At 37.9% G+C, this 288358-nt stretch overlaps 1 protein-coding gene across 8 annotated transcripts; it reads left to right on the plus strand.

Moving 5' to 3' along the window:
- Nucleotides 1-53535: 53535 nt before the first annotated feature.
- Elavl2 (ELAV like RNA binding protein 2) lies at nucleotides 53536-218234 on the plus strand. Of its 8 annotated transcripts, none has more exons than XM_042692917.1 (7): nucleotides 53536-53634; nucleotides 147263-147506; nucleotides 179409-179512; nucleotides 202853-203006; nucleotides 205767-205992; nucleotides 214789-214827; nucleotides 215449-218234. In XM_042692917.1, exons 1-7 carry the CDS (start codon nucleotides 53608-53610, stop codon nucleotides 215774-215776), a joined length of 1122 nt encoding a protein of 373 aa, XP_042548851.1. In that variant the 5' UTR covers nucleotides 53536-53607; the 3' UTR covers nucleotides 215777-218234. The 8 variants fall into 8 exon arrangements, with proteins under 8 accessions (XP_042548851.1, XP_042548844.1, XP_042548846.1 ...); XM_042692910.1 differs by lacking the exon at nucleotides 53536-53634 and adding an exon at nucleotides 144448-144538 and having other exon boundaries at nucleotides 215446-218234; XM_042692912.1 differs by lacking the exon at nucleotides 53536-53634 and adding an exon at nucleotides 144448-144538.
- The last annotated feature ends 70124 nt before the right edge of the window (nucleotides 218235-288358 follow it).

Below are 288358 nucleotides of genomic sequence, written 5' to 3' on the forward strand. Positions count from 1 at the left end.
ACAGAGAAGCTAGTATTTCATTTTGCCAGTCAAATGATTCTTCAGAAATTCTAAGGCAAAACAAGTCCAGACAAAGGAATCAACAAGGCTAAAGATACAAAAGTCTGTAGGCTAACAGAAGGGTTTTCTGAATCAGAATGGCAGCAAATATTGCTTAGAATAAGGATATTAAATGACCATTCATTACAAATGTTGGATAAAATACTCAAAGGTTCGAAAGTTGAATTCTAAGTTTTTTTCCAGCTATAGTAATATTACTCTAGAGTTGTTCACTGTTGATCATGTATTTAGTGTAACTTTCCTGCCTCAATTAGCTACATATTAATTGATTGTTCACTCCTAATTTACTTATTAGTAATTTGCAAGTTCATATAAAGAATTCTTTTACACTCTACATGTCCCTACGTTCCCTATAATAATTTTAAGCTTGATACTATCTATTGATAAATCATTCTTGTGAACCTTTGTAAGCCGTTTTGTTTAATTAGATGTTGTTGGAAAGGCCAGTATGTAGCTTGGTAATTATATGTCTTAGCAAACTATCTCATGGATAAATTCACTGATTAATACACACTATAATGGCTGCACTAAATAAAAACACAATAATAATGATTAAATTATTATTCTTTTTGATATAGTCAAGTCATTCAATGAAATATCGATAGATACTCTTGGGGGGGGGGGGGTAAGATCTGCAAGTGATTATAAGAAACCAAATATTTTATTTGGATACTTTCAATTTCAAATGTTTTCATATATAATTAAATATCCTTGCTAACACTCAACTATTTACAAACATATATAAGTTAATAGTAACATAAATTCAACATCATAAATTTTAAGAATTGGTGTTTTACCATATTCTGAAAGTGAAAGGCTAGAATAAAATCTATCAAGAAAATGGCCCTCATAAGCTGGCCCGAGTTGCAATCCTAATATCAGATAAAATATACTTAAAATTAAAATTAGGGAGAAGAGATAAGGAAGGACATTACATACTACTATCCTACAGAAGGATATAATCATTCTATATATGTATACACTAAATCCTGGAACACCCAAATTCATCAAACACTATTTACCTAAAATACACATAGATCCAAACATATTGATTGTTGGTGGCTTTAACACACTGCTGTCACCTCTGGATAGGTCAACCCAGTAAAGATTCAATAGAGAAACCTCAGAACTAAACAATTGCATAGACCAGCTAGACTCAACAGACATCTATAGGATATTTTACCCAACAGTGTCAAAATATACGTTCTTACAACAGGAACCAATATACAAGGACACGTGCACCTCCATGTTTACTGCAGCACTGTTCACAATAGCTAGGATATGGAAACAACGCAGATGCCCCACCACAGATGAATGGATCCAAAAATTGTGGTATCTATACACAATGGAATATTATGCAGCCATTAGAAATGACAAAGTAATGGCATTTGCAGGGAAATGGATGGAGCTAGAAGGAATCATATTGAGCGAGGTAAGCCAAGAGCAAAGAGACAAACGGTACATGGTCTCCCTGATAAGTGGATGCTAAATCCAAAATGTTAAGTGATACGACAAAACTAACAGGACTTAAGAAACAAAGAACTCCCACTCATCTGGTTGAACCACTACTAAATATCCCCATGCTGCTGATCACATGTATGGTGTATAACATGTGAACACTGTTATATGTTATAGACTGTGATAGACAATTTGCTCCAGGAAAGTTAGAATGAACTTGTGACTTTAAATGAGCATCATTATTCCACAATACTGTGAAATTCGGGAAATTATGTAATCACTTAATCACAATCAAAAAAAAAAAAAGAACCTCGGGGAAGGTAGGGAGGGAAGAGATGGTAGGGGGAAAACAATGGAGGGGGTAACAATGTTCAATAGGAAGTGTACTCATTACCTCACTCTTGTAACTGTAACCCTCTGTATAGTATCTTTACAATAAATATATATATGTATATATATAAACGTTCTTAGAAGCACATGTAACATTTTCCAAAATAGACCACATTTGAGGTCACAAAGCAAAGTTTTGCAAATTCATAAATATTGAAAATATTCCCTACATTCTCTCAGACCACAGTAAAATAAAATTAGAAGGGATGGTAGGGGGAAAACAAAGGAGGAAGCAACAATGCTCAATAGGAAATGTACTCATTACCTTGCTCATGTAACTGTAACCTCTCTGTACAGCATTTTTACAATAAAAAAGTACAAAAAAATAAAAAAATAAAATTAGAGCTCAATACCAAAAGCCACTGTAGAAAATTCTGTAACTCTTAGAGACTGAATAACAAGTTGTTGAATCACCAATGGATCATTGAAGAGATTAGAAAGGAAATTCAAATGTATTTAACAAAAATGAGCATACAAAATACCAGCTCCTCTAGGATACAGCAAAGGCAGTACTCAGAGGAAAATTTATAGCTCTGAGTTCCTACATCAACAAACTGGATAAATCTCAAACCAACAATTTAAAGATGCACCTTAAGCTCCTCGAGAATGAGCAAGACGACAAACCCCAATCAAATAAATGGAAACAAATAATTAAAATAAATCAGAATTAAATAATTAAAGTCCAAAAACACCATGACAAGGATCAGTAAAACAGAGTTGGTTCTTCGAAAAAATTAACCAAATTGACAGACCCTTAGCAAATCTGACCAAAAGAAAACATACCCAAATAAAATCAGAGAATGGGAAAAAAAATCACAAGACAAGCAAGATTTAAAACATTACAAGGGAATATTTTGCAAACCTTTATGCTAACAAATTTGAAAATCTGGAAGAAATAGAAAAATTTCTAGCAAATATTGATATGCTCAAACTAAACCAAGACGATTTGAACTAACTTAACAGACCCATATGAAGCATTGAAAGAGAAACAGCAATAAGAGACCTTCCATCCAAGAAAAGCCCATGGCCAGATGGATACACAGATAAATTCTACAAGGCCTTCAAAGCAGAACTCACACCACTACTCCTCTTACTCTTCAATGAAATTGAAAATGAAAGTTCACTACCAAACTCCTTCTATAGGCCAGCATTTCCCTCATCCCAAAACCAAACAGTGACTCACCAAAGAAAGAGAACTAAAGACCCATTTCTTTAATAAAAATCGATGCAAAACTTCACAACAAAATTCTGGCCAACAGACTTCAACAACCAAACAGGATTCATTCTAAGGATGCAAAGCTGGTTCAATCTATGTATCAGTTAATGTAATTCAACACATCAATTGGAGCAAGGACATGAATCACATGATAATCTCAATAGATGCAGAAAAAGCATTTGACAAGATCCAACACCCTTTTATGATGAAAGCTCTCAAGAAACTAGGAATCCATGGAACATTCCTCAATACAATAAAGGCAGTATATGACTAATCTACAGCTAGTATTATGCTTAATGGTCAAAAGTTAAAAACTCTAATATTATCAATGAGCTAAGGATGCCAGCTCTCTCCACTGCTTTTCAATATAGTATTGGAATTCTTTTTTTTTTTTTTTGGTCGGTCGTGGGGCTTGAGTATTGGAATTCTTAGCCAGAGCAAAAAGGCAAGAGACAAACACAAATGGGACCCAAATAGGGAAAGAAGAAATAAAACTCCATTTTTGCAGATGACATGATCCTGTATTTAAAGACCCCACAGACTCCACTCCCAAGTTACTCCAGCTGATCCAAAACTTTAGCAAAGTAGCAGGGTACAAAATTAACTCACAGGGCTGGAAATGTGGCTTAGTGGTAGAGTTGCTTGCCTAGCATACATGAAGCTCTGGGTTCGAGTCCTCAGTACCACATAAACAGAAAAGGCCAGAAGTGGCGCTGTGGATCAAGTGGTAGAGTGCTAGCCTAGAGCAAAAGAAGCTCAGGGACAGTGCCCAGGTCCTGAGTTCAAGCCCCAGGACTGGCAAAAAAAAAAAAAAAATTAACTTACAAAAATCAGTAGCTTGGGGCTGGGAAGGTGGCTCAGTGGTAGAGTGCTTGCCTTGCATGCCTGAAGCCCTGGGTTCAATTCCTCAGCACCACATAAGCAAAAAGATAAAAGCTGGAAGTGGCGCTGTGGCTCAAGTGGTAGAGCGCTAGCCTTGAGCTGAAGAGCTAGGGGACAGCGCCCAGGCCCAGAGTTCAGGCCCCACGACCGGACCCCCCCCCAAAAAAAAAATCGGTGCTTTTCTGTATGCAAACAATGAAAAGAGCAAGGATGAAATCAGAAAAGCAATTCCTTTTGTAATAGACAAAAAAAAAAAAAAAACTAGGAATCAACCAAAGAGTTGAGGAAGTTCCATGATGAAAACTTTAAAAACCTGAAAAAGGAAATTAAAACAGATTTAAGAAAGTGGAAAAACCAGGTGGGAGGGAAGGGATGGTAAGGGAAAACAAAGGAGGAAGCAACAATGCTTGATAAGAAATGTACTTATTACCTTGCTCATGTAATTGTAACCCTTGTGTACAGTATTTTCACAATAAAAAACCTTATAAAAAGAAAATAAAAATACAATAAATTGCTAAAATTAAAAAAAAAGTGAAAAACCTCCCATGCTCCTGGATTGAGAGGACTAACATCATGAAAATGGTAATAACTGCCCAAAGCTGTCTACAAATTTATGCGATACCCATTATTATCCCAACAACATGCTTTAATGAAATAGAAGAAGCAATCCAAAAATTCATATGGAATAATAGAAGACCAAGAATAGCGAAAACAATCCTTACCAAGAAATACAGTGCTGGAGGAATATCAATATCAAACTTCAAACCCAATTATAAAGCCATAGTTATAAAACAAACAAACAAACAAACAAAAACAGCTTGGTACTGGCACATGAACAGGCCTGAGGACCATTGGAATAGAATTGAAGACCCAGAAATGTTTTCACAGACCTATAGCCACCTAATCTTTAATAGGGAGCCAAAATCATCAGATGGAAGAAAGACAGCCTCATGAGCAAATGTTGCTGGCAGAATTAGCTATAAATGTGTAGAAAACTGAAGTTAGACCCTTGTATATCACTCTGCACCAGAATCAATTCCAAATGGATCAAAGACTTTAAGGTATGAGAAGATACCCTGAAAATATTACAGGAGAGGATAGGGGATATGCTAGGGTTTCTTGGCACAGGTTGAAACTTCCTAAATAAACATCAACACATCAGCACAACACAACAAATCAAAAAAAGGTTCAATAGATGGGATTGCATTAAACTGCAGAGCTTCTGCCTGGCAAAGGACATAGCTACCAAGATCAATAGAAAGCCCACAGACTGAGATTAACTCACAGGGCTGGGAATGTGGCTTAGTGGTAGAATTGCTTGCCTAGCATGCATGAAGCCCTGGGTTTGATGCCTCTGTACCACATAAGCAGAAAAAGCCAGAAGTGGCACTGTATGTAGCTCAAGTGGTAGAGTGCTAGCCTTGAGCAAAAGAAGGCCAGGGACATTGCCAGGCCCTGAGTTCAAGCCCGAGGACTGGCAAAAAAAAAAAAAAAAATTAACTCCAATGTGTGGAAACAAGAGGGTTTGGGCTGTGTGTGTGTGTGTGTGTGTGTGTGTGTGTGTGTGTGTGTGTGTGCGTGAGAGAGAGAGAGAGAGAGAGAGATTGTAAAGGTGCTGCTGTACAGAGGAGTTAGTTACATAAATAAGGTAATGAGTACATTTCTTGTAGAACATTGTTACCCACTCCTTCATTTTTCTTCCACTATCTCTTCCTCCCCACCTCCTCCCAAGAAGTTTTTGATTTTGGTACCTTGTATCATATATATATATATATATATATATATAAACATATATATATGTTTATGTGATTTGGGAAAGAGAAGGGGAATAACAAAATGGTGAGACAAAAGACCAAGGGTGAACCAATGCAATGATACTCACAGGACACTATGTTGGAAATGAACTTTACAACTTGGTGGGGAGGGGAATCAGGAGGGTGGGAAAATGGGAGAACACAAGGCAGAGGGTAACAATGTTTGACAAGAAATGTAACCCCTCTGTCCATCACCTTTCCAAAAAATAAAATTAAGGTTACAAAAGGCAAGAAAAACATAATTGGTGTTTTGGGGGTTTGGTTTGGTTTTGTTTTTGTGTTGTGCCAGTACTGGACCTTGAACTCAGGGCCTGGATACTTTCTCTCACTAAACTTTTTCACTCAAGGCTGGTGTTCTACCTCTACTTCTGGCTTTTTGGTGGTTAATTAGAGAAAATAGTCTCATGGACTTTCATGCCTGAGCTGCCTTTCAACTATGATCCTCAGCTCTCTGCCTCCTGAGTAGCTAGGATTACCAGTGTGAGCCACTGGAGTGAGGTTCAAGGTGTTTTAATAATCATTGATCATTTTGCAAAAGTAACTTTCTTTGCATTCTACTGAGTTCATATAAAAATTAAACTTGTAACATAATATATTGTACTGGAAAAATAAGTAGCCTATCATTTCATCCCACTATCTTGGAAAAAGACTCTTGAGCTCACAGTGGTTCTGCCAGAGTTTTGCCAGTCAAGCCTGATATCTAAGACCTGCCAAGTTCTAAGTGTAGTTGGGAGGAAAAAAAGTGGGGGAGGGGGGGCGTCCTTCCACGGACTGAGTGCCAGTTCTTAATCATCCCTTTAATCATCTCCAATATCTGCCAGCTTTTTTTTCTTCCTGAAAGTGCTGCCTCTTTAGCACGACCCCCCACCCCCACCCCCACTCCACGAGAGGCAGGCGCAATACACAAAAAGCATGGTGCACTGCTTTCCAATTGAGTCCTTGTTGGCTTTCAATTGAATGATGTCGCATTCTGATTTGGCTAAGATCACACGGGCAGTTCCCCTCCTCCACCATCCAATAAGGCAACATCCCAGGGGTTCTGGAGTTCTGAAGATCTTTCTAGCAGGTCTGGGGATAAAATCACATAAAGGCAAAGCATCTGAAGAGGAGGGTTGGAATTCAAGAGGACAAAAAGTAGAAGGAGGGAGATGAGACACTGAAGTATATATGAACAAAAAAGAAATCTCAGGAAACTACATAAACCTCCTCGGCAAACCAGATGCCTTCTTTTAAAACGGCAGTTGTGATTGCAAATTAACTGTGTAGGGTGAAGTATTGGAGACAGTTTACAAATCAAAGAGGGCTCCTCCGGGGGCTTGGCTTAGAATAAATCCTGCTTGAGTACCCTGAAATTCTGAGTTTAAATAATCAATGGCGATTGATTTTTCACTTTTGTTCTGCCAACATTTGGTTATTCCCCAGGTCACGTAGTCTTGCCATTTGAGCCAAAGTCAATAAAGAATTTATTTATTCATTAGAATCTGTTGAGGTAAAATGTAATGCTGAAAACTTACATTTAAGATTTTTTTACGGTAAATATCAAAAATTTTGTGTGAAAATTGATGTGTGTAGCAAACCCGTATTAAGGACACCAACAAAATAACTTATGCTTCCTTAGAATTTGCTTTTGACTAATTATACCACATTGCTTCCAGAGAAAAGTCTCTTTAAAAGGATTTGACACTACTTTAGGTACTTTTAGCAGGGTTGTGAATGTATAATCATATGTCAATCATTTTTTTAATAATTCTTTTTTGTTTTAGTGGTGGTACTAGGGTTTGAACTCAGAATCTTCCTAGGCTTTTCCCCTTGAACCTGTGACGAGTTCTACCCTGTTCTCAGCTTTTTTTTTTGAAAAATTATCTTACTTTTGACTCTGGTCAACCTCTACTACAAGCTCTTATATCTTTGCCTCTGTTGTACCTAGAATTGCAGGTGTGAATTCTCCGTCTTATTTATTGAGGTAAGAAGTCCCTGACATTTGCTAAAGCTAGTCTCAAATGATAATCCTCTAAACTCTGTCTTCTGAGTAGCTGGAATTATAGGTATTTGCCACAATGCCCAGCTCTATTTTCTTTATAATTCTTGTGTTCAAGCTTCTCTTAACTATAACCATCAAATGATCAACTTCTGGTAACTACAGAAAAATACAGGTCACTATAGCAATATCAAAGTTTAATAGGTCACTAGATTACTGCAATTATCATATATGAAAACAACTCAATTATATAGGATAACTTCATTCATCTCTGCCTCACTACATATGCTCTGGAGTGTTCTCTTTACTTTTGTGCAAAAGACCAAAAAGCCTTGAAATGCTTTTCAGTAACCAGAAAGCTCTATCAATTGCTTCTACCAGGAATGTCAAATCTGTAGGTCTACAAACACAATAAGTATTGCCCAGAATTTTTTGGCTAATTAAGAAAGTTCTGTTTTGCCATACCATTTAACAACTGTTTACTCAGGGATCTCGAGTAACTATTAGTGTCAAATCATCTCATTCTTACTTCTTTCCATGATTTCCTATCATGACAGGACCTTCCTGCATCTTCTGTATTTATTGTGTTTGGGGACCTTCATAAGGCTTTTATACTTGCAGGTATTTTATCATCAGTTCTTACTGTGAACTATTCTTACATTAACACACAGTTTGTTGCGATAATCTCATTCCTAGGTACAATATATGTTGAACCATATCACGCCCTCCTTTGTATTTCCATTCCCTCCTCCCTTTCTCCCATCAATATGCATGTAGAAATATATAATGTACAGACAGCAAAACAATTAATGAAAAACTCATTCATTGATCTTTTCCTTCCCTCTCTCCATCCCACAGATCCCACCAGAGATGGGGTAACAATGTTCAACAAGAAATGTACTCATTACCTTACTGTAACCTCTCTGTACAGCATCTTTACAATAAAATAAAATTTTTAAAAAATCTAAATGTAAAGACTGAAACCTCGAAACCACTACAGGAAAACATAGAGGAAACTGTCATCATTTTTCTATTCTGCCCATTCACCAAACACCTCTGTTTTACTCAAAAGAAAATGGATGCAAAGAGATTAACTAAAACTGTGAAATAAAAACATTACTTGGAGCCAGGCACCAATGGCTCATACCTGTAATCCTAGCTACCTAGGAGGCTGCGATCTGAGGTTCACAGTTCAAAGCTAGCCTAGGAGTAAAGTCTGTGAGACTCTGACTAACCACCAAAAAGCCAAGAATAGAACTGTGGCTCAAGAGGCAGAATTAAAATCGTTAGCAAAAAAAAACCTCAGGGACAGAGCCCACGCCTTGAGTTCAACCCCCAGAACCAACACACATACATACAAAAAAAAAAGTATTTGGAGGTTTTGTTCATGCTTTGCTTACTTTGATAGCTTTGGAGCTATCAGAACCAGGGATTGGAGCAGATGAGTAAAGACATCCCAAAACTGGGGACTAAGTGCCCATATACCAATTTTATTTCATTTACAAATACTAATTAATAAAAATAACATAATAAGTTTTATGAACATGATTTCCTTTTCCCAAATAAGCTGATATACATAATTCAGTTTTCTAAGATTGACCATACATCTTAAGTTTCCATTAGAATATTTGTTTTTTAATTTTTAAGCTGAGGGGAGGGGAATATTGGGCAAAATAATTTTACTTGCCTAAAGTTTCTTTTCATTAGCAAGCATTAGAAATCAACATGTGTTTTTTCATATCCATAACCCATCATCCAAAGCACATATTTTTAAACAAATCTTTAAATTCTGATGAATTCTTGCTCTTTTTTCATACCAAGTAATTTATTTCTATATTAAGACTGACATTTTTAAATCATGAGATATCTTTACCAAATAAAAAATTAAATGATTGAATATCTCAACATTTTCATTTTACAAATACAAAATGCAGATTTCAAGGATAAATTCAGCAGTGTTTTTTGTGACTCTAAATGGTATTTTCTTTCCGCTTTTTCAAAACAGGCCAAAAAAAATTAAGTGAGGGTTTGTGTGGCATACAAGTGAACACAATTAAGGAAACCCTCATTGTTGTCTTCTGAATAGACTTGTCACATTACTATTCACAGCTTTGTCTAGTGACAGTGAAATATCAAAAAGATACTGAATAATATAGCAAAGATCTATTGTGCCACTGAGATCTAATCTTTGTCTGAATGTAATTGCCTTATTAAAAGATTTGCAAGCTTACTCTTTCTGTGATTCTAAAATAAGCCAAGAAAAACCAGGCTGCAAAACTGCAACTGGAGGCTTCATGATACAACAACAGCATGTAAGTCAAACTGAAAATTAAAACCCCAATACAGGCTTCCTAGCAATGGCATGGATGCTTCCAGTCCTGCAATTATCCCTGGTGGTTTGAATGGCATTTGGAAGACTTTCTTCCCATGAACTTAGCTTAGAGTGCCTGAGGTACTGCTTATGTAAATATGAATATCTCATTTAGATTGTAATTTATGTTATATGCCAGTGTCTGCTTCTTAGTACCTGTTCATTATAGCTAATAGATTCATGATAGGCTCCTTTGTCTTCTTCCTCCCATTCCATCTCACCCGGAAACACCTAGCTCCAAGCCTTCCTAGGGGGAAAATAGTGTCAATGTTCTGTGAAAATAAAGAAATAATTGTATCTACTGATGCTAAAACCCATTACTGATTGTCAGTAAAAGGTGTAAGTGGATAAAGTTTCTTCCTCTTCTTTCTCTTCTAAACTATTGCTTTTTATGTTTTTTAACATATTGTTTTACTTTCAGAAATTTGTGAAGAGACACTACTCTCCTTGCTCCCGTCACTCAGAATATGACCAATACAAACTATTAATCAGTGTGGCTGTAGCTTCCTGCTCTTGACAGAGAGATAAATAGCTACCTAGTTTATTTTTTCATAGTCTGTTATAACCAATTTAATACAACTCTTGAATGAGTGAGTGGGACTAGGAACTGCTTATACATACAATGGTTAAGAAAGATGAATTTTTATTATTTACTTGACTTTTGCAGTATAAAATATGTTTATGTATGTATATATTACATATGTAAACTAAACAAAAATTTTCTTCAAGTACTTTCTTTGCACTTCAGTAGTGTAAGAGTGACCTATTTGTGTAACTGTGTTTATGATCACTTATTCACCATATTGGAAGTACAAAGTTAGGTCTACATAGAAATAACAACTCATCTTCATGAGCACCATAGAAACTCAATTTAACTCCAAATATTACATTTAAGCTCATCAAAACACACACACACACACACACACACACACACACACGTGAAGTGCTGATGCTTCACACCTGTAATTGTATTTACTTAGGAGTCTGAGATCTGAAGATTGTGATTTAAAGCCAGTCTGGGCAAATATTTGTTGAGATTCTTCTCTCCAATTAACCATTAAAAAGCTGAAAGGGGAATTATGGCAAAAGTGGTAGAGTGCTAGCCTTAAATAAGAAACGCTCAGGGACAGTTCTCAGGTCCTGAGTTCAAGCCCCAGTACTGGTATGAAAAATGTTAATTAAAAAGAAGGTTGCATAACAACTATGTAAAATGAGACTTGCTCAGTCTATTAGTAAAATGCCAGAAATTAATCTTGTTTAAAATATTAAGTATTGGAAGTGGTGCTGTGGCTCAAGTGGTAGAGCGCTAGCCTTGAGCTGAAGAGCTCAAGGTACAGTGCCTAGGCCCAGAGTTCAAGCCCCATGGCTGACAAAAAAATAAAAATAAAAAAATAAAAATATTAAGTATCTCTTTATTTAAAAAAATCCAGATTTGGCTTTGCTGTTATGAAACATTAGGAGTATATAATTGTTTTTGAAAAAGAACTTTATTCAAATTACAGGTATATGAATTGAGAAGAACAAATACGCTTGTATATAATTTTCATGCTCCAATTTATCTGTGGCTTCACATCTGAATAGTGACTTAAACACAAGTATTATTTCCAAAAAGGTTAACTCTTGATTGTTTTGTCCTGCATTATTCTCTTACCTGTCAATCCTGTAAGTTTACAGCTTACATGGGAAGTTAGAAGGTAGAAACAGAAGGCTAAAATATATTAAGAGTCTGACATTAAGTTAATATCCAATTATTAGTGTCCTTGTACGAGAATATTATAAAGCCCTCTTACAATAAGATTAACCCAAGTCTGTCAAATGTATAATATACAATTGTTCAAATGAAGCAAAATTAATGTGATAAAATAGGAGACCACTGATTATGCAATTCTGGCAAAGCCAATTATTCATTCTCTTTAGATAAGGCTCCTTGATTAGCTAGAAGAATATAAGCAAAGGGGAAAATCCACTCTACCTCACCCCATCAGTGTTATTTAATCAAATAAATCACTCTAAGCCCTAGAATATTCAAGACAGACACTGTTCTGGTCATGAAAGAAAGGCTTTTAATAACTATACCAACACAACAAATAGAAACAGTGTCTCCTTAGAAACTGGGAATACCAGCATATTAGTATACAACTCTAAGTCTAGCTACTGAGGAGACAGAGATCAGAGAGATCACAGTTTGAGACTAGCATAGATCAAATTTTAGCAAGACTCCATCTCAACAAATTGCTGAGCATGGGGTTGTGCCTATAATTGAAACTTCACATGAGGCATGGATAAAATGATAGTTGTCCAAGGCCAGCCCCAGGCAAAAACACAAGAGACTATCTGAAAAATAACTAAAGAGAGCTGGGGGCATAGCATGGCTCAAGTGGTAAAGTACCTACCCAGTAAGTGCAAGATCCTGAGTTCAAACTCCAGTGTGTGTGTGTGTGTGTGTGTGTGTGTGTGTGTGTGTGTTTCGAGTGTAGGATACACACTCTTAGTAAAGAGAAAGTTGATAGCAGGGATAAAGTCAATGATGAACCTTAGATGAAGATTTGGTTGTTTTAGGAAAACGCCCTTCACAGTGAAAGGAGTGTTGGAAATTTTTAATCTTTAAGGATCTTAATTTTCCACTAAAGATTTGGAATGGGTAATTTCTAGAGTCTCTTTCCTAGCACAATATTCTAGGATTTCCCTCATGAACCTGACAATCCAAATTGTTAAGAATAGGAAAACACAACAAATGTTTTCTCCTTGATTTAAAAATGTTACCTTAAACATCAGAAAGTACCATATTTCCCCCCTTAAATATGAAGTATCTGAGGCCACTTTACAGATAGTATGTAAGGTTTAGCTTTAACAACCCAGGGGAGAAAAACATTCTTTTACAAAGATCTAATTATAAGCCAAAATTTTAAAAATAATTTGTAAGTAACATACATATATTTTCATAAGACTATCAAGTTTTTAATATTTTATAAGTGAAGAACTGGTAAATAATTATATGTAATGTTATTTCAATCTCTTCAAAAATGACATGGACTTTCTTCTCCTTCTGAGTTTATCTACTTTTAACCTCCTAAACCTTCGCTGATCACTGTTTCTCTTCCATTTCTGAAAAAATTTACTTTAAGATCTTTAACATTCATTTATTTAGTATTGGACAGGGATTTTAACTTACATAGGTTTCTAGCAAACAAAATCAGACTTTAAGTTGTACAAAATTTTATTTGAAAGTAATTACTGGAAGCAGATATGCATGTATTACAAATTAACTCTCAAAAAATAGTATGGTCAAAACACAGTACAAATGTACTCTCAAAAAACAAAGGAGGAGGCAACAATGTTTGATAAAAAATGTACTCATTACCTTGCTCATGTAACTGTAACCCCTCTGTACAGTATTTTCACAATAAAAAATTATTTTAAAAAGTACAGTCAAAAAATAGTACACCCATTCTAAATTTTCCCATTTATTGACATTTTCCATTTTTTATTTTTAATTTGTAGTTTATCTAATAAATGTTAGCATAAATGTCCTTCACATTTGTGTAGCTGATATAAAACACTTAGTATATATAAATATTTAAATGAGTTAAGAAACGATTTTCTAAATCACTGCATGATTCTTGGTCACAAAAAATTGAAACGTATATTATAAATGAGGTTTCAACTTAAATATAAATAATTATTGCAGTGGATACTTTCCTTCTCTATGATATATACGGTCATTATTGTACTCTGTCTTGATTTACAGTTGCAAGATACTTCTCCAAATTTTTACTACTGTCGAAATCAATGTGACAGCAGCTATACCACTGAAACCTTCAATTCTCAACTATTATATTTAATACTCACTTAACATATTTAAGTTAGCCATAAGAATTACAGACTTTTTAAATAAGAATCTTTTTAATTTAATTGTTATTTATTAATTTTTTTGTACGGGTGATGTACAGAAGGGTTACAGTTACATAAGTAAAGTAACGAGTATATTTTTTTGTCAAACATTATTACCCCCTCCCTCCTTTTCTCCCACTTTCCCATTTTTATAGAGAAGAAATCAAGTCACCGTGAATTAACAGTTAACTTCCAAAGTAAAGGTACAAGAGATTTTCTTTGTTACAACACACAGCCACACAGAAATTGTTTCCAAATGAAATTTTACATACAAGACCATGAAAGAAAACAGAGAAAAGATCAGATTCTCTGGTAACAGAAGATAGCATCCTACCAATTCCCCTTCGTTTCTCCCTCTCAGGTACCAAGTGACAAAGATCTCCAATTGATGCCCCTGTTTGTTGTTTAAAAAACTATCAATAGAGGGTGGGCTTCTTTCCAAGTTAGAGGCACTAAGAAAAGCAAGGCAAAAACATACTTCTTGTTTCCAATTTCCTAGAGTTCAATACACATTATTTTATATGATCACATGCACATAGGTATTGCACCTTTGTGTTCCTCTTCTAAGAATATCCTCCTTTGGTCTCACTGTGTGTGAATGCCTAAAAGAACAAGAGGGTTTTTTTTCTTTATTGCCGTTTTTGTTTTCTTTTTGCTTATTTAATCTGTTTGGAGGACTATAATGCAGCAGCGGTACTCACCAGACACTATGTTGAAAATGAATTATACCACTTGAGGTGTAGGGAAACAGGAGGGAAAAACTGGGAGAGAGAGAGGGAAGGGCGACATTGTTCAAAAAGATATGTACATCTCATTGTTACAATGGGTCATCCTGTATCCTTATTTCAGCATTTTGTTATTTCCCTTCCCCTCCCCAAATTAGAAAAATGTATATACAAGATGCAAGACATCAGAATCAAATACAGTAACAACACTGTACCATGAGGGAAGAACATTCAAAGAAACAAAAAAAAATCACATAGCACATGACGAGTACATTAAAAAGAACAATATTATAAGAATTTTACAACTTTGAAGAGGTTGGGGGGAGGGAAGAGTTGCAGAAGTGGGAAGGAAAGGGATGGTAGGGGAAAAACAAAGGAGGGGGTAACAATGCTCCATAGGAAATGGACTCATTGCCTTGCTCATGTAACTGTAACCCCTCTGTACAGTATCTTCAAAATAAAAAATATATAGTTAAATATATATATATATATATATATATATAAGATATGTACTCTCTACCAAAAATATTTTGACCTGTTTTCTCCATCACCTTTCTAGGAATAAAGCTGTCTTATGTTGACATTTCTGAGAAGTTAAGTACACAACTCTCTTTCTCTCTCTCTCTCTTTCTCTCTCTCTTTCTCTCTCTCTCTCTCTCTCTGCCTCTCTCTCTCTCTCTCTCTTCTTTCATTCTTTTTTATAAGGTTCTGGATTCATAAATGCCAGTGGCACCATCTGAAATAAATTTATGGACATACTAATTTGCTCATGTATCTATTCTTCCAGCTCCTCTTCCAAAGTTAAAAAAGGATCAATGGGGGGGCTGGGAAGGTGGCTCAGTGGTAGAGCGCTTGCCTTGCATGCCTGAGGCCCTGGGTTCAATTCCTCAGCACCACATAAGCAAAAAGAAAAAAGCTGGAAGTGGCGCTGTGGCTCAAGTGGTGGAGTGCTAGCCTTGAGCTGAAGAGCTGAGGGACAGCGCCCAGGCCCAGAGTTCAGGCCCACGACCGGACCCTCCCTCCCCCCCCAAAAAAAGGATCAAGGGGAAGGGAAGCGGAGCTGTGACTTACGTGGTAAGGCACTAGTCTAGAATGAAAAGGACAAGCAAGAGCTAAAGCCTCGAGTTCAAGTCCTAGTGCTCGTCCAAAGAAAAAAGAAACAAATTTGTTGACTTACACAACCCAGCCCCTTCCCAACTCTGCTGAGAACTGGCATTCACTTGGGAGTGGACGAGAGGACAGTTAAGGCAAAGACAGAGCAATTAAATTGCTTTATTCATGTGAATACAGTCTCCGGGTTCTGTTTTTATACCATACACTCCATAATTTATACCTTCTTCTATTTATTCCTTCCTAAAATGATTTTTGTTTTCCTACAAAAAAATGATTATTCAAGAAAAACTTCCTAACATGTTTTCAGATAGGGAAGGGCATATAATCTAAAAGAATGCTTAATTAAAAGCTGGGTACCGGCAGTATTTTCGCAATAAAAAATAAATAAAAATTTAAAAAAAAAGAAATGTACTGGTTATCTTGCCCATGTAATTGTAGCTCCTCTGTATGGTATTCTCACAATAAAAAAAAAGTGTTAAAAAAAAAAAAGAAAAAAAAGAAAAAGAAAAAGAAAGCTGGGTGCTGGTGGCTCATGCCTGTAATCCTAGCTATTCAGGAGGCTGAGATCTGAGGATCGCAGTTCAAAGCCAGCTGGGGCAGGAAAGCCCGTGAGACTCTTTATGTCCAATAAACCACTAGAAGACTGGAAGTGGCGCTGTGGCTCAAGCGTTAGAGCTCCCGCCTTGAGCTAAAGAGCGCAGGGACAGCACCCAAGCCCAGAGTTCAAGCCCCACGACCGACAAAAAAAAAAAAAGAATGCTTAAAAATCCCTGTCAGTTATTCTACTTGCCCTGACCCTTCCTGACACCCAGATACTGTTTGGGGGAACATATAGTTTCTCTTAGAAGTTCTGTTGTTGTCAAACTTAAGAAAGCCCACATAGTATTTTCCTCTGAATTATAAGATGCTTGACATCTTTTGGTCATTTTCTTTCTGTGTTAGGTTCATATCCAGGTAGTACTTAAAAACCCTGCTTCTAGCCAGGCACAAGTGGCTCATGGCTGTAATCCTGGATACTCAGGAGGCTGAGATTTGAGGATGGCGGTTCAAAGCTAACCCAGTCAGAAAAGTCATGAGACTCTTATCTCCAATAACTACTCAAAAAAAACCTGGAAGTGGTACTATGGCTCATGTGGTAGAATGCTCACTTTGAGCAAAAGAACCGCAGGGACAATGCCCGGGGACTAGGGGGAAAAACTGCTTCTAAATGTTTTGATTTTATTAAGTAACTTTTTGTGATACTATGGTTTGGCTCAGGGCTTTGAGATTCCAAGTTAGGCTCTACCAATTGTTCCATACCTCCAGCCTTTATTAAATCAATTTTATTTTTATTGTAGCCTTTCTACAAGTGCATTTTTTCTTTTTTAATATTTTTATTATCTTTAGTAATTGCACAAAAAATTACCATTCAACAAAGCAGTACAAGAATACAGTGTGTCTTGATCATTATTACCTCTTTCAACATTTTCACCCATCCATAGGTGCATTTTTCTAATACTAACAAGGTTTCTCATGTTCTTATTGACTACTTATTTATAGATTATTTTTGAAGCATCTAGGTTTTTATGTTTTTATGTTGGATTTTGGTGATTTTTTATTTGTAAGCATTTTTATATATTCTTAGCAAAATTCCTTTATGAGATATATATGTATATATTATATATATATATATTATATATATATATATATATGCATATACTCCCAGAGTCAGTAAGAATGAGACATAAAAAGATAGAGGACATTTTCTCCCTGTCTGTAGCTTGCCATTTCTGCTTTATTATTGGCATCTTTTGATGTCAAACCTTAATTTTATTGAAATCTACTTTATCAGACTTAGGAGCATGACTTCAGTGGTAAGTACAATACTTGTGAAGCCCTGAGTTCCATCCCCAGTCACACACACACACACACACACACACACACACAATGAAATATAATTTCTCATTTTTCCCCTCACGCTTAATGATATTTTTGTTCTAAGAATCTTTGCCAGCCAGGTACTGGTGGCTCACACCTGTAATCATAGCTATTCAAGAGACTGAGATCTGAGGATCACAATTCAAAGCCAGCCCAGGCAGGAAAGACCTTGAGACTCTTATCTCCAATAAAGCACCAGAAAACGGGAGGAGGCACTGTGGCTCAAGTGGTAGAGCACTAGCCTTGAGCTGAAGAGTTGAGGGACAGCTCCCAGGCCCAGAGTTCAAGCCCCACGACCAAAAAAAAGAAGAAGAAGAAGAATCTTTGCCTTCCCTAAATTCATAGACATTCCCCTTTATCATCTTCCTAGAAGTTTTGTATATTTACTTTTATATTTATATCTACTTCTACCTGAATTTGCTTTTAGGGTACTGCATTAGTTTGGTGGCTAAGGGAGGTTTTAGGATGTTTGTTTAATGTTTATCTGGTTGTTTCAGGGCCATTTTTGAAAAGGCTTTTCTTTTCCCTTGTAGTCTATTCCATGTAGAAGAGTAGATTGATGCATCAGAGCCTCTGATACACTATTGGCTCAGCCAACTTCTAGGCTTCTGATGCTTTTATAAACCAAATCAGGATTTTTTCCCAGATGAATACATTGTGATGTGTTGAACTCACATCCTGTGACACTTCTGTTCACTTATTAATTCTACCAGTTGCTTTTTTTGTTGTTTTTTTTTTTTTTGGGGGGGGGGGTCCGGTCGTGGGGCCTGAACTCTGGACCTGAGCACTGTCCTTCAGCTCTTCATCTCAAGGCTAGCGCTCTACCACTTGAGCCACATCGCCACTTACAGCTTTTTTCTTTTTTTTTTGCTTATGTGGTGCTGAGGAATTGAACTCAGGACCTCATGCATGCAAGGCAAGTGCTCTACCACTGAGCCACCTTCCCAGCCCCTCTACCAGTTGCTTTTGTAGATGGTATCATTTAGAACACCTAGATCTTTACTGATTTTCTTTCTACTTGTTCTATGAATTTCTGAGACTAATATATTGAAATTACCACCTATGATTATCAACTTGTCTATTCTTTCTTTGCCTCAATTTGGCTGCATTTATTTTAAGTATCTGTTATTACAGTTACGATTATTATGTCTTCTGGTTAAATTGACCTATTAGCCTGGACTATATTTATCTGATAATTCCATTTTGGAAATCTTCTTGCCTGATATTAATGAAGCTTACACTAAGTTATCTTAGGTTTTTGGTTACATCGTATACATTCTAGAGTTTGCCTTCAATTCTGGCGCTACCTGCTTAGACATACAGGTTCATAAATCTGTCCCTTAATTCCAGTGCCAAACCGAAACCTAAGGTTATCTTACCTACTCCTATTGATGCCAACTGGCTATCTATCAGAGTGCCCAGACCCACTGCTTAGATTCCATCAATTTGTTAGAGTGCCTCACAGAATTCAGGGAAATGCTTTCATCTGCTGATTTATTACGAAGAACCTTACAATGAATACAGATGAACAGAGAGATGGGAGAGATACATGGGACAAAGTATGACAGAAAGGATAACATGCTTCCATGCCCTTTCTGGGTCATCTTGAAACCCTCCAGACTGGGTGCTTTGGAAATTTGGTAGTTTCATGCATAAGCACGAATGATTGTATCACTGGTCACTGGTGATGAATTCAACTTTCAACCTCCCTGGAAGTTGGGGGGATTGTCACTTAATTACATGCTTGGCTCTGTTTGTAACCAACTCCCATCCTAAAGCTATCCGGGCCCCCAAGAGTTAAATCATTACAATGAAGATGTTCCTAGCACCCCTGTCAGGAAATTACTAAGATTTTATGAGCACTGGGCCAGGAACAGAGAGTAGAGATCAATATGTGTATTTTTTTATTATTTCAAAACCCATAAACACATCTCATTTGTTTTCTACCTCCATGATTTTACTTAGAGCAATTATAGTAATCAATATACTTCTTTCATAAGTAGTAAATTTATATTTCCCAATTATCTTACAATGGAAGCCAATCCTATTTTATTGTTAATATTTAAACTAGTATCCTACCAAAGATCTAGGTGTGTCCATAACATTTTTCCCATAGATATCTGTAACACATTATCAGAGAGCATGCAGAATAAATATGAGAGCAGAATTACTGCACATAAAGCAAGATGTCATTTGTTTGGTTATCTATTACCTTAAAAGGTTAAGTGTCTAAATCAATAACATTCTCTTATGTCACAACTTTGTAAGTGAGGAATTCAGGCGATATACTTAGTATCTTGAATGTATTACCATATTCCTTACAATATTCCCACTAACAACTAATATTACCATTCTTTTATGCAAATTGGAAGTTCTAATAATTTTTCATGTTCACACAGCTAATGATATTTAAACTAATGGTCTGATTCTAGAGCCTGTCCTTTGAACTACCACATAATACTACTTCCAACTATAACATACAACCTTGGTACAAGTACAACCTGTTCCAAATGAGCTTCAACCCAAAACCCCTCATCTAAGGAATTCAGAGTCAAATTATTTATGTCATAAAATCTTTTCCTACATCATTATTGTTTTTTTACTAGTATCAGTTATAAAAAGGTAGTTCATTTCAACTTACTGATTTATGTATATAATGCACTTTACCAGCCACCTGCTACATCATTCACCCTCCTCCCCTTGTCTATTATAAGAATAGTGGATCTTCCTTTGTGAAGCCAGTGAAGACAATGAAGAATTAAGGTAAATAGTTTTTAAATTAGGTTAAATAGGAACAGTGTATTTTTCTTAAAATGCATTTTTATTCTGTACATTAGTGTAACAATATTCATTTCCACAATCATCCTAGGCTGGGATGAGAACTGAGGACAAATTAATGATAGAGCTAGACATTCAGTATTCGGCTAATAAGAATGTGAATTCCTACACATAACACAATCTCAGTGAGGACCAGCTTCACCCACTGGAATGACAGAATGACCAGCTAGATCTGAATCAAGTCATGCCACAGAATGAAGATAAGCATCATAAAACAAAAGGAAATGATAGCCTAGATATGCCAAGGAAATTTAATTTCAGAATAGCCAGCTTCAATGTACAAATGGGATGAGAACAAATCACAATTAAAAGCCAATTCAGGATATGGCCTGTACCCACTTCCTATCTCTATGCCTTTCTTTTGCTTGCTTGTGGTAATAAAATTAGAGCATATCACAGAGAAACAGAACAAAATAACTTCAGTACCAAATGAACAGTTTGTTCTCTGTACTGTTTTCCACACTGCTGTTTATAGGCAGGGCAAGACTCGGCTGAATTCTTTTTGCTCACTGGTTTGAATGAAGTGAGATGATCACTAGTTTGAATAACTTCTATCATGTATAATAGTCAGATTGCAGCATAGCAAAGACAAAGCTTGTAATGAACATGAGTTTAAAACAAAAATTCTAGCTGGGTAATGGTGGTTCACACCTGTAATCCTAGCTACTCAGGAGGCTGAGATCTGAGAATCACAGTTCAAAGCCAATCAGGGCAAAAAAGTCTGCAAGACTCTTATCTCCAATGACCCCCTCCCCCCCCCCCCCCCGGCAAAAAAAAAAAAAAACAGAAATGGAGCCGTGACTTTTTACTGGTTAATTGGATCTAAGAGTCATAGACTTTCCTGCCTGAGTTGACTTCAAACTGTGATCCTCAAATCTCAGCCTCCTGAGTAGTTTGAATTGCAGGCATGAGCTATCACCTCAAGAGACTTTTAATACAGCATTATTTACTAACATTTCTTTTTAAATTTATTAGAATTAATGGAACTATATCATAGAGCTCATACTTCTATTTGTGTAAAATCTATAGCAATATAAACTTAATTTTCTTTATATAAAAGAAATCTTGAGCCAGACAAAGAAAAGAAAAATGAATTTGAATCTTGCCTTGCATTTCTTACTAGCTAGATGATAATAAAAAAGTTAACTTCTCTAAGCCTTTCATCCAGTGCATTTGTAAACCAGAACAAATCATTGTTTTAATCACTATTAGAATTAGACTACCGAGGGGGGACCAAGATGGCGACGGGGCAGTAGGGAAACACCACAGCTCTCTCCAACCAAAAAGAGAGTTCGAGTTCCAATGCTTAATCTCCCCAAGAGACCGACAACAACAAAAAGACGAACACTCAGAGAAAAACCAGAGGTGGAAAATAACAAAAAAAGAAAGAGAGGAAAAGAAGAATTTCAGAACAGAGAAGAGCGAAGACCCCTCCCCCAACCTTTACTGGCCACGCGGCAGTGTGCCAAGCCACTGGCCAGCCGGCCCGGCGGGGGCTGCCGGAGCCACAGAGACACAGGGGGCTGCTTGCAGATCACCAGGTACCGGATTGCAGAACAGCGGATCGCCAGGAACAGAGAAACCTACCAGCCGGGAGTCTCCATGAGGATCCCACCTCCACCCCTCACTCTCCACCGGAGCGGAGAGGCTCCATCCCGCCAAAGCCGCCCAGCACCAGAAGCGCAACAAAGGGACCTGTCGGCAGAACACCCGCCCAATCGCGATTGCAACTACCCGGCGGGGGGCCGCCCAACCCAGCCCGCAACCACCCCAACTGAACTCGGACTGCAACAACAACTGACGACCTACAGGGTGAGTACCCAACAGGGGACAGTGAATCCCTCAAGGGAGACCAGAGCTGGAGGGAATCCCCAGACCCTGACCTAGACTCCCTACCCCAACACCCGGACCACAGGACCCACTAAAACTGGGAACTGTTCAAGAGCTCCACCAGCCGGTGGAGCACACTCTGCTGGCCAGGCCAGAGCAAGAGCGCCCCTGGGTCAAGACTACCAACAGTAGAAGAAATTTGAACTGTGTCCTCCAGGCTGCATAACCTAGGTGGTATACACATTAGCACAGGCCTAACGAGCGCGCTCCAGGCGGGGGCCGGAACCAGGCCCGGGGACCGGCGCCTGAAAAAAGCAAAAAGGGTCAGAAGTGGGGCTGTGGCTCAAATGGTAGGGTGCCAGCCCTGAGGTGAAGAGCTGAGGGACAGCACCCAAACCTAGAGTTCAAGCCCACAACCAGCCCCAAACAAACAAACAAAAACACATCAGGAGCCCATAGCAGACTCCAGTATTTGGGAGAGTGCATCCAGAGCATCTGATCTTCCCAAGAGCACCCGCAGGAGCAAACACAAGCAGTCTAGGCTGCTCAACCCTTCCAAAGGCGGGAATTGCTACAGCAGAGAGCTGAGAATCCTAAGTAAGTCAGAATAGCAGCTGGAAATAGGCTCCCAACAGAATCCAGATCAGGCACAGACTCTCTCTACCAATACAGAATCAGCAACCAAGCAAAGACAGACACACCAAAACAAGATTGAAGAGCAGTCTCCTGAACCCCCATGCGAAAATCACAGAGAAAAATCACAAGGTTTACCACTACCCAGGACAGCAAGCTCACCTCAAAAGCCAGCAGCCACGCAGGGGAGAGCCCCAGTGGGAGCAAAGCAGGAATGGAAGACAAAAACTACATCCAAGGGTTGCTGGAGGCAATGACTCAAGAAATAAAGCGAGAAATGGATCAGAAATTGAAAGAGCACAAGGATGAACTATCAAAAGATATACAGGATATCAAACAAAAGTTGGATGCAAAAATAGAAGCTGCACAAACCTCAGTAAGAAGTGAGATAAACGCCAAATTAGAGGTAATGCATACTGATCTCACCTCTGAGATCAGTACTCTGAGAACCAACATTGAATCCATAAAGGGATCCATTTCCACCATGCAAACCACAATAGAAGCCACGGTCAACAGAGTGAATGAAATGGAAGGTAGAGTGTCAGATACAGAAGACAGAATACACCAACTGGACCAAAAAGTGACAGATATGGAAAAATCACTCAAATTAAACCAAAGGGAAATTCAAGAGCAAGCAGATAATGCTAAAAAATTTAACCTTCGCATAATGGGAGTGGACGAAGGTGAGGAATTCCAGAGCAAGGGAATGCAACACCTATTTAACAAGATAGTCAATGAAAATTTTCCCCACCTCAAAAACGACCATCTTAACTACATCACAAAAGCTTATCGAACACCCAACAAGCAAGATCCCAGGAGAAACACTTCTAGGCACATTATAGTAAAAATGATGGATCTGAATAATAAGGAAACAATCCTGCATGCAGCAAAAATGAAGAAGGAGCTATACTACAACGGGAAAAAAATTAGAATCACTGCAGATCTCTCCACACAAACAATGAATGCAAGAAAAGCCTGGGAAAGCAACATACGAGCCCTGAGAGCCAATAACTGCCAACCCAGACTGATATACCCGGCAAAGCTAGCATTCACATTCGATGGAGAACTGAAAACTTTTAATAGCAAAGAAAAACTAAATGAATACATAAACATTAAGCCAGCATTACAAAGAATTCTAAGAGGGGGGACACAACCTGAAGAAAGCAACCAGGAACTGGGACCTGCCCCAAACAGGCATTACTCAAAGTCTAACTGAGCAAGCACAGGAGGAAAGGAAAGAAGAAAAACTTAGGAAAACGGAATGGCAGGGACAACAATGCATCTCTCTATACTTTCTCTTAATATAAATGGGCTGAATTCGCCAATTAAAAGAAAACGAACTGAGGACTGGATCAGAAAACAAGACCCATCCATCTGTTGCCTTCAGGAGACCCACCTCTCAGCCAAACATACAAACAAACTCAGAGTGAAGGGGTGGAAAAGGATCTACCAATCAAATGCCCCCAATAAGAAAGCAGGTGTAGCTATCCTGATATCTGACAAAGTAAACTTTTCATTAAAATCAGTACAGAAAGACAAGGACGGACACTACATATTAATAAAGGGAACAATCCAAGAGGAGGATATAACCATCATCAACTTATATGCCCCAAATATCGGTGCACCCAGATATGTTAAACAAATGCTCTCAAACTTACAGAATAAAATAGATCCCAATACGATAATACTAGGAGACTTTAACACGCCACTCTCACCAAAGGACAGGTCTACCAACCAGAGGATTGGCAAAGAAGCTACCGAATTAAGTGAGGCCATACTTCAAGCAGAATTAACTGACATCTACCGAGTATTTCACCCTAAAACAACACAGTACACATTCTTCTCAGCAGCTCATGGAACTTTCTCCAAAATAGACCATATCATAGTTCATGCAAGGAACTTAAGCAAATACAAAGGGATCGACATAATCCCCTGTATCCTATCTGACCACAGTGGAATCAAGCTAGCTCTCAATAACAAAGCATACCGCAGAAATTTCTCTAATACATGGAAATTGAACAGCACACTCCTTAACAAGGCCTGGGTAACAGAAGAGATCAGAGAAGAAATAAAGCATTTCCTACAACTCAATGAAAATGAAAACACCTCACAAAGAAACTTGTGAGACACAGCAAAAGCAGTCCTGAGGGGCAAATTTATTGCCCTCAGTGCCCACATCAAGAGAATGGAGACAGACCAAGTAAATAATCTCATATTGCAACTAAAACAGCTAGAAAAACAAGAAAAAATGGGACCTAAAGCTACTAGACGAAGCCAGATAACCAAATTGAGAGCAGAGATTAACCAATTAGAAAATCAGAAAACCATAACCAAAATAAACCAAGCAAAAAGCTGGTTCTTTGAAAAAATAAACAAAATTGATGGCCCGTTGGCAAGATTAATTAAAAAAAGAAGAGAGGAAACCCATATTAATAGGATTAGGGATGCCACGGGAAACATCACAACACGTACCCAAGATATCCAAACAATTCTAACAGACTACTTTCAAAAGCTATACTCTCTAAAGGAAGAAAATCTGGCTGAAATGGATGCATTTTTAGAGAAATACAAGTTACCCAAACTGAGCAAAGAAGAAGTTAACCAATTAAATAAGCCAATATCCTATAATGAGATACAGGAAGCTATCAAAAGTCTTCCAACAAAAAAAAGCCCAGGACCAGATGGATTCACAGCAGAATTCTATAAGACCTTTAAAGAAGAACTAATACCCATACTCCTCAAGCTCTTCAGAGAAACAGAGAAGGAGGGAGCTATCCCAAACTCATTCTACGAAGCCAATATCACACTCATCCCCAAACCAGGCAAAGACCCAACCAAAAAGGAGAATTACAGGCCAATCTCCTTGATGAACACAGATGCAAAGATCCTTAACAAGATTCTAGCTAACAGAATCCAGAAACACATTAAAAAAATAATACACTATGATCAGGTAGGCTTCATCCCAGAGACACAGGGATGGTTTAACATACGTAAGTCAATAAATGTAATCCAGCATATCAACAGAGCCAAGGTCAAGAATCACATGATTATCGCCACAGATGCAGAAAAGGCCTTTGATAAAATTCAACATTCATTCATGCTAAAAGCTCTGGAGAAAATAGGAATAGAAGGAACATTTCTAAAAACAATAAAAGCCATTTATGGCAGACCAATAGCCAATATTATACTTAATGGGGAAAAGCTACAACCAATCCTCCTAAAAACAGGAACAAGGCAAGGATGTCCACTGTCTCCACTCCTCTTCAACATAGTCCTAGAACCCTTAGCCAGAGCAATAAGGCAAGAAAAAGACATTAAAGGGATCCGCATAGGGAAAGAAGAAGTGAAACTATCCCTTTTTGCAGACGACATGATACTATACCTCCACGATCCCAAAAACTCCATCCCCAAACTTTTAGAAATCATAAGTCACTTCGGCAAAATAGCAGGATACAAAATAAACCCACAAAAATCAGTTGCCTTCCTATACACTGATAACGCACAGGAAGAGAGGGAAATAAAGGGAGCAACCCCATTCACAATAACCTCCCAAAAAATAAAATATTTAGGAATTAAACCTAACCAAAGATGTAAAAGAACTATTTAATGAGAACTATAAAAAGTTAAAGAAAGAAATTGCAGAAGACACTAGGAAATGGAAAGACCTCCCATGCTCCTGGATAGGCCGACTTAATATAGTAAAGATGGTGATACTTCCAAAACTAATATACAAATTCAATGCAATTCCTATTAAAATCCCAATGACGTACATCACTGAAATACAGAAAACAGTCCAAAAATTTATATGGAACAACAAAAGACCTAGAATAGCCAAAACAATTCTAGGGGATAAAGACAATATGGGAGGGCTATCCATGCCGAACTTCAAACTCTACTACAGAGCTATAATCACAAAGACAGCATGGTACTGGCACAAAAACAGACCCGAAGACCAATGGAACAGAATAGAAGATCCAGATATAAATCCACAGGCCTACAGCCAGCTGATATTCGACAAAGGAGCCAAAGACATACAATGGAAGAAACACAGCCTCTTCAACCGCTGGTGCTGGGAAAACTGGGCAGCCACATGCAGAAAACTAAAAGTGGACCCCAGCCTATCACCATGCACCAACATCAACTCAAAATGGATTAAAGACCTTGACATTAAACCTGAATCTCTGAAACTACTACAGGACAGAGTAGGAGAGACACTTGAACTAATAGGCACAGGAAGGAACTTCCTGAACAGAGTCCCAGGGTCACAACAAGTTGGAGAGAGACTCGACAAATGGGACTACCTTAAAATAAAAAGCTTCTGCACAGCTAAATCTATCCCAACTAAGCTAGAAAGACAACCAACTAATTGGGAAAAAATATTTACCAGCAATATATCAGACAAGGGGCTAACATCCTGTATATACAGGGAACTCAAGAAACTAATCCCTCCCAAACCTAACAAACCAATTACTAAATGGGCAAGGGAACTAAAGAGGGACTTCTCAAATGAAGAAATAAAAATGGCAAAGAAACACATGAGGAAATGTTCATCATCCCTGGTGGTGAAGGAAATGCAAATAAAGACAACCCTGAGATACCACCTTACCCCAGTCAGAATGTCCCACATCCACAAATCAGCCAACGACAAATGCTGGAGGGGATGTGGAGAAAGAGGAACCCTATTACACTGCTGGTGGGAATGTACACTTATACAACCACTTTGGAAAGCAGTCTGGAGGGTCCTTAGAAAGCTAAAGATTGACCTCCCTTACGACCCAGTCATACCACTTCTAGGCATCTACCCTGAACAACCAATATACAAGAAACCAATATACAAGGACACGTGCACCTCCATGTTTATTGCAGCACTGTTCGCAATAGCTAGGATATGGAAACAACCTAGGTGCCCCACCACAGATGAATGGATCCAAAAATTGTGGTATCTATACACAATGGAATATTATGCAGCCATTAGAAATGACAAAATAATGGCATTTGCAGGGAAATGGATGGAGCTAGAAGGAATCATGTTGAGCGAGGTAAGCCAAGAACGAAGAGACAAACGGTACATGGTCTCCCTGATAAGTGGATGCTAAATCCAAAAGGTTAGGTGAAACGACAAAACTAACAGGACTTAAGAAACAAAGAACTCCTGCTCATCTGGTTGAACCACTACTAAATATCCCCATGCTGCTGATCACAAATATGGTATATAACATGTGAACACTGTTATATGTTACAGACTGTGGTAGACAATTTGCTCCAGGGAAGTTAGAATGAACTTGTGACTTTGAAATTATGTAATCATTTAATCACAATCAAAAAAAAAAAAAAAAGAACCTCGGGGAAGGGAGGGAGGGAGGGGATGGTAGGGGGAAAACAATGGAGGGGGTAGCAATGTTCAAGAGGAAGTGTACTCATAACCTCACACATGTAACTGTAACCCTCTGTATAGTAGCTTTACAATAAAAAAAAAAAAAAAAAGAATTAGACTACCTTAAACTCTTGTTACAAAGAATAGAAATAGCTCATATGCAATGATAAACCTCATCCTTGGTACATGGTAATGCTCAGTAAATCACATCTGATGGTTGTTGTTGCTGTTGGTATTAGACTAAACAAAAGTCAGTAAAAAAAAAGTTGAAAGCAAATAATTTTTTCATAGGCTGCAGATGTAGCCCCGTGGTAGAACACTTGCATAGCATATGTAAGAAACCTGGATTTGAGCCCAGAAAACAAAAGGTATAGAGAGGGGAGAGAGAAAGAGAAGAGAGAAAGAGAAGAGAGAGTGAAAAGAGAAAGATTTTCTTTTCTGGCCTCTAAGGTATTTCTGAATTTTTTCCTTTCTGATACTTATTGCAAGTTTCTACAAGTCTTATAGCACTTTAAATAAACATGCAAAAAAGAGAGGATTATCTCAATAGGATTCAGGAAAAGAAATTGGACCTCCAAAATGTTATTTGGTTCTGAATCACACAAGTATATTGGAAAAAAATGACAACTTATGACAAGGTCTGAGACAAACTTCAGTGTTTAGAAAGATGACATTTTAAAGAAAATCAGTGCTTCAATTTTCAAAAAATTACTATTGGTTTGCTCTCAAGACCAAGAGCATATAAAAATTATTCCAATTATATGATTTATAATATAGACTCAGGAAACAAGATGACTTCTATTAATTCCTAAAATAGTGAAATTAATTATATGTCTCCTTGCCGAGACATCCCCTTAAATGTTTCCGTTATTAATTACTTTCCTAAAAATAATATATAATTATTATATATTAGTGTACAGTAATTATAGTTTCTTATTTAATGCAATATAACATATTTTGATAATATAATTATATTTATTATTTATTATTATAAATATTTGCTGGGAATTAGCTAGAGGTGGCATTTACTACTCATACCAAAAATAAAAAATCACTTAAGCCTTGATTCATGAAAGGATGTTCCACAGTCTACTTTGTTTATGCATTGAATTATTATTTTGTAGTACATAATACAAATAATTCAATCAGTAGCAATTCATCACAAGGTAGTTTTTCTCCCCTTACCTTCTAGTCAGACAGTCAGTGCATAAATGAGTAAGAATGGTGCCAAATAGATGGGTTAGTTGGTCCTCCAAAGAGAAGCTCAATAAATACTTGCTGATTATCTGATCTGCTCATCAAAGCTAAAAGTAATTACTATCACCTTAGGTGTATTTCAGTTTCAATACTAGTAGCTCCTTATATCCAAAAGCCATCAGAAGAAAGAAGATTTTCCTCTTAAAGATGTATCTAGTATTCTGTTCACATAACTGAATATTATACAACAAGAAGAGGAAACAAATTACCAAACCCAAAATCATATACTGTACTATTTCATTCATATGAAATCCCCTAAAATAAACAACACTAAAGCTCACACCTGTAATCCTAGCTACTCAGGAGGCTGAGATCTGAGGATCCCGGTTCAAAGCCAGCCCAGGCAGGAAAGTCTGTGAAACTCTTATCTCCAATAAACCACCAGAAAACACGAAGTGGTGCTGTAGCTCAAGTGGTAGAGCACTAGCCTTGAGCTGAAGTGCTGAGGGACAGCGCCCAGGCCCAGAGTTCAAGCCCCACGACCAACAAAAATAAATAAATAAAATAAACAACACTAATTAATGGCTATTGAATCTGAAATACTGATTTCTCTTGAAGTTAGGAGCAGTAACAGAAAATGGGCATGAAGAATTGTGGGGCTTGATACTAATGACTCACACCTATAATCCTAGCTACTCAGGAAACTGAGATATGAGAAGCATAGTTCAAAGCCAGCCCAGGCAAGAAAGGCCTTGAGACTCTTTATCTCCAATTAATCATCAGAAAACCAGAAATAGAGCTGTGGCTCTAAGTGGTAGAGCCTAGCCTTCAGCAAAAGAACACAGGGACAGTGCTCCAGGTCCTTAAAAGCAAGAAAAGGAGCATGGCTCTTGCCTAGCCTTCAAAGGCTGTGAGTTCAAACTTCAATCCTGCAAAGACTATCACAAATAGACACCGTCCTGGTACCCGAATGAAAAATCCATGCCTTTGTGATGGCTAAAGACTAATTCAAAAAGATTTGAAAAGGAAAGTAAATGTAGAAAGTAAGTGGCATCCAAGCAGTCCACCTACAAACAACACAACTTCAAATTTAGATGCAGGCAGAGTTGGGCAAAATATGATTAGGCTTTTGATTTAAGGAGATAAAGAAAAATTTAGTCTACAAGGAATAGGACAATATTTCATTATGCTAACTTGAAACCTCAAGAGTGCTGAATACAACCTACTGGGTATGCATGCCAGATGCATTGTCTTTCAAATTAGGCCATTTTTACACCCACTATGAAGTGTGTGCTTTCTGAGTGTGTTATTAGTTAAGGTTGCAAGCTTTAAAAGGTATTCTCATGATATATGAAGAAATAATTGATTTTTCCTGCGCTTTGTTTTACTTGCATCAATTCGCTTTTTACATTACATATATATATAATCAGAAAATTTGATATCAGAGGTAAGGCTGAAAATTAACAGCTGCAAATAGTGATTGATTTTATTTTTCATCTTGAAAACATTTGCTACTTTAGACCTCCTTTTCTCCCATAACTTGAGCTTTCTTTTGTGTGTGAGTGTGTGTGTGTGTGTGTGTGTGTGTGTGTGTGTTATAACAGACATCAGTTTCTTTTCAAGCAAACTACCACTGCTTATTGTTTTCTTATGTTAAAACAAGGTAGGTATTCACTCCTCATCACAGGGTATATGAATTGTAGTCAATAAACCATTACTCTCTATGAGCATTATGATTCTGGGTTCCTACTAGTATATATTCCTTAAATTAAAAAATCTTTAAAAATCTCTATTCAGTACAAGTAAAATAGACTTAACAGTAAGTAATTGCTGATCATTTCTGCCAGACTTTTTTTTTATTAGAATTGTATAGAAACCACTAAAATGGGTTTGCATTTGCTTCAGGAACATTAATTTTCGGATTAAATAAAATACATGGTCTTATTTTAAATAAGACTCACTTTATATAATAGACCAATGTTTTTAAATGAGCTACCCTACACTTAATGTCATTAGTAAACAATATATTTAGTCACACAGGAACACCAGGCTCATGAATTTAAAAACACTTCCTCTTTTTGTTGTACCAGCTAAACCCCTACACAAGCTAAACTCCTAAATACAGAAATAGCAATTTCCTGGCACAGATGCTGCCTCTGCTCCAGCCCATCTAGGAAAAAGTCAAAAGTGGCCATCATTATCCTTATATCTTTAATCTACTTGTTATTTTTTTTTTTTGAAAGAATGAGAAATTGATGGCTACTCACAGCTTTTTGTAGAATTTCAGGGGAAGTCAATGAAGTGAGACCTTTTGGGCAACTGTTCTTAGCTCCACATTTATATATTATTATCTCTTTATTAAATTATATCATGTGACATATTATAGGCTATATCTCCATTATGCATAAAGATAAGCATAATTCTATCAATAACCAGTATTTACAAGACAATGTGCTGAATCCCTCATGCTTAGTCACATTATATGCTCAGAAAAGCTCTACAGTAGGTTTCGTGTCCTATTTTACAGGTAATAAAATTGTGACTTAACTTTACAACTTGGGGGAGGAGATGGATAAGGGAAGGGATGATAAGAGAAAAACAGTGGAGCAGGTAAAAATGCTCAACAACAAATGTACTTATTACCTTATTTGTAACTGTAAACCCTCTGTATAGCATCTTTACAATACAATACAATACAATACAATAAAATAAAAATCTGTGACTTAAAAGGATAAATATGCAAAAATTTATGCACCTAGAAAGTGGCAAATTAAGATTCAAACTAGGCCGGGTGCCAGTGGCTCACGACTGTAATCCTAGCTACTCAGGAGGCTCAGATCTGAGGAGGGGGTTCAAAGCCAGCTTGGGCAGGAAAGTCCATGAGATTCTTAACTCCAAATAACTACCAGAAAACCAGAAGTGGCACTATGGCTCAAGTGGTAGAGTTCTAGCCTTGAGCTGAAGAGCTCAGGGACAGCACCCATGCCTAGAGGTCAAGCCCCACAACCAAAATGAATAAATAAATAAAGGCCCAGGCCCAGATCAAGCCGCCCAAACAACACCAACAACAACAACAAAGATTCAAAACTAAATCTGACTCTACACACAGAACAAGCCTAGCCAACTTATTTTTAAACATTAATTGTTTTCTTTTAATTTTATACCTTTTGCTTTTCTTTAAAAATAAATCCTAGCATTTGGTAGTATATTAAAATCTTTGTCATTAAGGCCACAAAAAAATTGGCTATCTATGCAATCTATTTACAAGAAAGTTTTATTTTCAGTATTTTAAACTATCATAAATTGTACCACATCCATATGAGATAAAACAACAAATAAAAATTAGTAGAACTCAAAATGTATCTAAGTTCAATTTCTTAGTTGCTATCAGTTTATCACAGAGTTGTTTTGTGTATTTTTGTGTTGTTTTCTGTGTTTTTTTTTTTGTGTTGTGTTGTTTTATGGGCTTGCTTGTTGATTTTTTTTTTATAAAAACGAAAGTTTTATTTTAGGTGAGCATTTTAGTGGTTCTAATCCATGGTCATTTGGCCCCTATGCTTTGGGCCTGGGTTGAGGCAGCACAACAGAATAGGAGCACATCATAGAGCAAAACCTACACCTCAGGGTCAGAGAAAAGAGAGGAAGAAGAAGAGGCTGGGCCTCACTATCCCCTCCAAAAGCACATTCTCAATATCCTTAATACTTCTCACTAGGCTGCATCTCTTAAAGGTTCCACCACCAAACTGAGAACCATTTCTAGAGTCTGGCAGTTCCAAACTATAGCAGACTCTGGTGGCCATGACCTCTTAATTCCCTGGAACGCAGTTAAGAAATCTCAATTCTAGAGGCATCCCTTTCTGTGTTTCTTTGAGGATTTCCCTTCCCCCCCCCCTTCCTCTCTCCTCCCCTCCCCTCCCCTCCTTTCCTCTCCTCTCCCCTTTTCCTGTAAAACAGCTTTATTGTGGTAAAATTGACATACAATTAATAGCCTACAGTTTCATACTTTTACATAGGAGACACCAGTGAAACCAGCTTGTTGATTTTTTGAGACAGGATCTCACTATCAAGACCAAATTGACACAAAACTTAATCCTCCTTCTTATGCCCCTTAAATGCTGGGCATGCATCACTATGTACAACTTCATATTTTTTAGATAATAGTATGAGAATGAAATAAGCTTATACATAGGAAGGAACTTTTCAAAAGCTGCATTGCATGTAATATGAGGATTAAAAAAGTATAAGAATCATTTGATCTTCTAGGTCATCATGACCAGCTCTAATCCATTCTCTACAACATAAATAAACCCATCACATACTTCAGCATCCTCTAACAGGCTTACTATAATTGTAGATTCCATCCTTGCTTAATTTCTACCTTAGTATGCTTTATGTTCTATAATACCTGAGACTGGGTATTTTACTTTACAAAGAAGTTTGTTTAGCTTATGTGTACTGAGTATCCCAATAGGGATTGGCCTCTTTCTGTATCACAGCAAGGCAGGAAGATATGAAGGGCCAACAGCATAGAGAAGAACCAAATGCATAGAACACTTTCTTCTCATAACAACTTTCTCTCATAATGAAGGAATGGCTCAAGTGGTATAGCACCTGCCTAGCAAGCATAATATCCTTAGTTCAATCCCATCACAACTGAAAAACAAAAAGGACAATAATAACAACCTATTCTCGTGTTACAGCATTAATTGGTTAATGTAAGCAAAGACATAGCTATTTCCTACCAGGCTTCCCTTCTCCCAGATTTCAGTACCTCAACATTACCTACAACATTGGGAACCAATCTTTTAGCACATAAACCACAGTCCTCACAAAAGGTGAAAAACTACCATACTTGGAAGTTTATTCCAAATTTAGAACAGATCCAATGGCTTAAGTTTCTCTAAAAATTAATGAATATCTCATAGTCTCATTGAGTGAGGTAATCAAAATTCATAACAAAAACTGGTCAGAATAACAGTTGAAACATCCAGAAATAAATCATCTCTAATCTCATTTAATTTGTCCTTGTAAATGTATCACTCTTTAACTCCTTGACTATGATTCTGAAATAATCTTAGTAGAGAATGCAGACAGTTACACATTTTGAATGGATATATTTCAATAAAGCATATCAAATATTTTCACCTCGATATTTATTTCAAGATGTGTCTCTTGAACTTAAATACTCTGGAAGGTTAACTAAAATATATGAAGAGTTATAAGCATTGTACATGAAGTATTTCACCATTTGTTTCCCAGAAAAACCACTCAAATTTACATAAAACATTTGCATACAAGCATAGATTCACATTGCAAACTTAGGACACTTCAATTTACATGGATATTTATTTTGCTTTATGTGACTCAGGAAAAGGAAAACTAACCCTTTGTCTATAAATTTTAAAGTGCTAATTTACGTTATATATAAATGCATAACAGGAAATAATTTAGTTTATCAATTTATAGCAATAGTTTAATAGGAAAGAAATTAGAACCTATTTTTCCTGTATTATAACATCAAAATATATAGTGTGACATCTCAGACCATCCTTCCTGGAGCAGCTTTCTGCTTTCCCTTTTCAAAATTATTTTTAAAAATTATTTTTATGTGCTTCTGAGGTATTTCTTAGATATGAAGATGGTGAGTAACTTTGCTTGTGAAACACTTCACAATTATTAAGGAGTAGATGAATGTAAGCGCTATTATTCTGAGAGGCCCTTTGAGAAGAAAGATTTTCTGCTTTGAGATCATTTAAAATATTAGAGAATCTTCTCTCCATTGTGTGTATAAGTTAAACTTAAGAATAAGTTCAATTAACTTACAGCAAAACCTGGAGCCAACCAGAGCTACCTGTCTTCATTCATTTCAGAAAATGATTCCACACTTTTCTCAGAGCAAATGTTCATTTTTAAATTAAAATGTGCATTACTGTTAACAAAATAAATAGGGTTGGATATTTTTATAGATAATATATTAATATTTCAATGTTGGTTAACCCTTCAAATGTTTACTGCTGTTAAAAGATTGCAATGCTAAGGCCAGTCATGGTAGTGTAATGTTAGTACCTGAGAATTTGAGGCAGGAAATATAAATCATGCTAAATGTAATAAGTCAGTTACAAAAGGACAAATGCTATATAATTCCACTCATAGGAGATATCTCAAATAGTCAAATTTCTCCTGATAGATTGTAAGGTAATGGTTACCAGGGCCTGGAGAAAGAAAGCTAAGGATAGTTGCTATTTAATGGGTAGAGTTTCATTTGTGCAATCCTACTTCTGATTATATATACTCAAAAGATCAGAAAGAGCCAGGCGCTGGTGGCTCACACCTATAAGCCTGAGCATCATGGTTCAAAGCCAGCCCTGGCAGTTAAGTCCATGAGACTCTTATCTCCAATTAGCTACCAGAAAACAAGAAGTAGAGCTGTGGCTCAAATGGTAGAGCACTTGCCTTGAGCTGAAGAGCTGAGGGACAGTGCCTAGGCCCAGAGTTCAAGCCCCACAACTGACAAAAAAAAAAAAGGATTGGAAAGCAGGGTCTCAAAGACATATTTGCACATCCATGTTTCAGGCACTATTTTTCACACAGATAATAGTTTCAAATGACCCAAATTTCCATTGACAGATGAATAAATAGCAATTTGTGATATGTACTCACAACAGAATTCTCTATTGGTGCTAACTTCTCTGCAGTGTGCTAACTCCATCAACAGTTTAATCCATTGATGAGTTCATACATGTGGATGCAGTCTGGTTGGAGGAAATGCATTGCTGGACACATGCAATATTCAAAAGATATACCTTTTTTTTTTTTTTTGGTCAGTCATGGGGCTTGAACTCTGGGCCTGGGTGCTGTCCCTTAGCTCTTCAGCTCAAGGCTAGGGCTCTACCGCTTGAGCCACAGCGCCACTTTCGGTTTCCTAGTGGTTTATTGGAGATGAAAGTTTCACAGACTCTTGCCCGGGCTGGCTTTGAACCGGGATCCTCAGATCTCAGCCTTCTGAGTAGGTAGGATTACAAGCATGAGCCACCATTGCCCGGCAAGATATATCTTTTTAATCTTTCCTTTTCTCCTAATTTCTCTTCTCCTTTCTTTCTGGGACAGGGTCTTTCAATATAGCTCAGACTCATTCTATGGTGCAGGCTGGCCTCAAACTTGTGATTCCCTTTCTTCAGCCTTCTAAGTGCTGGGATTGCCGGCATAAACCACTACTCTTGTCTTATCCCTGGCCCTTTCTATCTCATTCTCTGCTTCTTAGCTGCAGTGACATGAATTGAACTCTTCATTATGCCTTTCCTCCATGATGTTCAGCCTCACCAATCCACGAGCTCAGTCAATGAAGCTAAGTAACTACGGGCTGAAACCCTGAAAGGTCTGGAACTATAAGCCAAACAAATACTTCTTTAAGTTGTTTTCAGAGGAATTTTGCCACAACAATTAAAAACAATTATGCAAAGTGTGATAAGCCTGTCACAAAAGGACAAATGCTTACAAGAGATATCTAAAATAGTCAGATTCCTAGATAGTAAAATTGAGGATAGTAGGGCCTGGAGAAAGTGCTCTCAGGAGAGTTGTTATTTAATGGATAATTTCATTTTTCAAGACAGAAAAAGTTCTAGAGATCTGCTTCACAACAGTATAAATCCTTAGCACTACTAGCAGTGAGCTTGAAAATGATTAAGATGGTAAATAAAAATGATTAAGATGGTAAATTATATAAAAGGTATGTTTTACTATAATAAGAAACTATCACTAACACAATTAGCTTTTTAAGCATTTGGCATTACTATAGCACTTTATGTAAATGGTTCATTTAAACCTACAACTCCATGAGAATATAATGCTATTATCTCACATTTACAGGAGAAACTTTACATTCAGAGAATCTAGGTAATTCCATTTGCAACTGGTTTTCTTGTAACTGAGCCAGCTCAATTATTTCTAGAATCTATGTCCGCAAATGCTAACTTCTACTACCTTTCCTTGGCCTATCCAGGATGTGTGGTCATCTCAGATTGAGATTATAAAAGTAGCTTCAAAGTATAGAAAGAGGGAGGATTTTATGAAGCAATTTCCTTGACAATAAATGTTACATAGATAGAAATAATATTGCCATCTATTTTTGTGTAGACATATGTTTCCATTCTCGTGGGATATCAGTAACAACATAAAAAAAAAAATTTTGGTTTCACAGGCCTAGTATCTTGGGTGGAGAGAAAGAAGATTGACTGCTAATGTGAATTTTTTTAATGGATGATTAAAACATTCAAAGATCCTGCTGTATGAAATTTCTATAAATATTCTAAATACCATCTAATTGTACATTTTTAATAAATGAATTCTATGATATATGTTATATGTCAATAAGGCAGTTATAAAAATATTAAGAGGATGCTCAAAACATAGTAGTAGATAAATAATACTTTGTGTGAGATTTGTGAAAAGAAACAATACAATCTGTGTTAAGTAAACATTTACATAAGGACAGGCTGTTGTTGTTTGGTTGGGCTTTAACCTTGCCTTGTTGTGCACTGGAAGAATCTCTTTAGTATAGGCTGCATTCTAGGGCAGTGCAGCTATATTAGACAACTCTTTACGACATGACAAAATACCTGATAAGAACTTATAGGTCAGATTTCTTTTTTTATTTTAATGGTTATTTTTCCTTTTATTTTATTAATCTTATGTGGTACCAAGGAATTGAACCTAGGGCCTCATGCATGCTAGGCAAACACTTTACCACTAAGCCACATTCCCTGCCCTAGGACAGATTTCTTTTGGCTCATGGATTCATGAGGCTGAAGAGTACTAAGGAACAAAATTGTTTGCCTCATGGCAGCTCAGAAATGAAGAGACAGAGAGCAAAAGAGGCCAACATCAAGATAAACCTTCCAGGGCCACTCTCTAGTGACCTACTTCCTCCAACTAGGCCTACATCCTACTTTGCACTGATACCCAGTCATGCCATGGAAATGTTAATCAATGGAATCCACTAATGAAGTTAGAGCCTTCTAGTCACCATCCCAAAAGCCAACTAAACCTTTAGTACATGAGTCTTTATATGTGAACCATAACAACTACTTATTCTTCTCACTGGGCATGTTCATGGACTGGACAACAGTGAGACTCCCTGTATAATTATTTGGTATGTGAGATGGTGGCAAAGAGTCTCAACTTTTTTCCACTCAATTCAAAACATGGAAAGATATTTTGATATAATCATGTAAGGGTTTTAATTTGGTTTGGTTTGCTTTGATTGTTAATTGGAGATAAGGCTATCAAACAAGTTTCCTGTTTCCTGGCTTTGAACTTCAATTTTCAGATCTCAAACTCCCAAGTCACTAGGATTACAGGCATGAGGCACCAGCAGAGGAGCATAGAGCAAAAGAGTAGTTTATTTTTATCACATCTTATGAGTCTGAGTTGCATATTTATATGGATATGATGAAACATAAAAGCACAATTAAAGAGCACAACAGTTGAACATATTTTTATATGGAATTGCCTGCAAGACATAGCAAGTTTTTAACAAATCTTAAACTGTGTTGCATGATAAAGCTAAGGAAATAGAAGACTGACAGAATTTTAGTTAAGCACCAATAAGAGACTACAAATGCAGAAAGACCTAACACAATTATAACAAAGGTAGATTTAGAAATTCTGTGTTTCACAGCAATGTTTCTTAGATAGAAAATCTAGACACAGCAATGGATCCAAAGATAGATACTTCGAAAATAAAGAAACTTTCTCAGAAATAAACCAGTGGGATGCAAGGGATGACATTGATCAAAGTGCATTGTACTCATAAATTGATATGCTGAATTGAAGCCCCTTTGTACAACTACTTAAAGATAATTATTAATGGAAAAAAGAAATGAAGGATTAGCATAATCAACAGATTGAAAAGAAATATATATTCTGAGCTAATTAGATTACATTCAACTCTGAAAGAAATAGTTTGTGGGACTTACATTGTTCCACATTAATATTCAGTGACAAAAGTCCATAGAAAATATCTAAAAAATTTTGAATGAAAGGAAATCTAGTCTACCATTACAAATAAAAAATATTCATGTATATAAGGTATAACCAAAATAAGACAGATGTCTTCAAACATAAAAGAAGTCCTAAAGCAGCCCAACTGGCATGTGGTGGAGATAGAAAAGATCTCAGTTCGAGCTCCCTAGACAAAAAACACAATATACTAACTAAAAAAGCCTATGGGGCTGGGGAATGGCTCAAATGGTGTGGGGCTTCCCTAGAAAGAGAAAAGCCCTAATGCAAAACCTCAATACTTCTAGAAAAGAAAGAAAGGAAGTGGGGTGGAGGGAGGAGGAGGAGGAGGAGGAGGAGAAGGAGGAGGAGGAGAAGAAGGAGGAGGAAGAGGAGAAGAAAAGGAAGGAAGGAAGGAAGGAAGGGACTGAAAGAGACTGAAAAGTTAGAAAAGGAGGAGGCAGTCTTACGTTTTACAAATAAATAACAAGGTCAAGAGGTAAGAGGAAAAATGGAGGAGGCTACAGTAGTCATTCAGATCAGGGAAATAATTGATGTTTACAATTGAAAGATGTCAATGATATCAATATCTAAACATTTTAAATAATGTTTTCTTAACTAGGAGAATCTATTAAGAAGTAATATAAAACTGCATTTATTTGAAATTTAGCAACCCATTTCAATTCATTTGAGTTTCATTCTACTTCAATACTTACTTATAAAAATAGTGTGTATATTAATAAATAATGGTAAAAAGAAGTGGGGATCTGAGTGATTGTTTTTAAAACCTCTTTTTACTTTTCTGCATGACTTGAACTCATTATAATGAGCAAGTGTTATATTTACAAAATCAATAAAGTAATTTTTCTTTTAAAATGAACAGGAAAGATAAAAATAGGGAGACATTTAATTTTTTCAACAAACTGCATTTGAGTTCAATACACATAGTGTTGCAAATTTAATTATTTCTCAGACTTAAGTTTTTTTTTTCTCTGTACTTGGATAGATCTCATCTCCAAATTCCAGATAAGTGCTTCTATTTGAAAATCCTTTGGTTTTGTAAACAGAATTTAACATGCAAAGTAAGTCCCAGCACTAAAATTATGAACTTGGCTGCTATGTCAACAGCATGTATGAGATCTAGAAAAAATTATGAAGGTTAAAAACTGAGAATTATTACATTATTAAAAGAATAAAACAAACCCTGCATTTTCTCTCATAAAGCTATGTTCTGTTCTTGTTTCCCTTGCATATACGTACTCCCTATTTCACATGCACTGATTCCAATTTCTTTGGTGGGGTAGAGGCCGAGGGACTGGTTTTTAATAAATGCTTTCCTTATCCACATAGGTAAGATGCCTCCAGGTGAAAACCAATACTTATAGAACATCAACTATAAAACCACAAATGCTTTTAAAAGGCTACATTCACACAGGCTATTGCATAGCAATTCCCTCCACAATCTCCTTAGAATTTTCAGTACATTATGTGGACTCCCTAAGGGCAAAGATCCCTGGCACATTTTTATTTGTATTTTGTCTCTGAGAATCTTAGGGAATAGATGTCTTTACAGATACTCACTTATCAGGAGGATTTGTTTCCTTGCTTTGTAGATATATATACAAGACCAAATCAAGTTCACCCAAGAAATGTTTACGACCTAACCCCCAGAATATGTGAATATGGGACAAAGAGCAATTAAGGTTTCAAAGGAAATTAAGATTGCCAATCAGATGACCCTAGGTTATCGAGGTGGACTCCATGCAATCCTACAGGTCCTTAGAGGTGTCAAAGGGCACAGGAAAGTTAGTGTCAGTGTGATACAGTGGGAGATTCACTCCTATGGTGGCTTTTAACAAGGGAATAGGCCACCAGACAAGGAATTTGACTATTCTTTAGAAGCTAGAACAGGCAATAAAACATTGACTTGGGCAAGATGTTATCCCAGTGGGATCCTGCTTGTGTTTCTGAAACTCAAACATTTGTTGTTGGATAGCATTGTTTTAAGTCACTAAATTTGTGGCAATGTGTTTCAGCATCAATCAGCGATTAACAGTATAAATAAAACGTTAAGACTTTTCTCCATGGACTGCGTTTCTGAATTTCCATGCATATAAGATAGGCCTCAGATAGAACTTAAAAGTAATTGGCTAGGGTAACTTACTCCCTACCAACACCCCACTCCTCTTTCTGGATAGCACAACTTCACAGAAACTACAGACAAAAAAAAAATGGAAATGATACTGGCATCTGGATATACCTGTCCCACCCTAAATTCCTAGGACTAGGTTTGTTCCCACATTTCAGTCATTGTTCTCCCTCTGAGGCTTAGGTGGTATATGGAAGAGCTACTCTGAGAGAGTCTGCGGCATGCAAAAAAGAATGATGTTGGAACATACAAGTCAAGAAATTACCTTGCTCATGTAATTGTAACCCCTCTGTACGGTATTTTCACAATAATATATATATATATATATATATATATATAATTTTAACAAAAGAAATAAGCTCACTGTCTGAGGAACAGACATTCCATGGTAAGTTTCCATCATTTCTTGGGTGAGAGAAAAAGGAATAGAGGAGAAAGGACACCAATAACATGGCAAATGGATTAGTCAGACCTTGAGTTGCTGTGACAAAATACTGAACACCAATAACTTATAGGAAGAAAGACTAATCAAACTTTTAGTCCACAGTTCTTGACTTGACTGATAGTAGGCCTGTGACAATGTAGAGCATCACAACAGTTCAATATGGTACATGTGGAAAACTTCCTTACCTCATGGTGAACAAGAAACACTGAGAAAGAGGCATGTAGGAAGGGACAGGGCAACATATGGTCTCCAATGACATGCTCCCAAAGAGCTAAATCCTTCAACCAGTTCCCATCTCCAACTTTTCACTGCCTCTCAGTAATGTCAAATTATTTTGAATCCATCTAGGGCTCAAGCCATTGATTAGGTCAGAATCCTCAGATCCAATCACTTTCTAAAACTCATTAGCTGACATCAAAGCCCACAACACAGGAGCATATGGTTAGTAGTTCATTTGCAAACCCCAACATTTTACCCCAAACCTCCAAATGTTCACCCATTACACAATTCAGAATGCAAAAACACATCCAGTCTCTCTCCAAGAGTCCTCAGTCTTAACAGTTCCAGCACTATTCAAAAGTCTAAGCTCAAAATGTTCTTTGAGCTGAACACAAATGGCTCATGCCTGTAATCCTGGCTACTCAAGAGGCAGAGATCTGAGGATGAAAGTTCAAAGCCAGCCCAAGCATCAAGGTCCATGAGACTCTTCTCCCTAATTTACCATCAAAAAGCTAGAAGGGAAGCTGTGGCTCAAGCAGTAGAGCAGTAGCCTTGAGCAAAACAAAAATTCACTGAGACCTAAGGCAAATTCTTAGGTGTAAGCTACTGTAAAATGAGAAATGATTTATATTTTCTCAAGTCACAGTTCTACAGACTAGTAGATATTTATATTCCAAAGGAAAGGAATGGAAGAAGCAAGAACTGATGCCAAATTAAATCTGAAACCTAGCAGAGAAAACACGAAATCCTGTAGATCCATGGCCAGCATGTGGGGCATGTGGTATCATGACTTGGGTTCCAACGTGCCTACAGTTTGCTGATTGCAGGCCATCATGGCCTCTCTTATAGACTGTCTCCACTTCTTGTGCTTCTCAATACAATCAAATTTAGTAGCAATTATGTGTAGAAAAAAAAAAGCACTCAGCAGCTAGCCAAACAGCTCTGGCATGATAAAGACAAAACTGTGGAGGAAAACCCTGACATAGAAAGGCATGGTGAGGACATATTTCTCAGGGCCAGGCAAAAGGAGATAGAGGAACCAAGCAAACACTCCAATGTTTCCATGCTTAAAACATTGAAATCAAAAACCAAGGCAGGAATACCTGATCTGCAAGGTCCATGAAAACGAAGTAGCCACATTCTGCTAATCTTATAAAATGCATCCAGATTCAAGGATACAGATAAGGGAGCTTTCTTTTGATGCTTTCTTCTTTCGTGTTAGGGGAAAAAAAAAAACTTCTGCTTAACTCTTGAGCAGTGGTTTTCAAATTTTAGCTTTCACCAGAATCTCCCAGAAGGCTTGTTACCACATAGTTGTCTGGATCCATCTGGTTTTCTAGTTTAGTAAGTCAGAGATAAGGCCCATAATTTCCCAGATGATAATAGAGCTGACTTTGGATCACACTTTGATAACTACTGGTCAATAGTGGAGTCTTTGCTAGCCCGCTCCCCTCCAAAAAAAGTAATTGATTGTTTAACATATATATGTAACTTATACTTCTAAAATAGAATAATAGAGGCTATGCACAGGGTATCCTCTATTATTTACAATAAACTCCTCTCCTACCAAAATAGAAAATCTTGTAATAGTGTAAATCTGAATCAGTCCCCTGAAGGCTCACTCCTATGTTAAAGATAAGGTTGCCAGCTTTTAGAGGTGACGGGATTGAGAGGTCTTTAACTTCATTTATGGATTCATCCATCAGTGACTAAATAGCTGAATGGACACTTTAGAGTTTGGACTGGTTGTAGGAAGTAGGTCACTGAAAATGTATCTTTGGAGGGTATATCTTACCCTTGGCCCCTTCCTATTTCTCAGCTTCTGAGCTACCATGAGTTAATCTGTTTTTTTTGTTGTTCTTTTTGTTGTTGGTGGTGGTGGTGGTCATTGTCGTGAGGCTTGAACTCTGGGCCTGGGCGCTGTCCCTCAGCTCTCCAGCTCAAAGCAAGTGCTCTACCACTTAAGCCACAGTTCTACTTCCCGTTTTCTGGTGGTTAATTGGAGATAAGAGTCTCACGGACTTTCGTGCCCAGGCTGGCTTTGAACTGCAATCCTCAGATCTCAGCCTCCTGAGTAGGTAGGATTACAGACATGATCTACAAGCGCCCAACTCCTGGTTTGTTCTCTTCCACACCCCCACCAAGATGCTCTGCCTCATGGTGCCCCTAGACCAATACAACCAAAAGACTATAGACAAAAAAAAAAAAAACTATGAAACTAGGAGGCAGAATAATTCTTTCTTACTTTAACATTCCTTATGTTGAGTACTTCATCATGGTAAGAAAAAAAATTAACATAAATCTTAAAAATACATATTACTTAAAAGGCTTTGATTTAACATTTGTATTAAAAAGTCTTCTCTGATATTCTATTCTGAAATACTTAATAAATTCTTTTTAGTGGCCTACTACTAAATTCTACCCTCCCTCCATGTCTAATGTAATGAGCTCATCTGACTCAACAAGTCCTTCAAATGTAATGAGATCATTACATTTGAAGGACTTGTTGAGTCAAATGAGAAAGTCTCTCTCATATTTTGTTACAATTAACTAGAACCAATGGTATATTCATTCTGGACATACTTATTGCATATATGGAAGAACTGGCTCTGGAGTTAAATAATCTGTATCCAAACTCCAACTTTTGTTTAATCACATAATGCTTGATATATTATAGCCCCATATGATGTAAATCAATACTCATCTCCCTGCAACTTTCATCTTAGTTTTCCAAATAATTAAGTACCTCTGTAGATCCTTTATAAACGCCAATTGATTATTATTCCCTGATTCTTAAAATATAAGTATAAATCCAATTTTCTATCTTTGTTATTAATAAGGAAGACATAAATAATGACCAAATTCTTTTATTTTTTTTTCTGGTTTGGGGGCTTGACCTCTGGGCCTGGGTGCTGTCCCTTAGCTCTTCAGGGGAGTGCCCTACCACTTGAGCCACAGCACCACTTCCGGTTTTCTGGTGGTTAATTGGAGATAAGAGTTTCATAGACTTTCTTCCCCAGGCTGGCTTTGAACCATCATCCTCAGATCTCAGCCTCCTGAGTAGCTAGGATTATAGGCATGAGCCAACAGCACCCAGCTAATTTCTTATTTTTTTTTTAGAATGTATGCCTGGGAAAACAGGTGTCAGTAACAACATACTGTGGAAGTTGAGACTTATACTAATCACATACTGAAACCAGGCCTGGTTTGTCTAACACCAAATTTATTTCTTCTACCTTACACCAAATCATAAAACACATCATTTCATATCAAAGAACCACTGTTAGCTCATCATTTTGCTAAATTATTTTTAGAGTTGCAATTCTTAGTAGGAATGTCTATAGAGGGCCTAGTATTCTTTACTACTGAAGCCATACTCCACTTCACCTAACTATATTTTATTCCAAAAATCTCAGTATTACCCTTATGTTGTATCATTATATACAATGCCTATTTGTTCACCTACTATGTGCCTACCATTGTGCACATCCCATATTCAATATCCTATTTAATATTCACAACAATTCTCTAAGATAGGTTCTATTTTTATCTTTTTATCTATTTTTATCTTTTTTTAAAAAAAAAAAAAAGCTTAAGTGATTAAATAACCACTGAAATACAGCCAGTAAGTAGGAAAGCTGGAGCTCAAATTTAATTCCAGTTGATTCAAAAATATTGCTGGGTACTAGTGGCTCACATCTGCAATCCTATCTACTCAGGAGGCTGAGATCTGAGGATCATATCAGAAACCAGCCCAGGCAGAAAAGTCTGTGAGACTCCTATCTTCAATTAATTACAGAACAAGCCTGAAGTATCCCATGGCTCAAGTAATAGAGCACTAGCCTTGAGCAAAAGGAGCTCAGGGACAGCACCCGCAACCAGAGTTCATGCCCCAGGACCAGCAAAAAAAAAAAAAATCTTATTACCTTATCCCTATTCTGACTTGCTATGTGAACTTCATAAAAACCATTATTGTAAAATAATAATACCACAAAAATGATTTTGAATCAGTTGAACACTAAGCCTGATTCAGAACAAGAAATTTGTGATAGGGGCTGGGAAGGTGGCTCAGTGGTACAGCACTTGCCTTGCATGCATGAGACCCTGGGTTCGATTCCCCAGCACTACATAAGCAAAAAAAAAAAAAAAAAAAAAAAAACTGGAAGTGGCGCTGTGGCTCAAGTGGTAGAGCACTAGCCTTGAGCTGAAGAACTGAAGGACAGTGCCCAGTACCCCATGACCGCCACCCCCCCCCCCCCCCGCCAAAAAAGAAAGAAATTTGTGATAGAATAGAGGGGGAAAGAGAAAAAGAAACATCTGGTTTATGCAAATAAACTGTAACTGGAGTAGCTATGAGACTGACATGTTTAGGTAACCCATGTGACCAAGTTTTGGGACATCCCCATAGTCACCTTGAAGAGAGATGTGCTTATTTGAACAATGCTATCATAGCTATAACGTATTTTCAGACTTTTTGAAGTCTGACACACAAAATTAGTACTGGTGTTTTTGCTTATTCAGTTTAGCAAAACAAAAATATCTACCATGTATCTTCTAACTTTTAGGTGCTTTTCACTTAAATGAGTATCTTTGACTCTGAGCAACTTCTGGGATATTTTCCAAAGTCAAATCCTATCTTCAGTATTTATTAACATTGCTTGGTTGCTGTCATTCCCTAAAATTGTGATCCACAATCTGACCATAACTAGAAAAGGGCATTTAAATTTAAAGAGAATATTTAAATGTGTCTATTGTAGTATTATACTGTAGGGTAATATACTGGCAGTATGCATGGTAGTATAGGCCTGGAAGTAGGCAGGTCAAAGTTCAGGCTTTCTAGCTGGGCTGGAGGCTGGACACTATCACAAAAACAATCAGGAGGAAGCACAGATCTGAAAGTGTGGCTCAAGTGGTAGAAGGCCAGTCTTTTAAGCATGAGGGCCTGAGTTCAAACTCCAGTATGGACAAAAAAAATATTTGTTAATGCTTCTTACAAATGCAATTCCTGGATCAAGATTCTGAGTAAATCATCTAACCTAATACTAGTGAACTGATTATAAGTGGAGTTCAGACTAATGGTTTTATCTAGACTTCTACAAAGTGGTTGACATTCAGGGTCATAACAAGGCAGATTTCATTTACAAGTAGAAAACTCTCCGAATAGCAGATATGTCATTTAAGAAAGTTTCAAGATACAGAACATCAAACCAAATATGTCTAAAGAAAAAAGCAGTTTGGCTGGGCACAGGTGTCTCATGTCTATAATCTTGGCTACTTAGGAAGCTCAGATCTAAGGATCCAGATGCAAAGCCAACCCTGGTGGGAAAGTCCATGAGACTCTTATCTCCTATTAGCCACCAAAAAGCTGGAAGTGGAGCTATGGCTCAAGGGGTGGAAAGCTAGCCTTGAGCAAAAGAAGGACTCCAGAACAGCACCCAAGCCCTGAGTTTAAGCCCTAGAACCAGCAGGAGAGAGGGAGAGAGGGGGATAGAGGGAGAGAGGGAGGGAGAGGGAGAAACAGAGGGAGAGAGGGTGAGAGAGGGAGAGAAAGGCAGAGAGTTTGCTTTTTTATATATAGCAAAAAGTCTAAAGACAGGCAGTCTCAGATAAATTAGGCAGCCCAACCCAAAACCCAAATTTCTCCCATCTTTCCTCACCTTCTTTCAGAGCCTTCTCTGAAATCCCTACACATTGCTCCATGTTGCAAGATAGCTGTTCTACCTCCAGACGTCACATAACATTCCAGGTAGGAAAAAAAGGAATAGAACAGAAAGGAAAGAGGTGGTAGCAACTGTCTATTCCTCTTCTTTGAGGGAGACAAAAATATTTCCAAAAGACCCCTTAGCAAATATGTATTTAATTCACAGGCACTGCAAACTTCACAGAACACTGAGAAATTAAACATTCAATTTTCCCCTCTCTAAATTAGAGTAAGACAAGGAAGGAGGAGGTTGAAAATTCCTGTAAAGTGAGCCAAATTACAAGGCTGATCTCAATAGGACTGACATTTTACCAGGCAGTGTGTTTTCACACTTGGTATCATTAAATCATCACAACTGAGAGACTTGGTCTTTGTTCTTTTAATTTTACTAAGGAGGGAAATGGAATCTAGAGTAGTTAAGAAAATTGCCAAAGTCACCCAGTTCATGAGCACTAGAATCAGTTTCAAGAGGACTCTAGAAATGCTGCTCTCTGACATGGGCAAGAAATCATAAAAACAAGCAGGCAAACAAATGCTTTTCCGAGAACTGAGACCTGAACTCTTAAAAGGCAGTGTAAGGGGAAATCATTAAAAATCTTTATTGGATTATTCAATGATCTTCTTACATGTAACATAACTTGAGAAACTTATGAAAGAGAACCATTTCACTTAGGATGGATCCCTGCATGTCACAATGACTGAAGCCCTCAGATGATTCCTGTTGGAAATTCCTCAAGAAACTGGGGCGTCCCATAAAAATAAAGCCACCGCCTCCAAAGGAACTCAGCAAGACCAAGTTTTACTGCTGCAGAAGGGAGTGCTACTGACATGAAGCCAAGTTAGAAAGTGGGTGGGACCAGCAGTTCACTCAGATTTATCTCTAATGGTGTTACTGCCTTTCAAGCTGATTAGTCAGAACTCTTACAGCAGGACAATCTTGCACAACTGGCTTGTTTGAAAGGGGTTAAAGGGCTGGAAAGGTGTCTCAGTGGTAGAGTGCTTGCCTTGAAAGGGGTTAAATGTTTATCCCAGCAATCAACCAAAACCAGGACACTTGACCAAAGCAGGAATTTGTCAAAAAAACAATTCTTATTCAGCTGGCCCTCTACCACTTGAACCATTCCTCTAGTCCCTAGAAAAACAATTCTTAGAAGAGAATGGGGATTATCTAAAAGAGCTTCTTGTAGAATGACAGCTACCCATAAAATGGCAGAAACCACTATGTTTTAAATGTGCAGCAACCATTTTGACAGAAAAGACTCCTACAGCTGAAATCTTCACATGATTCTCAAGATTCACTCATTGGTGAGTTAAAGATGGTACATTACTTATTTAACACTCAGTTTATATATTTCCCAGACTTAGTTTCCTTTCAATGTTTATAATGTAGTCCTTGATATATACTTTTTACAATATCTATTTTGCCTTCTATTTTCCCTACAGTAGATACAGTAGGACCTGAAATAAATGAGGCCAATAATGAGACTGATAAAAAATAGGAAGGAAAACATATTGTTTTATTCAGATATGAAATGCTCTCTGAAAAATTGTCATATAAATTTTAGAGAATAGGCTAGAAATTTTTGGTAGAAAAAAACATATCTGCACTCCACTTTGTTTGGTTTCCTTTGTTTTGCCAGTCCTGGGTCTTGAACTCAGGGTATGGGTATGTTTCTGAACTTTGGTGTGGGTTTTTTTTTTTTTTCCCCTCAAGGCTCACATTCTACCACATGAGCCACAGCTTCACTTTTGACTTTTGCTGCTTAGGTGGAGGTCAGAGTCTCAAAGACTTTCCTTTATGGGGCTGGCTTTGAACCATGATCCTCAGATATCAACCTCTGGAGTAACTAGGATTACAGGCATGAGCCATTGACACCCAGCTTTGCAGTCTAATTTTTTTTTTCTTTGCCTTACCTACAGTTTTCTTGAGGGTTAATACAGCTTTTCCTGGAAATTTTCAATTTACCTTTAGGTGTATAATTCTTGTGAATTCTATACAACTATGTCCCACACTAGTTCACGTTCTCCTCATTAATGCTGGCTGGGTTGATAAGTCTTAATAATCTCCAACTGTGTTAACTTCTCCCAGGTGTAACCTTTATGTTTCACAAGGTTAATACATTTAATGTACATACTTACAGGGCCTATTTTTTTATCACTGCTTATACTATTTGTTCATTTAAAAAAACCAGTTTCCAAATCCATAGTGCTTTTCTTTACTCTGTTGTTCAAAGTGTTAAAGAAAATAGTGTTCTTCCAAAAGTCAGCATTCCCTTCCCTTCCATTTTCCCTGTCCTAAGAAACATGGTTCCACGTAGAAGGAGAAAGGATGATCAGACACAAATAAATTAAATAAAGTGAGTATTTTCCAGGTCCTCAAAACCACTGAAAACTCATTTTCAAAATGAACAAGCAAAAGCACTTGGCCAGCAAACTAATGTTTTTCTATTCAAAAATGTCCTTGTAGTTTTCAGAGGAAAGTATTTATTATCTTTCCCAACTAAGTGAGGAAATGAAAACTTTAACTAATGATGTGTCTTCAGTATTTATGATTACACTTACAACTTAATAGTGTATTACAAAATTCATTCTCAACTACTTTATAAGTTTGTGAAAACTATCAAGAAAACATCATGAGAGGAAATGTTTGAAAAGATCAGTTCATAGGTGCCATTACGAGTAATTTATAGAGAAACTATTATTTTGCTAAGTATAGGTAAATATTTATGATTTCTTACTCACTAAAGTATATCACTAAGAATTTCTTCTAAGTAAACTTTATTGGTTGGTATTATTAAACCACAAATTAATTAAGAAATCAATTTGTATTTCTCAATGACTCCAACTGGTCTCTCTCTTCCCTTGCATATTCCCAAACTCCTCCAATTCTTTATTCATTTTACTTAATCTTACGAAATGCATGAGCAGAAGTCTAAAGTCTTCAAAACATAGAATTTGAAAAAGCTGAGGAAAGTAATTGGTTAATAAAAGAAGGCAAGGGAAGAGGATATTCTTTAGCCACTTAGGTTTAGGACCTGAAGGAACTAGGTGAAATCAACAGCACGGGCTTCTTTCCTTTACTGAAAGATTTTTTTGAAGGTTACTCCTTCCTGATCATTAAAAGTGGTTCCATATGAACAACCCTTGAGAACTGTTGGTTCTTTTACCTTCCCCGTGGATCACAGGCTTTTGAGCAGAACCATAACTTCCTCTTCAGCACTTTCCCAGGGCCCAGATCAGGCTGCCCAACCTATATACACAAATTTTAAAAGATTAATAAATAAAAAGCGGACATAAAAAAGGGAGAGATGCTTCATTAGCCATAAACGCCCTGTTTCTCTCTGCTTTTTGCTTTCTGGCTGCAATGATATATATAGATAGCTAGATGTCTATAAATATAGGTATCTAGCTATCTATATAAGAGAAGTGGATTTATCACCTGAGAGAGGTGCTGTTCCATAAACTCTAATAAACATAAACAAGTACATCCACGTGTTTCTGGAGACGTTTGGAAGGTGTTTTTTTAGCCCCATCAAGAGCGTGCAACACCACGGTTAAGTTGAAAATGGAAAGTAAGGGTGTAAAGTAAGTCCACTGGTCCATGTCGGGAAATAAAGTCTTTGGTAAGGTTTTCTTATAAATGGCAAGCTCTGCCTGACAACTGGGTTCTAGGGATCATTAACTGAATTGTAAAGGGCCCGAGGGCGGGGGGGGGGGGGGGGGGGGCGGGGGGAGCGGGGAAGGATGCTTTCAACAGGGTTAGGGGTCATGGGGAGGCAAGGGGCAAGGGGGTCTTAGCCTCCCCAGAGTCATGTTTACGTGTTTTCTGTCTTCGAGGTCAGCCTGGGGTGGCAGTCCCTGAGTGCAGTGGTTTGGGGGCTCGGGCGGGGCGGGGCGGGGTGGGCGGGGCCCCGCGCGCGCGGGACCTTGCTGCGCACCTGTCAGGGTGGTTCTGTGAGGCGCAGCTGGGATGTACGGCCCCCAACTCCGGGGTTCAGGGGGCAGGGAACCCCAAGGCGCTCTCCTGACCCAATCACCCCAGACCTGGCAACTCTACCCCACTCCTTGGCAGTCCCTACCCGGGTCAGGTTTCCGTCTGGGCGCCGATTCCTCTCCCCGCTGGCGGCGCGCGGGACCCCGTCCTACAGACTGAGCGCCGGGCCGGACGCTCGGGGTGGGCTGTCTTCGCGTCCGCTCGCTCCAGTCGGCCCGGCTCGGCCCAGCCGGGCCCGCCCAACGGGCCGCCCGCCCTCCCGGTGGCCCCGAGCCCCGGAGGCTGCGCGCCGCGCGCGGGGGGCGCTGTCCGGAGACTGCGGGCGGCACGCCGATCCGGCGCTGCCTTCTCAAGGACAGTTGCCACAACTGTTGGCCAGTTCGGGTCCCGCTCACTCCTCTTCCCCACCCCGCTGTGCACCCCTCTGCCGCCTTGGGTGGTTTTAGAGTCTTCTCCATTGGGATGAATGCTCTGTTCCCCGAGCGCTTGGAAGTGACCCAATGGGTTTTCTACTTATGCACGTGCTGACTGCGGGGCGGGGTGGGGAGGGAGTCAAAAAGGGAGCAAGCGAAAGAGAAAGGACTCTGTGTGGGAGAGAGAGGGGAGGGGGTGGCGGCTGGGGGCCTCCCTCCCTCCGGAGGACAGACGGCACGATACATACCGTCGTGAACAGTTTTGACCCACCCAGACCCCACCCTTCGCTTGCATCCTTCCAAAGTGGGCAGCGCGGGTCCCACTGCCTGGCCCGGCTCCTCCCGGGGCTCCTCCGGCTTGGCTTAATGAAGTGCACCCAGCCCGGGCTATTGTGCGGCGCCCCAGACACAGGAAGGAGACCTCAAGGATCCTCCTAACAGCTGCTCGCAGCAGCCAGCAGCGAAGCCCAGACCGCCAGTGGATGGCTGCCTGGAGAACCCCACCGAGCAGTGGAAGACTGTGGCAGGGCTAGTGAAGTTAGATGTGGTTTTCCTCTCCCGCAGCTGAGCTGGCTGGAGGCAAGTGCAGTCACTCGGGTAATCGTGGGGTGCTGGGGTAGGGGGGGGGAGCGAGGGGAAGGAGGGGAGGAAGGAGAATGCTGCTTGGTGATTTTTAAGCCAGTCCTAGGTCGAAAGGTAGCTTGGATCAATTTCCCCTCTAATAGCCACTCAACTCTCCCTGTTACCTTTTGTTTTGTTGGCTTGCCTTTCCCCCCCCCCCCCCCACCTTCCCCTCCTCCTCCCGGGTTAGGTTTGAACCTGACGTCTTTGCTCTGGGGGTTGATGGTGCGTTTAAATGTAATTCTGATTGGTGAATGTTCTCTCCCTTTCTTATTTTACCTTATTTTTTTATGGTGGTTGTGATTACTAGAGACACTTTAGTCGTGCCTTTCCCAGTTCTGCGTCCTGCACAAGCAGTTTTGAAAAATTAAGTGCAAAAAGCATGACAAAGCAGTATGAGGTTGCCGTGGTAAGTGAACTTTTAAAGCAAAAATTACCTTTTCTTCTCTATGCTCGGTCTGTGGGAGGTTTGAGGCCACACACACACACACACACACACGACGGTTGGGGTTGAGAGAAGGGTGTTTCAACCAACTAATAAAAAACAGTGCTTCTAATTTTGTTTTTCTCTCTACTGTAGACATTAGGCTAGTTCTGTGTTTATTGATATTATTAGAATGCATTCAGAGAGGGTGAGAGTTGGAATGGATAGGGGAGAGGTGTAGGAGAGAGAAGAAGGGAATTGGGTTATTGTCTTGTTTCAAATGACCCGCGCAGCTCCGACTTCCTCCACTTGTCACCGTGGCCAAATCCTGGCTGCAAATCCTACAGGAGAAAAGGAACAATTGGATCAGGCTCAGCCAGGACAACTACCTCTGTGCTCTCAGGTGCACCCCTCCCCTTTCTTTCTCATACTTCCTCAGGTAGCAATTTTAGAAGCCATCGTTTTTACACAAATTCCAAAGGCTGAATGATAACCAGTTGGGAAAGTGGTTGTCTTAAAAGATTTGAGAAAGAAATGGCTTGCATTTTCCTTACAGCTGCTCTTCGCTTTCCTCCACCCCTTTTAAAACTAAAGTCTACAGACCCATTTTAAGGGTTCTTCTTCATTATCCTTTTTGACTTCTCTTTGTGTGTTGTCAAATAGGAAGTACCTTCTAGGGAGGAGTTCCTCTTTTATCTCTTTGATATTCTGGGAATGACTAATACTGTACTGGTGGAAAAGTTAGCAATCTCAAGCTTAGTGAACAGTTCAAGTTGTACTCTGGAGAATTCTAAATTGTTTAGCCAGTGCTGAAGTTAAAAATAATGATAATAATAGTGCTCAGTAATCCAAAACATTTTTTTTTCTTTTTTGTGGATCTGGTTGCCTTTTAACTAGCCTTGTCACAGACGTGGCCATGCCTGTTGCTATGGAGATGACTGGGCTGCCCTACATTGCAATGGAGCTGCCACAGTCTCTGATGGTGAAAGGCCATCTAAATTTTCAAATGGGAAGCATAGGATGCAAACGTTTCAAAACATCCCCCGAAAGGAATTTGGTTTGGTTTTGTGGAGCCTGTTCTTAACTTTAATTTCTATATGTGTCGATACAATTGCATGGGCTGATGTATCTCAAGATTTATTCTAAAAGTATTTTTGAGTAACTATAAACTTTGTGAGATCCTAGGAAACTCAGAGTCATTTTTAAGTTGCATTGAATAAAGATGAATGTATTTGGGGGGGCAAATGTTTTAATAATTTATTGTAACAACTGACATTTTGTTTACTGTACATGAAATCACTGTCATTTACCAGTAAGTGTAACCGTAAAATGAATCCTTACTCAGGTAGCTTCCAGGGTCATCAAACTTGCTTTGTTTCCTGCTATCTGCAACTACCATTGTTTGCAGTTGAAGAGCTTCCAAAGAAAATGACCAATTAAACTACTAATCTGTTTGTAGATTACAGATTTTTTTTCTATACAGGAAGATTTAGTTCTGTAAAACTTCTAGAAAAAGTATAAGAAGAGTTTGGATTAGATCATGACTTATTATTATATTAGCAAGAATTTCAAAAGAGAAATTCAGTACTGATATTAAAACATAGATCAACAATGTTCTTAAATATATAATTCATTTTGGATATTATTATTTAACTTATATAGCATTTTTCAAATTAATCTTGAACTATACTTAGAGTTTAAGTTAATACCTTAAACTGTAGGTAGAAAATAGTAAAGTAAAAGTTATATATTACTGCCTATATAAATAATTGTAAATGTGTACCCTGGACATAATACAAAGTTGGGTGTCTTTGAAACTTTAGGAAAAATATATCCAATTCTTTTCATTATATTAAATCTCAGATAAGCTCTCTACTTTACTCTAGTTTTCCATCCACACACTGAAAATATTGTTTCCGTTGAAGACCTAAAATTATTCAAATAAATTGGGGAATTGTAAGTTAGCTTTTAATCAGAGTTAACAGTGCGTGTAGTTTACCATATATCCTGATGTTTGTGCCTTCACTAATTCCATAAATATATGACAATTTAAGGGTTTCTAAATATTCTCAATATGGAAATTTCTTTATATCAGAAGGTAAAATAATCTGTTCTTTCTGGAAAAAGTACAAATAATTGTAATGTTTTTACAGAAAAGTAATAAATGTTCTACATATGTAAAATTCGTGGCCATGTTCTGATAGTTTCTCTAAACCTCAGTCCATTGAAATGTATTTTACAAATACCAGAAAATGTATAATATTCACAAAAATAATCTGTACTCTATTAGTTTCTTTTGCCTAGAAACTGGAGAGTTAAGGTCAGATAGCTCATTAAACCATCAAGAGAGGATTTGCATCAAAACTATCTAACCAAACTTGGGTGGAAAATGAAACAAATTGAGAAATAATAGGGAAAAAAACAGTGATAGTCTGCTAGTTTGTTTTTTTTTTTAAAAAAAGGCCCTCCACATTAAATCCACATACTCTCCACAAATTCTAATAAATATATTGCTTTGTATGACAGACATTTTTGAAAACAAAACAAAAACAACTCATCTGAAATATTCCTAACTACATCCTAAAATTGAGTTTGGATTACATTAGTCTAGTTTGGCTGACTGTTGCATTGTGGGACATTAAAGGACATCATTGCCTTCTCCATCCCATCAAAAGCAAACAAAAGGAGAAGATTAACAATGACAAAGTATTTGAAAATAAAAACTAACCATGCCTCCTTAATAAAAAGAAACATCTAGACAGCCTAAAAGGCTCATGCCTAAAATCCTAGCTACTCAAGAGACTAAGAGCTGAGGATTTCAGGTGGAAGCCAGCCAGGGCAAGAACTCTGTGAAATTTTTATCTCCATTTTCCCACAAATAAATAAATAAGTAAATTAATAAATAAATAATAAAACTCAGTTTCTCTTAAAAAGGGAACCTAAAATTAAATAAGCAGAGTAATTTTTTTCATTTCAGCTCATATGGATTTAATTTTTATCTTAAAGACTCATGCTAACATTTACTAAGGAAATCATATTATAGGTAACATATCATTTGATACCTTGATATTTTATCAATCTCTACCTTAACCATTCAGTAAGTAAAGACCCTCCATTTTGTAAGCTTCTCTTATTTAGTGAACTAAAAGGATAAAGATCGAAAATATGTAAAGTTAAAATTTCAATTAAAGATAATAGACTTGGTTCAAAAAGAAATGTACTCTATCTGACTTAGGAAACCATATCACCTCTGTATATCACCTTTACAATAACAATAAATAAATGAAAAAAGTTAATAGACTCCATAATAAATAACAAGGAAAATCCTTTCTTTTACAATAGTCTTTTCTTTTTTAAATAACATCTTTGGTCCTGAGAGATTGGAGTACAGAATTGCATCTGCTTCAATAGGTTTGCTTATTTATAAGCTTAGATCTGCAAAAGTGGGGATGTTAAGATTTTTATCAAGATAATTCAGCTGAATCACCCTAAGTACCAATGGAAAAATGTTTAAGAACATCATTTACATTCAACAGTAAACATCTCAACATTTCACTTTCACCTAAGGAGAATCAAAGCACTTTCTGAATAGACTCCTGAGTTGTTTTCTGTAAAAACAAAAACAAAAACAAAAAAAAAACTTTTAATTGCATGACTTTAATGAGAATGCAGAGAACTTACTTATTTTAAAAATATTTGAAGCTGAGCACAGTGGCTCACAACTGTAATCAGAGCTGTTTGGAAAGCTGAGGCTAGAAGATCCTGAGTTTGAGGCTCATCTAGCTAACATAGTCAGAGTCTGGCTTCAAATAAAACCAAAACTAAATAATATAACAAACAAAAACAATAAAAAAAAATACAATAATCTTGCTAAATGAGTACCTTTTCAACCATCCATTCTTAACCATGCTTTTAAGATCCAGATTTTTATAAGGTAAAACAATCTAGTTCTACCATATTTAAACTTTTATTAAGAGAATACTGAGGGGCTGGGAATGTGGCTTAGTGGTAGAGTGCTTGCCTAGCATGTATGAAGCCCTGGGTTCGATTCCTTAGTACCACATAACAGAAAATGTCAGAATCGGCACTTTGGCTCAAGTAGTAGAGTGCTAGCCTTGAGCAAAAGAAGCTCAGGGACAGTGCCCAGGTCCTGAGATAAAAGGGAGAAAGAGAGAATATTGAAAGATCTTTTTAGGCAAATAATTTTGAACTTATGAACACCAGGATTTTGAGGAAGAATTGTGAGCTTTGAATATAAAGTCTTCCAGTATTCTAGCAGTGGATAACATATATAACTCAACTCTACTTCTCTTTCATCTTGGAAGCTATGACTTGAAAAACACGTGAATTTGTATCCCTAAGAACCTAATTTAGTTTTTGGCTCATTATAAATAAAATTTAGGCCCAGTTCATAGTTAATAAAATATTTTTAACATTACCCTTGATTTGGAAATTTACATTACCTGATTATGTACTAAAATCAAAAGATTATGTCTGAACAGTTTTTCTTTTCATTTGTTCATCTAATGTAAATAAATTTGTTCATATGAATAATGAATTCATGTAATTCTACAAAAATTATAGTTATATGAATTTAAAGCAAAAGAGAAAACGTATCATGTTTTTCAGCTTTCAATTTATGGGATAATTAATACCATAAAACTTAGTTTTATCTAATGATAAGAATATTAAGTACATTTATTATAAACTAGAATCCAGAAATATTTCATGATGGGTTTGTAGAGTCTAATTTTTGTACCTTTTCATTACTGCTTTCTTATAACCCCAGACAAAATTAATTTAGTAGGAGAAACATGAATTATGTTTAAAGTAGGAAGAGAGTCAAAACACCTAAAGCAGATATAGGTAGGTCCCAGAATCCTGCAATTCTATTTCCTGTAAATTCTCATTGAAAGTAAAAATGGTTATATTTTAGGTTCAGAGTAACATTATATGTTGTGATCTTTCAAAACTACTCAGATATTTAAAGTTCTACAGGAAAGCTAGATATTATTACACTTAACAGACACTGACAAAATTAGAAAAGGTGATGATAATCATTTTAATTTTTTAAGAGATTATAAAGTAAATGAAACATTAGGTCATTACCATTAAGAACTAAGATCTCAGCTTCTTGAGGATTTCTAATAAAAATACTATGGGATAAATAATAGATTAATGTTGTAAATATTCAATAAAATCTTAAAAATTACCAATGTTCTTTCTTAAGGATAGTGAGAATAAAGACTGGTATGGAAATGTAGACTTGAATTTCTTAATTTTTCAATGCTTAATGTATCATCATAGTAACAGAGTTGTTATTTTACGTTTATATATTTGCTTCTTACTGTGAATCATGACATTTTAATGTGTCCTGGAATATTAATGAAAGAAATCCTTCACTCAATGAACATGTCTTCATGCTCACTAGGTTGAATACAAAGCTAGAGCATCCATGGGATGCCCTGGTGGAAAAGATGACTGTGTTGTCAGGCAGTACAAACTCTGTATGAGATAGAGATGTCAACAAATGGTTCTATGTAATGATTTGAATGGCATCAGAAGATGCACAGATAGCTGCATGAATTACAGAGATAAAGTCACCAGTACTCTCACAGCTGGGGTCAGTTGATACTTGTCCAGTTTTTGTTCCTTTCCATTATTCTTCTTTTGTAAGTCCAGACAATATTATAGTTTTGACATCTCAGTGGAGACTATTACTTTTCTGTTTTAAAAAACATTACATCAGAATTTCAAATAATATACAGAAAGATGAAGTAAAGATTTATCTCATCTTTACACAATGGTATGTACTTACCATGAGAGAGAACACATTTTCTTTGTAGGATGCTAAATTTTTCAAGATTCATTAGTGCAATTTCTTCGATACACTGCCTTTGACAAATGTGCAGAGCCTGGAAAGCCTTTAATGTACTGGTTATGTTAGTGTCTTATTGCTAATAGCATAATAGATAAAGAAAAAACTCCATTTTTATTCTTATATACTCAATCAATATGGCTGACATATATATGATATATATGACATAGGTGATAAATATGATATATATATATTTATCTCATATATATGAGATATGTAAATCTTACAAACCGTGTAAGGCACACAAAAACAAAAAAAGAGAATACCTGTGAAGTGGTCTAAAATGGGAAAGAGGATGTAATAAAAAGATTGTTTGAACCAAGTTCATATGGAAATGTTTTAAAATGGGAAAACAAGTTCTGCTTCATAGTAGGAGAGCATCCATTTAGGAGATTTCACTTACCTTTGTATTGCATTCCCATTTATGGAGAGGAAAGTAGTATTAATCTGAAATTTTCCTTATTTGTGATTAATTTTCACTGTTGGTCAGAGAAAACTGCCTTACTTTCCTTCAGAAACACCCAAGTGTGTGTAGTTTTACTGTGAACATACTTCACTTCAGCCTGATTAGAACTTTGTGTATATACCATTACACATGTTGCTCTCTGATACCTTGATAATACAGGTTAGCCTGGTCCCATTGGGATTCTCTGCTGGCAACAATTTTTTCATTGCCCTATGTTCATCATTGTTATATGCATTATTTTATAGGAAGTATGTAAAATACTCTTGAACTCATTTTACTTGTGAGTTTGAATAGCATTCAGATTAGTATGATTTCCCCAGAATTTTGTAGGCTTGCCCAACCCAGCTGTATATTTTATATGCTAATGTAAATTCTATTTTTGTTCCCCTTGGGGGTTTAAGTGATTATAATTGTTGCTCTTCAAAAGCCAAACAGATGATGATTGCTGCTTCAGGAGTATACGAAAAGAAACTGGCTTTCATTAAACCTGCTCATCCACTTCATAATTATCTCCATTTTATCTAGCTAAGAAGCAGGAAAAAATGGCAAGTACAGTTCATTGAAGCCAGTTCAGTTATTTAAACATCGCTTTATTGAACTAGCAGGAGGTGTTAAAGTAGGAAAATGTTTTCATTCTAACACTGATATGTAGCCAGTGGCCCAACTCAAGAGTTAGTGGAGCATCAAATGCCAGAGGCCACAGAGAATGAAAGGAGAGATATTTTGAGCTATTCTGAGAGGAGTCCTCTAGTGGATACAATAAATAATACTGCAGTGACAGCTATTTTGAAATATTCTTTTGCTTGTTTTTCTTCCAGTAAGTTTAAAATGGAGTGATCTATTTACTATCCATGAAGAAAGATCCAGAAATGTATTCTAAACAAAAGAAAAATTTCCAGCAGAATATGAAAATAAGATAAGAACATATTCTAAAAAAACCCTGAGACTGACATCAAGTATCCTTCAAGAGATCTTTATGTTCATATGATCTGATCGTAGGGTAGAAAGCAGTATCTCAAGGAGGTTGAGTTTTCCTCTGTAGAAAAAGTATCTTCCTCTTGCAGGTGACACAGTGGCTGAGTCATCTTTTCCCAGTCCTATGGTGGCCTTGGAATTGGGTTGCACTGAATGATGTTTCTGACCACATTCATGGCTGCTGTCTTCCTGCTTGTACAGAAAGGGTTCTTGAGCTCTCTCTCCAGGGAAACAGAAAAGTATCAGAATCACCAGCTGTTCAAGTTTCCAGCTGTGAGAAAGCAATTCTTTGCTGGATTCATGAAAAATCTGAAAGGGAAATCTCTTCTTTAAAATTTCAGAGCCACATTTGAGAAACCCAACAGTCTAAAGCTAGTCTTACATAAACATATTCGTAAGCAACAACAGAAAAGAAAATGGGAGGTCTTATTTTTGCTGTACATTTTCATTTTCATGTTCCATGATAGTTTGACGAGTTTCAGGCCATTTCACATGAGTTTTAACTTAGAGTTGTTATTTTATTAATTGATTGGAAAACTTTTAGACAATCACATTGAAAAAGGAAACAACATTTTTAATGAAGGATTTTTTTTTAAGGAAATAGGTTCCAGATAGGGTTTGAAATAGGTTCCAGATAAGGTTTTTGGATAATTTAGTAGAAAGTTGTGAAGGTGTGTGTGTGTGTGTGTGTGTGTGTGTGTGTGTGTGTGTGTGTGTGTGTGTGTGTGTGTGTGTGTGTGTAAAACAAAAATTTTTTCTCAGTTCTTATGCCACAACAATGATTTTTTTCCAGTCTTCATTTATATACTTTCATTTTAGCTTCACAATAACCCTGTGAAATAGGAAAAACAAGTGCTTTTCTTTATTTTATATATAGAATATAGAAATTATAAACAGGTTTTAAATGAGAATCTGGCTATACCAACTTCTCTCATCAGCATCTTAATCAACATTTTATATGATCGACAACAGCTTGCCAAAGCATGAAGTAGAATTCAATTTTGCCTGCAGAGTCATTTCTAAACCCTGAAAGTAGAATGCCCCCCTGACCCCAGGGAATAAGTGTTTTCCCATTGAGTTCCTAGGTAATCTATGTAATTTGCATTCTTAATTCCAGAGAGCCTATCAGTGGATTATTCTCTAGAAACTCTAAATCAAAAACTTCATTTGGAAGGGTGGCAGCATTGGAATTTTCCTGAATTCTTCATAGACATACCAAACTATATATCAGTCTACTTTCCTAACAAGTCCTCAAACCCTTATTAAGGATGAGAATGTACTAGCTGCACCCAGCTCTGTTCTGGAAAGAAAAATAATAATAATGATTACCTGAGTGGTTTTCTGCCCTTCCCATCACCTCACTGTATATTTCTAACAACCTAACTGTCCTTTGTTTCCCCAAAGGTCTGATGTCCTTTTCCTGACATTGCTAGAGCCCTAAATCTACTAGGACAGTATCTGTCCCCTTTCCAAGTTCTTGATCTAATATATTACTTTCCACTAGTGGAAAAATATTAACAATAGTTCTGGTTGTAATCCATTAAAAATTACTCCCAGGAAAAATGCTCACATTTTTGTAAATCATAGTAAATATTTGGGGGATGGGTATGTCAGGCCAACATAGATATTTTTCTAGTAATTGTTTTTCTTAACTATGTGGTACCCCTTGATCTCTGTCATTGGGAAAAAAAACAAACGACTTATCTTGAAATAAGTTAGAAATGAACACGCTCAAAATACAACCTGGAAGAATTCATTCAGAACTATTGACTTACCTGCCATATTTATTAAATAGAAGTAAAAGCTACCAGTATTGAAGATACTAAAATATATCTTTGCCAGTAGAATGACTATGTGATTTCTCAGAGTTATCTCACACATCCATTCCATCATTTCTGTAACAGGAAATTGTGGGAAATCATTCTTGTTATGTGACTCACAGCTATATAAATGTAAATAACATTGTCTAATGAAATCCCAGTTAAATCTCTTTCAGCATAACACAAAATAAAAAACAGGTAATTATTTCAATTAACATGCTGTACACAAAGAACTGAACTAAAATACTTCAACCTACAGTTTAACTTCATGTTAACTGAGCAAAAGGAAAATCTTCAGTTTTTGAATATGTTATACTTTTTTATTGCTTTAAATCAGTGTTTAGTGCTTAGTTAGATCTTATTTCAGAATTACTGAGTCAACCTCCAAGGCTAGAAACCTGGCACCTCTTCTTACAATGAAAAGGGACCCCACAGTTAGGGATTGGTCCCTATATACAGCATGTCTTAGAACAACTGGATTTATCTTCTTATTCCTGTCATTCATTGACAATTCACTCTAGTAGGTACTCACTAGTAGGTACTCACCTAAGCACATAACATTTTTTCACTGCATGCTTAGGGTATTTTTAAAAGGTGGCTATTTTTTTAAAATACCTATCTTACCAACAAGGAGTCTGAGGCTTAAAAAGGTTGGCTACCATGCCTAAACTTATGAAGGAAGAATGTAGGAAAGCCAGAATTCAGGTCTGCTTGAATACCTTTAATTGCGACAACCCTGAACTTGAAAAGCTTTCTTTTAATATACAGATTGAAAATGTATGGCTGTATTTTATAGCTGCAATTTCCCACCTCGAAGCTTCAGTTTTGCTGCTTTGATTACCCTAAGAATATCCAGAGCCCACAGGGATTGTTTCATTTTATAACCTTTAAAAAGAGCCACTCTATTCATGAGAAAGGGGACATGTTCTAATAGTGAAAAGATACTTTAATATTATAAGTTTTGCTATTGTTGTATAAGTCACTTTTTACCGTGGCTTTTAATTCACAAACTCAAGGAGCCTTAATTTCATTGCAAAAAAAGAAAAAAGAAAAAAAAGAATTATTGCAGATAGAAGACAATGTTGAAAGTACATGATTTTTTTTCTTTTCAGATTAATTTCTTATAAAAATAATAACCTGAAGTCATTGTTGAGAAATGAAGATTGCAGAGTGAATTATGCAATTTTAGGGCATTTTGGTTCTTAAAGATTTAGGACTGACAGCAATATTTAAAATAGTGATGACTCATGTCTACAACAGAAACTTGTTTTTCATGGGTTTATACATTTTTCCCCTTGAATTACACCAAAAATGGTTTTTTAATTGGCTTTTACTCATGTCCAATAAATTGGACAAAAATTGATTGCTGCAGTCATGTTTGGTTTAAAATTATTCAAGATTGTACCAAGAGTCAAATGAGTGCATAAGGAAAGACAGCGGCACTTTATGTCCTCTGTCCAGGACAAATAAGCTTTTTTTAAGCCACCAATTATATCTAAAAATTAAATACGTTTGAAGTTCAAAATGTATAAAATATAGTAGCAGAACTTGTTAAAACACATCATGTTATAAACACATTTCTCTTATTTGCTATTATTTCTCAGTACCCTTATTTCTAGTCCTAGCAATACCACAAATTTAAACATAATATTCCTTTAATGTTCTTGTTAAACTAGGGCCATAATACTAGGTACTATTTCTAAATAGCCAAATGAAAATAAAAATGCTCGGAGGCTGTATCATCCTGTAGAATAAAAGTGAGCCAGTTTCCTACTCTCTGAAGAGTGATTTTAAGACAAAAATTAATCAATATGAATCACATGGTACATTATAAATACATTAAAAACAATAGCAAGAAAGATAAAAAAATTAAGCAATATGAAAATTGAATTTACTCAGGTAACTGTTTAGCAATTCACTAAATGGTACCTGTCATGAAGCCAGTTTTTGTTCAATCTCATTATAATCATTAACTGTATTGTGGTTTTCATTTATTTATATCCACAGAAATACGAACAAATCATTTTAAGGATTTTGCTGATCAGGTAGGAAGGTTTGTTTTAAGATATTCTTGTGCAACTGTGGGAAAAGTTCTCATAGGGAAAAGGAAACGATGAATGAATGAATGCAGAAATAAATGAGAAAGGAACATCTTATGGTCATAATATAAATAGGCAATAAGTGAAGGAAATGGTTAATTATCTTTTATACAATAATACTAGATAACGCTAATTGGACAGGAATTATATCTGATATTGTAGCGATTTCTGAGATTTTGGTCATGTTACTTTCTCATGCATACTTTGGTATGTATTAAATCTCAAGATTTGTGGAAATTTTTTTGTTTTGTTTTGTTGGTTGTGGGACTTGAACTCTGGGTCTGTATGTTGTCTCTGAGCCTCTTTGTGCTCAAGGCTAGCACTCTATTACTTGAGCCACAACACCACTCCTGGTTTTTGAGTGATTAATTGGAGATGAGAATGTCACAGAGACTTTTCTTCCTGGGCTGGCTTTGAACCACGATCCTCAGATCTTAGCCTCCCAAATAGCTAGGATTGTATGCAAGAGCCACTGTCGCCCAGCAAGATTTGTTTTTATAAATGAATATATTTTGTTTATAAAATAAACATGTCCCAGCCTGTTAATCTGACCTGTTTCTGAAAGTGAGTCACCTCTTTTAAGAGGTCCTTACTGGTCTCAGTATATAACAGCTACTCCCACCTGGTGGCTGTAAGATCTTGAAACTAGGCATAAAGGGTTTTTTTTTTTTCCCCATAAACAAACACACACACACACACACACACACACACACACACACACACACACACACACACACACACACACACACACACACACACACACACACACACACACACACCTGTTTCTCAGATCTGTAATAAAGAATGCATGGTCAGAATTTTTACCAACTCACTAATGCAAAAAAAGTTCTAAAGAAAAATAAGAAAGTATAAACTGTAAATCTACTAAAAATTACCTAAAAATAACTATTGCTTAAAGAGAGCATCCTTTATGTGAGGTCTAATAAGTTTAATATTTTATGGAAAGTTTCACATATCATAAAATAATAAATATGCACTCTCCTTTTTAATGGCTTTATAACTATTTACTATAATAGTGGTGTAGCAGACCTCTTAAAATAGAAAACAATAAATAATTGAATTTCCTCAAATACCCACATTTATTACCTAGGGGTTAGAGCATGCTAGAATATCTTACATTTCTCAAATTCCAAGTGTATTTTACACTAATTATTCTAAAGATAGTATGTCAAAACATAAAATCTGATTACTTTTGATAGAAAAAGGTTTATCTGCCATGCTAATTTTAATATGTATTTTCCTTACAGTTTTGTTCTCTTTCAAGTGCTGTGTCATTTGAAATTCCTGCTATATATTTTTATATTTTTATTTTTTATTTTTGTCAGTCATGGGGCTTGAACTCAGAACCTGGTCACTGTCCTTGAGCTCTTTTCCAGCAGGCTAGTGCTCTACCAAATAGAGCCACAGCTCCACTTCCCATTTTTTAAGTGGTTAATTGGAGATAAGAGTCTCATGGGAACTGGCTTTGAGACTGGATTCTCAGATCTCCATCTCCTAATAGCTAGGATGCTATATGTTTTAAAATTATCAAATTTTACATCAAGAATGTACCTTACAAGATGTCTAGTCAATAATAATGAAGTACTTGGGACCTAGAGAGAGGTTCTAGGGTCAATTCACAGCTCTGTCAGTTTCTAGTTATGTGGAATCTTGGGCAATTACTTAATTCTCTCAGTTTCTACCTCTTAATATGGTAATATTGTAAAAAGTAATAATAACTTACTTATTATGTATAAAGCAATATGATACCTAGAACACAATGTACGTTACTTCTTCTAATTATTATTATTCCCATTACTACTGATAATAATCTAGTCTTCTGGGACCCATGACATTTTGTCTGAGTGACTTGCTGAAGGCAATCAACTAGTGGGATGAATAATACAAGGACTCGTGATTCTAAATCTTCCTTGGATACAAAGGTGTCTTAGAAGCATTTAAAATGAAGAAGGAAGCCAGGCACTGGTGGCTCATGGCCGTAATCCTAGCTACTCAAGAGGCTGAGGTCTAAGAATGGAGATTCAAAGCCAGCAGGGGTGGCAACGTTCATGAAACTCTTAGCTCCAATTAAACACCAGAAAACTGGAAGTTGAACTGTGGCTCAAATTGTAGAGCACTAAGCTTTGAGCAAAAGAGCTTAGAGACAGTTCCTGGGCTCTGAGTTCAAGCCCTGCAACAGACAGACAGACAGGCAGGCAGGCAGGCAGGCAGGCAGGCACGCACACACACACACACACACACACACTTCGTCTCTCTGTCTCTCTGTCTCTCTGTCTTTCTGTCCCTCTCTGTCTCTCTGTCTCTCTGTCTGTCTGTCTGTCTCTCTCTCTCTCTCTCTCTCTCTCTCAAGCTAAAAAGGGTTCCAGCCTGACAGGTTCTGGTTCAGAATTTGTCTCTTTGACAACATCATTGGCTTGTTCACTTAAAATATGTATTATTTGCTCAGAACCCTATCATTTTCTTGTGCCAGATAGACATATTTTGGCTTTTATACCTGTCAGTCTTTCCTCCATCTCTGATACCTCAATATAAAGGGGTCTGGAATTTTAGACAAAATTTTCTCAACCTTTTTGTGTCTTGGTTCTTAGATCTCTTCTAGCCTGGCACTTCCAAAACTCAAATTGTCCATGATCTAACCTGTATTGGTATTTTGCACCTGTACTCCCCTCTTCTGATTTTCAAAGCCAGCAATGTATGACTCTACAATACATCTTAGGAACCTGATAACTTATGCTTTCCAGCTTATTTCTTTCAGTATAGACAATGTATTCTCCACCAAAGTCCTGTAATTTTTACTTCTGAACCTCCTTTAATTTGCTCTAAACACAGTCTTCCAATGAAGATTCTTCAAAACTGAGGAATAAACACTGTATATATATTAATATTTGTTTCTTTTATTTGTTTTATTTGTTTCTTTTATGCCAGTCTTACAAAGAAGCTCAACCTTTTGTGTGTTTTTTTATCCTTTTGATATGACTAATATACAGCCATGCTTCTTTTAGAATTCCTTTTGAATCTAGGAAATATTAATATTTTAGAAAATATCAGTATTATGAGTTAAATAATGGGCATTAACCTAATAAACACTTTTTCTTATTTGTCTACACAATAATTAACAGGGGTAAAGAATAAAGTTCACAGTAAATTGAGTCAAAGTATTTCAAGGAAAGGTCTATTGTTACTCAAACAGCTTAAATAGTCGGTAACACCATTCACTTAGGTTATAACTACCAACTCATGTTTAAAAAAACTGACATTTCGCTGGGAAGTTGGCTCAGTGGTAGAGCGCTTGCCTTGCAATGCATGAGTCCCTGGGTTCGATTCCCCAGCACCACATAAGCAAAAAGAAAAAAGCCAGAAGTGGCGCTGTGGCTCAAGTGGTAGAGCGCTAGCCTTGAGCTGAAGAGCTGAGGGACAGCACCCAAGCCCAGAGTTCAGGCCCCACAACTGGACCCAAAAAAAAAAAAAAAAAAAAAAAAAAACTGACATTTCAAACAACCATGTTCTCTAATTTCTAATGTCAAATGCCAGTCACCAAAGGAATAGAATTTTGTTCTCATTACAAAAGTATCCTTGGCCTCAGAATTTACATTCATATGCTTGATCAGAGAAATAAATTTTCCATTTGATCATATCATAATGAAGAAGTAAGAGGAATTGGTGTGAAATAGCAATAAACAAGAGCACTGGCTGCTCTGTGTATGCATCTATGTTTCTTCATCATGCTAATTATACTTCCTCTTTGGAGTTTGGCAGTCACAGGACTAGGCTGGAACTTGCAGACAGATGTCTATTAAAACTTAAAATGAAAATATTTCATCTGTTTTCCATAGATACCTACAATGAAGTAATACCTCAAAAAGTTCAAATTTCATTCTTTCATCAGGCTGAAAAATTTTGTGTCCTTCCATTTCATTGAACTCACTGAAAGACCACATTAATAACTTCATCTGTATCAATCCTTAGCACAATAAGCTAATAAGAGGAAACTACAAAACTATGGGTATCAGAAAGTTTTACTATTCTTCCGATAATCTGCTTTACAATGTCAAATGGACATCAGTTCTCTTGTTTCATTCAAAACAAAAAAGTATTACTAAAAGCCCTTTATATAGTTGCCCTTTATATTCATTTGGGTATTTATTTGATAGATTTTTTTGCAAGTATAAACAACCTAAGAAATAGAAAACTAGGGCAGAAAGTACTGTTGGCCTATGCAAATGTAATAATTAAAATGTATTCAGAAAGGGGAATGAGTCTAGGAAGAGACTAGGAATAAGGACATTGAAACTTTCTTTCAATGCCATAAGTGACTTAGAACTTTAAAATTTGCATTTTGGAATTAACACAGAATAGAGATGAGAATAATGTATGCATATATACAATTGAATAATAAGCATGTCTCCACATAAAGTCACAATATTTTAATTTAACTAATTTAAGTGACATACATTTAACTTGATTTCATCAAGTAATTCAATGAATTAGAAGCTGTACTTAATGCTAAACACTAACATTAGAGCCTAACTAAAGTAACAATAGCCATAATTAATGAGAGTAACAGATTGCAGGAAGATTGACATTCAGGAAACCTCTCTATTTCTATTAACCTTAGATATGTTACCTAAATTCCTAATGCTTTTGCTATGCCCCTGAAAATGAGCTATGATTTATGTCCTTCCTTACCTCCTGGGGTTACAACGATAAATATGTAAAAGTGCATTGAGCTTTTTGTGATAAAAGGTACTATAAAAATCTAAGGTGTTTTTATTATTGTATCAGTCAAATGGAATCTCAGACTCCGTTCCTTTCTGAAGACCTGCAACTTTTTTATGGGTGAATCATGAAAGTGTATTGGGAAATATATTGAAGTCACATAACAGGGCAGACAGAAGATTTTATGCCTTCTGGGCTTTTTAAACTTGGTTACAATTAGAAATGTGAGAAGATATTTATCATATAAATATATGTTAGACATTAATGAGAGCAAGTGAAAATATTTAAGCAACAGTATGTAAATGTAGGAATTTTAATTCTTGCTTCATGGAATAAATGTGCTAAGTTTATATTTTTGTTCACGTGATTATAGTTACCATGTCATGACTGCTTCCTTCATACAGGTTTGATTAGTTCCCACTCAGGATTATATGTGTAATCCTGAGTAGCTTCAATGAGGATACTAATTTGATCATTACTATCATATTTTATAGATTAAGAAAGCAAGGCTTAAAAGCAATAATATAAGGGTCCAAAGCCTGATGGTGCTTGAGTCAGTTTCAATTCCCATGTGTATGAAATCATTTTTTTGTAGTTTGCAAAAGAGTAACATTTCAATTTCTACATAAAGAAGTAAATTTTGAGTGGTAAATTATTAAACAGTTGTAATTTAGGAAAAATAAGCAATAATAACAACAAGAAAAAAGCCAGATAAATTGCAAATGCTTCACATATTCACTGATTCACTGAGGTATTTAGACTCTTAAAATTTCCTTTTTACTAGGATTTTCCATTAAATATTTATTGCCATTAATTTTGTTATTGTAGTACAAAAAAGTCCTCAAAAGATGCCTAAATTTGCCAAAGATCTGAAATAAATATTCAGCAATAGCAACTGTTTATCACTAATAGCTGATGATAAATATTGTTTCCGGAAAGACACAATTAGTAATGTCTGATATTTTTGGTAATATAATTATGTTCAAGTGAAAACAAAAATAGCACAACTTTTGAATACTTTTAAAGTGTCCAGTATTTTTTGCCTTTGTACATTGCAGACTCTTTGCCTTAAGTATGTACGAATCTCATTTTCAACAGGAAGAACTTACAGTAGAAAATTCTTTTTTAAAATAGTTTATATTTTGATATTTATTACTTTTCTCAATAATAATTAGTTACTTTGCATTTAGAAGGCTATACCATTCACTAATAATAAAATGAGATGGATGTGGTGTTTATAATCCTTTTCATATTTAAAACCCAGCAAGTATTCATCTTAGTTTTAATGCAAATTCACATCTTGAAAAAAATCATACCTCTATGAACAACGAATAGTTCAAGCTGTGTCGGTGTGCATATTTTCATTGGGTTAAGAAAAAAATAAAATCTTAAGTTATACTTTGCATAAGTGTTCATTACAACTGTTCATTCAGACTTATTTGAGTCTTTGTAATAAGCAAAATAATTAGCATTTTAATTTGGATATTAAAGATAATAGTGCCTAAAATGCTGGAATTCATTAAAGGAATATCTCCTAAAATGCTTATATAATAGCCATTATATAAACCAGTGTAGCAATATGGAAAATGGTAACACAAAAAGAAGATAACTTATAAAACCACGAATTTTTCCTCATTCATACATGCACTTGAACTCCATAAAAAGAAAGTATGATATGAAGGATTTTTATATATAACTATTAAACTGAAATCTTTTGAGAGTCCATGCCATTGGAATATGCTTATTTGCTTACCACCCTTTGAATGATCAGAAAGCCTCAAAGTCTAGAAGAATAATTTTAATATATCAGAGTCATTTGATAATGGCTGAAATACATAAAGGAATCTTACTTTTTTGCATCATATCTTCCAACACATTTATCTTTAATTTTCCCTCACATCAGAATGATTAAAGCAGCTTTTATATTACCAGTTATATGTACTTTGACCTTGATCTAAGTTTGGAGGTTAAATAAAATAAAAATGGATTGATTGTTCTGAAGCTGAATGAACTGTGTTGTCAACTAAAGTTATCTTTTTATAAAAGTCCCTAAGATAAAATATAAATGCTGTTGTGGAAAACATGCTTCCTCTCTGTCTCTCTCTCTCTGTCTCTGTCTCTGTCTGTCTGTCTGTCTGTCTGTCTGTCTGTCTTTGTCTCTCTCCCACATCCCAAATGGAAACTAGTGAAAAGGCAATCAATCCACTTAAGACACAAAGAACCATGGTAGAATTCTAGGTCATCAGTGAATTAAGACGACTAGATTACAGTCTATATGCTAGTTATTATACATATTAAATTTGGGGAGGAAGGGAAATTCATTCAAGAAATGGATAAACTTTCGAACCTTGAAGCAGTGAGGAGAGTATATTTAAAGGGTGCTGCATGAACCAGATGGAGTGAGAATACATACCTAGATTTTCTGAGTTTTTCTGAGTGGTCCTATTGTAAAGGGGACTTCTTACGTTATTCTACAAATGGTCCTCTCTAGAGGAGGCCTCATCACTTTTACAAAAAGGCCGGGTTTACTTCAGTTGAATGCCTGAATCCTCTTGATCAGCTTTTCTTACAGGGTCCATTTGGAATGCACTTTCTCCATTCCCAGATAAAGACAGATTTTTCTTGTATGCCAGATTGGCTTACATTGTCCCTTAAACTCCATCAAACTAAACTTCCCACAACTCTTTTACTTTTGAGATTGTTTATTTATGATAACTGGGATTAAAACGCATGGATCCCTTCCCTACTTCTCTTTTTCCAAAATAATTTAAGCTATTTCCTCTCATCATTCCCTGCTCTCCTATGAAGAAACAACAAGAACAACAAAAACACCAGCACCCCCCCCCCCCCCAACAAGATCTCATTGCAGGCTCCCCCCCTCTCGGCTTGCCTAAAGCATTTTAATGACAGTTTACTTTAGCAGTCTATCAGCAGACTGGAGCCTCTGCCACCTGAATTTCAATTTCTTAATTTACAGCCCAGATAAAAGAGAATGGAGCAGGATCTGGGCCGTTCTCTACATTGGGTTGGTCTTATCAAGCGTGAAGTTTGGCGCATTGCTAACCTATTCAAGTGATTATCAGTTGAGGACCTCTCCAGCCATCTCCATCTCTGCAGCGGGCTGATAAGACAGCTGTTTCTCTAGCCGCTGTGTCTCCCCGGGCCTCGGTCTTCTTCAGATACAAACTCCGCCTTTGTAACCGTGCCTTGGTGCTGTCACTTGCACTGTGGGGCCAGGGTTTGATCTGTACACACGTGGACAAGGGAAAGTGTAAGTGCGTGTGTGAGAAAGGGAGAGGGCAGAGGAGGGAGGAAAAGAAGGAGAGGGATGGAGTGAGTGTGTGTGTGTGTGTGTGTGTGTGTGTGTGTGTGTGTGTGTGTGTGAAACAGAGACCAGAGGGAGGAGGGGGGCAGGGCGGCGTGCCGTGCGCACTGGATGGATAGCTCCGATTGACTGAATGCTCAGCCCGGCTTTTATTATTTCAAATTAGACGTGCATTGCACACAAGTGGAAACATAAATCTTCAATATAAGAAAGAGCCCCCCGAGCATCGGAAGCAGAAAAACCGTTTCTTTCCAGGTCCCGGTAAAGGGTCCGGCGAAAGACTGATTGCAACCAGCTGAGACAGATGGTTTCCTTTAACTTTGGAAACTGCTATTTTTAATTACTTGTATTAATTTTGCATGAGCTGTATTGGCTGCAGGAGGAAGCTTAAGAAGGCGGTTAGCGGCTCCGAAAGAAAACAGAAGTAAGGCTGTAACTTGCCCTTTCTCGCCTCCAGTTTTTTTTTTTTCTTACCTCAGTCTCTCCTCTGGTTGCCTCTCGATACTAGCCGCTGCGTGAGTTTATCGTCTTAAAAGTTACAGAGACGTGAATTTATCCTCCTAAAAGTTGCTCCCGAGTAAAAGACGCAAGGAAAATCTGAAGACATTGGGTGGGAACGTTTGACTCAATGACCGTCTATCCCAGACTGTAAAGATATTTTCCGATGCCCTCCTGGGACACGTGCAACAGATCTTAGTCTCAATAGCAGCAGGCAAATCAGCTAAAGGCGAATGAGGCTCATACAAATTTTGTCCAGAAAGGAAAAAAAAAAAAAAAAGAAGAAGCAGCAGCAGAAGTATATTGAGGCTGGGTGGGGAGGAGACAAAGTTGGCTAGTGGCTGATCTCTAGGATTTATTGTAAATTAGTGAAATTTATGATTTTTTAATATTAAAATGACGCATCTGCTTTTAGGTGTAAACAGGTATTTTAAAGATTTAAAAGAAATTCTCCCTGAGTCTTCTCCCCTTGCCCCCCCCCCCCCCCATGCCATGTAAGAACTCTGTGTAAAGAGAAAGTAAGGGCTGTTTGTAATCCTGTTCACTGCCTACCCAGGCACTGTCTTTATGGAAATGTTTACAACATAAAAGACACTTTGAAAAATAGTCTTGGAAGTTAATCACTTGCGGGGGGGGGGGGGGGGGGGGCGGGGGGGGGGGAGGGATGTGAGGGGGAAACGTAGGACTTTTACCTCTTTGTCAGGGGTGTGTGAAAGGAATAGAGGGAAATTGGGGGAGGGGTGTAAAGGTAACCAGGCTTCTTGCTTGTCTCACTGGGAATTTCAAGGATAAAATCATATGGGTAGGCTCACCAGACTTTCCAAGACTGCCTGGATTTGCATTCATTCTGCATAGACACCTGGATGAAAGGAATGCTTCTCCAAAAAGTCAAGTCTATGTAAAAGAGAAAGGGCTGTGGAAGGTGCCTTGTGAATTGGGGACTCTCAATCCTCAAATGGTTTCATTTGCTGGCCAAGTGCTAACAAAAGTAAGCGCTAGTCACAATAAATGTACTTCTATAGACTAAGAAAGTGTTCTTCAGAGTCTTTGAAATGAAAGATTTCCAAGAAGTGCAGTTCTTGTACTTCCCAAGCAAGGGCAGAGGCTTTGCAAACCTCTTTATTCCGGTGTGTTAGTCTCTGTCCATGGTGCTAATTCCTTCATCTTCCCTGTCTTGATGGACAGTTACGATCTAATATAAAATCTACGTTCTAAACTCAAGTTGTTATTGAAACTCTCTAGCTAGTTTTCTTTTTCCTTTTTTTTCTTTTTATCATGGAAAGAGGGTTGACATACTACTTTCAGAAGCATAAGGAAAAGAGTAGTAATAGGGTTATCTAACACCTCTATTTTTTTATGCAGGTTTCAAACTATGGCATTTCCAATCTTAGTAATACAATACTGCCAAACTGTTCACCAAACTAACAGAATTTTTTAAAAAATTAATCTGAAAGGGTATGTTCTTTGAAATTTTATTCTCAAACATTGCAGACTCATTTACATCTCTAAACTAATTTCTTTGCTAACTTAAAAAGTGACAAGTAACCAGTAGTTTCCAGAGCACTTTATTATCAAATGCTAAGGGGACCTTCTCCTCCTCCCTCAGGAGGTGGAGTGTAAGGGGGTTAGTTACCTTGAAACGACATTGTCCATGGCTGTTCCTAATCATGTGAGGTGTTGGTTTTTGAAAATTATTTTTAACATAAATTAATTTAATTCATTACTTTTTCAGCTTTGAGAACTATTGTTTTTGCAACTTTTATCCACATAAAACTTTTCTTCTAAGATTTCTGTGGTGCCCACAATCTTTGTCTTTTGAGCTGGAATTCAAAATAATGTTGAGGATTTCGAAGATATCAGAGCTACCAAAATTTAATCTGAAACTGAATATCTTTTAAATGCTTTTCTAGTGTAAGTGAACAATTATTTTACCTATGACAAAAGAAGAAGTGGTTACATTTTTGCTCAACCTAGTATGAATGCTTTCACACAGTCCCACTGATGGCAAGAACTAAAGTTTCCAACCATGACACATGGATTTCAAAGTGAAATCTACATTTACATACTATTTGTCTTAAAGTGGCTCCATCCAGATTTATTTGTAAAAGTTAGAAAATATAGGTTGCTTATGGTACATCTAGCCATCTAAAAGTTTTTAGATTTATCCATCTTTTTAATTTAAAAAATAAAGTATTTTAGAATTTTTTGTTTCTTAAATAATCTAATTTCTGGATTTAACCAACAAAGAAAAGACATGTTGAAGAAGACTCAATAATTTAAAAAATATTTGCTCATCTTCTCAAACTGAAGAGTATAAGTGAGAATTTTGTATTGCAACACACACATTTACATGTTTCATATAATGTCTTTGTGTAACAAACATGCTAGGTTTTCTTTCCACCATACATTCCTAGCTTTCTATACTGTATCATGTTTTGGAAACTGGATTATTGTAACACAGAAATCTTTCTGGTGGATATATAATGCTTTTAAACAGTATAACAGTGTATTATTTCCACCAGTTAGAAGGGACTAATATAGATTATAATTGTTGAGATTTCTTCAAAGTGCTAAGATTATGCAAACACACAAAACTAATGCAATACCAAAAAGAGCATGATAAGGAAAACAGACCAATCATTTTATAGATATGTCTGATTAAATCAAGCAGTATTACCCAACTTGTATTTATTTAAGAGTCATTTCTTCGGACTGAAATGTGAGTTAAGGGGACAAATTGAAAGAGAAGGAGAATGATGACAAAAAAACCCCCAATCTTCTGTTATTCATACTTTTATTGCAGACAGTCTTTTATCTCTTTTTCCAGTTAACTATTGCTTCAAATTGTTCCCCCTTCCCCCCTTCTAGTTTGGAGTTTTACCCAGGTCTCAAGAATCGTGTTAAGTTGAAATTAAGACCCCTCCAGGGCTATTGTTATACAAAAAAGGTGGGGGAGGGGATAGGGAATAATTATAAATGCTAATTATAAGATAACATACAGATTCAGGCCTTCTTTTTCAGTCTTCTGTTATTTTCATGCAAAATAAGAGAACTTCTACTTTGTTATTCAGGCTACAGAGGAGATAAACATCCTTAATTCTTTGTCATTAATCATTTATCAACACTCAAGGACATTCTAAGGAACTTGGATTTGCTTTACTCTAAGCTTCCAAATTATTTTGCTCTCAGACTACTTTTCCTTTTCCCTTCTTCAGTCACCCCACTTCCCTGCAATCTTTAATTCTTACCCATGCCTTCTATCCCCAGCATTCTCACAGACATAGATTAGCAGTAAGTAAACAGGTAAAGGAATTATTTCCCGAAAGGCATGCGCCTCTAGAGAATATATATTACAATTCTTGTATAAGAAATATAAATACTGTCTAGGAAGTTAACACTATCTGAAAGAAAGAAGAAATTCTGGATAGAAGTAAACTTAGGTCAAGTGAATATTGTTGCTACTTAGCCTTCAATATGAGTCCAAGGACTTTAATTTCATCAAGAGGAAAAAAAATAATGAGCAATGCATGTTATCCTCCTGCATGTTAATATGGGTTTGTAATAAAAGTAATCATCTATACAGTACAGAGTTGACAGAAGTTGGTCTTCCGGTTAAACTTTCTTAATCCTCAGAGAAAGAGCTCTGGTAAAATGGTTCAACCATTCTTATTGTCAGCATTACACGTGTGGTCCAAGAACTGTACCACCAGCAAACTCAGAGGAGTGGCTTGTTCTAATTTTATATACAGCTGCTCTTTTTGAGTCATTATACACCTCTAAGTGAAGGACTTCATCTCTACTCAGTACCTGTTTTCATGGACAGGATGTTTATCCTACTGCTTTCCATTCTGACATGAAGTAGAAGCTAATTCAAACGGTACAAGCTTTATTTAAGAGCCTGCCTTCATTTTAATCCTAAAAAGGAAGCTTTTTTAAAAATTAAGGAATCTGTAATATATACATATTAAAATAGAGCAAGACATACAATTGCTTAATATCTTATATAGAATACTGGACAACAAATCGCAAAAGGCATGCGGGCAAGTAATGGATGTACATTCATCCTTTTCACTCAGATCAAAGAGAGGGAGCTCTCAGTGACTCATACATACCGGACCGAGAGTTAAATGTTATACAGAGACATGCCCAAGATGCAGCAGTGGTGGCAAAGGAAAGGAAACGGGAGCAGAAAGACTTAAGGAGGAAAGGAGCTCGTGGCCACATCGCAAAAACTCTGATAGTACAGTTCCAACCCTCCCACGTTGCTCTCTTCCCATCTCCTTTTGCTGCTTGCATTTCCCTTCGCCGCCAGTGTTAAGTGTGCACCTCCCCGGACAACTTACCTTGAAACGGGACTCCATTGAGCTCTCGAGAGTGACATAGACTGTTAGCCAATAGGCTTACGGAGCATTGTCTGGGCGGTTCCTATGGAAGCTCTTGGACCAATCAGAAACCTGGGACGATGAGCAAGTTACGTTGTGGTCCGATTCGGCGTATACTTCCGCGCGTGCTGCCCGGGATAGGAGCCTGGCTGAGCTGCTGTACGCACGACAGTGCGGAGGCAGAGAAGGGGTTGGTGATACGGTGCTATAAATCTGTGGTCCAGTCCACCTCCTTTTCAAGACGTCCTCCCCCCCTTATTTCTGTTCTCACTTAGCGATGCAGCAGCTTACTCCTGTAGCGACCTACTAAAAAGCAACAAGGAGAAAGACATCGTCTTTTTGCAAAAACCAAAAAAAAAAAAAACCCAAAAAACAAAAAAACCCAAAAACAAAACAAAAGAAAACCCCCAAGCCAAAAACGTTCTTTCGTCTCTTTTCTTTGTTCCTTGGTTTGTTTTTTCTTGCCTCTTTTTGTTTAGTTGCACGGCAATAGGAGGGTAGTCTCTCCGTCTTTTTAAACTCTTTTTTTTTTAAGTTTTCCTTCCCCTTTTTCATATTTATATCTTGCTTTTCATCGTTTATTTTAGCATTGGACTTTTGGGGGGGTCGACAGCATTTCTTCTTTTTTTTTTTCTTTTCTTTTCTTTCTTTTTTTTTTTTTATTTGTTTCTTTTAAGCCGAGCACAGTTTAGGTTTTTCGTGCTGTCTTAAGAGAACTATCCAGCAGCTTCTTGCTCATCCTTATTGGGAGACCTGCACCGTTACTTTTAAAACACACACACACAAAAACCTTAAGGGAGAAAGGTAAGTTTCGGTTTGGTTTCTTTAATCATTAGTTGCAGCGATGCGCTGGCAAACCCAGAAAACCTGTAAGTGAGCAGAATGCAGAATGTGAAGTTAATTGCACATGTTTGCCTCGTTTCAAAGCTACTGCTCTTTTTTTTTTTTTTTAAATTCTAGAGAGCTAGACTTAGAAAAGGCAGATGGACGCATGCTTACCGTACTTAATATTCGAAAATGTCAGCGGCAGAAACTTAAGAGTGGTCAATGTAGCTAGGGTAGAGCCTGGAGTACAATGGGAGGTTTGGGGATGGAGGTTGGAAGTTCATTTCGTGGGAAGAGAAGGATAACTTGTGTGTGTGTGTGTGTGTGTGTGTGTGTGTGTGTGTGTGTGTGTGTATTTTGGGTGGGTAGGGGCGCATGCCTCTACTTTCGCCAAGGAGCCGGAGGATTCGAGAGGCTTTAGGATCGTTAAGGGGAATCAGAAGGCTGAAATGTGCAGATTAGACCTGGAAAAAACAAAACAAAACAAAACAAAAAAAAACCCGTTCCCGGCTTAATTGCATTAACCAGATAACGTGTGCTGGGGAGATGGGATTGCCAGATGGAATTTAGATGCCGCACCAGGCAGCGAGTTGTAGTTGACTGAGAAAAAGTAACACGCCGCCCGAGGACGGGGGCCGGGGCCGGGGCCGGGGCGGTTCGCAGCTGTCAGAACTCTGCCTCGCTAGGTACTGCGGCCTCGAATTCACCGGGAAGCCAATGATCGTCATTTAGCCTTAAAAGAGGATCGCCCATTTGGGGCCGAATGCTTAAGCCTGTACCGGATATGAGATTCCCTTTGTTCGGCAAAGCGTCAATACGATGCTTTGAGCTGTGTCTGTGTGGAGTGGCTGCTGTGCTGGGCTCCGGGAAGTGGATGCCAAGCTCTGTCCTTGGTCCTACGCGGCGGAGTCGGTCTTTGGGAGAGACGCAGGGGGAACCCCCTCGGTAGCCGTGCGGGAGCGAACTCGGCTGCGTTCCCCTTCTCCTCCACCGCTGCTCCCCGTCCTCCAAGAGCTATTGTTAAAATTGACGCCCGGAGGAAGATGGTTGGGGACCAGCAGCCGGGCAGAGCGGGCACGCGCCGCCTTTTAACTTTCGTGATTCCGCTCGGGTTTAGGAGAAAGCACCTGGCTTTTCTACTGAGACTGAGCGAATCCGGGGTAGACGTGGGGAAGGTGTGTGTGTGTGTGTGTGTGTGTGTGTCTGTCTGTCTGTCTGTCGGGGGGGGGGGATGTTTCCCGGGCTGGGGAGGACGGGGCGGGGAGGAGGTGGTGATAGAATGAGGTGGCTTGCTAGCTTTTCCTGAGAGAAGTTTACATGATGGGCACGAAGGTGGGGGGTGAGTGTGTGCGTGAGGGCAGCCGTGTGGTGCCTGAGAGGCAGGGGAATGGGGAAAAGGTAGGTGGTGAATTCCTCACTGTTCTGCACTCCACCCGCCCTCGGGGTTCCAAACCCAAGCCTTCCCCGGCCTCTGCCAAGCACGGTTGGGGGCTCGGGATTGGCACGGTTGGCAGTGCCCACCCATCACGGCGGACATCACCTCGCGTGGCCATTGTGGCTTAATTTATGCCCAGCACGTTGCTCCGTAGCCATCTAATTTCACGTCTGGAAAGAAATAGGCGAGCTATAGGAAACGGTGGCAACCTGGAGGTCGGATACATGCTGCGTTGTCCAGGTTCAAGTATCTCTCTTCGCTTTTGCTAACCACGTCAGTTTTCTGACGTGGAGGCTGGGTGGTTTTCTCTTTGGTAATTGCTAGCTGCAGGTCTGGCTTTATTGTGTTTGTTGAAATACCAGTTAGTAGTTACCACGAACAGTTCTGGGCTGGGCTAGATGCCTCTTCCTTCCCCGAAATGCACGGAAGTGCGCTCCCCTCCCCCACCCACGTTCAAAACCTTCCAGTTGGTTAAGATTCTAAACCTTCAGCCCTTCTCCACACCTCTATTTATATCTATCCTCAGGATGGTGGGGGTGGGAGAGGAATATATTTTATTTCCTAGGCCTACACTACTCTCTGCAACCTATAAAATGTAGGCTTAAAAATGAAACAGGGTTAAAAAATGTACAGAGTTGGCAAGAGTAACCGAACAAATGATTTTCCTGATTGAGACTCAGTTCCTGAAGGTCAGGAAAAGGTTGTTTTTGTTTTGGAGACTAGGAAGGTGGAAAATCTATTTGGAACCCTTAAGACTTCCTTGTAAAATGGCTTCTGAAATGGGACATCTGAAAGATTTGTCAGAATTTGAGCAAATAATCCGGCAAAAAGGAGAAATGTTGTGTTTCAAAGTCATCTTTTATGAGGTTAATTAAAGACTATTTACCTTAGTTGTTGCTATCATACTCTGAATCTGTAATAGCGGGCCTTTATGGCTTCTCCTTACCTTTCTCTCTCTCTCTTTTTTAAAACTTGTGCCTGTCCTGGGACTTGAACTCAGGGCCTGGACACTGCCCCTGAGCTTTGGTGCTCAAGTCTAGGGTTCTATTACTTAATTAAGCCACAGGGATCCATAGCTCCCCTAACAGCTTTTTTTTTGGGGGGGGGAGTGATTAATTGGAGTTAAGTGTCTTAACCGACTTTTCTGTCAGGGCTGACTTTGAACCATGATCCGTAGATGTAGATGTCAATTTCCTGAGTAGCCAGGATTACAGGCCTGAGCCACCTGTGCCCAGCCCCCCACTTCCTCTTTTATCCCAGTGCCTGAACACTTGCTTTATGGATTTGTCCAGGAAAATACAAGATTGTAAGCAGTAGTGGTTTGTTAGACTTGGAAAATCTGTTGAGAGCGAGTGAGCGATAGTGCTCTCTTAACTTCAAGAAGACAGCTTCAGAAAGTGTAGAGTTTTAGGTCTGGCTTAGCAAAATCGGTAGGCCCATTTTCGCCTAACATTTGGAACTTGGTATTCTTCGCACTCCTGTGTGTGCCTAGGGTGGGAATCTTGTAATTAACTGTTTGGGGAGGTCAAAGAGGCACAGGCAACTTTGAGCGGGGGGTTTTCTCCCAAATAAGGACAAAGTCAGGTAAGGTCATTTAATTGTAAGTTTGAATTTCGGATGACACAGACATGGTGATTTAGAACCATTTAGCTATTTCCGGTGTTCCCAGCCTGGGTCTCTCCCTGCCCCCTCCACCCCCAACCTCTTCCCCCGCCACCCCCCAAATTGAGGGATGGCCAATTTCAACTGTAGTTGAACGTCCTACTTCACCCTGTCTGATTTGACTTGGCTCCAGAGGGTAAATGTGTCCCCCTCCTCACGGGCGCCCTGGCTGGGAGGAGGCCTTCCCCACCCCCGCCCGTCGCGTGGGGGCGGGGAGCGCTGGGCGCCCTTAGCGGACCTTGCTGCATCAAACCCGCATCATGCCCTTGAAGCTGTAACCTCGGTCACGTTCTTGCGGTGTCTCACTCGCCCACTGCTCAGTTCTTTTCTTTTACCTCTTGCAGTGTCAGGTAGGTATGACAGGTGGTATTATTTTTTTAAAGTCTTTTAAGGGGAAGGGTTAACACGGGAGCCTTTGCGGTGGTGGTGGTGGGGGGGGCCCGGGAGAGACTCTCAGTATGACAGGTGCTCCCATCATTAAGCAACCGAGCAGGTGTAAAAAACGTGCTCTGGCCGCGTGGCTCGCGGTGGGTTTTGACTCCCTGTTGTGGGTCTGTGTTAAGGCCAGGCACAGGTTTTTCTGGGGAGAGGGAATTGAGCCAGGCAGGGGGGGGCGGGGCCAGGCGGGGCAGTGTCGGGACGCCCCCTCGGTGAAGAGCTGGCCAGTGGGACTCGTGTGCTTGCTGGGGTGGGGGGGGGGAGGCACTGGAAGGAGGCGGCTGAGGACAGGCGCTGGCACGGTGGAGTGCAGCAGGCGGGATTTCTCCTTACTTTACGTTTGAGGCAGAGTATAGCACCCCGTACAGGTACTCTCAGGGCTTCTTTAAACATCAGATGCTGTCTAGAGAGGACCGGAGGAGATCGTGGGCGCGGAGCCTTTAGTTTCCCGTGGGGGAATCTTTGGTGGGGGAGGGGGCGCTGAACTCTAATATATGCACACACACACATAGCCACAGATAGTTAATAGGCACGTACACGTATCCGAGGGACCCCAGCTCAAAGCCACTCGACTCCCCGGTTAGTGCGGGGAGGGGCGGGGGGGAGGACGCGGAGATTGCAAACTTGCACCTGGCATCTGCCGCCCCTGGGCGCGTGACTCTCACGGTGAGGTCCACGGAAGGGAAGGGAACCTGGTCTCGGAGTCTGGTGGCAAATCACCAGGCCCGAGAGGCCCGAGTCTCCGGCGGGGTGTGTGTGTGTGTGTTGGGGGGGGCACCGGTGGCGGCCGGGCAGCAGCAGCGGTAGCAGCCGCGGTAGCAGCGCAGCGGCGGCGGCGGCGGCGGCGGCGGGCGCCACGAACTCGCTGTGGGCCCCGCCTCCTGGCGCTCTTCCAGCCAAGCCCCTCCTCCCCGCCCCACTACAAACGGCGGGACCGCGGGCGCCGGGCGGCACTGAGGCAGCCAGCCGGCCGGGTGAGGAGGGCGGTTGTGGTAGTGGTGGTGGTGGCGGCGGCGGCGGCGGCGGCCGCACAGGCGAGAGGCAAGGCGCGGCGCGGCGCGGCGTGGGTGGGGCGGGGTTCCGCCAGGTTCCAGTTCACCTTCCCGCCTCCTCCTCCACCACCGCTACCACCGCTACCGCCACCGCTGCTGCTGCTTCTCGAAGCCCGCCCGCCCGCCCGCCCGGAGCGCCTCCTCCGCGGCTGTGCCGGCTGCGGGCAGCACGAGCCGTAGTAGCTGCAGCAGCTCGGGGAGTCGTAGCAGGCAAGTGCAGGGGGGCGTGGGGTGGGGTGGGGGGGCGGCACGGCCGCGCGCCCGGCCTGGAGCCCCCTTGGACCCCGAGGTGCCGGGCTTTGCGCTCCGTCAAACGTAGCGGCAGCAGCGCCCGGTGGTGGGGTCCGGCCTGGGCTTTGCTGCTCCGGGCGTCCGGCGGGAACGCTGGTGGAGAGGGGGTGAGTGGTGGTGGGGAAGAAGTTCCTGGAGCCCGGCGGCCTCTCGGCACGGGAGTGGAGGGCATTGGGCACCCGGGGAGGTGGCACCGCCCCTCCGGCGGGCCGGGGTCTTGGCCGGGGTGCGTGTGTGTGTGTGTGTGAGGAGGGGGGGCGCGGGAGGCGCGGGGCGGGGGGGGGGAGGAAGCGTGCACGGGCGTGGACGTCCTCATCCTCGGTGCCGCCGCTGCCGGCCGCGTGTAGCGCTCTGAGGCAACGGCGCGGAGACGCAGGTGAGTGTACTGGAGGGCGCGTGGGGGAGGGGGCTCGCGGGGAGAAGGGCCGGGTTCCCCGGGAAGCACCGGCCACCCACCCCCGCCTGGCGGCGGCACGCGTGTGCGGGCTGGGGTTCTGCCCAACACGCCCAGGTGGTTTTTTTTTTTTCTTCATCTTTCCGGGTATGTGTGGTGTGTGCGCGCCCAAGTCTCCATGGCGCCTCCTTGAGCGCGGTCCTCGGGAGCGGGGGGTGGGGAGGGTGGGGGGCGTCCGGAGACTTGGCGGCGGCCAGCACGCGGTGTGGGGCGGAGGTGGCGGGAGGCGTTGGACGCTCCCCGCCGGAGCGACCGACCGACGGTGGTGGTGAGGATCCGCCGGGCGCGTGTGAGGTGAGGTCGGGCAGTGCCGCGCGAGGTGGCAGCTCGGCGCGGCTCCGCTCCGGGGTGGCATCCCCAGGTCTGGCGCGCGATCGTGGTGCGCTGCGCGGGAAGCGCCAAAGCTCCCTGGCGCGGGGCGGGCGAGGCGGGCGCTTGTGGCATTGGAGCGAGTTCGCTCGCCCTGCCTAGTGCTCCCGGTCGCCGCCGCCGCCGCGTTTGCCTTTCCAGCGTGGCCAGAAAGGGCCTAGTTGGAGACCTGTGTGCTTACACTGGGGAGATTTGGAGGAGCCAGGCCCCACTAACCATCCTCGGTTTACCGGCAGGTGCTTCCTCCACGGGTCTGTGACCGTGACCGGCAGTCTTTCCACGAAATACAACCAAACCTCCTTGGGATCCTTGAGGATCCGGCTCGCACACACCGTGTCTCGAGGTGTGAGCCGTGACTTTGGAGTTGTAGCCGTCCAGATGGTCACTTAAGACGCGTGCATGTTTAGAGACCATCTTTCTCCTACGAGAAATTTCTTCATCTCCCGTCTTCACGTTTCCCAGAAATGTGGGGAAAAGAGGAAATGTTCCCTGGGGTTTCCAGCCTCCTTTTCCCCCTGTTTCTCTCTCTCTCTCTCTCTCTCTCTCTCTGAATATCACTTAGTGGTGCCAAGATGTAATACCTCCTGGCAAGGACAAAAGAGCTTTCTAAAACTTAATTTTCTTGCTATTCTTCATAATTCTGTCTTTATAAAAGATATACTACAGTTTTAAAAACTTAAGGCAAATACATCTGTTAACTGGAATACCAATGAGGGGCATTTTCCCCTCCCGATAAAGTGAGGGGAACACCCTCCCCCCCTAGACACATTGACTTGACTTTCTATTTCTTGCCCTTGAAGACACTTCTCTCCAAAGTCGTTTCCTCAAAGTAGTGTTGAGTTTCACATTTTTGCTAGGTGCTGCTCTCTTGTTGAAGCTGACCTGGAGTCTCCATTTTAGTGAGGTTGGTGGCAGAGCTCTCCTGATGTCCTTTCTCTTCTGGTCCTCTGGGCATAGAAATGATGGTTGTTTTTGCTAGATGGACCTGAATGTTCCTGCATTTGTCTTCAGATGGTTCTTTGTAGGAGGGTTGTAGGATGGTTAATTTGAACACTGCTCAAGTTGCAGTGGAGGATAGATTAGGGGAAGTTCTCTTGGAAATAGAGCGGTAAAGGTGAGGAAGAAAACATCTGGAAAATAATAGTTGTTGGGACGGGCAGAAAAAATAGGATTACAGGAAAACATATTACTTGCAATTTTCTGTGATTCCATTTTTGTCTTTTCCTTCTTGAGAGCAATTTTTGGTGCTCTTATGAAAGCTAGACCCTTGTTGCCTATTTAGATAACTTTGTGCTGCCACCTTAGGGTTTTGAGCTATTTTTCTATTTTGAAGAGCGAACCTTAGGCCTTATAAGACCTTAAAAGCCCTTACCTACTCTCTTATTTTTGGTGTTTCCTCTTCAATGTCTTCTGTGATGTTAGGTGCCCACACTCCCCTGTTCAACGAAATTTTAGGTTTAGAATATGCATCTTGTGTTGAACCCAGTGCTGGTCAGTGTCTACTGACACTCCTTTTCACTTTGGAAACTTATTGAGCTTTTCTAGTACCTTGATGTGTTGTTGGAAGAATGCTTTTTGGGTTTTGGGTTTGATTGGTTGTGGTTAACATTCTTCAGCAGAGAGATAGTCCACTCTGTTTTTCTGCAATTGTAGCTAAGAGCCAGTTCCTACCTAATAGTTTGAGGAAGAGTAACATAGTTGGCATATCTACTGTCTCATTAATCAAACCCATCTTATTATTATTTAAATAGCATCAAGGAGTTGGCATGCAGTTTATGAATGTAATGCATCTTGATCAATGTTATTCCTTTTATCATTCTCCCCCTTCCAACATCATTCCTTCCCTGAATTTTCTTAATTTTGTAGGCTGTGCATTGAATTTTATAACTGTATTTTTCTCCTATTTAACCTGCATTAGTTTTTCTGTACATAGATATTCTTGGCTGGATCCTGTGACCACCTTCAGCTGTTGGTGCTTTCCGTGTTAACATGAGTGTAATTGATAGAAATGCTTTCCCCCTTCCCTTCAAGAAAGAAGCAAGTCTCAAGTTCTCTCTAAGACCGAAGAATCTAGAATACTGACTTCTGTCCTGGGATCAACCCTTTTCTTCAGTTGGAAAAAAAATACCTCCAACAACAACAAAATTTGAATCTTTTCAAGCATTACTATGTCACAAAAGCAGTACAGTGTCAAATTATCCTTATTTCTCCTCTCAACCCCAAAAGACTGGATATTCTTAAGATGTACCATTTATTTATCTGTTAGATTGCTCATCTGCTTTGTAGTATCATTTCTTTTGCTCTCATTTGAAATCTTGATAAAATCTGCCATGTTCTCAGATTCTTTTAGTCATCTGTGTTTATCAGGAAGTGGGAAAGGCAGGAGATCTGTGGTACTTACCCTTGTTAGGTTATTTTTCTGGGGGTTGGATGGGTTGAGTGATAGCGGCCTGAGTGGTGTGCCACCCTGTGGAAAATGTGCCCATAACAGTCTCCTCTACTTTCTCTTATCTTGCGTAGATGCACTGCTGGTCGGTCATTCTAGTCCACAAGTCATACTAAACAAACCCATTTCAATCTTTTTTTTTTTTTTAAGTTTATCTTGGATGGTTAGTTTATGGATTTGTGACTTGTGTCATAGTACACTTCTTCTTCATCCTATCCATCTCGAAATTCTTAATATTTGGACAAGGAGATTACATTTTCATTTAACATGGAGTTATACAGGTTATTTAGCGCACCCTGGGTAGATGCTTTCCTACTTTTATGTCTGTTTTGCTGACCATAGAACTGTTTGCAGGCTTTATGTACTGGTGAAGCCACACCCAACTCTGAGGGATATAAATGCTTGGAATGTTCATGCTCACTTGGTTTTGGATGGTTTCATTTTAGTGATGTTGATCGATGTTTTTACTGATTTGGATTCTGGTGACTCACAGAGCCCCATATACCGTAGTTTACTGCTAAATCTGCTGTCACATATAATTCTAATTTGGGAAGAGTATTTATTTGGTTCACGATATCAGCTGGTGTACAGCAGTCATTGATTATTATTACTTTTTTGCATCTTAAGTGATGTAAGTTTTCTAAACAGAAACAGCAAACATAGAAGACTGCATTTGCACCAAGGCTTTTATGTATGTAAAAGATGCTTTTTTATAGCTTACATGATAGGCTTTTGGAATCAGAGCTAAAAGTAGAAACTAGTATTGTAATCCTAGGTCTTAAGGAGTAGTTAGGAAAATTTTTAGTAACGAGAAATTAACAGATTGGCATTTTAGCTTCTGTGATGGACATCAAAACCTTTGTTGTGGTTAAGGTCAGTGGGAGAATTTATTTCAAGGAAATATGATTTCCTACAATCTGCCCTATGAAATAAGAGGTGACTGATGTGAGTTACGTTATACTAGGTGCACTCTCATATATATCCTGCATCCTCCCCTTCCAGTACCAATGCTAAGCTTGTGGAGTGTGTTCTTCAAAAAAACTGTTTATTTTTGGAAAGGGTATTGTTTTCTCAGATATGGGTTAGGTTTTAAACACATCAGTTTGATTGATTCTCTTAACTGCATTATTTCCTTTTTGAATGTTGCTGAATAGTTTTACGTGATGACAGGTACAGGCTCTCCTAAGACATCATGCAGAGGGGTTTTGGGAAGCAGAACAGGTAAAACAGTCAAGAGGTCCTAAGAATAAGTGACATGGTATTTAAAACCAAACCAGTTTGTAGGTTGTTTTGTTTACAGCAAATTAATGTTGGTATTTTTCTCCTTGTTTTTATAAATGTGAAGTTTCCTATTGTACCACTACATTACTGATTTCTGCTGTATCAACTTCTGACTGAAAATAAATAGCAAATAAAACTTGACAGGCATTAGGCTATAGTAAAGCATTGCTTTGCAAGTGTGAGGGCCTAGGTCTAATTTCAAGTATTGGAGGAATAAAAGGATTTGGCAGGCAAAAATCCTTTTTCTCATTAAAAAAAATTCCATCTGTGTGTGTGTGTGCGCGCGCGCGCGTGCATACATGGGCACACTTTGATTGAATTCAGGGTTTTTTTTTTTTTTTTTTTTTTGGTGCTGGTCCCTGAGCTTTTTTGCTCAGGCATAGCCCTCTACCACTTGATCCGTAGTTCGCTGCTGGCTTTTTTATTAGTGATTAATTGGAGATAAGAGTCTCATGGACTTTCCTGTCAAGGCTAGCTTTAACCATGATCCTGAGATGTCAGCCTCCTGAGTAGCTAGGTTTACAGGCTTGAGCCACCAGTGCCTAGCAAAAGTTCCATGATTTAAAAAAAGTCACTAATTTTCTCACCAGGCATATTTATGATAAAACAGTATAATTTTTAAAGAAACATTAAAGGTTTCTTTTAACCCTATGTACATTTAGACTCTTAAATGGAGATACTTATATACTTCTTCTTCATCTAATTGTGTTTTAATGCCAGAATTTTTTCTTAGATTTAGTTTGTTTCATACAATAAAAGTCATATTCTAAATGACTAGTTTTTTTTCTTGAATGTTATTTTGGACTATTAATTATTCCACCAACTTTAAAAACTACATTAGCAGAAGTCAGTGCTGGTGGTTCAAGTCTGTAATCCTAGCTATTAAAGAGGCTGAGATCTGAGGATTGTGATTCAAAGCCAGACTGGGAAGGAAAGTTAATGAGACTCTTTATTTCCAGTTAGCAAAAAAGCTGCAAGTGCAGCTTTGACTCCAGTAATAGTGTTACAGGAACAGTCCAGGCCCTGAGTTCAAGCCCCGGACCAGCATATGCACAAAACAAATAACTACATTAATGGCTAAATGGCTTATTTACAACAAGATTTTATTTTATTTCATTTTGCTTTTTGTTACTAGTGGTTAGACTTTAAGATTCAGTAGATACCTTCTTGACTAATTATACCTCTTTATGAGGGTTGAAAAATAGTAAAGAGAAACTACTTTGAAATTACTTTTCCTATATCTCTTTATTGTAGGCTTATTGTAAAGTTAAAACTTGGTAATACTGGGTCAGAACTGCATGTCTTTGGACATTGAAGAAAGCTCTAGGCCTTATCTCCCTCTAAAATATACATACCAAGAAATCTCATACTGTTTTTACCATCGTCTTTAGTAAGTAATTAAAATGAAATTGTATTTGGAAAATAGCACTTTATAAATCATAATGGTTTTCCACCAGGGAAAACAGGATGAAGCCATTAAGTGGATTCTTTGTGGTGAGCAGTATGGGTCTATAGCTTTCTTGGAAGGATGACTCTATGCTTGTCTGTCTCCTCATAGTTTTTTTAAGAATCCATCCTGATTTTTGTAAACAAATATTAGACTTGTAAAGTCTTCTTGTGGGCACAATTCTGCCAGTTCATCTCCTGAGTTGTTTTGCCTCAGTAAGTTTTGTCACTTGGTTGAAATTCTTTATTTATCGGAGCCAGGTGGAAAATATTAGGCTGGAAGTCTGAAGTTCCCAGCATCTGAATTTGGCTCAGTTACTTATGTACTTGGTTTCTTATATATAAAATCCATCTTCAAGGATTAAGTAAAGGTGATCATGAAGTATAGGATTTTTGAATGATTATTGAATTGGAAAGTTAGTGATAAGTAGTCCTTAAAGGTTAGTTTTAGGCTTTCAACATATTATGAACCACTTTCAGTTTATTTTTTTCCTACTGAGGACTGAACACAGGCCTCATACATGCTAAGCACATGCACGATCATTGAACTATATTTGTTCCTCTCCCATAACATACCAGTCTGTTTCTGCCATGGAGGAAGTGAAAAATTCCAAACTATGGGAGTTTTTTTTTTGAGAGTTGTGACTTTGAACATTTTAATATGGAAATAGATATATTTGTGTTTCTGATGGAAGTTGAAAGGAAAATTTAAGATGCATTTCCCTTGAAAATGTAAATAATGGTAAAAAGATGACGTGAAAATCTGAGAACTTGGCTGGCTAACATTCCAAGAATATAAATCTCTTTAACTTAAAATCTCTATACATGTCCAATGAGGAATCAGATTTTTAAATTGAACATTTTCACAAGTGTAATCAGCCCATATTTTCTTGATTGGAATTTTACTCGATCTCTTATTAAGAATCTACTGCTATCCATCACAAAATGGAGTGTACATAATAATTGATTTTCTCTCTGCCTGTTCCAGTTCCCCCTCACAACCCCAAGTGAAAAGCTCTTGATGGATACCTTGCCAAAGAGGGCGTTGGAAATTGTTTAATTGTTCAGTTTCTTTCTTTTTTTTTTGGTTGGTCTTGGGTCTTGAACTCTGGGCCTCAGCTCTTTAGCTCAAGGCAAGTGCTCTACCACTTGAGCCACAGCACCACTTCTGGTTTTCTGGTGGTTAATTGGAGATAATAGTCTCATGGATTTTCCTTCCTGGGTTGGCTTTGAACCACAATCCTCAGATCTCAGCCTTCTGAATAGTTAGGACTACAGGCATGACCCACTGGTGCTCGGCCACTTGTTCAGTTTTTAAAGGATGCTTAACACTTAAAAAATTCAAGCATCATTTGTATATGTCACAAGTACAAAAGATATTTCTGAAAGCAAATAAATCACAGAGTATTTGAAAATAAATTCTCTTGTATAAGGTGGAGGGAATATTCCTGGAATTGATCTCACTTGAATCTTGTTTCCTTTGAGCTGCTTTTCAAAAGAGAAAAAGTGTGATTTGTTTGTTTTGTTTTTTTTTTGTTTTGTTTTTTTCATTTCACTGATGCTGGTGCTTTACTGGAGGTGCTGATCTGTCATCTTTACTGCAGAACTATTTGGAACACGTTAACATATGACCTTTATTATAGAGTGAACAAGTTTGTATAAACGATTCCCAGGTAAGTCTTACTTCAGTACCTCTGTCTTCCCTGGTGCTATTTAATGATGGCTGGCTTATTTTGTTGAAACTCTGGGGGTCCTTTCTGGCCTGTGGCTATGAATGACTCATGGACTTTCCCCCAAATACTAGGTCATCAGTTCTTTTCACTTCATCCTTCCTTTCTCTTCCAGTGTTTCTGCCAGGGATTTGAACTAGCCATGGCTGACCTTTCTGCTCTATACTAGCTTCTGTCCCTTGCTATGGGCTTTTGAGCCTGGTGTTACGGGTGAGTTGGTCAGCTACTCACTTGTCTCTCCTTGCTTTTCCTCCTTGTATTTTTGCATTTTTTCTGATGTATTTTGTTACATTTTACTCACTGAAGAATGTCTTTTGTGTCTCTGAGAGGGAGAATTGGGTATCAATGGACAAATTCTTCGACAGCATACGGACTGTCTCTAATTTGGCCAGAAAATAATTTTAAACGTTGTGAATTGATTTTGGGCTGGAATAATCATGCAAAAAAATTCAGAGCTATATATAGTTCTTTCCTCTTGAGAAATTGTAGGGACCCGGCAACACTCAGCCCACATTCATCAACTACCCCCTGAAGATGGAGCACTGTGTGAATCTAGAAAAAGTCAGTGCTTGGACTTTGCAGATGATTGGGTTTGTGACTTGAATGCTGCAGTTCCTAAAGCCATGGGAATTTAAAAGTTTACTCACACATAAAGACAAAAGGCAGTAGTTCTAAAGAGTTTATATTCTTTTGATTTTCTTTGTGTTTGCAGTGATGTTTCAGTTATGTTAGATTACTCATTACAAACTTAGATCTTGTAGTCTCCTTTACTTCAATTAGGGAAGTCTTTTGATGGGCCTCTACTTCTGTTACTATTGGTTGCAGCAAATTGTTTCTTCTTTTACATATTTACTTTTGCCTGTCTTACTCTCTCCTGCTTTCCTCTTGGGATTTTAGAGCTGTCCTCATTGAGAATGGGGATTTCTCCTCACCAGTTGTCGGCATCTTATTGTTCAGATACTCTGGTGTCAGCAAGATATTCCTGAGGTTGTGAAAATTAATAGTATGTTGCGAGCTGCTTAAAAGAGGCCCTAGGCTCCAGGACACCTGCTAACCACCTTGCTGGTGGTGTCAGCTTAGAAAAGTCATTCTCCCCTCAGATTGCTGTGAAAAAGGACAGGCCACCAGGTGTGAGGTTTATGTGTGTAGTTTCTCTTCCTTCTACCCCTTTTGCATTTTTAGTCTTCAGCCTTGTCTCCTCCCTCTTTGGAAACAGCAGGACAGCCTAAGTTAATTCTCTGAGCTCCCCCACGTGTGTGGTAGAGCAAGCTGATAAGCCAGCAGAAGTAGGAAGAGGATCCAAACGTCATGTTTGGACCAATGCTGTAATTCTATTTTACAATAAGGAAGGTGGATATTATTAATCTACTCCTGAGCATAATAGTATGATTTGAATAGCAGAGAGCAACTTTGGTGTGTGTTAATGTCTAGTGAGATGAATACAGATGAATGCTAAGTAGGTAGAAAATGTCAGCGTAGAGCCTTCCTTTTGGTGACTTTAAGCGCTTACATTTCTAGTTAACTTTTTATTCAGCCTGGCAAACAGATATGAATATCTATTTTATCAACCCAGCATTAATGTAGCTTCTGAGGACAAGCAATACCCATAAAGCCCTGCTCTCTTGGCAGCCACTTGAGCTAGACCAGCAAAAAACTATGAATCAGAATGTGTCCCTATATTGAATATCTTAGCCAAACTCTTCAGAATAATAGGGATTAATGCAAGTAGTTTTAAAAAGTGGAATAGTTTATAGCCCAGATAATTTATTTCTGTTTTAAATCTGTTTGTCTGTCTATACTCTGTTGAGAGAGAGAGAGAGAGAAAGAAAGAAAGAAAGAAAGAAATAGAGAAAGAGAAAAAGAGTGTGTGTATGTGAATTAAAGGTATATGTTTACTCTAAAAATTACTTTTGAGGGCTGGTAAAGTGGCTCAGTGGTAGAGTGCTTGCCTTGCATGCATGCATGAGGCCCTGAGTTCAATTCCTCAACATCACAGAAGGGGAAAAAGCCACAATGGTACCATGGCCCAAGTGGTAGAGTGCTAGCCTTGAGCTAAAGAGCTAAGGGGACAGCTTCCAGGCCCAGAGTTCAGCCCCACCATCAACAAAAAAAATATGAAAATAATAAAAAAATTCTTTTGAATTAAATGTGTCTTTAAAATTGGAGTTGATACATTCAGAATTTATTTTTGTGAGGTACTTCCTTTTCCCCACCCCCAATCCTGGGGCTTGAAATCAGGGCCTCTCTGTGCTCAAGGCTAGCACTATACCACTTGAGCCACAGTGCCACTTAAAGCTTTGGCTGTGTATGTGGTACTGATGAATTGAACCTGAGGCTTCATGCATGCTAGGAAAAAATCATAGTGATATTTCTTTGGCCCTTTCCTCTTAGGAATATTGTTTCAGGAGCAAGAGACAGGTGGAATGCTTTCAGAGGATGGATTAGCATCATTTCCTTGTCTTCCTCATGCCTAAGGCCATGTCTTCAAGCCACACTCATTCACAGGGCTACTGATTAGCTTTCTTGTGTCAGATCTTGGTGTCTTTGGTTTCTTCTTTCTATATTAGTAGCAAGTCATACATGTATGCACATTTAATTCCAAAAGGTGATTGAACAGCCTGTATGTGATTTCATCTTGGTTTGCTGGAGAGACTCCTCCCTTAGTTGGAATTGGCTGTTCAGGGAATAATTTCTGTTCTTGCCTTTTGGTATCTTGCCTCCTTTCTCCTTTCCTGGTTTAGCTGATTTAGAAACATTGTTTTGTGGATGATTTGGAGAAAAATTTTTTGATTTTTTAATTGTGAAAATACTGTACAGAGGGGTTACAATTACATGAGCAAGGTAATGAGTACATTTCTTATAAAGCATTGTTGCTTTCCTTGTTTCCCCTTCCCATCCCATCCTTCCCGCCCACCCCCCATGAACTATATAGTTCATGATATAGATGAGAGAAGTGAAGAATATTGGTTTTCCTTTTGTATAACTTCCACAGAAGCTCTGAAGTGTATGTAGCTCAATAATATGTCTAGGTTGATCTTTTTTTTTTTTTGTCGGTCATGTGGCTTGAACTCTGGGTTCTGTCCCTCAGCTCTTCAGCTCAAGGTGAGCACCCTACCACTTGAGCCACAGCGCCACATCTAGTTTTCTGGTGGTTAAGTGGAGATAAGAGTCTCACAGACTTTCTTGCCCAGGCTGGCTTTGAACGGTGACCCTTAGATCTCAGCCTCCTGAGTAGTTAGGATTATAGGTGTGATCCTGTGGTGTCTGGCTATTTTTTTTTTTTTTAACATGGAATCTCTAATTGAAGATGGCAAGCCACTCAAAAACAGTAGAATAGAAGATGGAACATCTCCCCTGTAGCATAGTGATGAAGGAGTGATGTGGAATTATAGGCAAGAATGAAACTGGGAGGTCCAGTGCTTAGTTCAAGGATATAGTTAAGGAGTAGGAAAATTAGCACCCAGGTCTGGTCTGACTCCTGGTTCTGAATTGTTTTCCCTGGGCTCCAGAGTAGTGTTTTTTTCTCCCTCCAGTGCTTCTTGGGCTGTGGTTTAAGGAGCCTCAGGCAGAGAAACAGTTCCAAGAGACAACTTTAATATTTGGAGAATGTCTTGCTTCCGTTATGGGTGCATTGTGATAAAATAGACCCCAGAAGCAATGTTATCTTCTGGCCTAATTGGTATGTACTTAGTGGGGCTGTTGTGCCAGGTTTTTTATGTTAATTTTTAAAGCTTCCCACTGGTCTCTGTAGCACTTCTAGGATAATGCCCACAACTTGTTCTCAGGGCCAGGATTCCATCGTTGGATTATTTTAGGTCCATGACTAGGTGACTTCTGGAAGCGACTCTTTCACAGGCTGGTATCTTCTTGGTGCCAGCTGGCAGTCTCGATTTGCAGAAATTACTTTTTGGAACCATATGAAATAAGCATTGGTTATTTTCTATACATGAGGGAATGAAGACACTATCTTCAGACTTATTTTAGGATGCTGGTAAAATCAAGGAAAAAGATTGAAATGCTATATGTTATATTCCCAAGTGAAAGTGACATTCAGATAACCCTGGTTCGGTGGAGTGGAGAATCTTTAAGGGCTGTGCTTTCCAAACTTGTTAGGTTTTTGAAACAAATGTGTCTCAAATCTGATGAGCTTTTTAGCAATTGCATTATTTCCATTCTGTGGGGGTAAAATACCCCAAACAACTCTCTCCCAATGCAGCCCTCAGGTTGAGTGTTCAGTGAGGAATAATATATGATGTCTAAAATTGAATCAACAAAATTTTCACATGCTAAAGACCATTTTTAACTCACCTTTCTCCAGCAAGTTACCATTTCCACTCTCAGGAAAATTAGTTAGAGCAAATGGAAAAAATACAGATTGAGGATTATTTGCTATCAAGGCACATATCTGTCTTGTATATTACTTCTACACCTAATGTGTTTATAGTAGACATTCAGAAAATATGTGTTCATGTGAACTCATTTAACATTTCTAATTTAATATGGCAAGAAAAAGAATTTAGTTCTTAAGAGCTATATTGAGTAAGTGTAATTTACATCTGTATACAGATTATGAATGAACGATAGTTGATCTTACTGGAATTTCAGTCACTTTAAGGAAATAGTTAGCAAAAATACTGCTTGAATACTGCATTCCCTGATATCTTGCACTTTTTATATTACTTTTGAATCTCATAAGTATATCCACTTAATGCTTTGATCTCATATTCCCCAAAGCTCTGAGGTTAGTGATGCACCTTTCAATTCATAATGTCTTGGAATTGAGAAGCTGAAGTAGCTGCATTTTTGACATGGTTTGTGATTTATGATCTGTGTATGTTTTATTACATCTAGAGTATAAATGTTATCCTTGGGCTGCGAATAGCTGGTGTAAATGTAAGGAAATAAGGTCATCAAATTGCCCCTGTGTATTTTAAGCAGGTGCCTGTGGTAGAAAATTGGCCCAGTAGGTTATGCACAAAGGCAGAATAGAGCCTAGCAGTCAGGTGAAGTCCTGCCAAGGGTGCTCTATACTGTTTAGCTACAATTTAGAGCATCACAAAATGAAACAGATCGTTGCTGAGGAGGTTTTAAAACTGGATAGCGTTTAATAGGACAATGCAATCTGAACTCTAATGAACCTGCACTCTTTCTCTCTTCTCATTGTATGTTTATAAAACAAATTGAGGGTCCACTACCAAGTATTTTATTGAATAAAATATTGTTTAGTAGACAGTTTATGCTGTATGCTATACACGTTTTTAGGTAGGAGATGGTAGGACATGTATACACTTCCTATTGACATGGAACTCAGGGATTATTAGGGCACATGTTAAGGTTCTACAGATTTTTAATTATAATCAGAGTTGATGCTGTCAAATGAGAAAGCCTGTGGATGTAATTGGGGAAGCTAATTTGTAGATATATTTCTCTACCTAAGCCTGCATTATACAAAGATAGGCTCTTTTATTTTTAACTTTGTAAGTATCAGGATATTAGCATAGATAAGGATACTAAAGTTGAATTCTGCTGTTCATAAATTCATGGTGCACATTCTTGTAAATATTAGGATATTAATATACAAAGAGGCCCCAAAAGTAATTTCTGTTCATCTTGATAAATTTATGATGAACTTCAAGTCCTTGCTCAAAGATCTGATCCTTCTTGATACCTAGTTTGTAGTTTTTAGAGATCTAGAATTACTTTGAAAATCGACAAACCATGTTTAATACTCTTTTAAAAAAGAATATAATTAGGTGGTTTTTGTTGTTTGTTTTAAACATGAAGTATTGCCAGTTGAGTCACACCTCTAGCTCTTCTACTTTAAGCTAGCTGCTTCTACTTTCAGACAGACTTGTTCTCTACCCCCATTCCAGGCTGTTGTTAAACAGCCATTTTCCCAGTCTTAACATTCTGAGTAGCTGGGATTACAGGAGTTCACCACTGTGTCTGGTCTTAATACAATAATGTTTTTCTTTTTTGGCAGTACAAGGATTTGAATTCATGGCTCTGTGCCTAAACTTAGGCGGTTGTCTTCTGAGCTGTTTTTTGCCCTCAAAATAGTAATCTTCTTGACCTGCTTATTAGATCGTTGCATTTACTTGAATATATTCTTACAAGCCTTGGTTGCTAACATGATTTCCTTTGTTTTTAACATTATATGCTCTTTTGAGAGGTCTTCCAACCTTAGAATCTTTTTTAGTATTCATACCATCTATAATTGTTTGATGCAACATAAGTGAAACATTTAAAAAAAAAATCGGGTCTTATTTCAGCTTAGCTTTTAGATCTCATGCTCTTTTTCCTTAGGTGTGCAGAAAGAAGCCACTGAAAAATGCACAGTAACCTTCACCTTTGATAGAATTCAGAGAGAAGTGAGACAAGTTTCGGCTTAGGAACAGAGAGTCTTAATGTTCCAGCTGACATGGATAGCAGAAATGAGAGTTCCAGACTGGAAGCACATGCTGGGAGCTAGCAAGGAGAAGGTGCTAGAGTACAGGCTTCCTTTACGATCCTGGGAATCTGATCTATTCTGAAAGACTCTTTAAAATTTTAGAACACTCCCCACAATTTTGGACAGCCATTTTACCTGAATTGGTAGTTCTTGGAGAATTACTAGTTCTGCCTTACAACTTTGTTTCTTGAACATAGTATGTCTTAATTTATTCTAGAAATAGATCCTGTTTCTTAAAAAAGGATCAACATTGTAAAGGTACATACAACCAATGCCAGACACCAGCGGCTCACTTATAATCCTAGCTACTTAGAAGGCTGAGGAGCTGAGAATTGAAGTTAGAAGCCAGCCCCAGCAGAAAGACCATGAGGCTCTTCTCCAATTAACCACCAAAAAACTGGAAGTGGAGCTGTGGCTCAAGTAGAATACCCAGCTTTCAGTGAAATAGCCAAAGGACAGAGGAAAGGGGAGGGAGAGGAATTCAGTCAAAATGTAAATCTTAAGAAAATTGAGGGGAGGGGCTGGGTTGGAAGGGAAAGGAATATAGATGAAAGATCAATATGTATCGTATTCATAAACTTGTTGAATGGTAACTCCTTGAACAATTACTTAAAGATAATAAAAATATAATTAAAGAGAAGCTAAAGATCCAAGCTGTAAGGTAAAGCAAGCCTCACTACTGGCATACACAAAACAAAAACATAAAACAAAGGTAAATACTGCATAGAAATTTTTGATGGGTATAATTACTGGTTATTATGGTTATAATTAAGTTGACATTATGATATTCTCACTTATAGTTAATAAAAATTACTATTACTTTGTCATGGGGCTTGAAGTCAAGCCTGGGCACTGTTCCTGAGCTCTTTTGCTCAAAGCTATCTCTCTACCACTTTGAGCCACATTTTTGAGCCACTTCTAGGTTTTTGGACTTCCCTGCCCTGGCTGGCTTTGAATTGTGATCTCAGCCTCCTGCGTAGCTAGGATTACAGGTGAGCCACCAGTGCCCAGCCAAAAATTATTATTTTATACTGAATATTTATGTATTTTTAGGGAATGGCATTTATTATTATGTAATAGTAATTTAGTGCATGATACTTGGTTATTAGTTCATTTTAAAGTGAACTTTGTATTAATAGTGGTGTTTTTCTCTTTCTGGCCCTGGGAATAATTTGTAGTCTGGTAGCTGGTAAGTATTAATAAATTGTACCACAAAGGAAAAGTTCTGATGGGATAGTTCTGTAGCTAGTTTGACTAGACTGAAACTGTGCCTTTCTATTTATGATCTGTTTATACAGTGTCAAAGCATGCTTGTATTAAAAAAAAATATTGACTCCTTTAGGGTCAGACTGAAGTGGCTATGTTTTAGAAGGAATGAGGAAGGCTCCAGGGATGATGGCTGGGCTAGTCATTTAATAGTTGTGTGAAGCTTCCTTTGACTGCAGAGAAGGGCTGCTTTCTGCATAACACTGAGTTTCTCTGGAGGTAGATGAGGAATTGAGGTCTAAGGTGTAAATGCTGTAATCATGGATGTTTAACCTTAGCAAGGGTTAGAGGGCCATGTTCTCCTTTGGTATATACCTTGGCACATGCACGTGTGTGCTGTGCACACACATGGAATCCAGGGCACAGAAATATCTCTGTCTGGTATGTTGTAGGCCTGCCTTGACATAGAACTATTTGTTCTGAAGCAACTCCTTTTAAAGCTGCAACATGTTAAATGGGTAGCCCTTTATTGAATGTCTCTGGTATGTTGGCAGTTTATCAGCAGCAGGGTTGTGATCCTGTCACTTCTTGTTAATGAAGGCTTTTATTTAGCTTAGCAAATCATATCTCCTGTTAACATCCACTCTCTCAAATGGTAAACTTGAAAGGGATGTTTGTGACTTATTATTAATTAGTAGCCATCAGGGTGTTTTGGCCCTTGCTGCTACAACCATTTAGCTATATATGTTACCCAAAGGAGGTTTGTCTTAAGCTAGGAAAATCTTCAAACACTTTCAATGCTTTTTTTTTGTTGTTGTTGATCATCTTTTCATTATAGCTTTTTTCATTATAGGTATTTTCATTATAGCTTTTTTTTTTTTTTTTTTTTTTGTCAGTTGTGGGGCCTGAACTCTGGGACTGGGTGCTGTCCCTGTGCTCTTCAGCTCAAGGTGAGCCCTCTACCACTTGAGCCACAGTGCCACTTCCAGTTTTCTGTGGGTTAATCTCACAGACTTCTGCCCAGGCAGGCTTTGACCCGTGATCCTCAGATCTCAGCCTCCTGAATAGGTAGAATTACAGGCATGAGCCACCAGCAGCCGGCTTAGCTTTTCTATTAGGTGGTCATGTCTTCTCGTTTTAATTTTCACTTCCATTTTTAAATTCCTAGCAGGGATTTTACCACAGCATTTACTTTCCTATTGCTGTATTGACTTTCCCATCATTTGTTTGTTCCTGGGAAGCCCAAGAGAATAAGTGTTCCATCTTCATATTTGAAGTACTTTTTCCTCCCTCTTTCTTTTTGTGTTGATACTGGAACTTGAACTCAAGCCAGTTTTGCTCTGCTACTTGAGCAACAGCTCCACTTCCAGATTTTTGGTGGTTAATTGATGAGTCTCATCGACTGCTGCGTGGGCTGGAGATAAGCATCTGCTGGACTTTCCTGCTCAGGTTGTTTTGAAACCATGATCCTTAGATTTCACTTCTGCATAGGTAGAGTCACAGACATGAGCCACTGGCACCTGGCTAAAGTGTATTTCTTTCTTTCTTTTCCTTTATTTGGTCGGACATGGGGTCTGAACTCCAGGACTGGGCTCTGTCCTTCAGCTCTTCAGCTCAAGGCTAGCACTCTACCACTTGAGCCACAGCACCACTTCTGGCTTTTTCTGTTTATGTGATGCTGAGGAATTGAACCCAGGGCCCTTTGCATACCAGGCAAGCACTCTACCACTGAGTCACTTCCCAGCCCCTGAAGTGTGTTTCTTATACACACATTTATGGACATATTTAATTTGCAAAAATACTATTAGATGGAATCTTTGATTCAGAAGATAATCTTGTATCTTTCAAGGCATTTAAAATGGATTTTTTTTTGATATTTGATGCATCTGAATTGTTTGTATTCAGTGCCAGTGTTGAGCTCTGCATTATTCTGGGTCTTTGCGAGTTCAGAAGTGGGAGGATGTGGATGCTATTCTTATGTCCTTTAAGTCTTGTCCACAGCCTGGAGGCAGGTGTCTCCAGGGATGAAGGCATTTTAGTGAGGACTTCTGCAGTAGTTGGGGAAAAGTTCATGAAACCAGGTAGATATGAATGGTACTTTTTGGAGTTTTTATGTAAGTAGGGGAAAATTTTTTTCCCCTAGGAGCAAAGGCTCCAGCCTGTTGTAGTCTTGAAATACTGGAAAATTAGTTTTGATTCTTAGCATAGATGAATTTCTAGAGGGCCTGGAAACCGATGGAGGATATGTGTTGACATGGTGAAAGTGAACATAGGAAAAAGATCAGGGTTTCAGGCAGATGTGGAAGATGGTTGATTGCCTGATTATGGTGGGATCCCCCAAAAAGAACATGGAAAATGACTGTTGGTAGCCTTTGCATTCTTTAGAAAAGACCCATAAGATACCCAACCATTTTCTAAACCAAAATAAATAGATAGCATGAAACCATTTATCCATGATTCTTCATAAAGTACCTTTTCTGAGAGTCAGAATATAAAGCTACATCTACCACGGTTTTATAAAAATTCTAGGTCAAAGGAAATGAAAGTGATTAACTTATTTTTTCCTTGTTATTCAAGGTGATACTAGGTAAAAGAAGTAGCTTACATAATTCTGGGCCTGGAGGAACATCCCTTTGAAGGTAAGGAGAGCCATAGGAAGCAGCTATAAGGTTTATGTGCTTGCACTAGAGGAATTTATCGTAAGAGAGATTATTGAGCAACAAGCCAGACTGGTGATTCACAAGCCCTTTATAAATTTACATTATTGAGGACCCACAAGGCCTTTGGTTTGTACAGAGTATATTTGTGAATATTTACTGTGTTAGAACTATTTACTGTGTTCAAAAAGTAATAAACATTACATATTAACAGTTTTAAAACAATGGAACACACACACACATATACACATATATACATTATGTTTCTTTCTAAAACCAAAAAAGTAGTTGTAAGGAGTGCATAGTTTTGTATTTTTCACCTCATGTCTGGCTAAACAGAAGTCAAATGTATTGTCATATTGTAACAGATTGCAGAAGCAGAGATATCATAACTTTTAGAAAGCTTTATTTTACTTTGTGAAGGAAAAGAAAAACAATTTTTTTTTTTTTTTATCCTCCTAGATCTATGATATAGGTCTTTTGGGACCTACATGGCTTCCAGGAACACTCTTTGAGGACACACAGTTAAAATAATGGCTTTTTGGATGAAATAAGGCAGAGCCCATCTGAGCCCTAAGAAAACTTAGCATCTGTGTTGTAGAAAGGAGTGAATAGTCATTTATCTTCCGAGAGGAAGTATAAATTTACAAACACGGGCAGGGAGGTCCATAGTGACGCAGTTCAGTGATAGAGCTCTAGATTTATCCTTGGCATTGCAAAAATATAAAAAATGATAAAGCCATGGAATTAGCATAATTGAAGGTGAGATTGCCCTTGTATTTGAAGATTTGAATGCTAGGAAATGGGTTCTGATATTACGAGTTTTACCTTGGTCTAGATCTTACATCTTGCTTTCCTTACCTAAAAGTTTAGGCTGAGGGCTAGCTCTTACAGGCCTCTGTAGTCCTGACATTCTGTGATTTATTCTTGTAATTTTTTTCATAGTGCTCTCAACACTTTCTATAAATGTACACGTGCCCACACATCTGCGTACCCATACTTGGAACATTTTGGAAGGTCACATGAACTAAAAATGCACCTTGGAGTAGTTCACCTAAGCATTTTCTTTTTCCTGTATTGGTTTCGTTGTCCTAGTTTGTTTCTTAAATAGAAATTGACTAAATGGTACTGTGGGTGTGTATAAAACCTTAAACTGCAGTTGTTGAACATGCCTGCATTTTTTTTAAACCTTCCACTTTTTCTCCCATCTCTACCATTAGTCATGGGATTTGATGAGTAAAAAGGAGGCTGTGAGATGTCATCTAAATCACTGTTGCAGACAGGGTTCCACTTATCAATTTCTTATTGTTGGGAGAATAAAAATGCCACCATCCTCCCTTCTTCCTTTAATTTGCAGAATGGGGTGGTTGTGGTTCTTGCTTTTCTGTGTGTGATTCTGTATTTAATGTTCTGATAAAATTGTTTCCTGTGTGTGATTCTGTATTTAATGTTCTGATAAAATTAAGTTTGTTTTTTTTTTTCAGGTGCTAAAATGTGCAGATTCTGCATCTTGACTTGGATAATGAATGACTGAATATTATTATGTTGTTTATATTAAGACCGTTATATACCCTAACCAGATCAAGAAATCTTAGTAACAGTGTCCTTTAGTTAGTGCTTCTAATGATGTTGATTTCTATTTGAAGTCTCTGAGCTAGGATATTTCTAGTAGGTGAGTGGTTGAGTGGGCGGTGGTGAGGAATATTGATATTCTGGAATTTCATGTTACAAGAAACTTGTATTGCTCTGAGAACAGTGTAGCCATTGAAGGCAAAGACATACTTTTATATTCTGTTAATTTCTTGTACATAAAGTTTAATAATTATTGAAAGGTGGCACAATTTCCATTCAAATATAAAGTTCAAGACAAGAGCAATAATTAGTTTTTTTTTTTTTTTACTTATAGCTATAAAATCTTCAACCTGAGAAAACTTTTACCTACTTTAAAAATAAAGTAAGGGGGCTGGGAAGGTGGCTCAGTGCTAGAGTGCTTGCCTTGCATGCCTGAGGCCCTGGGTTCGATTCTTCGGCACCACGTAAGCAAAAAGAAAAAAAGCCAGAAGTGGCTCTGTGGCTCAAGTGGTAGAGCGCTCGCCTTGAGCTGAAGAGCTGAGGGACAGCGCCCATGCCCAGAGTTCAGGCCCCACGACCGGACCCCCCCCCCCCCCCAAAAAAAAAAAGCAATGAGGTTTAAATTTTTTAAATTGTTACTATAAGGGTGATATACAGAAGGGTTATAGTTCTATAAGTCAGGCAGAGAGTATATTTGTTTCTGGACAATGTCACCACTTCCTTAGCTCTCTCCCAGTTTTTCCCTTTTGACCCCACCTACAAGTTGTATAGTTCATTTTTTTTTTTTTTTTTGGTTGGTTGTGGGGCTTGAAGTCTGGGCCTGCCTGGGCGCTGTCCCTGCGCTCTTCAGCTCAAGGTGATTGCTCTACTGCTTGAGCCACAGTGGCACTTCTAGTTTTCTGTGGTTTATTAGAGATAAAAGTCTCACGGACTTTCGTGCCTGGGCTGGCTTTGAACCATGATCCTAAGATCTCAGCTTCCTGAGTAGCTACGATTACAGGTGTGAGCCACCAGTGCCCGGCTTGTATAGTTCATCTTTAGCATAATGTCTAGTGAGTATCACTGGGCAGCAATGAGCTTTAAAAACATTAAAAAATTTTAAAGTTTGTATTCTTTTTCTTCCTTTTTTGTATTTCATATTCAGGTGTTCTTGGATATCTTCAGAGCAAAAGTATGTTTTGAGAAGTTTATCTCGCTCCAAACTGATAGAACATAAAGATGGATGGATGGTGAAAGGGTTGATGGAAGTGAGAGAGGAAGGGAAAGAAGAAACTAAGAAGGAAGGGGAGGTTGGGTGCTACATAAGTCACTATATTTAGCTGGATTTATGCCCTCTTTTGGGTCCATTGAAAATGTTATTATTAAAGGTATTGCCCAGGTGGGGTGCACTTGCTTCAGAAGGGCAGAAAGAGGATGTTAAGGTGTTTTCTATGCCTTTTGATGGAATCCTCTGAGGAGACATGAAAAACACATTTATTGCCCTGGAAAACACCTAGGTTGAGTGAAGAATAGATCTAAATATTTGAGTAAAACTTTAAAACATTGTATGCTTCCCTAAAAAAATAGTTTTAAACCTTTAACTTATTTTCACTGAGTTGTCTGATTTTGTATGTAGAGTATGTAGAAAAGGATTTTTTTTTTGTCAGTCATGGGGCCTGAACTCTGGGTCTGGCGACTGTCCCTCAATTCTTCAGCTCAAGGCTCACACTCTACCACTTGAGCCACAACACCCCTTCTGGCTTTTTCTGCTTGTGTGATGCTGAGGAATTGAACCCAGGGCCTTATACATTCAAGGCAAGCTCTCCACCACTGAGCCACCTTCCCAGCCTCTAGAAAAGGATTTTATACGGATTCTTCATTCACCGAAGCCAAGTAATCTGAAGTAATTATGCATTCTTAGATTTAAGTTATAGATAAGTTAGCATTAGTACTGGTGGCATTAATAGCTGTGTCTTTGAAAGGCTTTATACATTTTTAAGGCAGGAAATGCAACTGTGGTCTATTTTGTTATCTTTGAATTGTATAGAAGGAAGCTGGAGTATGACAAGTTCTGAAGGTGACACGGACATTGAAATACAAGACCACTTTACCTGTGCATGGAGTACAGCTGTTCTTGGGTTTGGACATCTCACCCTTGAAGGATGTGCTTAAACCAAACAACCCTGAATGAACAAACAGGCAGCCTAGTTACAGTAGCTGCTAAGTGTTAGGTTACTTGGGAATGAGAAATAGTCTTCTGTTATTGGATTTGATGTTTGGAGGTCTGTAGCTAGGAATTATGGGTCATTATTTATGTCACTCAGCTTCACCAAAACCTAAGAGTTTAACCTGCCAATGAGGAATAATAATGGGACATTTTGTAGGAAATATCTTAAAAACAGTAGCTACTTTTGCTCATTCCTGAATTGAAATTCTTTGGGCAATGGGAGGTAAATTACACAAACAAGTTCCTTTTAGGAGGAATAATTGGTTTGTTTATATGATATTTAGATATTTAGAATTCTTTAATCCATGAGTAGTGAAAGACCAGGTCTATCATCTGCAACTGTAGAGCTCTCAGGCTTGGTTTAAAAGGTTTAGATTTGCTAGGAGGCTCTTAGTTTTGGGCAACAGGGAGGGAAAAACAGATCAGGACAACTGAAAGACTTAGATTTCTCTTTTTAGTGACTAATTCAGCCTTTCAGGGTTTTTGAATTCTTAATAGATTTTTCTCCCCCACTGAGTGTCTCTTGTTTGGTGTGTGTATATTAGGTCTGTAAAACAATGCATGATAGGAAATGTACTCATTACCTTGTTCATGTAACTGTAACCCCTCTGTACAGTATATTTACAATAAAAAACGTATTTAAAATAAATAAGCAAAAAAAAGAATCTTAATATAGCTGGAAGGAAGTTGGGTGTGGTAAGACAATGAGAGACTTTCAATAGAAGATGCACTAATTAGTGATCCCCAACTCTTTCAAAGCAGGGAGTTGGTAGCTGTGAGTATCAGAGTTACTATTAGGGATTAGTAACTGAGAATTAATCTTACTTAGCTGCAAATGGGGATAGATATTGTAATTAGATATGAGAGACATAGTAATCAGTCTTGAAAATGTAGGCCATCAAAATTGTCCCATAATCCTTCACCCAGATGATGGGATTTGATATTACAATATCTAGGTTCTAGTCTAGTCTTGATTTGGTCCTGATTACCTTGGGAGAGCATGTCACATCTTAGGGTCTTTAATTTTTCTAAGATTTTAAATGGAAACAAGAAAGCACATAAAGTTCTTTCCCTTTCCTTTTCCTTTAAAGGTCTGGCAAGAGAGAGATCCCACTAGGTGTTTTGTTTTTGTGGTGGGTAGTTGTTTGGTGACACATTGGAAAACAAAAAAATAATGTACTATAATATCGCATTTGGTTTTGTTTCTATGTTCTCAGATTATGCCTGTCATAATTGGGTTAATTAGCTCTTCAGGAAGGCCATTCTGATGAGGGATTTAACAGTTCTTTCCACCTTTCACTTTCCATGACTACTACCTGGGAGGAAAATTTTGTGCACCTATCAAAGAAGAAAATGATCAAGTTTTAGATTTAAGAGCCTACTTGTTAAGTCTTGATTAAATGATGCCTATTAGGTTGTAATTATATCTATCTATAAAAATAGATGATAGTGGATTTGATTGCTGGGTTTCCTGAAGCAGTCTTTTTAGATAATGAATTTTAATTATATGTGTTCCTGGGAACCATTTAAAGTCATTGAGAAGGTAAAAATGGACAAGGCATATTGAAAACTTACTCATATAAGTGTATAGCTTTACGCTATGCTTTTGGAAGGATATTAATAGAGAAATAGGGCTACTCTCTCATCTTACCTTCCCACACAGTAGACATAGAGGCTTCTGAAGCCAACATTCTTAAATTTTATTTGAAATACTATATAATACTTGCTAGAAGTCAAGGGATGTGGCACAGAAAAAAGTCATGTTGTCAGTATCATTTGATGGCTTGTAATTTATGCCAGAAGAATTTAACATAAGCCAGGTGCTGGTAATTTTTTTTTATTTTATTGTAAAGATGCTGTACAGAGGGGTTACAGTTACATGAGTAAGGCAATGAATATATTTGTTGTGGAGCATTGTTACCCCTTATCTTTAGTTAACCACAAGAAAACCTGAAATGTTGCTATGGCTCAAAGTGGTACAGTGCTAACCTTGAGCACAAAAGCTCAGAGACAGCGACCAGGCCCTGAATTCAAGCCCCATGACTGACCTTCCCCCCCCAAAAAATCTTAACACAGATTTTGTCCTAAGCTTTGCACATGCACTTGATACGACTTGAGTTCTTTTCTTTCTTTCTTTATTTTTGTTGTCAAGGTGATGTACAGAGGGATTACAGTTATATAAAGTAAAGAAATAAGTACATTTTTTTTGTTGAACTTGTTACCTCCTCCCTCATTTTTTCTCCCTCTTTCCCTTCCCCTTAACCCTCCCAAGTTGTACAGATCATTTTCAATATATTGTCTTGTGAGTATCGTTGATTTATTGTCCTTCCTTGTCCTTTGCTCACCATTTTGTTGTTCTCCTTCCTTTCCCCAATTCAGATAAATGTGTATACAATATCCAGGCTACCAAAATCATACACAGTGACAACAGGGATAAACCATAGGGGGAAGAACATACAAAAGAAACAAAAAATGAACTTTTAAGACATGGACATAAAAAGTTTTTCTTCATTTGAGTTCTTTTGGTACTCTGAGATGTAGTCAGTATGTAGTTTCCCATTGTACAGATTTACTGAGTGGTTTAAGGTACTGGCCCAAAGATATAGTAAATGAGAGAGATGGAGCCAGTCTTGTTCCAGATCTTGACTAGTATTATGTGCTCAGGTATTAGATCTAAATTGTGGATTAATAGAGTACTATTTTGTTTGTGTAACCTTTTAGTACTGTCTTATGAACTATCAGGTCAGATAAAAATAGTATCTCAGATTTCAGCCCTATTTGAGTTAGAACCATTAGTCCTATTTGAGTTAGAGACCTATAATGCCTGTTCTGGCTCTCATACCCCTGTCTGAATACTGTTTTTCCCTATTGCCTACAGAACAAATTTCAAGCACTTTGAGGTGTTCAGAGTCTCCTGTTTTCTAGATTCAATATGTACTCAATGAACTAGTCAAGTAATTTTCCCCTTAAGTGTGGCCAGTGAAGTTTGCACTTCATACTTCTTAATACATCCAAGCATTTCATTATGGTAACCCTAAATTGTAGACAAAATATGTTTTCACTTTACCAGCCTCTATATTTTATGAATATCTTTATCAATATGCCTTACCTCCTTTCCATTTTAGAATCCCAACAGCTGGCATTCACATATATTTTGTGTATTATGTGTGATTTACCCTTTAACATGCTGATGACTTACACATTTCCTCAGATACATTGTGTTTTTATTTTTTTTAATTATTTAATTTTTTTTGTTGGTTGTGGGGCTTGAACTCTGGGCCTGGGCACTGTCCCTCAGCTCTTCAGCTCAAGGCTAGCGCTCTACCACTTGAGCCACAGCGCCATTTCTGGTTTTCTGAGTGGTTTATTGGAGAACAGAGTTTCATGGACTTTCGTGCCCAGCAGGCTTTGAACTGACATCCTCAGATCTCAGCCTCCTCAATAGCTAGGATTACAGGTGTGAGCCACTGCCGCCCGGCTGTGTTTTTATTTATACCGGCTGTGTTTTTATTTATACTGGTTCTGTGATGGAAAGGCTTACTCAGTGAGAATGCATATATTTCAGGGTTATGTGTGTTTTAAGATTCAATTCAAGGATTTTTAGAAAATAGTTACTTCTGAGGTGCTTTTCCATTTGCAGTTTTTTTTTATTTTTGCTTTAATATTTGTCATTTGTTTCTTTGTAACAGAGAGGATAAAGGTTCACTTCTGGGTATAGGAAAAAAGTGTGTTTGATTTCAGGTTTTGGTTCTTCTGTATATGAAATATTGAATTCTTTAAATCCTATTGTTAGCAGCACATAACTCAGCTGGGCAGATGGTAGCTGTTGTACAAATCAGGACATAAAGCATAAAGGTCAGGTTAATACAACCTGTGTGTTCACTTAGCTAAATTGGCCACCATGTCATGTTTGTGAGTTGGACTCTGTGCCAACTAGCTTTACAGTCCATTGTCCCTATCCTTATTCTTTAAGGCTAGCTGTCTCTCAAATGCATCCATCTATACTATGGGCCATGAAATTAAAGTGGGTGGATAAACAAACACAATTTATTTCGTTTATTGGATTCCATGATCATGAGACTGAATCATTAGGTAACTTACTTAAAGGACATAGACACATGCAGTACTCAGAGTACCTTTGTATGTTTGAGACATTACTTTTTGTTTTGAAGAGGATTTGTTGCAGAGATATGATTAAATACTTTCTTACAAGGGGATCCAGATATGCAAGTATTTATTTGGCATTGGTAGTGTCAGGGCTTCCTGTAAGGTTGGTAAACCCTGCATCTCTTGTTTTTATTTAATAAGTTTTTTTATTGTGAAAATATGGTAAACGGGTTACAATCAATTATATGAGCAAGGTAATGAGTACATTTCTTATCAAGCATTGTTGCCTCCTCCTTTGTTTTTCCCTTTACCATCCCTGCCCTCCCATCTCCATGACTACTCCCTCTCCCCCCCCACGCACCCCCATTTTCACTGTATTTGATGTTGGTATAATTTGGGGAGGGGAAGGGAAAACACAAATTGTTTAAATAGGGATACAGGTGGACCCATTGCAATAATGAAATGTACAAGATGCTATGTTGAAAACCGAACTTTACAAACCCTGCATCTCTTAAAGAAAGTCATAGTGAGGCAGATCACACATCTTTGGACCATAATGACTAAGCAGCAGAATTCTAATCTGGCAACTTTGTGGATTTACCGTTAGAGTGTGAAGCTGTCTTTGCCTTTTGGCAGTATTTTGCTTTCATCAAGATGATCTCAGCTTTCATTAAGTTTTCATCTAATTGAAAAGATTGATTTTTGAGTAGGTGAGAGTCCTTTTATGTAATGTCTCAAAGGATGGAGTATGGGTCAAATCACTCTTCAAATGGATGGTAATTGTGAGGAAGAGGCTTTTAGAATGGAGATAGCAAGTTACCCAGAGCTTATTGGAACTAAGAGCTTTTATGTGTAATAAGCTTCCACGTTTGTAAATAACGGGAATCATAATAATCCAGTGAAAGCATGGAGCCCTGGGCTGGAACCAGAGCTATGCTCTTACATCGATCACAGTTGTAACACTGTCATTGTAGAGTAGGACTCAGAAAGTTCATTTGACTTTTGGTTTAATTTTTCCTTGGTTCATTTTTTTACTGTTCAAAATTTTATATCTGGTAAAATTAGGCACAGTTGAAAACCCAAGAACCAAAGTGGATACTTTGCTTTGTATGATATTCCAGAATCTGGCAGGGGAAAATATTGAAATCAAGAAAATCATTTAAGCATCCATTTCATCATTTTCCCCCAGTTTGTAAGGAGGTGGTGGTGCCACACAGCAGCTGTGAAGAGGAGTCGATATTAAGAATGATTGTTTGGCTCTTGGAAATACTTTCTTGGAAACGCTAAATAGCAATAAATCAGCTTTTGGGGGAAAAACACATTGCCATTAAATGCCTTGTTTTTGTCTTAGCTTTGTAATGAACAAAGGAATGCTTTTTATTCAGTACAGAGAATCTTGAGATTTCAAATTCTGTTTCAATGCCAACAACTTCCAGTTACTTCTCTGTTGTAAAAGGTTCTATATTTTATGAGATTATCACTCTCTTTAAGGTCATTTTATATGATATTAATGGCAATGGACATGTTTTCCAATACTTAAAATGTCAGTTTCATAAATAGTCACTGGTTGGATCAGTTAGAAAATCTTTATATAACATATAAATAAATAAGCCACTTAATCATTATAAACTTCAAATACTATGGTCTATCATTATAAACTTCAAATTCTATGGGCTTAATTTGTTTTTTGTAGTTGTTAGCTTTGAAATAATGTTTACAAGCTGGGTGGAAGTGGCTCCTGCCTGTAATCTTAGCCACTCAAGGAGCTGAGACCTCGAGATTAAAGTTCAAAGCCACCCAGTCAGGAAAGTCTTTAAAACTTAAAAAAGTTTTTTTTTAATTGTAAAAGTAGTGTACAGAGGGGTTACAGTTACATGAGTTAGGTAATGAGTACATTTCCTATCTAGCATTGTTACCTTTCCTCCCTTGTTTTTCCCTTACCATCCCTTCCTTCCTCACCTCTCAATTCCGCCCTACCCCCAAGGTGTAAAGTTCATTTTCAACATAGTGTCTTGTACATCTCATTGTTACAATAGGTAAACCTATATCCTTATTTCGGCATTTTGTTATTTCCCTTTCCATCCCCAAATTAGAAAAATCTTTAACCAACAAAAACTAGATTGGAGATTTGGCTCAAGAGGTAAGAGGACCAACAGTGAGCACCGGAACTAACATATAAACACAAAATATTGCTTAGTAAGATTTCCTTTCGGTATTTAATAAATAGTTTTTACTTCTGTGGTTTATTGTGACAGTTGTTGCTTTGTAATATGCTATATTAAATCATTTTTAGCTTTTGTTAATTTTCATTTTTCTAGAAGCTACATATACTGAATATATAGTACCCTGGCTCCCTGCCTGTATTGAAATTATAATAGAGAGTGAAAATGCTAATGCCTCCTTTGGCATATTTTATTTGTGTTCTATTGGTCAGGAAAATTTCCCAGACTTTAGGGACCAAGTGGATGGTGCACTGGCTCTGAAAAGATACGGTTGCATTTAACCGCATTTTCAAATGATTTCCTAAAACTAGGGATTGATTATAGAAGCTTTGTGCAATTTAAAAAATTGCTCTCATTTGACTAATGTAGTCATTTGATGTGAAAATGGTTCATGTTTTGAAATTCCCCAATTCTAGAAAAATTTAAAACGCAAAGGTATCTTATTCAGCATTGGATTTGAGATGGGGTCTATTTATCCACAGTGGATTAGAATATATCTCTTTCCCCTACCCCTTAAAATTGTTGTCTTCAGAAGCTTTTAAGAACTCTGGCAGGACAGCTTGCCTTTTCTCCTGCAGGGCCTTCTGTACATGTGTTTGACAGTCAATCTGTCATAGAAGTGGGTGGTTCTTTTCCCCTCTTGATGGGAAGCTGATGGCCCAGCCCTCTTGGGCACTAAATGTTCTAGGAAACAGCCACTGAAGTCCCTGAATGTTACATTGTTAGTTTGCTTCTGTTTCTGAGCCTTACATTGTAGATCTTGGTATCATTTCTCTGCCATGTCAGTTTCGGAAGTGATTTGAGAAGATATGATTGTCAATAACTTGAATGCTTTTGGGTGCTCGTTAGTGACCTTGGAGTATCTCTGGGTGTAACTGACTATAGTGTAGTTTGATTTGGACTGGAGGGATGGAAGAACTGAGGTATTTATGGTCCAGCCCTACAAAAAACTGCCACCTACAGGTGAAGACAGCATCTCTGATAGTATATGCTAAGTTCTGAGGAACAGCTATTGTAGGAGTGTTTTTAAAGGGCAAAGCAACAGCTATTAAATGATTATAAACTGGATGATTATAATTTGGAACTAGTTGGGAGAAGATGCCAAGTGGAGAAAATAAGAGTTAAGAAGTATAGAAGTGGGAAGTGCAGTGAGTAGGATGGAGACTATTTGGGGTGCATATAAGATCAAGGGCTAGGCATTCTATTTGTTGAAATCTTGATGTATTACTGTGGGCTTTGCCACTCACATGATGGAAATCAATAAGGATCTAGTGTAGGTTATGAATCTCAGTTATGCTCTCATAAAAGAGGTTTGAAAAGGCTTGTTACGTTCTTTCGAGGATTGGTAGGGGAAGGGATAGTTGAAAACCTAGAAAAATCAGCGAGAGACTCCATTAGTTGGTAGTTTTGCTGCTGGAATTTAGGTAGTGACTTCAGAAAGAAATCATAGGGTTTGAGAGCAAAACTGGTTGAACTTAGAGATCAAATCTATCGGTACTTACCCCTCATGGTCTCCGGAACTTATGTGTTCTCACACAATTGAGGGATGAGGAGAGCCTTTGAAAACTTTCAGAATTTCATGTGTGTCACATCTTTTTTATCTCCTATTTACATGGAACATATTTTTTTCTGTGTCCCTTAGCTCTAACATACAGCATGTGATCTGTTTCAAAGGCCAGCCAAAGCCTCTTGGGGTTTCCTATTCCCTCATCTCATCCATAGAAATATGGGCATATTACAGAGTTCATGGATATGTTGATGGAATTATGATTTTTCTGAACCTTAAAGTATTAACTTACAATGGATTCTCTTTTATAAGATTGTACCATCTTTCAGATCTTGTGTAAGTATCTGGAAGGATGATTTTGTGGGGTCAAAAGCTTATTATTGAATAAAATCACTTGTGTGGCAGAGCAGTATTTGGGGAAGATTTTGCCCTTGTGATTGTTTATGTTCCCCAGCAACTTCTTCCAGCCACCATTTTGAAAGAGGAGATAGTAGGATGGTGTAAGTTGTTACAATGAGAATATAAGCAAGACAAAAAGAAAATGCCAGAGTTAACAGAATGTTTATAGGTCATTTGACTTGGGCAGGAATTTTGCATAACAAGTTGGGAGAAAAATAGTACAGTGGGTTAAGTTTGAAAGTTGAACATGTCCTTGTATGAGAGGCTATCTGTGTATCTGTGAGAGTTGGGGATGTTGAGGGTAGCAAGTTCATCAAGACTAATTAGGAGTGGGTCATGGGGAAGACAGATTGGAATGGAAGCAGAGTGTGATGTGTATTGGAAGATGAGGGGTGAATATTGGTAGTAGCATGAATGGATGAAAACTGCTAATGATAAGGTGGATTCAAAAGCGATATTTATGATTCAGTATATCTCTCAAATCTGAGAGATTTGTTTGGGAATTTTATTAGCAAGTTTTAGGCTTCCATAACAATACCAGAGACTGGATGCTGAAAACAGTTAAAAATTAATTTTATCACATTTCTATAGGCTGGAGGCTGGAAGTCCAAAATAAAGAGTGATTTCTGGTGAGATGATTCTTCCTGACTTGAAGTGGGATACTTTCTTACTTTGTCTCTTCATAGCCTTTCCTCTGTGTTGAATAGACAAAGGATAATCTTTGGCTTCTCTTCTTTCGCTTATATAGACACAAGTCCTATATTAAAACTTTTGCTATTTAAAAGTCTGTGTCTGCAAATATATAGTCATGTTGGAATTAGCGCTTCAACATAGGAATTTTGGAAAATATAATTCAGTTCATTCCAGGTATAAAGGTGCTTAATTTCTCTAGAGATGAAAAGAAGTATCTTTCCCCAGGAATGTCTGATCTACAGTTTTCAGTACAGAAGTGAAATGTTTTCAGATCTTCAGAGTGGTCATTTATTTCCCTCCCCTTATCCCCCATCATTGGGTGATTGGGTGTTTCTAGCCTGTTGAGGGTCCCCCCCTTGCTCACCCCCTATATAACAATTTCTGACCAACTCAGACATTTAGAGCTATGTTTTGACAGAAGATATACAATTGATTTCTTCTCTAACCTCTTCAATTTTATACTCTGACCTCTTGTTACAAATCACTTTTAAAGGCACCATGCTTATGCTTTAAAAGTCACTTAAACAGAACATATATTTAACAGACACGATGCTTTTGCCACAGGTGTCAAGAAGGTCTTGGCAGTGTTTTCATGGGATGTCTGTTGGCATCTTCAGCTTAAAGACTCTGGGCCTTCTTTATCCAAGAACATGATGGGGTTAAGTGTTCATGATAGAACCTGTTATGATTGTATTGGAAATACTAAAAAGTAAGGGGCTCGGGGGCAGTTGTGTTTTGTTTTTCTTTGTGTACATACCCAAAGCACACATCTGAAAATTACAGCTTCTTAAGGTGGGGCTTTGGGCTTGAAACTAGAGAGAAAAGTAATGGAGGGACTCTTACAAATAAAATACCCTTAAAATATAAAAAATAAAAAATAAAGTACATTAGCTAGTCAGTTTACAGTTAGTTATTAGCTCTGACCTAGTTAACTAGTGCTTTTCTATCTCTTCTATATAACCAGGGAAGATCCAGACCTTTAACTTTCCTCTTGTGAAAGACAGCATTGGGACCTTTAGCTTCTATAGGTTGAGATTTATAGTTGTATGTGAGATAAGATAAAGGGTATTATTTTAGTTCTCTCAGTCAGGTTTTTAGTGTGACCTCGTTTTGTTTGAAAGCAAATTCCCAGAGCAGCTGAAAAACCTGTAATTAATCCTAAGCAGAAAATCCATTCCAAAGTTCAAAATGTATTTTTGCCTTACCTGGAAGGCATGGAATGGTAAAAAGGGTGTGTGGGCCTCTGAGAATGATGATTCAAATGGCTTGGTGAAAATATCCCTGTCCTTTTATCCAAGCAGGTGCTTAGTATATTTTTGTGCCCTCTCTCTTTCTCTTCCACAAAAGTTTAAGAATCATCTTCTGATCTCTCAACTAGTATTCATTATACATGTTAGATCTATTTTGTTTCTGGTATGAGACAAGTGAGGACCTATCCTGTCTTTTAGAATGGTTTTCTTGCAAAGGAATGGTGTAGGAGGACATTTTTTGTTTGCTGAAAGGCTTTTTTAAAGTTGGTACCAGTAGTTGCGTTTTATGGACCATCCAAGCATCAGAACTGTTTCCCTTTGAGAACTTCAGTTTCTACCATTAATACACTCTAGGAACATAGTTCCTGTGAACTCTGAGTGTAATACAGTCGGTATGCTTAAGACAGGGTGAAAAGGACAGAACTCTCTTAAAAATAATTTAAATGTTCAAATACCCTTTTCTCATTTCTACATGATACTTAGTAAAATGTTTAAATATATCAAGGAGTTAACTCCTTTTGTAACTATACTGTATTCCCCCCCATTCACCCCAAATGTTTATTTCTTTTGAGGAAAGAGGGGAGCTACTGTAGTCACCAGTTCAGATGCAGATTTCCATTATAATGACTAGAAATGGTAACTAGTAGAATGTAACAAAAATGAGCAATTTCTGGCCACTTAGTTTGTGGCTCTCAGGATTACTTAGCTAAAGGATTACCCATGGAACAGGTTTAAATCATCTTAACACAAAATAAAGTATGTGAAAATGGAAGTTAAGCAGTAAATCCTTCAGTGACCAAGCTTATTTGGAAAGTGTCAAATTTTAGATTGTATAGGTTACTTTTTAGTAATATTGCAAGTTTAATTATTACCTTATACTTTAACTTTTTTACATAATTCTTGGTCCCAAGAATTTAGTTAAGGGCATATAATCATTTTTCTTTTTTGTCTAAAAATCATACAGATGATGACATATCACTCAATGTATACAGCAACTCAAAGTGAAATGATGAGTTTTGGTAGAGTTCTTAATACCTACTCTTGAGGAAGAATTTACATTTTTCATCTTGGCATCTGGGCATGAGCTTAGACTGAGGTATCAGTGATGGAATATAGAAAGGAACATGTATCTTATACATTTATCAGCCAAGGCCATCTAAAGATGTAATTCTGAGCATTAAAACAAATTGAGGGACTATTCTATTACACTGTACTCTACCAGAATATGGAAATTCTTGGTCTGTTTTCTTTAACTTGGATTGTTTTATTCAATAACTAAATAAGATGCTGCTGTTATTTTCTCCATGAGGAAGTGGAGGCTTAGAATAATAAATGCTAGAAAGTGTCAATGCTGAGCCCTGAATTGTAAAGACTTGCAACTGATCTGTTACAACTGATCAACAAGCTCTGCTCCATTTCTACCCCATCCAGTGTTTTTTGTTACTGTCCATAGCCTTGATATGAGCAAACTGCTATTTTTTCCTTGTCTTTTTAGAATTCATAAACCATTTATTACAGTAGTTAAAAGTCATTTCATGCTCTCTTCTTACCTCTTGTCTTACCTCTTGTACAGGATTCCTAGACTGCATTCTACTCTCTGGTAAGTGATTCTAGCTTATCTTTTCTGCCTTTTAAATTATGATTCCTGTAAAAATTCTGATCAGACTTTCCCTAGGCTGGTTCTTACCTTTCATTGCCTTTTCATCTCCACTGATTTTTTTTTTTTTTGAGACAGGACATTGCTGGCCTCTTAACTTGTGATCCTTCTGCCTTCACCCTCCAGGTGCTGGGATTACAGATGTGTGCAACCATGTGAGGCTCCATTGATGTTTTTGAAGTCCTTGTTTCCCTCTGAAAACTGGATGCCTTCCTGGTCTCTGATTATTTCACTCTTGTCTGTTCTTCATAACCCAGTTGATGGTCCACTTGTTTTATGAAGGTCTTTAACAGTGACTCTCAACCTTGGCTGAACATTAGAATCAAATCTAGTACTTATAAAAATACCAGTGTCTGGGGTTTTTTTCTTTCTTTTTTTTTTTTTAAAGAGGGATTCATCTTTAATTAGTTGGGGTGAGGCAGTGTGTTGGTTATTTTAAGTACTTTACTGATATGAAAAATACATGTGCTTCTGAGTTTGAAAGACCATGATTGACAGTTTCTATGGTCCAGGGCAAGGAAGTCTTATAAACTCATATCTGTTTGTTTTTGTTTTTTGTTAGTTGTGGGGCTTGAACTCTGGGCCTGGGCGCTGTCCCTCACCTCTTCAGCTCAGGGCTAGCACTCTACCACTTGAGCCACAGCACCACTTCTGGTTTTCTGGTGGTTTATTAGAGATAAGAGTCTCATGGCCTTTCCTGCCTGGGCTGGCTTTGAACCTCGATCTTCAGATCTCAACCTCCTGAGTAGCTAGGATTACAGGTGTGAGCCACCACACCCAGCTTATAAACTCATTTCTTTATTTGAAAAACAGGATAAAACAATCCCTTTTATTAAGTTGTTAGTATCAATGGGATTAATACTCCTTAAAGGTGTTCAGTACACGACTGGGACATCCTACATTAACCTAGTGATAGTGTTTCCCCATCCAACTATATTGTGTACCTTTTCCAAATGCCCACATATGTGCTTTCTGACATTTTCTGCTTATTTATTGACCTTACCCCATGTTTAAATTTCTTTCATTCCCAGTAAATTTACAGGCTGAAGGTCCTCAGTGGTGATTTATTCTAGTCTATGCTTAAGTAACAGCATACTTTTTACCTCTAAAAAATCTTCAGACATGATAAAAAGCATCCAAAGAGAATCAAACAAAAACTAGCAACACTTTTGAATAGAAAAGTAAACTGGGTCATACGGCTTTTATTTTGGAATTTCAGTGGCTTTGATTCCTCCCCACCCCCACCCTGTTGGTTATGGGGGCTTGAACTTGGCTTGGGCACTCTCTTTCAGCTCTTTTTTGATTAAGGCTGGCACTCTACCACTTTGAGCCACAGTTCCACTTCTGGTTTTCTGGTAGTTAATTGGAGATAAGAGACTTATGGACTTTTCTGCCTGGCTGGCTTTGAATTTTGATCCTCAGATCTCAGCCTCCTGAGTAGCTAGGATTATAGGCATGAGCCACCAGTGCCTGGCTGTGGCTTTGATTTTTAAAAGGTCTCTCTCCTTCTCCTTTCCATCTCTCCATTTTTCTGCCGCATCCCTTTCTTTCTCTATTCTCTCTCTCTCTTTCTCTCGCTCTCTCCTTCTTCCTCCCTCTTCCTCTCCCTCCCTTCCTATCCCCCTCCCCCTCCCCAGTCTCTCTTCCTCTTCTATCTTGCTCTCTGTCTCTCCTTTCCTCATCCTCTGTCATTCCCTTTCTATCCACTCAAGTCTGTTTTCCTCCTAGCTTCTTTTGGTGTGGCACATTCTATTATAACCTTTCTCCTGGGCTAAAGGCTAAAGCAATACCAGTTGTTTTGTAGTTTTAACAGGTGGGTTTTTATTGAACTGTGTGTATGTGTGAAAGAGAGAAAGTGTGTGTGTGTGTGTGTGTGTGTCTGTCTGTCTGTCTCTGTATGTTTGTGTGTATCCTGAGGCTTGAATTCAGGGGCCTGTGGGGTTGTCTCTGAACTTTTTACTTAAGGCTAGTGATTTACCACTTGAACCATAGATCCACTTCTGGCTTTTTGCTGGTTAATTGGAGATAAAGAGTCATGGTGGCTTCAAACTGTGGTCTTTAGATCTCAGCCTCCTGAGTATCTAGGATTACAGGTGTGAGCCACCGGTGCCTGGATTTTGTTGTTATTTTTAAAGTACTGGGTCTTGAATTTAGGGCCTAGGCTCTATCCCTTAACTTTTTCACTTAAGGCTCTCTACACTTGATCTACTTTGGGTTTTTGGTGGTTAATTGGAGAGTTGAGTCTTACACTTTTCTGCTTGGGTTGGATTAGAACCTCGACCCTCAGATCAAAACCTTCAGATTAAAGAGGATTGCAGGTTTGAGCCACTGATACCCATATTTTGAATTGCATTTAAGAGTAAAAGAGACTTTTCTTCAGAATTCACATTGTTATTATTCTGATATGTCACTAATCACTTTGGTTCTTTTTAAGGTTCAGCATCCAGGTATCATGTCTTCTAAATCCTAGTATGATATAAGAGTCATCTAAATTTCTCACCTGGAATAGATCTAATTTATAAATTAGATCTTGACTGGTCACATCACTTTGAAAAAAATGAAGTAGCTAGATTTTAATTTTCTTTTAGTGCTCCTTGACTGTTGGTATATAATTTTGTATTCTTAGGTTACTTTTATGAATAATAGTACACATGGTGGCAGTTCTTTTGGAAGGTGACATTTCTTCAATAACAGATAAACGCTCCCATACAGACAGAGATGCTTATAAGATGTCCTTGGAAAGGTTATGAAAGCTCTCAAGTTGGTTTCTTTGAGACTGTTCCAGTCAGGCTGTTTTTCTAGCAGATCAGTCAGCTTCCTGGGTGGCCTCATCTCAAGGATGACCTTACCTGGTGATGTCAAGGACATCTGAAATTTCTACTTAGGTCATCGTCGTTTTTTTTTTTGAATTATAAATTAAGCCTCCTTGGAGTGGGGTACCATGTCTTTCCTGCTAGAGGAAGAATTTCATAAACTGCCTATTTTCCTTACTGTGAGCCTTCTCTGGTTTTGACCTATATTATTCTGCTCAATTTGGTCCTGGTCACACACCTTAGAAATAGCTTTTACTGGTTGATCCAGACCTTGATCAATTGCTGATTGGCAGAATAGGTCCACTTTCCTGTGTTGTAGTCTATTAGGAGTGGGAGTGGTAGTTCTGGACAGGAGTCAGTGAGAGGTGAGTTGTAGTGGCTTCAGTCTGAAGGGGACTTTTTTCTTTGTTTTTGTTTCCACTCTATCAGCCCTAAAATATGATGCAAGACTGGAAGCTGTATGGCTAAAAGAGTTTCATTATGATGATTTCTGATTTCTAAGGGCAGTTCTACTAGTTGAAGCATGCCAAGTCCTAATTGTGTCCCTGGGGACATAGGATACATGAAACATTTTAATTCATAATATATACCTTTTCCTCTATATGTATTTTCCTACATTGTGGCTGGTGAGTTGTATGAATACATTTTTGAATTTTCCTTTCTAATCCTCCTTCATTGTTGGTGAACAGTACTTCTTTAACTTCTAAGTAACAGTTTATCTTTATCTTTGTATTTCTCAGACAAGTACAGTAAGAAGTAAGTGTGGTGTTGTGGTGGTATAGCGATGAACATCATTGCCTTCCTAGAATGGGTATTGTAGGGCTGATGAGTTTGCCAGTGTCTGTTTTAAAAGAATTGACCACAATCTGTTATTTACTAGTAGGCTATACATAATTTCATGAAAGAAACTGAATCAACCTATTTTAGTTTATGAGACATTAACTGTATTTCTCTTTTTGCCTTGAACTGACGAAAATTTTTTTTCACAGGCCATCTGAAATGCTTGATACTTGGTTTGCTTATTGTATCTGCTGATATTGTTTCTTGTGCATTAAAACTTTGCTGAGCTCTGACTTTCTCAGTGAATTCTCTGATTAAGAAACTAATTGGCTGTGAGATGTAATGGGAGTTAGAGGCTTGGGCCACCCCGTGGCCTAGTTGAGTGAAACTGAGCCAATCTCTAGGCTTAAATTCCTTCTTTGCAAAAGGAGCGGTTAGTTGTGAATGAATTTCAGGACCTATCTAGCTTCTTAACCTTTCTAGCTTCTTAAGTTTCCACAATTCTAAAGGTGGTCTGTAAGGTTCCCATATACTCTACAGACCTGCCTTCCTAGGAAGAGATTCTTCAGGGCTCAGGTTTTATTTTAAACCTCATCTTCCCTTGTTATCTCTTACCCTCCAAAGACCAGTTACATAAATCTAAACATATTTTATGTTTTCATCTTTATGTCTCAGTTTAAATGTCACTTTTTAGAAAGACTTTTTCTTGTGGTCATTCTTTACTTACATATAGCATCTCCCCTCCCCCCCCCCCCCCCCAAATGACATTGGATATAGTTTTAGCATTTTGACTTGTTTGAAACCTGTATCTCTCAAAAAATTCCCTGTGTGCCTATCTTGTTTATGCCTAACACATAGTAGCTATCTATTAAATAGCTCAGTCCATATGTACCTCATTCCTTATTTGAAAATGTGACAACAGATAACCTCTTGCTGCACATGGCCTTTTCTAGGTCCTGAGCCTTTCCCCCCCTTTTTCTTGTTTCTCTCTGTCATCCACATATAATACCTTTTCACACTTAACCAGATTGTGTCTTATATTGTGATTCTGCATGTGTTCTCTTCTTTGTTAGACACTTAAGTGGGAACTCCCAATCTGAGTCATCTTGAGTATTGAGCATAGTGTCCTGCATTTTGGATGATTCTAATGAAGACAGGTGTCTTGGTCTTACAAATGTATTTTTTGAAGCCTTTTAATTATGACTTAAGCCTCATTTGGAAACTCTGCATTCCACTCTGTCTCTAGTTGCTGCATGGTTACTTTTAGTTGTATTGGTTTGTTATACTCTGTAAACTTATGCTTCTTTTCTTCAGTATTGCTATTACTCCATTTCAATGGTTCCCAGATTATGAGCTGTCATCTTGGTGCCTCCATTCTTGGCACTTTCAACTATTCCTTTGATATTTATATCTATGGCTATTTCAGTTTGGGGGAATAAACTATAAGAGATAAAGCAAGGATAATTCTGCTCAGTGAGTCATCTGGAAGTGGGATGACTATCCAGGGAGTAGTGGTTGAGTACCTTTCTCAACTATTGGAATAAATTCTAGGGATTTCCTGCCCTTTTGAAGTAGGAATTTTTTGGGTGTTTTAAAGGATGAGGTGGCTGTCCCTCTCTCTCCAGATATTTTCCAGTTAGTATTTTGAGATTGCTTGGTGGCTTAACTGACCTGTGAGATGGGAGAGGTCACGAGAACTCAACAAGCAGCTGGATGGAGAGTAAAAGGAAAGGGCCTGAAAACATCAGAACAAATGTGTCAAAGCAACTTGAATTTGACTGCTGCAGTTATTTCTCCCTAGCCACACCCCCCGAGCCCACTTAATGACCTATATACTTCCTGTGCCTAGATCCTTAGACCACAGTTTCCTGTTAGGAATAAGTCTATTTGCCAACCCTTGATGGTTAGGCACACTTGTTTTTTTTTTTTTCTTTTTCTTTTTTTTTTCTTAATAAGCTCAGGTAGAATTGACTCACCAGCAGACAGATTATACCACGAAGTATTTGACTGTACAAAATGATTTAGTGTGGGATGACATAAATTCTCTTTAGGATTAATCTTAGTTTATTGTCCTAGCTCTTAAGATGGCTTAATATCCTGAATGTTTTCATGAGTACTAGACATTTAGTAATAATCACTGCTTTCTGTCCTGTCAATTCATGACCCTTAAGGGATCCTGCATTAAGTACTATGATAGGGTCTGAGCAAATGTCCATGGTGTACTCTTTATTTTGAATCATACATAGTATATAAAACTTAAATTGGCTTCTAGATTTCATTGTCAGCTGTTTAAGGATAAAGTGTGCCAGGTGCTGGTGGCTCATGCTTGTAATCCTAGCTACTTAGCAGGCTGAAATCTGAGGATCATGGTTTAAAGCCAACCCAGGAAGGAAAGGCCATGAGACTCTTACCTCCAGTTAACCACCAGAAAACTGGAAGTGGTGCTGTGGCTAAAGTGGTAGAGCACTCACCTTGAGCTGAAGAGCTCTGGGACAGTGCCCAGGCCTAGAGTTCAAGCCTCACAATGGACCAAAAAAAGGATAAAATGTTTTCACCTGTTCTTGAACTTTTTTTAAAATGTAGTACTAGTGTTTGAACTCAGGGTCTCATACTTGCCTGGCAGGTGCTCTATCACTTGAGCCATACCTAAAGCCCTCCTTTGCTTTAGTTTTGTTTCACGTAGGGTCTCATTAGTATCTTTGTACTCTGCCTCCTGCACAGCTGAAATTGCACGCATGAGCCAACATACCTACCTACCTTGTTGTTTGAGACAGGATCCTACTAAGTTTTTGCTTGAGTTGACTTTGAACCACATCTATGTCTCCTGAGTAGTTGGGATTAGAGGTGTGAAATGTAATACCAGGCTTCTCAGTTGATGATGTGTGCTGTGGTAGCACCAAATCTTTATCAAGATACATTGGACTTCCTGGTAGGCTTTACAGGTAAGTTTAAGGAGAAGATATCCCTTTGCTAACCTCTTTGTGAGTGTGAATTTCCCAACTTACAGTGATAACTGTAAATTAATGTGCTCCGAGAGAAGAACATAAGGTTCTCAAAAAGGCTAGTGTCTTCAGAGCAACATCCTACTTTATATAGTGTCTGACAACTTTGTTAGATTTATTTATTTATTTATTGAGTCAGGATCTTGCTAGGTAGCCCTGTCTGGCTTGAAATTTTCTGTCCTCCTGTTTCAGCCTCCTGAGTGCTGGTTTGTACCAACATAACTATCTCTGACAATTTTTTTTTTTTTGGTCGGTCGTGGGGCTTGAACTCTGGGCCTGGGCGCTGTCCCTACGCTCTTCAGCTCAAGGTGAGTGCTCTACCTCTTGAGCCACAGTGCCACTTCCGGTTTTCTAGTGGTTTATTGGAGATTAGAGTCTCACGGACTTTTCTACCCGGGCTGGCATTGAACTATGATCCTCAGATCTCAGCCTGCTGAATAGCTAGGATTGCAGGCGTGAGCCACCTGCGCCCAGCTTCTCTGACAGTTTTGTTTTGTTTTGTTTTGTTTTTTTTGTCCAGTCGTGGGGCCTGAACTCTGGGCTGGGGCGCTGTCCTTCAGCTCTTCAGCTCAAGGCTTGAGTGCTACCACTTGAGCCATAGCACCATTTCCAGCTTTTTTTTTTCTGCTTATGTGGTGCTGAGGAACCAAACCCAGGGACTCACGCATGCAAGGCAAGTGCTCTACCACTGAGCCACCTTCCCAGCCCTCTGACAGTTTTTATGAGCTGCTCTTTTTACGTTATTTAACTTTTATTTCAAAAAGCTGGCATCATGAAAAGTTTTGTACTTATAGATGAAAGGTATTTTCAAGGTTAAAAATTTGTTGGAGGTCAGGAAACGAAGCACAGATTGAGAACTGGCAGCACTTGTCTTTGGACTTCATATGAGCTTTTGGTTCTTTCATATCTGTTTCCATTTATGCATTGGCTCTTAGTGAGGAACCTGGGAAAGAGGGTATTTTCTCTTGAGGAATTCTTAAACCTGTCTCTATTGGATATGAAAGTTTAAACTCTGTATTTCCCATATGCTTACATAGTATTGAAACTTGTACTTTCTTGACCCATATTTATATGAAATTCTTAACTCTTCTTAAAAACGGAAATAAAATAACTAGTTATTAGTGTTGAGGATTGACACATAAGCTCTTCCATTGAGTTATACTAACGAAGCTCGAAGCTTGGGTAAAATTAGTTCTGATATTTAGGAAAATACTGTATTTGGAAGCCAGGGAGTTTACACATGGTAATTTTGATTTTAGATTGATCTAACACGATTCTAGAATCTTTGGCACTTATTTAAGGAATATTATAAGATTATTGGTTTGGGCAGCACAGTTAGGGATGTTAAGAGTTAGTTGTATCTCGTATGTCATGATCACATATTTTAGAGTTTAAATTCATGAGGTCATATGTACAATGATTGCTAAGAATTTATTACTATTTAAGGCCAAATATTGGCCTGTTCTCAGTTCATATAATATGGCCCTGAAAGAATTGGTTTCACAGGCCTGTACATTCAGAGCCATATTTTAACACCCTAATAGAGATTGGACTGGAAATTCAAGTTTTTTTGGTTGTCTTTTTTTTTTGTTTCTGTTTTTGAATTCTGGACCTGGGCACTGTCCCTCAGCTCTTCAGCTCAAGGCTAGTGCTCTACCACTTGAGCCACAGTGCCACTTCTCGTTTTCTGGTGGTTAATTGGAGATAAGAGTCTCCAGCTGGCTTTGAACTTCAATCCTCAGATCTCAGCTTCCTGAGTAGGATTAAAGGCATGAGCCACCGGTGCCCAACTTGTCTTTCTTTTTAAAAGGAAAATTACCATGGATTCTGAAAACATGGCCAGTACCTTTAGTACTTTAAAATTTAAAGATTGCAGTTAGTAGAGAAGATAACTTAACGTGCCCTATAAAAAGTCTTTAATTTTTTGAGTTTCTCCAGCTTTTATTTTTAGCTGTGACTTTTTGGTTAATGAGAAGATGTGGAAAGTATAGTTTTCTCTTGGTCTGCCTGAAATTACTGAAACTCTCAATGCTGTAAAAGTTCAAAAGATCCTTGGAGAACTTCATTATTGTGTTGTGGTATCCCCTCCTCCTCATACAAATCTCTATTTCTAAAAATTCCTATTTCTAGAAAGTAGGAGGTATTAGAGAATTAATTGCTTCTGGTTTTAATCAAATTGTAATTGCTCTGATGTTGCCAAATGGACCTAAAGTCTCCTACTTAGGAAGCTTAGATGGGAAACAAAATAGCAGTTTTGCCAAGAAGAATGAATGGGATTCTGGGTCTAAATTAGCAAGCAGAAACCTTCCAGAGTGTCCAAATTCCATCAGCAACCCCCTAAACCTTCCATTCACCTTGTTATCAAATAATCTTTAGGAAATGCTTCGCTTCTGCCCTTCTTGCCTTCAAAGACTTTCTGTAAGTCCTGGAATTGCCTTTGTTTCAACACCTGCCTACTTTGCTGTTTTGAAGAAGATTGCTCCCATCTCCCCAATGGGAATCTATTTGGATAAATTGAAAAGGGTGGGGGAAGAAGTGTAAGGTGAGGCTGATTTTCACTTCTTCTGTCCCCTACTTACCCTACTCTGCTTCCAAAATTTAATTTGTAGTATGTCACAGCATAGCTTTTACAGAATTTAGCCTGGTAGTTTATGTAAAATTAATTCAAGGCAGCTAAATTAATATGAGCTGGTTTTTATCTTTGTGTCTTTCCTCCACTCTACCCTTCTTTCTGAGGATAAAGAAACTGAAGTGCCTTTCCTCTCCTTTCTAGTATCAAAATATTTAATCAGGTCTAAATTGACTTTTTTCTCAGCTCAGAGGGACAGGACAGTATTTAATGTGTGTGTGTGTGTGTGTGTGTGTGTGTGTGTGTTTGTGTGTAAGATGGTTTTCTGTTCCAAATCCAGGAAAATAAATATGCTAAAGTAGATTTTATATTAGAGTATTTTGAGTACATGTGGTAGTCATATTTGGATACTCAGTAATACAGCTTGATGTCTGATGTTTTCTTTTCATTCTTGTACTTATTGAATGGATTTTTTTTTTTTTTTTGTTGGTTGTGGGGCTTGAACTCTGGGCCTGGGCGCTGTCCCTCAGCTCTTCAGCTCAAGGCGAGTGCTCTCCTGCTTGAGCCACAGTGCCACTTCCTGTTTTCTAGTGGTTTATTGGAGATAAGACTCTCAAGGACTTTTCCTGCCCGGGCTGGCTTTGAACAGTGATCCTCAGATCTCAGCCTCCTGAGTAGCTAGGATTATAGGTAGGAGCCACCGGCGCCCTTCTGAATGGAATATTTTTATAGAGTATTAATTCTGAAATTACAGTTCTTCAAATTAGGTAGCCAGGATATTCCAGAAGTATGTAGATTAATTCACTACCATGGCAGGTCATTATTAGTTGTATCTCTGTGCTATATCTGGAGTGAAGTTATACATTCTGGGCAACTGATGCCCATCTCCAATCCCCCATTTTTTGTTCTTCTAGCCTTTACCACCATGGTAGAATCATTTTCAGAATGTTTGACCACCAACCTATAATAATTTTTTACTTGGCACCCAGCCCTAGCAGGGATCAGAATTAGAAGACAGACCTGGGAAAAATAGGAGAACATGACCCATTTATAAAGGGTGGATAATAGCCCTGTGGAAATGTGAATACTGTTGCTGATACCCATATTTATCCCTCTCCCTCTCCTTTTTTTTTTGTCCTGTCTCTGAGCTTTTATTGCTTAAGGCTAGTACTTTATTACTTGAGCTACAGCTCCACTTCTGACTATTTGCTGGTTAATTGGAGATAACAGTCTATGGACTTTCAATCCCAGGCTGGCTTTGAACTGTGATCCTCATATCTCAGCCTCCTGAGTACCCAAGAGTACAATCATCAGCTCCCAGCCTTTCTCCGCCCCCCCCTTTTTTTTTTTAAAGAGAAGCACATTATAAAGCAATGTAAAGTTTTAAATGTTAAGAATGATAAATTCAAAAAGACATTGGATAGACTATATAACATCTTTTCAGACTCTGGCTGCCCTCTTTTCTTGTCGTGATTCTGACTTATAGGTCTTGAGGAACATTGCAAGTGTACTTGTTTCTACCTTTCTTTCCTCCTGTCTAACTTTTGACTTCTCCAGGAGGTATGTGCATGATTATAGGTGTGAGCCACTAGCTTTTTGCAATCCTTTTTTCTTCTTTCAAATATCATCCCATAACCTGTTTTCTACTTTGTGTGTGAAATATTTAAACAATCTTTTAATTAATCATTTAATTTTATTTTTGGTTTTATCAGCTGGCCATCAACACTGCCATTTACTTCAGTGTATAAAATATGAAGACTTTTTACTCTGTTCCCAGCCCCCAACCTTTTCTTCCTGTTTGAGAGGGACCCTATTGAGTCTTTACTCATCATGCTATTGAAGTATATGATGAACTTTATTTCATAAAGACTGCTACAAGTGGCCATTTGACTGTTTTTTTCTTCAGTTACTGTATACTAATCTTGATGGATAGATGAGAGGTGTATTTGTTCACATTTTGTTCAATTGTTTTTCTTTTTATTTTCACTAGTACTGGGGTTTGAACTCAGGGCCTGAGTGCTGCCCTGAGCTTTATTTTGCCTCAAGGTTAGCACTCTACAGCTTGAGCCACAGCCCCACTTCTGCCTTTTTAGTAGTTACTTGGAATAAAAGTTTCACAGATTTTTCCTACTGGGGCTGGCTTCAAATTGCAATCCTGCGATCTCAGCATCCTGAGTAGCTAGGATTACTGGTGTGAACTACCAGCACCTGGCCCAGTTCTTTTTTTTTTTATTATTGTGAAAATACTGTACAGAGGGGTTACAATTACATGGGCAAGATAATGAGTACATTTCTTATCAAGCATTGTTGCCTCCTCCTTTGTTTCCCCATACCACCCCTTCCCATATCCTCGCCCCTCCGCGCCCCCTTCCGCGCCCCAAAGTTGTAAAGTTTGTTTTTCAACATAATGACTTGTACATCTCATTGTTGCAATGGGTCCTCCTGTATCCCTATTTAAACGATTTGTTTTTCCCCTTTCCCTCCACAAATTATATCGACATCAAATACAGTGAAAGCAGGGGTTATACCGTGGGGGAGGGACATACAAAAAAACAAAGAAATAATCTTATAAATGTGTTAGAAACAATCGCATGAAAGAAAAAAAAACATTTGAATACATATCTTAGGGTTCATTTCCCTAACATCACCTTATCTGACCTTTTCTGCTTGACTCAGACATATACTAGATATTGAAAATAAGGGAAACCATGGGACCTATGTTTCTTTGTGGCCTATGTTTCTTAATGTAGGAGGTCAGCTGCCTTCAGTCTCAGCAGGTGAATATATATCTTTTTCAGAATAAGTCACTGTGGAGAAAGGCTCCTGTATGTCTTGACCAATGGTGTACAATGATTGTTCTTGATCTGATGGCAAGGACATGTAAATGTCCAGAGTACTATCAGTTATCTCTAGTCTTAATTCACTTGTCTTGACTTTACCACTATGATTTACTTTTTTCTTGTCTTTATTACTCTTCTAGAAATGGAGAGGGAAAAGGATGTGTGTTCCTCAGCTAAGTTCAAGGCATTAAGTGTCCACTAGTGCCTCAATACCCTAGTGTACTCCTGGATGTGTGCCTGATAAAAGATGGTTTTATAAAAAAGTAGGAGGGGGTGGATTGGGAGTGTGGCGTAGGACATATAAAAGTGATTTCCACTCTCCTCTTATTGTGATTCTCAAATTAAAATCAATTCCAGAATCTTGTTAGAATAATAAACATCTTAGAAAAATGGATGAGTTTATTTCCACTATCTTTTTAGAAAAAAATAGTAAAAATTTTGGACTTGGCACCATAGTTCCCATCAGAAAGAAGAATGTTTTCAGTCCTTTTGCTAAATCATCTGAGATTAAAGTAGTGGTAGTGAAAGTTGAAAATTTACTATGTTATGTTGATCTGGAAGAGGATTGTAGTCATGACTGCTGTAGATTAGCATATTGCCTGATACATAGTAGGAACTTTCTGAAATTCTTGCCAGTGATTAAAGAAGATACAACTGACCAGCAGTCTTGATGTTACATTTACATACTATACTGAGGAATTTCTTCTAAACAAACTTGAACTTTATAAAAGATGCATAGCATTTTAGCAGGTAGTGGGTACTCAGAAATATAATCTGGAAAATTTACCCTGTGTGCTTATTTGTCAACTTAAACTTTCAGCATAAGGAAGAGGTGATATTAAAAACATTGTGAATGCTGTGTACATCTCCTGTTCTTTTCCAGCATTTCAAACACAAGGAAGCAAAATGCTTCATTTCTTTTCCTCACATACATGTCCAAACTCTGATGTTTAAGTTAGAAGTAGTTTCCATAGCAGCAGTAACTTTGCCCTTTTATCTTTTTCTTAGTGAAATATTTAGCATAGGTCAGCCAGAGAGAATAGTATTCCTGGCTGTAGTTTGTAAAGGTTTCATTTATGCTTTGACTTGCTAGGATCCATGTGTTCCATGACAGTCAACTATACCTATTCTGGGCACCTTTGTGTTCCCAATGCTCAACACAGTGTTTGGCACATCCAGGGACTCAGGGAGGTTCTGTGCCCTCTCTCTTTCTTAAAATATAATTTTGTTGTTATTATTAAAGTGCTGTATAGAGAGGTTACCATTTCATAAGTCAAGAAAGGAGTACATTTCTTCTTGGACAGTGTCAGTTTCCCCCTCCTGTGTCTACAAGTTGCATAGCTCATTTTCCACATAGTGTCTACTGAGTACCATGCTTGCATTTGTTCATCCTCTTGCCCTCCATTTTTACACCTCACTGCGTTCTCCACAAGACCGAAAAAAGAACAAAACCAAACCCTAAAAGTAGACACAAACACCATGATTGCCACCTATACCAACAACTACTGCAACAACAAAACCTTTGTTTTTATTTCTTAGAATTCATTTTGATAAACAGCTAAATGTTAATGACAAACATTAAATGTTCAGAGGCATTAGGCTTTGGGATCTAGGGAGTTTCTTTTCTGCTCTCTTTTGTACTCTTCTTCATGATTTTTTTATATACCAGACAACAGCTGTATTGAAAGAGAGAGGTGTTAACTTCAAGTCTATTCTTGGTTATAGTCATCCTGGATATGATTTTTTTTTTTGTGGTGTGATGACTGTGAACACACCTCTCTTTCCCCTCTCTTTCATTCTCTTCCCCTTGGCTCCCCTCTGTTCCTTAGATACTAGTTTTGCATTGTTTTCACAAAGACTATAATTAGGATTTTGTTGTCGTTTGTTTTTGGTTATTGCTATATTTTAATGAATCTTGATTTTATACTAAGTGTGTGTAAGCTTTCTTGTTTATAAATATTCTGACATGACTTTGAGTACTTCCAGATACATAAGTCTACAACAGGAAGCTTCCTTCCCTTTGTGGTAAAGATTGTAAAGCCACATGGATAAAAGGAAAAATTGGCCTTTATCTTGTTACTTTGAAGTGCTCTTTATTGATGTTCATCATCCTCTTTCTGTTATTTACTTTGTGCATTATGGAGAAGACAAAAACAGGTGAGGCTTATATGGTGGGCATCAGTTTATAGGAGAACAGGGGAATTGTGTAGCCTAACTCAGAGGTTCATAGACAGCTGCCTGTAGGCACAATGCCCTCTTCCTTCTTAGGCTTCATGAAGTTTCTCATGGTCAGCAAAAGAAAGGTAATGAGTCTTTTGCAGATGGACACAAAAGGTTGAATAACAGTAGGAAGTAGCCTGGGAGCAGGAGCAGCCACTGGGAATTTGGTAGGGCTTACTGTGTGGGACAGGATTGGTAGGCACTGGATGGACAGGGAGGTGGGAACCATGTCAAGTCCGATGTCTCACTAGGGAGCTGAGATGAACTTTGTCCACAATGTGGAATCAGCAGAAGCCTTGTAGGATGCTGACCATTTTGGAGTAGATCAAATGGAAGGGGCATTAGAGAAGGGGTGACTCTAGAAGCAGAAAGCAGTTGGAAGGTTTTAGATACAGTCTCAGCCTTGGCTTTTTTGCTTAGTGTCTGTATCTATGTATTGGAATCTGATTTTTAAGTTAAAGAACATTGTGTGTGTGTGTGTGTGTGTGTATGTGTGTGTGTGTGTAGTTCATAGTGCACAATAGGATCAAATGAGATAAAATATCGAGCTTGAGGCCTGACACAGAATGATGGATCAATAAATGCTACCTTCTTTTCCTTTTCCACTTTTTCCTTTTCCACTTTTTTCTACCCTCTTTTCATTGACTTCTTCTACAGAAGGCATCCATACTGCCTGAACATCTTTTTTTTCCCCATAACAAAAGATGTTCACATTCTGTGTACAGTTTAGGAAGATTCCTTATTTTTAATTTCTCTTACTTGGTGAACAACTATAATCCCAGCAATGGGGAGGCAGCAGCAGAAGTATTGTAAGTTCAAGTCCAGTGTAGGCTATATAGTAAGACTGTGTCTCAATAAGAAAAACTCAAGCAACAAAACTGTAGTTAGTAAAGCTTAGAATGACTGTTTAAATCCAGGCTAGTTTGAAAATAATGACAGAGATGATATGGGACAGTCTATAGTACTATATGGATATACTTCCTGGTCATGAGGTTCAACATTTTGACATCATCTGATAGATCTTGTAATGTGCACATTATCAGTCTAGATTTCAGAGCACAAGACTTCTATACTGCTTCTCTACTTGAATTATAAATATCAAGTCCTAATGGAAGTTGAAGATGTTTAAAGTATACTTGAAGTACTTATTAAGGAAAGCAACAAAGATAGTAGTGATTGGTGTTTTAATTATAATCTAATTTTATTATTATTATTAAATAGTTGTACAAAGGGGTTACAAGTCAGCTTATGAATGCAGTGCTTCTTGGTCAGTATCACATCTTCCATTCTACCCCATTTGGTATTTTAAAATATTAAAATATCAAAATTCCAAGCAGTTGAACAATTTAGTATAAGAAGACCAAGTTGAGGAGGATGGAGGCTTGTATGCTTTTTGAGGGGAAGGCTTTGTGCTTTTAAAAGTAAGGTAAATTAAAATAGATAAGGCTGTAATTTGAATGTGGAACACTTAAGACTATTGACACCCTATATATTTAAATGCAGTCTTTGGAGGTCTGGGGTTAAAAATTGCAGCAATTTAAGCAAAAATTTCCATCTTTCTTAGTCGCCATTTGTGACTATGCTAAATCTAGTTTAACAGCATCTGCTTCAAAGGCCCAGGACAGGAGATGGCAAATGATTAGCAAAAGTCTGCACACTACTTTCCACTGTATTCCCTTTTCAGGTTACAAGTTCCCAGTGGAATTATACTATTGGAGCCTCTACTTGAAAGACAAGCAAATATTCCATGGTAGCATTTGAAAGGCTCATCTTCATTGTCTAACAATAATGATAATAGCCCCAAATACTCAGAACTTAAACATTTATAAAGTACTTTGACATCTGTCTAAGTATGTACATAATTTATAATGGAAGTTTTTTTTTTTTAAAGAAAACAGATCCCTTTACTCTTTCTCCCTCTTCTAGAGTAGAAATAACACAAAAGGCTAAACGTCTTTAAGTCTCAAAACTTATGTTAACTTTAATTTATATTAAAATGTATCCTGTGATTACATCTATATATCTTTCCCCCCTTTTCAGCCTATGGGAAATAGATTCTGCTTCTCAAGAACTCTTGGAAATATGTATGGACATGTATACACAGGTTATATTACATATATATACTTACATAATTGTTTTCTTTTTATTTTTTTATTAATAAGTTTTTTTTATTGTGAAAATACTGTACAGAGGGGTTACAATTACATGAGCAAAGAAATGAGTACATTTCTTAGCAAGCATTGTTGCCTCCTCCTTTGTTTCCCCTGCCCAGCCCATCCCTTCCCATCACCCCCACCCTTCCTCGCCCAAGTTGTAAAATTCGTTTTTCAACATAACATCTTGTACATCTCATTGTTGCATTGGGTCCACCTGTATCCCTATTTAAACAATTGTTTTTTCCTTCTCCTCCACAAATTATACCAATATCAAATATAGTGAAAACCGGGGTTATACACGATTGCTTTCTTGTCCATATAACTTGGGGAGACTTGTGTCTATGAACTTGTGTCTATGAATTTGAGATTTTTTTCCCCAAGTACAAAAATTTCATTTATTAAAACAATTTTGTTGAAGTAACTTCAAATACATCAATTATTTAAAAATGTGGAAACTAGTTAACAGCCTCAAATTTCTCAATATTTAAATGGCTTAAATAATTTGCCTTTTCAGTGATTTTTATTTCTTGCCAAAAAAATGAATTCACTGAATTTCAAACTTAGGTCAGTGTGCTTTTGCATTTTATAAAAAGGCAAAATGCTTAGTGAAAATGGCAAGTTTGCAACAGCTAAGAAATAACATTTACAGTTAAACATATCTTTCAATTGAACATGCTATTTCATATTAGGATAACATGAGAAACAGGAAATCTTGACAAAAGTATGAGTGGAGACTGCTGGGTGAGATGGTCAGGAGTCATTGACTAGGAACACAGAGCACCTTGGCTTGTTTCTCTGTTGGAGAGTGATCTAAGAACAAGGGTTGAGGATATGGGCCAGCATGGATAATAAGTAGACAAGTTCTGAAGCTAGGAGGGCCCTTCCTATTATGTACCAACTTCCTTTGGCAAGCATTAAGTGTTAGCTACATTCCTCAGGGAGAACAACTAGAAATTTCTTTGGGATTGGGTGCAATCTCTACCTTTTGGAATTGCTTTGAATATTATTATCAGTTTGAGTGCAATTTCTTGCCTTTTTTTCCCTTGAAGTATTGTAAGTAAATCAGAAGCTTAATTTCCATGAAAGGTCACAGATATATGTAGGCATTTTCTAGCTGGGGCGTAGGTTTTGTTTTTGCTTTTGGTCCATCATGGGGCTTGTACTCAAGGCCTGGACATATGGTCCCCTGAGCTTTTTTTAAAAATTTAACTCAAGGCTAATGCTCTTCTACTTTGAACCACAGCTCTCCTTCTGGTTTTCTGGTGGTTGCATGGGAGATTGGGGTCTTTTAGACTTTCTTGTCCAGGCTGGCTTGGAACTGTGAACCTCACATCTCAGCCTTCCAATTAGCTAGGATAACAGGTATGAGCCACCAATGCTCAGCTTGGAATATAGGTTTTAAAGAAAGTTGCCTTTGGAAAGTGGGAAAAAGAAAAGAACTGGATCAAAGGAAATAGGAATTTTCTTGGTGTAAGTCTTGGTTTATAAAGATGCACCAGTCTTCTTTATCAAATAATTGTTACGTATCTGAGTCAAAGGTATATATCTCTTGAGACACTCAGGACTTAACACATCACTGGAAAGAAATATGTTATTTGGACAAATTCCAGAGAGAATATTCACATTTGTAGAGAGAGGAAGCGATCTTGTATGGATCAGAAATCAGTGGATGGAAAGAGTACATTGCATTATGCCATATATACCCTGGGATAGCATCTCTTAATTTCTAGTTTCTGCAAAGTCTTAACAGAAGAACGTGTGACCTGCCAGCATTATTAAGAAAATACATACACCTTATTTGGTTAGTTGACATTTTAGATGCCTTTATTTTGATATAAACTGCTTGGGGTTTAATGCTAACTATAACATTTGGTTTTCTTTGTAAGTCCTGCCAAATGACAGCAAAGAGTAAAATGTTAGCTCAAGTGGCCAGATGGAGAATGGTGGCCCTTTGTAACATTTGTGTGTTAAGAAATGGTATTTCTGTCCAAAAGCCTTTCTTGTCTTTTATATTCCCTTTAAGATTAAACATTTTTTTCTCTGTTCCAGCTAAAATGTGACAGAATATTTTAGTGTGTCTATTCTTCAAAGGAGCTATGTTTTTAATCTACCTAATGAAAACACTCAGAACTACTGGGATTTATTTGAGGATTTCACAACTTGTACTACTCTGAGGAGATTCCCCATAGTTGTGATTTCTGTAGAATATAAAGTTAATCCAATTTCTGTGTTGACTTAATTAGCAGTCCAAAATCTATCTGCCTTTTCAAAAAAAAACTTGACCATACAAACTATGATTTTATTCTTATTGTACTCATAACCCTTTTTAGGTTCTGTAGTCAAATAATGGCATGGGAAATTAATTAGGCCTGCCGAGGTTGGAATGAAAGAATGAGGTTGGAATGATTCATCACTAGAAGATAGCAGTTTAGCAAATTCTAGCCTGTAACCAGACTGGAGATAACCCCCAGCTTAACCTTACTCCTCCAGAGGTGGATAAATGACTGTGTTGAGCAATACAGATTAAAATTTTACTTCTGGAAGGCAGCTATGCTCACCACTATACCAGTATTTCCAGTAGAGGGTTTGAGGTCCAGAAGGGAATGATTATTTCTTTATAGGCCTGAGAGCCCTAAGGGCCAAAGACATTTAAAATTGCCGGATGCTGGTGCCTAATGCCTGAAATCCTAGCTACCCAGGAGGCTGAGACTGAGGATCGCGTTTCTTGTGGTTCAAGCCACCCCGGGCAGAAACGTCTGTGAGACTCTTATTTCCATTTAACCAAGAGAAAACTGGAAGTGGTGCTGTGGCTCAAGTGTTAGAGTGCTCGCCTTGAGATAAATAGAAGAGGTTAGAAAATAGTATAAACTAATAGAGTCTAGAAGTTCAAAGTACCTCTTTCCATTTGAAACTTAGCATATAATTTTGTACAGGAAAGAAGGTTTGAACATTTTTTACTTTTATTCCTGTATCAAGTGATCAACATTCTTATCCTATAATGTCGACTCTAAATCCAGACAGACCCAAAGTCAATTACTGCTTGTCTTAAGAAAAAAAAAATCACCTAATTACGTTTTTTATGTTCATAAGAATTCAGGCACATGCTATGGTTAATTAGAAACATTGTGAATTATGCCTAAGTTGTGCCTATGCTTGTACTAAAAAAACCCCAAAAACAAAAAACGTAACAAAGCGAATGATGAAGAAACACAATTTGCCAATGCTATGGTTCAGACAATAGCAACAAAAAACAGAATTCAGATGAGCCAAACCTATTTAAAAAAAAAACATGGCTGATGGCGGCTAAGAAGACGTAGACCTGCAGTGACCATCAGTGAAGAAGTAAAGCCCCTTGCTTCCCCTGTACCATCCTCAGGCTGCTCAGAGAGGAAGGAAGTCCCTTAAATATAGGTGGCTTCCCTGAAAGATTGCCAGGGACCTCTGAAGGACCAAGGAAGGAAAAGCTGGGCTGACAATTCATTAGAATCATCTGTGGAGCTTGTTTAACAGATGGGATTCTAGGCTCCAGTCTCTAAAAAAGCTGATGACTCCAGTTTCTGATGATTTTGTCTTCTTTACCTTGTGTATCATGCATTCATGTGTCTATCTTCAGGAGGGTAGGGGGAGGACACAGAACTTGAGGGATAAAGGGTGAAAAAGTGCAGCAGTGGAGCTCACTGGAAACTGATGACAGTGAACTATACAAGTCATGGGTGAAACAAGAGGGAGGGACTGGGAGACAACGAGGGAACAGAAGACACTGTATGATAGGAAATGTACTCATTACCTGGCTTATGTAATTGCAGTCCCTCCGTACATCATTTCTATAATAACAATAAAGTAAATTAATTAAAAAATTTACTTCTGTTTCCTCAAATGTAAGTTATTCTCACCACCCATGTCCACTTTGTTTTTGAAGGTTGGTGGGGGGACAACTTTGAGATATGTTTTTACTTTGACTCTTAATTTTGGAATTAACATACAGTTGGAATATCTGAGGGATTCATTTTTGTTATTTCCATACATTTGTACATTATACTTGAACAAGTTTACCCTGCTACCACACTACTCTTCTTCTTCTCTCCTTCCCACCTTTTCAACCAGCATTTGATGCATTTTATTATATTGATTAATTCACTCACTGTGTATATATGTAATGTTTTTAGATCCTCTTCAGTCCTCAGTATTGCCTCCTTTCCCCTTCATCCCTTCCTTATTTTGACTTCTGAATGCTTTTAGGGGGATCTCATAGGGCAGAAATTTATGACATAGGTTAGTAGGTGATGATTTATTTTATATTCAGTGGATTTGTTGCTCACTTCCTTTGTAAAGTATTAATACATAAATGAAAAACTTGAGTTGATATGTGTACTCAGATTTGTGTGCTTTGGCTTTCCTAAAGTAGATTCTTCCTACTTTGCTCTTTTAGTCACAGCCCTATAAAAACTTCTCCTTTGTTTATTCATCTTGTATTCTTAGTTTCTAGCACATAATGTTTTGGTGGTTTGTTTAAATGTGAGCAGTTGGAATGTAAAATTTTTTTGATGATGTATTTAAACAGTTTACTGGTATAATTAAAATGTAACACAATAGGAATGTGCTTACTTCTGAGACTATCTGGAATGTGATAGCATCCTTTGACATCAGCCTGGTCAGTCACTGACAGTGTACACCTGGGTGACCTGATTGCTCCTTGAGTGGCTTGACTGCCCTCCAGAGCACCTCCACACAGTTGATTTTCAGAGGGGACACACTATTCTTTTCTTGCAATCCTTTCCTTTCTTATGGTGGCATTCAAAGCCTTACGTGGTCTGGTCTCATTACCCCTTTGATGCATCTCCTTCTTTCTCCTTGTAGCTCCTCACTGCTGTTCTTCACAGCCGACCAGCTTTGTCCTGGTTTGTCTGTCTGCCTGGAATAAACCTCTTCTAGATGCTCTTGTAGGGGCTGCACTTGTTTCCTGTTACACAAATTACTGTGAACTTAGTGGCTAACACAATACACATCTACTATTTTATGGTTCTGAAGGTCAAAGATCATGCAAGGTGCTTCTCAATGTGCTGAGTGGAAATGGCTGGCAACCCTGCATTCCTTCTGAAGGCTTTAGTGTTGAAGGTTTCTTTTCAGTTGCTAGCTGTTAGTGACTGCCTATTTTCCTTGGTTGGTAATTCCTTTTGAAGCCAGACATGGCCTGTTGACTAAGTACATGGCCTGTTGATTTGTACTTAAGACCTTGAACTTGCCAGGCAGTTACCTCACTATGGAGCCATACTTCCAGATCTTTTCTGCACTGGTCATTTTTGAGATGGGGTCTTGCTTCCTGTCTAGGTATATGCCTCAACCAGTATCTACATATTTTAGGCTTCTTGTTATATACAGCTAGAATGACAGGCACACGTAACTATGCTCATCTGATTGTTATGGACTCTTGTGGACTTTCCTGTCTAGGCTAATCTGGAGTTGTGATCTTGATCCCAGTGTCTCACATAGCCTACACTGTGCTCTGTCTACTTTTGGTTCCTGTTGTAGCTTCGATGATAGGCACTTGCCACTCTACCTGGGTTCTTCTGTTGAAATGATACTTTGCAGATTTTTCTGCCTGTACTGTAGGCCAAGAACTATGATTCTTGCAATGTTAGCCTACCACAGAGCAAAGATGTCAGATTCAGCCCACCATGCCTAGCTATAGATTGAGAAAGGCTGTCATGAACATTTCTGTCTGGATGGGCCTAAAACCACCACCCTCCTAAATAGCTAGGAATTATAGTTGTGGGACATGGATGCTCACTTGCAGCACTTCTTACAACTTTTCTTCCTTTTCTTATTTATAAGGGTCCTGTAATTAGACCTAGAGTATAATCTAAGATAGTCTTCTTTTTTTAAGATCAATTTATTAGGCACATTGATTCTATCAGGAATTGTAATTCCCCTTGCCATGTCACATGACAGACTATAGGGAGTAGGATGTAGATATGGTGGTAAGGGAGGTTTATCTGTAATAGCAGCTAGCTCACATCAGTTTTTGAAGCCTTAGCTCAGAGCTAATTATCTTAATTAATACTACTTAGTACCCATAGTACCCTAAAGGTACCATTAAACCCATCTCCATGTCTACATAATCATTTCCTGCATTTCTATCTGTTCTGCATTTCTATCTATTCCAAAGTATACTTTATATAGTTAATTCCACTGTTATATAATATATACTCATTCCTGGTCTGCACACATCTCCCATTGCAGATAGTCACTTCTTGGTGTTCATTGCTGTGCTTCAAGCACCTAAGACTAGCCCAAATTCACAGGTGCAGCATGCTTCACATGCAGGATGTGAAGCGTAAGCGATCTTTTTCACCAGATCTTTATTTTTGCCTACTGTTGATGACTGTGATGGACCTAGACAGTAGAGGAGTTAGAGCCCTAAACAGATAGTGTTAACCCACTAACCACAAAGTTTTTAATCCTGCCAGCTCAGGAACTGCAAATCTCCAGAAACACTAACATTGGAGAGTCTACTATGTAGGAGTGAGACATAAAGAACCAAGAGACAGTGTTTTTTTTGTTCTTGTTTTTGTTTTTTGCCAAAGAACTTTCTCTGTGACTCCTACAGCTATTCCTGTTTGCTGTCCCTGACAGTTCTAGGACCCTTGTTAGCCCCAAGGCCAAAAAATCAGACCTTGAGGTTGTGGAATCTGTGGAGCAAGTGAGATGGTTAAAATGTGGTGGTGGAGGATTAAGAAGGGCTGAGAAAATCCTATGTAGTCTAAAATGGCAGATTATTTTAGGAACCCCACAGCAAAGAGGGTTAAAGGAAAACAAAATAATAGTTCATTCTTTTGACTGACATGTAGACCCGGGATTGCAGCATTTGGTTGGATATTCTTTTGCTTAATTCAGGAAAGCCATAAATGTATCATGAACTTGCCATTTGAGTGATTTCAATGGGAGAGCATTTACTGAAGGAGCGGTTTCTCCTGTTAATGCATTTCACTGGGTATATCTTTTGCTTTCATTCCCTGTGTTGTGTTCCTCAAAGAGAGTGCTTCTTGGAAAAGGCTGCTTATCTCTTATACTTTAGAGACAAATGCTTACTGCTCACCTTACAGTGCGGCCTTTCACGAGAGTTAGGTCAGGGGGAAGTCACAATATTGGCTCTATCCTGGTGCAGTGAGACTCTAGATAGGGAGAACCTACCCACTGCAAATAAATGTGGAGCCCCAGGTCACTTTATTCAAGTTGGATTTTCTTTTCTTTTAGTCTGAGAGAAATGCTTTTCTTTGCCTCTAGCCATGATTCTTCTTAGTGATACTATCATTTTTTATGTGCCTAAATTCCTAGTTGGTATCAAATTAAAAAACATTTATAAACCATAACTCAACTATGTTCCAAACAAATCTTTTTTATTTTTTTAAATTTTATTTACTGTTTGTTTCTGTCATTATCCTAAAATCATTCCCAAACCCAACATGCCACGTCTCCAAGTCCTTGCTGCCCAGAGGCTTGGAACACATTAGTGCTATGCTTTGGGATTTGCTATGCTTTAGCTGCCATGTTTTTATAGCAAGTCAATGTAAAAGGTTCTTGATAAAAAGCACACTACTGATCACTTGCAATATAAATGGCTTTCTTTGTTTTACCATGTAGTAAGGATTTGTATTTTAGAGGGTGAGGGTGGTTGGTAGAGTGTGCCAAAACTGAAATTATATTATCTCTGAAGACAAATACTTGAGGTAGAAAAACAAGGTACTAACTTCATGCTGTTGGGGAAGAGGGCTACCTTTCCTCCAAATTTTAAAGATACTATTCTTTATCATAAATCCATGAAATTGGGAGGGTTTGAGTGGGGACCTTGCTACCAGGTGGAACTTACCTGAGCAAAACCAGAAAGTATGACACTGGACTGTTCAGAGGGACTGGAAGCCCTCAGGTATTTTAGATGGCTAAAATAACAAGCTGTTAGAAGTAGTAGAGGATCTCTAGTATTTATACTAATTCTACTAAATAGTTTATGCATACTAATTCTGCTAAATAGTTATACTTAATTTAAGAAACTGTAGGGGACTATTGATGATTTAGTAAAATCCTGGGAATAGTGTTAACGTGAATTAACCTGTGGAAGGCAGTAATTTGGTAGTTTAGAGGAAGGTAAGAGTCCAGATAAGATCAAACCAGGGCCTTGCCCTTGCTAGGCCAGTGCCTAGCCAGTGCCTGAGCTATGGCCCCAGCCTGAGAGCTCAGATCAGGATGGTAACCCTAGGTATGGATGGCATGTCAGACTAGATCAGCAGCAGCAGCAGCAGCAGGAGGAACTCTGCAGCAGACTTCTTAGCAACCTGATATGACTTTAGCCCACAGAGGTTTGATCTCAGCATCAGGTAATTTCTGTTTTGGATCCCCCCGCCCCCCTCCCCCCCCCCCCCCATACTTACAGGCATTGTACCAAGTGAGTTTAGCAAGAATTCTTGGAATATTCTTCAGGTATTTTTGATTAGCAGTCAGTGTTATTTGGTGGCTGTCTGTAAGAGGTTTAAAAATAGTGAAGGAGATGATTACTACAGTTTCACGAATTTTTATTTTTACAAGAAGGCTGGAAAATAGAGACTTTAAAAAAGTTTCCCATTATCATCAGGAAACTATTCGACTAGTTTGACTTACCAAAATCTTACTGGGCTTAGATAGGAGAAATGAAATATTATCATTGATCTCATAATTCTACAGTAAGAAAACGGTAGTTATAGGTACACTGAAGGCTCTTTAAACAAAATTAAAAAATTCAGCCTAAAAAGACTTAATGGTCTTTGGAAGTAAACTTTGTAACTGTGAAAAGGTAGAGGTCATCCTTCTCTCCTTGTACAAATAAAATCCCTGTTCCCACCAAAATAACACCCTACCAGTTTCTCTTGGAGTCCAGTGAAAATACAGAATATTTCAGATTGGTCTGAGGTAATGTGCGTTTTCATGCATTTTACATGGAGTGTACAGGTGGAAAAGCAGTCTGAATAGACACAGTTGATGCTTAACTTAGGAGGCAAATGTATATTGAAACATTATTTTCTAAGCCTTAAAATTAATGGCTGTGTTTCACTGGAACATGGCCTTTTTTTCCCCCTTCCAAGGAGTTTCAGAGCCAGTGGAATCTATAAATAGTACAGAGCCCAGTTGTCTGTGGTAGATTGAGTAGAGCAGAATTGCCTGTCCTTAAGTGAAGGGGATGTAGCTTTACATTTTTAGTAACTGAATTGTTGCCCAGCATAAAGGTAAGGGCCATGTGAGCAACTTATTTATAACTTCCCATAAAGGTATGTGTCTGTCTCAAGCGGAGAAACTGTCTGGGGTGCTGGGAATCTAAAAGTGCAATAGAATCATTTTCCATACACAGCATTCCTAGCTTAGTTCAGTAATTGTTCATATCCTTGGGGCTTTCAGAAAGAAGGGGTATGGTGTCAGCTTCTTAGTGTGCACCTACTATGGACTTGAGGAGATGTTCTTAAAACATTTGAATCTGGTTTTTATAGCATGAGGGATGTTTGGCTTGCAACTCTTTATAGGACTCTGTATATAAATTTAGGCTTGGTTTAACCTGTGGGGTGTGGTCCTCCTGTTCTCCCAATGTAGTCTAACCGTACTGGGTTCTCATCAAAATGTTTCATGGACATAAAGCACTTTGCTTTTTCACAGGTTCAGTTTGAGGATAAGTAAGTGTTTCTCTAATGAACACAGGGTCAGACTGAATTCTCTGGCTACAGTGGGAGAAGGGAAGAAGAGAAAAAGATTTTCATGGCATCCTAGGTAGCTTGGTAGATGCCAGAAAATAAAATCCATTGCTACTTGTTATTACTGTTATCCCTGGCAGCATCAGCAAATGCTTGTAGCCAAAGTTAAATGTAAAGATCATAAAAACATAAGACATGTTGTCAGCCTCCCATTATGCTTGATTTCCAGAGATTGAGTTTTCTGATTATTAAGTTGACATTTTTCTTTAAAGTATCTGCATATATGGATAAAAGGAAACTTTGGCTTTTGTGCCAATATCTCGGCTCTGTTTAGTATTTGGGCAAGTTGTAATAAGTGGTAAATGGCCCATTAACTATATTGGAGGCCTCATGGCAGCACTAATTTCAAATCGTGCTGGGTTTACAATTTACATATTAAAAAATGTTCACTTGATTTTGTTCAGGGACAAAGCTGACATCCTATACAAGCATTATTCCAACAATCCCATTTATTGGTCCAATTATTTCAATTGAAAGATGCTGGTTTACTGCCTCTTAGTATACGTGAGCAATTCTCAGTGAAACTGTTAGGGACTAGTTTGACTATAGTGGCAGAATAACCTCACAGGGTTTCAATTCACTTTTAATTTTAAGTCTCAGGATTAAGGATCATTTGTAGTATAATGTAACAGTGTGGGCAAATATAGCTTCTCTTAATGCCCTTTTGATATTTTGGGGAAAGTGCTTTTTATGCAAAACAATCACTTATGAATTGCATGACTGCTTTTCTCACTATAAAATTTCATTCACATTTCCTCCCTTCTCCCACATCCTTAAAAGAAAGGACAGCATGGGGTGTTTGTTGTGCTTCATTTTACTTTTTTAATTTTTGAGATGTGGTTTAAGGTAGTTCTTTAGGATAGATGCCAAGACAACTAGTTAATATTGTCTTAAAATCAGGCTTGTGATTAAAAATGCTTAAATTTGTGCAAGAAAACTACATGTGAAAATGAATTTGGAAAGATTAGATTGGAATTGCCTCAAACTCAATTAAGCCACACTGCATGGACGTGCTGGGAATATCAATACAATCACTGTAAATTTTGTACAAACTGATTTGTTGCATTATCTTGCTCATCTAACATACGGTACTTTTTGTGTCCATATTGCAGACGGCAACTCCAAACTAACATGGCAGTCAGACTGTGTGATGTGGCTTCTCTGCTTAGAAGTGGTTCGTGGGCAGCAGAGCCTTGGACTGGGGTCTGTGGGATTTTTCTTAAATTCTGTAGGCTACTTTTTTTTTAGCATGTTGCAGAAGTGCTGAGGCCATACCAAACACTTGAACCTTTAATTTGGCATACTAATTATTCTTAATCTAACCTATTATGGTATGGCCATCATTAGGACTTTAAGCACATTGCAATTTTAACTGTTAGTAGTATCTCTAGATCAGAAACATGTTCTTGTATGCACCTTTTATAATCTCAATTAGGATTTAGAGCAGACTAAAAAGAGTGACAAGCTTTTTTAAAAAAAAAACAAAAATAAAAGTTTTGGTATGGTCTAAATATTAAGTTACCGTAATTCTTTACATTCTGTTTACTATGTATTTTTTTGGTTACTACATTCTGAAGTTATTCACAATTTCTGATGCTCAAAAAAAGTTGAAATTGTAAATCTGGCTGAAAATTATTTGCCCAGTAACTGTTGAAAGACTTTGCATTCTGTGAACAGTTGTGTTGAGCCTATCAATGGAATATGCATTATTTGTAAAATATAGCACATTAGTATCATTTTATTCTGAGCAGATGGTCCTATAGCTGAGAGATGCTGTAATTTTTCAGCTCACACAGCCTACTGCAGCTGTTCACTTGAATGTTGGCTTAGGAGCTCATTCTTGCCACCTGAACATGGAAATAAATGTGCAATTAAGTGAGGAGTGTTTGTTGTCCTTGTTAAAATCCTGCTAATTTCAGTCGATGAACACTTTATACTTCAAATGCCATCCCAATGAGCTTTAGCCTAAATCTCCTGTTTGGGGTTCTTAGAGTTTCTATACATACTCTAATGTTTGAATAGCAATTTGTTTTAATTGGCCTTGACCACTTTCCTTCTTGTAGCTAATTGTTGTCATAATTTCTGGGCAGAGGTGAGCCTCATAAGAATTTTGTTATGTTAGTTTTCTGCACAGGAGCAGCTATGTGTTAGTAGGAAATTCAAAACTTCATTTCTGTTTCAAATAAATTTATTATAACCCATATTTTGAATTATTTGATTTTTTAATCTACATTTTCAAAGGCTTATTTTCCTTTATCTCTGTAAGTATTCCCAGAGGATACTTACCTGGGAAAAACAGTATACAGCTTGGAGAATGATAGCCTATTATTCCTTTGACAAGGAAATGAGTTCATGGAATGGTTACAGGTGGTTTGATATTCCTACTTATTCTGGATTGAGTCTGTTTTTTTTTTTTTTTTTTATGCTGATACCACGCAATGTTGCCCTTTCTAACCAGTCTGAATCTGATTGATAGACCAGTTTCAATCTCTCTGAGCTGCCTTCTTTTATAAACATACCTTGGCAACAGGAATTTCTTAACTACTTTTATATCTTTTAATTTTTCTGAGGTAGTTTGCTTTTTTTTTTTTAAAGACAATTTTTATCCCCAATTTCCTTGTAACTTTCTTTCCCTGTACTTTTTACTTTGTATCAAATTCTTTGCTTTTTCTATGCTAAAACTTCCTAGAAGCAGTATCCCATGAATTTCAGAGTTGTCAATTTTGAACAGTAATTCTTTGGGGAGCTCAGAGGTGTATTGGATGAAATATGAAGGACAGTCTTTTCAGTGGTGCTTTGATTTTTGGATTTCTCCACAGTCTTGGCTGTCTGAAGTTAGATAACTTTTAGAAAATGCTTTTGGAAAATTTGGGGCTGTGGTCTGGGATTTTTGTGTTCAAAAAGCATAGACTGGTTTGGATGATCCAAAATTGTTTAATATGTAAATTTTTAGGTAGATCAAAGTAGTTTGAGGCCATTTTCCTCAACTCTGCTGGTTTATCTGCTAATTGGAGTTTATATTTTCAACAGGCTTATATGCTCAACTGAAAGTTCCTTGGGCTGGTCTGTTTGCATAAATTGTTATATGTTTATGTTGTTGTTTTGGTGGACTGGTTACATGATTTGTTTTCCCTCTTAAAATTGGATTGAAGGCAAAGTATCATACTGGATTGTTTGGGGATTTTATTTTGATGCTGTAGATCAGTTTTCTTGTTGGTGATTGACCAATTAGAGTCTACAGAGTAGAAAAAAGTACTCATAGCATCATTCCCAAGTTATACAAATCCTTTTCATTCTTGAACATATAACATTTATTGTTCGTATTTCTTGTCAATAGAAGAGGTACAAGATACTGTCAATCAAAAACATTTTCAATATGTAACCAAAACAGTACATGTTGACAAATTTATTTTTTCAAAAGTACTCTTGGTCCTTGATTTTAAGTTAATAGATATCTGTCAGTTTTAGAATATTGAATCTCTTGTGCTAACTGAAAATCCTCCTCAGAATTAGTAGGTCATGTTTTTCCCATTTGTTTTGGTAGCATGTTAAGCACTTAATATTTTCTAGTATAATTTTTAATAAGGGCTCATTCTTTGCCCTTTGTAATAATTTCTTCCTCTCTGGATGCTGCAGGTGAGTGAGGATATGTGAGTAGATCCCAAATGTGATCCTAGAAAATGTTTAAGATTTTAGTCGTGCTTATGTGCATGTATGGAATATGTATGTAAAAGTATAATTGTAGTCTTAAATTGAATAGTTTCATATGAAGTAAAATCAGCAAAGGTGTTGCACTTTTTGTTGAAGCTTTATTGTAATTTCAGCAGAATGGCTTGTGTTTAGTGACAAATGTTTAAACTCTTGGATGGAATCTCTAATAGGTTGTGAGATATGAATTCTGACATTTCTTATTTTCTCTGTTTTTAGCAGGTAATTGCTGCCATGGAAACACAACTGTCTAATGGGCCAACTTGCAATAACACAGCCAATGGTCCAACCACCATAAACAACAACTGCTCGTCACCAGTTGACTCTGGGAACACAGAGGACAGCAAGACGAACCTAATAGTCAATTACCTTCCTCAGAACATGACACAGGAGGAGCTCAAGAGTCTTTTTGGGAGCATTGGTGAGATAGAATCCTGTAAGCTCGTAAGAGACAAAATAACAGGTATGCAATTTTATGTACATGAGTCACATTTAAGAATCATGTTTCATGATATAAGAAAATAATAAGCTTATTATTTGTAAATCATATAGTAGTATAGTTTTAAAGAATACATTTAGATTTTTTTTGTGGCTTTATAAGCAATAGGAAACTTTAGATTTAAGTTTTTCTTTTAAAGTATAAAATATTTTGCGGGCAGTATATATTTTAACAGGATTTTACTGTACTCCAAGATGAATGTTTTTGGAAATTATTTTAAAATATATGTATGTGTGCGTGCGTGTGTGTGTGCGTGTGTGTGTGTGCGCGCGCGCGCGCGCATATAGCAGCACTGTCATGTTAACCTTTTCAAATTCTCCTGAGTTACATTATTGAGCATTTGAATAATAGCTACAAGGAGAAAATGGTATTTGAGAAAGGGAAAAACTTGTTCTAAAGTGAAATATTCTTTTGCTTATAATAGATGATAAAGTAATTGCTAACATTGACATTGGCAACATAAAAACATTTTTACTGGTATTACTTGAGTGTAATGAGATCTTATACTCTGCCCCCTAGTAAGGAAGGGGAGATGTGATAAGTGCACCTCTCTTACTCTGTTGACACATGAGAAAGTTTGGCTTTACTTATGTACATTTTGAAAAATTGATCCTGAATATTTTCAAAATTTTGAGTAAAGTTATAGAGTAAGCCAAAACTTAATTAAGGAGCATGTTCTTGTAGTAGCAGGGTTAATTCTTCCTGCCAGGGTTGTTTTCAGACACTTAAGATTGTGCGAAGTAGACAGACTCCATGGTGTTTCATGATATTGGTAATCCGAAAGGTGAGGTAGACCTAGTTGCTTTATAAGGTTGATAACAATGAATCAAGCTAAAGCTGTAAGTTGAGTAAGAGATTTATGGCAATGTAAATGATGGGCTCAGGATCTTGACCTTTACCTAGTCATGTGACCTTGGACAAGTTAGCTCTTCAGTTTTCTCCTGGAAAAAAAGAGGTTAAGGACATGGGAAGGATGTCACACTGGGTCATTTCTGAGGCCACTTGCGTATTTGTCTTTGAGGATGCTGTTAATTGTTTTGTAAAATCAAGGCCTCAGGCTCATTGTCTCTAAGATTTACAAGTAAGTTTGTGAGGTCACCTCCTTGCTTTAGCCTTACAGTCCTGTTTCCTCAAGCTGAAGATTGAAGTTCACAAAGAACTTTAACTCAGTGAAACCAAATACAAAGGGATTGTCTCAATTCACACTAAGTAATTATCTTAACTAATTATGCTTCTTTGATCTTCATGATAGCATTATATTCAGCATTGACAATCAGATACATGATATCATTTCACTTTCTTTTCCAAAATGAGTGTAAGCAGCATTAGTAGAGAAAGGTTTTTGAAAAATTGGGAGAGAGAACAAAAGGATCTCCTTATATCTCTGTCAGCTTTTAATTTTTTAAAGAAAATACCCTATACATGTAGGTTTTCTGGTATATACTATGTGGCTTGATTGCTTCACAGTTACCACTACCATTTAAAAAAAGATGTTTGATTAGCACATAAAAATCACACGTCTTTGTTATGATACTGGGAATGGTATATAAAAATATTAACATGTCATAAAACTTTTGTGATAGGCAGTTACCATGGAATACACGGAGATTTCCACCTCTTTTTACTGGCTAGACATGAATGATTGTATTCTTCTATAAACCTTTTGCTGTGCTGTTATGGGATGTAATGAGATAAATCTGAGTTCTGCATTTTCATACTCTTTGCCTTCTCTGACTTCACTGTGGTGAACAGAGGTAATAGACACATATGGATGAGCTAAGACACTGAGCAACCACATTAATATTTCTTGTCCATTTGCTTCACTTTCCATCCCTGCGTCATTATCTTTTCAGTGAGAAGGTAGGCAAGTGAGATTTCTATTATGATACAATTTCTATTATAGTATCTGATAAGCAAGTAATTATCCAGTAAGCAAGAAATTTCATGGAATTAGAGTCAAAAGATGTTTTTTGTTCCTTTTGATTTTGCAGTGCTTTTGTTATATAGCTCAGGCTGTTCTCATACTGGCAGTCCTACTATCTCAGTCTCCTGAGATGCTGGGATTATAAGTAGCATCATCATACCTGGTTATAGAAAATTCTGAAATCATTTAACTGGTTATTGGACAGTGAATCTGAAACTCTTAACTCATCACACTAGTGATAATAAGCATATGTATAAGATGAATACAACACTAATGAAGTATAAATTAAACAGGTAGATACAGTTCTTATGGAACTCTGTTTCTGTGACCTGTCTTGATTTGGACCACTGATAATCCTATTTGTTGTGTAGCATTAAATGACTTATAGAAGGCCCTGAATCATTTAGCTTCGAGGAGAAATTGCCCTAAAAATTCTGATTTTCTTAATAAACATTTTCTTTACAAGTATTTGAGTTTTTGAAAAAAATATCTTGAAATTTTTTTTTTGTTGTTGGTTGTGGGGCTTGAACTCTGGGCCTGGGCACTGCTGTCTCTGAGCTCTTTAGCTTAAGGCTAGTGCTCTACCATTGAGCCACAGTGTCACTTTCAGTTTTCTGGTGGTTTATTGGAGATAAGAATGTCATGAACTTTTCTGCTCAGGCTGGCTTTGAACCATGTTCCTCAGATCTCAGTCTCCTGAGTAGCTAAGATTACAGGTGTGAGCCACTGGTGCCTGGCCTGAGTGTCTTTCTTTTTTTTTTTTTAGACGCATACATCACAAATTTAATAGACGTACAATTGTTTAAGCTAATTATGGGATATAAAACCATCAGGATGAGAAGAGAATAAGAACAAGTAGTAGCTGGGCACTCATGGCTCTTGCCTGTTATCCTAGTTATCCAGGAGGCTAGATCTGAGGATCGCAATTCAAAGCCAGCATGACAGGAAAGTCCATGAGACTTTTTTCTTCAATTTACTGCCTAAAGAAGCTGGAATTAGAGCTGTGGCTCTAATGGTAGAGCACTATCCTCGAGCAAAAAAGTTGAGTCAATGCCTAGGTCTTGAGTTCATGCCCCAGGAACAGCACAAAAAATTTTTTATTGGAAAAAAATAATTAAATGTTATCTATCAAAAACTGAATTCTGAGTAGTATTCTTTGTGAAGTAGACTTACCTTTCTAAGAAGAACTTTTATTATCACAAGATTTCAAAAGTATCTGTGATGTTTGGATCTTGTCTTAGGAACTTCAGCCTCAGCCATATCATGTATTTCTCTTTGCACATTCCAGAGGCAGAAAGAATTGTTTGCCTTAAGTGTGATTGGGCCAGATTTCTGGAATCAGAAATGTCCCATGAGCTATGTCCCCAGCCCTTTTTTTTTTAATTGTGAAAGTACCATACAGAGGGGTTACAATTACATGGGCAAGATAACGAGTACATTTCTTATCAAGCATTGTTGCCTCCTCCTTTGTTTCCACTTCCCATCCCTTCCCATACCCCCCCCCCCCTCCATCATCCTCTTCCTCCCCACAAAGTTGTAAAATTCGTTTTTCAACATAACGACTTGTACATCTCATTGTTGCAATGGGTCCACCTGTATCCCTATTTAAACGATTTGTTTTTTCCCTTCTCCTCCACAAATTATACCAACATCAAATACAGTGAAAGCAGAGGTTATACTGTGGGGGAGGGATATATATACAAAGCTAGGACTAGTTTTTTTCTTAACTTTTGTTTAGATTCGCCTCAATTTGGAGACCTTCAGCCTCTGCCTCCTGCATTTATAGGTGTGCATTACCAAACCAGGTTCTGTTGTAAGTGAATGAGCAGTAATTGTATGGCAAAAACAAAAACCTTTCACTTTTTAAGAAGCGTTCTTATGAAGTAGAAAACTATCTCAGTTACAAAACTAGTTAGGAAAGTATTGCCTCTTTCCCAGGTTCTTGCAAAGAATATGTAATTTTTAGACTATCATTGTTAGAAAATTAATGTTCCTATTTTGATAAAAATGCTTATTAGGGAAGTACATTAACAAGTGTATTCAGAAGCAAATACAATGATCTTTGTAGTCTACATGCCATTTATTAGGGTGGCAGCCTCCCTTTGAGCTCCTGCTAGCTTGATGCTCCAGTCTGTTTTCTATCCATAGGCATTTATCATGAGAAGCTACTGCTACTTGTATAACTAAGCTGACATTGGTCTATCCTTTGAGTTTTTAAATGCACTTCAGAGTTGTTGACACCTGCTGATGTTGCATTCTAGAGGAGTGAAATGGATTTTCTGATGCACCAAATAAAAGTGGAATGTTAGAGCCAGAAAATTCCAAAGGTGACCTTAGCCAACATCATTTTCTCTTTCCAACAAACAATCAGAGGTTTGGATTTGTGAAACATCTAAGAACAACTAGCAAGTCATGTAATAGAGCAATGATTAGAATTCACTTTTGGATTCTTTACTTGGATGCTTTCTCCTTACCTCTTTCAAAGTTAAGCACAGGATGATTAATTTATATTGAGATGTATGCTGTTTACAGGGTTACTGAGTGGAGATTTTTGATTAATATGTCTTTTCTGGAAAGTAAGCATGAATTTTAAAGTTCAGGATTAATTGAAAACTACATAAAATGAAGAAGAATATCCAGGTTTCTCTAGAAACATAATCTATGATTGTGAATTTAGCTCAGTGGTCCCCCAATCTTGCAGTACATCCTTATGAAGGGGAGTTAAAAACTGTAAAGCTGGGGGTGGGAGTCTTTCATTAAAGAGCTCCCCAAGTGATTTTGAAACCCAATCGGTTCTGGGAATCATAGGGCCTCTCTTGAATTATATCCACTGGGGTACCTGTACTGGAGTCACCTGTGATTGCCAATAAGGTAATCAGAGCCTGGCCCCTGTCCAGATATGTTTAATGTGAATCTCTATAGTTGAGTCTCAGAATGTTTTGCATACCTGGGAGTTATCTGTCTTTTTCTGAAACTTTTACATATGTTCAGATGTTTTACAGATGTAAACATGGAAATCAGGGATTTTGGTGTCTAGCTGTTTGGCCTTGGGATGGATGAGAGAGGTACTATAACTGTAGTGCTTAATTTGATGCAAGCTTAAGTTTCAAGTACTGCCCTGTCCTCAAGCACTGCTATCTGATGAGTTAATTCCTGGGTACCAAGATCAAAGATGTCAAGCTTAAAAGTCAGTAGGCTGCATGCATCTTCACTGGCCAATCTTCTCGGTCCCTGAGAGAGAATGTGTCTGTGTAATTAGGTTTTAAAGCCTCCAGTTTAGATTGTTCTGTCATGGTTATTTCCCCCTTTACAGGAAGGGTTAGAGAGTTACAGTTAGAGACTTCAGGTAATGTGTGTTGCTTGTTTTGTCTTTGTGTGGTACTGATTCTTGATCTGTGGACTATGTGGGGTACATTCTGAGCTACCCCTATAGAAACTTTCAGGTAAAAAAGAAAGACAAACCCAAACTGACAAATATAAACTGCAGGCATCCTGCAAAGGCTTTGCAGACTTTCACACTTTGACTAATTCTGTATAGGAAGTGCCTTGTATAATAACCAAAGCCTTCCTTTTCCCCCCTGTAAGCTAGTATAGTAAAATCTTCCTTTTTCCTTTTTGTATTTGAGTGTTCCTAGCTTCCTGAGAACTTTAAAGCTGTTTTTCTTTTTGGTTTATCCTTTTGTAACACTGAGATTTTCAAATGTTATTTTAATGGTATAGGTGTCTCTCTTCCTACTTAAATCATCGAATCTTAGCTCCTCAGGATTGAAACAGATAAGTGGTATTTTTATTAGTCTAATGAAGACCTTCAAATTTAAGATCATTTATTTTCAGGAACGAAGTCAGTCACAGTGAACATAGGCTGTTTTGATAAATGTTAATTTGAAAATAGATTTCCAGTCAATTAGGTGTCCATAGTGTCAATGGTGAGGAATTCTGAGGAAAGTTGGAATAAGTAGGGCTGGATGGGCTGGTGGATAGTGACTTATCAAACAGATTATTTTACTGGCTTCAGTGTGCTTTTTAATCAGAAAGGTGTCAGAAAAGCTGTGTGTGTTTATAGGTCAGGCTTCATGCTCACCAGACAGTTATATAACACTTTCAGATTTGTGTGATTTGAACTCAGGGTTTCATGCCTACTGTAAGGACATGTTTGGACTTTGGAGGATGATAAATTTTGGGACAGTGGCCAGGAAGTACATGGGGAAACAAAAGCAGGAAGGGTTACTTACTGGAGATTTCCCTTGTAAAGGCCATGTCAGTTTCTGCTGATTCTAGCTGTGAGTCTTTTCCACATCATATAACAATTTTACAAATGCTGTGTTTGGGGACAGAAAATAATTCTTGTATCAATTGGTCCTCATTGCCCTTAGCTGAAAACAGTACTTAAGCAAACAAGGAGAGTTTTATAGTGGCATATGCCATTGCTGGATGCGCCCTCATAGATGAATATTGAGTTACCCCACTTAAGATTTTTTTAAGTAGCTATACAAAGGAGTTACCATTTAACAAAGCAGTTTATAAATACAGTGTCACGTAGTACCAGATCAACGTATTTTTATTCTGACAACTTTTGTTCTCTTTTTAATTTCTTCCCCTCCTCTTCCTCCTTCCTTCTCCTCCTCTTTCTCTTCTTCCTCCTTCTCCTCCTCCTTCCTCTTCCTCCTCCTATTATTATTATTATTATTATTTACATTATCATTATTTGGCCAGTCCTGGGGCTTGAACTCAGGGCCTGGGCACTGTTCCTGAGCCTCTCTGTGTTAAAGGCTAGCATTCTACCACTTGAGCCACAGCGCCACTTCTTTTTCTCTGTATGTGGTGCTGAGGATTCCAACCCAGGGCTTCATGGATGCTGGGCAAACACTCTACCACTGAGCCACAATCCCAGCCCTTAATATTTTTTTCCTTTTGTAGATTGTCTAAATTCTGAATACAGTGTGGGTATTTTTCATCGGTATCTTTCAGGGGCATTTCCTTTTAATATTCCTGTACAGCGTAGTTGGTCATTGAAACTAAAGCTGTGCTTCCTAAGTTGGCAATTTCTCTTGAGCTCCATTGACATTAATTGACTTTCAGATGAGTGCACTGCTGCTCCTGGATCCTGAGAGCTATGGAAACCCTCAGAGCTACCTTTCCAACGTAAAGGTCAACCTTAACAAAGATTTTCTGGCATTTTACTTGTGAGTGCCACTTGATTTGTTAGGTCTGTGTAGTGACTTAATTAGTATGTTTTACTTATTTTTTTCTTTTTACTCTTTAAAGTTTTAGAGTGTCAATATTTTGACGCTATTGGAGGCTGGAGGCCACTTTTATTGACAGTGGTATCTGTAATAAAAAATTACTGTTTAAGACAGGATCTCATTGTATAGCCTAGGCTATCCTCTAACTTGAGACCCTCCTACTTCAGTTTCCCAAGTTCTGGGATTACAATTGTGCTCTATCTGCCTTGCTTATAATTAAATACATTTTGGTAGAGTTTTAAGAAGCAGTGTAACACTGGCAGATAACAAATAATAGTACACTAGTCTGTGAAATAGAGTACTGGTTCATGGAGCAATTGTTCTACATGATACTGTGTGCATGCTATTCAAATGAATTTGCTTGACTTAAAAAAGAAAGGTACCCTCAGCTGGGCTTCCCCAGTGGACTGTTACTGTCCTGGAAATCCAACAAGTTGTTAAATTTGGCATTGAAATATTGGTTAGATAAAATCTAGCCAGTTGTGGCATGTTTGTACTTTTGTTAACATCATATTCCTTAATATATATATGCCTTTAATATAAATCACAAGTACTACTAAGAAGTTCAAGAAATACAGAGAATCTATAAGGATATGAAGAAGCCCAGTATTAGTGCAGTGTTTGTAGATCAGAGAACTTAGGAAAGAAATTGCTATCTTTTTGTTTTGTTTGCTTTTCTGTTGAAATATTCATTGAAAACATTCAAAGCATTACTTCATTCAGTCATCACAGATTTCAGCTTATGTGGGGGATAATTTCCATGAGGGCATGGTTAGCTTAGCAGATGCAATTTTACATCTTGTTTTCCTTTTTTTTTTTTTGCTAAATCCTTATGCATATTGTGAATTAGAGTTTATTTTTAGTTCTTAATGAGTTCTTTTCTCATCATTGTACTTTTTGTTGGAACTCTTTTCTACATAATGCTCTGATTTTGAAGGGAGAGTGTATATGGCTTACAAGTCCTGGATCCACCTCCTGCTTCCAGCTTAACTAAAATTTGCTTTTTTTTGATGTGCGTGATAGACTCAATTATTATTTCCTTATAGATTCAGTGATGCCTTTAATCTCTCATATCTTGTTTGACCTTGGACTTTATCCTGAAAAGGAAGGAAAAGGTCAGTTATTCCTCCTTAAAAAGTGTTTAAGGGAGATATAGATGCAAATACAGGTAACAGAATTCTTGTGTTCTTTTCAAGATAACTGGAACTTGACAAATAGGCTTTATTTCCAACTCTAGTCATAAGAAGTCACTGGTCATTAACAGAGTAGTCCCTTTGTTCTGAGTACTTTGTTCTGAGTCCTTCTTTAGGAAGAAGAAAGAGAGCTTTTGATACCACTAAAATACATTATTGTTTGCCCTTAGACCATTTTAAAAAATATCTAAATGGATTTTGGTGTGTCAAATCAGCTGACATCTCTTCATGTATAAAATAATAGGAACTTTCTTAAATGGTGTCATAAGCCTTATCGCTAAATTTGGTGACTTTCTTTTGTGTCTGTCCTTGAACATAGTGCCAAGTGGCTGCCATGAATGTGCAGACATCAGTGACCTTCTGAAGTAGAATGATTAGGGGTTTAACATCTTGAAATCTCAGGCTATTAAACTAGGTTTGTTTTTAAGCCATTATATTCTTTGTATTTCTAGGTCATTACTTCAGGACTAAGTCCTTCTATTCATGTTACCATAATAGTAAAATACGGATAGATACGGTCTGCTGTAGTGTTCTGTCTATATGAAATACTATAAATTAGCCTCATCAAAGGACATTCAAGGGGCTGGGAAGGTGGCTCAGTGGTAGAGTGCTTGCCTTGCATGCCTGAGGCCCTGGGTTCCATTCCTCAGCACCACATAAGCAGGAAAAAAAAAAGCCGGAAGTGGTGCTGTGGCTCAAGTGGTAGTGCTCTAGCCTTGAGCTGAAGAGGAACAGCGCCCAGGCCCAGAGTTCAGGCCCATGACCGGACCCAAAAAAGAAAAAAAAAAGACATTCAAAATACTACATCCGCTAATTCCAAATTCTAGAACATTTAACACTGGACCTTATGTGTTATTTAAAAGCAGATATAGAGTCTTCTGGGTTTACCAGCAATCCTACTTTTGGGCATTTACCCCAATGATCACAAACAAGACCATACTAAAGCTACCAGCACAACTACGTTTATTGTAGCATTATTTACCATAGCTAAGATATGGAACCAACCCAATACCTGTCAGTAGATGAATGGATCAAGAAAATGTGGCATATATATACACAATGGAATTCTATGCCTCCATCAGAAAGAAAGACATTGCCCCATTTGTTAGGAAATGGAAAGACTTGGACAAAATTATATTAAGTGAAGTAAGCCAGGCCCAAAGAAACATAGGTCCATGGTTTCCCTATTTGCAATATCTAGTATATGTCTGAGACAAACAGAAAAGATCAGATAAGTTAATGTTAGGCGAAATGAGCCCCAAGATAAGGATTCAAATGCTTTTTCTTTCTTGCTATTGTTTCTAACATATTTATAAGATGATTTCTTTGTTGCTTTGTATGTCCCTCCCCCACAGTATAACCCATGTTTTCACTGTATTTGATGTTGGTATCATTTGTGGCGGGGAAGGGAAAAAAACAAATCGTTTAAATAGGGATACAGGTGGACCCATTGCAGCAATGAGACGTACAAGATGTTATGTCAAAAAATGAACTTTATGGACTGGGAAGGTGGCTCAGTGTTAGAGCGCTTGACTTGCATGCCTGAGGCCTTGGGTTCGATTCCTCAGCACTATATAAGCAAAAAGAAAAAAGCTGGAAGTGGCACTGTGGCTCAAGTGGTAGAGCGCTAGCCTTGAGCTGAAGAGCTGAGGGACAGTGCTCAGGCCCAGAGTTCAGGCCCCATGACTGGACCCCCCCCCCCCCAAAAAAAAAAAAGATGAACTTTACAACTTTAGCGCGGGGGGGGGGCACACGGCGGAGGGGAGGGTATGGGAAGGGGAAACAAAAGAGGAGGCAACAATGCTTGATAAGAAATGTACTCATTATCTTGCTTGTGTAATTGTAACCCCTCTGTATGGTATTTTCACAATAAAAAAAAATCTTCTGGGTTTGGCTTTTATACTGTATTTGAGATTTAGTTCTGTGAATGCTTGTGGAAAACAGTGTTTTTGTACCTAGCTGTAAAGTAAGGGTATCTAATATTTTCTGGTTTTCAGAGTTGGACATCTCTTTTCTAAAGGTGATCTCCCATCTTTGTGAAAGATGAGATGTTACAGTGGACCTAAGTTAGTTTATTGAATATAAATCTTAGCTTAGATAGATAATGGCACCAAAAAAATAAGAATGAGGCTTAACTACTCTTCAGATCTTAATGAAAGCAGGTCTCAGGCCAGTTGTACTGTCTACACAGACATTTAGTATAGAGACCCAAAGCAGGCCTTAAAGCTGTTCTGCAAGGTTGATAAAGTCCTACTTCTTCATTTCCTTTTTAGGTGCTTTGATTTTACTCTATAAAGAAATGTTCACTTCGAGCTTCCCAAAGGTAGGAAGCTGTGGCCTATGTTTGCTCCACTCAAGAAAGAAGTCCCTTTAAGGGAAGGTTTGACTCAGTTCCATTTAATAATTAGAGATTTTTGCCCATAAGGATGGGGTTTTCTTGGGGTAAGCCACCTTAGATTCTTATGCCCTATTTATGCAAGGGTACCTAGTATCCTTAATTTAGCTCATCTTACATATCTTAAATACCTTTAGTTTTATCAATGGAACCGTATTTCTCACACTCATTATGCTAATTAACAAATAACTAGTTTACTGGACAGGAGCTCATTTTGGTATTCATTATGCAAATTAGCAGAGAGTTGATTGTTGATTTAATTTTAGACTGTAGATAGGCTTATCCTAGTCATTTTTGGGTTTTAGTCCTTAATACTTTTTATGCTAGTTAACTGTTCCTAAAACTGTATATTAAAAAGCAAATTAGATGACTTCCCTGAAATTCAGCTCGCACATGTAGTATTACAGAGATGCAAAATAAATATTATTTTTTATGATAACATGTATAATTTTAGTTATTTTAAGCACAGTTTATTGGCATTTAGCCCATTCAGTATTGTACAGAACCACCATTATTCAGAACCTTTCATCATCCCAAACAGAACGTTTGTACCTACTAAACAAAAGTACCCATTTCCTTTATCTACAGCCCCTTGTAACCTTTCTGCTTTCTATTTTTTTTTTACTGGAGGTTGATCCAGGGACCTCATACTTGCATTCTATCACTCAAGCTACATTCCTCTGCACTTTTATATTTCTGTTTCTGAGGTAGAGTCTCACTAATGTTCAGACTGGCATCAAACTGCATATCCTCCAACATCTGTTCATTGAGCAGCTGTGATTACAGGCATGTACCTCTATGTCCAGTGTTACTACTTTGTATCTTTGTAAATCTATCCTGGGGACCTCATCTAAGTAAATTTATATAGTATTTGCCATACTGAAGTATGTTAGAAGTAAATTATAGTGGATTGTTTCAGGAAATACTAGTTTTTCCCCTTTGGGCTATAGAGTCTTATTTGATTTCCCTTCATCTCTATATGACTTTAGGATACAACCCTTTTTATTGAAATAAATAGCTTCTTTGCTTTGCCCTTTTTATCATAAAAAAATTCCCAGATTAGCTAGGCTCCAGCTCACCCCTGTAATCCTAGCTACTCAGGAGGCTGATATCTGAGGATCATGGTTCAAAGCCAGCCCAGTCGGTTCCATATCTTAGCTATGGTAAATAATGCTGCAATAAACATAGTTGTACTGTAACCCCTCTGTATAGTATCTTTACAATAAAAAAAAAGCCAGCTCAGGCAGGAAAGTGCATGAGACTTATTTCCAGTAAAATCACTAGAATACCGGAAGTGGTGCTGTGGTTCAAGTGGTAGAATGCTTGCCTTGAGCTGAAGAGCACAGAGACAGCACTGAAGCCCAGAGTTCAAGCCGCACAATTGATCCCCCCCCCCCCAAAAAAAAGGTCCAGATTGAATGTAGAATCTGTGCAATATTTTTTTAAAATCAGCTTGCTAACTGCTTATGGATTCAATATTGCACATTTGTAGTTCTTCAGCCTGCTTCAGGTTTGTTTTATTCTTTCAGACATCACCTCTGTATCATTCAGTATCTATTGTCTGTGATCTGGAAGCAGAGGCAAAGGCATGCCTAGACTCAGAAAGAAGAAACCAGATAGTTTTAGTATCTATTGGTCTCTTCTGCCTTCACAGGAATTTTTCTTCTGCTATGTCTCCTAGAGTTAAAGCATCTAAGAATGAACATCTGGATAGGATCTTAGGACATAGGATTCAGTAGGCGTGTTCCCAGCTGTCCTCTTTACCTCAATTGACCTTTTCCCCTGTTGATGCCTAATGAAAAGCTTGGTAGAAGACATTTCTCAATAGGAGGAACAAAGGAAGGGACAAGTCAGAATTCTTTTTGTAGTTTTAGTCGTCTTCTTCCAATTTTTCCTCCCTTTCCTAGTATGGATACACTTAGTGCACAGAAATACTGCCACGGAAATAGCAATCAGACCTTTAGGGTAGAGCTATTCCCTTTTTTGGTTGTTGTTTAAAAACAGGATCAATTATTGTAGTTAAAGAAGAACTAAGTACCTTTCTAAAGCAGCTTTGGGAGGCAGATACTGATGTAGATGTTGAATTTAGAGACAGGTAGTCTGGCCTCTTTCTGCCTTTGCATGATGTCCAATTGTGTTACTGAGTAGAGCTGTCTTCCTTTCAAATGTTGGGTCTTCATATCTTGGCTTCCTGCCTTCTGGGTTGGCATCAGCTAAATGCCTGCTGGCTATAGGAACATTACTGCACTCTTAGTGACTATATTTATTTTCACATGTTGGTTGTTGACAACTGAAAAGCAGTTGCATGTGTTGGGGCTTAATGAAAAACCTCCCCTGGGTTTTATGAATTTAAGGTTAAAAAAAGGGTAAGATTCCCCAAGTTTGAGGCTTTATTTAAAAGTTAATTTTTTGCTGCTAAGGATTGAACCCGGGGCCTTACACATGATTAGCACAGGTTGTACTTATCTATACCTTTAACCCTGTGCTGAAGATATTAATTAAAAGTTCATGTAGATTTTTCTTCTCAATGTTTTCTTTTCTAATATATATTTTTTATTGTAAAGATACTGTATAGAACAGTTACGGTTACATGAGCAAGGTAATGAGTCCATTTTCTATTGAGCATTGTTAACCCTTCTTTTGTTTTTCCCCTACCATCCCTTCCCCCCCCCCCCCAACAAAGTTGTAAAGTTTGTTTTTAATATACTGTCTTGTACATCTCATTGTTACAATGGGTCATCCTGTATCCTTAATTCAGCATTTTGTTACTCCCCTTCCCCTCCCCAAATTAGGAAAATGCATATACAAGATTCAGGATACCGGGAATCAAATACAATGACAACAGGGGTTGTATCATGGGGGAAGAACATACAAAGAAACAAAAAAAAATCACATAGTACATTATAAGTACATTAACAAGAAAAGCAAGAAAGATAAAATATGTTGTATCCCTATCTTGGGGTTCATTCCGCTTAGCATCAGGTTATGTATGTGGTCATATGTACATAGCTTTTGACCTCTTTTTGTCCTAGACATATACTAGTTATTACAGATAAGGGAAACCATGGGACCTATATTTCTCTGAGTCTGGCTTACTTCACTTCATATGATTTTTTCCAAGTTTTTCTATTTCCTAACAAATGAGCAGTGTCATTCTTTCTGATGGAGGCATAGAATCTCTCTCTCTCTCTCTCGATATATATATATATGCATATATATATACACACATACACCACATTTTTTTTTGATCCATTCATCTACTGAGGGGCATCTGGGTTGGTTTCGTATCTTAGTATGTGTTGAATTAGATTGTGTCTGTACCCATTTTGACTGGATCAAACAGTCTGTGTAACTATAGGGCTCTGGTTGATGCTTGCCTTAAAATAGTGTTCTGGCTCAATGCTTTCTTTGCACCTGTATTTGTGAGGAGCTGGCAGAGTCCTCATACTGCCATGAGGAAAATTTACTTTGACTGTACACACTTGGGATGGTGATTTGAACTTAACCTGTTGTTGAACAGCCTGTGTGTAAGACTTGGGTGGGTGTGCTGTAGAACATCAGCTAGTGGTGGGCTCTTGATTCAAGTGGTGACTTTATGATGAATATAGCCTGAATCATAAAATACTCTGATAATGTGACCTCTTACGGTAGCCCCTCATGGTTTAGGGTAAGGTGGAGGCCAAAGAATTTATCATGTTGTAGAGGTATATGTGGAATGCACTAAACTGGTGTTTGTTGGTGAGCTAGGACATAGAAGCAGTGTAGCCAGAAATAGTGCTGTCCTCAGGCTAGCAGGATATTGTGGGAGTTAGTTTTACCTCTTGTTTTAATCTTCTGAAGTCAGTTGTGCCTGGCAATTCTCATTGCTCACAGCACCTGATGGAAAATAGTTATGCTTTTGAACTTTTTTTTTCTTTCTTGGTCATGGGGCTTGAACTCGGTACTGTCCCTGCACGCTTTAGCTCAAGGCGAGCACTGTACTGTTTGAGTCACAACTCTGCTTCCGGTTTTCTAGTGGTTTATTGGAGATAAGAGTCTCATGGAGTTTCCTGCCCGGCCTGGCTTTGTACCGTGATCCTAAGATCTCAGCTTCCTGAGTAGCTAGGATTACAGGCATGAGTTACTGGCGCCCAGCTGAATAACTTCTATGTATTTTTCTTCCTGCTTCATTTTATTACTGGTGCCACATGGAGGTCTACATCTTCCCAGAGGCATTAACTTTCTGTGTCCTATGAGTTCGTGGTATACGACTTTGCTATAGTCATCAGTTCTCTGTAGAGACTTAAGTCTGGTTTTGTCTTTCTTTATAGTAATGTTTATTTCTTACCATTCCCTGATGTAGAATCAAAAGTGCAGTTGTTTAAAAAATAAATCCAATCAGCTTTAAGCTCTTCCTTTCAATGTGCTAAGATAGTTCAGTAATCTTAGAAGAGTATAAAGGGGATTGCTGTTCAGGTAGCTTTAAGTAAAAGCATGGGGGCTGATAGGGCTAGGGGAAAACCTGCCCAGGATGATACCCTGTTTTAGAAAATCATATAGAGAACATTTGCCACAAACCCTCCTAGTGAAATAGATTCTGCATGTAGCAAACTAAATTTTGGGGGAAAATTGTAAAAATGTACCTCAACTCTTCTTCATTTGCTTTGTGGCTTTAAAAAATGTTTCTTCTTCATTCTTCTTAATATAGAACTACTTAGCTTTGTTAGAGGATGAAGGGTCTTGGGACAACAATCAGGACTTGGAGGTGATTTTATTTTGGTGTTAAGATTGATCAAGAACAATCATTTGCTAAACTTGAAAATTGAGATGATTATACTGAAAGTAAATCTCGAAGTTTCAAGAATTACTAACAAAGAGAACAAATTCTGTGTTGATTTCTATGTTGTAAGAGTAGAAAGAATAATATTGGTATCATTAATTATGATGGAATAGTTAATTGAGTCTGTTATGTTTAACTTTTCATATTCTGGAGATGTAAGACAAATATATTCAGCTAGTGGCTCACACCTATAATCCTATACGCAGGAGGCTGAGATTTGAGGATTGTGGTTTGAAGCCAGCTGGGGCAGGAAAGAGATTTTTTTTTTTTTCCAGGGCTGAGGACTGAACCCAGGGCCTTGCACGCACTGGGCGGGTGCCCTTCTGCTGGGCTAAACACCTAGCCCTGGAAAGAGATTTTTATTTCCAGTTAACCACCAGAAAAAGAAAGTGGTGCTGTGGCTTAAAGTATTGGAGCACTAACTTCCAGTGAAAAAGTTCAGTACAGTGTTCAGGCCCAGAGTTCAGTCCCCATGACTGCCTTTCCCCACACCCAGAAAAAAAGAAAAGTAAAAAGATAGTCCTCTGCCCTTTCTTCAAAAGAATCTTGTTGCTGTGTTTGGCAGCACATATCTCTAATCCCAGCTTTTAGGAGGCTGAGACAGGATGATCAGGAGGTTGAAGTCAGCGTGGGCTATATAGGGAGATTGAGACCCTATATATTAAAATAAGAAGAACACAAAACAGATTGCTATTGGGAAGCAGTCTGAATCTTAGCTAATCTTAGAGGTAGCTGAAGTTTTTTTTTTAATTTAATTTTATTTTATTTGAGAACATACTGTACATAGGGGTTACAATTACATGGGCAGGATAATGCATACATTTCTTACGAAGCATTGCAGCCTCCTCCTTTGTTTGCTGAAGTTTTTTTTTTTTTATACATGATTAAGCCACAACAACAGATGGAAGAAAGAGCTTTTAATGTGGTAGAACTTCTACCTCATTGAGTGTTAGTATTGGATAATTTGGAGGTGTTGTCTGCCAGATAATGATAATAATAATAATAGTGCTGATGATATTAGTAATAATAGCAAAGTCCATTAGGATAGCCTTGAACAAGCATTATGTTTAGGAATATGGCTTGTTTAGGAATTTATCTGGTAACATGCATAAGATATTTGAAGTTTTTCTCAAAGTAAAGGAGATCAATTTGCAATAATGTATTTGCTTCTCTGCTCCTTTATAAATAGCAAAGAAGTAGTAGTCAACAACAAAATAAGAAACCTTCTTGACACCAAAGGCTATTGAATTGGGAATAAGCCTAAAAATCAGTATTTAGTGAGAGCTTCATTTGTTTGAGTGCTGTTCTTATCATTGAATGACTTCCTTTTGGTGTAACATTTAACAGTGTCAGAAGCTCTTTAATCAAGCTGACTCTAACAGAGGTCTGGATTTATTCGTGGGAAATAGTTGATCAAGTGTATTGCAGATGGTGGAATCATAGAGGCAAATATCAGAGGGCACCTATAGTTGAGCTTCTTTCTACAAATGAGGTGTCTCCTAATTGATCTAGATATCATGGTCATCAGGCTACATTTAACAACAAGTCTTAAACTCTTGCTTCCTTTTCTCTGTTTACTTTTTATTTTTTACTCTGATTTGAACTCAGGACATTGTGCTTGCCAGGCAGGTGTTTTACATTTGAACTGTGCCTCCAACCTGTTGTACCCTGGTTATTTCTGAGATAAGGTCTTGTTTTTTGCTTGGTCCAATTTGAACTTGTGCTCCCAGTTTGTGTTTTCTACCATAACTGGGATGATGTGTGCCACCACACCCAGCTTTTTTGGTTGAGGTGTGGGGGATCTCATGAATGTTTGCCTGAGCTGGTCTGGAAGCATGATCCTCCCCATCTCAGTATCCCATATCACCTGGAAAACAGGTATACACCACTGAATCTTTCTCTTGGTTGAGATGGAATCTCTTGAATTTTTTCCCCAGATACTCTCAGAGTCTGCCTCCTGAGTAGCTAGGTTTGCAGATTTGGACCCTTGGTGTCTGGCTTCTTTTCTCATAAGGGATACTTTGCAGTGGTGAGGTAAATTCTCCTCATGCATTGGTCTTGGTCTTAATCTTGAAGTGTGTTTGCAGAATTGTTATAGTTCCAGTGGTTGAGAAATTCTGTGTATAGGTGTTTAGTCCCACATCATATGTTTAATATTGCTCTATTTGGTACTGTAAAAATGCAGCACTTTCCTCAAATAGTAAATAACTATCTTTAGTAGCAACTGATGAAAGGAAGTGTAGTATTTCATATATGTAGGTGAATTCAAATTGAGGTTTGCTTAATATAAGACTCCTTTTGCCCTCTGCTCTGTTGTGGATTTGTGGATGTGCTTGAGATGATAGAACAGCTGTTAGTTAAAACAATTATTTTTATGTTTACATTCTTCTTGTTTCATGAAAAAGATATGCCCTAAACTAGCTGTAATGGGTAAATATACTGAGTTTTAGATTACGAGATTTAAATGTTTCATTGTTAATTTATGACTCAGAAGACCAGCTTCTGCTTTTTCATTTCATCACGATGGTGCATTTACCCTGATACTCCTGTGTCCTAATGAGTCACTGTCTAGGTAAAGGCTTTTCTGAGCACGTGTCTTCATCCACAGCAGGTCTGTGGGTTTTAGATATGGAGGATTATAACAGCCAGTCTTTCCAACTATTAAACAAGGTGATTTGGAAAGAAATGTTGATGTGTGATAAGAATGTGGCAACGGTAGGCTCTGCACCATTTTTGCATTCCTCTTTAGAAGCCATCTGTTAATTTGGTGGGCAGATTGCCCTGTGGTCTCAGAGAAGTTTGCTGTAACATAAGCTGTCCATTAGGAAAAAAAACAAGATAGATACTTATTCCTTTTAGGATGCCTCCTTGACTAAATTTGTAGCCATGGATCCCATACCAGCTTCTATGTGTATGCTCAACTTCTCTGCTGCTTGTGATCTGCTGGGATTCTTCCCTGATGCTGTCTCAGAGAGAGCTTTTCTGAGCCCCCCAACACTGACTGTAGTATTTAAAGAGATTTCTTTGACACTCAGCATTTATACCCCAGTGAGCTCAAACACAATTGGTCTTGGTGGGGATTTCTCCTAGGTATAAAAATCAGTGCTGTTGTCTGACTTAAATTTAGGGTGAAGGAAAAAAATACATTCCTGGTATTCCTTTTGAAAATACACTGCCGTTCTTTGTCAAATATAAACTAAGTAGAATGAATATCCTGCACAAAGAGAAGGAAAACCATGTTATTTATATCTAAATCTCTGTGTTGAATGGGGACAATGAATGTCCTTTGGAAATTTTCTTCCATTCTCTCTGCTAAAAATATAACTAATTTAATTCTCTTTCTTTTTGATATAAAAGGAACGAGAGTGAACACTTGTCCCCAGGTGGAAGCCTTGTATGTATCACTGTAAGCGGTCACTATAAGGTGAAATGATGCTTTTACTTTATTAAAAATTATTTCTAATGATGTGATGCAATCCACTATTTCCTTTGTAATGACCCAGCCTTATTCCCTCTCTCATGCCTTTTCCTATTTTTGTTGTTCAGTTTTTAATTTTTGTATCAGTCCTGGGGCTGGAACTCAGGGCCTGGGTGCTGCTTTTTGTGCTCTAGGCTAGGACTCTACCACTTGAGCTGCAGTTCCATTTCTGTTTTTTTTTTTTTTGGTGGTTAATTGGAGGTAAGAACTCACAGACTTCCCTTCCCAGGCTGGCTTTGAACTGAAGTCCTTAGATCTCAGCCTACTGAGTAACTAGGATTACAGGTGTCAGCCACTGGTGCCCAGTTCATTCTCTTTTTTCATGTAGTATCACCATATTAATCTATGACAGACTCACAAATGTATGGGCATTTAGAAGTTGCACATAATATTGTAATTTTGGCTTAAAACGCTGAAATACGCTTTACCGTTTACAATAGTTTCTGCCCACTTGTGGTCATTATTGACCCCTCTCTTTACCCATAGTAGCTTCAGTTTCATGGGTTTTTTTTTTTTTTTTGGTTGTTGTTGGTGGTGGTGGTGGGGCTTGAACTCTGGGTCTGGGCGCTGTCTCTCAGCTCTTCAGCTCAAGGCGAGTGCTTTACCATTTGAGCTACGGTGCCACTTCCGGTTTTCTGGTGGTTTATTGGAGATAAGAGTCTCATGGACTTTTCCTGCCTTGGCTGGCTTTGAACTTTGATCCTCAGATCTCAGCCTTCTGAGTAGCTAGGAGTACAGGTGTGAGCCACTGGCACCTGGCAGTTTCGTATTTTTTATAGCTACACCAAGTTGGCCATAGAAAACCATAAACTTTACTCCCGGGAAGTTATCTTGATTTCTTTTAGAGGTAAGGGTTATCCATACTTGTTAGATTTATAATGAATGAATAGTTGTAAGGCTAATCAGTTGGCGTTTTATGTAATTCTCTTGGAATTCCACTACTGTTTGAAAGGTTCATTGCCTTTCAAAGGCAAGAGCTACCATGCCAAGGAGGAACATGTTTCTCCTGGAGACAATGGGTTGTCTTGTGTTTCTGTCTTGGCCCTAATTCTGAAGGTGCACTGAAAAAAAGGGTTCCTGGTCCAGCAGTTTAATTTGGGGCAAAGGGTAGCAAGAGCTGAAATCTATGAGCTGAGTTTATTCAGATGGGTGGCATTTAGGTTTGGGAAGTTCAGTTGATTCCAGACCAGTGCCTCAGTCAGTAGTTGTTCAGGACACCATGGCTGCTGATCCTAGTTCTGATTCTTCCTAGTTCATCCCTGCTTGATGTTCCTGCAATAGGACCACTATAGCCCTTCCCAAGGCACAGCCTTACCTTTATACAGACCACTTATTCTTTGGATTCTCCACAGGTTCCTCCTACTCAAGTACTATTTCCTTCATTCTCCTGTTACAAAAAGCCTAAATTTCACCTTCCCTGTCTCAGCACAGCACCAACTGCTCTTTGTCAAGTTCCATATTGGTTAAGCATGAACCCTCAGTATTTACTCCTGTTCATTAGATGCCTGCATCCTTCCTGTTTGCAGTGGCAGTTTACATCTGTGAACATCTTAGAGGACAGAGACCATGTGGTATTGATACCACTTGCTTTTCTATAGCTAGGAAAGTGTACTATGCAATTGAAAGCATTTGAAGCAATCTGCTGAGGGGAGAGAAGTGTCTTGTGTGGGAGACAGTTTTGGCAGGAGCAAGCATGCTTCGCTTTAGCCATAAGAATTGCTGTCTGAGTTTCTGGAAAAGAAGTATATAAATCAGGGCCTATTTAAAATGAATCTAGTTATAATGCAGATATGTTTCATCTATCTGTTTTGTTTGATGGATTTGTTTTGAGGTTTAAAGTGGGTTGTGCACCTGTAGGATGCTATTCCTTTGCTTTCAGTTTTTTTTTTATATGTGGTGGTCTTGGATGGATTGAGAAAGAACTTCATTTCAATTGATTCTGTGAATAACAAGAAATAAAATGCAGGTGTGTTTGGAGATCCACATGCCTTTGAGCAAGTTAATTGGTATCACTGAACCTCCAGATGTGTATCTATAAAATGGGCATTAGAGACACCTCCCCAGAGATTGGTTGTAAGAATGAAATGGCCTGGATGGATATAATGCAAGGTCCTCAGTGGCTGATGGTAGTGATAGGCAGTGGTGATGTTGGCTTCTAGGTAGTTGGATAGCAGCACTTACAGGGTATTGGGAATGGAGTTTCTTCACAAATTTATTGATTGACCTTTTCACATTTGCAAATGTGGGCTGGTGGAGCTTTAATATTACTATCTGCTGAGAGATAGCTTTAAACGTATGAATTCAGGAAGAAAACTATCTGTGAACAAGAATTTTTGGTTTGTATAATCTAATGTTTCCCATCCTTCAGGACAAAGCAAGGACCTTTCCATAGTAGCATGCAAGCCTCTGACATAATCTCAAAAAGGACACTGAGCTAATTATAGTTCTTTAGGGCCTTGTGATTTTCTTTTTCCTTTCAATATCTGAATAAAAAAATGGTCTCTTAAGGGAGAGAGAGATACACGTTCAGAAGTCTATACTGCTTCTTGATGTACTGCTTACTGGTTTCTGAGAGAGATAGCAGGGAGAAGGGGAGAGGATTGACAGTGGTGCTAGTAAGAAGTAACAGATCTCTGTTCATTATCAGAGTACCCTGTCTGGGAAATAGGGTTCCTTTGCTGTCATCCCTAAGGATACTAATTTGAATAACACTGTTGCCATTTAAGTAAGCACAAGATAAAGACAATAATGTAGCTTCCCACACACTATCTCTATATGTGTCTGTCTGTCTTTCTGTCTGTCTCTGTGTGTGTATGTATGTGTACTCATGTAAATGTGAATATGAGTTAATTAGAATGAACAAAGAGAGAATATTGCAGTAGACCTAGACCTTGAACAGAGCATAGATTGTACATTAGCTCACAGTTGTTAATGTCCTAACTTCCTTTGAACTGTCTCATTTTCCTGGCCACCTGCCAGCTTTTTGGCTTTTGCTCATATCACAGTGGCAGCCCCACTGTTTGAAGGTAGAACTGCTGATCTTTCTTTTGCAGCAACTACCTAAATCAATAAGTAATGAGACATGGCTTTTGTTTTCATTACTGTGCTGAGATGCTCTAGCATCTTACTTTCAAGCTGGTTAAGCTGCTACACCTTGGTATGATCCTGAAATGAGGATACTAGAGGAATTGCTTTATTTTCTTTCTTCAGATCCAGATCATTTTTCCTAATCATTCTGGTCTTGGATGTAAGGCATTGGAGTACCTGCTACAGTGCTTGAAGAGAATTTTAGAGGATTTAATAGGCTGTTTCTGTTCTCAATAGTGTAAGACTGAATTGTGTGGGAGTTCTTAATGTTGTCTGTAAATGTGATGTATTAAGAACCCACACTTTTGCCAACTTAAGCAAGGTCACACTGCATTGCCAGCAAGTTCATAATTGCTGGGACTGAAACTATAGGAAAACAGAGCTTTACCAGTTGCATAATCAGGAGACAGATGTGGGGCCATTAAAACTAACTTGAGGGGGAAAATGCCCTGGTGCTGAGGACAGTAAGGGTTCCCTCTAGAATTAGGCTGCTTAGGTAATATTTACTGAACAATCACTATTTACAACTGAGCTTTCAGCAGAAAAGTTATAATTTAAACACTTCTCTATTATTTCCATGTATCTGAAGTCCTAAAAGCTCTTTAAAAATTAAGTCCTTTTCTGTTTCAGGCCAGCTTTATTAGCATTTGGGAGGAAGATGATCTTGGGTGAGCCATCTGTTTTGTGTAGAGAGTGAGCGTCCAGGTTGAATTCTCTATCCTTGGGATAATCCCTGGTAAATGTCCTGTGGGAAGCTGGCAAAAAGTGCTCCTGTGTTCAGAGCTGGCTTGTACTGTAGTAATAGGATCTTGCCAGCTCCCTACCTTACCATATGATCATCCTCATTAGACGGCAGCAAAGAGAAGCTGCTTAATATGACCTGAGATAGTGGGGCATTTGAGTGGAAGAACGTGCTGCATCTGGCATGTTGCATTTGAAGAGATGCAGGCTAACTCAGAAATTAAAATTTGGAGAGAAGAATGACTAGAGAGAATTGCCTCCCTCTGTTCTTTGGAGATTTTCTCAAATCTTTCCCCTGCTGTGTGGTACCCACATGGTTTTGCTGCCTATCAGACCTGAGATATTAAGAAAGCTGTTTGGTAAAGTCTGGAGTGGGCTACTCTGGTGCCAGAGTTGGAGTGCACAGCCTGTCTGAACAGACACACATAATGAGTGCCCAAGAACAGAAAGTCCATCTGAGGAAAGACAACACATTTGTAACTTTATTGTGTGCTTGAGGGAGGAGGAGAGAAGGTTGTGAAAAATGAGGGAATGAGGGAATTGTATCTCTCTCTCTCTCCCTCCTTCTCCCTCCCTCTCCCTCCCCCCTCCCTCCTTCCTTCCCTCCCTCTCCCCCCTCTTCCCCCTTTCTCTCTCTCTCTCTCTCTCCCCCCTTCTTCCTCTTTCCCCTCTCCTCTCTCCCTCTGTCTTCCTCTCTCTCCCTCCCCCCCCTTTCCCTCCTTCTCCTAAAGGCAGGGCTCATACCTGTAATCCCTGCTACACACATGGGGAATATTTTGGTTCAAGCCCAGCTGGGGTAAAAGGTCACCAAAATCCCATCAAGGCCAGTAGTTGGGCATGGCATATGCGTGTTACCCCAGCGATTTGGGCAATGTAAATAGCAAGATTCTGGTCCAGGACACCCTGGGCAAAAAACTGATCCCTTACCTCAAAAGTGACTAATAAGTGTGAGGCTCTGGGTTCAAACCCATTACCACACACACAAAACATCCTTATAAGTCAATAAAACCTTTCCAAATCAAGTTACTTGCCCCTTCCCTCCTATATTTCTTCAGGAATGCAGTGTCACAGGGGTGGTGGGCTATTTGGAGACAAATTTTTTTCATTTTTATCTGATTTCAAGTGCTGCATTATTAGGTCTCAGGTCTTGCTTGCCAGGACTGTGGGTGACCTGCTCCTGCTAACTGAGAGATTTAAAAAAAATACGCCGCTTTTATGCTCTTTTATTTCATAAAACATTACCACTGCTCTAAATGAAATAATAGATACACATCAATCAGTGCAGTCACCTTTTATTGTTGATTCAACTACCAGGTTTCTACAGAATTCACTCTGCATTTTATTTGACTTGAACATGAATAGTCTCGGCAGACTTAATTATATTAGTGAAAAAAGCACTTTCAACAAAATTATATGCTGACATCCCATAATTCATACCTACAGATTTGTGAAACAGATTTATGTAAATCTATCAAATTACTCTAGATGACATTATTTAAAATTGAGATTTCATTTTAATGGTATTTATAGAAAAATTTTATATGAAAATTTTTACATGAACTATTTTAAAAAATAGGGCATATCAGTCCCTTCAAAGAGAGAACACTGTAACATTTGAGCATCTTGTCTTCATGAGTTTTGTGACCCATCTGGTACAGTGTAGGGACATGGGAGTCTGTAAGGGGAACTCTGTCTTAAACTGTAAGCTGTAAGGCAGACACTGTTGTTCCTTCATTTAGCTATTAGTTCATCCATTCAGTCACTCAATAATTACTACTATGTGCTAGGGCTTTGGTCAGGAACTAAGCTCAAAATGCTCTTGTTTGACAGTGTAGGGGGATGGCAACATCCAAATTATTTCACATATGTGTATAGTGCAAGAGGGTTATGGGAGGCCTAGGGAGGAAGTATATCGTGAGAATGAGGTAGGAAATGGTCTTAGAGAAAATGTCAGAAGCTCTGTGAGAGGTGTCCAGTTCTGGAGCTATATTCCAGGCTCTGGAAATGGAGGGTTCATTTTAGAATGTTTGTGTAGGACTAGGGGATGCTGATCCAGAGGGGAAGCGATCAAAAAGCACATGACCATGGTCAGGTCCCTCAGGCAACATTGTAGAGGAGGATGCTAGAAGGCTAGTGAAGGAGGCTTTTTATTGGTTGATTAGGTTAGAGTCACGATAATCAAACTCTGAGTAGTACTTGAGAATTAATGCTAATGGCAGAGGAAGAGAGATTCAATTAGCCAGGCACCAGTGGCTCATGTCTGTAATCATAGCTACTCAGGAGGCTGAGATCTGAGGGTTGTGGTTCTTAGGTAGGCCAGGTAGGATAGTCTTGAGACCTTTTATTCCAATAAACTAACAAAAGCCCAGCAATGGAGATAGGGCTCAAGTGGTGAGGTGCTAGCCTTGAGCAAAAGCAACCACCTTAGGAACAGTGCCCAGGCCTTGAGTTCAAGAACCCAGGACTAGCACCAAAACAAAGCGAAAACCACTGGCAGGATGTTGATATAGAACTGAAGCTGACTGAAAAACTCTACTGGCAAACTCCCCACCTTTCTTTTCTGGAGTTGAGAAAGAGAGCCTTATACTTGCTACACAGGCACTCTACCACCTAAGCCATATCCCTAGCTCTTTTTGGCTTTAATTATTTTTCAGATAAGATCTTGTGTTCTTGTATGGCATCATCCTTGAACCAGGATATTTTCTTTTTTATTGTTATTTTGAAGGTGATGTAGAGAGGAATTACTGTTTCATAAGTCAGGTAATAAGTACATTTCTTTTTGGACAATGCCATCCCTTCTTCCCATCTCTCCTAGTTTTTTTTCCTCCTGTCCCCATCCACAAGCTGTATAGTTTATTTTCAACATAGCATCTACTGAGTACCACTGCTACATTTGTTCACCCAACTGGACTAGAATTTTTCCATCTATACCTCTCTTGTAGATGGAAATACATATGTAAGCAACCACGAAATCCTTTTGGTCTAGATGGGGTCATGGTAACTTGTTGCCAAAGTTAGCCATGAACTCTCATCCTCCAATCTCTTTCTACAAAATAACTGGGATTTTGCACACTCTCTTTCTTTTTTTATTGTGAAAATACTGTACAGAAGAGTTACAATTACATGGGCAAGATAATGAGTACATTTTTTTATCAAGCATTGTAGCCTCCTCCTTTGTTTCCCCTTCCCATCCCTTCCCATGCACATCTCTTAATGGTTAGCCTGTGAGCTACTTCCAACTCTTGAGTCAAATATTTTCATCAAGATGAGTCCCAATCTGACTTTTATTTAAAGATCAGCCTTGTTACTTCCTCTACTTCCTATAGTTACTGCTGCTTATTTCTCCTTCTGTTACAATGCAGATTTTACTCATTTGTCTCCCTCTTTCAAGAACATAGCCTTTGCAAAGAACTTTGTTTTACACCCTCAGGCACGAGCAAAAGCAGACTTGCCATAATCATTGAATGAGTGGATACTTTATGTAGGTGAAAATCTGTAGGGTGATACTTCCCCCTCCCCCACAGCAATTTCATGTTGAGGTGGGTCTCATTTAATATTGGTTGGATAAACTTAATGCAGCAGGTTTATAATCAAGAATTATGGCAGCCTATTGCCTTTAGCTTTAAACTTACGGGGATAATTTGATATTCTGATCATTGGTAGTAATTTGAAATAGAAAAGACTAAATAAAGTGACCTTTGAAGCAGGTCTAGAAGATTGTGTATTTTTAATTAAAATATGCAATTAAATTTTTAATTAAAGTATGCTATTAAAAGCAGTGTAGGTGGCAAGGGAACGGCCGGTGCTTTTGAATTACACACAGTTTGGGATAAATTGGCATTTACTGTGGTCCCACAGTCGTGGTTTGTCACAAAATGGATTCTCGTGTTTCTTTCCGGAAGGCTGAACAGCTCTCCCTGGTTCTGTCCCATTCAGAAGCTGGTGGAGAATTTGAGCTTGTTGCTCTGTATCACTTGACCCATGGCCTTAAGCAGCTTGTGCATAACTGTTCTTATGCCATAGGCATTTGAGCAATAATTTTCCTCTTTACTGAGAAGGAATTGATCCTTCTGCGGCATATAAATTTGACCTAAAAAGAGGATACAATACTAATAGTGCTACACATACATCTGGAATATGTGTGCTGATGTGAGAATTAAAGGGGTGGACGTCAGAGGCCAATCATTGTTCAGGTAATGTCTTCCACAGGAAGTTCTAGACTCCCTGTCATGGCTCTTGGGTCAAGATTTGAATTAAAGGTCACTAAATCCTTCAAGACAAAAGTCTATAAGTAGCTTGGGCTGGTAGGACAGGATGGTTTGACCCTGTCCTTGAGTTTGTATTTTTAAAATATTAATCATACAGGCTGTTTGTGAAATCCCTTAGCTTTGTCATTTTAGATCAGAATTTTCTTCTAATCCTATAGGTTTCAAGAATGGTTATATTTATAGTTTAAATATGGCGCTTTATAATATTTTCAAAGAAGTGATTCTTGGTTTTGGTGATTGTCAGTTTGCTTATTCTAAATTCAGAGTGACTTGAAAAATAGATTTGGATGATCAGGATAAATAATGCTTGGTTTCCCAGCCTTCCCTGGTGGCTCATGTGGTAACTGAGAAGGAGAGCTGTGAAGGGTCTATCCTGTCTAAGTCATTTCTGTCAGTATTTGACTTACTACTACTTTTATTTCTTAAAAACCAGCACTTACAACCAGAAATGTGCATCATATAAGTAGATGCATTTTTACTTTGTGAAGGAAATGAATTAACAGAATGAAAAAAGATTTGCACATTATCTATGAAAAAATTGAGATAATGAGTAAATAAACATAATTTTGTTTTTGGTGTGTAATCTTAGTCAGAAAAGGCCTTGGTGACATGATATATTGAAGGCATATTGAAGACAGTCTGGGTTCAGGTGTAAAGGAGATGTGGACTAGAGTATCAGTTGAGTTCCTGACTTTGCTGCTTTGTACCTTCTTCTGAGTTTGAAGAGGCTGATTGGATTTGCCAACCCTCAGATACTGTTTGTTGCATTTTAAGGAGAAGAATTAAAGTGGGATTTGCCAACCCTCAGATACTGTTACATTTTAAGGAGAAGAATTAAAACAAAATACATTAGTGTGAAGTTCCACTAAGGAGTAAATAGATACCCTGTTACCTATAAGATGGGAATGGGTAGACTTCTGTGATGTCTACATGTATGCTATACATACATCAAATAAATATTTGTGGATTTAGCTAACTCACAGTATGTCTGAAAAGATCTACTTGCCTTGTGCTCATGTCAGGATTTGACTTTAACATGCTAACAGGGGATTTAAGAGTATACCTATATAGCAACAAATGTCTCTTTCCAACTATTCTGCCTAGAACAATAGTAAAATTTTGTTTATTTAAAATGCATTCTAAGTATCTGGTAGCCTTCTTTATAATAATGCCACTAGTGAAACACAAAACTTTGACAAGTAGGAGAGGTTATTTGGGGTAAATAGTGCATCTGCACATGATCAGTTTATAAGTAGTAGAAATACGCTAACCCTGATTTTTATAAGCAAATCAGTCAAAGACCCTCTGAGCAGATGGGCTCTCTGATGGTGACATTTGTCTCTGGTTAAATGCATAATGTCATTAAGATTCTCACTGATTTGCTTAGCAAACCTTCACATGTCTGTAGTGTGCTTGGAGTAAGGACCAGGATAACCTGGAGAAGATAAGCAGGAATTGAGCAGAAGGGGATTTTTTTCTTTTTCTTTTAAATTTTATTGTCAAGGTGATGTACAGAGGGGTTACAGTTACACAAGTAAGTAGTGATTACATTTCTTGTCTAAGTTGTTACCTCCTCCCTCATCTTTTACCTCTTCCCCCCATCCCCAAATTGTACAGATCATTTCCAACATACTGTCTTGTGAGTATTGCGGCAGCATAGGTTCCCACTTTGACCCCTGTCTCACAATTTTGTTGTTCTCCTTAAGGAGCCAATGAACTGCTTCTTGAAGTAGTGGATTGTATGGAAGTTTTCAGAAAAGGGACCACCATGTATGTTTTAGAAATGAAACTGTAAAAAAGTTGGTTTTCCTTGTACAGCGACTTCACATCACCAGCATGTGATGACTCCTACGGCTCCGAGAAGCCCTAATAGCCCTGGGTGTTCTTTCAACATGGAAACAGTGATTTCTCAATTTGAATGTGCATTAGAGTCATCAAGATTTTAGAAAGCACCTTCTATGTTCATATCAGAACAATAGATCAGGAATCTCAGAGGCATCAGCATTGTTTTCAAAGCTTTCTAGATGATTCTACCACAATTAGAAGTTGCAGAAATGTGGGTGGAAGGGAAAGTGCTGTTAGAAAAGAAAGTTAATTCTGGCACTATTGGTAATTTGGTTTCTCTAACAGAATAGCAGTGTGACAAAATGACACATTATGGTATTTGGCTTGCCTGCCTTATCCTTGTCTGAATGTCCTTTGTAGCATCTTACTGATAGAACTTTAAATCAATATGCTTGAACTACTTAGCATGTAGTTATGTGATTTTTCCATGTTCTCTTTTGACTAGGGTGAGTCACTTTATTGATAACACGAGTTGTCATCATCCCCTCAGAGATGCAGTTATATCAAAATTACCATTTTAGAGATAAAGGAACTCCAGTTTAGAGAGGCGTAGTAGATTTTCTAAAGTCACACAGTAAATGAAAGAGCTGGGACCAGAACTTACATGTGTCTGTCTCCAAATCCCATATTCTCCCCCATTGTAAGCTGACTCTTTGTATTGTGCTAATTTTGAATCTAATCAATGGCAGTTTAAATGCAACACATTTCATTTGTGGACTTTCTGTACACATTAGACATTATAAATGTTTATTCAATTCCTGAATGCTTGAAAAGACAATAGTTTGACATGGAACTTTTTTTGGGTAGAATTGTCAGTAAAATCTGTGAATTTTAGTATAAGGGAAACCTATCAACTTTTATCTCTCTCCTTTCTCAACTCTCCCCTTTCTTAATTTTATTATTTCAAATTTTGAGTGTTGAACATCAAACCCAGGGCTTTGTTCATGTTTGACATTTTACCTAAAAGCTCATCTGTCTTTAACCTTTTGTAAAAGACAAGAAAACATTTTGTTAAGAAAAGGTGTATGCTAGCCATGATTTTTCCAGACTCTAATCATGGTCCTCAAAAATACAGTCACAAATTTTCATGTTTATTAAGAACCTTATTTCATTCATTAGGAACCATACATTAGAATACCCAAGGTGTCTATTCTACATTCTCATATTCAAAATTACTTGGACCAATGGGTCCTTATCAATAAAAATCTCTGCCTTCTCTAAAAATTGATACATAACTAGAGCCAAGTGCTTTCAGTCCTAGTACGCAAGAGGCAGAGGATTGTGATTTGAAGCCAGCCTGAGCTTTGAAAAACTCATGAAATGCCATCTTCAAAATAACCAGCAAAAAGCCAGGCTGAAGAAATGGCTCAAGCGATTAGAGAGCCAGCAGAGCAAGTTGAGGGAGCACAGGCCTGAGTTCAACAACAGATGCAAACAAAAACATGCAGAAATAGTATTTAATAAAGTGTTTGGTCCTTCCAGGAAAATGACAGTTGTGTAACCTTTTCTTATTATACCTTTTTGGTTCTCACCTTTTCAAACTGAGAAACTTGCCTGTGGTTGAAAATTTGAGATGTTTTGGAAAGGCTCTCCTTATATGTGTGTTCTGCTGATCCCCACTGCTGGACACCTCTAAATTTCTGAGAGTTGGACACTATTGAGGTAGAAGTGAAAGGGCTCAGGAAACATGAAGGAAAACTACCACAACAAAAGTCTTGGGTAGGACTAATTCTTACTCCAAATGTTTTCTCTGTCTTATTTTTTTCTTTCTCACATTTTCTTGTTGGTTGTGATATCCTCAGTGTAAATCTCTTTCTGTACATATTTTTCTGTTTTAATTAGCTAGGTCAAAAACCCTCTAGAAAATTTGAGTCCACCACTAAAGTAAATGTATGTAGAAGCAGTCATGCTTCAGAAACACACATTCTGAGATAAGCTCTGGCATGCAGTTTTTTCATTGCATGGACATCATCAAGTGTACTTACACAGGCCTAGTTTGTTGTATAGGTTGGTCACCTTTTGATGCGGCTGAGACATGGAGCACACAGTATATATGAGGTTGTTTGTGCATAATGTTGTGTAGTAAACTTAAATGAACAGAAGGATTGCAATCTAATGATTAGAAAATATAGAAATACATAGTTCAGTAGTAGTTATTTATTGTTGGCAAGAGTATATCCTGTGCACACTTGTGTGTGCTGTACTTGGATATGATTCATGCTGTAAGTTCATACCGCATTATAACAAGCGCAAGTAATGCACTGTGCAGTGATGTCACCACAGCTATGATGTCACTAGGTGAAAGGAAATTTTCAACTCTATAAGAATCTTAAGGAATTACCAGCTTATATGCTGCCCATTCTTGTCCAACATGGTATATGGCACATGAATGTGCATACACATACATAAACTTGCACGTGATTTGTACCATTTTAAACTTGGAAATAATTGTTCTTGCCAAAAGTTGTACATGTATCAGAGCACAGGAAACTGCCAGAGCCTAGACTGATTTTTTTTCCCCCTCATTTAATAACAGAAGAAAATGAACCTGGTGAGATCTGGCCCTTTAAGCTCTTGCCAGTAGTAGCTCAGCAGAGACTCGTACTCAGTTTCTGCAGCCAGATGTTGCCCTGCTGCTAGTCTGGCTCAGGAAAGCTGTGTGTGAGGGACTATATGACTTTTAAGCGGTACTGTTTATGGTATTCTCCCTGATGTTTACGTTCGTAAATACAGTAGACAGAAGAGGGGAAAATGACCACTATGTGTGTATTCCTGGAAGAATTAATAGAAAGTTGCTTTTTGGTGTGAATGACAAGACCAATATGACTGTGTGTAGAACTAATGTTTGGCTTTTTCCCCTTCCCTTTCATCAGGGCAGAGCTTGGGATATGGCTTTGTGAACTACATTGACCCCAAGGATGCAGAGAAAGCTATCAACACTCTGAATGGATTGAGACTTCAAACCAAAACAATAAAAGTATGTTTCAACATTTAAAAAAATTGACTTATATACTGAAAGTTTAAAAAATTAAGGGTTATTTTTAGTTCTTTATTTTAGGCCCATGAAAACACTACTCTGTGTGACATAGTATTTTTACGTTTGTTTTAGTATAGGGGATCTTTATTCATATAATCATTCACATATTAACAAAGGGACAGACCATTAATGTTCTTACTTAAGTATCTTTTGAGGCCAACTTAATTAAATCTCCTTCCCTTGTAAGAATCACTTCCTGAACAATCTGAAAGATCCTTAGACTTGTCTGAGCTCAGGCTTTGGTGGAAATGTTTTCTAAGAGGTCAAGTAGTAGATATATGAATTTGCAAGTTAATAGAGTCTTGTTACAACTTTTCATTTCTGCCCTTGAAGCAGAGTGAAGTGGCTAATAAAAGTTTATCTATGAGCCCTGAAACTTGAATTTCATTGAGGGTTGTTAGTAAATGTTAAAATACATGAAATAAGCCGGTGCTGGTGGCTCACGCCTGTAATCGTAGCTATTCAGGAAGCTAAGATCTGAGGATCTCGGTTCAAAGCCAGCCAGGGCAAGAAAAGTCTGTGAGACTCTCATCTCCGATAAACCACTAGAAAACTGGAAGTGGCACTGTGGCTCAAGTGGTAGAGCACTAGCCTTGAGCTGAAGAGCTCAGGGACAGTGCTAGGCCCAGAGTTCAAGCCCCATGACTGAAAAAAAAATACATGAAATACTAGTAATTTACTACCAAATTACTAATTACTATTAATGTCTTTCTGAATATTCTCTTCTCCACAGTTTAAATATGTAAAAACCACTCTTAGCTCCTGGGTCATGCAGTAAGCGTGGCAAATTTCGCTTTTGTGGTAGGACTGTAGTTGATTTTGTCTTGGCAGACTCAGCTTTCTTTGAGGAGACTTAACTAGAAAGCTTACATGACATACAAGTCATTTTTCCCTGTTATATTTTTTCTTTTCAGGATGTATGGCAAATGATTTTGTGGATATTTTTAGCTTTTGTGTGTTCTTGAAATTCTTACATGGATTCTCTCCGGATAAGAAGTTGATCTAGTCCACAGCATAGATTTCTTTTCCTTTATAAGATACAAGGAATGCTGCCTCTTGCAAATTGTTGACATTTGTATCATCAATTCACTCACTTCTGTCTAGTGCAGACAATGTGAGTCAGTCACAGTGCTCTTTCTCATTTGAATCTAGATATGGATCCCAAATATTTTCCTGAATAACATTCCACACAATCCTATCATTTAACTCGAGTTGGAGACTGAAACCAGCTCAGATTCTAGTTTGAAGTGCTGAGGGGAGTTAGTCAAGGCTGATTGTGGCATCCATCTTGTTTAGAGACTTGTCTTGAAGATTTCTACTCATATTTTTTTCAGTTATCTGGAAATGCAGTGTCATCTTTGTGCTTAAAAGTTCTCTTAGAATTGTCAGTTAAGGTAATTTGTTAGCCTTGGGTAGTTTTGACACCTCATTCTTTATATTTATTGCCCCTTCGGAAAAATTCCTGTCAGCTCTTTTTCATCTCAAGGAAACTTCATGGTGGCCCCTAAGTATACTTACATATAAGATATTTAAGAATTATGGACATTTCTTAGTTAAGAAAATGTTCAATGAAAACATTCATTCTTTAATCAGAAAATAGTCTGATTATTGTGTTATCAGAATTCATGCAAAAGAAATAGATTCCTAATATTGCCAGATTTAAATAAAGATTTAAATTTGTAGTATCTTTTTTTTCCATTCAGAATTGTTTTTCCTTTAAGTGACCACGTTTTCTGCATTTTTTTGATCAAGAGATTAATCTTTTAATAGTACTATTAAGTAATAACAAAGTACTTTTTAAAAAATAGCATCCTTTATCCAGTTACCTTCAGGCTTATTTACGTGTTCTCTGTCAAGTGCACATTTTAGCAGACTTCCTCTTCCTCAGCTCAAATGAGCAGTAGTCCTGGAAATCAGTTAGTCCTAATTCTGAGGTCCTGAGTTGTGGTTACCAAACAAAAAAAGACCTTGATAGTTGAAATGACTCATTCAGGAAATACCCTTTCCTTCTGTTCTGTTAAGTACTCATTTCATTTTTAGAGAGTCACTTCTTTTGCCATACATACTTCCTAAGATCCAGAGAATGGTGAAACCAAAGGAAACAGTTCACCACTGAAGAAATGTCTATGACCTTAAGGGACACATTGGTGACAGCTGCTTCCTTACTATCCTCAGTTTGGCCTTCTCTCTTCAGACCCAAATGCTTGGGCTGAGGATGTGGAAGGAAGAACAGTAATGCTTTGTGGATTTATACTGGGACATCTGCTACTTCTGATTTTTCTACAATGTGAGTGGGGGTAATAGGCAAGCAGTAGACTACATCTTTCCCAACCCCCATTTGGTTCTTGTAAAAATATCAGTTAACAGCTGGTATCCTCAATTTGGCCCAGATTTCTCTGAAAGGCAAAGCAGACCACTTTCCAAAACTGTATACCCACCATTTCTTTTTACTCTTTTTTCTTTTTCTCTCCCCAATGGGTTTATGATATTAATACAAGGTCATGAGCCAGGTTTTTTGAGTATTATCAGCTTTAAACAGTTTTTAGAGGCTACTTGTATGTCTTGTCAATTCCTGGGATGCTATTCCATAAATCAGTCTCCTTTTTTTCCCCTCCTCCAATCCATCTTGATGATGACTGTCAGGATAATCTTACAGAACGTCACTTACTTCTCACTCTGGTTTCACTACTCTTTCTCTATATCACTTGGTTCAGCTTTGGAGCCGTGAGGTCAGTGTTCCTACTGTTCTCCAATGGAGACAGACTGGCTCCTCACTGACAAGTGTGTCTGATTCCAAGCTTGTATGTGCTCTTAGGAGGCTTGCCTCTTATTGTACCTTTTCCTGCTTACTTCTAGTTGAATGATACACAGTCCTTCTGGAGTCCTGCCTTCACTTCTGTCAGGCTGTGTGGTTCCAACTCAAACTGGGCTCTCCTTTCTTTGACATCTGTTTTCTTTGCTCATGAGGCACAACAGAAGTTTTGTGATTAACATGACCCAGATGTAATTTTTAGTCTTAAGCAGTCCTCTCTGTTGCAAGTAAAAGAGGAGAGCTTGATGGACTTAGTGTTGCCCAAGAGTAAGTCATGTAGTTGAATACAGAGCTGTGATTACAACTCTGGTTTTCTGATACTTCAACAAAACGTCATGCATCATGCTTATACTTTAATGAGCACTAAAGATTATTTACTGTATCCTTTGTATACAGCTGTTTGGGTAGTTCTTGAATTTTGATTTCTTTTTTTTTGGGGGGTAGTTGGGAGGTCCAGTGGGTGTTCTTTTTTTTTTAATAAGTTTTTTTTTTTATTGTGAAAATACTGTACAGAGGGGTTACAATTACATGAGCAAGGTAATGAGTACATTTCTTATCAAGCATTGTTGCCTTCTCCTTTGTTTTTTTCCCTACAATCCTTGCCTCTGTTCTGTCTTCTAAGCCACCTAACAGTTAGTATGAAATGCTGAAATTCCTGGTTATTAGAATATTGAAACAATGAATAAAGTTCCTTTAAAGTAGCTTATTTAGGAGTGTCTCCTGGAGTTTCCTAATGGCATTAACTTCTCCATAGGCCTTGTGTAAAATATAGTATATTTAACAAATGACACCTATTTGGTATTTTTGCAGTGATTGAAGCAGAATTTTTAGGCATTATGAGATCCTAGAGCAGTTGTTTGCATACGTGGTTACATTATAATCATAAGAAGAGTAATTTAGGAATATAGATTTAAGGATCCACTTCAGATCTGTTAGATCTATTAGATCTGCCTTAGATAAGATCAGGCTCTCCTTTTTAGTAAACTTTCAAAATAATTTGTATCAAAAAGCCTATTAGACACCACTAAAATGGAACTCTTCGTAATCCTAGCTATTTTGGAAGCTGAGATCTGAGGGTCACTATTCAAAGCCCAGGCAGGAAAATCCATGAGACTCTTTTCTCCAAATAACCACCTAAAATCCGGAAGTAGAGCTGTGGTTCAAAGTGATAGAGTGGGAAGTGGTGCTGTGGCTCAAGCAGTAGAGTGCCCACCTTGAGCTGAAGAGCACAAGGAGAGTGCCCAAGCCCTGAGTTCAAGCCCCATGACCGACTAAATAAATAAATAAAGTGATAGAGTGCTAGTCTTGAGCCCCAAAGCTCAAAGACAACACTCAGGCCTTGAGTATAAACCCCAAGACTGACAAAAAGAGATCTAATTTGGTCTTGATTAGATAGATCTTTTCCTTAGTCACTCTGGCATATACCAGACTAAAATTGCCTAAAAATTTACCTAAAATTATTAATAGGAAATACCATTATTAAAATCACTATTTAAGCACATATAGAAAAAATATTCAAATATTGGGATATTAGTTACATCTGTGCCTTACAATGTTCATTTTGACAGTAATTAAAGCTATTAAATATATGGTACTATAAGTTTATACCTTTTCTTAATTACTGTTTTTTAATTAGAAATGTCACATTTGCATTTTTTTCCTGTTTAGCATGAACTGGATGCTTAATGTAGAACTATATCTCTGAGATTGTACTACTGATTACCCATGTTGCTAATGGAACTTAACTGGCTGTGTATTCTTGGACAAGTTCTTTTTAAGTTCCCATTTATAGGTCTAAAATGATAAGCATTCTTAGTCAAAATCCAAAAATTTCATGTCATGACAGCACAAGTAGAGAATTCCATACCATATAACTCTATCATGAACAAAAGGATTAGAAATGCTGTATAACATGACTTTCATGTTACATATATAAGATGCATATGAAACATAAGTGCATTTCATGTTATTTAGACTTGTGTCCCATTAATTTGTAAGATTTCTCATTATGCTTATTCAAGCATTCCCAAATCAGAAATACCTGAACACACCATGGTCCCCGTCATTTTGAGTAAGGAATATCAACCTGTAATTATCAAAATAATTTATAAGTTAATTTATACTATTAAGATATTCTGATAGTGTCTATTATATATATTTTTAGGGAGAGCAGTGTTTCATTGTCTGTACCAAATTTCATAAGAAAGTGCAACTTTTTCTTCTTATTCTTTTATTGAGAGAGTCTCACCATGTAGCTCAGGCTGATTTTGGACTTGAGATCTTCCTGTTTTGGCCTCCCAAGTGTTGGGATTGTAGGTGTGAATAGGACACCTGGCTAATTTGTAAAAATAAACCAACCTTTATCCCATGGGATGATAGAGTTAGTGAAATGCAACATCATAGCCTGAGTTTTAACTTTTTTCCTCTACCAAGGTGGAAACTTAGCAATTGCCATAACAGTTGTGTTACATACTTTCTATCTCTAGCTCCTTTTGCTAGAGGGTTATTATGATGCGACTGGATTTAATTTATCACTGTAAATTCTTCTATACAGTTTATTTCTATTAGGAAATATTCTTGAGGTGTCATGTGCAGAAGTTCCTATTGTAGGGAAGTGGGGGGTGGGCGGAGAGCCCAGGAACCGGAATGTGCAGAATATGTGGTGGGTGATCTATTAACATACCTGTACTGTACCAGTACCAAAACCCAGTGCCAGAACTCTGAATGTTCATGCATGTCTAGCAGCTAGAGCAGAAAGCAGGGTGGGAGACCCTTGTAGATACCACCCCTAGAGTGGAGAGGGATTGTAAAAGGTGAGCTTGCCATGCAAAGGACACTGTGATTATATTCCTTAGGTAGGGAGATCCACCATGTTTTAGGAAGAGCAGTGATGGGATTGATTTCTCTATTCACTGGGAAAGTCCTGTTAGACACCTTGACCTACTCTACAAGTTTTCCTACTTACATAGTTTATCTCCTGTGATGGTACAAAGTATAGAAATGTGGAAATCATCTTTTATAACACAGCCATTATTTCAAGACTTGTCTATGAGCTCTTATTTACCTTTACTTGAACACAGTTGCACACTTTGGAAATAATAGTTTTAAAGATAGGCCACAAATTTGTTGACAATTTAGGAGATGCAACTTTATAAAGGCCTAGTCACATCACTGTTTGTGGACGAACAAAATAATAGAAAAATACTGTGCTAGAGATATGGGCAAAAATGAAATGTTGAGTAAGTGGCCTTTTTATCTTAATTAAAAATAATAAACACAGACTAAGTACATGCTTTCCTATTGTCATTTTTTTGTGTGTGTGTGATATTGAGATTTCACCCAGGACCTTGTGGGTAGTTATTCTACCATTTCAGCCACATCCCAGTCCTCCTAAGTTCATTTTTTTTTTTCTTTTTGGTCGGTCGTGGAGCTTGAACTCTAGGCCTAGGTGCTGTACCTCAGCTCTTCAGCTCAAGACGAGCACTCTACCACTTGAGCCACAGAGCCACTTCCAGTTTTTCTGGCGGTTTATTGGAGATAAGAGTCTCTTTCTTGCTCGGACTGGCTTTGAACCACGATCCTCAGATCTCAGCCTCCTGAGTAGCTAGGATTATAGGCGTGAGCCACCAGTGCCTGGCCCTAAGTTCTTTTTAACTTGTGGTCTGACAATCCAGAGCCTTGTTTCAAGGTTCAAGGTGTAGCATTTTGCTGCATCTGTTCCTCAGAAGCCACAGTGCATTTAAATAAAGTTGTTACATCTATGTGTTCTCCAGTTTACAGTTTTTATTTGAAGTGAGAAATAATAGATGATCTTTTAAATTAATGTGGTATGTACATAATAAGCGATTTACATTTTTCAGGATGCTCATTATCTTTTTTTTATTTTTATTTTTATTTTTTGTCAGTCGTGGGCCTAAACTCTGGGCCTGGGCACTGTCCCTCAGCTCTTCAGCTCAAAGCTAGTGCTCTACCACTTGAGCCACAGCACCACTCCCGGCTTTTTCTGCTAATGTGGTACTGAGGAATTGAACCCAGGGCCTCATGCATGCAAGGCAAGCACTCTACCACTGAGCCACCTTCCCAGCCAGGATGCTCATTATCAACACATGAAACCCTCAGTTTTTTTTTCCTCACCTTGATGTGGGTAGGTAGCTAGTCAGAGCCAGACCATGTTTGTTTTAGATCTGTTGTATACCTCTAAATGTCTTCCAAAGTGAGAATTAGATGGATACTTGGATATTCCTAGAATATCCAACTTGTCATTCTTTGAGTAGATTTTTTTTTTAGATATTTCTTTCCAAATTTGATAAAGCAGAAGTCTCTGCTTGTGGGTCATAAGGTTATTTATGGTAGAAGTTTTCTGTAGTCAAAAGTATCCACCTCCCTCTAGAGGAGTCATTTTGTTACCCAAGCATGCTCTGTTGGATGTGTCTCTGTATCACAAAATCCCAGACATTTCTTTCACAGCCAGTGTAGAGAATTTCAGGTTTTATAGATGCTTGCATTAGAGTTGGGTGAAAGATTTGGGACAAGTGATCTAACTTCCCAAGAAGGAGCTCTTAGTTCTTTCTTTTTTTACTGTAATTTCAGAGCACTTCATTCATTTTTTTTTAGGATTTTTTTAGACAGAGTCCCTGCATAGCCCAAGCTGGCTTTACACTGGTACCATCCTTCTGCCTCTGCCTCATGAATGTCAGGATTACAAGTGTGTGCTACACATTTGGAGAAGACTTTTTTCATCTTTGTGCATGTATCAATTCATGTAGCAACAAACTGTGGACTCTGATAGACAAATATATCTCTTTGGCTGATGAAATGAAGCTCTTAAGAAATACTTGTTTAAAAGGATGTGGCTTAGGGCATTGCTGACTATACTCACTTGCCTACACTGGACCTTTTGACTTCTAACACTGAATCTTCTTTTTTTCTTTGAAACTGTGTTTTAATTTTATTTTTGCTTACCAAGTTGTAGACACCACAAAAATAGAGCAAATAATCTCTTAGGGACCTTAATTCAGGCATTTTAGGGTCTTGGGATTTTGTGAAATGGAACTATTAAGGGCAAGGGAGATCAGCTTTCTGGGATAGCTGGTGGAAGAACTCTATTGTCTTTTGAACTGAGCCTGAGACACAAAGAGGTCATATTTAGCAGATGCATATGAGTTCATATTAATTAAATAGTGCCAATTGTAATTTAATGGTAAAGGAAATAGCATGAGAATTTCTTGAATCTATTTGATAGAAGCTATCCTTTATACTTTTTTTTTTGAGTCCGGTCGTGGGGCCTGAACTCTGGGCCTGGGCCTGGGCCTGGGTGCTGTCCCTCAGCTCTTTAGCTCAAGGCCAGCACTCTACCACTTGAGCCACAGCGCCACTTCCGGCTATTTTCTTTTTGCTTATATGGTGCTGAGGAATTGAACCCAGGGCCTCATGCATGCAAAGGCAAGCGCTCTACCACTGAGCCACCTTCCCAGTCCCTCCTTTATGCTTTTTTACTAGTAGGTTATTGAGAAAGTTAAATAGCTTAAAAATGAGAGAAAGTACATTCACATTGATGCCAACTCTAGAAAAAATCTAGATGTCCATTTTCTCTTACTCCAGCCTCTGCCAGCTTTTCCTAACATTGTCTTTAGCATCAATTTTCAGCCCTAACTAATAACTTAGAGTTACTTGCACAAGTGTTATTTCCAGAAATTTCTTGACATGCTGCTTATAGACAAGTAGAGAAGAGGAGTATATTTGGAAAATAACATAAAAATTTTGGTCTTGCCTGCCTGCTTCTCTTCTTTGTCTGAAGGGCTCTTTTGAATATAGTCATAAGATTTAGAGTCATGCTTTCTGCTTTTGCTTTCTTGGTCCAGTTTCCTCCATTATAAAGTGCTACTGTCATGGCAGTCTACATGGTTAACAGTGAGTGGGTTTTGTTTTCACACTGGATATTGAGGTAGAAGTTGCTTGTTTTAGCTTGTTTCTTATGGAAGGTCAAGTTTTTAGAAATAGTCTGAGATCTTCAGTTTCTGTATCAAAATTGTGTTTTAGGAATCCAGTTGAGGAGAAGTTGAGGAAAAAAATACCTTTGCTGAAGAAAATCGTCATAATACTTAGTTTTCTTATTTAATTTTGTTGGATATTTTAACGCTTATTATTGTTACTTTGTGTTACAGAGAAGAGGATTTGTTAAAAAAAAAAAAAAAAAGATAAATCTTGCTGAAGTGCTCTGGTTGTTTTGGTCATTAGTATAATGTTACTTGCCCCACAGGAAAAAGAAATTTAATCCTTCCTGCTCTGGTTCTGGAGCTGCTAATGAGTCTAGAAATGACCCTCAAGTGAGCCACAGGAATAGGCGTATCAAGGAAAAACATCACCTTCTGCTCTTAGAAACTGATAATTCAGGGGAAAAAATTAGTTTCCCCAAATTTTGCTAAGTGTCTATATTTAGAAATTTGACTTGTTGATTGCTGTAGCCAAATGACCTTCTTCTTCACATTTCTGTAAAGATGATGGCCCCCCACCTTATAAAGTTAAGTAAGCACAGGGCCTTTCTAGCCCAGAGGAGCCACATCCGAGCAGTTGCAGTTCCTGTAAATATCTTTGGATGGGTTTTGTGGGCTTTGTTTTAGTTTTCACGTTTACATTTATTGGTGATTTATACCCTACAAATGCTTTCAGGCAATATGGGAATTTGTCTCATTGAGAGACTAACATTCAGTGGATGTCGAGGTAGGAGGCCTTAGTGTCTTGTGAATTTTTTTTTATGAGCTCTCCAGGAAGCCCTAAAAAGCCCCAGAGTTGGAAGGTTACATATTTAAATTGCCTTTACCTATAAGGCTCCCAAAACTTTCATGTTTATCAGAATCTATCATTGAAATGATTGAGAAAACACAGAATTTACAGGATCGAAATCATCTCTAGAATAAGAACAAAGAATGTGTTTTAACAGCCAGAAAAATGAATTCTTAATCAGGAAGTTGCCTCACTTGAGAACCACTGCTTAATAAATACATGATTTACTCGTAGGTACACTGTGGTGCTTGTTTCAAAACAAACGTATGTGGAAATAACAAGATTTTCATCTGTGGGATGTATCAAACTACCTTGAATGATTGAAGTTAACTTTAATGAATACAATTCTGGGTATACCTCAGAAACCATAATCTTATTTCTTTCTTTTCTTTCTCATACTCAGTTTATTCATTTTCAGCACATTTGTAGCTCATTCAGTACCTTACCAAGTGTATCACAATAATTTGTTGTGTATTTGATTCTAAGAGGACTTGTCCATTTATAAATGGGTACTTACTTCATGGATACAGATTGAGTCATAATATGATCCAAGATGATGGCGATTCTTTATGTTATGAAAATTGGTTTTATAGTTCAATGAGAATTTGCCTTATTTACAGACTCCTCAACCATACCTCTCTCCCCTCCTTCTTGAGTATCTGGATTATTTTTTAAACAGTCCAGGGCTTGAATTGTTCAGGCTAGAATTTTACCACTTGAGTTATGGCTCCACTTCTGGCTTCTTTGGGTAATTAATTGGAGATAACAGTCTTATAGACTTTACTGCCTAGTCTGTCTTTGAACTAGGATCCTCATATTTCAGCATCCCCAGTAGCTAGGATTATAGGTGTGAACCACAGGTACTCAATAGTATATGGCTATTTGAGCATTCTAGCCAGGGCCTGAAAAAATGGGGGGATTTGTCCTATTAGCATAAAAATCATAGCATGCTATAAATACTTCCTAAGGAAAACATTTGCCATAAACAGCCTTAATTTAGAAATCCTATGACCTGTAAACTGAATTTTGATCCTTGGCTATGTGAAAGCGGTGCCAAAAGGCTTGCCAAAAGGCTTACAAAAAAAGATTAATAAGGAATTGTTACAAGTGAGGAATTTCTGTAGTGTTTTTCATTAAGCATGTCTTGGAGGAATTGTGAAATATGCAATGTCTGCAAACTACCCTGGTCTGCAAAGTCAAGTGAACTGTGAAGGTGAGGGGCTTTAAAAACACACTCCTCTCCCTTTTGTATTCTGTTCTTTGTATATTAAAGAACATTGATCTACCAAGTGGCGAAGGGGATACTATTTGGAGGTTTAATTACAGCCAGTGAGTGTTATTGATGCTATCAATCAGTGAGACCCAGGGAAAGGGCCTGGTGCCAGATCATTCAGTGTAATTAAATACCTCAGGACAGGATTCTCAAGGTAAAGGGAAGTGCTTCTGCAAATTTGAAGCATGAGAACACTTTGTCTTGGAACAAAGGTAAAGGTGTCTGTCCCCCCTCCTCATTGCCCTCTCTTTACATTTCTGTGGGTGTTCTATAAATGGCAATGATACGGTCTCTTTATTGTGTCCTGTGAAGGTTGTCAGGCTTTCCTCAAAAATCCTCTTGTAAAATCTTTACAACTGTCACACAAAGGGCTTCAGGAATACGGTAATTATTTTTTGTGAAAGCTGTTTGGGGGCATATACAGCTCAGGTGTCTAATAGATATTTGTAGAATGAAGGATCGTCTTTGAATGAGACTATTAGTCTTGCAAATCAGTTCATTTAAAAAAAGTTTTCCCTGTGGTTATTCTCTAATGTCTAATCATGTTAAGAGAGAAATATCGTGGTAGATTTAAAGTCATAAAACACTCAATAATGTTGCAGGGCTTATCCACTTAAGAAGTGAGTAAATTTTTCATAGTTGTATGACTTACATCAAGTCTACAAAATACATAGGCTCAAAGGGGAGGCTTTGTCATATTTGTATTGAGCTTTTCTCCTTTAGCATATGCGCAGGTATATGTATATCACACAAATTTTTCCCCACCCTATTTTAGGGCTAAATACCATGGGCAGCCTCAAACGGTCCCTTTTAATGCTTTGTTTTGTTTTGTTTTTAAAATTGATACTCAGTTTCTACTGATTGAGACCACCAAAGATAGACTGAACTTGAAAGAAAATGAGCTGCTTTTATGTGTTTGGGCATATGTATCTAGATGTGTACATTATCTGTATCCCTCACAACAGAATCACGCCAAGCCCCACGCACTGTTTTAAATGTTGTATCATTTAATTCAAAATAGGTATGGGTACAAATTTTAAATTTAAAACAAGCACTTGAATGTATCATTTAATTCAAAATAGGTATGGGTACAAATTTTAAATTTAAAACAAGCACTTGAATGGGAGCTGTTAGGAAAAATAAAGCTTGTTTTTTGTTTAAAAGATGAAAATTATTTTTGAGGAATTTTTCTCTGAATGTTGAGGTATTTTTTTAATATATACCTTTGTGTATGTCTATGTGTGTTTTAAGATCATGGCTTGAAGCCAGCCCAGGCAAGAAAGACTTTTTCCTCTAAGTACCAAAAAGCTAGATGTAGAGCTGTGGTTCAAGTAGTAGAATGACAGTTTTAAGTGTAAAAACTAAACAACAGCATCTGTTCCCCGAATTCAAGTCCCAGTATCAGCATACCTCTCCCCACCTTGCCAAAAATATTGAATTAAGTAATTCTTTTATGTGAGCTTTTTTAATGTAATATCCATCACCCTTTGTGTCTTTGTCTATCATCTGAATCTATTTTATGTATGTGTCTCCCCCTCAGAACTTAGAGTATGTGAAAAATCCTAAACCTGGCTTGATGAGAACTCTTACCTTTTTTCATATATTGCCAATCAGCACTATTTGACTTATATTCTTTAAATAGTTCTAGGTTACTTATACCAGCCCGTGCATGGTCCTTTGACATTTTAATTACATTTAAATCTGTTGACAAGTCTTTAGATCAGGGAAGGAGGAAGCTTAATTTGCCAAGAAACCATTTAGGTATTTGTAACATTTGTGGGTCTTACAAAGTTATCAGAACAGGCAAATGGCCTTAAAAGCAGCAGGCAAGAAGCAAATGAGAAGCCTTGTGGATCAGATGATTTACAGGCTTTCTGTGGCTATACCATGCCTTAGACTTACTGGATATTCAAGTACTACACAAATGATACCTTAACTCTATATTTAGAAATAAAGTTGCAGCGATTATCTTGATAATATGATTTCTGCTAGCAATCTTGAGAAAACCCATAAGAAGTTATTACTGGAAAATGGCTAAGAATTGAATAAGTACAGCTATTATTCTATAAACCAGTTTACTGTATTGTTTCCAAAGAAGCAATAAAGAAGCCAGTTGTTTAGGCAGTTTCCACAACTTCTAATCATCCTTGCCTGAGAGGTACTTCAGAAATAGTTTTTGCATAAGGGCACGGAACATACCCACTCATTAAGTACTGGAGTACTTACTTTGCTAAGAATTGATTTCAACCCTCTACTTGCTTAAAACCCAGGACCAATAATTTTCACTTAATACTGAAAAGACTTATCTATTACAGGTGTATTTAAATTGATATGAAGTACTAGTTGTAGGATTTTTAGTTTTTCTCTCGTTATTCCACTTGTCCACCTTCAGAAGCTTTCAATTGCATTGCTGCTACCCTACCAGGAAGCTTTGAGGCACTCTGGTACTTAGGTAGTATTGAAGAAGCTCAAATACATCTCATACAAGGAACTGTGATTTCCCTTCTTTATATTGCTTGAATGTCTTGTTATATTTAGTTGAACTATCTAACATGAGAATTATGTATATGCTCAAGTAGACGTTCTAGTATTTTTTCCCTACTAGGAGATCCCATTAAAACATTGAGCACCTTGTTGCTCAATGGACTTACAATCTATCCTCTATGCAGAAACAAATTTGTAAACCTAATCAGGAGTTGGCTAAGTCAATTTGTTATTATTGTGTTCTCAAAATGTGTACTGTTTGTCATTTTATGCCTTTTTGGGGTTTTAATTGAATAAATTTGTATGTGAGAGAATGAGGAGGTTGGAGGATTTAATATGTAATAGTTTGATTGGGGAAAGACAAGTAAGTTGAACTTTTGTCAGCCCATTGAAGATTCTGGATGTCGACTCTGCTTGAGATAAGACAGTCTCTTCCTCAAGGTGCAGGCTTTCCTGCATATTCCTCAGCCCTCATCTTATACTAAAATGTATAATGCCCAAGAATTGATTATTTACAACTGCCATGAACTTGGAAGATGCCTTAATTATTGTTTTTCTATCAGTGTATGTACAGTGTCCTTGTGCAAAGTCCCCCTCTCTGTATCTTATTATCTTACCTCAAAGACAATAGAGTTTTTGTTTCAGAAATGGCCAATAATGACAATATCCTATTTATTTCGCCAGTACTAGGGCTTGAACTCAGGGTCTAGGCACTGTCCCTTAGTTTTTTTGCTTAAGGCTGGCTATAGTACTTGAGTCACAACTCCACTTCTAGCATTTTGCTAGTTAGTTGGAGATAAGGGTCTCCTGGACTTTACTGCCTTGGTTTGCTTCAAACTGTGGTCCTCATATCTCAGCCTCTGATTAGCTAGGGTTACAGGTGTGAGCCACTGGCATCCAACTTCCAGTTTTATTTTTCACATGTAGAGATGCTTAAGCAGCTTGGAAGACACTTAGGTTGTAGGTTTAATTTCAAGACTATCTTTGGGCTGAGGTTTAAGCCTTGTAGTAGAACAGTGGGCTAGCATACATGAGGCACTAGGTTTCATCCCTAGTCTTTTAAACAAAAAAGTTAAATGCAGTGGTCCATAACTATAATCACGTGTTTGAGGCCAGCCCAAACATATTTAGGGGAGACTCTGTCTCAGACAACACGATGCAGCTGGGTCCTGGTGGCTCATGACTGTAAGTCTAGCAGCTCAGGAGGCTGAGATCTTAGGATCATGCTTTGAAGCCAGCCTGGGTAGGAAAGTCTGTGAGACTCTAATCTCCAATTAACGTTGGGGGAGGGGGGGTGGATGGAGCCAGAAGTAAAGCTGTGGCACAGGTGGTAGAGAATTAGTCTTGAGTGCAAAATCTCAGCAACAGCACCCAGGCCCTGAGTGCAGGCCCCATTATCTGGCACAAAACATGTAAGCAAAAAGGGCTGGGGATGTGTCTCAAATGGTGTAGAGCGCTTGCCTAGCACAGGAAAGGTGCTTGGGTTCAATCCCAGTTCAGAAAAAAGGAAGAATATATACACCATTTGTCTCTAGTGACCTGAGTTATCTCTAGTGACATCATCTACTATAGCTGAGGAGAGACAAGTGTAAATGGGCAGGAGTGATCTGCCAGCTATCATACTTTAATAGAAAAATAAAGATATTTTTCAAGACAGCCTATTCGGCCCTAATTTAAGTGATATGCATCAGTGAAACTGAGTAATACTTAAGCCTAGTTCAGTGCAGTTTTAAAAGGTTGTGAGAAGACATTTGTAAAAGGAAATCTAATTTATGTATTCTGTGGTTTATGATTAGTTTAATACAAATCTTGCAACCATAGTACTTTTTTTTTTTTTTGTGGCTGTTCATAGCTTTTTTTTTTTTTTTTTGTCATGGGGCTTGAACTCTGGGCCTGGGCACTGTCCCTCAGCTCTTCAGCTCAAGGCGAGCGCTCTACCACTTGAGCTACAGCGCCACTTCCGGTTTTCTGGTGGTTTATTGGAGATAGGAGTCTCATGGTCTCTCCTGCCTGGGCTGGCTTTGAACCGCGATCCTCAGATCTCAGCCTCCTGAGTAGCTAGGATTACAGGCGTGAGCCACCAGTGCCCGGCTTGTTCATAGCTTTTAATATTAACTTAAACCCACATCATATGACCAGTTAGTAAGACATTGCTTATTCTTAACTTTATCTTTAAGTTGAAGCTATGATTGACTTGATTCTAACGATGCTGCTCTACTTGAAAATGATACAAGGCTAAGCCAGGGAGCCTCCCAAATGTATATAACTAGTTACTGGCTTCTCTTTCTTATGTGATATTTTAAAAAGATGATAATCTTTAAAAAGGCAGAAGCATAAAGGACATTTTTTTCAAGGGTGAGCAATGTCGAAATTCAGTGCATCTCTGAATAAAGATGCAAAACCAAAACTCAGTGAAAGCTCCTGAATAATAAGGGGTAACGGGGAGGGGGCAAATGAAAGTGACTTGGGTTCAAGCTGGTTAACATCCTGTATGTGCACATGTGAAATGCCAGTGAAATTAAGTAATTAGCATACACTAAAATCATGAATGACAAGGATGTAAACCAGATTTGCTTGGGTGGGGATACTAGTAGGAGGATGGAAAGAGTGAATGATGAATGCAGTGTAAATACTTTGTGTGTGTGAAAATAGAACACTGAAGTTTGTTGAGAGGAGAGTCTAATCAAGATATGCATATACATGTGAAAATGTAGCCCCTTTGTATAATTAAATGGTGCTTCTAAAAATGTTCTTTAAAAAAGTAGAAGCATAAGATATGAACTGTTGTAGATTGGTAGAAAGCCCTAGTCTCAGCACTCTTAGTTTTTCTCTCTTTATTCAGAAGATTTGGTTCTTTTGCACACATCTGCTAAGTAAATACTATTACTACTAAAAAAAATACACAGTCACTTCATTAGTGGAACCACTCATTTCAGTGTGTTTTTTATTCTCTTTAAAAAGATTTATTTATAAAGCTGAAGTTTTTATCTTTTTAAAAATTTTTTATCTTCTTACAATCTCTCTTCTGGTATTTCCTTGGAAATATCTGATCTTTCAGTAACTTTCATTTTATTATTTGTGTTTTAAAGCTGTATTTCAGTGAATGGTATACTGGAAAATGCATTAACAAAGAGGCAGGACCTGTACCCTACACTCAACTCTATCTGGATAAGCCACTTTGCCCTTTGTGGTTGTTGTTAGCATCTTTTCTAACTATAAGAAATTGAACAAAATGACTTCTGTATTTTCTTCTTGTTCCAAAATTGAGACCCCCTCCTCTCCACCAAACAATATAAAAAATTGTTTCCTTTAGTGATTTAAACCCCAACTTTGGGAACTGAAGATTTTTTAAAAAAAATGTTTAATAGAGTTTTCAAGGTGCTACCACTTAGGGATTTTGGTAATTTTTATTATATCAGATTGTGACTTCTCAAACTTTTAAACAAAATTTCAAAGATAAACTCTACTTAGTGGGTGATTATACATCTTTTTTTATAATACATGTTTTGTGAGTACCAAGGTGTATAAAGTAGGATGATGACAAGGTTTCTTATATTAAGCGGTTAGCCACTTACAAGATAGAGTAAAAGATGAGCGAAGTCTGTTTTAGTCAGTATTTAAGGGGGAAACACGTATTATGCACTGTGGGGTGCAAGTGGAGAGGTACTAAGTGAGGCAGCAGTGGACAGAACTGATGAGCATGGATTTTAGAGAGCAGTTAGTGTCCATGCAAACTCTGAAGTGACTGAAACTCATGTGACTAGAAGAAAGCACTTATATAAACACAAGAAAGTGAGAGGCCAGGATGTTTTGGGGAATACTTCTGAAGGTTAGCGTGTTCTATGGAGAAAGTAACAGTGCCTTGAGCCCAAAGGACTGAGACATTTTAAATTCATCTTAAATCATTATATAACCCTGGAAGGATTTTAAAGGAGAGTTGAACTATCAAACGTATTCTACCATGTTTATGACCTCTCTTGAGTTAAAACAATCCTTATTTAGGTTCAAGACATTTAACTCAGTAAATCTGAGTAAAACTTGGAGGTTCATATATATTTTCCAGTGATAGTTTACCAAATTCTGTAACTACATTAATCTATAATACCTTTTATAATCCTCCTTATTAGATGTGATTATTTCCTGTAGCTGTAATACCTTTGCTGGAGTTACTCATTAATTTCTTACTGTTTTCTCAGGCTTCCTTATTTTTGACCCATTGTGAAACATGCCCTTTCTTGTTGAAAACTTAATCTTGGACTAAGATATGCATATGTCTTGGTGTTTTAAGATTTAGACTTGGCAGGGTTTGCATTTGGAAGCAGCTCGTCTTTGTTGTGAGCCAGATTGATAGTCTGTAGCCTGAATTGTAGTTAGAAATGACAACCCTCTGTACATGCTACTTGTGAGCATTTCTGGAGCTATGTTGTGGGACTAGCTGACTATATACACAATGGTATCACAAGACCTTTGCTGTCCCTACCAGAGACAGACCTAACTTTTAGTTAGTGTTCCTCATTCTAAAGATAATCCCATGAAAACATCAAGTTTTTGATATGAATAGTTTCAATAGGAATAACTATGGCCTTTTCTACTCCAGCTGGAGAGATTGAATGGATCTTTTTTTAATATCTGAGGTAGCAAGTACTAATTTTTAGTTCTCATACTTCTATTCGTCAGTCAGTAATTGACAAGTGATGAAAGTAGTTCATTGGTGATCTTGTCAGTGGGTTATTTTTTCAAATGTTCTTAGTTTAAGAGAGGAGCAATTGCTTTGTTCTTTCATGGGCCATATCACTGTATTTTGTTAGCATTAATGTCACTATAATTGATCTTTTCATTGATGAGTCAGAGAAAGAGAACAGTTGTGTTTTTGGATAAAAGCGTTTCAGATGAACTTGTGTTGGAAGCAATGTATTGGAATATTAAACTTCACATTTAATAAAATCAGTTCTTCTCCATAAGAATTTTTTCATCCCTTTTAATTCTGTGTATTTTGATTAACTTGTGTTTTGATAACCTACTCTTAGTATGTGTGTTACTCATCGTTGCATGTTTAATGTATAATTAGTTTTAGATGCTGATGAAGAAATGAGATTTTAATTACAAGGAATCTAAGAATGTTTCAAATTACTCTGTTTTTGAGACCTAATTACTTTGCTAAATTTATTTTTATCTCTATTTTGTCCAGTCTAATCTCTGTGTAGAACTATTTGAGACACCATTGGCTAGAACATTTATTTACCTCTTACGTCTCACTGCTTCCTCTCCTCCAACCCCCTGAGTAATTTTAGCATTATGTGTCTTAGTTTATTATATCACTTGTAGAGTTGTGAGAACTTCCAGGATAAACCTGAGTTGTAAATTGCTATCTTTGGAGTAGATTGGTGTTCAGTTTTGTACTCCCTGTATCATCTTTAAATATTTAAATTGCAGACTCCCTGGCTGCCTCTTAAATTAGATCCTTCACTTAGTAGTTTTGACATTTCATAACCTTGCTCCTCAGGCATTAAATATTCACCTGTCTAAATGGCAGTGAGAATTTAAAATCCTAAACCATATATTAATCCAGCAAATGTAGATTGGAGGATAGCTTGCACCTGATAAGGGAAGAAGCTATTGATGCCATAGGGTATGTTCTGGAAGTTCATTGTAAATGAAGTATTTCTAATTCAGAATCTGTCGTTTCAGTCAAACACTCTCTTGAGTTTTCTCCAAGGGAATTTAGTCTTGAAGACCATAAAGATATTTAAACACTTCGAAGCTGAAGATAGTCCCTGCACGGTTCCCTGGATGAGTATTTAAAACAAAGCACCAATACAAGTTCCAAACCCACAGAAAAATCAGAGTGGAGGAGAGTTCTGCTTATTAAATAAAAAATGAGGCATGGTAACTGATTTAAATCCCTGAAGTGTAAATCCTTATCCCTCTGCAAGCCTTCTCACTTGGTCTAAGTGCATCTTATACGTATAATTCTTTGAGATGGAAGAGGACATGTTTTCCTTTTCCTAAAAGAAAGGCTGTTCGTCACAGTGATATCTTTAACAGGGAGGGGAAAAGGAGCTACTTTAATTTGGAGAGACAATGAAGCAGTAGGAGTGAAACCAGTCTGGGAGGAAGGGAGGGATAGGGCAAATGTCCTTCTTTACACTTCTTGGAAGTTAGAGGTTAACTTTGTTACTTTCTCTCTCTAATTTTTTAAAAAAGTCTTTAAGCAATTGTACAAAGGAGTTTCAATATAGCATGTCAATATTTGAGTACATCTTGATTGCAGTGCTTATTTCCTTCCCACCTTCTCTTCCTCCTTCCCACTTCCTCCTTCCCTTTTCTACCTTTCCCCCTCCTTTCTCTTTGCTCTTCCCCCTCCCTTCCCTTGTACCAGTCCTGGGGTTTGAACTCAGGATGTGAGTGCTGGCCCTGAACTTTTTTGCTCAAGGCTAGCGTTCTACCACTGGAGCTACAGCTCCACTTTGAGGTTTTTTGGTGGTTAATTGGCGGTAAGAGGGTCATAGACTTTCCTGCCTGTGCTGTCTTTTGAATAGTGATCCTCAGATCTCAGCCTCTTGAGTAGCTAGGATTACAGACATGAGCCACTGGCACTTTAGTTCTTAGAACTTTAGCATAATGAAATGAATTTTAATTTTGACGTTCAATTTTTTCCAGTTAATCTCAAGTAGTAACCACAATTCTCAGGATAAACTACGTTAAAAATATGAATAGAAATAGATAATTTGGACTTAACTATGTTTTCTAACAAAATCATGTTTTCTGATGTCTTTTGTCAGTTTCGTTGTGTGCCTGAATGTGTTTAAACAGCCAAGAGTCATTTAATTTGTCCAAACTCTTAAAAAAAAATGAACTGATAAGCTACCACAGTGTGGTACTGTGAAAAGAAATCTGAATGAGACAATGATCGGGGACCAAGTGGGGCCAAGATTACAGTGTGAATCCACACAACACTACTGGTGTCTAACCTTAGGCAGGTGGTTCACATCACCTTTGTCTGTTTCCCTAGCTGTAAGTGACTTTGTGTGTTCTACCAGCCAATTGGGATTGTTTGCAGGGCCCAGAATACCATCCTTGATTGTGCTTTTAAATGTCACACTTCTCTGGTCTAAATGTAATTTAGAATTACTCAGTTTTATCATCATGAGTTTTATACAGTCTGGTCATATCTGTCCTATAACGGAATGCAGTTCTTTGATGAAACAACTGGAAAAAAATGCTGTTTTGAGATTTGTCTTGAAGGCCTTTTAATGTGTATAGGAATTAAAGGAACAATGAACTGAAGACTGAATAATGAAGGAAAATATAACTGACCCAAGTGTGTTTTCAATTTTTATGTAAGAACTAAGTAAAAACCTTTTCTTTTCTAAATATATTTTAGAAGAACATTTAAGACACTCCACTCCTATTCATCTGAATGAGTAAATTATTCTGGTCCACTGTAAAAAACGCAGGTTATTCTAAACTGCAGTGGCCTAGGCCTTTATCTACATCATCTGCAGGTGGATGTGGATGTAACTAATATGTTAGTTCACTGATATTTCTAGACTCTGTGCTAGGCATTTTGTATTGGAAGTTAATTATGCCTACTGTAGAAAGAAGGTGCAATTATTAGTATAATAGGCTTAAATAGTTTGTCCTGACTTCAAAGAGCCTGTAATGAATTGGACCTAGTTTTGAATCTGGGTACAAAGATTAGAGAACTGTCCATCATCTTTAACCTCTGTTATTCTGCCCTCTACTCTGCTGGAACTCAGCGTAGATGTTGCTTGCCCACTTCTGCTTGTTGGCTTCACCAGTCATTTGTAGTTAGCCTCCTTTGTGAATGTATGTGCTTTTCCTATAGCCCAGAGGAAGTGATTCTTTTTACGCTGAGTACACTTTAGTCATGTAATCTGAGCAGAGTGACTGCTGACTTGCTGAGAGCTCCCTGCTACAGAAATAAAGCCACCAAATCACAGATATGGACATGGGCCAAGTGGTGGGAGTTTTAGCTTCCTTAGATAATTGGGAATTGTAGTCTGGAAAAGAACCTTGGGTATTCATTTATTCACATCACTGAATTCCATATATTATTTAGTGACTGGATGGTTCAGCAGTTATATCAGTCCCAAGACTAGATTCCCACAGAAAACTTTGATAAGTTGAAATTTTTCTTAATTTCTTATTTTGTACTGTGTTTAAACTCGCAGTATCCATTATTCCTAATTACACAGGCATAGAGGAAAAAGATGTATGTAAATATGTTTCTTTCTATCACTGTTTCAAATTCCTTCTTTTCATAACATAGGACAGACCTACTTTGACTTCCAAATAAATCCTTCAGAACAGGTGATATATTTTCCCTTGTTAATGAGCAATAAAGCTTAAGAGTAGTAAACACTCTTGGGACAAGGGTGAAAGATAGACAGAATTTTATATGGTAATTTAAAACTGTGTAATAGCTATGGGTTTAATTTGAACCAAGAAGAAAATACTTGGTTCTTCATAATAAAAGTTTTGTTTTTGTTTTTTTGTTTCGTGGGTCGGTTGTAGGGCTTGAACTCTGGGCCTGAGCACTGTCCCTGAGCTCTTCAGCTTAAATCAAGTGTTCTACCACTTGAGCCACAGCACCACTTCCAGTTTTCTGGTGATTAGTTGGAGATAAGAGTCTCACAGGGAATTTCCTGCCCAGGCTGGCTTTGAACCGTGATCCTCAGATCATAGTATCCTGAAATAGTAAGGATTGATTACAGGAGTGAGCTACCAGCGCCCAGCTCATGCTAAAAGTTTAAAAAAATGTTAGTATTGATTAGAAATTGTTCTTTTTGAGGGTTATAAACTATATTGAAGGTGGATACCAATAACCATATTATACTTCCCTGGCAGAGTTAGACATAGTATTGTTTTTACAAATGATGCCAATGATGGTCTGGTCTATATTGCAGAATTTCGGTCTTTGCAGTTGGATAGCCAAGAAAAACTGAGTTAACCCAAAGGGAATGTGGTTGTGACTAGTTGTGGGGACTAGCTGTTTAAACCTGGCTTGGGATAGATGGTGGGCAAGAGATGACTTTATCAGCTGGACCATAAATGCTTTGGTTCAGTGAGCTATGATAGAACAGGAGCATCGGTGAGGTATTTCAACATTCATCACATGCTGAACATTAACTAGACCCTGAACATATAGTAATGAGTGATACAAGAATAATGGTTATATACTTTTTTGTCTTCCATTCTTGTAGAATTTTGAATATTATGGTTCAAAGTTAGGGCATATTTTGTTAGTACATTACATGGCAGGTAAAGTTAATCAAGAACTAGATCTGAAATATTTGTATAATATATGATAAAACTATTCATATTATAATCCTTATAATCTGACTCTAGTCAAGAAGACAATTAATTGACAAAGGCAAACATGGATGTAGTTCATTCATGTATCTAAATTCCTGGGAATTTATGGGAGTGAGTTACTTTGTCATATATCACCAGAGCAAACTTATTAATTAAGAGTGCATATTTAGAAATGTGGTCATACTATTCTCAGAGATGAGATAGGCTGGGATATGGGACCTAAAAATGTGTGTGATGAATTTAGGGCCTGTAAGCTTGGCGTGATTTGCCCCATGTCTGTCTTCTTAAGGGATTGGTCTCACAGAGGACAAGCTGTTATTGTCATACTATGTTCTATGCACCTGACCTCATGTGTTTTTGAGAACTTTAAACAGTCATAGTGATAGATGCCTTTTTTTCTACGTAGAGGATAGAATTTCCCATTTGTCTAAAACTTCCAGAAATGAGTAAAGCAGTTAATATACTGCTTATATATTAACATCAGTGTTTGTTGTATGCTTTTTGAAAAAGAATACTTTGGCAGGCTTTAGGTTTCTGAAAGGTGGTGACCAAGTGGGCATATGCACCTAATTCTATTCCCCTCTTCCAGGTTTCCTATGCTCGCCCAAGTTCAGCTTCTATCAGAGATGCAAATTTATATGTCAGTGGGCTTCCAAAAACAATGACCCAAAAGGAGTTGGAACAGCTGTTTTCCCAATATGGACGCATAATTACTTCTCGTATTCTTGTGGACCAGGTCACTGGTAAGTAGGCAGTGGTTCTGGACAGTCTTTTGCTCTGTCGGACTGGCAGATTGTGAAATACTCTGTCTTCCTCTACTGCAGTCTTGCCTCTAGAACACATCAAAGGTATATGTGGGCCAGAAAATGCAATTTTCTGCTGGAATTGTTCATAAATATGCATGGACAGAAATAGATTGTGGAATGTTGTGAGTGAGCTTGAGTCATTTCCACCCTGAAGGTTCAGGTTTGAAGCCTGTTTCATGGCTTGTAATAAATTTATGATGCTATAATCTTCATTTTCAGGCTTCTCCATAAAGAAAGCCCCCATTTTCCCTATAAAGTACTAATAAACAATCTTATTTGTGTAAAAAGCAGAGTTTAAGCTGCGCTGGGCATCTAGTTCTCTGAAGGAGGGTTGTGCTGCATCCACTTTCCTACTTGCTGTTAAAGCTGTTTTCCTGGTTCATGCTGTGTTGTATAGGCATAGTTTAGTGTATACAGTTTTGAAGGTTAAATTTTTATTTTATGCTTAATACAACTTTTGATCAAAATGAAATGAGAGGAATAAGATGTTGTTAAAACTTTTCTATAGCAGGAGCACTTCTGGTTAAAGCTTTTACTTAGTGGAAAACTGACAAAATAGATTTGACTATTGGCTTTTCAAAATAAGTTGCAGGCACATTTTTTTCCATTCTAAAAGCCATGTTTATTCTTCTCGAAACATTTTTAAATATAGAGAAGCATAGTAAGGAGGATAAAAAAATCACCTAAGCAGTCATATTACAGTCTGATATTTACAATAGGAGAATATTTTTTTAAAAAAGAGACAACTTAATCCCAGAAAAGAGTTAGGCCATTTTTTAAAAAAAATCTTTAAGGGGGCTGGGAACATGGCTTAGTGGTAGAGCACTTGCCTTACATGCTCGAGGCCCTGGGTTCGATTCCTCAGCACCACATAAGAAAAAAGCCGGAAGTGGCGCTGTGGCTCAAGTGGTAGAGTGCTAGCCTTGAGCTGAAGAGCTGAGGGACAGCGCCCAGGCCCAGAGTTCAGGCCCCACGACCAGACCTCCAAAAAAAAATCTTTAAGGGAAGATGAATTTAGTTGATTTGAATCTGATCAGTGCTCCCTGTGTTATGGCTCCCTCTGCTCTTAGTTGGTTTCATAGGAAGTACTGCTTTTACAGGAGAAATATACCACTGTATGCATACCTAGAAGAATGACCAATAGATTTTATGGTTCTGAGAAGAGTTTTTTGGTTAAGTGATTGTATACAAAATATGGTTTCTGCTGCAATAATTGTAATACTATGCATGCATTCAATGTATCACACAGACTGCTCCTGGGGTTAAGTAGAAATCTAGTCATAATATTCAAACAAAGCTTGTTCTGAGTGATATAAACACTTTTCATATTGTTAATGTTTTTTAATTCATTAGATTTCATTGGTAATACAGAAAGCTCATGTTATTGTTTAACTGACAGTGAGTGTATCCAGTGCATGTGGGGTAACAGGTGGGCCTAGGTCACTATCTGGTATTTTACTCAGTGATTCTCAACTGCAGTCCCACACTGCAATATCAGCAACCTTATGGAACCTTGTAGAACTGCACATTTTGAGCCTTATTCAGAAACTTACTTGTAAAGTTAAACTCTGAACCTGGACATTTTACTCTCTGGTTTTGCTGATGCAGGCTCAAGTTTGAGAATCTTTGGTTTCAGTGACTCAACCAGTGTGGAGGCCAATTCATTGCTATTCTAATGCTTTCCTAGTGGAACAGTCAAGTCCTAGATAGTATTTTTAATAGGAACTACAGCATAAAAGAAAAGATATATTTGCTTCCATTCTATCTTTCAAGGAAAACCTACTCCCTTTTCCTTCATCAATATAGTTTGGATACTCTAGATCCTTTGAGATTGCAGCTTTTTGTTTTATGGTGACCAGTTACAGTTGGCCAACTAGCCTGTTCATGCTAATTAAATGCCTGTTTCTCATAAACTGGAAAAATCTTGACCATTCTCTTGCTGTGGTCATTCTTTTTTTCCAGTGTGAGGAGAATATGGATAGGGAGTGACTTCCATAATAGTGTTATTGCTGAGGCTAGAAAGTTTTCATGTTCTTCTTACTTATTTCCCAATATAAGTTCTCTTTTGATCCCTGTTCTCTGGGTAGTTACTTTCCCGATACTAAGTACAGATAGCATCATAAGGAAGCTTTAGAGAACCAGAATAGCTCTTCAGACATTCTTATTTGTAAAAGACCTACATCTATGCAGTATTATTAACCTTTAAAATTTTAGCTGAAATATATCTCTTTACCATATTGCCTGATTTCAGCAGTTTTAGCTCATATTTTGTTGTATTACCATGAAAAAGAGAGCCTCTACGCTTCCCATTTCTGGACTGCATGTCCAATAGTATGGTTTGAAAAATAGGCAAGCCATTGACATTATTATGGAGAATTCATGAGGGAGAGAGAGGACATGAGAGGAAAGCATTGAGAGAACATGGATATACATACTTGTACTTTCTTGTCTTTTTGTTTTGTTGGAAGACATGTGATAATGGGTACTCAGTATAGGTGATTTCATGCATTAAAAAAAATGTAAAATTGCGATTGTAGCCGAATTGCTAAGGTAAAAATTTTCTTTTTACACTTTTGGGGCAAATATTATGTGTGAGTCAAAAGATTTTCTCAAGAAGAAAAATTAATTTGTCCTTTTTTCTTTCCTTCCCTCCTTCTACTCCCCCCTTTTCTGAATCTTTACTCAAATCTACCATAGGTATATCAAGGGGTGTAGGGTTTATTCGATTTGACAAGCGGATTGAGGCAGAAGAAGCTATCAAAGGCCTAAATGGCCAGAAACCTCCTGGTGCCACAGAGCCAATCACTGTAAAGTTTGCTAATAATCCAAGCCAAAAAACCAATCAGGCCATCCTTTCCCAGCTGTACCAGTCTCCAAACAGAAGGTATCCAGGACCGCTAGCTCAGCAGGCACAGCGTTTTAGGTAAGTCTGGTTTAGTTCTCCTGTCCAGCTACTAAATGAAGAAAATGCTTAGCTTTACTGTCTAGTGCTTTTAGCACAGAATCTCTGGTTTGCTTTTGTCTTACTAGTTTTATTGTTCCTCCCTCCCTCAGTCCTTCAGAATCTACTTGAAGAATAACATCGTTTTTAAAATTCAAAATAGGGACAAAAGAACAATTATTTACAATAGTAGTTCTCCACTAAGGGTAATTTTGCAGGTAATAAACATATCTGAAGACATTCATGTTGCCATAAATTGAGGGGGAGATGCTACTAGCATTTACTGTGTAGAGATTAGGGATGCTACTAAACATTCTACAATGTGTAGGAGAGCTAGTAATAATAAATTATTTGACCCAAAACATCAGTTGAGAAATCAGCCTACAGCTTGCTAGGCTCTAGCAAATTGTTTCCAGAGCTTCTAATTTCCCTTTCTTGGTTATTTTCTTGGTCAGATTTTATGTTTGTGTTTCCATGTTTAGGTCAAGCTCTTTCAGTTAATCTGTTTCAATAGTACCTGTTCTATTTAAGAATCTATAACCTATGTGAATATCCTAGTTGATACCAATGGATCTCCCCATCCCCCTTTTTTGTTGTTAGTTCAGAAGATGGCATACATTTTCTGTAATGGAACTATAATGAAACTTTATAGGTTATGGTCTTTGCAACTGTGTTTCTTTTCTTTCAACAACGATCAAAGTATAAAAGTCATTCTTAGCTGCTCCTGGGCCATGCAGTAACTAGTAGCACTGGATTTGGCCTGTGGATGATAATTTATTGACTGGTAGGATGATCATGACATTAGCCCAAAGAAGGGACCATCTCAATCTATGAGTATTCTAATTAATCATACCAGGACTCACTCAGAAACATCTCTGATGTGCTTGAGAGAAGAACAGTCACTTTAAGAAGTTCATCAGAGACACAAGGAGGTTCTGGTTTTATAAACTAAATACTCAGTTTTTGTTTGCCCAAACATTTTAAGGTATCTTTTTTGGCCATATGAAACATAGCCATTATAACATCAAGTACATTTGAGCTTTATTTCGTACCTTTATGAGACAGGATAGTTATCAAAATTATAATCACATAATTAACCTTGGAAGATGGTAAAAATTTCGTTTTTTCTAGTTTGAATATCTTCCATCCCCTCCTCCTTAATGTATTAGACTGTTGAAAAGCGTAGAGGAAAACTCATTGCAACATTTCCTTTTAAGAGATACTCAAGTGTATTACTTTAGGTCTGAGAAATTTCTCATACCTAAATTCACAATTGCAAGAGGCATTCAGACTAGGGACACATGGGGCTGGTTGATACTTGTCCTTGTAGAGAAGGAAATCCCACAATACCCTTTCATAGCTTTCTCTGGGTTTTCTTTGTGGCATCTTTCTTGGGTTTAAATTTATCGGTTGGTTTTTCTAATTTAGGACATAGAAGCCCCAAAGAGTTTTGTAGGTGTTTCCTAAGCAGACTGTTCTAGTGAACTTCACTTTGATGTTAATAAACACCCCTTTTAGCTACAGTGTAGAAAGCCAAAGAGCTATATTAACACAATTTGTTAGCTATTTTTGTTTTTCTTATTTAAGTGTCCTTTTTTGTTTCATGGGAAAATAGAATTCTGAGACTCAAGATTCAATTCTGGGAAATATTGAGCCAGAGGACACAGAAGATGGCATTCAGGATAGTGGTTAATAAAATGGCAAACCTTGTAAAACATGTGGGTGACAGTTGCTGGATTGTTGGTAGCTACCCACCCTCCCCTCTCTAGGTCCTTCTCACTTTTTATTTGGGGTGGAGAAAAGCTTTACAAGTGGTTAAATTTAAATCCTTCGTATCTTCTTCCTCTTATGTGTTTATCTTTATGTGCCATATTATTATCATTAGGTTATTATTATTAAGGAAATTCTGTGATTCCTATAGAAAGACAATTTGGAAGAAGGGAATGAACATTGTGAGTTGAAAGGGAAACCCAGTGAAAATGGGGAAGTTTGTTTTTGTCCCTTCAGATTCCTAGCTTGTCTTCTTCAGCCCATTTTGTCCCCTTTAATAGTGTCTGTCCAGATAGTAAAATGTGAGTGATCTAAATTGGGTTTGAAAAACATTGAAAGTCTTTAGTATGAGAGTCCAAGGTTAATCTGATGTGTGAATAATGCCTGTCTTGAATTTGGCTGTCTATATTTTATTTTCCCATCTTTGTTCTGTTGAATGAAATTTGAACCTTCTTGTACTTAAAAAAAAAAACACTTGAATTAAGAACTTGAGTAGTTTGATAGTTTGCTCTTCTCTGTAATTCTGGCCTATTTCCTTACACAAATATTTTGTTCCTAATATTTGTGATCTAGAGCTCAGCATGCATTTTAGACATTTTCTCATCCTTGAGTAACTTTTCTGTTGTTACAGTACTTTGAGAGGTGAAAGAGATTGGAAAAATAAGTTATAAAGTATATTAGTTAAAGAATTTGTAATATTCATGAAGTATGCAATATTTTTAAAGTAAAAAAATTACAGTAACCCATCTAATAAAGATTGAAGTTGAAAGTGGGCTTGTGAGCTTTATGGATCAGTCAACCTGTGTTAACAATTAGAGAAATACTTTTACACAAGTACTGATAATCTACTATGCTTATTTAATTAAGTATAGTTTTCAGAATAAGACAAAGTTTATTTTTTGGATGGACAGTATAATTCTAGCCCCTTAATTATATTCTTGACATATGATATCTGAATTAAACTTTAAGCCAAAAGTTTTCCTGTTCCTTCCTTGTGAAGCAGCTTTAATTTTATTGAATGTGATCTAGTCTAATGGCTTGGGTATCTACTTCACCGAGACTTTATGCAATTTTGAAAGAGCCTCTTAAATCAGCACTTGAGTTGCATTTAAGGCATGTTGCTGGTTGCATTATCACCATTTCTTGTTAGAAGGAACTGGTATTGTTTGGAGTAATTGCCCTCATTCTTAGAAGCCAGAGGATGCCATCTAATTGGGTAAGATGGTAAATTGAAGATTTTGTTTTTCTAACTTCAAATCAAGCATCGGTCAACACTTGAGAGTTTTTGATAATAAGTGTGTGAAGGGTTCACAGTTTCATTTTCTTACTAGCAGTCCTTTCTCATATTTCTACTTTGTTTTATTCTTTCCCCTTACTTGTGTATAGGCCATCCCATAGTCTATCAGCTAAACTTTTTGGAAATTAGGTAACTTAATTTTTATTCTGTGTATTTATACCAAGCTTTGAAATGTAATCTACTAATCTATGGTTCAATTCAAAATATCACCTAGTAATAATCTGAATGTTATACTTATGATAGAAATGTATTATCTATATTTATGTGTGTGTCTGTGTGTGCATGCGAGCATGCATGTGTGCTGGCCTTGGGATGTGAACTTTAGGCTTGGGTGCTGTCTCTGAGCTTCTTTGCTGAAGTCTAGCACTCTATCACTTGAACCACAGCTCTACTTCTGGATTTTTGGTTATTAACTGGACGTAAGAGTCTTACAGACTTTCCTTCTTGGACTGGCTTTTTTCTTTCTCAGATCTAAGACTCCTGAGTAAGATTACAGGCATGAGCCACTGCTGCCTGACTATATAATTTTTTTACATATGCACTTGTGCTAATATAGTGCTGTGCTAATATAGTCTTCAAATTATAAATGGTATGGACTACGAATTTTATAAATAAAGACAGGGTAAAGATGAAATGCCATCAGATGTATTGGTAATTATTTCATTTATCTCATGTCTCAATAAATAATGTAATTTGCTTTTAATAAAATCTATAAAATGTTAATATTGATTATGCTGAATTTCCTGACTTTGTTTGAGAAAAGTTAGATAATCCTTCATGCTGTGTCATGATGTGGCTTATATCAGAAGTAGAAGAGATAATTGGCTCTCCTTTTTCTTACTTAGTTTTCCTTTTTGCTGATACCCCCAACTCAGTTTGCTCCCTTTGGGGAATCTGCTTAAAGCTATTTTTTTCTTATTCTAGTCAAAAGTAGGTGATCAAATCTAATCTTCCAAATCTACTTAAGATGTTATTTCTAAAGTAGATTATGTCCAGGCTAAAGAACATGTGATCTCCCCCATCTGAGGCAAGCTTACTATTCCCCCTGGGAAGCATATGATATGTGGGGACTGAATGTAGATACTAAGTACTGTGCATCCACTAAATGTAATAAAAGAATTTTATCTTTAAACAGGAATATATAGATAGTTAATGTACTCCAATATTTCTCTTAGTCAAGTGCATCGTCACATTTTATTTCATTCTGGGGGTTACTGGCTTGGTCTCCACTTGAAAATTGACTTTCATTTTTAAATGATCATATAGGAAAGTTGAGCAATGGGTAGAGCAAGCAAAGATATTAGTGCTGTGGTCCTAATGTCAGAGTACTACACCATTTTTATAGTAACTGCCTAGCTTATAGATTGCCATCTCTATTAGACTTGGGCCACATGATGCCGGTAGGAAGTGTTCACTCTCTTCTGTGAACTCCCATATAAAATAAGAGCATATGACACTGAGAGAACTTAGAAAACTGAGTTCAGGTGGAAATTGGTGAAAGATCCCAGCTTGAGTCCCACTTCCTTGATCAAATGTTCCTCCTACACTCCCTAAAGGAGGGAAGGAGAAAGGTGATAGAGAAAGGTGTAAAACTTGTTTCATAGAAATAAATTTTTGCTAAAATGGGAGATGAGTGAATTAAACACAAATCATATTATCATAGAAGATTTCAGGGATAGAGCAAATGGAAGGCCCATTGGATAGGGCCTCAGAGATTCTACACATAAAAACCCTAGACATTCTTTCTAGAGATTCCAGGGATAGAAAGAAGATATAAGTTGAGATATCTCTTTTTCAGTGCTTGCAGATCAATCCTGGGACAGGTTTGGTTTTTCACTCTGTTTTAAAAGGAAATCTTTTAGGGAAATTCTCTCCTTAGACTTCTGGCTGCCATGTACTAAGAGGGTGATGGGGAAGCTTGACAGTCCCTACTTCCATACAGTTAATGGAGGTGAATTGTGTAACTCCATTTTGAGTGACTTGATAAAAGTGCCTCTGAATTCTGTCCTTTCAGCACTTTGGACAGAGACCGCAATCTTTTCTTCTGTCCCACAGGTATTATATGCCAAATGCATTCTGTATTGATCATTCCCACAACTCAGTGAGATATTCTGTATCAGATAACTTTGTGATTGCTGTTACCAATTTGCATTCATCTTTGATGTTTTTGACCTTGATTCTTACATTTTAAAGGCACTCAGTTTTACTCCCGTTTTTATTAGCATGTATCAATTGTGTTATTTCCATACATGTGTATTTCATCAAATTAATTTTCTCTAATATCCCAACTCCTTCCTTTTAAAACAATTTTAAATGAGTTCCATTATTCTATTTTCATATACATTCTTACATTCCTACATAACTTCTATTATAGTTAGATCCACCTTCTCCTTTCATCTTCTCTTTCAGCTCTTTTCGCCTGCTGGTTTTCTCACCTCAACAGTCTCCATTTACATTCATGCCACTTTTTTATTTGGAGAGGGCCTAGATTCTGAATGTAAGAGAAAATGTGATATTTGTCTTTGAGTCTGGCTTATTTTGTTCAGTATGATGATCTCTACTTCCATTCACTTTTCTGCTTTCTTTTCTGATTTCTTCCATTTTGGCTGAACGAACACACACACACACACACACACACACACACACACACACACACACACACACACACCACATCTATTTATTGATTGATGGGCTTGATTATTGTGCATTATGCTTCAGTGAAAACAACTGTGCAGGTATCTCTATGGTTTGTTGATTTATGTTCTTCAGCTATATGCCCAGGAATAGTATTACAGGATCATATTGTACTATCTTTAGTTTTTTGAGGAACCTCTATACTGATTTCTGTAGTAGCTACATGAATTTACATACCCACTAGCAGTGTATACAAGCTTTTCTTCCCCCTATCCCTGCTAGCATATGTTGTTATTTCCTTGATGATTACCATCCTGATTGAGAGATGGAATCTTTGTGCAGTTTTGATTTGCATTTTCTTTATGGCTAGGATGTTGAACATTTCTTCATGCAGCTATTAGCTATTTGCATTTCTCCTTTTCTGAACTGTCTGTTCAATTCATTTGCCCATTAATTGGACTACTCGCTTTCTTGTATGTAACTTTTTGAGCTCTATATATTCTGGATATTAATCTTTAGTGAATAACTTGAAGACATTTTCTCATATTCTGTATATTCTCTCCCCACCACCCCCCTCCTGGGGATTGAACTCTGGCCATGGGTGCTGTCCCTAAGCTTCATTTTTGCTAAAGGCCAGTGTTCTACCACTTGAGCCATAGCACCACTTCAGACTTTTTTGAGTAGTTTATTGAAGAGTCTCACAGTTTCCTGCCCATGCTGGCTTCAAACTGATCCTCAGATCTCAGTCTCCTGAGTAGCTAGGATTATAGGCATCAGCCACCAGCACCCAGCTATGTATGTTGTCTCTTGATTCCTTTGTTGTGCAAAAGCACTTAAATTTTTGTATCTCTGTTCATCAAGGCAGTTGGTTTATATTTGTCTTTTTCTGTTGTAGTGTGGTTCTGGTAACAGGTAATACTGGTGTCATAGAATGAGTTTGGTAGCAATCCTTTGTTTTCTATTTCATGGCATAATTTGGGGGAGCTTAATGTTCTTTGTCCAAGGTTCAGTAGAATTCAGTGAGGTTCAATATTGGTAGGACACACACACACACATACATATCGTGTTTGATATATTTCCTTATGAGTCTCTGAATTTCATTGATATTTGTTGTGATATATTTGTTTTTGCCTGTAATTTTATTAATCTGAATTTTATCCTTAGATTATTTTGGCTAAGTGTTTTGTTTCGTTTGTTCCTGGTACTAGGGCTGGGTCTGACCTTCTTTTGCTTAAATGTACTATTTGAGCCACAGTGCTACTTCTGGCCTTTTTGGTAATTTATTGGAGATAAAAGTGTCTCACAGACTTTCCTGCCCAGGCTGGTTTCCAACTGTGATCCTTAGATCCCGGCCTCCTGAGTAGCTACGCCCAGCTGAAGCATTTTTTATCTTTTAAAGAACCAACTTTTGTTTCGTTGATTCTTTGTGTTTTTTTTTAGACTCCATTAGTATCTAGACATTATAGTTATTCAGAAAGTTTGATTTTGGTAAGTTTCCATTAGTGATTTTGTGTTTGGTTTGTTCTTGTTTTTCTAAAAGCTTGAGGTACACTGTTAGCTCCCATATATGAACTTTTTGCATTATTTTTTTGTATATATGTTGTATCCTTTGCATGTACAGCCATATGCAATCAGTGCTCCTAGTAGTTTTCATTCTACACTGAGTAGGTAATGACAGTCTTGCTAAATTTAATTGTCTTTATTCAGTCACTAGATGTTTATTATAAACCTTCAGTGACCCAGGCTGTGCTGTGGGGCAGTTGGTTAAAAGAGGGGACAGTAGAACAAGACACATACACAGACACACAGATAAGGATCCATGTGGCTGTGCTTTTCCTGTTTCCCTAAATGTTGCATTTTCTCACTTTAGTACTTTCTATTCTTTTTTTAAAAAATAAACTCCACAAATACCCAGTGGAGACCAGTAGCAAGGATATACAGAGAACAATAGTTTTCTTCCAATTTTGAAAGACTAAGTGAGATGGTTTGGCTTTTTTAAAGTAAAAGGTATGTGCTCTGAAGCAAAAAGTGTGTGCTCTAGCCTGTGATCCAGGTGAGACAAAAAGTTGATACATTTTATTTGAGCATACCTGTGAGAATTGTGTGCCCTTCTGACCTAGGAGTATTTTTAGAGAGTGTGGAGCATTGTGGTATTTGAGGGTGGTTATATGGCTATGTCCTAATATTCAGCTATCTTCTGAAATATGTTTTATTGTTAAGCACTAGAAACTTGAAACATAACCTTTAATGAAGTCAAAAGACTTAAATATTAGAAAGCCAAGGTAGTGACATATATAGAAATCAGGAAGCTGAAGAATTCCAGTAGAATGCAACCAATTTTTACTAGCCTTGTGATCTTGGAGAATCTAGCTACTTAATCTCTATTTATCTTGGTGTGAAAGTGAAAAATAGCCATCTTGGGACCAGCTTTTAAGTAGCTCACACCTGTATTCCATCCTACTGTGAGGCAGAGGTTGGGAGAAGTGTGGTTTGATGCCATCAGGGGCAAAAAGTTATTGAGCTCCTCTCTCCCCAGGTTCATGCCTGTAATTTCAGCTATACAGGAGACATAAGTAGGAGGATTGTGGTTTTAGGCTAGCCCTCAAATCCTCAAAAGAGGTGACTGTACCTGAAAAATGACCTGAAGCAAAAAGGACTGGGAAGCATGGCTTATTTGGTTATCCCAAATTCAAACCTCAGTACCACCAAAAAAAAAGTAGTGTGTTTGTAATAATATGATGCATGTTATAATATAATTTGCATGGTGAAAGCTCAAATGTAAGCCCTCCCAGAACCTCAACATTTCCTCTCAGAGGAGTTTCTCAAGGTCATAACTGCTGTTCCCCTGCACTGCTATTCCTCCACACTGACCATTGTAGAGACAGACTTAATCCATTGGAAGAGCTAGTGTCCTAGAGCAGTGCACAATTCTCTCAGGAAGGCCAGACGATCCAGAGATTTGAGACTTCACATATGTAGAAATGTCCCCTTGGAAAGGTGGCAGTAACCAGCCCAGCTTTCTTGAACATTAAGGGGAAAAATTTAAAACTGAAGTTTGCTGAATGTGTGTTTTGCAGGTTGGACAATCTGCTCAATATGGCTTATGGAGTAAAGAGGTAATGATAGATGTTCGTGACACTCATAATCCCTTCCCACAGTTGACTAGTTTCTTTGATTTGGGAGTGATATTTCTACCCTCCTAAGTTTGTGTTGGGTTTGATTTTGCATGTACAACCTTAATGAAAAGCTATTTTTTGAAGCACGTTTGACTCATGGAATATTTTTATCCCACTGAATACCACCTGGTCTTTTAAAAACTCATATTTTTTTTCATATTGCATTGCGACGTTATAGCATGTTGATGTATGTGTTGGTTTCCCTCAATCCTGCTTAATTCATGAAGCCAGTTTTAAGTGTATTCCGTTGCCATTGTAGATAATGTTACTCAGTGCAGCACATAATGGCCGTTACGTCACTTAATAATACCCGGATAGTATAGCATGTCATTGTAAGCCGCACATCGACCTTGGTTGAAACATCAAATTGCTGTAGCTGTGCTTACCTAATGGTGGGAATTGCTAAAAATTCTTGGGGATGGAAAAAGGTACAAGAAGTGAAATCCATTGCTGTAACCAACCTCTGTTTCTATTTTGTGTGTGTGTGTGTGTGTGTGTGTGTGTGTATGTATGTGTGTGTGTGTGTGTGTGTGTGTGTTTGTTTCCTATTTTGTTTAGTAGGTTTTCTCCAATGACCATTGATGGAATGACCAGTTTGGCCGGAATTAATATCCCTGGGCACCCTGGAACAGGGTGGTGCATATTTGTATACAACCTGGCTCCTGATGCAGATGAGAGTATCCTGTGGCAAATGTTTGGGCCTTTTGGAGCTGTCACCAATGTGAAGGTCATCCGTGACTTTAACACCAATAAATGCAAAGGTTTTGGATTTGTGACTATGACAAACTATGATGAGGCAGCCATGGCGATAGCTAGCCTCAATGGATACCGTCTGGGGGACAGAGTACTGCAGGTCTCCTTTAAGACAAACAAAACGCACAAAGCCTAAAGATCTCTTGTCCTCAGTCCATTTATATATGAAAACTATACAACAAAGGCAAGTTAAGAGAAACTTTATACATTAGTAAATGTCTTTGTAAGTCAGTGTTGAGATGGGGATAAAACGACTACTTAGCATCCTAAGAAATATGTGAGATTTTTTATTGCTAGTATTTGAATTAAAACTTCTTAAATATCTTTTATGTTTGAATATGGACAAGAGGTACAGGGTTTTTACCTGTCACATTGCATTCTATTGCCTTCTTTGAAGAAGGTGGACCTTTTAAAAGTGTTTCAGCTAAGGGAAGACATTTCTTTTCTTTTTACATAACTGCCTTGAACCTGTGAGTAAATATTGAGGCTTTGTGTTGTAATTCTTCAGTTGGTTGTGTCTTTCTCCCCCTGCCCCCCCCCCCAACTTTTTTCTCTCTCTTTTTTTCTGATTAGCTTTGTGTTTGGTTTACATTTAAAGCATTGCTGTTAAGTCTAAGAAAAGTATTTTGAAGTTTACATTTTATTTATGAAGTTAAAAGCAGTATTTATTTTGTAATTATCATTTGGGTTGGGGAAGGGGGGGGCTACGTTATAAACGCTTATTGTAAGAATACTGGAGAACTTTTCGTAAAGCAGTACCTTGCCAAAGAGATAAGAGCCTCTTTGATGTGGGTTTAAAAAAAAAGCATCTATTTTTATAAAAAAGAAAATTTGGAGAAACTTTTTACTGGTCCTGGAACAAATATTTTGACTTGAATACTTTGAGAAATCTCTTCATATGACACCTAGTGAGCTTTTAAAATTTACCAGGAAATTTGCAGCTGTTGGAAAATTTAGAAAGATTTATGATGTAGAAAATAATTTGAGATCTTTGTGTGAAAGGTAAATAGAGTCAATGAGGGAACCACTGCTGGTTTCGTTTTTGTAATCACCAGTGGAATGTATGATCATCCTGGTTATTATGTGATAGGTGGCTCACATTGATTTGTGATTTTGAAACAAAAAAATTTACAAAAGAATATATAAGAGCAGGCAAGAAATTAAATTACCAAGAGATGGGGGAAAAATCTGTTCTTCCTAAAGAAATCCCTTCAGATAGAGCTCATGGTGTTTAGTGATGTACTTGCAGTATTGTTTGAAGAATTGTTTTGTCTTAAGGAAAAAAAGATGTTGCACATGACTTGTACTGCAGCAGATCAGCAAAAGTGATCTGAGTTGGATATATTTGAAGGTGTTTTGAAAGTTACGTTTAAGGCTAACACCTGAGCTTTGTGTAATGTAAATAAGACCTTGTGTTTATGAACCTTTCAGCTAATTTGATTTCTTTTCCCTTACATGCCAAGTGATGTTCAGGTTTTGAATGTTTTTGTATCAGTTTTTTCCTTTGTAAATGGCATTAACATTGTTACTTGAGGTCTTGCTTAATCACTTCTGTTGTCCTGAGGACTTGAATTTACAGTGCATCAGATTCGTTGCTAATTTTGTCTGTAGATAGTCTAGCTTCAGCTGTTTCTGGTGATGCTACATTTTCGTTTATAAATATGTTTGTGGTAAAAAAAAAAAAAAGAAAAATGAGTATAACCTTAGGTTTTGAACAAATTTCCTTACATTTTTCATACAAAAATCATAAATATCTGTATGCTATTGAAATTTAACTTTGTATGATGCTTAAACCACTATTTGGGGAAATAATAAAATAAGTCTTTACCATGTATGAAAGAAAATTTTAAAAAATACAAAATATTTTCTGATTAGCATCTAGCTTATAATAAATTTTCAAAAAAGCTGAAGGCAGAAGTTGCCTTCTACAGGATGCACTGAGAACTATATAGTTACGTCCTGCTTTTTGTATAAACTGAGATGCTCATATGCTTCCCCTTAGAACAGGCAATGTGCTATGCATAACATAGTTGTACATTATCTTTGCGGTTGCTTTGAGTTTTGGTTTTGTTATTATTTAAAATTGTAGTTATAAAAATTTTCAGTATAGTACAGTACATATACTGTGAGGCGCGTGCTAAAGTGAATAAGCGAGTTTTCATGCTGACCCACTCAATGCTATTCAGAACTCAATTGGCTTAGCACTTTCTCATATCCTTAGGTGCATTTAGATTGTCAGAGTTAACCTGCGTTTAAAAAATAAAAAATAAAATACATGTATATACTTAAAAAAAATAAGGTTTCCCTCACGGGAAAACAGCAGCTACATGCTTCTTTCCTATACTACTGTAGCAAACCAAGGCATTGATGAGAGGCATGCAAATTGTGCTTCACTTTACAGTGTTTATCAGAGCACTTAATAAAATGTAAGGCTGGTATTTATTTGAAGTTGTACAGTATGACTTAATTCACATCTGTTGGAATAGAAAATATATTCTGTTGAGTATTTAAGAGGCTGTACATGTTTTCTTTTGTGTTTGGATTCTTTGTACTTTTTCATGTTCAGTACATCAATAAACAAAGTTGAAGGGAAAGAACAGTGTGGTGAGTAGGTCTTTGTACACATTTTTTTTTTGTGTGTGTAGTAACTTCTTTGCTCAGGCTAATAAACTTACACTTTTGAGTTAAAAGATTCCCTCAGAGCTTTAGTTGAAAGCAGTGTTATCTAAAGGATTCCAAGAACAAGTTAATTGAAGAAGAATGTACAAAAAAAATTGTTGACTGAATGACACCTTCTGATTAGTTAGCTTTCAAATATTATTAGGTGAGTAATTCTTACAGGACCATGTCCTTTGATGTATTTGTGAAGTTTAAGGAAGTATATGCTAACATTATTGTCTAACTCTGGCTAAATCTCCAACCTTCATGCTCATGTAGGAATTGCCCCCAACCCCCATTTATTTGAGCTAAAGACAAAAGAGAAGAGAGGTAACTTACTCTGCACCCACTGTCAAAATTTAATTTATCCATGAGCTTAAATGTTGATGTGTGATACTTATTTTTTTTCTCACATTGCTATATTGTCAGGAGATAAGTCTCCCAAATCAGAGATTTTCTTTTCTGTTAAGCTAGCATGTGTACATAGCACATTCATACATAGGACAGTGCCAGTCAAGTTTCACATACATGTTCACACAACCTCAGTGGATCTGTGGATGGGAAAAAGTAAAACATTTTGAAGTTTTTGTCAGTATGAGAATTCTACTCACATAGAATTTAAAAACTGAATGGGATAATAAATTGCTTTTGGAAAAACCCCCAATAATGTAGCTCCTTTAAACTTGTTTGTATCTGTTGGGCTTTTTGGTAAGAGACATTCTAAAAGGAATTATGAATTCACAATCTAGTAGTCAAGTGCACCGCTGAGCTACAACTCACTTCCTCCCTCTCAATATGCAATTTTCCTCAAATCTCTGTACTGTTATTTTATTACATGAACTTAATACTCATTTAGTTTCACTATAACATCATTACCCTGCTCTCTTCTTGTATTTTCTCAGTATTTTGACCAGATACTTGAGGAGATAGTAGAAATATTCTTTGTGAGAGAGATTTGTAACTTCTGGTCTATTTGAAAAGAAATTACTTTTTTGTTGTTTTTGTTGTTGGTCATGGGGCCTGAACTCTGGACCTGGGTGCTGTCCCTCAGCTCTTCAGCTCAAGGCTAGCACTCTACCACTTGAGCCACATTGCCACGTCCAGCTTTTTCTGCTGAGGAATGAACCCAGGGCCTCATGCATGTGAGGCAAACACTCTACCACTGAGCCACCTTCCCAGCCCCAAGAGTTCTTTTTTATATAAGCTTGCAAATCATCTCAATGATATTGCAGTTGACTGTTAGTGATGAATATAAATCCTTAACATAATTTCATTATTTTAATCTAATTTGAAGAAAAGTGTTAGCAATTTAATCTTCCCTTTAAAAAGTAGATTGTAAGATGTCTATCCTTTATAAAAAGGTTCAACAGTAATTGTAGTAGGAACTTAACCACTTATTGGTTGCAAAGATACCTAGCAAAAAGAAAATGCATATATTTTAGCAGTACATATATTGAAATTTAATGTGTAGGACTCTTAATGTACTTCCAGAGCAATACACATATACCTTTTACTGGGTTGAAGAACAAAAAAGAGGTAGTGATCTCACTATGCTATTACCAACCATATTGCAGTCTCAAACACTGGCAATTAACATATTGGAAAAAAATTATATAGTGTGTCATGCATTGTAATGAATCACCCACTACATTCATCCTAGAAAATTCCTAGACGCAGTTACAAGTGTTCAAGATGGAAGGTTGAATACACCACAATATAGTCAGGCTGTCAACACAGAATATACCTTACTGAAGTTGGAATTCTGGTTTATAGAAATGGGCAGCAGGATTTTTTTTTTGGCTAGGTGAAAATGGAGTTATTGGTTATATGTCTATTGTGCTATGCCCTGAATCTATGAAAACCTGCAGATGTCACTCTTACTTCCTGGAAGCTATCACCATGCCATGACTAGCACATCATCAGTGCTGTGAGAACCCAGATACAGTCAGCAAGTTAAATTGCTAGAGTTTTGATGAAGACAATCACAACTCATAAAGTGAACTCACTTTGTTCTTGAAGATTCTTCTTTTTCTTCCTTGGATTATTTGCTCATTTGTATAATTTCCAGAACATTATTTTCCTTTGGCTTAGCAAAATAAAAGTTCTCAGTGTGCAGTAAGACAACCATATATCTGAATAGTTGTGTCAGTCAAGGAATTTGGCTTGATCTTGTTCTCTTTAAACATGTCATATATGGAGTGAAGATTTGAAAGCATTAATATGGTAAAATACATTGAATGTCAGTGTTTTTACTCAACTTTGCATTAAGAAACGCCATAATATTAAGGTCTCACACTGGAAAATAGTAACATTACTTTTAGTTTTAAATAAAGATTTAGGTTAGGACTAAATTGATGCTAATTCTCATAAAATAACTCATGAGCGTTACCTGTTCAAATTTCCTACAGCAAACTTGTAGATATAAATGCAAGAAAATATTTCTGATGACATAAATGTGTAGAAGGCATTCCTTCTGCTGTCACACGCCCTATCATTTGTGGTCCAGAGAATTACTTCCTCCACATGCATCAACAACCACACAGTAAAAGGGAAACTGAGTCTTAAGTACAAGTTTAGCTTTTGATGTACGTGTGTTGGGGGGTCATTGAATATTAGTGGGTTAAGAGTTCTAGGCCATAATGAAGTGGTAGCAGTTGAGCTACTCATTGAGAAGAAGGGGAATTAAAAAAAACTTTAGCAGGGGAAGGGAGTTAACAAGAAAACCCTGTGATTAAAGCCATAGGTAAGCCTCTGTCCACTTATAATATATTTAATAATTATTATATTAGTTCATATTCAATATAAATCAATTAGAAATTTGAGTCTGTTTCTAAATTGATAGGGAATACAAAATACCTATGCATTGAAACTTCAACTTGTTCTCTTGGCCATTTCCTCTGTAACCCTGAAAATACTTGACAGAGATTTATGTGATCTGGGGAGTTGACTAGTACTAGAAAGGATATTGCTGCTCCCCCTTTTTTTGCCAGACCTGGGGGTTCAACTCTTGGCCTGGGTGCTGTCTCTGAGCTTTTGTGCACAGTGCTGGTGCTCTACCACTTGAGCCATAGCTCCACTTCCAGTACTTGTGTAGTTGAAGTTGATTGGAGATGAGTCTCATGGACTTTCTTTCCCCACTAGCTTCAGACTGTGATCCTCGGATCTCAGCCTCCTTCGTAGTTAAGATTACAGGCATGAGCCACGGGTGCCTGGCCCAACATTACCTTCTTTTAAAGTGGCATTTCAAGCATGTTGCCTAGGAGTAAGTAAAAAGGCCAACCAAATCTTCTAGGAATAAAATAATATTAAATAATAAATAATAGAACATATAATAATAGTAGAATATAATTTTCACACTAAATGGCTCACATTGACAAGCGATCCTCTCAGACTTCATACTATTTATAGTGCCTGGTTTATTATTTTGTTGCATATGTTCTGATGTGTTTCATTCAAGCATCCCTTTCATTCCAGATGTTTTTTAGATGTTTCCAAGGGGAAGTTTCCATTAGGTTTTTGGGTTTTTTTAAAATTTTTTTTCCTTGGAGGCTCATTTAAGAGTTATTCTTTGCCATAAAGAACTACTACATGAAAGAAAGAAAACCTGTGACTAACCCTTCACTGGATATTGTTTGCAAGGTTTATTTGGTGGGCCCTGGGACCTATGATAAGTAGTCATCTGCTATCTCTGACACAGATTTTTCATAGTGTACTTCTGTCATTCCTTTCTGTCTAGTTGAGTATGTGTTACAGGAGCAGCTAGCCCATCTGTGGACCTTCTGGCAGATGGGAGGAGACCAGCAGCTTCCTTCAGGGTGACCCAGGCGTGAAACACAGTGGACAAGGTAGTTGTGTCATGTGGATTCCTGATTTAGGAAGTTACTAAGAGAAGAGGAAAAGACAGTGATGACCATGAGTACAGGTGCTGAAGCATATACTATGTGCAGAGCTTTTATGTTTTGGAGCCCGAATGAAATGTAGCCCATCAGGAAATACCTAGAGCACTGTGTTGGAAGTTAATACACTTTTATGTGCATCTATAGATCTTCTTTCTTAAGAGACAGGTTTTTAAAAAGTGACAGGTAATAAGTAATCATTAGAAGAAAATAATGTACACCAAATATCCCCCAAGTTTCCATATGAAAGAAAAAATAACTGTTGCCCTAAAGTTGAGTCAGAAGTTATAGTTGTAACTACTGTAAATTCACTTTTGAAAAAAATTTATCTTTGAGAATGATTGCTGGGGCGATTTGTCCATATGTAGCCATCCAAATGTTAAAATGATTCTGGATTTTAGGAGCCATTCTTAGGAAAGTATCTCAAGTATACATCTAAGGGTAAATTACAATTCATGTTTCTATACTAAGATGGCCAGAGTACCAAGATGGTGAGCAAACATCATTTTCTAAGCAAAGCATGGCAAGAACTTTTTGTAAGTTTAACCCAACATTTAAAGAGAGAATCTGTCTGTCTGTCTGTGTCTCTGTCTGTCTGTCTGAAATGATACTATATTTAAAAAGTTTTACTTGCCTATTTTTTCCTATGCTAGGAGCTCCTGTCATGAAGGAGTTATGTCTTGACAGACCTGTAGGCACTTCCAGGGCCTTTGTCACACCATAGTACATAGGAAGAGAAACTATTTAAATATTTGCTTTGTTACTTTTAAATTTCCATCTATTCTTTCAGTGTATATCAGCTTTCTACTCTGTACCATTAACTGTGCAGCTTCTAGTGTGAAGATTTGATTTATTCTTCCTTTTCTCTCACAAGGTAGAAAATACTTTGGGAGACTCATTAGCACCTTTAGTTTCCAGATGTATAGCCAGGTCCAGAGAAGTTCAAGTTTCCCATAGTGAGATGTTTCTTTTTTTTTTCCTTGTGATGCTGGCATTTGAACTCAAGGCCCTGCCCAATTTGTTTTGATATCATGAGACCTGGTCCTTGAACCCAGTTCTTCTAACTCAGGAGCTGCTAGAACACAAACTGAATTAACTTTCTTAGCCTCTTCTTTTGTGACACCAAACTTATGAAATCCTGCAGGAGATATGTGTGGCATCTACATGTTGAATATAGGTAAGTGCATGTAGTCTTTTATTATGATGCCCTTGATTCATAACTGTATAAATAATTTCAAAATAATATAGTCACCATTGAGAATTCAGAAAGCACACAAAAGGCTAGCCAGTATTTAATTTTTCTTGCTTTTCTAAGGAACAGATTATTTTAATACCTTTTGTCTCTGTCTCCTTTTACTCTAATCTTTTCCATACACTTTTAAAAGACTCAGATTTGCTATTTTTTTCTTTTATAAAAATTATTTCAGGTGCTACCTGAGTAACTATATGCCTCTTTCTTAGGTGGTCAGTAAGTGATATGACTGCAGCTACACCTGTACAGCAGGGTTCTGGGTGGGGAAGCCAAAGGTGAAGTTACTTTTTTCTCCTTTTGGTTAAAGCATAAGGAGATACCTTGAATGACCAATAAGTCAAATGTTTCTTTTCTTAGCACAAGAAAATGCTTCCTTCCCTAATGGGAATGAGGAGGAGACGATGACGCTGAGCCCAATTGTGGGTGAGTAATTTTTCTTTCTTCGTTGGGTCTCTGATTGCAGGGACCTCTCTTGCAAAGGTTTGGGTAAATACTGGCTCCTAACTGCATATGCTCAGGCAAGCAGCCGATGGTAGAAGAGCACTTTTAAAGGGATTGATGAGACTAAAAGATGCTCGTTAAAGTGCACCTGGATCCTGGCATGACATCACAGGCGGGCCATAAACGGCTCTGTAGAAAGCACGGCAGCCTTTTTCACCCCTTTCTTAACAATGAGACATAGATTGGGCTTGTTCTCTATTCAAGCATCCTTATGAGTAAATGTCTATTTTTATGATAGAGCTGCACTTTAAAAATAGCTCCAATCAGTGAGACTTTTTCCCCCATATGTTAAAAAGTTATACATGAGTTAAAATATCTCAGATTGCTTAAATTCTTCCAGACACAAGGCACATTCCTTTTTTTCCTTTTGGAGTTGGTGGGAGGCATTGAGAATGGGTGGAAGGGTGGGTTAACTATACAATAAGGACTTTCTTTTGGGCCTCCTCAACCCATGCTTAGTCCTTGAGACTTTTTTCAGTAACAAAGCCTTTAAAGCAAGATTTGAAATTTCTGACTGTTAAAAAATTCATTAATATTTGGCGGGTACAGTCTTCTTCCTGGAGCGATTGTTTATTTTTGTTGCTGAGAGCAATTAGCTAGAACAGTCACAGTTGCAGCTGTTAGATACTATAAGCTCCAGCGGAGATCACAAAAAGCCTTATGCACATTTAGCGTCTACATTTGGATTGTTTTTAATGGGTGATTCTTCTGGAGTCTACTGTGTTAGCAAATTCGATTGGGTGATCACGTGCCAAATCAACTGTACAATGGATCATCAGCATGCTGTGTTGATCAGAGTCTCTTAAACACCTCGCTGCTTTGTGGAAGCCAAGATGGCTGTGGCTGCTGTGTGCAGGAAGAACAGGAACCATTCCTTTCTCTCTGAATCCTTCCCATGCAAATGTGGATCTGACTCATCCCCAAACATTATGCTGTTTGCTCAGGAGTTTTTCCTTTTGTGTTTACTTTTGGTTTCCTTCTCTTGACTTGTTGGGGCTCTTGTGAGATAATCTACATGTGCAATATGATAAAGAGGTTTTCAGATACAATCTGGTGCCCAGTGAGTTATGTATTTTTCTCGAGCAGCTTCTTAGAGAATCTTGGCTCCACTTCTAATGCCTGCCACTTCCGAACAACAGCTCCAAGGAAAGGATTATTTCCACGTTTCTAGTGTCTGATCTTCTGCCTTTGAATATCATTTTGAGAGAGGAGTGTCTATGTCTGCACCTATTTAATAATCATGCTGCTTTAGGAACCACAGTATTCTTTTGAATATGTTTTTCTCTCTTAACTCATGATAGCTGGTAAGGAGGAAATTCCGGACAGTCCCCATTTTATGGAAATGTAGACAAAATCAGAGTTGGGGAATAGCAGCCACCTGCTTACTTTTCTGTACTTCAGCCATTTACTTTGCATATTTTGTGAACTTTGCTCCTGTTTATAGTAGGTTGAAGTACTTTATTTAAAGGCTGGAAGAGGTTGGTCTCATGTACAAGACTAGTTTACAGTGACTTCTAGGTAAAGTAGAGCAAAATGAGGCTTTTTTGCGTTAACTTTTTTATTTTATTTTATTTTATTTGAGAACATACTGTACAGAGGGGTTACAATTACATGAGCAGGATAATGCATACATTTCTTACCAAGCATTGCAGCCTCCTCCTTTGTGAGTTAACTTTTTAAGGGGAAACTTCGAAGCTTTTGGTAATTGCATTATGAGTGGGAATCTTAAACTGTACAGCAAGCAATTGTTTTCTGGTAGCTAGCATGAGTTAATTAGCAGTCATTATATTTTGATGAGATTTTAGACTCATGAAGAATGCTTTAGATTGGTCTTTTAAATGGCAATTGATAGGCCGAGTGGCAATCTGTTTGATCAGCTAGCTTGGATCTGTTACTAAGTCAAGTGGAGTAGTTCTTTAATCATATCCCTTTCTAATAATCATTTTCAAATAATTTGAGAGGCATGAACACTACTGGATTAAAATTCAACTATATATTTTAGTACTATATTTTTAATATAAATTCCATATTTTTCTACATTTTAATTATTTTAACATTTTCGGTTTTAGATGGCTTTATTTTAAATAAAAGTACTAATCACATTTTATAATATTCATATTCTGAACTGACCACATAAAAGTTTCAGCAAGATGTAATGTTTTTCTCTCATCTTCCCTGAAGATTAAATAATTGCATTAATATATGCAGTGTTGATGAGACAATTCCTTATGTTTTTAAAATTACTTGGAATACTAACCAGGAAATGATTGGATACCAAGAACACTAGCCATAAAGTATGTCTACTAGACAGAGATTTTAAATTCTCAGACACGATTATAACTATGTGGGAGCAGCATGATGACAAAGTCATCTTGGATTAATTAGGTAAGAGATGTGGATAAGTAATATGAGAATGGCAAGGAACCAGGCAGGAGGACAGAGGAGCCAGGCATCTGAGTCACCATGTCACTTTTCCCTGTCCATTCAGGAGCCCTGGGGCAAAGAGTGCTGATAAGTCTGGAGAAAGTCCATTAGAAAAGTTCGGAATGGAACTTTGGTCAGTGGTCCTGAGATTTTAAAGACTAGGTAGGTATTCAGTAACTACTTCCCCCATTTATGTTTGCCTTGTAAAAGTCTGGTAGACGTCTGAAACCACAGGCAGCATCAAACTCTACATATATAAATGTGCCTTGACTTCTGATGAGGTTCTGCTCTGGCAAACTCATTTTAAGTTAAAAATACTCTGAAGTTGAAAATCCATTTAATAATACCTAACCAACCAAACACCTTACCTTAGTAACACTGTAAGAGTGTGCTAGTTGTTTGGTCTTTAGGTTTTGAGATAGACCAGAACTGCAGCTCATGGCTGCTGGCTAGCACTGTGAGAGACTGTGTCACTGCATTTTGTTAGCTCAGAAAGGCAATCATATTCAAAGGTACAGTTTCTACTCAATGGGTATTACTTTTATAATCATAAATTTAAATCATAAGTTGAACTGTAAGATAGAGACTGCAGTATGTTTTTCCCCCTATGTGTACATACCCATGATAAGGATAAACATAAATTTAACATAGTAAGAGATTAAGAATAAGTAACAATACAGCATGGTCTTTCTCTCTCTCTCTCTCTCTCAAAATGCATCTTATTCACCTTTCTTGTTAATCACAGGTCAATGAAACTACAAATTCACAAAACTGCAAAAAAGGGTAATGGTATTGTGTTTGCCTCAAAGTAAAAGCATCAGATCTCTTGGCTAGAACAAGTATCATAATATTTAGAGCATTTTGTCTTTCACATTGGTTCTCAAACCTAATTATGCATGACACTCTCTTTGTGGTTTGTTAACAAAGATGCTGTGACTCTATGGTAAGTGTCAGGCTCCATAACACAGGATCTTCTTTAGCCTAGTCATATACATGGGTTAGTAGTTGGAAGATAAAGCCCATGACCAAATGCTGTGGGTGAGGCACTGTACTAAACATTTGTATTCAGTATTGCACTTAACATCATGAGGAAGGCACTCTGGTAATGTTTACATACTAACTATAGGTTAGTAAACTTGTCTAAACCCTGCACCAGTAAATTTTTTAAACAGTGGCTGCAATCCACTGTCTGATTTCAGAGCCTTCAAATTTATCAACACATTTATGGTGCTGAATAATAGGAAGTGATTATGATGGAAAAATTTGACATTTACCCTTAAGTGCTGTGGTTTTACTAATGAAATTCACCTCTGGGAAAACATTTTTAAAAATTATTTTAGCTTTCTAGACTGCAAAACTCGATGAAAGATTTCTGCTTGGTGTTTCTTTCTCTCTCTGTCTACCTCAGGAACTATGCATTGTGCATACTCAGAATGATTATGCGTTTTTACAAATAAAAGATGAAGGTTCAAGAATAAAGTCTAGTACTTAAGATTAGGAGATGAGAACTGGGTCATCCTAAAATGAGTTTTCAGAAGGTACTGATCATATCTCTGTGTATTAGTCTATTTTCTGTTGATGACAGCATCATCAACTACAAATAGTAAGAAATGAAGTTTATTTTGGCTCACAGGTCAAGGGGCCTTATCTGACAGTGGCCTTTTGTAGTGGTACTGGGATTTTTGAACTCACGGACTTGAGCTTTCTAGACAGACGCTTTTCTACTTTTGCCACCCCTCTATCCCACTTCTCTCTCTCTCTCTTTTGCATATTTTCTGATAATGTTTCATATATTTTGTTCGTTGCTGACCTCAGACTGTGATCTCCCTGTCAATATCTCCTGTGTAACAAGGATTACCGGGCGGGTGCGTGCGTGCGTGCGTGCGTGCGTGTATGTGTGTGGTGTGTGTGTGTGTGTGGTGTGTGTGTGTGTGTGTTTTATAAAATCACCAGGGTTACATCAAGGAGCTCTATTTAATGACCTTGTAATCTTAACCACATTCCAAAGGCACAACTTTGGTCGACTCAGTTTCCACTCTATGAATACCTGACAATATTTATTAACTTTTGCCTTGGAGTACATTTAACCATCTCAAACCATATTCAAACTGTAGTCTTGCTTCTTTGACAATTCAAGTTTGCTTCTTTGTTTTGAAGGTGAGTTAGGATTGCAGATTCTTTCTTTTTTTTTTTTTTTTTTGTCGGTCGTGGGGCTTGAACTCTGGGCCTGGGCGCTGTCCCTCAGCTCTTCAGCTCAATGCGAGCGCTCTACCACTTGAGCTACAGCGCCACTTCCAGGATTGCAGATTATTTCTAAATGATGAAACAAGTGATTTCCAGAGCTGTATGGAAAGGGAATCACTATGTTTCAAAAGAAAGTGCACATCTCCATTTCCAGTGAGTTTCACTTTGCATTCTGCTTATATTCTTCTTGAGTAAGAGTTTCTTCTTGATATGAATGTTACTCTTCTAGTGTCAGGGATCTGTACAGTTAATTGGAATGTCTTTCAGACTGTGCAAGCTAATATCTAAATTGTGTGTGTGTGTGTATATGTATGAGTGTGTGTGTGTGTGTGTGTACGTGTGTGTGTGAGGAAGAATGAGATAATTGAAATTTCATTGGTTCTGTTTCTCATGGCTCCCAAGTGAGTGGTATTTGTGTATATTTGTAAATATAAGACTTGTAGATTTCCCCTTTTTGGTGGAAACATTGATAAATAGCCTGAAAAAAATTGACCTCTTTGAGTTTGCTCAAAGTAGTAGAATATCCTCTGCTTAGAATTTATAACTTATTAGCTGGGTGGCCGGTGGCTCATGCCTGTAATCCTAGCTACTCAATAGGCTGAGATTTGAGGATTGCGGTTCAAAGCCAGCTCAGGCAGGAAAGTCCGTGAGACTTATCTTCAGCTGACCACTAGAAAACTGGAAGTAGTGCTGTGGCTCAAGTGGTAGAATGCTTGCTTTGAGCTGAAGAGCACAAGGACAGCACCTGGGCCCAGAGTTCAAGCCCCACTACCAACCAAAAAAAAAAAAGAATTTATAACTTGTTTTTATGTCATTTCTTGACCAAACCCAAGTTTAAGAGAGAAAAATAACAGAATGTTAAGTAAACTGTTGAGTTTGAGAGTTATCTCTGACCACTATGGGATTATAATCACTTAAAATTTATTATCATCACTTAAAATCCTGTCATAATTTTTTTGTGGTTCAGGAGTCCTAATTCAGGGCCTTGTTGTTGCTAGGCGTATATGCTCCCACTTGAACCACGTCCCTAGCCCTTTTTGTTTTCATCATTTTTTAAATTGGGTCTCTCATGTATGGCTTGGCCACAGTCCTTTTTACTCACCCCTTATAGTTGGGATTACAAGTGTATGCCACTATACCCAACTTTTTACTAGTTCAAATGAGGTTTCATTAACTTTTTGCCTGGGCTGGCCTTGAACTATGATCCTTCCAGTCTCCACCTCTGGCTTGAGCCAGTATGCCTGACTCATTGATGGTTTGCTTTTGTTGAATTTCAACTATGCATAAGTCACTATGCTGGGTATTTCATATGGGTTATTACTGAGTTCCATGGTAACTCTGAAAAGTATACACTTTAACATATAGGAAAACCTTAGTCTTGTGGAAGTAAAACAATTGTTGTTAAACTCTAAATGTTGTGATGTCTTTTTTATATTGCTAAACAATTTGGGAAAAAGTTACCTACCTCCAAGTGGGTAAAAAAATAATAAATGGTGGCCAGAGGACTAATTTGGGGACCAAAGCCAGATAATTTATTGTTTTCTTATTTTACCCATGTCTCCAAGAGACCAAAAGCTTAGAAGATTCAGTAGAATAGACTTCAGGTCAAAATCTTTGTTTTACTGCCTCCAGAGACAAGAAAAGCTTTTTAAAAATGTTTTAGTTTATGTGTTTGGTGGCCAAATACAGAGCTCTCTTACTGCTTTCAAGTCTTAACTCAGCAGTTGTGACTGTTTCTGTTTTTACCATTCTCTGTTGATCACACCTGTTACTGTAGCCCTAGGAGCACATAAACCTGTAGATTCCTTAGTATAAATGCCTTCATTTAGCAGGTGAGAAATGGGAAATGAGGTGATTGATGTAACTTGCTATGTGATTAGAACTGCAGGACACCAGGTACCAGGATACTATGATTTTGGAGACTGAAGCACATCATTTTTTTTTTTTTATTATTAGCACTCATTATCTCAATTGAGTCACATCAACATGAAGTGTAAGGGCTTTTTAAAAATAAAATATATAGTATTTGGGACACAGGACTTACCACCAATACCAAAGGGACTTCAACCCTCATAATATTGTTGGACCTCTCCCCTCCCCACAACCTCTTTATTTAACTTTGATCTTCATTTTAACAGAATTCCCAGATAGGAAAGTTTGAAATGGTTTCTTAGGCAGTATTTCTCTCATTTTAGTGCTTAACATTTACCTGAGAACAGGCTAAAAGAAATACTCCAAGGCCCAAAATCTTTAGTAGGTCTGGGCCTAAGTACTAAGAGTAGTACTTTGCCTGGGCATCTTGCAATATTGGTTGGATGCCCTGGAGCTGGCTTATCCCAAATACCCTTTGGATCATTGAATTCAGTAATCCTTTGCCACCAGTTCTAGGAACTTTATCAATGGTTTCACGTTGCATTCACAATATTCTTCATTTACTTATGGAAAAATTACCCTGCAAAGGAATGAGGTGGATGAAAAGCTGATCTGGAGGTACAGTCTCTATAAAGATAAATAGAACAGGAAGATATGTCTGAACAATTCCTAGTAAACCATTTAATGGGTTGGCCAGAAGCTGTGCTGTATCTATAAAAAAAAATATTGCCTATCTCAGCTTTTTTTTTTAATTGTGAAAATACTGTGCAGAGGGGTTACAATTACATGAGCAAGATAATGAGTACATTTCTTATCAAGCATTGTAGCCTCCTCCTTTGTTTCCCCTTCCCATCCCTTCCCATACTCCCCCTGCCCTCCCCATCCAATCCTTCCCCCCCATCTCAGCTTTTTAAAAGATCCCACTTCTTTCTAAGAACTCTGATAACTTCTCATTCCCCTTGCCCAGTGTTGTACAGAAAACACTGAGCAGAACTCAGCAGCTGAAAAAGCCACCCAGCGTTTCCTTTCTAAGTTGAATTAGAGCAGTTCTTGGGCTGCCTAAGCTTAGATGCTTATTCCTTTGCCTTCAGGCATTTTTATTTCTCCATTGAGAGCATAGGTACCTTGAGGCCTGCAAACAGGCTATTGATTAGTGTGGTCAGGAAGTACACAGGCTTTTGCCCTTGTAAGGCTGATAAATCTGTACAGAAGTGGATCCTGGATGGATTTTAACAGGTATGTTTTTGTTCTTGTCAAAATAAAACTTGAGTTGAAGTGTATTTGTGTTTACAACACGGAAATTTTAAATAACAGTCATATTGCAAAGTCCACATATACTCCCAAAGTAAATTTTTCTAGAGAATTTTTCCCCATAGCCTTTAAACAAATTATTTACCTTGTGCTTGTTTTGTCATTAGGTATTTGATAAAAGAGTATTAATAAAAGAGGAGAGTGGCATCTATTCATAGATTCAATATTTTAAAAACTCTGCCTTTTCAAGTTTCCTGGGGAATCCTGATCATGGGAGGTTTTGCTCACTTGCCCTTAATTGTCACATAATAGTAAAAATATTCAGGATTATGCAAAGTAATGTTTGAACATGATTTTCAGGACCCATTCTCATGATATCACTATGTGACAGGATTTTAAAAGCTTTCCTCTTCTTGAATTTGTTTTGCTTCAGCTTATGTAGATGTGCTTTTAGGATGATAGTTTAGTTGGAAATCTTGCCAAGATATTTCCTGAAAACTTCTTCTTAGGAACATCTGGGTGTTTTGTTATTTTAGGCATGGCCTGTGTACGCTTGTAATGCATGATGAGATATTTGCACAAAGCTGTCATACAATTCTGAAGGATTTAGGAGTCCCTGGGATTTGGAGAACACTGGTGCTTCAGTGACTATCCACTGAGTCTAACCCTGGGGGTGACACCTGACAGTTCTACAAAATCAATGTGTCCCACTTTCTTACAGCTGAGGAAAAAGGTATCAGCTCCCAAGAAACTTGCAGAGCTGAGGTTTGAATTTGGGATTGGAACATGAACTCCAGAACCCACTCTCAGTGTGTATTCCCTTTTGTCAAAAGCTGGGTAAAGAAGGTTGTGGTGCTGCCTGTAATTCCAAAATTCAAGAGGTGCTGAATTTCTCCCGCAGGCTTTAAAAGTTTTGAATACATACTTTACTTTGATCCCAAGAATCTTGTAAAGTAGGTAGAATGGTGGTACTAATCACTTGCTTGGAGGTGAGGTAGAAGGGAGCAGTTCAGCATCTGAACCACAGAGGCTGCAGGCTGGCTGCATGTAACCAGGTGATAAATGGCAGGCCTGGGGTCACGCTGGCTCTTGTTTTTGGCTCCTGGTGACTTTAGGACCAGTATGCATTCTTTACCACAACTTCCGTTAGTTTGTTAAAAAATACATTTAAAGAGGAGGTAAGGAAGTTGAAAAGCAGAATATTTCAGGATTGTAACATTTCAGAAAGTGGATTGTAATATTTCGGAATTGTTGTTAAAGAACATCTTTACATACACTTCCCTTCTCCCTCCTTGCCCCTCATAGGGGCATACCTGCATGAAAGGTGCTAAAAAGTGGGTTCTAATCCAGTGATATTCCACACCTGTAACTGCACACAGCTTAATTTTCTTTCTTTTCTCCTATTTGCTATGCAGACATCATATTACTGAGTCATGCTTTCAGTTCTTTTCTGCACAAACTATTTTGAAATAATGCTTTCTGCCTCCACCTGCACTTGGACCTCCTATTTTATGCTTCACACACTTGGGAAATCAGATGTACACCAACGCATGTACTTTCCTTCATGTGAGGTAGAGTCTCATCAGCTTTTTTTCTTTTTCCTTTTTTTTTTTTAAGCCTGGGCTAACCTGGAACTATAATCCTATCAGTCTCAACCTCATGAGTAGTTAGTATTACAGACATGAGTTACTCACTGTTCTTGGCTCAGAGCTTGGTTTTCTTAGGTTGTGTGGAGGCGGGGTGGAGGTGGGGAGACATGTCCTTTTTCTGTGTTTCAACACTAAGGCTTGAATTTAGGGCTTCACACATTTCTTTAGCTTTTTTTTGAGGGTGCTCTACTTCTTGAGCCACATATAATGCCCCTTTTTGGCTTTCCTGGTTAATTTAGGAGATAAAAGTCTTCACCAGTGTGTCTACCTGGTCGTCTTTGAACCACAATCTTCAGATCTCACTATCCTTAGTAGCTAGATTAGAGGCATGGGCCACTAGCACCTAACTGGAAGGAAAGAAAATCTCTAAATACCTGTCTTTTTCTCCCCCACCCACCTTTTTTTTTTGGCAGTACTGGGATTTCACTACTGGTACTTGCACTTGTTAGGTAGGTAGCACTCTACTACCTGCTACTATATGAGCTACCAGCCTCCATTCCCGCTTCCATTTCCCACCCCCTCCCATCCCCCCCCCACCCCCCCCAGTGCCTAAACTAATCTGGGAACAGGATCCAAGGCCTAGCACATTGCCAGGATTACAGGCATGTATCAGACTTACTTGTTAAGATGGGTAAGTCAATCTCATTAACTTTTTTACCCAGGCTGGCATAGTAGAGCTGTAATCCTCTTCTGATCTCTGTTTTTCTAGTGTCTGATATTATAGGCGTGTGCCATTTTGTCTGGCCTGCCCATTTTAAAGTTTATCATTGTTTCCAGTGGATAAGATTTTGTTTACTATAAAATAATGGTTGATCTTTTGGCTTATGTTGCAGCTTAATGTTTACATCATTAATTTTTATTTTCACACAGAGGCTTCCTTACTGTAGTGCATTCCTGGCCATTTTGTTCCAGAGACCTTTGGAGTGTGAGGGCAATGCCCACTGTGATGACCTGTGGCTCTGGTAGTGACTTTGGCAGGGTGGCTTTTTTTCTTCCTGGAGGACAACTTTGCATTTGTTATGACCTGTTGTCCCCATATGTCTAACTCTGTTCAGTCCTGTGTTAGGGTCTGTTCTGCTTGTCTGGTCCACCCAGGCTTGGGAAGTGACTTGTCAAATGTGCCCTGAGAGTTTGCTTTAGAGGGTTGGCAAACTCTTCTGGTCCTGCTGTGAATCCCTCAGGCTTGTGAGGGACAACAGATGGTTGGACTAAACTTGGAGCCACCCTTCCCTGTAATGATTAAAAATGCCCAGCATCCTAGTAAATAGAAATCAGGACCCAATTTCTAAACACCAGGTAAAGGAGGAGGGGGAGAACCCTTTCTTGAGTCTTTGTTACTAATTTTTGCACTTATTGGTAGGAAAAGTCTTCATGTATCTGTGGTTGCTACACATAGACTGCTGAGAATGGGAAATAATTCCATGTGTCATTTGGGGCGTAAGTGATTAAAAATGGTAGAAATATAAGTCAGGATACCATGAAGATGCAGAGTTGCTTTCTGTGGGCCATTATCCATATGAAGTCCAGTGTGCCCCATCATGCTTGCCTGACTTTTTCTCTCTCTCTCTCCTTCCTTTCTTCCTTCCTTTCTTCCTTCCTTCCTTCCTTCCTTCCTTCCTTCCTTCCTTCCTTCCTTCCTTCCTTCCTTCCTTCCTTCCTTCCTTCCTTCCTTCCTTCCTTCCTCTTCCCTCCCTCCCTCCCTCCCTCCCTCCCTTCCTTCTTCCTCCCTCCCTTCTTCCTTCCTCCCTCTCTCTCTTCTTTCTTTCTTTTCTTTCTTTCTTTCTTTCTTTCTTTCTTTCTTTCTTTCTTTCTTTCTTTCTTTCTTTCTTTCTTTCTTTCTTTCTTTCTTTCTTTCTTTCTTTCTTTCTTTCTTTCTTTCTTTCTTTCTTTCTTTCTTTCTTTCTTTCTTTCTTTCTTTCTTTCTGTTATGGGGCCTGAACTCTGGACCTGGGCACTGTCCCTCACCTCTTCAGCTCACGACTAACGCTCTACCACTTGAACCACAGCACCACCTCCGGATTTTTCTGCTTATATGGTGCTGAGGAATTGAGCCCAGGGCCTCATGCATGCAAGGCAAGCACTCTACCACTGAGCCACCTTCCCAGCCCCTGACTTTTTCTCTTAACTCTTGCTGAAGTTGGATGCTCAGTAGTACTTGCTGCTAGGCTGTGGTAGCTGGCCTCAGCTAATTGGATTGGTCCGACTCAAGGACTGCCAGTCTGTGGACTAGACAATGACTCCATAGCCAGTTACAGAGCATGGAAGTTAGCAGAAATTGGCAAAGTAGCTGAGTGTCAGTGTGGAAGCCCACAGCAGAAAAGACTGGTGAGTGTGTGCTACTTGGAGTCTCTGCCTGTTTTGGCTCCATAGTTGTCTCCATGAAGCCTGTGGTAGGCTTATCATCACTTATATGTTTATAGCAGTGTCCCCCTATGGAAGACAGCGCTAGGGAGTCTCTCTTAGACTGTTTGCACTATAGCACCTGTCAGACTCTGAAGTAAATAGCTTGGCTGCAATATATTTCTACCCATTAGTAGCTGAAGAAGTCTGCCAAGATCCTCAGTGTCTGTTCTTTTTCTATAAATTGGACAGCAGTACTTACCTCACAATGTCGGAAAACTGTTGTTCTGGTTTCCATTAATATTATACAGAGGGGACTGATGAATAAGACCTGTCTTTGTTGAGAGACTGAGCTTCAAGACTGTCTAGGCCAGACCACTAGTGAGATTGTTTTGGGATCTTTTAACAGTGACATTAGATGATGTAAGACATTTGCTTCCCCTAGTTAGAAATCTGACCATAGGCTTCATTATTATCTACAAACCTGAGGCTGTCTTCACCTGCTCCTGTTTGAGAGTGAAACATTTAATTCATAACCAAAGCCTCAGTTTACTGAGAGATTGTCATGCCAGGATAAAGTCGTACATACATGGCATATTCCCTAAGTCCAAGCATTTTTTAAATTTTGTTCTTCCAACTAATAACAAACAGAAATAGTTTCTTGACATCAATATGTAGTTCCCCAATGTCTGAAATAGGCAAGTAGGCCACAATCTTTTGGCTATATCTTTTCTCATTGTAAGACCAAGATTCTGGGTTCTGCCCTGCCAGTCTCAGAATCAGGCAAAGGTAAGAAGAGATGATCTTTAATTTCCAGACTGTTAACCTTGGCCCAGTAGTACTGCTCATGTACATGAAAGAGAAGGAAGAAGTAATTATTGAGAACTTCCCCCCTGTCTGTGCTGCAGCCTCTTTCTTCTACAGCCAACTTTTAAAACAAGCATCTTAATATTTCAGCAGATGGTGTTAAGGTTTGTTAAGGCAGCCTACAGTATTCCCAGTTTGTTCCCACATTTTGGGATTCTTTGTAATTAGTTCACAACATGGGTGAAAGTAGGCTCAGCTGCAGCCTAAACCTTTGGTGTTTGGGAAGAGAGAAGCATCTGGTGAGAAGCGGCAGGGTGGGTAGTCTTAAAATGCTTTGAAAAAGTTGCTCCAGAAGTGAGTTTTGTGAGACTTAACAGCAGCTAGAAGTCAGCCCAGCTGTGTTGCTTAGTAGTCTTCCCTGGCCATCCATTTGATTCTAGATAGATTTTAAGTATTGGTTTTCATTTGTGAAGCTCTTTGTCATCCCAGTCTGACATGACAATCAAGTCTTAGCCCTTGTTATATGATTGGCTCCATTGTTCCTTTTCCTACATTTTACACATGAGACTGGGCAAAGTATGGAAGTTAGATTTTGTAAAGAAATTATATATTACTAAAAAATTGTAAGACTAAAATTAAGCTTCTTGCTTTACTCCATAAGACCAGTGATATTATGGCCCTAGTATTTCAGCTGCTTTTTATTTCTTTGTGGAAGGAACTCTTTCCCTCTGAGCCTGTTGAATAACGGTGGGAAGGCAATGTTGGCTGTCCTCAGCTATCCTGGGGACACAAACAACAGGATCTGAAGCTCTCTGAAATGGGAATTGAGATTGGTTATGGTGGCTTGTACCTGTAATCCCAGCTACTCAGGAAGCAGAGATCTGAAGGAATATATTTTGAAACCAGGATGAGCAAAAAGTTAAAATGTGATTATCCCCTGCAAATGAAAAAACTAAAGTGGCCAGGCACCAGTGGTTCCTAGCTACTCAGGAGGCTGAGATCTGAGGATCATGGTTCAAAGCCAGCCCGGGTAAGAAAGTCCGTGAGACTCTTCTCTCCATTAAACCACTAGAAAACTGGAAGTGGTGCTGTGGCTCAAGTGGTAGAGCAATCACCTTGAGCTGAAGAGCTGAGGGACAGTGCCCAGGCCCAGAGTTTAAGCCCCATGACTGACCAAAAAACCATCACCACCACCAACAAAAAAATCTAAAGCAGAAAATTAAAAATGAGAACTTTTGTGTTCCAAAGATTAAGAGGACTGGATGTAGAATGTAATAACATCTTTAAAAAGCTATTACCATTATAAGTTAATTTTACAAGAATGTTTCATTGTGATATATACATATATGCATATAATATACTTTGACCAAATTCACCCCATCTCTATTACTCTTTTTTTAAAAATAACGTTTTTTAATTGTGAAAATACTGTACAGAGGGGTTACAATCACATGAGCAAGGTAATGAGTACATTTCTTACCAAGCATTGTTGCTTCCTCCTTTGCTTTTCCCTACCATCCCTTCCCTCCCATCTCCACAACTACAACCCCTTACCCCCCTATCCCCCCCTAAATTGTAAAGTTTGTTTTTGGACATAGCATCTTGTACATCTCATTGTTGCAGTGGGTCAACCTGTATCCCTATTTAAGCCTAGCCTCATCACAGCATCTCTAAACTAGAGGAAACAGCCATCTCCCTCTATTACTCTTTCTTAATGCCGCTCTTTCTTCCCTGCCTTTTAAAGATTTCTATGCTATTTTCATATACTTATAAAATGTACATGGATCATATTCACTCTTGTATTATGCTCCCTTCCCTTCTTATTGTGCTGTCTCATTCACCTTCTAGAATCATGTCATATATAGCATCGTTTCTAAAAAGAATTTTCCTTTGTCTCCTAGTGTATGACTCAGGAAAGGCAAGAAAAATATTCCCTAGTGACAAAGACAAACTTTGTTTCTACTTCTAACAGCAGTGATTCTCTTAGCAGAACTGTGATCAGTACTAATTGCTAAGAACATAGTAGGGACTTACTGTGAATCAGACAGACATGGTTAAGTGACTTACATCCAAGTTCACTTAGTCAATAACTCCTGGGTCTGAGGTTATTATTTTGTTTTATAGACAAGGACTCAGATTAACCAGGTAGTAAATGGTAGGACGGGGACTTAGGATCTAGTCCAGCAGACTTTAGAAGCCTGTTGGCTGAGATTGAATGAAAAGTATCTGTCAGCTGTTGCCTCCCTGAATACCTCTGACTTCTAATTGCCTAACTTGGCTCCCTATGTCTGGTCTTAATTTTATGTTTGTCCCAATTTTGGGGCCAACACTCCATGCTGTGGGGTCTTAGAAGTGGAATAGGAAAATAAAGCATCATATCTTGAGTTCCAATTAACTTTGCAAATTTATAGTTGGTTGTTCTAGGGGAGAAATACCCTTTAGAATAAATAACAGGGTCAGGTTATCAAAGCTGAGGTGAGTGGTTAATGAGGAGAAGCACTGTTGTGGAGAGCACTGTTGTTAGCAAGTCAGAAAGAAAACAGTGCTCCTCCTACTTCCTGTACATGGCAGAGTATCAGTGTGCTATTTCTTCACCTCAGGGAATAGTTACTTTCTGGTGAGTGAGCACATTCTCTGAAATGGGGTCTCATAAAAAGGGGCTTCCCTTGTCTTCATCTCTCTTTTAATCTTCTGTCCTTAAAATTATCTTAGACTTCATGTCTCCTAGGCATAGTTAGAATACAATTTTGGCAGTTTGACAGAGTAAGTACCTGAGTTCCAGTGCTGGAACTGAGGACACCCCTCGTGAATGTTAAGCAAATTCTAAGAGCAAAGGTATTCCTAAGGAATCCTCCTTGGCCAGATGGATCACGGATAGATTTCCAAAATTAGTGCTGCACAGAGAATTCTCTCTCATGGACTAATTTTTCTCCCCCTCTCTGAGGACCATCTGTCTCATGGGCAGAAGAAAAATGGGCGTCTGTTCAGATTTGCCGGGTTGCCACCTGGACCTGTTCCTATAGTGTTTCCAAGCAGAAGATTCGGATGTCTTTGGACCAAACCAAAGCCTTCAATGCTTGATTCTTCAGAAAGAATTAACAGCTTTAAGACATAATAATTTTTATTTCAAACCTGGTTTTGTAGAGCAATGGCAGATGATCTACCATACTAGACTAGGGATTGATAAATTACTTTCATACAAAAATCATACTTGGGGCTTAGTGAGCCTCTGATTTGTGCCACAAAAAACTCAGCTCTTCCATTATAGTAGAAAAAATATCTAAGAGTATACAAGTAGCTGTGGCCATGTTCCAGTAAAACATTATGGAAGAAATGTAATCTAACATTGTGATTTATAGTATATTTAAGGTAGCCACTTTCTTATTTCACCTTGAAATAAAAACAAATGCTTTTAATTAAAAAAATTATTTACTGAATAGTGGCCCACATGCTGTAGTTTGCAGATCTTTTTTATAGACCATAAGAATTGGGTATATGTAGGAGATTTTCCCATCCAGAGATTAGTGTTCGTATAGTGTAGCAAAGCTGACATTGTGAAATTTGTACCCCTTAGGTTTATGGATTTGATTTAAAGTAGTTTGCCCCTTCCCTACTCCTCCTCCATGTTCACTGATTATTTTCAGAGCTGGTGATTTGGTTGTAATTTCTTTGTCAACACAAGATGACACTAAGAATATCTCCTGCTGATGTTGGGCTCCCAGCAAAGCACCAGGTGCCTTTGAATGTCAGTCAGAACACAGCCATTTAGATATGATGCTGAGTGGTGCTGAGTGTGACTAGCTCAGTGTTGGGACATTGTTGGGTTTACTGAATAAAGTTAATCACATTCAATAGACTTTACTTTTAGGCTTTGCCCATATGTGGGTTATAGTTCTTCATCATGAAAGTAATCACTTCCTTCTCGTGATCCTGTGGGTGGTTCAGCATATCACAATCACAGTGATGGATTTAGTCCCAGTACCTTTGTTCCCTTCCTAGTTTGGCTCTGAAAGGATACATTGAGGGGAAAAAGCTGCAGATGTGAGCCACCAAAATAAACACACTTACGACAAAACTTAATGCTTCCTGTTTGTTGGTTGGGCTTAAATTCTTTATATCCAGACTGATGGTTAACTGTCTAGGCAAGTGAATTAGAAATTGTTTACATGCTAGAATATGAATACAAGGCAAATGTGTCTGCATTATTTTGCATCATTTCCTTTCTCTTCATTCTTCCCAAGGAGGGAAGTGGTAATTGTGCCCATCTGATAGTTCTGCTTTTACTGCCCAATTTAAAAAGACAGCATCTTGTGAGACACATCCAATGTTTGCGTTTTTGTTTGTGATCAGGAATATAGGGACAGGGAGAGGACAAATCTTTTTTGCTAGATGGTTAAGTACAATATTAACCTATAGGTGATTGAAGTACAATATTAACATATCTTCATCAGTTTTAGGGCTTACTCTTCTTTGATTGATGTGTCCCACTTACTTTTTTCAATGTTTCAGCTATGTAAACACATTATTTGCCAACAGTGCCTTACTCACTTAAGAACTGGTTTTGCTAGAACTCACTCCTGGGCAATAAAAAATAGAGAAAGTAAAGATCTACAGTGAAACAGAGAGTGGATACTGACTTAATTTTCCATCTTACTCCTAGTCTAGTGAACTCTAAGCCTCTAAGCACCCATTGATGTTAATGGAATTTATATAGTAGTTTCATAAAAAATGATAGTTTGGAGCAATTGCCTATAATCCTCTCATTGGGTGTTAATGTTGATTTGCTTATTGTATTTCCTATCCACAGAGGTTTGTGAAGTCCTCCAAAGGACTAGCAGCCAAAGTTGCTTTCTAAGTACAGGGGAAATAGAAAATTATGAAGAATTAGTACAACTTTTCTACTGTTTTCCTCAGAATTGCAGGAATTAGTATAAGAAATGAACAAGTAAATTATAAATATGTATAAAATAGAATATTATTAGTTCTAGAATAGTTCATTTTTTATGCAGATGACAAAGCTGTAATGATGAGATCCTCAACAGCTTCTTCAAGAATGAATGAGAAAGATAGGCAGGAGTTGACAATATGGAATGGTGAGAGCAGGAATGGCAGCATGCTATAGAAGAACAAAGGACGAACTTAGATATGAGGACAAGACCAACAGACGTCCTGACAGAAGTAATGTGTATAAGCTAAGTCTTGGAAAGATGCAGAGAATGTAGCTGGAGACAACTGAAAAACAGTGAGAGGCATAGGAAAGATGTGGGAGGAGAGAAAGAATATATGTAACTTTGAGAACTTTGCAATAGTTAACAATGCAGAAAATATAATCTAAAGCAAGACGTATGTGTATAAAGAAGGGCCAGACCTTGGTAAGCCTTGAACACTGTGTCAGACTTTGGTCACTGTGAAGAATAACTTGAGAGAAAGAACTTTGTAGGAGAAAAGATTTATTTTGTTTCTCATTTCACAGTCCATTATTACAGTGTGATAGTAGCATAGCAGAGCATTTCTCATCATGATACCCAGGAAGCAAAGAAAGAATGGCCGCACTAGTGGACTGCCCCCCTTTTCCATTTTATAAGCACCCCAGCCTGTGGCTGCTGCCACCTGTATTTGGAGTAGGTCTACTCCGTATTTAATTCTGTTTGGAAAGACCCTCATAGACACTCGTAGAGGTGTGTTTTGCCAATTTCCTAAATGCTTCTCAACCAATCAAATTGGTAATCAAGATGAACTATCATATAAATCATACTTTTTAAAAAATGTATAAGCCCCTACTGGGTTAGTGGAAGTGCTTTGTGATTAAGTTTGATGGTTTTTGAAAACTTTTGCATGATAGGTTTGGAGAAAGTTAAGGTTTAATTTAAGGAGAACTGTTAAATGTTGCAAAGCAAATGACATTCCAGTCTAAAATTTGTCCAATCAGGAATTAGTGGCTTTAAATTTTTCTAAAACTTATGTATGCAATCATAGAAAAATATGGATACAAATTTAGGATTATTATGAGATTTCTCTCTTGGATTTGCCATATAGTTAGTTGATCACTTGGAATATTTGTGGAACAGTATTATCTAAGCCATTTTAGATATTTGGTAAGAGGGCCAAATGGAACGTAGTTAAGACATAGAGTTCATAAGAGGGAGAACTAGAGATGATGCTTGTGACCAAGTTACAAAAGTCTGTAAGTTGGTTTATAGATAATGAATGGTGATGTAGTTTGAACTGTATTTGAAGGGGAATGCAAGATAGGTGGAAAGAACTAAGTGACTGCCACAGGCCAACTGAGTGGAAAGGAGCAATAAGGCTTATAGGACATGCAAGGATGGATATTGTTGGAATTTGGCAGTGATGGAGTTTATTACAATTCCAAAGCATTTCCTGCTTGCAGAATTGGCCCCATTTTACTTTTTACTAATACCTTTCACATGGTTCTTTCTACTGAGATCTTTCACATGATTCTTTCATATGCTTGCTCCTTAGCCAACTTGAGTAGTTTGCAATTTTAGTCAGCTCAGTTTTTGCATTTTTGCCTCATATTTTTCTCTGTTGACCCTCTGATGATCCTGAAGGAATCAATAATAAATAAAAAGGAAGCCTTTTTTTCTTCTCAATATTTACTTCAAATGGCACCATATATGCTTCCTTTGCTCTGGCTGCTCTAAGACTTGAAGTTATCAGCAGCATGTGTCTTGACTTACTTCTTTGTCACCTCTGTTATCCTCAGTAGTTCTCAGCAAAAATACCCACATGCTTGTTAGCATCAGTCTATAATGTATCACCTTTTGGCTCTGTATCGAGAGCAACTTAGTTCATGTCCTCGAGCCTCATTTGTACAATGAGTAAAACAAGATTTACCTTAGAGATTTGGTGTGAGGACTAAGTCAGGTAAGTGTTTATCCAGTATGTGGGGTGTGGCCCATGACATCTGCTGCTATGGATAGCTACTAATAATGCAAATCTTTGGTCATGAGGAGCTCTTCACATGATGATTCTTACAAATCAGGAAAGACATATACACATGAATATCTCAGAGTGTATATTTGAAAGGATGTTCAGTAATAATAATTTGCTCCCAAGAGCTAGCAGATAATGGAAACTTACCAATAGTAACCTTAAGAAAAAAGAGAACAATGGCCACCATAAAACTCAGCCATGTTTGATTTGATATTAAGGCATATCAAGAACTTTTCTCCTTCCTTCTTAATATGCCAAATTATATGAGGAATTCTGCTCAAGATCTTGTTTCGTATTACAGTGCACTTCAATTCCTTCTTTCTTCTTCAAATGTCAAGTTTCTTAGAGGTGCCCTATAAAAGGCATGTGCCTTAAAAAGTAGCAAATCTGATGACAAATAAATTTATCTATATTTAGTCTTTAATATTACTTCTTGTAGTTTTACCTAAATATACTGATTTCTTAAATTTTTTTTGGGGGGGGGGTCCGGTTGTGGGGCCTGAACTCTGGACCTGGGCACTGTCCCTCAGCTCTTCAGCTCAAGGCTAGCACTCTACCACTTGAGCCATAGCGCCACTTCCGGCTTTTTTCTTTTTGTTTCTGTGGTGCTGAGGAATCGAACCCAGGGCCTCATGCATGCAAGGCAAGCACTCTACCACTGAGCCACCTTCCCACCCCCAAATTTTTGTTTTTTTTTAAGCAGGAACTAAAATGCATATATTATATAGGCTTTTTCCCCCCTTCAGATTCCTTCTGCATATTTCAATAAAAGAGATGGGTTTTTCCCTACCTGAGCAACTAATAATCTAACCATCGTAAGATCCCAGTTACATAACCCCCTTTTCTTCTCCTACCCAGTAGACAGAACTAATCCATGGAAAGCCTTAGTCTCTGTTCCTTCTTTTCCTCATCTTTCCTATGAATTTTTCTTTTTATGTGGCTCATGGTTTATAAATACTCCCTATAGCCTCAAAGTTTAGCATGTAACATAATTATCTTGAAGTGAAATCTGTTTGTATTTTTAATCCACACAGGCAGTTTCCCATTACCTAAAGCTTTCACAGTTGAGTACCACTGATCTCTTGTGTTCTTGAAAATGATTGGTGATTAAAATCACCCCTTTTGCAAGCAGCTACCCACTGCTGCTCTCCACAGAGAATAATGAACTAACATACACAGAAATATTAAGATACTACTTAGAGTATTAGAATTTAAACCACTTCCTGTGGCTGAGGCACCGGGGCCTTTTCAACTCTTGTGCTAGTTACTTCACAATTGGTAATGCAGCCCAGCTTAACTCCCTGCTCCCCTGGGGCCTGAGCTGCCTCCTGCAGTGCAGTGTGAAACTTAACTGTAATTTGTTGTGACTGATCCCTAATGCAAGTGTTAACAGTGGCTACTTGCCATGGGTAGGAGAGTAAGAGTAAGTGTTGTTTATCCAGACAAGAAGTGATACCAAAATGAGACTGGAGGTGTGATTCTAATTTGCACCTCCGTTTCATTTGCCCGGAGGAACTACATTTCTTTGTCATTATTTTTGAATATATATATATAGTGACAGGGGAAGGCTTACCAAAAGCACCGCACTGCTAACAGATGTGGCAGCCATGCTTCTCTGCAGCCCCTGGTTTTGTTCATTCATGCTTTTGTTAAATCATGCTGTGCTTTAGGAGGAAAGGTCCTCACCAGAATTATCCCAGGTATAACCCTAATAAGAAATAAAGGTGATATGCCAGAAAACATTTTGATGAAATTTGTTCATTCTCTATATTTTAATGCTCTTATTTTGCATGTCTCTATATAAATTTACAGTAGGAAGAAGGTAGCAATGTGTATGAATGGGAAGGGAAGAAAAGGGAGAGAGACAGTGAAGCAGAAAGGGGACGGTTTCTATTCCGTGGATTCCAAAGATATGAAATACTTACCCTACTTACTCATTAAGAAGAAAGAATTCAATGAAAAAAAAGCTAAGATTCACAATAGTATCAAGATATTAAAGGCATAGAGAAATTCTACAGAACAAAATAACCTACTTAATTTTTATTTAACTCTATACTTCCTGCACTTATTTGGTTTGCCCTTGAACACTTTTCTCTCCCACTCATTGAATTCACTTTTCAAAATGCCCAGGTGTTCTGAGTGTTCAGCTACACATGTCTTACAGTGTCGGTCGGTCTTTGTGGTCTTATATCCTTGGATAAGCAGAGTGTCTATGAAAAGTGCAGTAATTTTTAGTAAGAGCACTAATGACATTGTTAGTATTTATTTATTTTTTACTATTGGAGCTGACTTTAAACAGTTTTGTCTTTAAAGAAGACCAAAGTGTAATTTCAGAGCAAAAAGTAGTTGGAATCAAATTGAGACTATTGTATTTTTCATGCATTCAGTGGAGGAAAGAAGAAAGAGTCCTGGTAGAAACTGAATCTCAGCAGCTGTGGGAGTCTTTGCTTGTCAAAAATGAGGCAGTGTTTTTACCCTGTAGCCTTACTTATTGGAGATGAGTATTGGAGTTTTGCAGACAAATTGAGACATTTCTTCATATCCTCCACTTACCATGTATTAAGGAAATAAAGCTTTAGGAAATGCATGATCGATGAATTGCCTTCCTTTGGTGACTTTTAGCAATACCTCAAAATAGCACTTTGAGTCAGATAAATATTGTATAAAAAGAACTGTGATTTCAGCTGAACTTCATTGCTTCACGAAAACACGAGATGGGAATGTAATTTATAATGAATCAAAAGCAATGCTGGCTTTGCAGACCAGCACTTGATCACTTTAGAGCATGACCCACATAATTGGTTTCCTGTTGCCATATGACAGACAATTTACCCCAGCATTAATGTCAGATCGCTGGAAAATAAACACTGTGCATAGTGATGTCTGCAGCTAGGAATGAATAATGCCTACAGTTTCAGTCTGCATGCTTTTTTTGAAGTTCACACCTCAAGGTGCTGTTTTGTGCTAGTCAAAGGGAAACTGCCCAGATGTAAGTAATGTTAAATCAAGGATCCTTTTGAAAGATCTTGGAGAGGCATTAACATTGATGATCCTGTTTGCCTATATGAACAGAAAGTTGTTCAAATGTAAAAATAGATGCCTTGTTTTTCCAAAATATAGCCTTTTGCAACATGAAAATCACACTGGATCAGTGACAGGATTAAGCCTCTCTAGGTAGAGCAGGTGTGAAAGGTCTTCTGATTTGGTTAAAAAAAAAATGTGTAGGACATAAACACATTTCATACCCCGATCACATCTTACACATTTAAGAACTGAATGAGCTATAAACTATACAGGCATAGATAGCCTGAAGGTCTTTCAGGAACTAGTGATTTTTCCTGAGACAGAGCAGTTCTAGCCAAAGATGATTTCCCACAACCCAGTTCCCTGACTTGCTGGCAGGTTTCAGATAACTCTGCCTGGCCTCATTTAGGGACTTAGAGGCACCGAGAGACAAACTCACAAAACTAGTGCTGACAGGTTATTTTATCTTCAATTAAGTTGTAGCATGTACTGAGATCAGATTGTTCTACCCAAATTAAAGAGATTCTTCCTGCTGCAGTTGGCGAAGCAGGAGAGAGGCTCAGAGCATGAACTACCACAATTGAGAATCTTCGGAGCTTCACCATTTACCCACCACAAACAAATCAATGGGTACTAGTCTGCTTTCCCTTTCCTTCCTAACACTGTAAGGAGCAGAAAGCAGGCAGTAACTGTGTACTTTGACAAATGATAGCTGTTAATAATGAATAAAAACTAATCTTTACACAGTAAATTGACAGTAAGCTGGCAAGCTCTCAAATCTTGCTTTCTAAAGCAAGGATTCTTCTTGTTTAAGTTTATACCTATTAATTTTTATCCCCAGCACTGATCCACTGTCTTTACCTGGGTCTTTTTGACTTAGAAGAAGCCACCAAATTAATAAAGAGGTAAAAAGGATAAGTAGATTTATTCAACAAATGCTTCGGCACCTATCCTGTACCACAGAGTTGAGGTACTTAGAACTCTGAACTATGGACCAGTTAGTGTTGGAAAAGACAAACTCTTCTGTGAATAACTTGGGGTAATGATTACACCATTAATCACCAGTATGAGCCCAATTAAGTAAGAAAATGTAGCCCTTTGTGAGAGTAAGTCTTGCTTTTAGCAATAAGCCCAGAGAGCAAGAACAGCATAAATAGGACAGAGGACTTCACAGTAGAATATAGCAAAATGAGCATTACCTCATAGGGGAGATCTTTATCATGTGATTCCGACAAAGGTCATTTTCTGGTGAAAACAGATGGAAGTCCTAAAGAAGAAGTGGGGGGAAATGAACTGTTCATTTATTCTACAACATGGATTAAAAGTGGATGTTGTGATGGGCTCTGCCTTAGGGCTTGAGGACAAAATGAGCAGCACATATGTTGTCCATATTCTATTGAAGCTTTCCTTCCAGAGGGGGATGACAGGCATGAATAAGTGAGTACTCAAAGTAATTATAGATTTATACATGTTCTGAAGGGAGTGAAACTAAGAGGTTGGAGATAGAGAATTGGTAGTGGATTGTGAGAGGAAGCTATTTTTTCACAGTTAACTTAAACTCACACTTGATTATTGTTTAAAAACATGAAAAACATGCGCAACTCTAATGTGGAGCATCCTGTGTTTGTGCAAGTATGACAGTTCATGATAGTATAAGTTCTCCAGAGAAGCAGAACTGATAGGGTGTGTGTATGAGTGAGTATGTATATATTAGATATCTGTTATAAGGAATTGGCTCACATTGTTTTGGAGACAGGCAAGTCCCAAGATCTTTAAAGTGTATCAACCAACTGGAGACACCCCGCCCCCCCCAAAAAAAAAACACCAAAAAACTGTTGGTATAAAGACAAAGCCCACAGGCCTGAGAACCACAAGAGCTGCTGGACCGCAAGACCCAGGAAGCATTCATTTTTCAATTTGAGATCTGGGGCAGGAAAATATCGATATCTTAGTTTAGCAAGTACTTAGTGTAGCTGGTTTTGTTAAAAAGCACTGGCTCCTTTCTTGGGCCTACATGTTAAGTGAAAGCAAAATAAAAGCTTGACATTCTTGCCTTCATTTTAGATTGATCTTTTTTATTCTGAATCTCCTTAAATCACCTTAAGTTTCAAGAAGGCTAGGACTGATAGATAATAACCTTATGACATATGACCAAAATTGCTCTCAAGGTAAAGAACAGAAGAGCTTCAAAGGACACCCTACCCCTTAGATGAGGACAATTACTATGATGATAAGGCTGCATTCTAGAGCAGAAGTAAACATCTCATGGGAACCAGATTTCTCCCCTCAAATGGTGCCATTGCTAACTTCTACAAAACCTCTCAGGACCAGAACTGAAATAATGATCAACTAGACTATAGTTTGCTTGGGATTGTTTATATATATGTACACACACACACACACACACACACACACACACACACACACACACACACACACACACACACACACACACACACACACACACACACACACACACACACACACACACACACACACACACACACACACACACACACACACACACACACACACACACACCCTCTTCCTCTACCCCAGTTCCTCCACTGTTTAAAGCTCACATTTGTACCATGAAGATTGATTAAAAAATGCTTGCTTTGTACCTTTTTGTGGTGCTTTGAACTGCATAATACAGTTTCTTCTACTACTAAGGCTAGTGGACCTGACATGTTAGAATCCCAAGAGTTAAACCTCTTGCCTAGAATTCTGATTACTGTAGTTCAGAGGCAGTCAGATGGGAGGAGGGCCTTCCTACCCACTGGAGGTGACTCTTTATGTTTAGCTGATTGATTGGGGTCCATACACATAAGACAATGTGTGATGGTCAATTTTATGTGTCAGTTTGACCAAGCTGAACAGATATAGTCAGATACATGGTTAAACAACCTTGCTGGGTTTGTGTGTGTGTATGAGGGTCTTTCTGGAAGAGATGATCATTTTGTGGATAAGCATTACCAGACCGACCCATAATGGCTTGAATCAAGGAAAATGACAGATTGTGTTCTTTCCTTCTGTTCAGTTGAGTGGAAGCATCAGTCTTTTCTTGCCTTTGGACTAGGAGTTACACCATGCATGCTCTTGGTTCTCAGGCTTTCAGATTTAGATTGTTATTTATACCATTATCTTTTCTGGATCTCACCCCTTGCAGATGGAAGTTCATGAGATTTTACAACAATCATAAGATATAAATCCTTATAATAAGTCTTCTTCCTCACATTGATTCTATTTCTCTGGAGAATCCTTAGAAATATAGAGGGTACTACTGTTGACCCATTCAACTGATCATCATCTCCAGGAACTCTTTTACAAATGTACTCAGAATAACATTTGGTCGGATATCCAGGCATCCATCAGCCTAGTCAAGTTGACACACAAAATGAGCCATCACACAGGTTCAACAGAAGGAGAGAAGCACAGAAGAAACGAGAGAATCTGAAAGGTTTGATAAGGGATTTGGAGTTTTTCCTGATTATGTCACAGCGGGCTGCTTAAGGAGCTTAAACGAAGAGCAACTTGATCCTACTTTTTGTTTTGAAGCTCTTCATTCTTGGTGCTGGGTAGAGACTATCTCAAAGGTGAGAGATTTATACAAGGTAAGGAGGGGCTATGGAAAGTTTGGCTCATTGGAGGTTGTTATGGAAGATTAGGATTGAGGAGGGAACAGGACCAAGTTCATGAAGTACAGCTGTGCTCTTTATATGCCAAGTCAGAAGTTCAATACAATGATTGTCTCATTCTCTCAAAACATCTTCAAACTACATCCTGCTTGTTTTTGAGTGGTCTGTGATACGTCATCTTTATGTTTTTAAAGAAAACAAGTCATAAAAAGGAATATCTTGTATCCTGAAAAATAATGTGAAATCCAAATTTGTATATCAGTAGCATTGAGAATGGAAATGAAATCATGTTCATTCCTTTTCTGTAGCTGCTCTTACCTTGGAATAGCACAATTGAATAGTTACAACAGAGATTGTACAGCCCACCAAGTCTAAAATGTTATTTGGTCGTTTAAGAAAAGGAATACTGGCCTATGTGCTCATTTATTCACACGTTATTGGAAAAACTTGTGGATGTTTTTATGTCCAACTTATTTAAACCATGGATGCTTCCTGTCAGAGACACTATCACACGTGTGAATTTCTCTGTCTTTTCTTTTTCTTACCTGAAGAAAGCCAGCATTAAAGGTGGAGTTTGTTCACCAGCCTTAGAGTCATGACCTATTCCAACAGCACTTTCTGAAACTGGAGAGACCTTGTAGGTGATCAGCAGTGGCCATAAACCGAGCTTCCTGCTGTGCTAGGGTTTAGCCATATTTCCTCTGTTTTAAAAGGACCAGACAGAACAGCATTGGAGGGTAACTGTTTGGATGGCTTTAGCTCCCTTCATGAGGAAGAGCAATCTGTCAAAGGGAAGGAAGGAAATATGTACAGTTGTGTCTCAGTTGAAATTCTGAGTCAGGCATCAAGCTTCTGACTGATCAGCAGAGCTGGAGGTCATTGTTTGGGTCACCTCTTAGTGTAGTCAAGTTTTTCTACAAGCCCATCAACACAGAAAAAGCAAAACTTGCCTCATCTACTTTTCAGGAACAAATTTTGAAGCACCTGCAGGTGAGAAATATTATATAGCCAATATGAATTTGATAGATTTAAAATGATTTTGTTATAAAAAAACATAGTTTAGAATTCACATTCTCTCCTTTAATTATATCTTTATTGTCTTTAAGGTTTAAGGAGTTAACATTCAAAAAATCAGTTTATAAGTACAAGGTATCTTTATCACCTCTTTCATCATTCTTCCCCATCCCTCCAAACACAACTCTCTTCTCAATTTTCTTAATTTTATAAGATATAAATCGAATGTTATGACTCTTCTCTCCCTCCCTTCCTCTCTTCAGTCTATACCCCCTTCTTCTTAACTTCCCCAAGTGCCATATTTCAGTTAATACAGTTGTGTACAATTGAATACAACACAGTATGTCTTTACTTAAAAATATTTATAAATTAGTTCTAGCTTCCACATATGAGAGAAAATATGTCTTTTTTCCCTCTGGGCCTGACAGCATAATTTTTGCAGGTCTATCCATTTTTTGTAACTCATATAATATTCCATCATGTATAAAGCCTGGGAATGTGGCTTAGTGGTAGAGTGCTTGCCTAGCATGCATGAAGCTCTGGGTTCAATTCCTTAGTGCCACATAAAGGGAACAAACCAGAAGTGGCCCTGTGGCTCAAGTGGCAGAGTGGTAGCCTTGAGCAAATGAAGGTCAGGGACAGTGCCCAGGCCCTGAGTTCAAGCCCCAGGACTGGCCAAAAAAACATGTAATAAAATTCCACTGTGTATATATACTATATTTTCTTGATTCATTTTATCCATTGAGAGACATCTTGGCTGTTTTCATACCTTGACTATAATGAATAATGTAGCAATGATCATGATTGCACAAATGGCTTTGCTATATCCTGATTTATATAATTTTTGGATAAATGCACAAGAGTAGTATTTCTAGATCAAATATTGGAACTTCTAGGCACAGGCAGGAACTTTCTGAGTAAAGTTCCAGGGGCTCAGCCAATCAAAGAAAGAATTGATAAATGGGATTACATAAAACTAAGATGTTTCTCCATGGCAAAGGACATAGTTAATGAGGTAAAAGTGACAAGATCTTTGCCAGCTATATGTCAGAAAAATGGCCTACTATTCAGAATATACAAAGAGCACAAGACATTAAACCCTCAAGGAATCAAAAACCCAACTTACAAATGGGCAAACAAACTAAAAAGAGACTTCTCAGAAAAAGAAGTAGAAATGGCCAGTAAACACATGTAGAAATTTTGCTCAACATCTCAGGCCATAAAAGAAATGCACATCCAAAAAACAATAAAATTCCATCCTACCCCAGTTAGAATGACCATCATCAAGAATACACCAGTAGATACTGGTGCAGATGTGGGTAAAAAGAAACCCTAATACACTGTTAATGGGAATGTAAACTTGTTTAACTACTCTAAAAAGAGTTCACATTCTTAAAATATATTTATTCAAACAAACATGATATCATGATCTAAATTATACAAAGAGTATAGCTTTAAGGACATTACTGTCTTAATTTATCTAAAGATCCAGGTAGTTGAAGGACTTTTTCATGACTGAGCCCTGGTCAGTGAGGAAGAGAATCCCCCTTTGGAGACTGGAAGCAAGGCCCTGCAGCCAGGAGCTTAGTGAGATCTCCGTGGTCATGTAAGCAGCGAGTTCAGCTCTGTGCATCTGCAAACTCCATGTTCACTGAGTGACTTGAGAGTGTCCAGCTCTCACAGGAATGGTATTTTAGCTTGTTTTGTTTTTATGAATGAATTAGGCCTTGAAGTCAGGACCCTCATTTAAGGCTGGCACTCTACCACTTGAACTACACCTTCACTTTCAGCTTTTTTTTTTTTTTAATGGAGACATTTGTTGGTGAATTAGACATGAGAGTATCATTGATTTTCCTGCTTGGGCTAGCTTCAAACCATGATCCTCAGATCTCTACCTTTTGGGTAGCTCAGCTGCATTATACTTTTTGATGGCTGAGGTGACCCAGGTTTAACATGATAGAACCAGAAGTGGGAGGTTTCTCAAAAGTGCTCTTGACATCTATGACACACACACAAAGATGTTCTTGTGAAATTTCTAGAGCAGTTGCAGGTCTTTAATAAAGAGTATTAAGCGTTCCTTTCTCATCTGTTTACTTGCTGTTTATATCTTCTTGACCTAATGTTCTGTTTTGGGTTTGCTTATACCTGGTGGAGGAATCTGAAAAGAATACTGAGCAGGAAGCATGCTTGAAATTTAAAGAAAAGAAATTCTGCTCTCGCACCATTATTTTTTCATACTATGCTAATCATTTTTGAATACATTGTACAGATGGTAGGTTGTATTTTTGCAGAAGGTTTTTTTTTTTCCAAGCCAAGTTCATAGACATGATCTTGAATTTGTAATGCTGTATTCTAAGTGTCGTTTTTGGCTGTCAGAATAGTACCATCTTTAAAAAGTACAATGTAGACATTCTGGGTGAGGCTGATTATTTCTGCTTTCTTTCTTTATACAAAAAATAGGTTTCAAAAATAACATAATATAGAAAACTGGAAAAGGAAGAAAGTAAAGAAAGGAACATCAGATTACTTTCAGTACCACTTTCCAAACCACTTTCATTTTCTAAATTTCTGCCTTAACCCTTTTGTTAATCATAAACCACATTACATAAATTTATTAAGTTCCATCTCAAACGTCTTGTATGTCAGGTACATAGGGGACAAAATGTTTCATGCAGGAAAAAATTAATAGAGAATTTGTGTAAGGTTTGCATGATAGACTAAAAACAATCATGGGTTTGAAGAACATAAAATTCTGAGCTTTAATTCCAGAAATAAAGAATTAAGTTATGCATTCTTTGGGAGTTAGTCTTGCTTCATATTTTTCTTTTGCCCTTTTTCCTGGATTAGTTTAATTGAACTTACATTAAGAACTTATTATACCAACCTTTAATTAAACCATACAGCTTACATTCCTGGAGCATATTATTTGTGTGCTTTTGTATGAGTTATCTGTGTATACTACCAAAGTTTATAAAGCTTCTGAGTATCTTCATTAATGTTGTGCTGTAATACATAGAGAAATCTGAGTCTCATATCCAATTCACCAGCCAAAAATCAAGAAGGAAGTGGACATATATCTCAAGTGGGGGAAAAAAAACAATAGCGAGCATGGAGGCCATGAATTCAAAACCACATAGCGAAATACACACAAAAGAATTTGATTGTTAAGATGTAATTTACATAAATTATCCGCCTTCCCCCAAAGTACCCATGAATGTATGAGGATGAATTTGCCTACTTTGGGCAGTCCCATGTTGTTGACCTAGGTCCAGCAGAATGTGACCAGCATCCCAAAAACTTCCCTGTGTCCCCTTCCTTCATTCTCTATTCCTTCAACACTTCTTAGTAATGAAAAGCAATCCATGTTCAATGTTAAACAAAAAAAAAAGCTTAAAAGGGACAAATATTAAACTCTTTTATAAAAATGTATACATTTTGTTAGCATTTGACATATATCCTTTCAGTCTTTTTAGTGAGTGCATTTATATGCATATTAATGGATCTTTAAAAACTGAGACAGGACTGTGAGACTCATTGTTTGGTGTCTAGCATTTCTCATTCAACACATACTTCCCTATGAATACATGCATAACTTGTTAACATATTTCCTTATGAATAAATGTATATCTTGTTAACATATTTTCCTATGAATACATGTATATCTAATTCAATATCCTAATGACATCCTGGCACTCACTATACATACTACAATTTATATAGACATCCTTTTCTTGGCTCTTTCTTGGAAAAGTGGGTTCGGGGTTTCTTGTTTGTTACTTTTCTAAATGCCCTTTCAGTATTTAATTGTTTTTATTACTGCTTGTTGGCCATTATGTTGCTGAACTAAGTAAAAACCCACTCTAATAAAACTTCCAATTGACATATATTTAGTTGTTAAACTATCTTTAATTAGTCAACGATGTGTGCATACATGCATACACACATCGAATTAAGTTTAATATGCACATTTTCTAAAAGAGCCAATAATATGAACAGGAAGAATAGAACAAACAGATGTTCATTTCCCCAGAGTTCCACTACTTCTCCTCAGATCGGTGTCATTATCACTTTCTTGGAGGTTCAAGCATATTGAAAGTTGTAGACAGATGGGGTCTTTAAAATAAAGACAATAGATGCATTCTTAAAAACCTGATTTTCCTTAGAACAACAAAAGGGATGACTAAATGTATACTGTAGGTCATAGGTTAGAAATCTTGTATTTCTTCATATATTCTATAGTGAGGTAGGGGTAGAAGTATATATCCCCTTCTCTGAAGTGTACAGTTCTTTGTGCATATTCACATTTTAAGACAGAATACTTTATTAATAATACTTTATTATTCCAAACTCAGGTCATATAATATATGAAATTTCATTGGTACACAGCCAAGTCATTTGCTTATGTATGAGTTATGTCAGTTTTTAGCACTATAAGATGCTGAAAGTTGGAACAGAAACTACATGGTATATAAAGGCCTGTTTATTACCCAGCTTTTTCTATGAGTCTGACTTGTCAGCTCTCAGATCTAGTTTCCTGTATATGCTTCCAGCCTTTCTGCAGTAATAGAGTAATAGTCTACTGTGTTGCATAGTAAAATTCCCTGCTGAATTGAAGTTCTTACTAAAGGCTGCTTACTTACTAACATTATGTGACTATATATAAGGAGCACTTTTGGCATTTATTTGATGAAGGATTAGATGATCAAATACACTTTTCTTTCTTAGAATCATCAAAAGTATTTGTAGACCAGGGCACTAACAAAAACAGTAAGACTCCTGAAGAATTTTGGCTCAAGATGGCAATACTATTTCTTGCTCATTCATTGAGATAGTTGAGGGCTCTGTCTACACGATCTTCATATTGGCATTATGACCCGCTGAACAGTGTAGGCCGCATCTAGACATTTCTGCTCTCTCCAAGTTAAATACAGTTGATGAGTTACCCATGAACTTTCCTGTGCTATTTTGTTTTGCCTTTCTAATTAACAGTTTAGAAATCAATACCTGTCTACAAGCCTAAATATAAAGCTGCAGTAATCAAGACAATGTGATATTGGTAAACGGAACAGATGAGTAGACCAGTGGAATAGAAGAGAGAACCCAGAAGTAGACATACAAACATTGTCAACTGATCTTTGGCAGAGCATCAAAGACAAGTCAATGGAAAGTATAGTCTTCACAAAAAGATGTGGAACAACTGGACAATACAGTACATGCAAAAAAATAAGTCTAGACATAGACCTTATACCTTTCACAAAATGTATCTCAAAATTGACCATTGTTTGAAGTTTAAACAAGAATTCTCTTAAAAGATAACATAGGTAGAAATCCAGGTAATCTTGGATTTGGAGATGCAGTACCAAAAGCATGGTTCATAAAAGAGAAATGCCTGTAAGAGAGAGGTGAGAAAAATGCCTTCTGTACCTGTGTAAATTGAACACTGAAGTTTTTGTTGTGATTGGTTTGGCCATGGAGGTGGGGTAGAGAAAGAGTGATGGATGCGGGGAGGTCAATCAAGGTGCATTGTTTGCACATATAGACATGTCACAATGAGTCCCCCCTTCACAATTAATTGCATGTCATAAAAATGGGAAAATACCTACCTATAAGTTAACATTTTATTAAAGTTAATTTTTTTTTGCTCTGTAAAATTACTGATAAAGTATGAACAAATGAGGCATGGTCTGGAAAAAATTTTATTTTATTTATTTTTGCGGGGGGGGGTTCAGTCATGGAGCCTGAACTCTGGGCCTGGGCACTGTACCTCAGCTCTTCAGTTCAAGGCTAGCGTTCTACCACTTGAGCCACAGCGCCACTTCTAGCTTTTTTCTTTTTGCTTATGTGGTGCTGAGGAATCGAACCCAGGGCCTCAGGTATGCAAGGCAAGTGCTCTACCACTGAGCCACCTTCCCAGCCCCTTATTTTATTTTTTTGTTGGTCATGGGGCTTGAACTCTGGGCCTGGGCGCTGTCCTTCAGCTCTTTAGCTCAAGGCAAGCACTCTACCACTTGAGCTACAGCACCACTTCTAGTTTTCTAGTGGTTATTGGAGATAGGCGTCTCACGGTCTTTCCTGCCTGGGCTGGCTTTGAACCGTGATCCTCAGATCTCAGCCTCCTGAGTAGCTAGGATTACAGGCATGAGCCACCAGCGCCTGGCTGGAAAAAAATCTTTATATGATGACATATGTGACAAAGCAAATATAAAATCCAAATTACACAGAAATGGGAAAATTGAACAATATGAAAATATCTTAATTACAAAACATTAAAAATACAAAAAGTAGACACAAATTCTAAATAGACACTTCATCAAAGAATTTATTCAGATGGAAAATAAGCATATAAAAGATGTTCATCAGCATTTGTCATAAAGGAACTAGAAGTTCAAACAAGAAATGAGGTACTGATAGATACCTGTTAGAATGGCCAAGATCAATAAACTTATAACATCAAATACTGCCAAGAATGTAGAGCATTAGTAACTCATTTTTTGCTGGTAGATATGCAAAAAAATGATATAGCTACTTTTTAAGATAGTTTGAAGTGCTTTTGTTTTGCAAAGTTAAAAGTCATGGCCATACTAGACATCCAGCAATCAGGCTTTTAGTACTTGCCAAAATAAGTTGAAACATATGCATACAAGAAAACTGCACGTGGATGCTTATAGCAACTTTTTTCATAATGGGCAAAATTTGGAAGCAATCAAGATGTTTTTCAGTAGTTGAATAAACTGTGGTACATACGTACAATGGATATTCCAGTGATAAGAAATGTGTTATCTAGACATGAAAAGACAGAGGAGCCTTCAGTGAATTCTGCTAAATGAAAGAAACTTGTCTGGGTAGGTTATGCAATGTGTTATTCCATTTATGTGACATTGTGGAAAAGACTATAAACTATCGTGACAGTGAAGAAATCACGGGTTGTCAGATGATCCGAAGGGGAGAAGAATGGAGGATGAGCTGTCTGGGCAGAGGAGATTTTTATGTCTGTGAAGCTATTTGTATTCTACTGTAATGGTAGACACATGACATTATGCAGTATTCAGACCTATAAAGTGATGACTTAGAGTGAATCCTTTTGCCATCAACAAGTTTTCCACTGTTGTGGTTTGCCATATTAATGCAAAGTGTTGATGATAGAAATTCTATATACACAGGTTATGGGAGCTCTGCTTTCTGCCTAATTCTTATGCAACTCTAAACATAAATGAAAAGATAAAGTCTGTTGATTAAAAACTTAGATGCTTGCTTTTCCCATGTAATTTCAAATTCATACAATTGAACTATCAAAATGTATTTTTTTTATTGTGAGAATACCATACAGAGGAGTTAAAATTACATGGGCAAGATAATGAGTACATTTCTTATCAAGCATTGTTGCCTCCTCGTTGTTTCCCCTTCCCATCCTTTGAGATCCTTCCCAATGGGAAAAATTTTCACATAGTAAGAAATCTTTTTCCAGTCAGACATTTTGGCTGTCAAGTAACTGTCTTGGGTCTGACTGTGTAGGTGAATATACTTTGAACTTATTGCCCTATGTATTTTCTTTCTTTCAATAGGAGTAAAAGAAAATGATGTGATGAAAATTCTCTGGGATAAATAGTAATAGAAATAAAAATATTAGCGACATTTTTTAGATTCATTAAGAAGTGATTTGCCTTTGGGGAAATATTACTTAGATGATGGATTTAAAAGTCAGGTGTAGAACTTAGGATTTGTGATCTAGAATTCCAGTAGCATGTCATCCTGATCTCTCTACTTTTAAGCCCATGTCTTCCTTAATTATCTCTACCCCAAGGGAGAAGGTCAGTCTTTTACCTAATGTGTTGATGTTTCCCCAAAACACAGTAAATTCTGAACTTGACATGAATACCTGCAATGATTGCAGGTATTCTTAATCTGCCTTGCAGATTAAGTCCAGTCTCCTCTGTGGTTGTGTTAGCATTATCAGGCAGTGGTACTAATGTGTGAAGGACAGTGCTAACAACTCCTGTGATTACTACTTCCTCCCTGTGTAGGTGCCCTATCCTGTCCCATGAGGGACTGCATTCTGGGACACCATTTAGTTTTTGCATGTCGTTTCTTCTGTGTTTACTAAAGCTTCTCCCATGCCAGTGTGTCTAAAGTCATGTTCCCTAGAATCATTCTGAATCATCATCTCCATGAAAACTTCCAGAACCCTATATACATTTCATTCATAAGGATAAAAGTGTATATCATTGTCTCTTTATTGTTTCCTTGAGTTGCAGAGTTTCTGAGCATTTGTTTGCTTTTTTATCTTTCAGGATGTGTTGAGTAACCAGTGTATTTTTGTTTTCACTGAGTCAACTTTTAAGGAAACACACCAAGCATAACCACAGTTCTAGTAAAGCTCCTGTTAGTTACTGTAAGAAGCAAATGCTAATAGTTTCTTTTTATGCCTCCAGACTCCTTCTGTTCTGTGGCTTGCCAGCCTTGCCAGCCTTCTTTAATGTGTAGCTTCCAAGGCTGGTACATAAAGGAAAAGAATGTAGAAGGTATTTCCTTGAGGGTTTATGCACACTGTTCCTGTTTAATTCTAATTGTAGTTGAAGCTGAGAAATCTCATCTAACTATGTGTCAGTGAAGAAGATGAAATGACTAGTCCAACAGCTCACAAGCCTTTGCCATGACCTTCCCATAGAACTAACAATCTACATTTGTATTAATTTCCCTTAAGGTAATAAGTCATTTTGTGTAGGATGTGGTTTGAAGAGAGGTGATAGGAAAGGAGACTGAATGTCTTCAGAAGAAGTGAGTGGTTTAGTTTGCGATCTGTATGTTCTGTACTTATTTGTAACAATATTTTTGACACATCTGATATCAGTACTTTATAAACTTTGTAAGGCCAGATTTTTCAGAATACTACCTGAAAAAAAACAAAGAACAAGAAAACATCATGATGCTTTATAGAACTTCTTGTGCATATTGTGCTTCTTGTACTACATTTATTGTGGTTTGACAGTAATTGTGACTGCCTTGTTCAATTAAATGATATATAAGTCACATTAATTTTGGAGAATTGAGGCATTCATAAGTGTGTGATGTGTGTCTTGGTAATACTAATGTTTGAAGGAAATGTTTTTTGGAATTCAACAGAGTAAGAGAATTAGAATTCAATCAGTGTGATAAATCACTGAACTTGCTGTTCAAGAGCCTAAATTTAAATTAAACCTTTAAAAGAACCTCTTTTCAATTTTGGTACTACCAGGAGATAATGGAGCTCTTAAGTGGAATGGATTTGATTTACAAGTACCACAATTCTTTCTTCAATTGCCGATGTTTTCCATAGTGTGTGTTTTATTCTTTCAAAGTTTAATCAATACTTAAGGTAAGTGAACTGTCTCTTTCTTTCCTGTTTCCTATTTGAAATATTCTCTTATTTCTAGATTGGTAGAGCTTTCATTCAGCATCAGGCTTATAGTTATGTATTGAATTTTGTCAGGTGCATATTGAAATAATTTTCTGACCAAAGAGATGATTTTTTTTAACAAAAAGTAAAATCTGAGGAAATATGTGTTGTGTAATAAATGGACATTATCTCAGGTAATTTTCATGACCCTCCCCACCCCAGTTAGAGTTAAAAACCTTTCAACATTTGGTAACCCAAAGGATTGTGAGCCAGTATCTCCCTGCACAAAGGTTAAGGTTCAGTCCCCAAACGTGGAGAACTGAGCAGGAAAGTCTTCAGGAACCTGTGTTGGCTAGATCAACTTCCTGTGTCCTGCTATGTATCAATACTGTTTGCCTACCGTAGGGTACGTCTTTAGCTGTTTCCACAAATTACAACCAACTTAATGGCTTAAAAACTGCTGAAATATTTACTTGTCTGTTTTCTAAAAGGCAAATCCATTGGCATTGACAGAGATTACTCCCCTCCTATACCACTTTACAGAGGCTATAAGGGAGACTTCATTCTCTCCCTCTTCCACTATTGCTCCTGATGGCTCCTTACATTCCTTGGCCTGTGACTACCTGACTACTGCCCACAAGCCTTCTCTCTCTTTAAAGGACATGAGATTGATTGCACTTATAGTTCACCCAGATAATCCAAGATACTTTTCCCATCTTGGGATTCTTAATAACATTTACAAAATCTCTTTATACCAAAGGTGAGCAGGTAGATTTCTTGTATAAGAGGGAGACAGTATTACTGAAGCTGTCACTGACATTAGAAGCCATCTCAGAAGTGTTCTTCAGGTGAGTAGTGACTATAATGCTGTTTTTTTTTCTATTTTGAATTCTAGTTAGGCAAAAATTACATTTTTTGAGTTGTCTTCACATCTCTTATGGAAGTGAAAACCCACCCTGTCTCTGTCTGTCTCTCCTTTTTGATGCTAGTAATGGGGCTTGACCTCAAGGCTTAGGCACTGTCTCTTAGGGTTTTTTTTGTTTGTTTGTTTTATTTTTTTTTTTTACTCAATGCTAGTGTTTTACCTCTTGAACCCCAGCTCTACTTCTGGCTTTTTTTTGGTGGTTAACTCGAGTTAAGAGTCTTATGGACTTTCCTGACAGGGCTGGCTTTGAACCATATCTTCAGATTTTAGCCTTCCAAGTTTCAGGGTGCTAATGGTTCATGCTTGTACTCCTAGCTCTCCTTTTTGAATGAATGGTAGCTCATATACCAAGACAGAGAAAACAAAGGCAATTCTAATACTTTTGAGGCAGTTTTCATATTTTGTTTAAATGGCTAATTTATGTTTTTGTATTCTGATGGCTCTGAAGATGAAAACTATGACACTGTATTTACATTATAAAAGTCTTGTAAGGGGAAAATACTAGGCTACATGTTAAAATAATATTTATTTTTATGTTCTGATTAGAATTCTTTTTAAGAAATTCATAAAACCCAGAACAGCATGAAGAAAAAGAAAAAATTCTTTCATAAGCTTAACAATCTACAAGTAACTACAGCTAATATTTTGGTTTCTTTGATGATATTTACATTGGTCTCTCCCTAGAGTGTTTAGTTGTTATGCCATTTGTCCACACTGATTTGAAACACTATCATTATTACTGTATGAAATCTGGAGAAACAAAGATATTATTAAGACTTAAACTGGACATTCCATTCTTCTTCACTTGAAAACCTGACCTTCTTGGTCCTAATTTCATTCAGGTATTAAAACATTAATTTTTACAAGAATTTACTTAAACGCTTATAACAGTCCACCAGCCATTACTCTGGATTCTTCCTGAATATATAGCAAAATATCAATCTCGAGAGCTTTCTAAGGAGCAACAAAAGTTATTCATGAACATTAAAATTTGGGATTCAGTGAATACTTAGCTCATGTACATATGTACATATTTTAACAGTTACAGTATACATTAGCATTTCAAAATATCAGATGCTTTCTAGAATAGGAGCCTGTTAAACCTAGTGTTACTTCAGCTGATTGCTTTTTTAAAAAATGCTTATTATAGGGTGCTTTGTGGAACATAATTTGTGAAACAGTAATAATGTTATCCACATGTTTTTGATATGATAGGACTTTTTGCCAAAAATTAATATGTGTATTTGCATCTGTAAATATAGTAGGCTGTCAACTTTGTCCAAACTAGTTTATTTTGAATGGCTTATTTGATTCTAGAATCATAAAAATGTTATACAGATGTCTTATAGCTCTCCTGTACCCTTGGGTAAATTATGAATTAAAGTTGAGGAATAGTATCAAGCAGACTGAAACTCCTTCAAGGGAAGAGTGAGAGAGATTAGTATTTTCTTTAAAAATGTAGTGTGAAAGCCTCCCAACCTCTCCCACCAAGTGTCATTTTGGCCTGAAGCTGAATTAGTTCTCATCTGATTAAATCAGAATCAAATTCTGCTATTTCCTAACTGCTGTGAAATGCAGATTTTTAAAATGTGTCAAAAAAGCAAGAATGTAATCCTACTAGGAAACAACTCTCTTAAAAGAGAATAATTAGCATTTGATTTATATCATCATAGTACAAATTTTCAACATACAAATTATTAACATGTAATTATTAAGTCCCTGGCCAGAATACCAGCATTATTTTGGAAATTCAGGTTTCTACATTTATATTCATGAAGATTCAATAAATCTAAGGGGGGTTGGATAGGAAATCCTACTGAATTTATGTTAGGGCCTGTCAAATTTGAGAATGGTAATCTCAGGGTCATAACCATTTGATTTTTATTCTTATAGAATAGAGAAGGGGGTCAGGTAGCCTACTGAAATGGCTGATCTAGAAATTTCTTATTTGAATTAGGAAGCAACCACAGATGTACATTTTTACATATTCTCTTTACACAAGCACGCAATGACATATTTAGATGGTGAAAACCTGTTTTTTCTGGTTGACTAAAATGTAAAAGGCAGCCATATGCCAACAATGACTCATGCCTATAATCCCAGTTGTTTGGGAGGCTGAAATTGGGAGGATCACACTTCAATGCTAGCCTGGGCAGAAAAAATTCACAGACTCCATCTCCACAGAGGGAAACTGGTTGCCTTGGCATGTATCTGTCATTTTAGAAAGTGGACCTAAAGTAGGTGGATCATAATTCGGTGCATGCCCACCAGTTTGGTAATGAAACCTTATAATCAGGAAAAAAATAACCAGTAAAAAACAAACATGGAGGTCTGGCTCAGTGATGGAGCACCAGCCTAGCACCATGAGACCCTGAATTCAACCCTGGTACTGAGAAAAAAAATCCTGTAAAGGGTTGGAGAAGAGTCCATATAATTAAAACCGTTAGCTTCCAGGTGGTTTTTCCTTGGCAACTTTATCTTCACAATCTTTTAGAGAAGTAGCTCCTAGAAGAATATGTAGATGTTAGCATCACCTCATGTGATGAGTCAAGTGTCTACTTGGCTAGGCTCCAGTGCCCAGATGTTTACTCAAGTGCCTGAGGAGATGTCTCTGTAGAAGCATATTTTTAGCTTTCACAACATTTGACTTTGAATAAAGCACATTATATCTCTAGGATGGGTGGGCCTTATTTAATCAGTGAAAGCCTCAAGAGAAAAGACTGAGGTAACCAAAACAGAGCATTCTGTCAGACTACCTTCAGATTCAATAGTGTGACACATTGACTACCTCTCTGCTGGGAATTCCAATCTGCCAGCCTTCCCTGCAAACTCTAGAATTGCTGCACCCAAAATTGTGTGGTGGCAGTAACTTGAGATTGATAACTCTTAATTTCATTGTCTTTCTCTACCTTCTCTCCCTCTTAATTCTTCACTATCACTTCCTCCATTACTTCTACACTCTTTCTACACACACACACACACACACACACACACACACATACACACACACACACACACACACACACACATTTGATTGGTTCTGTCTTTCAGGAGTTGTTATTGTTGTATTGTTGTTGCCTGACTCTTCTGAGTCCTTAGTAAATTGTTGTTTCTCTTGGCCACCCCTTCATCAGGGATCTTTCACCCCCGTCCCATCTAAATTGTAAAGTTTGTTTTTTGACATAGCATCTTGTACATACCATTGTTGCAAAGGGTCAACCTGTATCCCTGTTTAAACAATTTGTTTTTTCCCTTCCCCTCCCCAAATTATACCAACATCAAATACTGTAAAAATGGATATGCAGTTTATTTTTCCTCACGAGTCTTTAAGTTGATTTGACTCATCAAGACAGTTATTCTGCTCTATGCATTGCAGCCTGCGGTCACTCTCATGGCTGATTTGGCTGGAAACAAACTAGAACAGTTAAGTCCTAGATGGCCACTCATCCCCCGGAGCTTCTCTATATATGGTCTTTTATTCTTCAGTAGATTGTCCTCAACTTCCTTTGCACTTAGTGTGGTGCTTTGAAAAAGTGGCAGCTTGCCATGTCTCTTAATGTTTTGGAAATCTCAGAACAGCACTTTTAGTGGTATTAAATGTTCAGAGGAAATAGGTTTTAAGTGCTCAAGGAGGGGAGGAATTATTTGGAGACTATGAAAACTGTCACCAGGTCTTGAGCCTATTCTGACAGACAGACAGACATACAGACAGATAGTTACACACACACACACACACACACACACACGCACACACGCACACACACACACACACACACACACACACACACACACACACACACACAGTTGTTGCTGTTGTTATTCCAGTACTGGGGCTTGGACTCATGACCTGGTGCTGTCTCTTAACTATAACTTTTCTTCTCTAGTTAGTAACTCTACCACATAAGCCATCGCTCTGTTTCTGGCTTTTCATAATTAATCGGAGATAAGAGTCTCATGGACTTTCCTGCCTGGGCTGGCTTTAAACCAAGCTCCTCATATCTCACCCTACTTGGTCTTATCAGTCACCATGAAATTCTTCTTTCTTTCCACCACCAATATTATCTTCCTCTGGAAATGTGTGAAATATACTGAGGAAATAATGAATGAACTGATACTAGCAATTGCAGAGGAGGGTAGTAAATGGGGAGACTGTATTTTAGCCTGAATTCTAGGCTAAAGGGCTAGAGGTTCTTGGAACCTATGTGGTTGATTACAAAACAATGTTCTCAGAACATGAATCTCACAACAGTGTATAAGGAGGATTTATTGGTGACATTGCATGTTTGACATACTAAAAGAATAGGTGCTAACTTTTTTTTATGGTAACACTGGGATTTAAACCCAGGGCTTCACACTTTCTAGGATGGTACCCTACCATTTAAGGCCCGCCTCTCATGCTCTGGTTATTTTTGAAATAGGGTCCTAAGTTTTGTCTGAACTGGCCTCAAATTGTGATCCTTCTAAATTTCTGCTATTGAGAGAGTAGCTAGGGTTAATGGAATGAGCCACCAGTGCTTATCATAGTTTTTAAATATTTTATAACACAAAGAATAAGTATGCAAGGTGATAGATTTATTTATTAGCTTGATCGAATCAATTCCAAAACATACATAATCTATACTAAACATCATATTGTGCCCCATATAGCACACACATATATAATATAGGGTGTACAATATATATTACATAAATTATATATAATGTAGGATACAATATGATGTATACATAGATCATAACATATATAATTATTACTTTTCAATTACAAATGAAATAAGAAATTTGAAGATTGTAGAGTACTGTTGGGATTACAAAGAAAGAATAGTTGTGGGACCTAAAAGAGACATGACTTGGAAACAAAGAGGAGGCAAAGAGCAAGGAAGGAAGGCTGATGCAGCAAACTCTCCTACGATAACAGCTTTAAAATATATTAGAAGCGAGGTTTGAGCTGAACTTGAAACTAGAGCTAATTGGAGATAGGTAATTGAGGGGCTGTTTTATTTGCATTTGATCTGGCCTTTTGGGGATAAAGGGGTTAATAAATTGCTGGCTGTATCATCCAGTGAGACTATGTATGCTAAGAAAATATAGTTTCCAAATCACAGTGGCTTGCTGTGATCCACAATTGGTTGCCAGCCAGCTCAGTTCTGCTTCCTAGTGTCTCCATTTTGCTATCTAGGCTGAAGAAATAACCCCTATGTAGAACATGCCTATCTAGAGAAGAGGAAATCTGAAAATTGACAGAAGCTCAGGTTAGCTCTTGGTGTTTCTGCTTATGAATCACACATGTCCCTGCCATTTGCATTTTGTTTTGTTTTTTTTTTTTTTGGTCAGTAAATGCACACCATATTGTTAAAGCTAAAATATATGGGACAAGAACTGTAATACCCCTGCCACAAGAGGAAATACCAGACAGAGTTCATAGAAATGGACAGAAGATATTTTTGAATGAATAATATAATCAGCCATAGTTTCATTTTTTGTCTATTTCTATTATGCAAATCATGAAAAATCATTGCAGAAAATACTGATAAGGCAAACATTTTATATTACTCCAAAATTACATTCAATAGAAATAATGGCTATGGTTAGCATTTTAATGCAAATAGCTTCAGATATTTTCCTCTGGAAAATTTTTGTAATGGAATAAAATAATGTACGATTTTATAGTGTGGGTATTCAGTAACAGCCACAAACATACACACATACATACCACTGAATATGTCAATACATCCTAGCTAATATTGGCCCATGGGGTTCCACTGTGTGAGAAAACTGGAAAGTTTAATTCGTGGACACTTAGGTGTTTTCCATTTGGCTCTTGAATAAAATGTTTTAGTTATGATATGCACCTTATAGCTACTTATCTTGCACATTTATCCAAATGTTTTGCTGGGACAATTTCCTAGAACTGAAATAATTGAATCTTTTAGAATCGTTTTGGATTTGTCATTGACAAATTTTGTAGCTTATTGTTAAGGCCCACACTTCCTTTTCTCTCTCCAAAAATGGAGTAGTGTTACCATAGCAATAGAAAAAAAAAATCAGTACTTTCTTGGAAGTGCCTAATTTGTCTTTGTCTTCATCTTCATTTTAACTCAGCAAGTTACATTCATGTGCCAAGGCTGGCACATAAAATACCTATGTAGAGTCTTTTGTGGGTTAGGAGGTCAGTGGCCTCTGATGGCTGACCTCTGCCATCCCTGGTTACCTGTTTTACAAATTGGCTCTCCTGTTGTCTGCAGGGAATGCTTTGTCAGGAGCAGTTGCTCAGGTAAGTTGCACTGTATAGGGTGTGTTGGTGGCTAATAAGTATCTCATAGGCCTTCAATTTGGAAAGCAATTCTTAAATGAAGCAGCTTTCCCCTAAAGACCGTTAATTTAAAAATTATGGTAGAGATTTATTTGGGGATGTGTTATATCTCTCAGGATGGTTAGGAGGGGCAACTTAAGCTATCATCTGGATTTTATTGAAGACAGGAAGAACATCAAGGCAGGAAGAAATAGTTCATTTAAAACTTTGCCCCTTTCAGTCTACATTCCAGATCTATGATTTGAAAGCTAAGTAGTTCTGGACTCTGAAAAGCAATGGTTAAATTAAAAGATGGTCACAGAGGGTGCCACTGTGTAGAACTGTGGAGGTTTATTTTTATTTTATTTTATTTTTCATTTTTGGTCAGTCGTGGGGCTTGAACTCTGGGCTTGGGCACTGTCCCTATGCTCTTCAGCTCAGGGTAGGCACTCTAACGCTTGAGCCACAGTGCCACTTCCGGTTTTCTAGTGGTTTATTGGAGATAAGAGTCTCACGGACTTTCCTGCCCGGGCTGGCTTTGAACCACAATCCTCAGATCTCAGCTTCCTGAATAGCTAGGATTTCAGGCGTGAGCTACTGGCGCCTGGCTATGTGGGGGTTTAATGTGAAGAACTCGTGAGTGAATTGTGGGACACTATTCTTGGGGAGTAGGGAGGACAGAAATGAACAAAAGAACATCTTCGTCGTCTAGCTGTGGATAACAGACTGGGAAACTCTGAAGCTAAATGTCTATAACGCTTCAGTGGTATTAACTAGAACAGTAAGCTGCACGGCAGAAATAAATTTATACTTATGTTGTAAAATACAGTTACACAGTAACTGTAAGAGTAGCCATTGTAAAAAAAAAAAAAAAAACAGTCTTTGCCTGCTTTTTCCCCTTCAAGAAGTCAGGAGAGCAGACAGTTAAAACCAGGAGCTTTGAAGAAAGAGCCAGGCTTCAGTTGTGGCTGTAATACCTTCCGGTTGTATGGACTAAGCATTTATCTTTGGTCTCTAAGAGATCTTTACAAAATGGAACATAATGCCATTATCTCTGTGGAGAAGATATTTATGATTAAATAGCATCTCCTTGCCTAGCACATAGCAAGTGGTCAGAAAATGGCAATTATCACATATATATGATATAGTTTTTAGAGAGTGGCAGTCATATGCTCTAAGAGGATTGGTTAATATGACCAAGGACCATTCCACAGCCCTCATTATCATGCCCCTAAAGATGGCTTTAAGGATAGTCTTAAAACTCCAATATTTTAGTGTCAATACAATTAAAATTTATTTTGTCAAATATCAAAGTAAATACGAGTATTACTAAACAGAGGGTCAGTTTCCTTCATATTGCATTGCAAAAATCCAAGTTTCCATGTTTTTTTAAAAAAGCAAAACCAAGGAAACTACTTCATAACCTTGTGCTTGCAAGGAAATCACTCTAACATACTAATCATGCCTCCAGCCCCACCCTTCCATATATGGTCCCCCAAATTTTGTAGCTGTCAGCAAAAAGGTGTGCTGTCATCATAGGGCACTGTGATACAATTTTTCACCTGGACATAGCAATCATCACTCTGCTCAAGCTCCACGTGCTAGAACTAATCATCACCACATTTTACAGTAAGCACGGGAAGTAGTAGTAGCTTCTTAGTAGTGGCTCTGCCCTTGAGAATGGAGGCATGAGTTTTGGAGAATTGATGGCTGTAATGGCTTGGATGTGAAGTTCCTCCCCAAAGGCTCATGTGTTAAAAAAATTAGTTGACAGCCTATAGGGCTTTTGGGAAGTGAGTGGGTCATGAGTTCTCTAGCTTGATCAATGATTAATCCACTGATATATTCATAATTTGGTGATGAGGTAATGAAAACTAGCAGATAGGACCTAGTTGGCAGACAGAGGTCATGAGGGACATGCTTTGAAAGGGTATATCTTGTTTCTTGTCACTTTCAGCTCTTTCTCTGCCTCCAAGCCACCATGGTGAGGAAACCTCTATCACACACTGCCTCTACCATCTTCACCACAACCCACTGCAATGTAGCCACTTGACTATGGAGAATGCTGAAACTGAGTCAAAACCTTACCTCTGTTATTTCTTACAAGTGCCTTGTCACAAAGGATAGTAACTACCACACCAACTCTGTAATGTATGCTCTGATTTCAAAGTATGACCAAGAGAAGGTAAGGTTGTTTTTATCACTTAACATTTTAAAAAGAAAAGTTATAAGATTTGGTGACAGAAGAAAATAAATAGGAATAAAGAACTATTTGAATGTTCTAATCAACTAACTATATTGACAGTCATGCCATTGTAGGAAACTGGACTATTTGAGAATTCTTGAATATAGACCCAGATAAACTCCAGTCAAGCAATCCATTAGGTGATCCATGCTATGACATCACTGATCTAGTGTCTTTACACTTTTTAAAAATGATATTTTGCTTGAAGTTGTAATCTCACCCTTCAGGAAAGGAATTCTATAAGTGTCTGATTAAGTAAAAAAAAAGTGTTTATTAACTGGGCATCAATGATTCACACATGTACTCCTAGACCTGAGGGTCATGGTTCAAAGCCAGCCTGGGAAGGAAAGTCCATGAGATACCAATCTCCAGATAACTACTAAAATAGCCAGCAGTGGACCTGTGGCTCAAGTGGTAGAGGCTTGAGCACACAAAGTGTTTATTACTCTCATAATCATCCTATGCAATCATAGCTTCCTATGCAAACACCTTACTTAACAACTCAACCAGAGGAAGCCTGTTGAATTTTAACTTCCTTGCTACTATCTGTATTTAGTTCAAATACAGAGGTGAAACATCTGATTTTCCTGTCCTGGACACAGACCATCTTTATCTTGGCAAAATCTTTTTTTTTTTTTAATTAAATTTTATTTTATTTGTGAACATACTGTACAGAGGGGTTACAATTACATGGGCAGGATTGGCAAAATCTTTTATTGCATGTTGTAATCACTCAATTTTGTGAATCCAGAAACTTATATTTGAACTGAAGTATTTTTTTTAGATTTCAGGTGGAGAAAAGAAGAGGTACAGATTGATCTACAATACAGCACTCTCATCCTGTCATGGTAACATTATCGATATACATTCATCCCTTAAACTTCTATGACACATTTAGTTACCTAGTCATGAATTCTATGTTGGAGATACTGAAATTTTGTCAATATGGCCATTACCTTCCGATAGCTTCTGTGTGTGTGTGTGTGTGTGTGTGTGTGTGTGTGTGTGTGTAAGAAAAAGGGAGGAGAAAGCAGAGCACCAGTGGCTCACGCTGGTAATTCTAGCTACTCAGGAGGCTAAGATCTGAGGATTTCAGTTTGAAGCCAGCCTGTGAGACTCATCTCCAATTAACCACCAGGAAATCAGAAAATGGATCTGTGGCTCCAAGTAATAGAGCACTAGTCTTGAATACAAAATCTCAGGCACCGTGCCCAGGTCCTGAAGTCAAGCCCCAGGATGACCAAACAAAAAAGAGAAAAGTCACACATTAAAAAAAAACGAAACGTGGGGCTGGGAAGGTGGCTCAGTGGTAGAGCTCTTGCCTTGCATGCTCGAGGCCCTGGGTTCAATTCCTCAGCACCACATAAGAAAAAAGCCGGAAGTGGTGCTGTGGCTCAAGTGGTAGAGTGCTAGCCTTGGGCTGAAGAGCTGAGGGACAGCACTCAGGCCCAGAGTTCAGGCCCCATGACCGGACCCCAAAAAAAAAAAAAAAACCCGAAACGTATTCATAGCCAAGTAGCAAAGTGTAATCATAGGAGTTAGCCTGGTGTACACTAGGATCTCACAGAAATATGATTCACTCTGCCTGAAGATAAGGAGAGAGTTAGAACCTGCATAGAGGCCCAATGAGCAGTCAGGCATACAAGCCATAAATGTATCAAATGAAAAATTAGTGTGAGAAAATTCATTGCTGAATTACCAGGAATATGTATGGACTGCAAAGCATAACATGGGTTAAAGGCTCAGCTAGAGATGCAGCTGACTAGAAACAGGACCCCTTCCCCAGTGTGAAGGAGTTTAGGCCTTATCTTTTGGACAACTCAAAACATCCATGCATATTAAGTAAATGAATGAAAGTATTGACTTAGGAATTTAAAACGATTATTGTGGCAGAGGATAGAATAAAAGAACATAGAAATCCATTTTTTTCTGCACCACAGATATTGTAACATTTATTTATATTATCAAATATATTTTTTGAGGATCATTGTGACTCAGGTCACAATGAAGTGCATTTAGGAGAAAGTACGGAGGAGACAGGAATCTTTGTTCAGTAACTCTGAGCCATACCTTGGCCTAAGGAAGATTGAGATCACCAGCCACTTCAACCTGGGGCACTTATACCCACTTGGTAAAGTTCAATGGTAGAACTGTGCTGCCAACTGCCCTCAGGTTCTATGTTGACCTCATACTGTCAAGTGATATATCTAAAATGAGAAAGTACAGTATAGCCTAAGAAAGGGACTGTGCCTTTTTATTTTTTGGAGAAGTTTGAGCAAGATGTTTTATCTTTTTGGAGTGACTTTCCTCATCTGTAAAAGCAGAAATATATCCTGGCCTACAGGATATATTCAGTTCTGCTGTAATGATTATTTTTGTCATTAATTTCTTCTAGTGGAATTAATCTATTAGGGAAAAATTCAATCACACTATGGATTTTGCATTTACCTTATATGGGATTTTCCATTTACCTACATGGGATTTTGTCCTCAAGACAGAGGCACAGAGCTGCCCAGTTGAACAGCGCTATATGAAAACACTTAAAAAATACTCTACCTCAGATTATCTGCCAGCTACTGAGACTGCTCAAGTCAGGAACCATACCTCCTATACCTACTCCTAACTCAGAGACGCTCCTTGCATTGTTTATAATAAACAACTCAGACCACACCCTATCCTATACTGGCTTTAGTGATCAAATCCAGGGCCATCCCATGGTAAATTTCTACATATATTTCCTGTAGTACTTAATTGTGCTTGCCTGCTTGCCTGCCTGCTTCCTTCCTGCCTCCTGCCTTCCTGCCTGCCTGCCTGCCTGCCTGCCTGCTTCCTTCCTGCCTCCTGCCTGCCTGCCTGCCTGCCTGCCTGCCTGCCTGCCTGCCTGCCTGCCTTCCTTCCTTCCTGCCTTCCTCCCTTCCTTCCTCCCTTCCTTCCTCCCTTCTAACCTGCCTCCCTACATCCTTCCTTCCCTCCCTCCCTAGCTCCTCCTAGTCCTTTTGTTCTTTAGTTTATTTTTATTAAGAGTATCATAGTTTTTCCTTGGAATGGCCTCCAGGAATAATCCTCCAACCTCTAGCTCCTACCATTGCTGGAATTATATGAGTGCTATACCCAACTTGCTTGTTTTTTTGCGACAGTATCTTAATAACTTTTTACCTGGGCTGGTGATTGCCATTTAAATGGCAATCTTTCTATTTCTACTTCCCTGGCATTTATGTATTTCTTAATTATTTAATATGTCTTAGATTGTTGTTCTGCTCTTGTGTCACTGGAAAGTCTAAGAGTGCCTAACATCTGATCCAAAATTTCCCATAAACCCTGCATTTTTTACTGTGATGTTTTGCATAGCATGGTGAGTGTTATAAATTGCCAAACTGTTCCTTAAAATTAAGTTCAAGGAGACATGTGATATCCTCAGCACAGGATTCACACATTCAGTATAGACTGAATTTCTTCCTATGTGTTGCCATCCACTGGGGACCAGATAATGGGGGGGGGTCTTTTCAGCCTGCATCATATATGTACTAGTGTGGTTACATGAGATGTGTACAAATTAATACTCAAGCTCTGGCTCCAACTTCAGAACCCCCTTCCCTGTCAGCTGTGTTTGGACTGAGTCCCTGAAGCTGGGTTCCAGTTAGATCCTGGCTCTGTGAGCCATAGTGGAAAGTAAAAGGCTGAAAGAAGGAGTGTTTTGCTCCTCCCTCTTTGCCCACTCTCCTTGTTTATCCTAGCAATGGTAAGCTGGTTTGTTTCTGTCTTGTTTCTTTTGGAGTACCTAAACCTTAGAATTCTCTAGACTTCTAGTTTGTATTTGCTCCCCTATGTGCCCTAAAAATTGTTTTGTATTGCCTCTGTGTTTCCTGTTCACCTTTTCAATTCCATAGCACTTATTTCATTGCTTCTACCAGATTCTCTTTTCCTCCCACAATCAATTGAAACTGATACAGGAGAAGTAGGAGAAATAGTGTAAGCGTAACACTTAGGGTGTCCAGCTGAGGACTCAGACTTAATAGGTGTGACAGAAGTGGAATCCCAGAAAGTGGACATTTAATAGGGTGCTGAAATCAAAGGATGCTTGAAATGAAGAACTTGAGTCCTGAAGCTACAACATTGCCAATTATTCTTTGCTTCTTCTATAGCTTATTCAATCTCTTTACATCTGAATGTGTTCATCTGGAAAAGTAGAACAATAGCATCAGGGGGTGTGGTTAGGGCTAAAGGAGATGATGCTTACCCAGTCTTTAGCAATGACTGACACTCAAATGCACTTCTTTAAGGGTTTTTCCATTTGAATGATGATGATGGTATTTACTTTAAAAATATTTTATTATCTTTAAGTAGTTGTACAAAGGAGTTGCCATTCACCAAAGCAGTTTGTGAATACAGTGCATCTTGATCAGTGTCACCCCTTTCAGCATTCTCATTGACCACTCCCAATACCCCCCTTCCCTTGATTATTTTAACTTTAGATTAGGTATTGAATTTTTTGCAGTTTAACAAAGCAGTTTATGTGTATAATGCATCTCAGTCTGTTTCATTAGTTCAACAGCTTCACACCCTTTGGGCCCACCCCTTCCCTTATATTTCTCAATTCTGTAGTGTATACAATGAATTCTTACTTGTGTTCTCCCTCCTTCTCCCTTTATTCTTCTACCCCTCTCTCCTTGGCTCTCCCATCCCCTCTTGCAAGTGATCATTTCCTGGTACTTATTTTGTTGGGCTTTGACTTACTTAGTCTTTTAAAAGAATTATACTATTTGTACTATTATAGTTCAGCTGATTCCTTTGTAACCTCTTACCACACTGTGTGTGTGTGTGTGTGTGTGTGTGTGTGTGTGTGTGTGTGTGTGTGTGTTAATTGTACATTCTAGCTCCCACAAATGAGAGAAACCATGCAACCTATGTTTCTCTGGGTCTGGTAACCCAATTAATAAATGGGCTAATGACTTAGAGAATTCTCAGACAAAGAAATAAAACTGACCAATGACACATGAAACAATGTTCAACATCTCTAGTCATAGAAATGCAAATGAAAACAACACTGAGATCCCACCTCATCCGTTAGAATGGCCAACATCAAGAAAATTAACAAAAAAAAAAAAAAAAAAAGAAAGAAAATTAACAATAACAGATGCTCATGGGGATATGACCCAAAGGGAAATAACGCTGTTACACTGTTGATGAAAAGGTAAATGGGTTCAGCCACTCTGGAAAGCAGTGTGGAAGGTTCTCAAAAAACTAAATGCAGACCTTCTCACTCCTGGCCATTTATCCAATAGAATCCAAGCAAGTCCACACAAAAGCCACCAGCACAATCATGTTCATTGCAGCATTATTTATCATAGCCAAGATATGAAATTAGCTCTCAATGGATGAATGGATCAAGAAAATGTGGTATAAATACACAATGGAATTCTACTCTTCAGTCAGAAAGAATGATATACCATTCATAGGAAATGGAAAGACTTGGATAAAATTATATTAAGCGATGATGATACTTCTGTAGTCACCCTGGGAAACACATTTGACATCTGTGGCTGGAGTTACTCAAAGTCTTTTGTTTTGGAAGACATCAAAACTGCCATTTTATGACTCTATTTTCCACATTGCAGCATAAGGAATAATTCTCTTTTTACCCCAAGGAAACTTAGACTGAAAAAGAATGACACCTTTTTTTTGAAATTTCTTTTTATGATTTAGATTTAGAATGGTAGTGAATTGCTTTTTATAGACATTGCAAGTCATCTCTTAAGAGGACCAGCAATTCCTATAGCATTCATCACACAAATAGATGTTGGAATGTACCATGGCCCTGAAGACCAGATGCAGTGGTGCTCAAGATGCCGTGACTTCTCCCAATGGAAAAAGAAAAGACTCTTCCACTTCCCCACACTAGAGATAAATACCCTTCATCGACTCAGTGTAGATTCTCCATTGACATGATGAGTAGGAATTTTTATAGCATTACACTGTGTGAATGTCACACTTGCCCATTATTCAAATCTCAAATGAAAACTGAATCTAAGCCCCTACTTTCAAAAGCAGTCAAATGCCCAACCAGTATCTTTTTAAAAATTTTTTTAATTTTTTAATATGTTTCTTATTATAAAAAATACTGGACAGAGGGTTATAGTTACATGAGCAAGGTAATGAGTACATTTCCTAAAGAAAGAAGTAAATATCTGAATGTGGAAAATAAAAAATTGGAAGTAAGGTTCTCACAAATTAATTCATCTATTGACATTTCAATTTTACCCACTTTAAAATGGCAATAAAATAACCTATGCTACATAAATTACTTTATTGTTATTTTAGAGATGACATACAGAGAGATTACAATTACATGAGTCAGGCAATGAGTATATTTCCTTGTATACAGTGTCTTCTGTTCCCTCATTCTCTCCTAGTCCCTCCCTCATGTCTCCACCCATGAGAGTTGTATAAGTTCATTTTCATCAGTGTTCAGTGAGCTCCACTACTGCACTTTTTCACCCTTTTTCCCTCATGTTCTGTGCCTTTCCCTTCCCCCTCCCAAAGATACACACGTGAATACATTATACAAAAAGAAGACAGAATCACCAAAAACTAAAAACAGAAAAAAGAAACTGTTGTTCCTATATCTTGGAGTTCATTTCAGTGTGTATATTATTTTATATAAATATGAAGAGGCATTTAGGCATTGCACCTTGTGTTTCTATCCTTAGAGTATCCTCTTTTGTCTGACTGTGTATCTACAATCCTGAACGATTTGTCAGATCCTAGTGCATTTATCTAGTTTCCACATGTCAAAGAGAACATATGCCATTTGTCTCTCTGAGCTTGGCTTATCTCACACAGCATGATTTGTTCTAGTTCCATCCGTTACCTTGTAAATGACATTATTTTATTCTTTCTAATGGTTGTATAAGGACCACATTTTTTTTTAAATTTTATTTTATTTTATTTGAGAACATACTGTACAGAGGGGTTACAATTACATGGGCAGGATAATGCATACATTTCTTACCAAGCATTGCAGCCTCCTCCTTTGTTTACCCTTGACCTCCCTTCCCAGCCTCCCCCCTCCCCCCCACCCAATCATACCCCCCCCCCACACCGACATTGTAAAGCTGGTTTTGACATGACATTTTGTACTTCTCATTGTTGCAACACGGACCACATTTTTTTTAACCCACTCATCTATTGTGGGACATCTGAGCTATTTCCCTATCTTGGGTATGGTGAACAGTGCCAACCACTATGTTTTTAACAGGCAGTCCTGGAATCTTACACAGCTCTGACGTCCTAGTGTATATATCCCTTGTTCTTAACTATGTTGTTTACCATTTTTAAAAAATCCTTATTATTTTAATCTACACTGACCATTTTGATTGATTGATTGATTGATTTTTGTTGGTCGTGGGGCTTGAACTCTGGGCCTGGGCACTGTCCCTCAGTTCTTCAGCTCAAAGCAAGTGCTCTACCACTTGAGCTACTGCCAACACTGACCATTTATTTTAATAGTAAGTTGGGAACAGCAATCAATCATTCATTAAGGCTCTGAGCTGGAGGAGTTGGTTCTCCCTTTCCAGGAACCATGTGGTCATGTTAGAAAAATTCACTTGGGCACATTTGCTTTCTCACTTAAAAGAAACCAAACCTCCTCTCTCCCAAATTAAACCATTTCTTTCACCAAAACCTGATTAGGCTAAGAGGGAAGAAACTATACCCTCTTCCCTTGCTGCCTACTGCCTCTTCTAACCCACAGTTAAGGCCCCAAAACTCAGTATACAAAGACATAGTCACCTTACTATAATAGAGAAGAGTGCTCATGATTTTCAGAATCTTTCAACTGTAAAGTGCAGATTATTACTTCAGTAGATATATTAGGTACCATGATCAAGAAACATTCAACAACTGTAACCTTCGTAGGTTTGCATGGTTTTTAAGGTTTACTTAACAGATAAGGACTTTGAGCCTCCTTGAATATAAATAACATGGACTATATAGCTGAATGGCAGAGGTCAGATTGGAGGATCAGTGTTCGTATGGATGACTTTACTATGTGGTTATTTATAGGATAAGTGGGAACAAAAATGGGTAATATGTTGATTCATTCAGAGTGACAGTAAAATAAAAAGGCATTGGTTATATTTATTTGAAGGAGAACTTTGTACCTCAGAATTATATTGATACTTGAAAGCATTCAGCCTCAAGTGTTTTTGCACTTAAAGAGAATATATAGCAAACATAAATATAGTTGAAATTGTGACTATGCTCAGATAAATACTCTGAGGTAAAATGTGATCCTGCAGAAAGCCAGCTCTTTTCATTAGTGTCAAATTGGCATGCTTTTGATTTGTGGGCCAAATTTGTATGTCTGCAAATATTTTAGTACACTGGTATATTAAATTATTGCCCAAGATCTATTATCAATGAGGATGCAGGGGTCATTGCCAACACCATTTTCTTCTGTACCCACCTGCCTACCCCTATTTTTCTTTTCCCTTATTTTAAGAACACCTGGGAAAAAGAGAGTATTATCTCATGATTAGGAAACGTTGTGTGTGTGTGTGTGTGTGTGTGTGTGTGTGTGTGTGTGTGTGTGTGTGTGTGTGTGTGTGTGTGTGTGTGTGTATGTATGTATAATGCATTAAATATATAAACTCATCTTAAAACCTTCCCAGTATGTCCTTTTAACTAATGAGCTATCATAATGTATTTAAATTCATCCAGACAATATGCATTCAACCAAACAGCCTACTCTTTAACATTTACTATTCCACTACATCATTGAACTCAACAAAGATTTCTAACCTTCACAAATCTTACATCTTTGAAGAAGCAGCAGAACACAAATGTAAGAAATAACATATGGTCCTGGATCACTTAATAAAGGAGCTACATTTTGAAAAATGCATTGTGAAGCAATTTTATTGTGGTGCAAATGTCACCGTGTATTTAGACAAACCTAGAGAAGCAAAATCTTGAAAGGTATAACATTTCCCAAACAATGCTTCTCCGGTTTGCTCTCAGTTTCCAAGGCCAACTTGGAGGAAGAGCCAAGCCTCACAGCTTCTTATTGCCTCTCTAGTACATGGGTAGTGTATGCTTATTGATTCATTTGAAGTTCCTTTCTTGTCAAGTCACAAAGGAGTTCAGTTTGCAGCTTTCATCATGTCCCCAAGCAAGACTGTTTTCCTGTCTTCCAAAGCCCTGAAATTTTTCATTGACCTGGCACTTTTATGGTGAAAAATTTTCAGGCATCTGTTTCTGGGACAGGATGGTTCCATGCACATTGAAGACTTGCTCTAGTAAACAGTTTTCCTTGACAGTTTGTATAAATTTCTAAACAATTCTTAAACTATCTTCACATCAGCACTTACATGTTCACTACTTTTTCTCATTTGTAATGAATAATGGTTCTTGAATTGTTTAAACCAGCTAGAGCCACCAGTAAATTCTCCCCACAGTCAGGCCCAGACTTATAATTCTCAACACAGCAAACATTTATTTTTGCTTTGGCCATTGTCATCATGTTACTCAGAGTGATCCACATCTGTGTCTAGTCTTTAATCCACGTCAGTAAATTTTTCTCTGTATTGGATACAGAAATACAGGCACTTCTACAAGATCTGTTAGTTTAGTTGCCTTAAGTGAAACAGATAGCTCACCAGCTCCCATCACTTGCTGTGGAAGAATGTTTTCAAGCCCATCATTTAATGCAGCCTCCTATAGTCACAGTAGCAGTGGGTTTTGTAGCTTAGAGGCCCTGAAGAACAAAATAACATTAAATTAAAGCAAACACAAGCAAAAGCAAAGTAGTTAAGAGACACAGAAAATACAAAAGTATAAGACTATACTTCTGTTGTAACACAACACTGTTTTGCATTAATCTTTTTTGAATGGAATATCTTCTAAAACAAAAATTATGTAATATATAAACCAGTAACATGAGAAATGTATTTACTGTCATTATCAATTTGGTAACCTGGGTATTTATGTTTATGTGAATTAGGGAAGGGAAGGGGAACAACAGAATGGTGAGACAAAAGACAAAGGGGGAACCAATGCAACAACAGTACTCACAAGATAATATGTTGGAAATGATCTGTACAACTTGGAGGTGGGATGAGGGAGGGAAAGAGGAGAAAAATGAGAGAATGGGCAACAAGTTCGACAAGAAATGTATTCACTACTTATGTACCTAACCCTCTGTACATCACTTTGACAATAAAAATAAAATAAAAAAGAATTACGTTGCATACATAATTGTGTTGTTCTTTTCCTTCTTTGTGGTGCTGGGAATAAACTCAGGGTCGTGTGCCTGTTCACTAGACTCTGTACCACTGAACTACATTCCAGCCCATGTGCTATATACTTATATATGATAGCACATTTGGTTGCACCAGCATCAGAATAGACTGGGTTATGTTGTTATAAATATTATCATGTCACTGGGTGATAGCATTTCTTCAGTTCTATCATTTGATGGGCTGTGTTATTTAGTTTTTAGTTGTGTGTGTGTGTGTGTGTGTATAATATTAATAATGAGTTTCACTGTGACATTTTCAAACACACATCGGCCATCTCCATTGTCTTCTCAACTGCTCTTTCCCTTCTCCATTTTTTCCTTTTCCTACCCAATGGGCTGTATTATTTATTTCAGAATTTTTTTGTGGCCAAAGTACAAAAAGCATTTGAAATGGTATTATTGTAATGGGACTTTGGTTTATATTGGACAATTGGATATGTAATGTGTCATTGATCAGAATTTTACTATTCCATGCATTGGGTGTTTGTAGACACTCAAACACACAGGAAATACAAGGGAAGAGCTCATGAATATCTAAAGAAATAAGGTCAGGAACATGAGGAATTGGGATAAAGAAAGTTATATTACTAAATATAGAAATTGAAGTTATCGCTATGTTGCCCTATTTAGATATACATGAACTTATATTGGATATTGCTAGAGATTTTAATAAAATCAACAGAAAGCTTCCCAAATGTGTTTAAAGTTGGGCCTAGTAGGAGGCAAATCCGACCTGTGAGATTTCTGTATTGGAGAGTGAAAACTGGCTTGGCAATGCCATTTCATTAAATCAGAGATGTGGTAGTTTTGTTTCCTTCTGTCTCTGACACCACATGAAAATTAACTGGCATGGTTTCTCCACAGATACGTGAAGTCTAGTAAAAGAAAACCATTAATTTTTGTAATGTATTGTGATTTATTCAGCTTTTGATGTAATGCATTTAATTAATTTGAAAGAATTAGAATTCATCTGCTGGCATGCTGCTATATGCTATGTAAGCACATCTACAAATTCATTATCCTCCATAAATTAAATGCTGTTCCTTGATTTTTATTTCTCAAGTGGATTTCATAGTGGTGGTTTTTCAAGAGACTATCACATACCCTCTTTTTTTGACTGAATGGGAAAAATCTATTACATTCATATCTGACCAAATGTAGGTAAGCAGCTGAGGGATTAAGTTTACAAATTTAGTTGGAAATCAATTCCTTTACTTTTCCCTCACCTTCATTGCCAGAGGGACCCATTTTCAACAACCTTTGAAAAATCTGCGAGTCAGTATCCAACTGGTGTTAAAATATACTCATCAAATATATGTTAAAATATTTTATTTTTAAAAATTTTGTTTTATTGTAAAGATGCTATACAGAGGGGTTACAGTTGCATGAGTAAAGCAATGAGTACATTTCTTGTCAAGCATTGTTACCCCTTCCCTTGATGTTCTCCCACTATCTCTTCCCTCCCCCACTTCCTTCACTCCTCCCCCTCCCCCCCCCCCATCTGAAGTTGTAAAGTTAATTTCCAATATACTGTCTTGTGGTTTTCATTGTTGCAATTGGTTATCCTGTGTCCTTGTTTCAGTGTTTTGTTATTCCTCTTCCCTTCCCCAAATTAGACAAATGTATATACAAGATTCAGGGTACCAAAATAAAGTACAGTGATAACAGGGGAATTATCATAGTGAGAAGGACATATAAAGGAACAACAAAAAAAATTATATAGTACATTAAAAACAACAACAAAGAAAGACCTCTTGTATCCATATCTTGGGGTTCATTTCACTTAGCATCATCTTATATGATCATATGTATGTAGCTTTTGAGCTTTGCTGCTCATCTGGTAAAATTATCCTAGATATATACCAGTTATCGCAAATGAGGGAAACTATGGGACCTAAATTTCTTTGGATCTGGCTTATTTCACTTGATATGATTTTTTTCAAGTCTTTCCTAGCCAATGGAATAGTGTCATTCTTTCTGATGGAAGGTTAGAATTTATATCCATTTTCTTTATCTGTTTATCTACTGAAGGGCATCTGGGTTGGTTCCATATCTTAGCTATGGTGAATAATGCTGTGATACACATAGTTGTGCTGGTATCTTTAACGTAAAGTGAGACTTCTCTGAAGAAGAAATAAGAATGACCAATAGACACATGAAGAAATACTCAAATTCTCTGTCCGTAAAGAAATGCAAATCAAAACAACATTGAGATTCCACTTCACCCCAGTTAGAATGGCTATAATCAAGAACTCTAATAACAACAAATGCTGGAGGGTATGTGGACAGAAGGGAACCCTACTGCATTGTTGGTGGGAGTGTAAACTTGTTCAGCCACTTCGAAAGCAGTATGGAGGTTCCTCAAAAGACTGCAAATAGAGCTCCCCTGTGACCCAGCAATCCCACTTCTTGGAATGTACCCAAATGATCACAAACTAGAATATTTTCTTTATTCTAAAAGAATTATTATTTTTGAATTAGAAAATTTTATTTAACTTTTGAAAGAAATAACGTTTATTTGGGAAGGAAAAGGGGGCAATGGGGAAGGAGAAGAGGGGGACAAGATAGAATAATGGATATGGCTGATACAATTGAGATATGATAAATGCATGTGTGGAAATATCACAGTGACTACTTTGTACAACTAATATATCAATTAAAAATAAATAATACAGGTCTTCACATGACTGAGAATATTGCTGTCTAATCCTTTATTCCCATGTGAATTTTAGCTGTAGTATAGAAAGGAAGAAGAGAAAATATTTAACTTAGAACTCTGCTCCTTACTTTGGTTTCAAAAGAACTGTCTAGCTCCTCTTGGCCTTAGTGTAGCTTCTATGAAAGGAAGTCCTGCTCTGCCACACAGATTTGGTGGTTCACAGTTGCTCTAGGCTGTCATGCTAAGTGAAATGGGGAGGAAGAAAGACCTGAGTAGCTTCAGTGGAAGCTGGCGAGTTACTAGGAACCAATGGCAACGCTGACAGAGCTGACACAGTATTGAATGCACTGAGCTCTGTGCACAACACATATAGATTGCCTTGTGCAAACTATGTTAATCCTTTGAGGCTAGTCACTAATATTATTCTTATTGTTTTCATTTTACAGGTGATAAAGGTATAAGAATTCAACGATGCTCCAAGAATACACATTTTAACCCTTTGGCTGATTTTTATAGTGGTACACTGTTTTCCCTATAGTGAAAAATGTAAGAGTTAAGTTCTTGTGTCTTTTTCCTCCCTTGGTCCAGGAAATGTTCTTTATGACCTTAGGGGAAAAATTTTTTCAAGAGGTTTTATTATTCTGTCTTACAAACCAACTTAGTTTTTTCTTCCTTCTGTCATGTGGCACTTGGTCCTGCCTGACATTATATATGTTTGCATAGTTTTAACTTTTTATATTTTGTTGGTTGTGAGGCTTGAACTCAGGGCTGGGAACTGGCCCTGACCTCTTTTGCTCAATGCTAATGCTCTGCCACTTTGAGCCATAGCTTCACTTCCAGTTTTCTGGTGGTTAATTGGAGATAAGAGTCTCACGGACTTTCCTGCCTGGGCTGCTTTTGAACTGCAATCTTCAGATCTCAGCCTCCTGAGTAGGATTACAGGTGTGAGTCACTAGTGCCCAGCATCAACACTTAATTGTGGTAGAATATTTACTTTGCTGTGATCCCTCCCATCTAATGCAATATGCATAGTTTGCAGTAGGCATTAGAAAAAATATATACTGAATGACTATATGAAATAATCATCCAGCTCCATTGTTCAAGCCTGCATAAGCATGTGGTCTGTATTGTAAAGGTATAAAAAAACAAAGCTGGTGCTCCTGAGTGGAGGAGTTTCCATTGCCCAGGATGGAAAGCTTTTCATCTGTTGCCCATCCACTGTCCACATTAGAGACATAGACCTTGTGTCTGTAAAGCCCTGTGACATATATATGATTTCAATTCCCAACTCCTTTCAATGATCATGAAATTCAGCTGAGATGCCCTTGTGTAATGAAATTGTTCTTACAGACTTTGAAATTCTGAGACATGTTAATGAACTTTGTTTTATCTGTAAAATTTATCAAGAGACTCAACTTATTTATTCCTAATAACTATAAAAGTAGTAATCTGAGAATCAAAGTAAATGTATTTCAGTAAGAGCCAGAAAGCTTATTTTAATAAATAAGACTGCATGTAGGAATCTAATGCCAGCTATTTGGCAAATAAAATCATAAAAAAGAATACTAAAACCTGGTCCCCTTTTATGTTTGTTCTTTAGAAATACTGAACCTAATATTCATTATGCTTTGAGATAAAGGAGAAAGCATAAAACATATTTATATTCCAGGCCAGCAGGGGTACTCTCTGGGGATCCCTTAAGGTTAAAAAGAGTGCAGTCCAGGAACCTGAGGTTTAGTGGGGTCTCTACTCTCTACTTCTGAAATGATCTCAAAACTCTTGACTTAAAATTATGATCAGATGAATACAAAGTCATGATTTCTCACCTGCATTTGATGCCAACAGACTTGGTTTAACATGGATGAGTGTTACATTTGTTGCCATTATTTAAAAAGATATCCCATTAAAATGCCTATTTATACTCCTCTGAAAGTATGAGATTGGCCACACTAAACCCTCATGCTATCGTGGCAAACCACTATGCAGGTATGGAATAGTAGCTGCCCCTTAGGAAGGGCCTGGATACTCTTTGCTTTTCCAGTCTTTTGACATCACTCCATACATTTCCTTTCTCCTACTCAAAAATACTGCGGCTCCTTTGGGTCTCTAACTTTTCTTTTACTTTAAAAAAAAATACAAATACCTACATTTCACCAAGGTAGTCAAATTGATCTGAAGCTCTTGGGAGAAGCTCAAAGAATCAATTTAGGGGACGGCCTGTTTCACTACTCTTTCTACTGACTTGGAAATTTTTGATTCAAGTGTCTGTGAGATCAAAGGATGTAGACTGTTGCCTTCTCCTCCTTGCCAAGCTTTTCCTCATCAGGAGGAGGCCCAGTGGAAACTCTCAGTAGACTTCAGCATGCTGTGCTAATAACTAAAGCTAGCCCAGCTATCATGTCTGTGCCGCAGCAGGGTTAAGCGCATTGACAGTCCTCTCCCTGCCCTCCCACTCCTTTTGATATTCAACACTCTTCTCCTGCAGCCCATTTTAGTTGGCTTTTATGTGACCTAGCAGATAGAAATGTTAATGTCAGTGCCATTAAATCAGTGCCTACCAAAAGAGAGAGAGAGAGACCCACAAAAAAATACCCCTGGAAATAGTATTCCCTGGCAGGAAGTATGTTGCAATACTGATAAAAGTAGAGTGAACTAAAAACAACAAAACAAAAACAACAACAAAACAAAAGTGAGTTCAGCAAGGAGGAAGGGCGAAGGAAGAGCTCCTGTGGCTCCCTTGGAATATGCAAGAGTCTAAAGAATTGATCTTTCTTACATAGTGTATTTGTAACCATTTTTTTTAAACCAGGGAAGCTTCCCTTTAATTAAAACAGGGAAGCTTCCCTTTAATAAAAATTAGTTCACTGTATGACAAAGGACAGGAACGTTTCTTTGCAAGGACTCTGGGCTTCTGAGTATTGGGTGTGTACAAATGCACTCAGAAAAGGAGGGATTTTAATCTCCATCTTTCTTAGCGATGCCACAGAATTCATTCAGCTGTATGTTCATCCACACTGCTACCAGAAGACTCCGTGAAGCCAATGCAGAGAAAAATCATGCCAACTTCTCATGACCTGTAGAGAGAGAATTTTACTAGGTGTGCTCTGATAAGACCTGAATCTTCCATGGATATATTGTCATAGACTTGGACATGTTTTACATAGTAGAAATGTTTTGTTTATGTGCAACCATTATTAACTTGAAAATATGATGCTTCTTGTATCCCACTCCTTCCTGTTTATCCTTGAAAACTTTTCATCAAAAAACCGTTAGCACTCTAAGCTCCTCCCTTGTCTGCACATTATCTATATTCCTCTGCTCCATCATCTAATGATCAGTATACTCTCTCCATCCCATCCCATCCCATCCAGTGCCTCCTTGAAAGAATGCCCACTTCATCTTTTAACTCTTAGCATCTAGCAAATAACAGTGGAGGATAGGATGACTGAATTAATGAATTAATTATAGACTTAGTGATTGCTGAGTCAACATGGTTCCTGAACATTCTATATGATTGGACTAAAATATATCTCCTGTGGTTACTTGTCTTGTGTTTTCATTTATGAATTTGAATATCCTGACTTTTGGTCCTAGTATATGATATATTTTTCTTTGATATGAATATAAAACATTTTTTCCAATAACTTCCTGCAGTATTCCATGAAAAATATGTGGTGTTGAAAGAAAACTTGGCCCTAAAGAAAATGGGTAAAATGAAGATGTTTTCTAATATGTTGATAGGTTTGGCTCCACTAGCCCTGAGGAACCTGATAGGAGTTGTTTTTTCTTCTTCGGAGCCATTTCTGGAAGACAATGAATGATTTGCCAAATTCTATGTAGATCAGGAATGAAAAGAGAAGAAGGGACAAATTCGCCTCAGGCCATACCTTTGGGTTTAATCTCACTTTGTAGCATCTTCTTCTCAGCATTATTTACATTAAAGATAGAAAGCCTGAACTTTTCAGGTTCATGTTTATGGTAACTTGCTCCCTCGGTTGCGCCCTCCTTTCTCACTAGTTTTGCATTTTAGATTTTTCTCTCCTTACAGTTAAATGCCACAGAGGTTTAAAGATTCATCCAAGGCCACAGAATTCAAGCCTCTTGCTTTTCAATTTACTACTAGCCCACCTTTTTTTATTAAAAAATTTTTTGCGGGCACACTGGCAAATTGCCATCGTTAACAACAACAAAAAGGCGTTTATAAAGAAAAACATGATTTAAAATGAGAACTTCTGTGTGAAAAAGTCTCAAGAAGAGAAAAAAGGAAACATTTATTGAACTGAAACTTTAAAGAAAATGTGTTGTTTCTGTGGACGGCCTCATGCATCTGAGCTGTTCTTTCTGTGTTACTCTAAAAGCCAGGCAGCTGAGATCCAAGCCTTGAATGTTTAGTATTCAGTGGAGGAGCACTGGCTCAGAAGGATCTACAGATAAAATAGTTTTAAAGCTCACTGCACCTCCAAAAATACTCTAGAAAGCAAAATTATGTGAGAAATTTGCCTTTAGCTTTTTGCAGCAAGAGGACAGAAAGAGTATAGTGACAACTCTTCCTTTAAACTTGTGCCATCAACAGAATTGACATATCTAATTAAATGTATATACTGAAAAAATAATATGGTACAGAATTATTTCTGTGTGATATTATGGCCTGGTGTGTATATGTGGAATTACCGTGGGGCTAATAGAAACCCACAAGAGGCTGTGAGATGCTTCCAATTGTGTGTTTGTGTTTGCAAGAAATAGGAAAGGAAGAGGAGATTCACTTATTCATTAACATCTCTGGGTATGGCCAGTTGAGCACACTGGGGGAGCATGATCTTCGAAGCAATGGTCTATAATATTTTCATAAACTCACCCAAATAAGTAAGGGAAACAATAACAAATGACATTTTTTTTAAAAAGAATTCCATAATGTCCTTAATTATTAAAAATAATTGTTTCTATTTAAGCTAAAAAAAATCCTATATCTTGAAAATGTATTTTATCTTCAGTAAAATGGAGAATAAGCTACCTTCTGTACTTAGAAAATTTATCAGCTCAAGGCTGAATAAAATTATTTTTAACCTTATAGGTTAATTTTTCATGACATCCTTAAGACATATATGTTCAGTAGAAATTGGGGGGGACAGGCTACAGTGTGTGTGTGTGTGTGTGTGTGTGTGTGTGTGTGTGTGTGGAGAGAGAGCGCGCACACGCACATGCATGTACGCTAGCCTGGGGATTGATCTCAGGGCCTGGACATTGTTCCTAAGCATTTGTGCTGAAGCCTAGTGTTCTACCACTTGAGCCACAAGTTAAGACTTTCCTGTTCTGGTTGGTTTCAAACCATGATCCTCAGGTCTTAGCCTCCTGAGTGGCTAGGATTACAGGTGTGAGCCACCAGCACCCAGCTACCAAAAACAT

The sequence above is a fragment of the Dipodomys spectabilis genome, unplaced genomic scaffold (assembly GCF_019054845.1).
Source record: "Dipodomys spectabilis isolate Male_0828 unplaced genomic scaffold, ASM1905484v1 ptg000158l, whole genome shotgun sequence".
Classification (NCBI taxonomy): domain Eukaryota; kingdom Metazoa; phylum Chordata; class Mammalia; order Rodentia; family Heteromyidae; genus Dipodomys; species Dipodomys spectabilis.

What these genes read in the sequence shown, in the direction of transcription:
- Elavl2 (XM_042692910.1), top strand. Translation starts at nt 144,467, where the DNA reads ATGGCAGTCAGACTGTGTGATGTGGCTTCTCTGCTTAGAAGTGGTTCG. An exon ending in CAGCAGAGCCTTGGACTGGG is followed by an intron (nt 144,539 to 147,262) that starts GTCTGTGGGATT and finishes CTCTGTTTTTAG; the next exon opens with CAGGTAATTGCTGCCATGGA. An exon ending in TCTTGTGGACCAGGTCACTG is followed by an intron (nt 203,007 to 205,766) that starts GTAAGTAGGCAG and finishes AATCTACCATAG; the next exon opens with GTATATCAAGGGGTGTAGGG.